This window comes from Buteo buteo, chromosome Z, assembly GCF_964188355.1.
Source record: "Buteo buteo chromosome Z, bButBut1.hap1.1, whole genome shotgun sequence".
NCBI lineage: Eukaryota > Metazoa > Chordata > Aves > Accipitriformes > Accipitridae > Buteo > Buteo buteo.
The window spans coordinates 31,719,169-31,946,742 of record NC_134204.1 but is presented as its reverse complement, the minus strand read 5'-3'; the positions used below and the strand labels follow the sequence as shown (position 1 = coordinate 31,946,742).

Genomic DNA, 227,574 nt, shown 5'->3' with positions numbered 1-227,574 from the left:
TGAACTCAAATACCAGTAAGCCAATTTAGTTTGTGCACATGATCCAGGCTTTTCAGAGCACTTTTGGACATCTAACAATGCTTGGCCATTAGGAAGCAAAATGAAACTTACTGAAGCTGAGTCTGCTCTAGCTTCCTGCTGGATTTCATTTTTCAGCTATCCAAAACCACTGAAGTAGCATGCAAAAATTGTTAACTGAAGGAAAAAAAATCTTATTACAAATATGGTGTTTAACTAAATTTTTTATGTTAGGATAGGAAGGATTTCCTCTTACCTAGTTCTCATGACCTAAATGTGTCACACTTTCAGTTAGGTGCGTATTCTCCCTCTGTCATGAGTAGAAAGTAATTGTGCTGAAACAATTCATGGCATTGGAGGATAAGCATGTGGAACTGTCTCCCTATATTCATAAAAATGAAGCCAAGACACTTAGCTTATCCTAAAAGCCTAATTTGTAAAATTGCTAAAATTAAATCAGACAAGTTCTGGTTTGGATGCAGAGAAATATAAAGTAGAGCTTATTTAGAGAGGACAGGTCTTTTCACATCATCTGTTATCTACCACACATCCTGCTTTTCTAATGAAGTAGCAAAATTTCAAGCTTCCTATCAACCACTCAGGAATTCAAGCACTGACATTTTGGACAGTAGGGTTCAGCTGCAGAATTTAAAAATAGATTTATATCCCCTCATTTCATTACCTTACTCATCTGCTATACAGCACTGTCAACAGTAACTTACCTTTTCTCCGGCTGGGAAAGATAACTGTAACAGTTCCTGCTGTCTGGTGGAGCCTGATAAAGACATCAACTTCGGTTCCATGATACTAAGCATGCACTAATAGCACTGCCTTGCAAAGATTGATAATAACTAAAAGGAGTAGACTTTTCACTTTTACTTTAATATGCAAACAGCTGTTGCAGTCTCAAAGAGGAAGTAGAAAATGAACAGATTGTCTGGAAGGGGAATTATTTATGTAGTGATATGAAAGTAGTAGTGGTATGAAACTAAATTTGTGCGTTGAGAAGAGTCAGTGCTTTTTCTACAAATGGCCCTAATATTTCCAAAGCCATTCTTGCACTGCAGGAATAATTAAAGTTGGCCATCGCCTTCATACCCCTACTAAAAGCATGACTGCTAAAAGCATGTTGGGAAGCAGGAGGGGATGTTCAAGTTCACATAGCATCCTTGAAGAATCAAGCAGCAAGAATCAGTATCAGAATATGCAAGCTCTGCCATGAATTAGGGAAATCACTATGTAGTAACTATTTACTTAACTGAGGTCTACCAACTCCATTATGGTTTTGGGATGTATTTCTCTATCCTACTATATAGGGCAGCTTGCTGAGATGTATATTAAACACAATTTCACATTAGCTAGATCAAATACTGCCAGCAGTGAAGCCCTGGGCCAAGGGCTGCATTCACATTCTTAGGACTACACAGCAGACTCATTTATTTTAAACTGAAAAATAAAACCAGAGTCCAATGAGATTCCAGCTGTCTCTTCTTTGTGGGAGCCATTAGAGGGATGACATGGGTATAGACACTATTCTACACCCAAATCTTAGATACCTGATTTTCCCAGAAAAAGCACAAGTAGTGCTAACACTACTTATCAACAAGTCAAAGAGAGCAGGAAAAAAAAACACAAGAAAAACACAACATATTTTATTAAAAAAATATAACTGTGAATAGCATTGTAATAAATAATTTTCATCTGTGTATGACAAAAAAAAAAAAAAGCTATTTTGCACCTAGCAAAATGTAACAAAGCAACAGCTTAAGAAATGGGATCCAGGAGCATGTTCCCCCCAGAATTTCTTAAGTAATCACATAAGCATTTATTTCATGTCCTAGAAGTGAGAAGGTTCTCTTTCTTCAGTTCCCAAGATGAACAAAAAGGCAGTCCAAATCAAGAGCCGTTCTTCCAGAATGTCCAAAGCATTGCATTATCCCCAAATGGTAAATCAGAATAGTAATGAGCAGTAACCAAGTAGTGCCAGCTTTATCACAAGGAAATTAAATTCCCAAAACACTTTTCAGAGAAAGAGATCAAGAAGATCAGTATTATCTAATAATTGCCTACCCATAGTTGCCAAGAGGCTTACAGCATCTGTTTCAGGCTTAGCTGTGAGTATCCAGTGTTTTAAGATCTACAGTAAGGACAGAAATTGCCCTGTCTGTATGGCATCTTGTCTTACTGCACCCTTATCTTTTATGAGGATCAAAGTATTGAAAAAACTCTTCAAAAGCTGCAAAAGAAGATCTCTGCAAGGAACTGAGAGCTCAGGTCGGGGGGGGGGGGGTGGAAACCCAGAAGGTGGCCTATTCAAGAACTAGCTATGAAATTCATGATGGTCATAGACCTAAAGTGCTTTACCTTTAAAGATCTTTTTGACGTGTCTTTGACAGTGCATAAACTTGAGAAAGCAGAAACTTGGATATTTAAATAAATACCTCCAAACCTAGTCACATACACAGAAGCCTGAATTCAAGGACTTTTTACACTATAATAATTCTATTAACTTCTCTGCAGTTTTTTCCTGAGTTACAACAATATGGAAGAAGATTGCCATCGCAGAACAGAAATAAAAAAAAGAATATCCCCTTAACAGACAGAACACAGAACATCTGAGCTGTCAAACTTCCATGACAGAGGAAAAAGCTTCCCCTGCTTTCTCTAGGTCTTCTCAATTTGCATATCTGTAAAAAGAAGAATTATATGAATAACTTATCAAATTACAAAATGATGAAGTCACAAAACAGTTAATGGCTTTGGGACTCTTTCCTAGAGTTTGGAGGTAACAAAAAAATTTCCTTCATTGTCAAAATTAAAGATCTAAAATGAAATTACTTAAAAGGTCAAATAGAAAGAGATGATGATCATGGGAGGAAATAAAGTGGTAGTTCAAACACACTGGCGGGAAGCACTCTTCAGCAAATACAGTGAAATTGCTGTGGCTTAGGTCCCCATTCTTTTAAAATCTTCTTTTAAAGTCTTTCAAATACATTCAGTGCTCTATCTGGTGGTACCCCTAGCAGCATATCCCCAGGCCTTAACTCCTTGACTTGGAGATCTATACCTGTGGGACCAGCAGGCTTACCTTTGTTTATGTTTACTACAGTAAAGTGTAGCAGGGAGGGATTTGGGATGTAATTAATATAACTGCTATAGGACTCAGCAAGAACATGAAAGAAAAACTTCAATAACTTCACCCTTCTGTTCCACACCACAGTATGTTTCAGAGATTTCAGAGATTTGGTCATTTATTTTCTTGCTTTGCTGAGACAGAATCTCACGGCTTCAGACTTGCTTGAGTGGCCGTGATGGGTTAAGGTCTCCCTCCCCATTGCCATCACCACTCCTTCAGTTGTGCTGGCACAACTGTTTCTGTAGCAAAAGTGTGAGCTAGAGAAAAGACTAATTTGGGTTGTTACATATCTCCACATCACATTTTCCTTTGCATGGCTTTTCTTTTTCTCTTTTAAACCAGATTAATTATTTGATACAACTCCCAATACACAATGAGCTATGATGGTGACTTTGTAAGACAGAGAATGGGAGGCTGTACTTCTCTTGAAGACTCTGTCTGTTGAAACAAGGGACTAAACAAATCAGCCATGAATGAAGGCTCTGATGACCATGGATGATTTATGCTGTGTGCAGTTTGTTACTATTTTTCCTTTTATCATTTACACTTACATTTCAGCTCTTTGTCTTCAAAAGAAGCATCTCTGCAGTCATAGGTATCCTTATCTTTTGACAGCTCTTTAAACAAACATACATACAGATAACAGTCAGCATAGCTTAAACTTTTCATGTAGCGATAAATCTTTGTTAAAAGCTGCTAATCTCAGGCTGTCCAGGAACTATGTGACTTAAACACAGATCAGGAGAAGAGATTAATACCAAATAATGTCCATTTTGGGCAAGTATTCTCAGGAGAGATTTTCTCAGGAAAACCCCAACTGCCAGTATGAACTGACTTTCGCACAGCAGCTTAATTTGAATTGGTCTCCAAATAAAACCATACAATAAATTAAAAAAACAACAACCTTGAGCCATCATGAGAGGGGGCTAAAGGATTTTAATCTCTTATTTCCCACTGTAAATATTAACTCTCTCCACTCTTTCCTCCATTTCTCACTGTCATGGTTGTACTGGCCATTCATTGAGCTTTACTCATAGCAAGTAGCACCAGTATCCCAACAGGAGGAAAAAGAAACTGCAAGGGAAGCTAAAGCTTCTTCCTGTGTTTCTCTCAACAGGGCCAAACCCTCTGTCCTTAATGTTGTGACAAAGACCCTCAAATGCGCACTGTAATACTGGAGGAAAAACAGGATGATGCCAACACGGCTCAAATTGCAGCATAGGATCTGCACACCAGGATGTGCTGCCATCCTGAGGTATATGTTCCAGGGATCATGTCCCATCCTATCACAGACTTTCCAAAACACAGCACACCATTCTGTCTTTTTCTTGTGCATATCAGGACTGCATCTGCTCCTGGAACACGTATGCTTTTCTTTCACGTTTTCGTTTCAAGAAGTTGACATAGTAATGAAAAGTCACTGTTCAATTGTAATTTACAGTTATTACATAAATGAAAAGTAGAAAGTAAAATGAAAATTGAATGTAAATCTGCATTTGGTTGCCACCATTACAGAGTAAATTCTCAAGCAATTATTTCTAAAAAAATCACACTGAGCTAGATTTATGCTGTATGTACATACTTGCTGTTGATGAAATAGCCACAGGTGTTCTGTTGTCCTTATTTGCTCTAGCTGAAAGAAAATAAGAGAGAAAAATCAAAAAGAAAACAAAATACCTACTTCAGATCTAATGGGGGCTTAAGCACACTGGTGGAAAGGGCTCACTTAGCATAGCATGATGATCGGTTCTCAAAACACTCAATTTCTTCAAAGAATTTAAAATATATTCTTCAGTGCCCCCAGTCTGTCAGTTTCCTTTCCAATTCCCTTTCCTTGTTCCTAAGCCAGAACTCCATTGATGTTATACACTAACATCACTGGAAAATACTTGTTCAAATGGTTTTCCATTGTATATTTTCACCCAGAATTTGAACTTATTGGGCAACAGGGAACAAGAAGGGGATCACCTTCTTAGTGCTTTTTGAGGGGACAAAAAGCCCATAATCCAGGAAGGTTCCTTTCTGAAAGAATCATTTGTCCAGTCATCTAGGACAGCTTGGGTTTTAAAAGAACAACCTGTTGCTACTACTTTAGCTTATGAAACAACTTGCAGTTTATAATACACACACACACATATGTATTATATATAACATAATCATGATAATCACATACATCATGACATGTATATACATTATCATGTATACACACAAACAAGAAATATTACACAAACAACCTAGGAAACTTCTGACCTTCACTGAAATCCCCAGATGGGAACCTTCTGAGAAGTCAAGGATTTTGCTGTCCCTTCTTCCAGTTTCATATTCTGTTCCTATTCCTATCACGTTCTTAGGACAAGTATATTCTTACATGTTATCTACAGGCCCTCTACAGCCTGTTAGCATCACCTGCAAGCCTGTTAAGCTTACGAACACTTCTCCCAGGACATGTTTCCATAGCATGGATGCAGGAGATGAGTTTGTGATGAAAACACTGAATATCCACATTTAGTTCTTCTATCTTGTATTTATTTTATGGAACTTCAACATGAACGTTCAGTGTAGAGTTTGCTTATAGATCTTTTTGTTCATTTGCAGACAGAAATTAGGGCTGTTTCTGGTTTTCACTGTGGAAAAGAGAGCTGGCAGACAAGAAAGCCAACAGTTCTGCTATACCACCTCAGAATGTACACCTCTCGTAGTGTGGAAGCTTTTGAGATACCACTTGAAAAGACAGTACAACTAGCCTTTGCATTAATTCCAGCTGAGTTTCATGCTAGCTACAGGCATTTACATCTACAAAACTCAAGAATTTCGAGGGAGCATTTAGTCAACTATCTTGTTCAGGTTTTTGGAGCATTTCTGGTAATAATTTACAGAGTCATGCCAGTATGATATTACAATGCTAAGAGTACTGTATCAGCTTCAATGCCTCTTGTATTTTTTCTCTGCAGACAACTTGACCAAAAAAAATATTCAAAAAGTGATTTGGAAAAAAAGAAGTAGCTACGCAACAGCTAAAAAAATCCACAAATGTACTATACAGAGGAAGAGTTCTGGCCAAAACCATAATGTTCAGTAAAACCACTCTCCTTTCAACATTTTCAAATGAGTCCTATGGATGTTCTGAAATCTGCATGACATTACTCTGCATGAAGAGTAAAAAAATATCCCTGAATATAAAATCCTCAAACACACCTACCTTCCCTCCAAGGAAAAAAAAAACAGAAACAACCAAAGACAAAAAAATGTAACAGTACTTTTTTCAGGTTAAGCAACATATTTCAAACATTTTTTCTTTAATTTGGGGGCAAACCGTATTCTTTTCATGCTCAGATACCCTAAAAATTATTTCTCCAAGTTTTTTCTTTTGTTAGCTAGCAAGCAAAAACAACTTACCACCAATGCTTTAACTCTTCAGCATGCTGTGATGCTGAAAATGTCCAGTTCAAGTCAGTGAAGTGAACTGAAAAAGCTCAAAAATTAACAAGGAAATTAATCAAGTGGTATGAAGCCACAGTGGGAATACTCCCTCTTGTGAAAAAAAATCTTTCAGACTCAAAACATTGGACATATAACTTCATATGTAGTTCACCATTTTTGTGGTGTTTTAACCAGAATAGAGATATATGTAGAATTCATAACAATTAGATCACTAAAAAAAAACGCTCTAACAGTTCAGTGAAAATTTTCAGAGAATAAAGGGGAAAAAAAAAAACTAAAAAACCTCCAGTGCCCTATATGTTGCCAGCATTCTGGTTCTCAATCAAAAGGGAGGACACAAGATAGGAAACCTCTGTTTCCAGTAAATGCATGAGCTGTGTTTGGATCCTTGAATAGATTAGACACTAATCTTTCTGCTCTACATCATTACCTATAAGAAAAGTTAATAGAGGTGCATGGCTAAGTGGTTTGTGAGAGGCTGACAACCTGTTCCACTCTGCTAACTTGCTAGTATTTAACTAAGTCAGGTAAAGAAAAAGAAATAAACAATGTGGTAAAAAATCTAGTGATTTCAGGATGAAAGATCTAAGGCAGACTTCTATTATCTCATTCCACCTCTGCGAGGATGAATTAACAGACCATATTGAGAATAAGTCAGATACACTACAATAAATAATTTGAATACCTTTTCTTAGGCAGAGCATAACTAGAAGCACTGATCCCAAGAAAGCAGTCACAATGAGAATTGCTCCAACAAAACGTCTGCTGTCAGTCCACAGAACACCATCAGCTGAATCTTCAAGGAAAACAAGTGGGGGAAAGACATTACACAATTGCATAAGCTTCTCCCTTTTATTTTCATTTTCACCATATTATTTTTGCTATGAGAACTTCAGACGTGATAACAGCATTTTAGGTTGTGTCTGAGTTCAGGTGCTGATGGTGCACTTCACCATATCTCACCCCAATAAAGGAAAAATAGGTAGAAGATATTAATGTTTATCTTCACTTCCTGCATTCCATGTGATAGTGCCTTTGATTCCTATCACAAATCCTGCTTGTCACCACCGTACGAAGTGTTACATCTAGCTTAGTTTCCCATCAGGACTACAGAAAAGAGCTGATTGAGAAAGAGAGTCTCTTTCATCTGGTAAAGCTCTGAATACAAAGGATAAGTGGCCTCCTTGAATCCTAGAGGTGTTTCTTGCTAAAACCAAACTTGGCCACTTACCACTCGTTGAACGGACGACTTGGCTTTCTCACTCTCAGCTGCCTGTTTCCACCCCTTGCCAGTCCCAAAAAGTGTGCCAGCACAGGCATTCACTGCCTGGTGAACAGGACCAGGGAATGAGCTGACCAAGTAACAGTCAGATAAACAGTAATACTATTTTTCAGTTGGATCAGGTCTCCAGTCTGGCTGTGCAAGAAAGCTTGTGCAAACATATCAGGGTACAATGCAGAAATTAAAAGAGTAATCAAAAGCAAAAGCAGTAGGGGTCATGCCCAGTTAAAGGTCTGATGAGAAATTGTATTGGTCTTCTCCATTCATGCATCTTCCTTCAATCCAGACTTTAGGAGAAAAAAAATCTGTGTACAATTCGTTATATTTAAATATGCTCAAAGCAAAGGCTATCATGGCAGGAAAAGACCATATTGTTCAAATTTATTTGACAGTTATCATCGGCAAAACAGAACATTCTTGGAAGGTGTGTTTAATTTATATGGGTGGGTTTTATTTCTAGGCTCCGAGCTATATGCTTTTCAAATTACGGAACTTTTTTTAACACTCAGACTCAATTTTCACATAACTGTAGGTCATGCAAAATTCCTATCCTTGAATTCTGTCCACACATGAATGATGAATATGTTAGTACAGTGGAAGTGTGCACTCATTGCAAAACTTAACAACACAGTAATTTCTTTTTAGCCTTTTCAAAATTAGAAAGAGAAACAAATCATGGCTGATTCAACTGGGACAAAATGACATAGTACCTTGAAGTGTATTACCATAAATGAAATTTAGAAATGTTACCTGCTATGTGTAAAACCGCAGATGTATTTTCTTGCAGCTCTTTGTTCCAGAAGATACAGTAAAAAATCTCATCAGTTCTACTTTTGATTGTAAGGGTACTTGTCACACGATACAGCTGGTCACTTCCAGTTTCATAACTTGTGTTTGCCTTATCAGTCAAATCTTCATACTCTCTGTTTTGCCATATCACTTCAGCTTGTGGATATCCTTCTGACTGACATGTCAACTTCCATTTGTCGCCTCCTGTGCTCACCACTCCTTGGGTTATAGCTCTATAAGGAGCTAAACAAATGGAAGAAAATGATTATTAGTAGGAAGCTAGAAGAACAGCATATATTAGCAAGACACCTTTTTTCTATCCCCAGCCCCTGGGTTGAGTTTCTGTACATCAGCTTGTTTTTTGTAAATAATACTCTTGACAGGAAAAGTAAATATCGCTATTGTGTCTCTCCATAGTAACTGGAGGTACAGGATTTATTACAATTTTGATGCTGTTTAGAAAACTGCATTAGCTTTCTGGTCTTTGTCCCATCTAAATGGTTTTGCAACACAATACCTTATATGTCATTATGGGAAATAAATGACAGAACATGGATTCAACCTAGTCAGAAACACCAAGTTAGACAGCTGCACAAGGGCGATGAGGCAGCTCCTGTCTCTGGAGAGGTTTCTGTAAATGCTAACCCAGACTTATCTTCCTTCAGGGACTCCTCTGAAATCTTGTAACAGTATCAGACAGCGTTGAACCTCCTGCGGTTGCTCACTCACCCTTAACTCTCAGATTAATTGTCTTGTAGTCGGCTCCCCCGTAGCCAATAAGACAGCGGTAAACCCCTGCATCTCTGAGCTTCACATCAGTGATCTGAAGAAGAGACTGTCCCAAGTTCAGATTCTCCTTCAACAATTTTATTCTTCCCCTAAAGTCACTGTGCTGACTTTTGAAGTCTTCCTCTCCTTTAAGAAGTACATAAACCTGCTTCCTTAACTTATCTTTCTTTTCCCAGCTGACACTTAAATCTCCAAACTTTAATTTCCCATTCACTGGAAATGTGCATTCCATGGTCACATTGTTACCATGTTCCACAGTGTAGAGTGACTGGGGAGCTTCAACTGTGAATAAAGCTGAAAAACAAGATTTGGAAGAAAACTTAATTTTCCAATTATAAGCCCAGTCTTCAAAGTCATGTCTTACCATATACATAGGACATTTTGAGGACCAAAAGTATCTGCCCTGTTCAAAAAAGTTAAACATTTTTGCATGCACTTGCCCAAGTTTGGGACAAACTGGCCTATTTATACCTGCAAACACCTGCTTTGTGCACACACAGTGTGGTGCTGTACTAAAAACAGGCAAAAGGGTGTGCACAGCCCCTCTGCTGTTGCTTTTAGAACACTGCCACGGTAGCAGGTGATTGTTAGTGCCTCAGATGGGCATGGTCTTTTTACATAAATGTCAATTGTTTTTATACACAATGTTAAAGAATACATGACAATTCCTTGGTTTGACAGCAAAACTTTCTGTGTAATGCAAATGGTACCTTGTCTGAAACGGTGGCTATGCTGAAACACTGACAGAGATTTCAACCTGGCCCCATATCAAAGAACACATATTAAGCACAGATATCTAGTTTAATGTAAAAGCATGCTAAGACCTTTTTATTTAAAGCATTAACGAAAAAAACCCAAATGCTAGCAACTGAAGGAAAACTGAGGAATTAACATTTCTGTGCTTATACATGGAAAGGAAGCATACTTAAACAGTTCTTCTGCTTCTTACGACTCAGCTTCTTACCATTTAGGAAATGCCAGTAGAGTAAAAATATATATAAAAGCAAAGGCTTTTCCATGACGTAGATAGAACCTAAAATGATAAAATAACAGACAAATATAAATACCTGCTCATTTTCTAACTTGCACTGTAAAATACACTTTATAGTCACTCCACACAAAGACCTGAACAGAAGGCACTGAATTCCACTTAAACTGAAAACATCACAAAATTGCACCTTCAACTAAGTAGACGATCAGGCAGAAAGCTTCCTGCATGGGTCCAAGAAGAACATCTAATTTTATTTGCTTTAAACATTTGTCCTTGGTTATAGCAAAATGTATGCTTTATCACTATCTATCAATTTGTAACTAAATAATCACAGATAACTAACTGTTCCCCAGGGATTGTTGCTCCTGCTAGGAGGAGACTAGAGGAGTTTTCTATACGTGTTCAGTGGAAGAAATAGAACTTAGTTCTTCCCCACCTGTTTGCCTTACTTTAACATACCGTGAACATACCCTGTTTTATAACACCTGGTCTCACAGTACTTATCACTGGACTCGTGAAGTTACCTATACTGTGAACAGAATTCATGTGTTAATCAATCACTTAATGAGTATTTACACAATAGTGCCTTTGTAAAACAGTGCAAAACCTGTCAGCCTACAAACGAAATCTGTCTTTAATTTCTGTTGCTTTACATCTGAACATGTAAATTATTTCAATTTTCTGTCAGTTTTTCCCCTCTTTATTGACATAGCTTTTATACTCCTACACAACACTTCAACGTTATGAAAGACTGACTAACGTCAACTCATACACTTAACCTTCACACACCCACTGCATTTGCCAAGTGTGTATTTTACATCAGAGCAATACTAGTATCAAACACTGCCATCATTTTTCAAATTACTCTCAAGAAAAATTCAAACTCACTGTAATGGAAATCTTTTGTGAGTACAGAGAACTGTAGAATTTTATCTAAATAAAGTCCTCACTTTGGATAACCAAACAGCCACAAAAATAAGGAAAGATTGCTTTCAACTGTTTTCTAGTGGTAGTTCCAGCAGTTGTATAAGAAATTAGGTGACTGTAACATGCCTCACCCTTCCTAAATGATGAATTCTATCTAGACTGCAACTCTTACTATTTTTGGCGAGATGTTTTATTTTTCTTTCTCTGGTTGTCAACTGTAAGATGACAATAAAGTAACAATACTGTCCTGAATCAGAAGACACATATGCCTTTACAGTGTCGTGGCTAAAGGGAATTAGACTCCTCATAAAAATTTGACTCAAGCTACTTTTTTCCTCACATTGGTGCTGCCTGATCCCAATAGCAGGTTTGCAGAAGGCAACATAGATGGAGCCAAGAAAGGGAGTCAATCTAATAAATAGTTACGCAGACATAAGCAATTACAAAAGGATGTTCTGCTACCAGGGAAGGGAAAGAGAACTAAGATCCTCAGGATGAAAGATGTGTTTCATTGATAAATAGATCCCAGGCTTCTTAATGTAGTTAGGTATCCAATTCTTTCCTTAGCCACATGTGATGTTCCTAAAAGCACTAGCAAACTGCTGCCTAATCCCATGGGTACCCAAGAGTTTCTGGTCATGTGCACACATGAGAGTGCCTCCATCATGATGCCACTGCCTGAGTAACAAGCAGTCCAGGGCACCAACTAAGGTCCAGAGTAAAGCTTCTTAAAGAAGACAGAGGCATACCGATCTCACAAGTGTGCTGTGATCACACTTACTCTAGAGGCAAGCCTGCAGAAGAGCAAGCCATTGAGACTGATATGTATAGGTGTGCACCTCTCTGTGCTCCCCATGCCAGAATGACCAAAGCTGTAGCACACTCAGCCCCAAAACACTTTCTGCTTTTTTTGAAGTAGAGGCTGTAGCTGAGAGACTTCTCAGAACAAATAGGATGTGCACTACAGTCAGAGAAAGAAACCTATACCAATGCATGCAACCCATACCCACTTTCTTGTCAGGAAATCTGAATGCCAGTATGAACTCCAGGAGAGGTGTTCTGATTGACTGCTGGAAAATGGGTGACAACAAGTAAGCTTTTACGGTTCTAAGACCCACGCTTTTATCCTGCAATTGCTGAACCTTAATTTGCATGCTTTTTCCCACTGTAGAGAAAAACAAGCCTTACTACACAGAAAAGAAGTATGACTATTACTTACAAAATTCCTCAAGACTGACAGACTCTGCTGCTGTACTCAATTTTTCACTTTCAGAGAGAAAAAAAGTAAGTCCAGGTTAAATCCAGATGCGCATGAAAAAAACCGCTCCAATAACCATTACAGACCCTTCTCCTGTTTCACCCTGAGCAGAAGGATCCCCTGACTGGCTTGGTTGAAGCAGCTCAAGACCTAGATGCCAGTCAAAGATCTTTACCAAAGCTGCAATCTTCTCTCTATTTTTCTTACAGAACCTACCACAATGCTTCTTCTTGCCTCCTGCCAGCTTCTGACATCTATGGCAAACACATTTTTATAAAAGCAAAAAGATATTCACTGTGCAAAATGCTCTTCCGTACTGCTGCTGTATGTTTTCCTCACAATCAAATGAAGAAGACAGGAAAAACAGAACTATTTGCCCCAAGAATTCTTGTGACAGAACTTAAATGTTGATGTAACTCCACCTACTTCTTTAGGAAACTTCCCCATTATCGGAAAATTCCCCACTAGGGAAAATTCTCTATTGCTAACAGTGGTTCACTGTAACCAGAGAGAGAAACACTGGGAAAATTAGTACATAAAATGCCACAGGCATTTTAAGAAACATGTCTTCTTATCAAAGCTGTATGTGAGCAACAGCTCTTGAACTACCGGTAGAAAGAAGTCATCCATCTACACAAACTCAGGGTCCCTACAGTATTAATCTCAAGCTGTGCCAAACAGCTGCTAACAATGACTGGACATTTCTACACAGCTTACTCTTGTTTGCTAAGGTCATAATTAGGAATAATGGGAAGGGCATTACCTACCCTTCTCTGGTAAGAACAGATATTCTCTCCCCAAGATTTGAGCACAATGAAGGCCCCTTGCTACTGTATAGTGCAAGAAGAGTTGTTAAGCCTATACATTACCTTAGCAAAAAATAAAGAGCACTGTCTTTTTTCTTTTTCTTGATTCTAGAAGTCATTTAAGAATACAGAAAAAAACCACAAGTATTGGAAGCCAAAGGATGTACTCACATTAACTTGCAGATCGTAGTGGGATAACCTGGTGAACAGCACAAAACAGAACTTTAAACCTATGTTTCAGTGTAAGTTCACCCAGTTATGTCGTCTTCGCATATCTCAGAAAAGGGTTGAGATTCTCGGAAGAGTTAAAATACTGTAAAACGACCACTTAAAAGTTTTCAGAAAGTATTTTCTTCTTTCCACTTGACAGCCCACTCACAGTATCTGTCATGGAAGCAAAAACACACAATACACAAAACTGGTTAGGAGTTAACCTTTTTACTTGATGTGTGGGAGCAACATGGAGACAGTGGTATATGAAATAGCTGAATGTACACATTTAGGGTCTAATAACCTGAAACCACCTTAGGAGGCTGAGGGGGTGGATTTCCACAATAGGTGAGACGGATGAAGGTTAGTTTCCACTGATATCTTCTGTACTTAAAAACAGGTTTAATGACATTTTCTCAGAAAAAAAAAGATGTAACAAAAAGAAACTGAAACAAATTTGTAAAATCCTGACTGTGAGACCACAGAAGCTGTTGATGTAGCTAGCTTTCAATGTCATGAATTTAGTTTCCTCTTCCTCAACGCTTGCCTTGAGGTCACAAGAGTTGCTTTTTCCATATAAGCATTTAGTAGCAAATAAAAGGCCAGGACAGTTTGGGGTTGTTTTTTTTCTTTAATTTTTGGCAGTTGTTTGTTTGTTTTATATTTATATATGTCTCTCTCTGTGTATACACATACGCATATCTGTATGGACACACACACACGTTTCACCGCACAGTTACATACTGCAGTTGGTCGGGTTTTGCCTGTTCTACCTCTGTTCTGCCACGGATTTTCCAGACAAATACCTCAGCCTTGCCCGTCTCTGGGTAGTCCTTAGCAAACCCCACTACCGGAGCAGCCTTCATTCAGGGAGGGAGCGCCCGGGAAGGCGCCGGCAGCCGCCGGCCTGTGCCGCGGACGCCCCACGGCAGGACGCGGTTCGTGCCGCCCCAGGCCGGGGCACCCGCTGCCGCCAGCCCCTCGCCCCTCGCCGGGCTGAGCTCCGGGACCGGCCGCCTGCCCCGTCCCCGGGCGCAGGAGGGGCCGGCGGGGCGCAGAAACACCCGCTCCCGCCCTCGCCGACAGCGGACCCGCGGGCGGGGGGCCGCAGAGACCCTCCCGGCCCGCCCCCGGCCCGGCTCCCCCCGTACCTGGCGGACCCTCGGGGCGCTGCGGGCTGCTGCGGGCCGCCTCCCCCGGCGGCTGCTCCCGGCGGCGGCCGCTGCGGCTCTGCGGGGCGGCGGCGGCCGCCCCGCCTCGACTCGCCTCAGCCCGACCCGGCCCTCCGCGGTCGCCAGCGCTGCGTAAGACCCCGGCCCCGGCCTTCCCCGCCCGCCCCCACTGCGGGGTCATCGGCGGGGACCGCGCCGGGAAATCCTGCCGGCTGCGGCCCTTCGCGGAAAGCCCCGGCGCCGGGCTCCCGGCCCCGCGTTTCCCAGCGCTCAGCCGGAGCGGCCGGGGAGCCCTCCCGGGCCACCTTCCCGTTCCCGAAAGCCAGCGGCTGTCAGGAAACAAAACCGAAAGCGGGCACCAGCGCCGCTCCCCGTTGCTTTCCTTCTCCCGAAAAGGTATACCCGGCGGGAGCGGCACGGCGCATGGCTCAGGCAGCTCGCCCCCTTTTTTTTTTTCGACAGGAAACACTTTCGTGGTGAAATCCTGTCCTTCACTCCCCGAACAGATGGCTTGCAGGGTGAAACCTACTTAGGTGGAGGAAGACTGGCGTCAAAGCACTGGCCATCTGTCTGACTACACAGCATCCGGGATGGCCATAAAGTCCAGGAGCTGCCTGCTGCTTCTCCAGAGACAGAGAAGCAGTCCAACTTTATTTAAACAGCTCTGTTCCCTGCCACTTAAAGATCCTGCGGGGGGATAAAACTCCCACTCAATAACCTGATAGTACAATCTGATAATACAGTGTGATATACAGCTTCTTTGCTGTGATAATGTTTCTTATGAAACGTAACCTGAGCAAGATCTCTGCCACAACTTTCCCAAAAGAAAGCAACCCCAAAATAAGACTATTACTCAGGACATTAATCTACCAAAGAACCAAGGAGCCATTGCAAGAACAGTTTACTAATGAGTACATTTACAGGGTGGAATATAAAGTAAATTCAAAACTGTAAGCCATGGCAGCATGCAGGCGGCAGAGACGCGCACCGAAGGAGGGGAAGGACACCCAACCCCCCCGCCTCTCTGTGCTGTAAGTATCAGGTACTGCCACCTGCAATACGAAGTTAATGTTTTCATGGGCCATAAGCCAGCAGCTGCTTGAGAAGCCAGCAGCGTCCCTACCTCAAAGACATCGGGTTTTCTGTTGATACAGCACATTGCTGTGGAGATGCTTGACAAAGATCCGTTCCATTCACTGACTTGGGTCCAAATCTTCCAAAATCAGGTAACATGAGTCCCTCAGAAAGGAGGATGTGGAATGTTAAGTTGTATGATAAAAGCTCCTTGGCACCCCCCAGAGGGGCAATGGCAGGTGGGGGACCCCAAATAACACCCTGTTCCTGCTGCTCCCAGGCCCATCACAGGAGATACCAGCCCATCAGAGACCCATCTCCACAAGCACAGAGGAGCATAGAGGCCCCAAGACAGGTGGGAACGCAAATAAAAGGCTCAGAGGAAGGGACACCCTGCCTAGAGCACTCCCAGGAGAGCCTCAGCCCCAGGTCTGATGGCCACCAGACTGAGCCAACACCACAGCACCTTTCAGCCTGAGGGAGCCACTGCCTGGTGGTGTGCTGTTGGACACATAATGGGATGCAGGGGAAAAGCATTTCGGCATTGCACAGGGCTTGTTATGAGATGCTTAGGGAAGGAACCAAAGGTTCCAAAGGGATAGGTCTAGGAGATTTTGGGAGGAACAAGTGCGAGACAACAGAGGGATAAGTGGTTAAAAAGGACCAGTTGCACAGAAATAGTTGCTGGATGATGCACTTGTCTGGCCATGCCTTCTTGCTGGCAGCACATGAGAAGCTGGAAAATCCTTAAGTTAGTATAAACACCACTTAGCAGCAACTGAAAACATCAGCATGTTATCAACATTATTCTCCTATTAAATTCAAAACCAAAACACTATACCAGCTACTAGAAAGAAAATTAACTCTCTCCCAGCCAAAACCAAATGAGGCAAGTGACCAAAGGCCCATATTCCCTGGGTGCAACACCCGGAGCAGGAGGGTGTGTGAGTGTGTGCACCCAAGCAAAGATTCAGCTGGATGAGCCGGCAAGTACGTGTGGTGCGTGGGAGGCAGGGGGTGGGATTCTCTGAAAGCAAGACCACAGGAGGAGCTGGGACCCTACTGAATTGTTCAAGGGAGTCCCAGACACCTGCTGGAGAGACCATGGGTCTGGGGACTCTCTAGGGAGAGACCCTGTGGGGATGTGGGGATGTCTCTAAGGGAGAGACCATGGGTGGTTGGTACTGGGGGAGCAGGGGAGTTCTGGCCAGCTCTAGGTGGAGGTGTGTGCAGGGTGAGTGGGGTTTATGCATGTAAGGGAGGTGTCAGTACCAGCAACTGGAGAGTGGCTGCAGACCTCGTGGGCTCATGTGTCTAGATGCTAGACTAGGAGACTGGGATCCAGGGGCAGCTACTGGACAGACTGAATGTCTGAGCACAGCTGCGGGAGGAATCCACCTTGTACGTATGTATATACATTCCCACCAGCAGACCTCTGTCCTGCTCAGCCAGAGAGAGTAACACAATGAAGCTGCTGATGCTGTTTGTGCAAGTGCTCTGCATGTCTGTCTGTGTCATCTGTATGGCTGGCTGTGTGTACGTATATAATGTGGCGTATACGTGAGCTCTATGTGCATGTGCCTACTGGGAACACATGCTCAGCTCATACTGGTTGGACCTGTTGGCATGGGGCTGCAGCAGCCTCACCTCTCTTGGGCTGTCAGATCTGCCTGAATCTCCTGACATGCAGAACTGCTCCTTTCAGCCAGAATCACAGCATCAACAACTGTTACTCCCATTCTTTGTGTGCTGGATACCTTTCAAAATAAAACACACAGAGCTACATTTGGAATGCAATAGCTGGAATGTTTTACTGTATTCTGTCATAAACTCTGAACAACATTTATGGACTTAACCTGCAAATTTACTACTGAACTTATACCTGCAAAACTACTGGTTGTAGTTGAAAATAATGTGTTGTTTTCTGTAGAGAAATCAATTTTTCTACCTTTGTTCCTCTTATTGGCCTGCTGACTTAATGAATGATGTCTATCCCAACATAAATACATGCCCTGGTCTGTTATTGGTGTATAGTTTTAGTTGCACTTTATTGCCAAATCTGACATTAGAGACAAGACTGAACTTCTATAATGCACGTGTTAGTGAAACTAATTCCTTTTTCCATATGGAAGTGGAATATGGAAACATTTTCCAATTGGGAACTGAAAGTAGCTTATGCACAGTACAACCGCATCCTTCCTGAGGCTTCTGGAGCACAGGAAAGCAGCTTTGGATAGCCACGTTTGGTTTTGCTGCACATCTCCCCTGTTTTCAAACAAGTACCTCAATGGAACTGTATAAAAATGTGCATTTGCCCTCAGTATGCTGAAGAAAGAATACAGATTAGACTAAGCTTAATGACAGGTACACTTAAAGTATTATTTACGGCCAAAGGGGAAACAGAGCTTCTGTATAAAACTAAGACTTTTCTGCTATCACACCAAGCCTGCATTTGTCTACACCACATAACTATGTTAGTCATAAAATCATGGTGGTACCATGCAAAGATAATGAAAAATAAAACAAATTAGCCACAGAAAATGGATCACTTAGTGAAACTGCTGCCAGAGACAAGCCAAATAACACCAAGCTGCAGGCAGGTCAAGAAAAGTTTAGATAGAGCAGGCCTGAAAAACCTCAGCCTGAGGCCTTGCAAACTCAGTACAAAGTTTATGGCCTACTAGGACTGGAGATACAGTATCACAAGGCTACATGGTAACAAGAGTTCCCTGGGACTACAGGGATTAGTTGTAGTAGTTACAGTGTATTGTAGCATACCTAGCATATGTAGGTTGTGTATTGGTCACATTTGGTTTTTAATATGCCGTGTTACATATGTAAAATCCTTCTGTGGATCTAAAGACTGCAGGTCAAACAGAAGATCAGTGACTAAAGTTAATACCTGGCTTTACAAAGCTGTCTTCATCACCAGGAGGGCTAAAAGGTGTAGCCAACCGATACCTACTAGACCATGCCTCAGAACACATCTGGTTCTCTGGAAATCCTTCTCACATCCACAGGGACTGCTGCAGAGGGTAACTAGAGCCCACTGTGATAACAGCAACAGCATCCATGACCTCTGCATACACCACAGAGAAGAGGACAGAAAGCTGTACAAACTCCATAATGATAATCCAGAAGTGTTAGGGAACTTCTCTAATGGTATCAATTATGATCAAGTACTGGAGGGCTCTGTTAGACTAACAAAATGTGACAATATGAGAAGGACAGTAGAAACAAAAAATGAAATGTTAAAAGCTTCTCTATTCTTCAGTTTCTTACAGTGAAGAAAACGCTTTGTAGTAAACACTAAATTAAATCCCACTAGAAAGGAAGAAGATAATCAGATCATGGGAGTGGGTATCACCTGGTTAGCACTTGTGATGCAAGAATCCTTTTCCAAATGAAAAACCGAATAAGCAAATACGAGCTGAGCAATCATTATCCCTGGGAATTACTAAACAGCAGCATATCTCTTTACTAACTTCTTCACTTTGAAGTCACAGGTGAAACAAATCTATTCCACATGTTGTTATCCAGTGGGTTCCTCTCCAGCTGCAGATTTCACCACCTAAATTAGCAACAGAATTTGGATTTTGCTTTTAAAATATCAGGAATTTGATGAGCAGGAATTGAATTTACCCATCCAGTTTTGTCCATGCAGTTCAGAAAAGAGGCACACTGGTCATGGGAACTGGTGCCAGACATGAAGGTAACCATTACAACTAATTCAGCTCATATTTTAATAAGCTTTACATTGTTTAGTAATAAACATGACATTTGTAAATGGCAAATTTACCTATACAGCTAGGTAGTGTACATAAAAATAAAGCTACAAAACAGTCACAAAACCAGACAATACAGTCACTAACCAGTCTGAGAAGTCTTTTTCCAATAAGAACAACAAACAACTACAAAAGCATTCCCAGAATGAAGAGGAAGCTTCTAGTTTAAGACCAAGTTTACTGAGCTGATAAATGCTTTAGTTAACTAAGAGGATTAGATAACATTGGGATTTCCCTTACTGCAAACAAAAAAATGCTGTGTCAAAGCTAAAGGTTTACATTCACTCTGTGTACGTTCTCCATTTTTCAAAGTTCACATATCTATATATATTCTTGCACTTCCTTTTTTTCAAAAGTTGAATACTACGGGAAAACAAAACCCCCAAATCTTCAAGGATGTAATAATTTTTTGTCATTAACAGAAGATAGCAGAAATCTGGATTTTTTTGCTGAACACTCATACCCAAAATAGAAATAAGCAATTGTCACAAGTTAAAGAACTAATTATCATGGGGTTAAAAAAGTCTTACAGTCATCCATGTTTAGTCAGTACACTTCTAGTGTACTCATATAAATACGTTGTGGTAAAACAGGGAAATTGGTTTGCTAAAGACTATGAACTTAGGGCATTGATTTTTATCTCTTTCAAACTGTTTAACTATTTTGATCCAGCAACTTTAAAGTTGTAAGGTATTAAAAAAGAATTTGCTGTCCCATTTTGAAAAACGTTGACAGATTTTGGAATTTAATTTTGTAGATAATCCTTCCAGTTCTATGGAATCAATCAGGCAGACTGATACAGATGTAACCTCCTTTCCAAATATTAATTCTACAGGCTACCTCTAGCATGATTTGCTTCCTTATTGATTTGGATTATGAAACTGAAGCAGATAATGAATTGTTTTATGCCCAAACCATTATAGTAAAATTCAAACTGATTCATCCAAGTGCACTACATATAAAGATAAGAGAAACAGTGCTTGCTTTCTTTTAAACATTTCTTCTGGTTGTTCTTCTATGTTCCTTTTTCTTTCTTGTCATGTAAAAATCACATTTAACTTATCCAATAAACATCTGCATTGGCACAAGTTATACTTATTTCCATTTTTTGGTTACTTAATTTTTTTGGTTAAGTACCACAACCAAAATTTCTAAGATTTAATTATTTTTGGACCAACTATTTGTGGAGAAAATACATCTTATAATTTAAATCTTTAGAAAAAGATGACAAGAACAAAGGAGATATGACTGCCTGGCTAATGGCTGCCAGTTTTGCATTTCTACAAAATGTCTTTATGGCTGTGCGTGGGTCTTCTGCAACAGCAGCAATCCTTATAGCTTTCTGGTCTAATGGAACACTGCCTGTCCCCAGAAATGCCGATGATCCAACAGCACCATGCAATATATGATGCTGCCTGATTTTTTTCTCCATATCATGACCTGACAGATTGGTGGCAACAGGCCATAGCCTGGAGTACTGGGACAAGAGCCTGTGCCTACATGTAGGTTTTATACTGCTGTACTCCACAGGACAATGGTTCCTAGCTGATGATGTGCCAGCACATCACGAATAAGGCACTGTACTGAAGCAGACTTGGCGGCATGACTTAACCCAGCTCTTGTTCTTCATTATGCATTTGAAACACAGTGGTAGCAAGACGCTGATGGAGGCGTAAAACAGGTATCAATCAGCTAAGCAGGACAGAGATTCTGGATTTGACTGTGGCTCATCAGAGGTGTTTCTGATTGCCTGTAACAGCCACTCAGATTAAGACCAGCAATGTGGCTGGGGCGTGGGAACTGGAACAGGACAGGCAATGTTCCCCAGTGCGGTGCCATAAATATTCACAATGTCAGTGAAGTCATACTATTCAGCTCGTGTCTACAGCAGCAAGCAGGTATCAGCAAGGATAGGCAAGTGCTGCAGCCCCTGTTGCAGATGGGCTCCTCCCCAGTGTCTGCAGGCTGGTGTAGCTCAAACCTGCCTCTCCACCGCATGCATAGACCATAGTGCCTCTTCATGCCCTGTGCAAAACTAGCCTCCATTCTCTCTGCTACTTCTGAAGTCCTTAATCCTTTCTTCAGAAACTAGCCCCATTTCCCTAGCAATCAGCCACAGTTTCCCCCCTTGTTCTCTATTCTTATATTATTGAAATCTGCTGCCCCATCATGTTAACCCCTCTGCAGAAACCAGACCTCTATAACAGAGGTCTACCAGAGCTGCAATACAGAGTTCTACTGCACTCTGAAACATCTTTCTGCTCAAGCAAAGAAGAAATTTGGGCAGACCGAAATGGTTTGCTTGGCTGCAAGGGGCTCGGCGGGTAGGGGTGGATGATATCTTTGGTAACCTGCTTTGAAGAAGAATTACATTCTCTCAAATTTACCAGTGAGAGACCCATCAATCACCGTTTTCTCCTATGAAGCCTAAGTAAAGGAATGCTTGTCAGTGGCTGCCAGTGCAGTATTGCCATCTTGTGTGGAGCTGGAGTATAGCAGGAAATTTCTGCCCTGGATCTCTACTGCACCAGGAGCAGGCAACACCTCAGGGAGTTGCGTGCCACCTTCGTGTTCATCACAAAAGCCACTGCTCCAGCCCACTTGGAGGATGGATTCTTCTACTCAAGGATGGACAGGTCTGTTACCAGCAGTGCGTAATTTCATCTATTAGTTATAATTTTTTCTGTCCTCCTCTGCCTTCTCACTCTCTGACCCTTTCTTACAGCGTTGCTCTCTCCCTCCCTCTCAGTATGCCCCTCTTTATTAATTTTTTCAGTTCCTTCCCATTATTATGCTAATCTCCATTTTTCATAAGATTTTACACAACCACCCATCACTCATGTATCTAACAGACTTCCATGTAGCCTTCCACAAAACCTTACTACCTTCTTGGATCGCAAGCAATTAGAATTAAGTACACATAGTCCAATGCATCCTCCAGTTCTTTGCACAGGATTGTCATTTTGTGAGTCAGCTTCCCTGTTTCCGCCTCCCTTGGTTGTTGCTGTCATTGACAGAGAATGTTTTGATTCTAGATACAACCTTACGAACGTATTAAAGCCCGGAGAAGTTTGCCAGAACAGAGCTTTTCAATGTTCCTTTCCTATGACTCACAGCTAGTTTAGATAAACCAAGACTTATGCGAGGATTTTTATTCAATTGAGCAATATAATACCTTCAGTAAAACTATTAACTGTGGGCAAAGCCCTCCCTTTCAAAGGGGTATGCAGAATCTTGGGCCAGAGGCCTTCATCCTTGCAAATGCTTACAGCTATAAGCAGTTAAATCAATACTTTATACTGTAAATTGACAGCAGAAGTTTGACATGGACCAGTCTCTAAAACCTCTGGAGCTGAGAATACATCCTACTGTCATGTTTTTAAAGTTTGTAACTCCTTAGACACCAAAACTATGTGTGATCAAGCGATTAAATACTTTTAAAAGTCACAGGCATTTCCAAAACATCACCAAAAAAAATCAAGTTCTTGGAAAGACTTGAAGTAAAAATGTTAAGCAATTTTCCACAACAGAAAAAGAATTGGGTTTTTTTCCTTACTTTTCTTCTATTTTTGCTGTGCCATTAAAAAAAGGTGAGAGAGAAAAAATGGGAAGAGAGCTGCCTTCTCAGACATTTTTTTCAAAACCACAACCTTTGCAAAAACATATGCATTTAGAAAATGAATTAATACTAACAACAAGCATCACTTGCAGGTCAAGACTTTAGCAGATACAAGTATGTGAAAGTGACACTGACTACAACTGAATCTTGAACTAGAAGACTCCTTCTGGAAAAAGATGATTAATTCTTGTTGTAAGGCGAGATGGCAAATTCCACTATGAGATGGTGTTTGAAATGCCATATATTCTCATGGACTGGTGTTGGAAAAATTAATGAGGTACTCCTTAGCGCCAAAAGAATCCCGGGAATCCTATCCAATATTTGTATCACTCTAAAAAAACAGCTGGCAGAGCATAATTTTTGTCTCAACACTTTTTTAATTACAAAAATTTCATTTCTTTGGATTTCAAAGTCAGCCTTTAATTATGATGGCATGAAAACATTCTGACCCATGATGAAAGGCAGAGTAAGACAAGAAGCCTAAGTGTCAAAAGCATTGAATTCCTTACTCTGCTAACTTACACTTAGTACCTGATTGCATCATGCCCGACTTGTGAACCTGCCAGGGCCCATGTATGCATTTCACGTGGAGAAGAGACGTTGGAAGTTTCTCGGGACAGTTTCTATAGACCAAAAAAAAAAAAAAAAAGAAAATGACAGGCAGCCCGCTGCGGGACTGGCAGTTCCCATCCAGCGCATTTTCAATACCCACCCAAGCTGCAAGAACAGGACGAAACCCATCGCTTCTTCACGCGTGTACGTTCTGGAGTTGCCTGAAACCTGCAACGTCATTCCAGTGCCACGATACTCCTCGGTTAAAAACGCACGTGGTACCAGTCCCACTCGAACGGGACCGCATTTTTTTCAGGCCGCTGGAGGATTTAGCTCAGAAAGAAAACAAAAAAAGGCGAGGCGAAGCGTTAACCTGGTTACAGAAACCAAGGGCCCAGCCACATACAAGCGGTGCCGTTACCCCACAGGGACCTTTCAAATGGCGGCGGCCGCTGCCCTCCCTCAGGGAGCACCCGCCGGCCGCGCGCGCCCTGCCCCGTTCTTCCGCTCTCACGAGGCCGCGGAGCGCTGGGGCGGCGCGCGGGGCGGGCGGCAGCCCCGGCGGGGCGGGGCGGGGCGGGGCGGGGCGGGGCGGGGCCAGGCGAAGGGCGGCAGGGGCGGCAGGGGCGGCCGGGCAGCCCGGCGCCGGCCCTTTAAACTCCGCCCGCCTCTGCCGGCGCCAGCCAATCGTCGGCCGCAGACAGCGCGAGCGGGGAGGCCGGTGACCTGCCGCGGAGCCGGCCGCAGCCGTAGCCCCCTGCCCGTGGCCGATCGCCGCCTTTCCCGGAGGTGAGGTGCGGCGCGGCCCGGCCCGGCCCGGCCCGGCCCGGCGGGCGCCGAGGGGTGGCCCGCCCCGCCGAGGCGGGCGCCGAGGGCCCGCGGGACCGGTCGGTCCCCCGCCGGCGGCCCGCCCCGGGGCAGGCTCCTCCCGGGGGCGGGCGAAGAGGGCGAGGGTGAGGCTGAGGAGAGCCGCCCGCGTTTCTCGCCGCGCTTGCCGCCTCAACCTGCTTCGTCTCTTCTGCGCTACAGGGCACGATGGGGTTCGTTTTCTCGAAGTCCGTGAATGACAGCCTGAAAGCTCAGCAGGAGTTTATGGTCATGAACTCACGGCTTCAGGTAACGCGTACGCCGGCGGCCGTGTGGAGGAAGGTCACCCGCGGCCCGCTGTCTGCAGGGAGCTGGGCTTGCGGCTTCGCCGCTGAGGTTTGCTCCCCTCCCAGGGTTAAAGGTGCTCCGCTGGCACGCTCCGGCACGCCCGGTGTGGTCATCGAACGCAGCGGGTTCAGATGTGTAAAGCACGTATTCTCTGGATCTAACCACTTCCTCGGATGTCTGTGTTAACAAGTTGTAGAGGTGCAGACCATCCTTATGGCAGCCAGACCCTAAAATTGCAGGTTTGGTAACTTACCTTGAACAGTCCCCTGAAGCACAGCTGGGCTACTCCAGTCTTAAGCAACATGTACATGGAAGCATGGATACCATTCTCCTAAAATATATGAGTTAAAAATGTTTCGACGCTTCTGCTATACACAGAATACACCGTTGTCTGCTTTCAAACAACTCTTTCTTTAGGTTCAGTTAGGTAACTGCAGTTACTCCACATGACTAGGAAGGTGTGACACAGCTGTTAGTTGTTCTAGAAACCTCAAACTAAATAGGGTGTAGGGGAATTTTTTTATTCCCTCTCATAATAAAGTAGCAGCAGAGAAAGAGAAGGAAAACTGGTTGGACTAAGGTTCAGAAAGTTGTGCTGAACAGAACTTACAGGTGTAGCACTAGTTACAGCTTTCTGATTTGTTATTAGGTATCTTGTGATCTGTAACATGTTTATGTACTAAATGCTAGAGTGCAATCTGAAGGACGTGGCTGGAGTTTGTGCCTTTAGTTTTGCGTTTAGATTGAATACGGGTGAGTTTAGAATGTTTAGTGACGGATGAACTTCCAAATTTATTAAGTTGCCAGTAGGTGGCGTATTCTAGTTTTCAAAGCAGCGTGCAGCTAGATTTTGTAGGATCACATGTAAACTGAACTCTGAAGGTGACCCTGGAAACGTGGCTATGAAAGAGAAAGATAGCATAAGGAAGGATGGTATAATAAAATACTGGCTATCTCTTAACTGTTTAAAGAAAATCAACTTTTTTCAATGTTTGTAAACATAATTTTCTGTCTGTGCTGGGTTATATGTTTCTCAGATGCAATCATGTCTTGTGTACGAACAATTTATATTTATTTTTTTCCCTATACAGAGGGGCTCTTCTCTCCCCACAAGTTTTTGGAAATCCAAATGACGGGAAGGTTTTCAGTTTGAGAGAATGATGATGCAATTAGAGTGGAGGCTTGCTTCATGATCTGCTTCTCTGCTGTGTAGAATGAAAGACAGAGTGGAGGAAACAGCGTGAATTCAGGCTAGTATTTGTAGGGTGCTGTGGGCTTTGAGAGGCAAACAGTCTTTGGCCTCCTGACCCCAGATGCCTAACAACTCTAGTTCTAGCCCAAATGCTCAGGCTAACATAAAAAACGAACTTCTTTGAGGACAGTTACAAAAAAGCCCTTTCAAGATTGCATACAAAATTTTTGTAAGTTGCTTTTTAGGAAATCTCCCTGTATTATATTTCTTTGTTATGACAATAGTAATAGTCAACATGGTAGATTTCTTTCTAACACTACAAATGCCTGATCATATCTGATTTGTACTACATTTGCAGACATACCAGCTATGTTAGAAAACCTGCATCTTTTAAAAATGCATGAAGTGGGCAGTTATGTTGTGTGCAAAAGATGCAGTGGGGGCAAGGGAAGGACTAAATTTTGTGTCATAAGGGGGTGGAACAAAATAGGTCTACTCCAAGCTTAGGAACTGTGTAGGGAAGGGGGAAACACTGCCAGTTTTCTTTTCCATATGTGAGTAAAACCTGTGATGTGTCTGGAGTCTAGTGTTAGACAAACTACTTTCAGGCAATTTGTGGAAAATAGTATAGCCCGATTTATTTGCTTTTAGACAGAAATTGTAACTAGAAATACCTGGAGAAGTTAGCTCATGCTAGGACTGGAATGAAATAGCTTAACTTAAAGCATTAGATATTCATTTACCGTGAAATACTGGGATTTGGATGCTATGAGTTTTCCCATCTTCCTCTGAAAACCGTCATATTTATTGATAAGATAGATGTTTCCACTTCAAGCAATATGATGTATTTGCTATGAGAGATTAAAAAATACTGATTTGCTTTAAATGTAAATCTATCCCAAAACAACATGTGATTGAAACCTCTTGGAGCTTTTCCTAGCTTCTGAATGTACTTTGGAGTGCCCCATGGTTACAATGTTGAGGGAATAGGGTACTATTGTTACTCCAAGCCAATTGGTGTGGATCAAGAAGTCATCAAAATTGTTTCTCCTAGAATGCCCTCCCTAACTAGCACTGATGGTGTGACACTGCTCAGAAATGAAGTCTTTGGGTTGACCTGGAACAAAACACCGCAGGTGTTGGTGACACAGTCAGAATCTGTGAAGGCTTCTCCTGTTCCTTGGAGATGAGGAGGAGTCATAAAGTTACTGTAAATTGTTTGGAAGAGGATTATTGTGCTACCAGTTTCCACGACAGAACACTTTCTTTTTGCCTTTTTTTTTTTTTTTTTTTTTTTTTAAGCCAAAAACATAGGTATATGCTCTCCTCTGAATGGAGAGAAGATACAAAGCTGTTCAGTCATTGACTTATTCTCTGTGGAGGATTATAGGTTGGAAGGAGACCGTTCCAAAAATAGAAAGGTGAGCAACATAACAGAAGTTGCTAAGGTCCCCTCCAAATCCCAAGCCTTGGTGCATGCTAAAGCTCAGTCAGTTTTATAGGTGCTCTGATGTGTGCTGGACACCTAGACCAGCTCAACTACTTCAGAACAAGAGAATGTTAAAAGGCATTGTAAAGTTGTGTGCATATTTTTTTCTTTATACCCTTCTTGGGATAACTCTGAAAAGAAGGGGTTGTGGCCTTTTGTATCTTAATGTTTTTTTGGAAGACTAATAAAAGCCTAACTGTCAGTTTGCCTTGTTGTTGAAGGACTTGCCAGTTGTTTGTATTGTCTTGGTATGGCTCCAGAATGAAATACCAGACTGTACCAAATGGAAACTGTTTATGGTAGAGTTTGTTGAGGCTTCATTTTTATCATGAGCCGGCTCCTTGAAGTGTAACTTGCAAAATTCTTTCCAAACAGTATATCAGATCTACAGCTCAAGCCCAGCATATGGCCTTGCTAAGAGCTTTTAGTGTGGCTGAATGGGTAAGAGAAAGTTGCAGGTCTCGGAGCATTTATAGCAGATTATTTATTTATCATGAGCTATGTGGGTGCTCTTAACACAATTAAAAGCAGGAATTTAATGTATTTCTTTTGTTGAAGTGCTATGGTCTGTACCTACTGTTGTGGTTAGGCTTTTATTCCTTGCTGTTTTTTTCAACAACCCAAATGTTCACCTTGAAAAAGCTATTACAATAACTATTTACTAAGAAAGACATTTTAAGATGTACAAGGCAATCTGGAAGAAAATACACATTTTGAAACTGGCAACTAAGAATGCAGCAATATTTGTGGCTGATCGTTCATTCCTCAGTATGGATTAGAACACTTGAAATGTAACTTATTCTGTTTGATATTTCTAGGCAGTGACATTCCTTGACCAACAGGTGGGTCTTTTTGTAGGAAAACTTTATTGTGATGAGACAGGCTTAAGTATGATAATGTAAGTACATTGTCTTCAAATCATTTAAAAAAATATTAAAACAACCTTGTATACTCTCTATATAGTGTTATTTAGAGTGATAAGCAAAATCATGGTAGAGGATCATGGCACAGTACAAATTCAAATTTTAGATTTAATTAAATTTAATTTCTTACTGTTAATGAATTTGATTCTAGGACTACATAGAGCAAAACTTGCTAAATTAACCTTGTGCTACAGAAGAATATTTCTGTGCTGATGTGTAAAAGGCATTCTAAGTGCAACTTACAAGACTTTTACTTTAGGGTATAGACATAAAAATGCCTAAGCTCTCAATGAAATTTTTGCCAAGCTTTCTCATGCAGTAGAGGAACCAAAAATGCTTTATTTTGTCTTTCTTTCATTTTTCTTTTGTTTTGAATGGAACCCCACCAAGTCAGTACTATGCCACTCCCTCCCCGCCACCCCCATCCCCCTACACCCAGTTAGATTTTACTTTATGCCCTGCTGTTATTTTTATAGAGGTGATACTGCTTTTGGCTCTAAAAAGCTGCTTTTCCTTGCTTTGCTTCGGAAACCCTACACAAGGGAAACCAAGTACTCAGTGAACTACACAAAAGGTAACCCTTCAGAGGAGGAGGCTGAGATTTTGTTTTATAAGGGGTGTTTAGGGCTATTTTTCCAGTGGTATTATGAGTTGAATGACATGAAGATGTCTTGATGTGTGTGGGACTCATACTGCATAATAAACAGTGTTTTCTAGTCTATGAAAAAAAAAATATTAAAGTCCTTGTTGCATTTGAAATCCTCGGTAGCTGTTTTCAATTATATCTCAATGTATAAGCTGTTTTCTTACTTAATGGGAAGAAATTTTTCATTGGAACTCCACAAATAATTTGTGGTACGCTAGTCCTTTAATGACTAGCCCTTTTACTCTTTCACCTATTAGCTTGCAACATCATTAATAATGACATCTGAATTAATGACTAGTTTATAGTTTTGTAATATCACTCTTTTTTTAACATGAGATGGCCACAATGGGGAGACAGTATCTGACTGATTTGTTTGTGATATCTTTATGTATAACAATCATACCTAAGGCATTAAGCACTCTCTCGATGTTGTCTAGCTCTTGAAGTTTTCATCTAGATACTGTTGTTGGCAAACTGTACCAAAAAGCAATAAGGAGAAAGAGGAACACTGCTTTTGGTCAGAGAATGGAAGAGAAAAATCTGTTGTATAAGCGACTGCCTAGTAAAGTGAATGAGGGCAGGTGAGCTCAAAAAGCAAGAATTATGTAGCTGGAGTTTAAGCCATGTGGAAAAAATTAATTTCTAGCTTTGTTGAATTGCTAAATGTGATACTGATCAGGTTCTAAACAATGAATTTCTTTCTCCAATAATTCAGAGCACAAGGAATTCTATAAACTATCACAAAGCATTTTTACTCCATTAACAAAAAAGAAAACCCAAACCAAAACCCCAACAAACCAGAAAATGAAAAAACTCTGTTTTCTCTAAACAAAACAATAAATTACATTTCCCCCACCCTAAAAATTGTTCCTAGTATAGCAGCAAAATAGAAGCATTTTGCTGTCGTGGCAGATGTTAAGTAAACAAGTCTAGAACGTATCTGGTCCTTGCAGAAGCTTTTATGAGTGGCAATGTTCTGGAGTTTCTCCAAAGTTGATGGTTGTGGAGAAAGGAGACCTGTACATGCACAAGTACACACGTGCACAGCCTGAGGAAAAAGCAGGAAGAACAAGAGATGTTTCTGGTCATAAAACTGCAAAATCATGGGAATAACTGAGATGTAGTAGGGTAGCAGGGCAGCTCATGCAGCTGGAAATCTGTAATGGACAGATACAAGCTCTTCAGGAAAGATAGGTAGGGAAGACAAGGAGAAGGGCTGCCTATGATGTGATGGAGTAGCTTGTGGGTTAAGGTCAGAGGAGAGGCCACCACAGTGGGAGTGTGCTGCAGACCACTGATCAGGGTGACAAAGTACATGAAGCCTTTAAACAACTGAAGAAAGCCTCTGGATTACTGACTCCGGTTCTCATGCGACTTCAGCCTCCCTAACATCTGCTGGAAGGGCCATAAAGCAGGACATAAGCAATTGAGTACATTTCTGGAAAATGTGAAGGATAACTGTTTGATAACAGGTAGGTACCGGATGGGCCATCCAGGGCTCATGTGCAGCTGGATTTGTTACTCACAAATAGGGAAGAACTGATCTAGGGATGTAATATCAAAGGCAGTCCTGGTTGTGGTGGAGAGATCGGGGTCCTGAGGGGGCTGAGGAAGGCGGGTAGCACAATGCAGACCCTGGACACTGGGAGAGCAGGTTTTGTCTTACTCAGGAAGCTAGTAGGTGAGATGCTATAGGAGGCAGCTCTGGAGGATAAAGGAGTTCAGGAAAGCTGACATGTTCAAGGACAACCTCTTCCTAGTGGCCCTGGCAAGACAGAGCTCCTGACGACAATACAGGTTGGGGGCTGACAACTAGGGAGCCACTCTGTAGAGATGGAGGGGACACTGAAGACAGCAACCAGAGCATAAGTCAGCAGTGTGCCCTGGCAGCAAAGAGAGTCAAAAGGATCAGCAAGGAGAGCCTTATAAACAGTAGTGCAGCCAGTAGTTTGGGGAAAATGACTGTTGCCTTCTGTTCAGTGCTTTTGTTAAATGCATTTAAATACTGCATCCAGTTTTTAGTTTTTCCCCACCCCTCACCCCCCCCTTCTCTTCCCTCAATACAAGAAAAATGTAGGTGAAAAGGAGCAAGTTTAGCAGCTGACCATCAAGGTGGTCAAGGGCTGGAGCACTTCTTGAGAGGAGGCCAAGTGAGCTAGACTTACTCAGCCTGGAGATGGATGCCTTCTGGAGTGCAGGATCCAACAGCAGCCCCCGAGCAACTGGGAGGAGGTTATCAAGAAAGCAGAGCCAGGGTGTTCCCAGTGGTGGATTGCAGAAGGGTGAGAGATAGTGAGCATACATTGAAACAGGATCTAGGGAGCAGTTCAGACTGAATATGAGGAGAAACCTTTTCCCCCATAAGGACAACCCAGCAATGGAACAGAGGTCCAGTGAAGCTGTGCAACCTCCATCCTTGAGGGGTTTCAAGGCCTGACTAGATAAAGCCCTCAGCAACCTTGTCCAATCACATAGTTGACCTTGTTCTGAGCAGGACTTGCTGAGGTCCTGTCCAACCTGAGCTATTCTATGATGTGCTGACCACCATGGAAGCAGGCACAGACTGTGGCACACTGTATTTTGTGGATCCTGTGAGGCAGGATCTCCTCACATCTGCTTCTTCCCAGACTGAGAATGATGACAAGTTACTGCTTGATGTCTGCATTCCTGTTGAGCACCACATGCACAGCAGCACTATGTAGAAACAAGATGTGACTTGGTCTAACTTCTAACTGACAGTTTTCAGTCACATACTTTAGGTATGTGTAAGCGATACTGATACAGAAGTAACATCACAAGGAAGGGAATTCAGAACTAAAGCCTCAGTGTGCCCTGCAAGTCACATTGCAAAAATTAAGCAAAAATCTGGTTAAACAAAAATCACAAAAAGGTAAGTTTCCCAAGCACTGCTTAATATTACGTATCTAGCAGTAGCACATACATAAATCAGTCAAAATCAGCGATTCCAGTAAAAAGCTATATCCATTATTTAAGCAAAACTTGTTATAAAAGTCTTGCTTTAAGACTACAGCACGTTGGCTCTGCCAGACTTTTGGGGCAGATTGGACTGGTAAGAGTGGGAGACTGGAGGACTGGAATTCTTGAAAAACACAGGTTTTAGGAGAAAGTAATACAGCAGGAGCCAAAAATCACTGAAAGTGCTGGAAAGGAGACTAGTTAGTGCTTAAGGCATATCATAATTTCTGTGGCTAACAGATTTTTGTTGTTGTTGTTTTGGGATAGGAGTTCAGAGTAATTTGGAGTTTTGTTTGGTTGAGTTTTGGGGTTTTGTTTGTTTGGTGTTTTTTTTCCCAGCAAGAGAATTCCGTATCAGACAACAGGATAATCTTCTCTGTGGGAAAGCATAATTGCATTCAGGAGTCAGAGATATTCCTCCAAATTAATCTTTGATGGAAGCCACATAACATTTGAGAAAATAAACAGGCTAGGAAAATAATATACTTCTGACAAATCTTGTATTTACCCATAATAAAAATGTTTGATTATAACCTCCTGTCTGCAATATGAGTCTCTGGATAGTCTCACTCCCCTTCTCCTGCCATCACTGCTCTCTCCCTATTTTATTATGTCAGGCTGTAAAGTGCATTCTTCTCCCCAGGTAATATTGGATAGCCAGGAAACAGCCATAGATCTGCTTTCATAGCAGTTATATAGACTTGCTCCCTGTATGCTCCCTGTGTGGGCATGGGAGAGGTTCCATACTCCTTGGTGAAAAAAATGCCAATATCAAGAAAAGCTGGAAAAGTAAGGGGTTGATTTTCCTGTTTTGACAATTTATTGCAATAACATCTTTTCTGAAAATCCATGCTATCCTCTCCTTTTTCAAATCTTTTCCCTTTTTTGGGGTCCCCAGTGTCATATAGGCTCATTTTGAGCCATGGGAAGACTACATTAGCCTATTCTAATGAGGGCCAGCCAATGGTATTGAAGCTCCTCTGCAGTTCTGTACCTAATTGGATACGTTTATGCTCCTTTTTTTTTTTTCCCCTTCTCCTTTGGTGGTGTTTTGGTTTTTTTCCTGCTTTGTTGTAACAGCTCCTTTTGAAGCTTTGGCAGTGATGCAAAATAATAAGGGAAATAAAAACTAGCGGCATTTTTTTCCCAGTTAGCAAAAATTGTTAAGTTGAATAGTTGGGCAGATAGTATAAAACATTGCTAGGGTAACTCATCCTCCAGTGCAATAATGAATACTCTGACTTTTTAAAGATGAAAAAGAATATAGCAGTTTCTTCTGTAAGTAAAATGTTCTTTTGGACACAGCATAGAAATGCCAAAAACATATTTGACTCCTGCAGATTCTGTACCTGTAGAAATAACGTTATTAATCCAAATTATAAATCACAGGATTTCTACTTCTGAACATGACTCTTAAGTGTTCTGTGCTTTCATCTGTTCTTCAGCTGTTGCCTATGGAGAAAGATGTATGAATTTTGCACTGTATGTATGAGCTATGGAACATGCATTCATGGTTCAGCTTGTAGTGAAACTGCCGTTTCCATGTCTGCAAACAGCTTGAACGCTCTCAATCTCATAAGAATATGCTTTGGAACATTATTTCTTCATAACATTAATGTGTAAACATTAATTTCATTAGACCGTAATTTGATGTTATAAAAGACGTGTGACAAAAGTATTTTTATTTTGAAAAACTATCAAAAACTCAGTGAAAGCATAAATAAATACAACTTAATATAATATTTTTTTCTTTCCTCTAAACTATCAGCACTTGGTTAGAAGCAAAACATAGCATGATTGCACTACTTTTCTGCCAGGGTTGTATTGCCTTAAGAGGTTTGCATTGAATGGCAATAAATGCAAGGAATGAGGCAGTTTTCTCTTCATGTTCAACAATTTATTCTTAAATCTGAAATGAAAGTATAGAAGTACCCCATAGCAAGCTTCTTGATAGACCATGTCTTATGATCAAATTATAGCAGATTTTCTTCTGAATTAAAGTAGTAGTAAAAAAATAAAGTCAGACCTATTGTAAGTGATGGAAAAAAACCAGAACATTTCAATTTATATCCAGACACTCAGCAGTTTCTCAAAATAAAATCTGGCCATAATTCTATGAAATGTTGTTTGTGTAAAATTTTAGATTGGAGGATTGCTTTAGTATTCTGATTGTCCTGATGAATTGGAAAATGCCTGAAATAATAGGCTTTGGCATAATAGATAACAGAATAAATACCAGTCCAGAGCATTATATCCAAGTAGCAAAAGTTAAATAGATTAACTGAGTATCAGTCATTTGACTTCAGAAGCTTAAAAAAGACCTAGGTTGTATATATTTGTGCATAAATATCAGTGTATTTGAAATATATTTATATTTATATACTGATATATAAGCTGAGTCAACAGCACAGATTCTTGTAAAAAGCAAATGTAATTGTGGATTTATTAACCAGGGGATAAAATTACTCAATTTGCACTGCTGGTGACTTTGCTAGGAAAAAGATTTTGATACTTCTTTTAATGAGCAGACAAGCTGTCAAAAGTTCAGAGGATGGTAGTAAGAATAATAAAAGCATTAGAACCTACAATGAAAGGATGAAAAAATTCTTTATCTGATGCTATAAACACATCTGTTATGAATTTTAAGTTTGTGTGTGTTGGTGGTGTTTTTTTAATCCACTCTATTTTCTTATATGTCCTTCTAGAGATATTGAGTCTTTTCCATTGCAAAAGCAAGCAAGCAAGAATTGGAATAAGTATTAGAGACTTTGAGTGCTTAACTGTCATTACATGGGTTACTAAGAAAGGCAGTGAAATCTGTCATTGGGGGTCTTGATTAGTTAAACAAACATCTATTTCAGCTCCCTGCTTCTGGGCTAACTTTAAAGGACCTCTGAATATGCTTTCTAGCCTTATCCTCATGACTATGCACACACAGAAGCTGAAGTACCTGAACGGAATGTAGGTCCATTTAACTGAAGGCTGGCTAATGTGTAACGACTCTTTCTTTCAGATTTATTTTGCATTTGATGCTGTTTCTTCCTTAGCAACATCTCTTTCCAACCTTACCATTTCTAACCAGCTCAAACACATAAGTAAATGTGATAAATTTTTTTTTAAATACAGAAAATACCTGTTTTTCAGAGTTAACACTGATTTCTGTGTGAATGCTATTATATTATATTGTGTTATGAGTGAGATTTTTATCTAGATAAGATTGCAAAATGTTGTAACTTCAATTATACAGCTGTTTGTTATTGGTGTTTGGTTTTCATTCAGTGTCTTTTTGAAAATGTACACAACAATCTTAAAGTTTATATATGCCCAGTAAGAAATAAGTTTAAACCTTTCAACAGGAGTTTTAAGTTTGTTTCTTATTGGGAAGTATTTGATAATCTAGTTATCCTCCCAGTGGTTTTTGAAGTTCTTACTTCTTAAGAAACAGAAATTTCTGCGGTAACCTGTGTGACAGGATATAGTGAAAGAGACAGCTGAAGCATTTTGAACACTTGTTCGAGTGAAAACCAAAATTATCCATTTGGCATAGAAAAAGTACAAGCAGTATTTGTACCTGCATAGTTAAGAAGATAAATGTTTTCTATGCAAATATATACACCTTCCTTAAGTTATTGGTTTTGTGAGATTTGAATTGAATAATGGATTCTACTGTCCTTAGAACATATTAATACATAACAGTTTGCTGAACTTCCTTTACTATTGCAGATACTGAGAATTTTGTGAGGGAGAGTTGAGGAAAACCTGACTTACTCATTAGGCAGCTCAATGATCTCCTCTGCCCTCCTCTCCCCAGCTAGTTTTAAACTGGGAAAGAATTTGTATTTGAGTTTTTCATCATTTTTAAAATGAGACTTTATATGCATAATTTTTATTTCAGTTAAATTAAAAATGTATTAAGAATGTAAAGATGCTATTACAGGATAGGTGAGTAGGAGTTTCATGAGAAACTAGACAGTGAGCCACATTTTGTTTTAGTAATTCAACTTAAAGACAAATGCAAAATGTTAATGAAGACCAGAGGGGAAGAAAAAACTTCTGAAAAAGGAAAATATTAATGTCTGTTCCATGTGTAGTAGACTAAGAGTACTCCATCTTAGACAGGTAAGACAAATTGACCTAACAAGCCTATCATTTTTTTTCTTGATAGGGACCTGTATCTTTTACAAGTTCCTGTCCTTATCCTAGGATGCTTTTTGAGTAATGAGCTAGAAGTAGGAATGGAAAAGACAGTATAACATAGTATAAGTAAGGGCAGGGGGAGATGCTCTGTTTTATTTGAAGATGAAGTATATTTGCAAATAGTGTTGTGGGATTCTGTTGGGGTTTTTCTTACTAAATTCAACTAGCCCGTTACTCAGTCAACATACTATTGATGATTTATCGGTTGATCATAAGAAAAGCTTTGAAAGGCATAAGAGTACTATGTTTTGACTCTTGGCAGGAAAAAGAATGGCTAATGTTAAAATGTCAATGAGTTTCTGAACAATAAAACATCTTTTCATGCCTTATCACTTTCATTGATCAAAAAAGGAGAACTGACACATGCTTCTGCAGAGGCTGCTTTCTATAGAGTCCTTCCTGTCCCTAATAAACCTTTATGTGATGACATTCTTTTCATCGACAGATTTGCCAACTTATCTTTGTTAGTAAAAGATCAGCCACCTCTAGCATGATACCTGAAAAGTTTAATTTTTGCTAACATCTTAGACACTGAGTAATTTTCTGCAGGGTTTTGTAAGTCCCTAACCTTTTCCTCTCTAAAGTTTTCACTGAGAATTAGTCAAAAGGATTTTTTTTTAAGTTCTATTACAATGAAAACAACTGTTTCCTATCTTCCATGTGAAGTAAAATGTAAGCAAGCTTTGCCTTTCCTGACTACTACCATCCTTTTCCCTTTGGGATGGGAAATAGCTAGATTTGTTCTCTATTGACAAGATACTAGTAGTGCTTATGGCATCTCTAATGCATTTGTCTTGAAGCATTGGAAAAATTATTTTGCCCCTTAGGTGATCAGGGCTTAATTCAGGAAATAAATGCTCTCTGGTAACAATTCTATATCCTTATTAGTTTGCGTGCATCAAATGGAACGGAACAAGATGAATGATATCTGTACTGAGGAAGATTAGAACAATCTATCTCACAGGAAAAAAACCAGTTTGGCTGGTATTAGCTGAGAGATTGTATACTCTGCCTGATCACTCTAAAGAAATAAATGCAGTGGTTTACAAAGAACAGATTTGAATAGCTATTTCTAAGATGCAAGCACTACCAGCAAAAGATGCAAACCAGACTGATTGCTCCATCAGTAATGAGACAAATATTAATTAAATATGTTCAGTGGAATCAGTTTTACCAGTCTTTTTGCTGGGGAATATCTGTGACTAGTACATACCATTGTGAATGCAGCTTGCTTAGGTAAAACTTTTGTCTTGCTTGGAGGTGCACCTGCAGCTAACCCTTACATGTGTAGGCTTAGTTTGTAGTGGGGATTTAACTAACTTCAAAGAAAAAACGCCTTCTGAAGCTGCCTCCTTTAATGCTATGAATTTTCTGTAGTTCATTCCTTCTTAGTAGAGGAAACCTACCATTTTAGTCTTCTGCTATTAAGTCCACTGAAGTCAAATCTGGCCATTTACTTGTTTTTCTATGAAATATTATTTCTTGAATTTTAAGTTAAAAAAAAAGGGGGGGGGGACGACAGGAGGGGAGCCCTGTATTGAGCAGAACTCGTGAGAGCCCAGGAGGTACAATGGGTAAGTAAAGAGATCTTATACCTATTTTAATTCCATAACAAAATTGATGTAAAGAGAGCCATAGTAATTTTGCAAGCCAGAATCTTAAATGGACAGGAAGAAACATCTGATTTGCAGGTGTTGTTGGTATTATAATACCCTTTCATATTTCAGTATCATTTTACAGCCATTTCTTCTGGTTTTCATTTCTGATTCAATGCTCTGAGTCTTTATTTCTTTTTTTTAAAAAAAGGGTTTATGAGGCACACAAGGAGCATACCTAGAGGCATTACTGAGGGATGGAAATAATAAATCAAATCGTACTTGCTTATTCAGTTATTAGTCAGATTTCAAAATTAATTGATGTTGTGACGTTAAGTCTGTCTTACACTGCTTGAACTATTTTACTATTCCTACAGAATGGGTACCTTTTTTTTTTATATATATATAACTGGCTACCCAATGACTTTGGTTTGTCTTTATAGAGCTTGTATAAAACTCCTGAGACTTCTAAACACTAATAACAGTACCTTAAAACTTTGCTTACTCTGTAGATAAGATTATTAAATGCAGGTGGAGGACAACCTTCTTCACTCTGCTGCATGTTTGTTGCTCAAAGACCACACAGTAGAAGCATGGAAATGCTAGGTTACTGCCAAGAAATCTTACTTTCATACCACAGACCATTGGATTGAGCCTCTCCTTTGCACAGCTTAAAATGTCAATGGATTTAGGTGCTTTTGGTATTATTTTCTTGTTATATGGCATGTGATTCCAGTAACTTATTGACAACAACAGGAATATAAAAGATTATTTTTCAGTGCAGTTTACATTCTAGCTTGTGGCTAATATTGTGAGACCCCTTTCTTTTTATGATAGCTCTTAGCCTGTAAATATTTTGTAATGTGTCTATGCACTTGGAAGCTTTAAAAATTGAGTTTTCTTTTTAGGGAGTGTAGTTTCTTGCAGTGCTAATAATTTTAATTTCTCTGTGTACTTGATGTGAAAAATACTTGCAAACAAGCTTTGAGGAGGCAGGATTAAACATTTAAGTCTGCTTTATTTTAACTGTTTGATCTAGAGGCCCATTTCCTGACACTCCTGTGTGCATGCTGGTCATAGAACCAAGCAGACACTGTGTAATTATTACAAGTTATCATCTCTGTATTGCACTCTGGTGGCTTACAATAGAGGTGTAAACGTAAGTATCACTATTCTATTTTCCATTTAGCTTTGCTAAAGAACATTTGCAGCAGTTTCTGGTTTTGCACTTTGATTAGGAAGGATGACACCTAGGGCGAGTCACATAAGCCTTTAATCTTTTGTCTGCTTATGAAATGCCAGGTGCATTGCTACTGCAAGGGGTTTGTGGAGTTACTTAGCTATACTAACTGCACACCAACTTTTATATGTGTTTTGTAAGCGATTTGCAGATTTTTATATGTGTGACACTCACATTTTTTAAAAAATAAGCCTTATTTTCATTGTGCCTCTGAGTACTCAGAAGTTACTAGCTGTTTAAAGAACATTTTCAGAGTCTCTGATCATTAAAAAACTGTACGTGAAAATAACATTCTATTATATGCACAGTAGCCATGACCTATAACAGATGTGCAAGAGATTAGCCTGTGACAAAACTGGTGGTTCTTTTAACATGAGCGTAAGGATATTCCAACAGTTTCTTCATGTTTCTCTTTTATTAGATTTAGATAGTGTGTTTCAGAACTTAAGCAGAGAGGGTGTATATTAATCTGGCTGATAATTCCCTCAAAGCTAGATTAATTCCTTTTCTGTCTGAATATATGTTTCCCAAGCTGTCAGCATAATTATGTCTTAATGATGTTGACATGACAGTTCCCTGAATAGGTTTACTGCCACAACCACTCTCAAGCTAAGTGTTTGCCCTGCCCACTAGGGGTTGGGGAAGACAGTGTATGTGCCAGGAGAGCCATTAAATATATCAGGTTGCAAACAGAGGCTTTATCCAGGGGTGATTACTATCTCTTCCTCTCTCCAGATACATTTTGACCTACATGAAATACATAGGATCACAGAATGGTTTGTGTTGGAAATGACCTTAAGATCATCTAGTTCCAACCCCCCTGCCGTGGGCAGGGACACCTACCACTAGACCAGGTCGCTCAAAGCCCCATCCAGCCTGGCCTGGAACACTTCCAGGGATGGGGCATCCACAGCTTCTCTGGGCAACCTGTTGCAGTGCTTCACCACCGTCACAGTAAAGAATTTTTTCCTAATGTCTAATCTAAATCTACCATCTTTCAGTTTAAAACTGTTGCCCCTTGTCCTTTCGCTACAGGTCCTGTTAAATAGTCCCTCCTCATCTTTCCTGCAGGCCCCCTTTAAGTGTTGAAAGGCTGCTATAAGGTCTCCCCCCAGAGCCTTCTCTTCTCCAGGCTGAACAACCCCAACTCTCTCAGCCTGTCCTCACAGGAGAGGTGTTCCAGCCCCTAGATCATTTTTGAGGCCCTCCTCTGGACCCACTCAAGGAAGTCCATGTCCTTCTTACATTGGGGGTCCGCACCAAAGCTGGATGCAGTACTCCAGGTGGGGTCTCACGAGAGTGGAGTAAAGGGGGAGAATCACCTCCCTCAACCTGCTGGCCACACTTCTTTTGATGCAGCCCAGAATGCGACTGGCTTTCTGGGCTGCAAGGGCACATCAGAGAAATTGTGTTTAATACACATGGACAATGAGGAGAGAGCATTTTGCACTGGCTCTGCTTTCCATTTCTGTTGAGCCTTTGTATGCCACCTTGAATCCCATTTGTTTTGCTTTGTGCATCAGCTTAATACAAAATGCAAGTAGCATCTGTTTCTTCCTACAGCATATGAACATGAAATGGGAAGGCAGAAAGAGAGAGAAAACAAGCTGAGAGCCTAAAGTATCAGAAATTTCCAGTCTATCTGCCAGTGCTGATGTGGCTTGTAATCCAGAGAGGACTGTTTATTTTTTTGCAAGTTGTCAAAGTTGATTAAATTATTTCAGATGAGAATTTTCTCTCACTGGATTTTAATCAATGAAATGATGGTATAAATGCTCTTTTCTGTGGTTTGACATCATTGTGACAGTCTGAAGAATAATCAATAGAAATGATAAGGGTAGTTACCACTGACTAGTTCATTAGCATTATCAGTTTCACAGTAACTGACCTTTTCCCTCTCTGCCTCACTTCTCTTCATCTGTCATGTTTCATTTTGTCAGATTGATTTCCTTTTACTATAGCAGTTGGTATGTGGCAGACTTCAAATGCTAATCAGCCCTTACAGTTTCTCACACGGTGTTGAGAAACTACTAGCTGTATTTAAAGAAAAATGGGAAAGTTATTTCTAATTGGGTCCTCCTGAGAGTTTTATAAAATAGAAAATGTTACTTGCTACTAGTACCCATTTTATTTTGAAATACTAAACTCAAATTTTAAAATTACACAATCAATATTTATTACCGGTAAAGAAGTTGCTACTGTCATTTGAGGGAATCTGTTCATTATGGAATTAAACTCACAGAAATTTATATAGGTTATTTTTAATGATGATATTAGCTGTACTTGTATATGTGTCTCTAAAACATGCTCTGATTGTTGCAGGATGCGATTTCTTAACAGGAATAGAAAAGCATGCTTTGATGTGTACCCACACATCCACATCACAGCTTCAGTTCTTTTGTGCCATGCACAGCAACTGGCTGGGAAAATTACAGCATCACCCTTCTTCCCTTGGTAAATCTGCACCTGAGACTACCTATTGTTTTTATGCAAGCATAGTCATGTAAATAGTTCCTATTGAAGTTTTTATGGCTATATAGGTTCATAGAATGGTTTGGGTTTGAAGGGACCTTAAAGATCATCTAGTTCCAACCCCCATGCCATGGGCAGGGACATCTTCCACTAGACCACATTGCTCAAAGCCCCATCCAGCCTGGCCTGGAACACTTCCAGGGATGGGGCATCCACAGCTTCTCTGGGCAACCTGTTGCAGTGCCTCACAATCCTCACAGTGAAGAACTTCTTCCTTACATCTAATCTAAATCTACCCTCTTTCAGTTTAAGCTGTTAGCCCTTGTCCTATCACTACATGTCCTTGTAAAAAGTCCCTCCCCATCTTTCCTGTAGGCCCCCTTTAGGTCCTGGAAGGCTGCTGTAAGGTCTCCCCCCAGAGCCTTCTCTTCTCCGGGCTATAAAATCCCAACTCTCTCAGCCTGTCTTCATAGGAGAGGTGTTCTGACCCTCTGATCATTTTCATGGCCCTTCTCTGGACTCGCTCGAGCAGGTCCCTGTCTTTATGTTGGGGGCCCCAGAGCTGAATGCAGTACTCCAGGTGGGGTCTCACCAGAGCTGAGTAGAGGGGGAAGATACAGATGGGAGGATTATGTATTTAAAATGAAATAGAATTTATTCCATAAGACATGGCACTTGGATTGTGAACTGTTGTTCACCTGATGTGTATGATGTACACCTGTGGCTTGGTTCCTGAATAACCAATTTTTCCCATCAGTGAGATTATTCTAAGTAAACTACAGCATACCCGTGCTAAGTTTGAATGATACACTTTTTTTTAATCTTATCACCTATAAAGTTCTACATATGAAGTTATGGTTTTCAGTAAAATTAATACCTACTGTTCTTCAGTTGTGCTTCTGATCTGCCATAATGGGAGTAGAAGTAATCTGAAACATCGTAGCAAAGTAAGGCCCAAGGGAGTAGGCCTTGGCCTGGCCTTTGTCATAAAATCTGCAGGTTAATAGGTCAAAAGCCTTCTCCACCCTTTCACTACCCCAGTGTGGCTGGCATTTTCAATAGAACACATGTGGAGGAAGATAAGACACAATTACTAAGAAATTAACAGCTCAAAATGGGATATTGATTTGAACTGCAGTCAAACATGATTTGGTTTTCTATCTTTCATCTAATTTGGAGTCATCTTTTGTGGTGGACTCCTAAGTCTTTCCCTACATAGATCTGCTTTCAAATCCTGACTTGCTTAAGGTTAATGTAATCTGAATGCAATAGTTTCGCCTTATGATCTACCAGTAGTTGTTTGCCAGTGTAAAGTCAATGTACCTGGGTATACTGGTCATTCAAAACTGTTGGAACTCAAGATGCTCAGTTCAGATTGGCATGTTAAATGGGTTAGCACAAGGATATTGCCCCTGAATTTTTTGAAATTTTGAAAGAAGGTGCATAGGAGTTGCTTGAGTGCCCATGTAGGTGCTTAATTTTGCAACTTAGAGCATCCAAAGTTCATTTAAATGCATATACTCTTATTGTCAAACATTGCTTATAAACCTATTTAGCTGATCAGGTGTTGGGTCCGGACATATTAAAGTAGTCTTTGTTGACACAGGGTAGGTAGGTGCCCTGCCTTATGTCTGCTCTGTCAGAGTCTGCCAGATGGGTGTTCCCTGTCATACTGAACACGTGTTGTTGGAGCCCACACGTGGAATGTGACAGCAGCATTGCCCCATGTCATTCAGCAGCGCAGTGGCTATAAGTTTAAGTTGTGTGATGAAACAGTATATTCTGGGTCAATTTTGTCCTTAATTGTTGCCCAGTTTTCCCTTTCCTTAAGGAAAGCTTGAAATTTAGCGAAGTCACTGTGGAATTGCCCTGGAACACTGACTAAATCTCTTCATTATGCAGATTCCCATTGCAGTCCTACGGCTACAGCACTATAGTCTTTTGTTCTGGCAAGATGAAACTATGCCAAGTGACAAAACTGATCTTGGAAATGGAAGGCAAGAATGAAGATTTTTTCAGAATAAAGAATGACAGAGCAAAGGGCATGTCTGGCATTTGGGAGAGGTATTCCTGGGTTTGGCATAAAATAGCATAGGTTCAGAGAGATTTTGGAGCACATTTAGTGATGTTTGTGTGTTAGTATTAGATTTTCCCCATATAACTAATGACTAAATAAAAATATATTTAAAATGAAACTTCTTCAGCAGTAATGTAGATTACTTAGCATCCCTGTAAATATCTCAGTGCTTTCTTGGTGCTACCTTGTAAGTTTATGGACAAAATAGATCTTGTACAGTAAACTGTTCATTGTAACATCATGCAACTTCAGTAATAGCAAGAATTAAATAATTAATTTAGCTAAATGTCACTAGATCTACTTTTTACTGCCTTCTGTGCATCAAGATTCCTCTGAAACCCTTTTTTTGGCTGGCTATGCCACATTTCCCCATGCACACATAAAGTGCTCATCTCTAAGATTCATCAGTCTAAAGCTTCCCTCCAACACATCTTTTTTTAAAAAAGTAATTTAAATACATTATTCTGTTTCATCTAGGTAAGATTTTATATCCACATTGAAGAAGTTTGCTCAAAGGAAAGGAATTATGAGCATTTTTCTGTCTGTTTTTTCCCCTCACCTTATTTTGGATGGTGTACCATGTAGAAAGTTGAGGGTTGTTTCTTTTAAGTGGAAAAAAAATCCTTCTGGTTAGAAAAGAATATGAAATATTGTTTGATTATGTTATCTAGCTGCTGTTTATAATATACAGAACAAGTTGTTTTGATTTATATTAAGTTATTTATATAAATTACTTGTAGATACACATGAAAGTATCCTTGGGCTTCTGAAATTTGATATAACAGGCTCCTACAGAAAGATGTTTGTTTGACCTTAGTGTCTGTGACTTTAGTATCTTTTTCTTTCAGTACTTGGGTTTTAAAGAGCTATCAAAAAGCTATCAACTTGTGTGAGGGGTTTTTTGTTTTGCTTTTAAAGAAATCATGTTAGGACGCTTTAGTTTATGTTTGTGGATTTAAACTTACAGCTTTCTTTTTATTCCGTGCTTACTTCTTTCTACACTCTGCATATTGAACTGTCTGTTTTTCTTCTCTGTTAAGTTTTTTTTTAGCAAGACCTGTATTTCATGAGCATATCCCTGTCCCACTTCCTCCCTGTGTACTTTTTCAAATTGAAGCTCATTTAGGGTAATACTCTGCATCTTAGAAGCACAGGCTCCTTATCTGTGCTGACAAGTGAACAAAGGATCCCTTAATAATTTTCACATGTGTGCAAACTACTCACATAAGCAAATTGAAGGGGAAAATAGAGGTCATTAAATTGATATTACGTGTCATTATTTTATCTTGTCACCTTAACCCTCAGCAATTTACCAGGCTTAGGATACTGGGGACCACAATGGAGCTAATTAAGGGCCAGTGTGCTTGTTTACTTTAGAATTTCCAAGTGTCTCATAGGTGACAAAATCTAATTATTTTGATATTTTATTAAGTGGTTTGTCAGCCATTATATAATTACTTCTTCTGAAAAAAGCAATCTGAAAATTATGGATATCAGGAAGGTAGAGCCTGTTGATATTTTTTGTGAGAACAACGATTGCAATATAAGTCTTGAGGAAAGAGAAACAGATGAAACAGTATTGTGAGACTACCGTGAATGTTGTTTTTCCTACTGTGTACAATTATATGTAATTAGATCTGTCCTTTTTTTATTATGCTGTCTAAAAAATTAATTCTACCTATCTAGGTGCTGAATGAGATGGTAAATAAGATAGCAAGATCAACATAGTCTGACGAAATAATTAGTAACAATTTAACAGAAACTGTTCTGTTCAGGCTAAATCAATAGTAATGGAGATGAATAAATGGGTAGAAACCTTAAGTAATTACAAATCCTTTAAATTATTCTTGAATTAGAAAGCAGGAGAAAAGAACAGATTTAATTACTTTTATAGGTGCATGAGAAGAGAACTTTCTGAATTCGCTCTTTGTTCTTTCTTTCCTACAATATGCTTTTTTAGCCAGCTGGTATTCTGTTTCCTGTATCTTGTTGGACTTCCTATGCAACTCGGTTAGCTAGGCTAGACATACCAACTCAGGTATTCTGTTTTTTCCCTCAAAATGAGTTACAATCAGTAATGGGAAGAAGCAGACTTCTTATTTTGTTAACTAATTTCTGTACTCTGATTTCAGTCTGCTTATTTTTGGCACAATTCTTATTTTTTGCATCACTCTAAGGAGGAAAGACCATTGTTCTTTTTGGTGTTCTGTACACTAGAGAAGAACTTTTAAGAAATACTAAATTTACCTTTATTTAATGGAAATATGCCAGTATGTTTAGATGAGGCATGTAATTTAAAAAAAATAATCTAATAGTCTGATTTTTTATTCTTACGGACAATAGAATGTTCTACTTTGATGACTGCATATACTGTCTAGATTGTACTTTTTGCACTGTTGTTTTTAATTTTAGTTATACAAGTATTTTCTCATGGACTTTTGATATGTATTCCAGTAGCTTTAAAAGATCTGATATCTTCCCTGTGTTTTTTCTATATTTGCAAACTATGGTGTTTCAGAAGAGTTACTGGCTTTATGATGCATCACAAAGAAGAGAAATCCTCAAAGGGCAAAGAGGTGTCAACATTGACTGTAAAGATACTATCGGCTAAATTAAAATCAAGCAGAATAAGTTGGAAAGCAACTAGACAGTACCCTTTGAATCACCATGGAAATTCAAAGGTCAGAGAACCTTAACCTAGGGAGTGCTGCTGAGACTTGGGGAGCTCTCAAAACCTAACACTGGTATTTTGGTTTTCTTGACCTTGAGAAGCATCATGAGAAAGATTCTGCATTAAAGCATTTGCTAATTGACCTAAATGATTTCTTGGTATAAACTATTCTGAGTTATTACTGAAGACAACCATTCTGAATCAAAAGCTATGAATAACTGAAATAAAAGAACAAAAAAGAAACCTTCTTGCTTAGTGTTTTGGATTTATAGACTAATGAGAGATTGACTCAGTCTTTAAAATAAAAAATGGATGACTTAATTTTGTTTAACCTCTGTCCCTTCTTTAGCTGGAAAGGCAACTACTGATGCAGAACCAGATGAGAGAGAGACAAACAGCCATGCAGATTGCTTGGACACGGGAATTTCTCAAATATTTTGGGACATTTTTTGGACTTGCTGCTGTAGGTTTAACAGCTGGGTATGAAGTTTATTTCCTAATAGAAAATATAAATATATTACATTTATATTTCTGTATTGCTGGATCTTCCTTTTGCATTATAAGAGGTAGTTATTTTTATCCAGTAACTGCTCAGAGGTTAATCAAATGACAGAGTGACTCTGATTTCTGTCTGCTTCCAGTTGTGTTTTGGTTATGTCTGTACTGCAGACTTACATAAAAGCAGAGACATGTGAGCTGACAGTAAAGTGATACAGCTGAGTATCATTGTACCAAAAGTTCAATGTAAAATAAAAGTTGTGTGTGGAACAGGAGGAATTGTTTAAAAGCCATGCTATTTTCCTGTCTGTATTGTGATTTAATAAACTATTAATGAGCAAATCCCCCATCATCTGTGTTTTTTAATATGTCAGTGAACAAGTGGACATATTCTGAAATCTGTTCACTTAAAATTTGAATCAAGAAACTCACCCAAGGGCAAAAAAACGTGGATAATAAAGCTGTGTTATATGGGGAAGAACTTGCCTTATAGGTTTTTTGTTTGGTAACATGTTTTTCTTGTGCTATAAAATGATTAGAGGAAATGTAGGAAATATTTGTGGGTTTATGTACATAGGACAGATTAAATGCATGTTATGCATTATGCATTCTCTGTGGACTCAGATGCATTTGGAACTGAACATAGTATCTTGATTGCTACATGTTGCATGTGGCTGGATGGATATATGCACGTGCATGCTACACAAGTTAGATAATCCTGGTTTTGTTAGATATATTAAAATATTTTTTTTAATAACCTTGGGTTGATAGTTGAGCAAGAAGGCAAGCAGAACACGAATGCTTCTGATGAAATTAAGACTTCGACTTGTTCTTCTTTGATTAGAGATTGTAGAAGGATACACAAGTCCTAGACAGTCAAGGTCAACCTAAACTAACACTGCTGATGTGCTGAATGTCCTAAATAATCTTATTTTTCCTTCTTTTTTTCTTTTCTTTTTTTTTTTTTTAACAGAGCAATAAAAAAGAAGAACCCAGGAGTTTTACTGCCAATAGTTCCCCTGAGCTTTATATTTGCCTATCAATATGATATGGGCTATGGAACGCTGTTGCAAAGGATAAAAGGTGTGTGTATATAAGTCTGTCTGCTTCACACATAGAACCAAGCATAGTATTTCACATAACCTCTCATCTTTTTAGAAAGGCTGGGAGAAAACTTGGAATAGATTTTCTCTGATTGTTTTTTTTTTTTGACAAAAATCTTACTCTTTCATTTCCTTTCTTCTCTGTTACAATCAGGTATTTTCCCAGTCAAGAGTACTCACTCTACTTTTACAGCCTTTCCTTCCATTTAAGAGTGTTTGTTAATTTTTCCTCTCTTGTTTCAAAAAATGTGAATTCTAAGGCTATAAATACAGCTGAAGTAATCATTGTGTATTTGGGAGAAATGACAGATCTAGTGATTTCCTTCCATATTCCCCTCTGATGCTGCTGTTTTGGCAAGGGATAGGGATGATAAAAGCAGATAAAGGGATACAGACAGGAATCATGCCCTTACACCTACATGACCAAACACAATACATCAGCTGATCATCTTGCCATGGTGCCCTGCTAAGATGGAAAGAAGAAAGGTGAGTCCCAGAAAGTGGGATCTTGGCTCATAGTTGCCAGTGGCAGATCTGATTAAGTGATGGGTGTTGAGAATTACGGAGGTGCATTTATGTTAGCTCAGATTCCTAGTGAAGGAGGCATGCTAAGAGAGTGTTCACAGTAAGTGAAGACAGCATTGGGCCATGGCCTGTCACCTTCACAAATCATCTTAGGTAACTATCTTGATTTTCCCATCTGCTACTGACACAAACATACTGAAACAAAATAAAAATTTGTTTCAGTGCTTAGTCTTAGCCTCCAGATCTAAGAGCTAGGTTTCCTAACTCTGTGTACTTCATTGAAAATAATAATATATTAATTAGACAAACTCTGAGATATTTTCTGCTGCATACAGGTGCAAATATATTTTGGTGATGCAGCAATGTATATCTGCAAACACTTCCTAAACCGTGCTAAATACATTTCTTGGGATTTTAATAGGAAGAGGCAGTTAAGCACAGGGAGAAAAACTGGGTGGCTCTTGGACATCATAGTTTTGAAAAGGACAATGCAGAAGGAACGCTTGGAATTTAGGATTTGTTAATAACTTTTTTTTAAGAAATGAGGTCTTCTCATTCCAGAATTTTGAAAGAGTGGGCATATTATAATGCAAACCACATGGCAAGAGTATGTAATGTGTTTACTGACGCCCCTGTGGTCCTGTATAGGTTGAAGAGGGGCAATGTGGTATCCTATTGCTTTCCAAACAGGAAAAGTCGTCATAACTTCAGATCCACTAGGGCAACTTCAGCAGCATGCAAGGCTTGTGAAAAGGTTTTGGAGAAAAGAAGCTATGGAGCCAAATGGACAATAAGATAAAATGAAATATGCCAAACTAACTCTGTATTTTCCAGGAAAATAATTTCTCTTTTCCAAAAGAAATGTGGTAGATCTACTATAAACTCATGAAAGCATTTAGTGTGGTATCACATGAAGATTAAGTTAGCATGAAGGACATGGAAATTAGTAGACAAGTAAGCATAGGAGTAAAGAGAAGACGTCGAAGGTTTGTGCTTAAAGAGGAAAGCTAGGCTTTAGCAGCATTGTTAGCAATATTCCTCAAGCTTTGGTCTGGACTGGCTTTTGGTTTGTATTTGAAATTACGAGTAGGTTATACTAATCAAATCTATGACAAACTTGATTGGTGTCATCAACAGAGAAGAAATAAACTGTAGTACAAGAACTGATGACCTGAAGAACTGAGATAATAAAATAGGATTCAATTTGATAAGGAGTTCAGTGAGAAGCTAGATGCTAATAGGGATTTCTACCATCAGAACTCCCCAGCTGGAAATGATAGAAAAAGGGAAAAACCTGAATGTATTAGGTGGTCACAGAATGAGTATGGTCCAGTAGTGTGATGAAATTATGAGAGTCAAGTGATATCTGGAAACTTCAGTTGAGGTTTCCTAGTATCACAGCATGGTGGAGGTTGGAAGGGACCTCTAGAGGTTTTCTGGTCCACCCCCGCTGCTCAAGCAGGATCGCCTAGAGCCAATTACCCAGAAAAATGTCAAGATGGCTTTTGAGTGTCTCCAAGGATGGATATTTGACAACCTTAGTACAGATAGGAAGTTACTGATGCAGGAAAACAGTAATACCTTCCTTGGAAATTTATACGTAATCTGGATCACTTCTGTATAAGGAATCTAGAGTTACTTAAGAGTTAAAATTATTAGGGAATGCCAAGCTGCCTTGCGAGAGAAAACAAAGTGATTAGTTTGTTTAGCCTTGTAAAAAGACATGAGAGATTTGGGTCTACAGATCCTACTTACAGGATAGGATAAAGGAAAGTAAGAGAAGGAAATTAAACTAATTATTAATTATCAGCACTAGAATAAAAGGAAGTGGACTAGCCTGAATGAATCTGGGCTGGAAATCAGAAGAAGTTTTGTAATTATGTGGAAATCAGGTTCAGGAGTTAATTTTTATTTTCGGTTAAAATTAGTTAGTTGAAGAGAGTGTTTTATGACACAGTTGACCTGCAGCCACAATGCTTGTTCTTATTACTCAGCTGATCTGTGTGTCCACTCCCATACTACTTTCTCAACCACTTCTCTGCTTGCCCATGTATTCTGTTGGTGCATGCCATGCTTCATCTCTGTGGTGTAATGATGAATGTATATACCACTCTCTTTATTGTTCCCTCCTTAACTGGTCTCTTTCCTCCAAGGTATGCCTGTCTTCAGCCTAACAGCCAATTCCCTCTCCAACACTAATCTGCAGTTATTTCCGTGCTGCACAATCATCTTTGTATCTGAACCACCTTGATCAAACAGCCCTGCATTTGCTGTCCCTCATTCTTTGGAATCAGTTTTTATCCCTGGAAAGTTTCTTTATTCCTCTTTCACCAGGCATTTTGTCTCTGATCTTGCTTACAGTTAATTTTTTCTTCTATCTCTAGCCTGCTTGTCCAAACATTTTCTCATTACTTGCTTACTCTCCCACATTGAAATCGGAGATTTTTTTCCCCTGCTTTATAGGTTGGGCTAATTAAAGCAAAAACTGAGGACATAGTGGTAAATAGCTGGTTTGAGTTCTGCTTGTGCTGTTGAAAAGCCATAAGTGTGCCAGGGCCATGTATCAGAACTGAATCTTGTGGGCATGGCAGGGTTACAGAACAGCCCTCAGGTGCACTATCTTTCCTGAATGGCTGAGGACACTTAGAATCAGTCATGGATCTGCTGTCTAAGTTTTTGGCCTTGCTGTTCTGCTTTTCCTCCCAGTTCAGATACATATTGCTGGTGTTTTTCAGACAAATGATGAGAGGAGGGGAGGGATTATATAGCCAGCCTCCAACTGCACAGAACTTCTCCACTAAGCGATGAAACTCCAGCTACCTTTTCCAAAATTTAGATAGCTCACTCCTTGTATCCTGAGCCATGAGAGAAGGATGGTGACTGAGCAATCTGCTCTAGTGCATGTGAGTCACAGGCAAAGAGACTTGAATATCTATAACATCTGTCACCTAAGATCTGTTGCTATTCCATAATCAGATGCTATATGCAACTGACTGACATTGTGTTATTACCAGTTACTGGAAGTGGTAACCAGTGTCATCCTGTTGGATATTACTGATGTGTGTTGATCCCAAGCACCGTAATACTACCAAAACTGCAGTGGAGATTTCAGCCATTCAGACCTGTTTTAAAGAATGACCATAATCTCAACTGCATTACAATATTCATTCAGGTTTATTGCACGTAAATGCAGCTTCATATTACTGCCCTAATGATCATCAAGTTAGGAGCTAAGGCATAGGTAAACAAGATTGTTGGTATTGTACCCAATGGCATCAGCCAAAACAAACACATTCTTTGCCTAATCTTCATCCTTTCTTATATCATAATCAGACCACCACAACTTACGTATGATGTTCGATCTGTATCTTTGTTTTTTTGATTCCCTGCCCTAGATGTTTTCATTCCAGCGTTACCCAAAGCATTCTGCACCCTACAGCTTCTCCCTGCTATGTGGTTAAGACTGCATGTTTAGGTAACTGTCTTAGTAAATCTTTTTGTGAGCAGTATGCTTTGACCAATCCTTCTTCAGGTCCTGTGCTACCCGCTTTCTGCCTGTAGCCTGACATCTTTTAGCCTTGGCCTGAGACAAGAAGAAAAATTGTGCCCAAATATGACACATCTAGGATACTGTGTACAGGGGATTTACTTGTTAAAGCTTATGTATGCTTTTATGTGTATGCCTGATCTACCCTCTTCTCAGACTCCTAATTGGCAAAATACAGTATGGGGTTGGTACAAAGTATGTGATGATGCTGAGTCCTAGCTGTATCTCATGCCTCCATTCCAAAGCACATGTATAATAAATCTCTAAATGAAACATTACTGTAACTCAGTGTAGTTTTTAGAGAAAGGGGCTAACAGAAATGGCAACAACAATAGCACAGTTGATTATTTTGGGGGAAGTTCCTTCAAACAAATGCAGCCTGAGGCAGATATTCAGTTCAGACCAAACACTTCTGTATGCAGTTATCCCACCAGTCCAAAATTCGTTAAAGACAACTTTAATGCTACATTGGCATCAGCTCCTTTGTGAAATACATAGCTGTGACCTGGTATTTTGTTGTTCTGGCCCAAACAAGAATAGTGAAATCAGTTTCAGGGGTTTGGGGGTTGTTGTTTAGTTTTGGGGTTTTTTTACTTCCTTTCCTTTCTCACAGTAAAGGTAAGGAAATTTATTTAATTTCTTTATTTTTTTTAAGATGAAGCAGAGAACATATTGGACACACAGAGCACTTTGCTACAATTGCCGAAAGGACCGCTCACTTATGAAGACCTGGAGAAGATCAGAAGATCACAGAGCAAATTCTTCATAGAAAAATAGGAAGACTGTATTAAAGCTTAATATCCGAAATGTGATTCTAATACTGGGTTTGGACATAAATTAACCATTAAATTTTGAGAAAATTATGAGCTTTTATAAAATCAAAATAGAATTCATTTTCTTAAATCAGTACTTTCTAAAGCAATAATTTTCGTATTGTATGTGTCTCTTGAAAATATCCATTGTTGCTATAGTATATTTTTCTTGTTTAGAACGAAATACTGAATTTCCACTGTCTATTTAGAGTCTGAAAATAACTTTCACCTGTAATAAAAATGTCTGGTACTGACCAAACTCACTATAACAAAAAAAAAAGTTAACTGGTAGTTACAAATTTGTATAAATATGGTCATAATTTTCAAATATATTTTAGGATGCACAGCTGAATCTGAAGTCAGGAATAGACAGTCAACTTCTCTGAAGAATATAACACTTTTTATTTGCTGTTCTTTAGGCAGTAAATTCACCATCTCTGCTTCAAATTCTGGAATAAACAGCTTTCATCAGAAGTAGGTTCAGAAGCAAACACGTCACTTGCTAACTGTGTGTTTTACTCTTAGGAAAAACTGCATTAAAGTATGAGCAGAGATAATTTCTCAAAAAGAGAAGACAAATTATGTAGCTATTTCCTGAACCTTTTTCATGCTTGTTTAACATTCTGAAACTCAGGATAATTTGTTTACATAAAACCAGAGTTTCACTACTAAGATGAATATTAACTTTGGCTAACAGCAAGCAAAATTATTAATGTATGTTTTTGTAGTGGGTAGATCCAAGGGGCCTTACAAGTACTGAAAAACTGAGGGATTTTTTGCATGCCTTTACTCTAGCATGGTCTATACTGAGGATATAATTTTAGTATATTTTAGTGTTCTGATGTTACACTTGGCAAAAAAAAAAAAGCATCTTTCTGTATTGGAAATTTTGTTTAAAAACAGATTATTTTGTGTTTTGGATGGAAACTCTTCTAACATTAGTCTAATTGTGGAATGAAAACCAAATGCTCAAAAAGCATCCAATACTGAATTAAGCCTAAGTCTGTATTTACAATTTGTTGAGTTAAAAATTAAATTCCAGCTGGAGATAATGCCTCAAATCTGGTTTTGAAGATTACTTGACTAAAATTAGAATATTGTTACACAAAGAAAGGTGAATATATAATAAAACAAAAGCTCCTCAACATAGAAGACATTAATAGCACAGTTTCCATAGCTGTGTAAGATTGATTTCTGAAAGTGCATTCACTTCTGCATTCAATCACTTCTGTAATTGGTTCTGTCACCTGCATGTTAACAACACATACAATCTGTAACAGATTTCAAATGTGATACATTTTAATGTGCAGACTGATAAAATGGGTTATAATAGCATGTTTGGTTATAATAGTTTGGTCTACACTTTGGCTGTTTAGGATTTACAGCAGTGATTTTAATTGTCTTGGAAGGTGTGCCTCAACTCAGCCTATGGTGCTACCCATGTCCTCTGAGCTCACAAAATGCAGCCCAAGACCACCTCACTTTTTCTGCCTGTCCTATTAGATAATCCGTCACCACTTGCTGCTACATTATGTACTACTCTTAGGATGTATGCATCCCTGTTTATTTGTTTTGCTTTGAATAACAGATCATCTACTACCTTTCCTCCAAGTTCTGAAGTCCACCTTGCTTTAATTTTGAAGAAGTTGTAACAGCCTTTTGTGTTTTGATCTGTCATCTAATGATACTCTTTGTTCCAAGAAAGAAAAACAATCCAGCTTGTTTTGGTATTTGTATGTCTCCACTTGTGCCTTTTAAGCTACCTTTTAATCCTATGAAAGACATTTTTACAAGAGAGCAGTTTTAGTAGTCCATACAGCAGTTTTACTTAGAAATCCTAGAAAATTAGGAAATACCCTAATCCTTTCCACTGTGAATTAGGAATTAATATCTGTGTGTTTGGAATAGATTGCTGGCTGTAGTGTTGGCTTAAAAGGTGGTGTTAAACGAAGCAAGCAGGCTAAGCAAAATAACAACCCAGATGATAGCAGTTTTAGGAGATAACAGGATAGCTATTTATTACTCCATCCTAGCTAAATTTGATTTTTTTTTCTCCCCAAAGTTAAACTTAGATCAATAGTGTTAATCCATTGAAAGACTCCACACTAAAAAGTGATGGAAATGGAGCAAGTTTAATTCAGTGTTACACAGTGAGTATCAATCAGTGAAAGTTATCAAATCTATAAGGGAAAAGCAACAGGCTGTAAGCAGGACAGTCTAATGCCAAACCCAGAAATTGATTTAAACAGGCTGCATAGAATGTGCCAATGACTTGAAGAACTTAAGGGTTAGTCACCTTTACTGCCTTTATTTTTTACTGTTAGCTTTGCTTTTTTCTTGATAAATAGAGACTTTTGTTTTGAAGATGCTCATTCTTCGTTACGGAGTATTAATCAAAATGCTTGCATGTGTCAAGCCCAGTCATATCTGTCACATAGATATCCAGCTACAGAGTGGTTGAATTGTGTGATTTCCTTTAGAGAACAATGAAAGAAAGCAGGAAAACTTACCTTTGACGGGTTCTACTTCAGGCAATAGGTGTTCACAGCACAAGTTGCCCATAAGCATCATACCAGTTGTACTCATAGAAATAAATAAATAAAACACATAAAACCTCCTGCTCCCTTCTGTCATTGGTGCTCAACTGGCTTCAGCTGTAAAACTTACTTTAATATGTCACAGAAACTGTCTGTGTTTTCATGAATCACTGGGGAGGAGAAGGAGAATAACTGCAGGGGGAGCTTGTTCTGACCTGAGGGCACTACTCTTACTACCTTAATCCTGTTGGTTTTTCTGGTCATAATGTCTGACAGCCATGTCTCCTGAATCAGTGTCACTTGGAGCAGGATTCTTCCAGGAAAGTGAGAAGTCAGTCATGATTAGGATGTCAAAATTAAACTCTCTGTGTTCTCATTATGGGTATGTCTCATTTAGTATCCAACAAAGTGCACGCTATTTCTGAGCCACAACTGCCTGCCTGACGCTTACCTTGTTAATCTGGTTTTGATAGGATACATGAGTATTGTTGAGAAACAAGCAAAGTCACTTATGGGGAGTCCAGTTTGGGCCCCTTCCTCCATTCCTTGGATGAATGATTTAACTTTCCTTAACCCTTCCTTACGATAGGGAAAGTTGACTCTTGCAGCCCCTTCCTAAATGTTTTGAAGTTATTTTATGACTATGACTGCATATCACTGCTTTTAAAAGTAGAAGGAGAAAGCACTTATGTGGACATATGCAAATGAGATCAGTTCTGCATTATTATTTAATTGGTTAATCGGTATTGGAATTCATTATATAAAAATGTTTGGATTTCTTCATTTTTTTAACTATTAGCTTTCTTAAAGGTGAACTGCATTCTAAAACCCACAATCATCTGATGAAGATAGCTGGATAACACTGATACTTGTTCACCAATCACATGCATGCAGTGGTATTTCACATTTCCTGCACAATCCTGTCTGGTACTGAGCAAACTTAAGAAATATTTTAAATTCATGTTTGGGCAGCTTTCAAAAACTAAGTAGTTCTTGCAGCACTGAATTGCATGAATTTGAAGTGAAGTCTCTGAAAAAAAGACTAATGAAGTCTGCATTTCTTTCCTACCTCTGAACTTCTGTGTAGATTGTCTGACACTTAACATGTGAATAAGCCTTTCATTCAAGGTATTCAAGGTTATCAAGGTATTGTTAAAAGGCATCTTCTTTATTTAGCCACCTGTTTTCATGAAACATCCTCTACCTTCTATACACTTTGATTGCTGTTGGCCAACAGATTCAAAATTTAGTGCAAGGGAGAGAAGTGGTACAATCATCTTTACCTTATTTTAGGAAACTAAAAAATACAAAATACTTGCATTGAGACAGTACGCTGCGTGTACCTATCTTGATCCTACAGATCACAAATGGAATTTCATTTCTTTGCTCTGCTATTTTCTGTTCTTTGTAATACAAACAGTAAGAAGGTGGATAGTTACTTCAGAATTGTTGTATTTAAATTATTAATTTTCTTCTGCATGTATTGTTTTGAATAGAAGTAGTTGTTCTAGCTATGATGAACAGATAAACAAACCTAGCCTCTGACTTGATTTAAATTGATGGCAAATTACTGAGAGATTGCCAGTTAGGCTTTTCTGTATAAAATCCTGTATGGTTTAAAGTTACATGACTAACATAGTAAGTTTCTTTACAACCTGCTACTCAAATCACAGTATAGTTGAAAGCCCTAGATGCAAAGGCAATGTTACTAAAATATGGCTGGAGGAAAAATACTGAGCAATACACCCTACTAGTGAAACTGCATTAAGCATAGTAGCATAATGTAGCCATGTCAAAATACCGCCAGCTCATTCAGATACGATCCTTAATAAAACTCATTAAGTCGCTGCCTGTTGTTGCAGTCTTTAATCCTGGCAAGAGAACGTTCGTAGCCAATGCTTTTCAACAAGAAGAGTGATGAAGAGGGCTGCAGTGTGGGCTCCCCTGAGGAATTATGAATGTCTTGAAAAGACATTTCCTCCAAGGCCTCTGACAATTTGTGCTCTATCACCCACCAACAAGCACAACGGAAAGCACAGAAAGTATTGTCTTTCACATTTAGTAGCCCTTATGAAGAAGCAGGTGAGGTCAGAAAAACTGTTTTGAACTATTTGTTTTCTGGTCTCTTGAGCGCTTGCATTTAGCAGCTGTAGTCAGAGGTTACGTGCTTCAGACAGTTGCAAAAATGAGGTTCTTCTTACAAAAAAACCCTAAAGGTGGCCATCATAATGCCTGCCTTTGCTTAGGGAAGTGTTAGATGTGGTGCCACAATAAGTGATGGTCCAGTTAAATGTGAAACTAAAGCATGTGGAGAGTCAGGAGTTTTCCAGCTAGACTGACAAATCAGCCTGCTATTGGGGGACATCTCTCAAAATTCCCTGGTAAAAACTCTGAGAAAAATGTATCTGACATTTTGCTGCTTCCAAAATTTTGGATCTATCTTGCTGGATCCAAGACTGGATCCAATACTGGGCATCAAAGAAGGGTTTAAAATATATTATATTAGTTTACAAGCTAAGTCAGTCAGTCACCAGGTCAGTCACTGCCTGACTCAGGAGGCACCTTCCTTATTGCCCTGAAAGTCCTGGTTGTGCTCTTGCACATGACTACAGCTCTCCAGTCACTGAAAACAATTCCCTTGTCTAGAAGACTACTTACAGTCCATGAGTAAGTTCACCTGATGTGACGGGTATTTGCAGACATGTTGTCCACGTCACCAACAAGACCAAGCTGGTGCTCTCTTTAAAAATGCAAGTTTTGATTACCCCTGCACAGCTTGTCTGTAACAGAATAGCAGTTAAGACTTTGAGGGAGAAACAGATTGAGGTTTTATTCTTCAGGAATTTCGGATTGGCAGCCTCCACTTCTGCGGACTGCATCCTAGTAACAGCCTGGATGGTAGTTAGGTGTCTACTGTTGAAGCGGTACCACTGTCTAAAACATTTAAGACTGGACCAAAAAGAAAGTCCAAGTATAGACAACTTTGCAGCTTGCTCACTATTCCAGCACTCCACAGCATCTTTCTAGATCCAGCTCAGCATAAAACACCCAAGTCCTCCCTGACAAGGTGATTGGAGTCTCTGTCAGCACAGGTGAATTGTTCACCTTTGTACACTAAGCTGTGGATGCCTGTCTTCAGGCGCTCTCCTTCTAGATTGAGTTTTGAGGGTTTTTCTCTATATACTAGCAGTACTCAAGGGATAGGAAGGATAACCCTCAAGCAAAAGGATCTACAGACAAGAGCTTCATTGTATTTTTAGAGAGATGAACTTTTCTGGCTTTCCACAGCATGACTGTTTAAAAAAAAGGGACAGCAGCCACTTCTTGTCCTATTGTGCGGGAAAAAAACCCCCAAAGCAAAGTTTACTTTCACAGGGCGCATAGTTCTGCCTGGTGAATCCCAAGAACACTACCCTTGTCACCGAGAGCCTGCTGGGGGAACACACGGGTGCGGAGCTCCACGTCTGCAGGATGCGCATGTCAGAGTCGAGGCGTCTCTGACGCTTGGGTACCTATGGCTGCCACTGGACGTGGGTCTCGAGAATGACAAACTTGAGGAGAAATTCAGGCTTTTAAATCCCGCATCAAGCATCCACGGCTTAAGTAGTTCTGTGGAAGCGTGTTTATTCTACTTTACTTGCTTCTGCCTTTCTGCTTCAGCCAGCATTTTTAGGATGTAGGAGTAGTTACGCAGATTCTAGACCTGCAAGGGAAAAAACAGGGGAGCAGAAGTTTTTCAGACTTTTAAGAGTCATTTGAGAGGGCATCGGCAACCGGTGCTTGACCACACACAGGAAAAGCTGGGACGAGACGGAGCGCCCGGCGCGGGGGGATGGAGCCTGTCTCCGGGTCGCTGGGGTGCCGGGAGCCCGAGGAGGGAGGCCGAAGGCGGGGTGCATCTTCACCGAGGCGTGAGGAGCGGCGGCAGCAAGCAAGGGGCAGAAAGAGGAGGGAGTCCTCCCCGAGGGCGCCTCGACGCCTCTAGCAGGCAGAGGGACCGCCCGCCGAGGGAGCTGCCGGCGGCACCGGGGCGGGGAGCCGCGGGGGTGGCGGGGGTGGGGGGGCTGTGGCGGGGCGCCCTCGCTGGGGCCGGGGCCGGGGCCGGGGCCGGGGCCGGGGGCGGTGACTCAGCGCCGCCCTCAGCGCATAAAAGGCGGGAGGCGGGCGAGCGGCGGCGGCAGCGCGTGCGGGGCGGCGGTAGCGCTGGGGACCGCGAGTCGCGGTCGGCGGGGCGGCCGGTCGGCGGGTCCGCCTGCGAGCGGGTCCGCGGGAGCGGGACGGTGCGGACGGGGACGGGGACGGGGCCGGGGCGGGCGGGCGGCGCCATGGGGCCCAAGCTGCCGCTCCTCTGCGCCGCGGCTGCGCTGCTCTGCGCGGCGCCGCCGGGGCAGCCCGGAGCCCGGGGCGCGGCGGCGGGCGCCGTGCTCCCCAAGGGCGAGGAGGACGGGTACGGAGTGAAGCTGTGCGGCCGGGAGTTCATCCGCGCCGTCATCTTCACCTGCGGCGGGTCCCGCTGGAAGCGGCTCTCCCTGCTGGCGATGGAGCCGGCGCCCGCGGCCGGTGAGTGTCCGCGGAGCGGGCGGGGGTGGACGGGGCGGGGCGAGGCCGGCGGCCGCGCCGGACGGGGCAGCCCTGTCAGGCGGCCGCGCCGGACGGGGCAGCCCTGTCAGGCGGCCGCGCCGGACGGGGCAGCCCTGTCAGGCGGCCGCGCCGGACGGGGCAGCCCTGTCAGGCGGCCGCGCCGGACGGGGCAGCCCTGTCAGGCGGCCCCGGGGCGGCGGCGCTGGCTGCCCGGTCCCGCGGGAGGAGGTGGCTCTCGGGGTGCCTCTCTTCGCCTCGCCTCGCCTCGGCTCGCCGTGGGGAGAGGTGCTGTGAGGAGAAATGGCGGGGTGGGGGGCAGCGGGGAAGGGCCAGCGCCCCGCGGCGCTCCTCGCGCCTCCCGCCTCCCGCCCGGAGGCGCGGAGGGAGCGACCCCGTCCTTCTCGCTGTCGGTGCCGGTCGGCGCCGGTCGGCGTTTCCCGTGGCTTCTGAGAGGAAACCCGCAAATTTAGAGGAAAAGGCAGCGGGCAGTCGCTGGGGCGGTAGTAGCCGGGATGACCTGCGAAGTTTTTGGTCTGTTCAGAGACATTGGTCTGCACAGGGCCGAGCAGCCCTGCGGGCGCCCGAGGCTCACTGAACTCTCTGCATTTAAAAAAAACACAATAAATCACACTTTTTTCTTCTTGGCCACGCAGGGAGGTGTGATGCACCCTTGGAGGCGGTAGGACGTGCCTCTGGCTATGGCTTTGCTCCCTTCCCAAAGCTGGGTAACTCTTCAGGCTGGGGAGGCCTGGCTCGATTTTCCCTCTCTGCCCGGAGCTTCTAAGCTGCGCCCCTCGTCTTCCTGGGCTGTGCTCGGGGCGTTGCTGGGCGTGGAATCGTTTGGGGTTTTTATCACTCACGTGTGCTGCTCTGTACAAAAGAGTTGGCCCGCTGGAGGGTGGATGGGACTCTGGTGCTTCAGGTTACCATTTGAACAGCAAGAACTGCTTTAGGAATCTTTGGTGAAACAATTAATGGGTAAAATACTCCTCAGAGAATTTTACTGTCGGGTGTGCATTAAGAAAGTGTACGCAGATGTTCCTGGGGCTGTGTTCTCAAACTACGGTAATGTAACAGAGTAATTTTAAGTGATGACTCTCATTTATGTTGATATTTTGAATATTGCAAATAGCATTTTTAACGAGCAAAAGTTGGAATTGCGGCTAAAATGTGCAATGGAAGAGCTTTTTTCTTGCTTAGACATGCTGTTAATGAAATAACATTGAACCTCGGGCAGTTAATGAAGCCAGTTTTTTGGGTTTCTTGGGAGGTTTTTGCTTGTTTCCGACAGGTTGAGTAGAAGATAAGTTACCTCTGTGATTATAACAAATTACCTACATACAGCCTCTGCTGGGATTGTGTTCTCTCCCAGCAAACTTTTCTTTCCATTTTATTAACAGTAGTTTCTGAGAGCATCAGTCACTAAGGAGCCCCCACTATGCTGCATGCTGACTAAAAGTCTTCCCTGCCCCAGAAGACACTAAATACCAGTTACTGTCTAACTAGTAAAGTAACTACAACCACTTTTATTTTTGTACATACTCAGGCAGCTGTTCCATCTGAACGTTAGCGTCTATATGTTAATTAGCCATATTAAAGTAAATACAACATTCACTAGATGTTCTCACGTTCTTTCAGCTTTCTGAAACAAAAACCATATTAACAGCATTAAGACCACATGACAAACACTTATTTTGGATTTTTTGACTTAAGAATTGAAGGAGTTGCTTTTTTTCACATTAGCTGAAGTAAGCAATGCCACTTGCTTTGCAGAAGCCAAGAGAAACAGTATGAGGTGAAAGGAAGTAGAACTGGATTTTTGAGAACACTTCAGTCAGTGAGACAAAGTGTGTTTCTAAGTAAATTCTGCAAGCCTCTGCTATGTCTTGAGACATGAAAAGAGTGGAACGCATCAGCTGAAAATAGCTATCGAAAAATACAATCTATAAGAAGCAGTTTACATACAATATTTGCTTATTTAGTTCTCCCTACATTTGTTCTTCATATGACGCTAGTTTGTGTGATTGTGCATGGGAAAGGAGTGATCTAATCTAATTCATGAGCCACATGATATAGCTTTCTGTGGTTTCTGGGTACGTGTCTTTACAACAGAAATTTATTTCTATAGAAATATTGAGATTTCTATATCAGTAACACTGCAGTTGTGATGGGATGTCTATACCTCAGTCACAGTTGTAGCTGGGTACTCTCCATGTCTAACAGGCAGCATAGCCTTTAAAACATAAGGATTCACCTATAAGTAAGCTATAAGTAAATCATGGAGTAGAGACTGCAGCAGTGACAGTTCTCCTAGATAGCCGTGCTTTGCTTATTACTAACCAAATGGGTTTTACTGCTATTTCATAGAGCTACATGTTCCTTTTGATGCTCCTACAATCTGAACTTAGAGTCTGTCTTCTCTTTCAACAGATTCTGCACAAACAGCAAGTAACAAACTACTGGGAAACTTGAAGCTGCAATCAATTTTAGGTCCTGAAGGGGAGCAACTGCAGAGAACCAGCCCGTTTCTTGGATGGGAGATGTTTAAGGACTTGGATAGTTCAAATGACTATAATGAATATGTACCTGTGGCAGATGACTTCAAAGAACTTGTTCGCCGGGTAGAGGAAGCTGTTCAGAAGGACAGGGGAGGAACAGGAATTCCAAACCCCATGGGATCAAACAGTTATCTTTGGGCCAGGTATTCCAGAAGAAAACGGGAATCTCTGGGTTTGGCAGGAATGTGTTGCAAATGGGGCTGTACAAAAGCTGAAATTAGTACTATATGCAGAGTTTAAAATCCTCTCTGCACTTTATGCATGAAATCAATGTTTGTTGCAGTGCTACTTGATTGAATACTGTATGGAGGAAGAAAACTCTCACTGTATTTTATTTTGTCTGTATGTGCCAGTCAATACTGCTGGTTTTCTTAAAAAAAAAAAAAAAAAAATCCACAAGTGTAATTGTAATGACTGTTTTGCTGCAGTAACTTTTAATCTATATTTTTTACTAAGTCTTCATTTTAATGTCAAGCCTTTACACTTGCATTACAAATGTATTATATCTTTGTAACACTTTAGTAAGAACTTCAGTGTTTCATTAAAGTATAATTATACCAAGTGTTACCGAATTGTTCTTTCTCTGTCCACAGAAAGAACATCCAGCTATGTTCTTGAGATGTTCTTGAAATGAAATTCATGGTACAAAGCTGTACAGAAAGGATATTTTGCCACTTGAAACTCCACTCAACACTGACTCAGCTTTATGATTATTTTGAACACACTTTTTCCATTTTCTTGTAGTTGCAGAATTGTTTTATGCAATAGACTCTTGTCTTTCTAGAAACTTTACCACAATACAACACTTGCAGCCTAAATATTTCTTCATATTCATGGATGGGCTTAAATAGTTAGTAGATGAAGTATCAACACTTTAATTATTCCTTGGTTACCTGGTTACCTTACTTCCCTATTTTTTACTACTACTGCCAAGTGAGAGTGTTGGACATGTTTTAAGTGACTTATTCTACAGACACTCCGACATCTTCCTGTCTGTTCTTACGGTATGCTGGTCTACAATTCTTCAAATGTATTTCTACATTGCTAAGTGCTACTGTATTTATAAATAGCTAATTTAATCTTTGTAGTTTCTAAGCTTTTTGCCTTCCTAGCTGTTTTTCTCAGCTGTAACAAGTTGCATTTCCAGAGATGTTGTTGATGACTTGAGGTTTTTGTTTTTTCTGACCTTTATGATGTTCATGGTAACCTAGCCTTGTAGCAGTAGTTCACTCACAGTATACTTCATTGCTTAGACTGCACAGTTGTTACCTTTGGCATCGTTCTTCAAATTGTCTTTTGAAAAGTGTTCTTTGACTGAACTACTGCTTAGTGAAATTATTATATCACTTTTTTATCCCTTTTCCTAAAATGATATTGTTATTCCAGCAATTGGGCATCAATTAATCCTTTTTATGTTTTTTAAACCATGTCAAGTTTATTCAGTAGAGACTGGGCAGAATGGACATTCACTGTGAATGCTGTTATCTTCCAGCTGAAAAGCACTATGTCTTCTGTCATTGTAACAATAATGTTTAGCAAGAAATTAGTTACCTTCTTCCACACCATTGTTGTTGTGACTGTAAGATGCTTTTTGTCACTCTGAGTGGAGAAGGTAACGGTAAACTTTTGCTATAGTTTTCTTTGCAACAGGCTAGCTAAACTTCTATAGCTTAGCTTCCAGCAACGTCACCTCACAAATAGTTTTGGGTTTGGAGACTCCTAGTTTAGATCAGGACTTCCTAGAAGAATACAGGAGGAGTTTGAGGGGAAGTATTCCTTATTTTGAGGTAGGAGACAGGGCTTTGGGAGTTAAGATTCCTTAGTAAGATGAAGAATAAATGGTACACAGAATCCGTAAGAAAAGGGGAAAATGTGAAAATGCCATGCTTGATGAAACTGAAAATTAGCCTGTATGCATTGTTCATTTTGCTAGAAAACTTTCTGCCAAGCTTTTAAAAAGGAATATTGGGAAAGGCGAATATGGTGTTTATTCTGCTTGCTTGCCCCAGTAGCACTGGTCTGGCCGGGTACACAGCTTGCATGTGTTGTGAGCAGGCTTTCTTATATCCTGAGTGAAACAAAGATATAGTTAAAACCTTAAATTTGTCAGCTTCAGTTCTGAACAGAACAAGCTGGTGTTTAACTTGCCAGCTTAGATGTAACCTGTTGGTAAAACTATAAATAGTTTAAGTGGAAATTAGTTAAATCTCAATTATTTTGAGATTAACTGTTTCATGCCGAGACAAAATTATAAGCTGAAAAATCAGTCTTTATCTGACAAAACCAGGCATTTTTCAGAGGTATGAGTCAAGATAGGTCTATATGCATAACCCAGAGAAATGGTGAAATGGGTGTTTTCATCTGGTTTCTTAACAGGCCTCATCATAGTCTGTAACGGCTTTAGGAGGTCAGCCATGACACAGATACATGGCTCAGACTGAAAGTCAGTCTGTATTTTAGAGTAAGGAAGTGTTTGCCTCTGTGTACACACTAGAGTGTGCAAAGGTTTTCTTTATTTAAAGCAAACTGAGTTTTCAAAGACCTCTAAGGTTTTCTGTGTGGGTAGGCCATATTTTATAATGGTTTCTTTGCAATGTAGCCAAAGGTGACAATTATGTGTCATTTGATTGCAACTGGTCTAGAGGATGCCATCTGCTCCTGCTCACGTGACTCAGTGTGCAAAACCCATTTTTTTAAGACTAAAAGGAAACCTTTTACATAAAATGAGGTGTTACATGGGGGAAGCAAACACATTTTGGAGCAGACAGCTCAAAATGTAAAATAATTATATTGATCCAAATAGCAAACCAAAAGGACATTGTCTCTGCTGAAACCTCCTCTGGGAGTTCTGCCATATGTATATAGAGGCATAAACATGAGCAGAGCAGTTCAAAGCAGCACTCTGTGCTTTCGATCACAACTGTTCAGAAATGTACATTTTTTCACAAGGAATAAGCTGCTTTTTTCACCCATTTCATTCACAGAGCAATGAGCTATTCAGAAAAGCATTGTTTTAGCAACTTGCTACTTACAGAAATCACAGTCCCATTGATGTAGTCTTAACCCACAGGAAGTGTCCGATTTCTGGGTAATCTGTTAAGATGTGTGAGCCATCTTCTGCACAGTTATTCTGAGTGAGTTCGTGAGTAGAAAATGATCCATCAGCACATTCCCATATTAGCATGGCTATTTGTGTCTGCAAGAGTTTTTATTATTCTGGATGGTTTGGGGATTTTTTTCACTGTGGGTGTAGTCCAGTTCAGGTCTGACTATGAGCTAACTCCTTGAACAATGCCCAGAGACATGGGAACAATCCACAGCAGTATATACAGCAGGTTTTCCAGCTCTATTCCCTGCTGTTGCCCTGTTTAAAACCTGACAGAACTCTTCATGTAAAGCATTCAGCATTGTGAAGATCGTGATATAGCTAAAGCCAAGTACCTCAAATGATGATAAGGTGTAAGTTTGACCATACACAGACGCTAAACGTGCTACAGAGGGATATCTAACAAATCCCCAGAGACCTAGAGGACACAGCTCCCTTCTATATTTAGTCCTCTTTGGTCAGTTGCTTACTTTGCCAGCTGTTTAAACCATACAGAAAAAAAAAATCTAGATTTCTGAGTTATTGAAGTAGATGTGCTGTCCTCTTTTTTTTTTTTACATCTGCTGATAGGCAGGAAAAAAGTTAACCTTTATTTCTACATTCTGGCAAAGCCAGAGACAAACTTAGAGTTAGCACTCTGAGTTTTTGGAAGACTTTCTGAGACGACCGTCCTTCCTCTTCAGCAGGCCTCAGAGACTCAACAGAAAATGCAAGCTCCTTTCCTACTCAGCAGAACAGAACCTGGATAGATTTGTATCCCATCTGCTGCTCTGCAGTCACTTACCAGTATTAGCAAGTAGATGAAAGAGGGTCCTTTCCTCATTTGTGCCATGTTGCCATCATGTGTAGAATGATTTTTTTCATTGCACAGCTTTTCTGTATCTTGGGAACAAACAGCTGAGCTGTTGGCTCCTTTCCCTGGATTTTAGCTCCAACAGTTACTTGAGTGTTACTCTGACTGCTTTGTGGTCAGGTCTTGCTATCAAATACTGCACCACCACAGTGTGCTTGTCCAGTACTATTTTCTGACCTATTCGCTCTAGAGAGACAGCACTAATAGGAAGGAAAGTAAATTCGCCAGTCTGTGCATCAGCCTCTTTTCCTCCACCTAACCTCCCCACTATCTACATTTTTTCCTGGAAGTGTCCTATACTTGATTTGCAATGCTAGAAGTTCCTCAAACTGCAGCCTACTCACTGTTTTAACCTTAAAGTGTGTAAAGCCAGATGTGTAGCTATGACTCTTCAAGAGCACATCATCAACACAGCAGAGTGAGTTAGTGTATCTCTTGTGTACAGAAACTCAGGTGAGAACCAAAACCAGGCTTCCGGCCTTTGTGCCTTGAAAACTTCTGGGTACTGCCCTTCCAAGTAGGCCAGCCAAACAGGCCCCAGCAAGATGTTCTTCTTCACCTCGTCTGGATTGCCTTCTTTGGACCGTACTGTCTGACCTGAGACTCTCCAGGTCCTTGCAGTTTCTGTGACATCTCAGCCAGCAAATGCCTTCTGGCACGGAGGAGTGCCTCTTTCAGGAACTGTTATGTCCAGACAAGCTGAAAGTGCAGTGCAGTGCAGTGAGATCACACTTTCTGCCTCTGCTCCAGAACTGGATCACCATGGTTTCAGCTCTCCTGGTATCTTTCTTCAGTGGCTTATTCAAATGCTAGCACAAAGTTGTTCCCTGTGTCAGCGAACTGGTGTAAAGAGTTTGCCCATCACTATATGCTTCTAGCACTGCAGAAGTTATTGAGCTGAGCAGCAACTAGGCTTGGCACCAAGCGCCACTGTTGAAGACCTTCTTTGTCTCTCTAGTTTTCCCTCTTTTTGTCCCTGTGCCAAGAGATGGAATCTCCTGAGGCGCTTCCTATGCAGCAACACAGTGAGACGATACGCTTATTCCTCCTGCTCGTTTTTTGTTTCAGCTCACAACACGGGGCTGAGGGCTCCAGTGCAGTGCCACATTGACCCCAGCAGTCTTGTGCCCTCTGTGCAGAGCTCCTGAGAGGCAGAGACTTTAGTAGGCAGGTCAACTTTAATGCCCTGCTGAGATATGATAGCTGTCGGTCTTGGCGTCTTCCAATAACATTAGGGGTTGGTGTGTTCTACAATGGGCTGATGACAGCTAGGACACCTTGCTGGTTTGAGGGGCAGGAAGATTTATCCTGCAGATCCTTCAAGCCCTGATACAAGGAACGATGTCGGCCAGGTTACCTGAACAACTAGGCACCTTTTCAGAACCTCAAAAGGTTTGTAGCAGTATTGCTGCACTTCCACTTCAGAGGAAAGTCTGGTACTTTTCACACCTTTTCAGACTTCCTACGTTACCAACATTCATCTTACGTCTCTCAGCACTAGGTCTCTAGGGTCTCTTCCACCCTCACTGAGTGCTGCATGAGAGACAGAACCACGTGTGTGTATCATCTAAATGAGAAGGCTCAGAAACTGAATAGGTCATGGAGGAATGCATAGTCTTCTGCATTGTTCCAGTTGTCCAGCAACCAGTCAGACCTTGTTTGTCTAATTTTGTTTAACCTTCAACTTTGGTTTAGCTTTTGCAGGCTCATCCATCTGATATGAGAGAAGCATTCTCAGCTTTGCTTTTGGAAACTTAGAGGACTTCCAGCCTGGCACTGAAGACTGTGTAGATATACCTTCCTGTCTATCCCCTCAGCTGTTTGTTTGCATTGCCTCTTAGAGGTGCAGAGTGCAGATACCTTCAAAGAGATAGACTCATCTTGGAGAGGACCTTTTATTCATTGGAACCTCACCCTTTATGGTCCACATGTCCTCTTTTCAAGGATTTTTAGACTACCCTACAATTCCTGGGAATCCTTCCAAAATTTATATGAGGAGCACATCTTACAATTTCTTTCTATCCCCCTCAGACTCTACTTGTGGCAGACCCTCAGTAATTACAGCTTTGTCAATCCACCTTCAAGCACTCACAAGCTTTTTCTCTTGTGGTTCCAAGCTTGCCCAAAACTTTACTCAGTCAACAAGTCCATCTCAAAGTTTGTCAGTGAGCTGGGTTTGAGCTTGCACAGGGTCCCAGGCCACACAGAAAGGCCATACTGGAAGCTAAAGATCATTATCAATGAGGAGAGAGTCTGTTAAAAAATAGACTCCAGCGATGATCAGAGCTGTGTACCTATTCTAAATTCAAACCTCGTTAGATCACAGTGGCTTGGGCTTCAAAAAAGCACCTGTCCTGCTCATAGTATAATCCTTTTGCATGGAAATGTAAGTAAGTGAAATTTCAGTGGTGTTTCTAGCTTGGCTTAGCTATTCTCTCTTTCAGACTTGCAGCATCTGATAATCTCTTAAATTTTTCCTTTGAGTCTAAATTTAACCATAAGCTTAGATTACAGCTAAACTAAATTAGTTGACCTGAACAGGTAATTAAAGGATCCAAAAAAACCCCCATGACAGAGTCCCCTCCTATCTATGAAGAGGTCATCAAGGAGCCAAGCTTTTCACAGCAGTACATGGTGAGAGGATGAGAGACGATGGTGATAAAGTGAAACACCAGAGGCTCAGGCAGGAGATAAGAAGGAGCCTTTTGCCCATCAGCACAGCCTGGCAGCGGGGCCAGGATGCAAGGAAGTTGTGCTGTCTCCAGCCTTAGGGAGTTTTCAAGCCCCAGGTGGGTAATGTCTTGAGGAACCTTGTCTCATCCCACAGCTGAGCCTGCTGTGGGCAGGGTGTGGGACAGGAGCCCGGCCAAGGTCCTCTGGGACTTCCCCTGCAGGAGTGCAGCTGGGACTGGCTGCAGAAAGGATATGAACCAAGGAGTCACATACAAGACAGCAATTGGTATAAAGACTTAGATGTGGAAGGAAGTATTTTCCTGATGTGGTATTGATGGAGGTAAGCAAAAACATCTTAGTTTCTTATATACAAATACATATTCATTATATACTAATAGATAACTAGCATATATATACACACGCTAATTAGTTTATAACAGTAATGCAAGAGGATAGGAAACAGGAATGGCTAGATGTCTTAAATCATACTCAAAATTGTCTCTTTATTGGCACAATAGAGATTTGGTTGGACAGTTCCCACAGACAAGTATGGTCTGTTCAGGAAAGATAGCTAAAACTAAAAGGCTGTTTCAAGGAGGTGTGTGCTTATTCTTTAGTCCAGAAGGGCTATCAGAGGCTAGAGTGACTAGACATTTCTCAGTAAAAGCAATATTGCTGTCATGTAAGGGACTACAGTAGGCTGTAAATAAAGAAGATAATGGAGATGAGTCTTTCTCCTAGTGACCAAAGGACTTATCAAAAGCATAAAAACTTCATACTAATGGGAAATGTCAATTACCATTTTGTTAAAAAAGGACACAGACTACCCAGAAAATTCTGGAAACTGTTGAAGCACTCTGCAGAAGATAGAGAAAACAGGTGGCAGGGGGGGTGGGGGGTGGGAAATGTGCTGTTTAATTACAACCACTACAAAAGACCTGGCTGAGAATGTGGACATGGCAGGCATCATAAGAAAGAATGACCATAGTATAGTCATCATTTTTAGAAAAGAAAGGAGCATTAAAACAAATCATGACATAGAGAAGGAAAAAAAAAAAAGTATCTAATGGCTCCCCCTATGCTCCATTTTTTACTGAAATCACCAAGTGCAATTGACTAGCACCACTGCACCAGTGATCCAGGGCTGAGACTTGAGACTAGGCTAATGTCGCAGATGAGTGGAATGCACCTCACTCCAAAGACAGAAGCAGCAGTATGTTTTATTGAGGTAAAGTAATAATTTGACAGAGTTCAATAAATCCGATGGAATTTAAGAAATTTTAACAGTGGTTTGACAAGGTTCACCTTATTAATTACTGCATGGAAGAAACATCCAAAAGAAAATTGAGTTAGAAATGAGTTAGAACAGAGAGACAGGAGATGCAAAGAGTAGGGAAGACTCTCCCATTGAGTTACGAGGTTCAGAATGGACCCTCTTGCTTTCTAAACTCCTTATGGAGCCTAGGTGAAGCTAGGTCCAATCTTAGTCTCAGACTTGGTCAACAATTTATGTCTAATGGAAGAGATACAAAGAGTATCAATGGACAGAGAAATTGAACCAGGATATGATGATCAAGTCCTTTTATCATACCACATACCACTTACTAAGTACCCCAAGTTGATAGTTTTCTGCTATTTATAAAGAAATCATAATTATGAGATCCTGTAAAATGTACTAGGGTTTTTTTATATCTCTGCAGATCTACCTCTTCTGCCATACTGAAGTTATTCTTGATAGATATTTATCCAATATGCAGTGAGGATCTCATAACCTCTATGGGAAGTCTATTCCAGTGATTACTTTTTCCTTGCTCTTAAAAAGTCTTTTTGGATTCTCAAATACTTTTCTGTAATCTAAACACATTGCTCTTCGTCCTACACTGGTTGTGTAAAATTTCTTTCTCTCATCTCTACTGCTGCTTTTAGAATAGCTGAAGACTTCTGCAAGTTCTTGCCTCAGTCATCTTTGCTCTGTATAAAACAACTGCCATTTCTACATTCTTTCTTTATAAGCCACATTTTCTGTATCTTTGATAATTCTTGTTACTGTTTTACAGACTTTCTCCTTCCTTAACTGTGGTGTCCAAAACTGGACATGGTAATGCGGGCCTTATTTGTTCCCAGCAGAATAAATATTTTGCATATCTTCCAGTTAAAATTCTCATTTATATATCCCTGTATGATGTTTGCCTGTTTTTACAATATGATATTGTTATCTCACTCTGTGAGCATCTACAACACCAGATTCTTCTGTACAGCCAGACATCCCTTGTATTTATGCTTTTGATTATTCCTAAATGCAGTAAATAATTTCCCTAATTTTTGAAGATCAGTCTGAACTCTTCCAACATAATTCCGGTCCCTTTGTGCTTAGTGCCATCTGCAAATACCTCTGCACCTTTTCTCTCTTGTTCTTTCTGCATCTGCATTGTCTCTCTTCCTTCATGCAAGTAAGTAATGAAAATATCAAATACTACTAGACCAAAGAGAGGATCGTCTGAACTCAGTTTGTTCCGTCTCTCCTCCTTGACAGCACACCTTTGATAAATGGCTAGAACACCATACTAAGAGGGTCTGACAGTACTCCTCTTACAAATAGTTTTGTTCAGTTTATGCTACTCTAGATTAGTTGCAAAGATTGTCAATAGCTGGAATTGAGCTTCCCTACTTTTTTGCATGCATACTCTTGACTAATATTCTTTTCTTAGCAGAAGAAACAAATGATAAATGGAAAGCAGAATGGCATACATTTATACTGAAAAGTCAGTTCCTTTAAATCCACTAGACAGTCCTCACATCTAAGGAATTTAGTATTCTCTCACCTTGGGAACTCTCCTGTGATTTCTGAAAGATTTGCCAAACATTTCTCTCCTCTCCCCCATTTAGAAATTCAGTTTGCAGTGGAATTCCAACCTGTTCAGTCCTTAATAGAGAAGTCCTTTTAGCCTTTGGAAATTTTTTTTTTTCATTTGCTATTAAAATATTCTTTTAAATAGCAGTATCTTTGGCTAAGTGAATAGAGGGATTCATGTCTTTATGTCAGATGCTCTTCTGCTGAAGGCTGAAGCCAAGCTTAGGTTTAACCTTAAATTTTATTCAAGGTCTTTTTAGAGGTCCGTTCAGAGGTAGGAGTAAGAACCTGCATGTTCTTATTTTTAAGCTCCACACTTCCCATACAGAAGTTGCTGTACATGGACTAGATGTTAAGTCTGATTTACCTTTTCAATCGATAGGTCAGTATTGCTGAGGAGAAGCCACTTCCAATAGCAACCTGAGAGTTTTTAACGACATAGTTAGAAAAGCCCATTGATCTGAATAGAGCTCAATCAGCTCTAGCTCAGGCAACACATCTAGCACCCACATTTAATAGTTGTTCTTTTCAACTCCTTGTGATGTAATTGTTTAGCTTTTGTAGTTTTATCATTCGAGTTAGATGTACTCAATAATACACTATATGATTGCTAACTGGAGTTCTTGTTGGGGGGGAATTACTGCAATTTTAAATGCATTTCAATATACTTGAGCTATATAATCAGTTATATTTAACTATCTGTTACTATTGTAACTATTTCTTACAATTGATTGTTGTCTGTTGACTTTGTTCTATTGTTACTATTTGATTTCTTAATAAAGTTTTACAAAAGCTCTGTAAAAAATGTTTTTTATATATATAAAGACTAAAGTTAAAATGAGTGGTCTACATTCAGTAAAACAGTAGACAATATTATAGTGGCAAAGTGAAATCACTAATAGCTATTACATTTGTAGGATTTTTTTTCTTTTTAAGAAATCAGTAATACGATGGCAGCTGTATTGCAGAGGGAATGAAATACACTGTTAATTTTCTCCCACCATGCAGCATTCAATCACACACCACACAGTTAAAATTGATTGTATATACCTAAAATATATACTGACCACACACTTTGAACTCAAACAGGTTTTTTTGCTATCCTTGCTTAGGTAGTCTGACTTGCAGCAATTCTGATACAACTCTGCAATAATATAATTTTTTATTCTGGCATACTTAATCCAACTTTTGGTTCTCCTCACATTTCCAGTTCTTCTGAGGGCCTTTTATAAGGTGGCAGGTGTATTTATTAAAGTCATCTGACATAATGACATTCTTATTATTGCTCATTATTACAAAGAAACAAATTCATTGAGATCTCGTCTGTATAATCAGATTTATCTCCACAGATGCACTAGTTCAAGACGCAAGACTGACTGAAAATTTTGTTTCCATTCAATCATTTGTGATGCAAGCAGAGTATGTTTGACATCTTCCTCTCTGTTCAACCTTGCATTTTGAATATCTGAAAATACAGACAAAAGAAAGCAATGTAAGGATGATAATTTGAATAAAAAAGTGTTTTGGAGAAATGCAAAAGTTTTGCCAGGGTGCCTAAGGGAAAGGTACTTACAAAAGATGGCTGAGAGCTTTCATTCTAAACTTAAAATCCTTAAAAATGATTCTTCATTGAATCTTAATTTTAAAGCCATCTCAGTTTCACAGACGTTCACAGACATGTTTCTTAAGTGCCTATGCACTCCTGTGGCTTTTGTCCATGCCCCGAAGCCTTTTATTAATGAGTGGCTTGGTGGGTGTTTCAGGTGGCAAAGCCAAAATTCAGTGCCAGGAAAGCATTTGTCTTCCTACATGAGATCTGATGGGTCTGCCTTAGCAGGCCCTCAGACTGGTGGATGAGACTGGTAATAGAAAACACACTCTGAAATAACTGTACACTTCTGTTCAGGTGAGGGTGGGTAACATCAAACCATCTGACATTACTAAGCTTGACATGTTAAGCAGACCAGGCATGGGACAGGCTTCTCACTCACTCATCTCACACACCCGTACACAATCGCCTGACACCAGCCCCAGTTATCACCCCCGTGTGCCAGCAGGATGAAGCCCAGGGGACCACCTCACCCCTTCCTACCCACCCCACGGTAGGGCTCTGCAGTGGCAGCTCAGCTCCGATGCAGAGCAGCTCCACCTCAGGCACATCTTGCCTCTGCGCGGTGCTGGACTTGCCACATTCCCTTCCATACGCCTGTGTGCTGGACTGCTGCACAGCATGCTCACGCGCTGCTCCCCTCCCGTCCTAAAGCAAGGCTTCACCTTTGCCAGCACAGTCACAATCCCGGCTGGCCTCTCCAAATCCCCATACACTTCACCAGCTGAGCACACTAGTGGGAGCTGAACGACCAGCGACGGAGCCACCTGTTCCCAAGGGCCCAACAGCCCCAGTACAGGAGACTAAAGCTCCCCTAGGGCAGCCTTTTTCTTCCCTATCATACTGTTCCTGTAACAGCATGGTTGCCCAGACACTTGCAACGTGGCATGTCCCAAAAGCCTTCGTAAAGAGGCTGTGATATCCCCGTATCAACCTCCTTGTAGCCTTTGAGTTACACACCTTACAGCAAGGTAATAAAATCTTGTTTAGTCCTGAGAAATGAAGGGCGTATCCAGCACCGTGCTGATGTGCAAGTGTTCTTTAGTTCTTCTCCACAAATTTGAAGTTTAAGTTGCATCTTGTAAAGACCTGTCAATATTGGATACCATTCTACTTTCCATTTATCAGTAATTTCTTCTGCTAAGAAAAGAACATTAGTCAAGAGTATGGATGCAAAATATAGGGAAGCCCAATTCCAGCCATCCATTCATCAAACTGTGTGTTCATGTTCTAAATACAACCTCACACTCCTGAACTCTGGTCCGTGCTCCAGTAATCTGCAGTTTTGGGTTAGAAGCTCATATGTGCTTTCTATAGCTTTTGCTGTTGTTCCCTAGCAATAGCAATTTAGCTCTATTAGTTCATCTTTTTTTAATGACAGCATTACAGAAAACGACTTATCTATGCCACCTGCCACAATCTGCACCACAGCCATGGTGCAAAAGGATGCAATCCAGCAGGACGAGCCCCAGGGCTTGCAAAGGCCTCACGGAAAGGTCCCCTCCACAACACCCTTGCAAATGCTTGGTTGTCGCACAGCTGCTTAGAGACTCGGGGATCCTCCTCCCCACTTGTGCCCAACAGCAAGCAAGCCTTGCACCCAGAGCTCCACATCATACGTGCCTTGGGACCTGCGCCTGCATTGACCCGACGGCAACAACAGTGCACCAGAATTACCAGGTAAGCAGCTCTCAGTTTCGCCCGCTGTGACAACTAGCCATCACGGGGACTCCCCACGCAGAGCATCCTGCCAGCTCTTGTGGGCGCCCGCTGCACAGCGGCACAGGGTACCGAGGCAGACCCCTGCCATGCTGGGCGCCAGCCTCCCAGCTGCACCAGCAACTCGGGCACGATATGGCAGCGCCAGCAAGTACCCAACTGCCCAGACCTCCTTTTGTTCAACTTCATGCTTCTTAAGCACAGCAAATCTTCAGAGTTAGCATTACTTCAGATGTAGCTCAAACACTTTTTGGAAGGCATTTAAGTAGCACTATGGTTTTACAGATACTCTAGGAAGGAGGAGTTGAAAAAATGACCTGGTTTATTGCAACATTTTTCAGATTTCATTCTTCCAGTCCTGCTTCTTTTGGCCTGTTCACATCAGCAGTATCTGTCTCTGTGAATTGCATGCATGGGGTTATTTACACACTTGGATTTCCCCAAGTCTTACCTTTCAGTCCAATTTTGTGGCTTTAATATGAGAACTTTTGCTTTCTAGATTACTGGTCGCCTTCAAACTCTTATTTTCTAGAGTCAGTACTGTGTAGCGCATCACATGCTTCACATGAGTGCAAGTCAGATGTGCAGTACAGTCACAAACAGGTTGTACAGATGAGAGTGGCTACCTCCTGTACAGACACAGGAACGAACACAAACAGAAATCATGCTTGCTCCTCTAGCACCAAGCTTGTTACTCTCATGCTACACAGCCCCTTTATACATTTCAGATGAGAAACTCTGGAAAATATATGGCAACCCAATGTGTGCACGCACTTACCTTCTCAAACCAAAACTTTAATCTGGTTTAACTCCAGAATAGGACATACTACCACACACAGTTTCAAACCTGTCAGGGTGCTCAGCTTTTTTATCATCAAGTCTCAGAATACAGTTGACAAATGGAATGAACTTGAAGAATTCCACAGAGTTAAATCCTCCTCTACAGAAATAGTGTAATTCAGAGGAGAGGTAGGTTGCTTAATCAAAAAAAAACCCCAAAACCTCAGAACAACTGAACAAAAAAGCCACAACCATGTCTCAGGTGAGACGTGAGCGGAATTCAAATGTCAAAATTGAATCCTAAAATAACAGCTCTGTTACCACCCATACTTTCAGTAGTGATCTTACCTTGTTGCAGAGACCACTATTTCACTTTTTTTAAGTAAGCTTACATGGATGTGAGCTTTTTTGTTTTTTTTTAATATAAGTTCACTAAAAGTTTCACATCTTTATAACATGAAAGGGAAAATTACTTAGAGGAAACATGAGTGATGCACAGTTGTTTTTATACAGGAGTTGCTCTGGTTTTTTTGACTGATATTCTTCAATGAGCTGAAGTTTCATGGCACACCTCCATATGGAAAATGCAACTGAACACACAGAAAAACAGATGCACTGCAGATTAGCTGTTGCAGTCTTGCAGAAGTGTAAGGTAGTAACTCAGTTTAGTATGTTATTCAATCTTTCTCATTCCCTGAAAAAAAAAAAACCAAACCCAACACAATACAGTTCATCAGAATTCAATACTTGCTGTGCTGCAGTATTAATTTAGCTAAAAGCTCTTGAATCCTTTCTACTCCTCGATGTTTCTGCATTGCTCAAAATAATTAGTCACATAAAACTTGAAGCATTTTAAGCTTTACCTTGTTGTTCTGCTTTTATTAGTATTACTTCACTATAATCTTAATATTTAAAGTGTCTGCACTTGGTCCTAGAAATTGGCATTTTATCTATTCATTTGTCTTGCATTTCTAGGGCAGACTTAGCTGTGTTAGTACTCTATAGAATACAAATATCTGAACTAGTATCTGCTGCCTTGGTTGCTTTATACAATTAACATAATGAGTTTGTTGTTTTGTTTTTTTTTTCTTTTAAATGCCTTCCTGAATCCTTCCTGAAATTATGACAGTATTTTTGGGTAGTCTTTGCAAATACTGGACATTCTTATTTCTTTCCTTATTACTATCCACAAATAATGTTTCACTTAGTCTGACTGCAGTTTGACAGGTTTCTAAACCTAAATTTCAGAATTCACTAAAACCACTATGAATATTTATCACAAAGAAGAAGCAGAACATCACAGTACCGCATAACACGAAAATGAATTGAAGGCTATATTGTTCCACACTTTATGACATGGGGACAACATGCTTCATGACATTATTACACTTACTACAGTATTTTCTTCTTCAAACTTTTTCATTTTCCCAGGAATTTGTTCTCTAGAACAATTAAAGATCCCCAATTATGTCAGTAGGTGTGGGGAGGAACAGCAGGAACACTACCTATAATAACCTTTAAAGTTCATTGGGATGGTATTTTGTCACATAAAAGAAAATAAAATCTTCAGGCAATCTGCTCTGAGAATAAAATGCCTTTTATGTGTGGGAAGGGGTAACTGAACTAGCTTAATTTTTACTTCCACCACAGTCGAGTAGCTTAAGTATATATTTGCACACTTGTATTTATATGCATATTTTCCATTTTACCATTGTACTTCTCAAAATTTGACAGCAGCAGCATTCAACTCTGTTTAAGTAATTTTCATGTAAAGTTATAGGAAAGTCATATGAAAAGACAACAAAGTAATGCAAATCAATAAGTGGTTTCATAAGAGTTTGTGTTAGAAATTCTAAAGAACTATAGTCTGATAACGGCCAATCTGTTAGCAGTCCCTGTCTTACAGACTTGCTTCTCTCTAAATATTGAGAGTAAAAGGAGTGCTTCTTCATCCTAAAATAATTAGCTTAATGAAAACTTAAAAAAACAAATTACCCCCCTTCCCCCCAGTCTTATTGTTAGGGAGCACCCAATATATGACCTTTACTTTGGTAGATGCAAGTCCCTTCCAAAAGATAAACACTACAAATGGCTATTCTGGGAAGGTCACAAAGTTTTATGTGCTGTATTCTACCCCTTTAAACAGACCAGCTCTCTTCAGTAGTGACTTTAACACCAGTAACTAATTTTAGGTATCATATAAAAGAAAATCTTGGCAGGCATGTGCCATTCAATGTATTTAGTTATTTTATTTTCACTATCCAAACTCAAAAGAAATGCACAGTGAAGTTTCATGTATTGATACAGTTTTCTAAAAAAATATCCCTTTCATGTTCTCTTCAATAAACCATGCATTCAAACGTTTGCAGTCCAACCACAAGGAGGAGGTGTCTTTTTTTTCCCCTCCTCTCTAAAGGGACTTTTTCTACTTTAATATAAAGTATTGTAAACCTTTTACTCAAAAAGCAAAATTCAGAAAAAGCTTCTTAACCAAACATCTTTTCAAAATTGCTCTCTGGCATGGTACAACCTTAAGCAGTTGCTTTTGGTGTAATAATTCTTGTATTTTTCAGTCAGGTTAGGCCTCAGGGAATATTTTATATTTAAGGCAGACAATACACAGTTTAGAAATATATTAGCACATATTTGTCTTGGTGTGGTATTTTCAGTAGACATCAGTTTTTCATAAATCATTATGTATTTCACATTTCAGAAAGCTTCTTCAGTATTGAACATGAGCCTTCTTCCATCAGTCTGGTGGTTGTTCTATGCTTCTATTTTTGCTCTCAGAACTCTATCCTCCAGGTGTTTGTGATCATACATTCCTGGAAAGCTTGCTTTCTTTACACAAGAGTTACATTTCTTCTTACTTTATACAATAACATCTTTTCCCATACATTTCAAGGCAGTTGGTCAACATCTCAACTAAATGCAACAATTAAAAACTTACTTTCTGGAAACAAATTAAAATAATTTTTACATATCTTTTTACAGTTATATTCATCTGTACATTTAGTAACAATTATCTCAACTATGGAAGCTTTTATTAAATACTAGGACTTGACAAGAATATGGGTTTCTTTTCCTGAAAACTCATTCCTCCTCTGGCTTATTGCATGACTGTTGCAAGGCTGTGGAATCTATTTAAAAACTGATTTTGAAACTTAACATATTTATACTGATACACAACAAACCAATATCATACTAGACAATACTTGTTTGCAGAGTTCTACAAGATAATTGTGCACTTAGAGAAAAATTCTTTCACTTCAAATACAACTGCAAAGCAGTAGTTAATATTTTAGTTCTACATCACAGCAGCAGTCATGTATGCATAAACCAGCACTTCTAGGAAAAAAAAATCACAGCATTTTGGGTAGCATAATGATTACACTAAAGTATGACAAATGCAATGCCAGCTGAACAAAGCTTCTAAAACAGAGAACTGAGTCTGTAAATACAAAGGCTATATAAAAATACAGCATTATACAATGCTACTGTAGATCTGAATGCTTTTGAAATGCAGTGTTTCTTGTTTTTGAAAAAGGTTACTACAATTGGCAGTAGAAAATTCAGCAAAATCACTGCATTTACATGCTCAACAGCTTTTTGAGAAAACCATTGGGTCTGCTCCAGGACCTAAATGTTGGTGCTGCAGATGATCACACATCCCCCGAGAGTCCTAAGCACTACTTGGTCCTATTCACCCAGCTAAGAATACTCATCCCAAATGATCAAGCCCTTTGCACAGATAGACTTGTTACAAAAGACTATATGTTCCTGACCAACAGCACAAAATTATACTGCAGTGTAAAGATATGGCTTTCTCTAAAAATTATAAAGTATTAAAGAAAACAATTCCATAAGACACTTAAAAATTATCCTTGAGTTCAACACTGTATTTATGCAATCAAATAGACTATGTAATCAGTCATAGTGTAGTAGAACAAGAAAGACTTTTTATTCACTTGAAAAAATAGCAGACTGGAAGAGTTCTTCATTGCATTACACAAACTTCCCTGAGATTTTTACATAAATTATGTTTAGTCTACTGTATATTGGAAACCAGTTAGCTACTGAGTGTCATACACTGCGACTTTTACATAATTCCTGCATATGTTATTCAGCTAAAATGCTATTTCAATGCTTTAAAGCTTTATTTTCTTTTGTTACAAAAAACACGTACACGCAACCAAAACTACAAATGCAAAGACATTTTTTGCACAAAATTTTAAATCTTCAAAGCAATGTATAGAAATGAAGAAAACATGTTAAGTTGAACAAAGCACTTTAAAGTTCTTTGCAGCTTAAAAACTGATTGTGAAATTAGTTTTAAAAATTATCTATGCACGTGTTTGGTGACAAGAAAACCAGCAGAAATATTATTAAATGCAATGGGCAGAAAGAGGGCTGATGCTGCCCTCCCTATTTAGCAATCTCCCATATTATAAAATAATAATTTTGTATGAGCAATTATGGGAGAGAAACATCACAGTGGTACAAAACATTGCTATACTGGCACTATGTTACACTAAGTAAGGATTTTTCTATTTTTTAAAGTTGAGGTACTAAACTTCTGATAAGATGGATGTAGTTAACCACAAATCTTAAGGAGGCCCCATAGTGAAAGTAACTCCTCTGTTTCACTGACACTCTGCCACAAATTTTAAAAACTAACACTTCATTTTAAATACAAATCTGGATGTCAGGTCAGTTTGCCAAGTTGTATATCCCCTTAATTGAACTTCTCTCAGCAAAAGTCCAAGAAGAACAAGCATTGTACTTCACAAACAATAATGCTTAAGACAAAACAAACAAACAAAAAGATTATTTGAACTAAAAATAAACAAAACCTGCAACTTTACTGCTTTGAGATATGAGATTATCCCCAAGTTTTATGCCTGGAGGCAAAACCAAAGAGTTGTCTTGTCCATATTTCAAAAGCTGAATTTTACATCATAAGTAATCTGTTCAGGTAGTTCTGATCTCCTTCCAGTTCTCAGTAACTGGGATCATGTCCTTGCCCCCCACTGAGTGTGGAGCAGTTGCACTTGTAATTCCTCCTTCCAAATAGTCTTATGTTGGGTATTACCACAGAAAGAAAGAGGAGGTAACTTGGGCCACTTCATTACACAATAGACTCGATATGGTTGTGACTGGCCATATCACATACTGGGCCATAAGCACTCTTTTTGTGTATTGGAAGGAAGGTATAAGGTGACCCTCTTAACAGGAAAGTGAGGAACTGTGAAATGGAGGGCATTTTCTAGATTCTTAATTCTGCTTTAAAAAGTTCCCAATTTACAGATGCACTTATGACTGCATGAAAATCACAAAGATGGAAAGAGCAGCATTTAAAATCAGTATGTTTAGCTTTTTCATATTCAGAAACAAACTGAAGACACTGCCTTGTGTAAAATGGCTTCATTTCTACTTGTTATCACTGTACCTTCAATTATATAAAGGAAATCTAATACTTACTCAGAGTAAGAAAAACTTGATAACATGTTTGCTTTTAACTTTAAATTAAAATTTCCACATGGATGAGTAGGTTTTCTGGCTCTCCAAATTAAGAACAATTTGCTCCCTTTCCCTCAAAATACTTAAAGAACATCACAGCCTATTATATCTCTTTGCATATATTGCTGGCTGATAACTGATTCAGGCACATGAAAAGTTTCTGGGTTACATAACCACTTCTATTTTGTTATACAGAGAAGCCATTTCTGCATCAACAATGAAAAATTACAAAACTGTATTAACAAACACAAGCCCTTGCGCAACACACAAAACAGGGTGCCAAGTCATTATATACTCAGTGTGAAAAGACTTCTAGAAGTCTTTTCTGTGCATCCCCATTTCAACAAGGAAATACACTGTCTTTCCATCTCTTAATCTCACCACATTTTAAGTCACCTCTTTTTTGTATTGCCAAGTAAGGCAAATAATGGTGTTGTAGACTGACCATATATTAGACTATTTTATTTAGAAAAATAATTTCTCTCCCTATTGAGAATTGCAACACATTCTTATAATAACAAATATATCCTGATAAAGAAAACCAGCAGGATTCCTCAGTATGCAGATTGAGATAGCATATTTGCCACACAGATTTTACTTCCAGCAAAGGTAAGATGCACATGTGTACATACGTCAATTATACACAGCAGACCAAGTACATTTTGTTCTGCATTCCAACACATCCTCTGAAGGAGGGATAGTTTTCTCATCCACCCATGTTGTCCCTTATATGATCCACTCGCTGAGCAAGATCCCTAAAGGTGGGGCGCTGGGTAACATTATTGTTCCAGCATTCTTTCATGATAGCATAAATCTGGAGAAGAAACAAAGAAAGTCAGTAGTAGGTAAACAGATGTTACAAATAGTTAATAGTTACTCTGATCTGGTCCAAAGAACATTCAACTTAACTTTATGCTTCTAAGCAACAGTGGCACAAGAGTGTGCCTAAAATCTTCCTATACCAATCAGTTTATCTGCTTGATCCCAATGACAGCAAGAAGTGAGGATAGCTAACTCTGCAAAAGCCCTTATAAAAGAAGGGGAGTTTTTTTAGAGTTAGTCTAGAAATTCACTTAGCTAGTTTTTGAAACTTTTAAGAGACACATGTTATTTTGCTAAGTTTTTATCTTCTTGCTTGCTCTTATTTTTTGGTATGCTAAAAAAACGTTTAAAATGACAAATGTTTTACAAGTCTGACCAAAAATCAGATTTACAAAGACAGCAATTCTAAAATTATGCCTCCCCTGCAATGTTAACATACACTTCTCCACATCCGTATATTAAATTCTTAATTATTCTTCATATATAATCAGAAATAAGCCAGAAAAGTTACTGTGCAAACTGAACCCACTTCTAGTAGAAGTAGATTTAAATTATTTATGGAGAAGATTTCCATTACAATAGGCATTTAACAACAGCTTTCTCTTTTCCCAAACATGTACCTGATACCTGGTCACAAAACAACTTGCCAAGCTCTTCACCTGTACTCCTCTCACCAATTTAACCCAGACTACTATTACCAACTTCTCATACTTCTTCCAATGATTTTTTACATGTTGCCCAAGAACAATCTGCAGAGCTCCCAGAAATAAAAAAAAAGTAGTGTCAGTTCCTTATTTTTCAGCAAATGTGAAACTCCTGCATTGACCAAGCTGCTTTAGACCCAAGTCTCAAGCAGCTTGTAAGCTACAGACATCTGGAAAATTTAGTATCTGTGATGACTGGCCTTTCAGAATCAAAACAGGAGAAGCACAGTTTCTGACAAAAAAGAGCCATTTTCATCTTGCTTTGATATCTGAAGAAATGTCAGACATTGAAACCTTTGCATTAGTCTGGATACAATTTCAGTAAAACAGATTATGTATTATCTCATACGTATGACATTCAGGTTATCTACAAGAAGCCAAACCTTTGCAATTCAACAATGGCTGTACTCATACATCTAATGCAAGAAACGTTACTTCAGAGACTTCTTTGATTCTCTATAGACTATTTCTTCCCCCGTGGCTTCCCTGCCCCACCTGTACCATTCTTTCTCTTCTTTGCTAGACCACTTGACCCTGATCTCTCCTCTGTCTCCAGCTTTGAATGGATTATTTCTCAACTTATTGCCAAGTGTGCTTGATTTTAAAGGGATGCAGCAGTTGATCTGAGCTGGAAGTTACACATGTTAAAAAGCGTAACTATTTTACTTACCTTCTTTCCCTACTGATTCACCTACTCAGCCCTACCAGTTTGACTCAAGCTGAAGTGCACCCTGCTCTGAAGAACAGAGAACTACAAGACTTAGAAGTACCATGAAAGGATTTTTTAAAACATCTAGAGTATTAGCGAAAACAAAAGGACACTGAATTAATCTGTGTGCCTTGAGGATGGCTTTACATACATATACACTTCAGTATCTACGAAGAACATGAATACAAACCTGAAGACCCTGAACATCTAAAATCTGATTCATATACTTAACTGGGCCTACAGTCTGCAGGTAGCTCTTGGCTGAGAATGTTTGACAGTGAATAATACACATGATAAACATTGGTATTTCTATGCTTGGGGAGGGAAGAGCAAGTGAAAGAAAATAATCAACATAAGGAGTTCTTTAAATCTTGGAATCAAATGCGAAAAACCTTATGTAGATATTAAGGTACTTCTGCTAAATGTTACAGACTTCAAGAGAATTCACAGTTCACAGCTTTGAACAAGAATCTCTATATGGGCACCCATGGAACAAGTTCTATATACTAATCTCATTGCCTTAATAAATTCATATTTTTGAAATAGAAGCCCGAGTGCCCCAGTACAGCAGTCAGTCATAATAGTCCTACTTCATATATTTAGAAAGACTACATTCTAGGCTCCTGAGGGAATGCAATCTAAACAATCAGAAATGTGATTGTACTCATCAGGCAACTGAAATAACAGCGCAGCCATTCCGCTCGTATAAATACTTGAATAACACATGCAGAACAAAACACAAGGTTTGCATCTACCACCTACTCACTCTGACTGAGCACTTTTCAGACTATAGTAACATATTAATACAATACTTCACCTCATCAGGGCATCCATCTGGTCTCGGTAGTCGTCCATTATTCTTCAAAAGCTCTATCAAATGAAATACAATCATCTGCCCTTGTTTATCGTTGCCGATCATGCGCATGAATTCCTGAAACAGAAGGCTAACTGTCATAAATAATTTTCAAAGAAAAATTATGCTGCAATGTTCTTGCCAGGGAAAATCTGCTGTAATACTACTACTAAAGAACAGTATGTAACAATGATAAAATTATAAATTACAAGTCCAGAGAATGTAACAATAATTACAGATTTTTTTTGTGTGTAGATAAAAATAGGAAGATACACACACAATTTAAAGCAGTAAGTAAAAAATCTTAAAATAACATTGATTAGCATCTGACGATTAACTAGTTTTAAAAGGATAAACCTCACAGCTAATTCCAAAGAGCTCTCTGAAACATTAAAACAAGATCTTGATGCTTTGAAAAATACCAGTCAAACAGAAAACAGGCAATATCATACTGATGTATGAAAAAAAAGATTAACAGGATTAATCAGTAACTACAGGCCAGAAAGAGTAGCATAATTAAAGCCAGCAAAAATGGCTTAGATAAATCTTGCCATCCAAATCCCAACATAACTCAAAAAGTAGATTAAAATCTCACTCAGGTTGCCAGAGATCAAAAGTAAATGAGGGAGTCCTATTAACTGAAAATAATTTTAAACACAACAAGAAGGAATTATTTTCCTTCCAATGCTACATACATTTCTTTAATAATCTTTAACATGAAAATGGGAAACAACTGTTGGTAGAATCTGCAAATGGCCAAAGTTGAGGAAACAATGTACAAATATGAAGACCATGACTGTTAAAAAGACTGCTTTGGCTAATTGATGAAATTAATTTTTCTTGATACATATCCAGTAGGATAACCAACCTGATGAAGTGGTGAATGCACATGTAGAGTTGATTTATTCAAAGTATATTCTACCTGAGCCCATGACTTACTCTACCACTTTTCATTTCATAATCCTTCTGAAGAACTCCAGGTGTCTGCAGTGTTCGTGTTATTATGCAAGAAGAGCTGCCCCTGCCTTGAGAGTTCTTCTTTGATAGCTTAGTCATTGTATAGAATTACTAAGAGGTCCACTGAGGTCAATGCAGAGATCTCCCAAATGCATTTTTGCCTATCATCATTGTTCAGCTCTCAAAACTACATTTGCCAGGACTGAGACTCCAGCCAAGGGTATGAACAGCTGCAGTAAATATATAAGGCTCAACTCTCCTCTGTTATGCCTGCAAAGGACTGTAGGTATAAGTAAGATCGTGAATCTCATTTCCAATTGGAGAACCATTATTCAGTGTACAAGTAGTACTTTTCTCCGTCCACTGTAAATTTGTCTTAAAAGGTGCCTGTCAACAGTCTGCAAAAAGCCACTCCCTTTCCTTCTTGAACTTCAATGCTAACTTGGGTTCTGGTAACATAACAAAATAACTTTTAAGTTACCTTATTTAACTCAACTTAATGTTTACGTATTTGTTTGGCTCAGCCTTAGATTTGGAATAGCATTAAAAATACATGTCATGTTGCAATGGAACAGTTGCATCTGGGATCACTCTCCACAAAGGATGAGAAAGAACAATCTGTAATGAGATATTTTAAAATCTTTTTCAAACGGTTAGGAGTTACAGGATGGGTAAGATCTGCACAGACTATCAGGTAATTTTCAGATCTCCTTTCCTTCTTATGGCTTGATATGAATACTTCTTAGCATGTTGCTGCTCTTGATTGGATGCTGCCTCATAAACCCTAAGGTATTTCCAGAAAAGCATCAGTAAATATCAACCTACTTAGGTATAGGAACAATCTATATCTTTTAAAAAATTTAGATAAAGAAACAAAAAATCTCTGACAACCATTAACTATGTACTTACAGCTGGTGGGCTTTTGCTCTTGTCAATATACGTGAAGAGTTCGTACAAGACCACACCAAAACTCCACACATCTGAGGCCACAGAAAATTTGCTTTCTGTCAGAGATTCTGGAGCATACCTGCAACACATGGTAAAAGAAATATTATTCTGTCTAACGTGTCTTTTTTATTTTGAAGATATTTCTTGTAATAAGACTGATTTTTTTCATAAGTGTTCTTTGTACACAGGCATTAGCACGTTCCTTCCACTACCTTCACTAGTAACTATTCTTTTAATAATAGTTAATTGGTATTGAAAACACAAACCCCCTTAAGCAAACACATTTAGTGATAACTATATCCAAGTTTTTGTTTTTCCAACAAAGCTGTAGATATTTTTCTTATCTGTAGTGTGAGTAAACAAGATTTTGATGTGATAAGGAAGGCCTCGAAAGACAATTATAGCCAGCAAGAATCCTTCCACCACTTTCAGTGAGTCTTGAACTGTCTCCCAGCTACTTCTGGACTTAAATTTTACAACTCGCAATAACACAATCTACTAAGATGCCATTTTGTACTATTTATACTTTATTTATGACATTTTTACAGTGCCTGAAGCAGACTAAAATATAGACTAAAATCACATGTACAAAATGGCATTTTCTTTTGCTATCAGGACATAAAACGGTTTTTATCAGTTATCTGCCAGCGTCTTTTCTAAGGTATGTCTAGGTCTGTAGAACGGAACAGAAGTATATATTTTGCATTCTGAATACAGTCTACCAATTTCCATTTCATAATCCTTCAGTCTCCCACAGACTACACAGAGTGTTCTTCTCTTTTCCAAGCTAAGTACAGCTCCTTGGAGCATTACTGCATTTTGGAGTAACTTAGGCCTTTTCTGGAAGCTCAATGCCCAAATGCAGACATCTACCTGAATACTCAACTCAGCATTTTATCCTTGCTAATTGCAGTCTGTGGGATTTAACTCTACTCAGTCAACAGGGGGGTCTCTCCAACAGATCTCAGCTACAAGATATGAATGACCAGTGTTCAGGGAACCAAAAGGTCCAAAACTTTGAAAGCATCCTGGGGAATGAGTCCTTTTAGATTTCTTTTATCTTTGAATATCTTCCCTGTTGCATACTATTTCTTTCAAGTATTCTGGTAATTTTTAGTTTCGTGGGTTTTTTTGTTTGTTTTTAAATATGTTGAAAAAACCTACATGCTGTTCTGTAAAGTCAAACATCATGCATGTGACTTTCACAATGCTGGGCAACTGACTTGGAGTTTGCACTTAAAAATCCCACAATATGCAAAACAATCGGCTGGAACTACAAAAACTGCAAACATGCCATGATTTCACATACCAAAAGAAGACTTACCAAAATATAGGGCTTTCACCAGGTTCTTTTACTTTGTAGTATTCTTTGTCTTGTGGCAAGACTTTTGTCAATCCAAAATCTCCAATTTTAACTCTGTTCTCATTCTCCACTAAGATATTTCTTGTTGCTAAATCCCGGTGAACATATCTTTTTGTACCCAGATACTCCATGCCCTAGGTGTAAAGTTCACAAACCAGAGGAAAAGAGTTACTTTCACCATTAAGTAGCTGCACTTTCCCTAAAGGGATGCATTAACCTCAAAGTTAAAGCCAAACACAGATTGTTACCAAAACTGGTGTGCTTGAACATTCGTATTCTCTGAGGAATTACTTCTTCTAAGACCAGGGACTTCCCTTAACTGAAGGGAGATAGACTGAGCACCTGTCAGAGCCGAGTGTTTGTTGATTATGTAGCTGGATATCTGTTACAGCTACTTTCTGTGGCCAAATGCAGTTTGCCGGTGACAGACAGAAGAAAAACAAAATTTAGGCTAAGCTAGACAGTCCAGGGCAGATGAGAAGGCTGCCCTATTTACCCATTTAATTTAATTATTTTTCTTCACTTCATACATCTGCTTTCCTGATTGCTTTATGAAACTGTATGATTCCCTGAATTTGACAACTATCCTCCGACTGTATTCCCACCTGTGTGTCCTGTTTCTCTTCCGTATGGACCATTACTCACCAACACAGTTCTGCTTATTGTTATATTCCCATGGGTTGCTGCAACAAAACATGGGTCCAAAGCCATGTTGTCTTTTGCTGCTGCTGATCCCTTCTTACCAACGCATGTAATTCTTTTTGCTAACGATGAAATGTGGAAGAAGCCAGCGTGTGTTGTGGTATTACTAAAAAAAGGAAGGTCTTGCTTACACAGCAATAATAAATGGTGGACAGAAGTTGACACTGCAGAACGTCGAGAGATACCCGACTTGTACGTGAAAGGAAACACAAAGCAAGCTGCCAGTTTCGGAGTTTCGTAAGAAAGCGTCTCGCTCCTTCAACACAACCGAAAAGCGACAAGTTACGCTACGAGCACCGTTGAACTCAGGAGCTTCGGACTCGAACGCTGAGACGCCTCCCTCCCTCCCTCTCCTCCCTCCCTCCCTCTCCTCCTCCTGCGGAAGCAGCGTGGCGCCGCAGCCCAACCAACCCTCCCCTCAGGCGCCTGTTGCCTCCTCGCGCCGCTAGGGGGCGCCGCCGTGCGGCCCCCAGCCCCCTTCCCGAGGCGCCGGCCGCCGGCGCCGGCCCGCCCCGAACAACCACCGCCCCCCGCCCGGCTTCTCCCGGGAAGGCGTCTGCGTGCCCGGTGCGACCCGTCCGCGTAAAGGCTGTAGCTTTTTGTTACTGCTACACAGCGCACTGAGCGCCGTCCTGAAGCTTCTCTGAGGACAGCGAATTCTCTGTTAGCCTGGAAAACACTCGTTCTAAGAGAGAGACTTAATTGAAGTCGTGCCAATTCTAAGTGGACATCATAGCCCTGTGGCACTACTCTAACAATGGAGTTGAGTTTCACTATGTGATTCCCAACGTTTCTCTCATTAAAACCGTGCTATCCGGCAAGGACACCTGAAGCGCTTTAAGCACTAAGAGATGGAAAAATAAATTTATTCTTGGCCTCTTCTCCTATCCAGCCTTAACAAAATGCAGGTCCATAAGAGCAAAAAAGAACATCCCCAAAATCAGATGCACTGAGAAGTTAACTTCCTTATTTGCCATTCTGTTGTCAGGATTCTTTAAAGCTGAATATAAAGTCCTACTTCTTACCACCAGACGAGCTATACAAATGGCACAAGCTGCACCCGATGACAGCTGCACTAATTTGCATCTACAGACACATCACCACTAGCAAATGCCATCTCTGAAAATGCTGCTTTGCACAGTATGAGATATGCACAAAAAAAAAAAATCACCTATAAGCCAGTAACCCTTTACCAGTACAGTGGCAAGGAACCAAAACACAGCAAGCAAGCAAAACCACTCATCTAAACCCTCAGGTGTGGGCATGCCTTTGTTTCTCTCATACATTTGACAGAAAAGCAGCAAGGCAGAGGGAGAAAGACTTTTGATTTAAAAAAACCCCAAATAACAGAGTGACAGAAATGCACAGCAGGAAGAAGAGATATGAGATGTCGAAAGAGCAAACATTGCAAGAGAAGCAAAAATGGCTAAAGGAAAGGGGGAAATGTGATCAGCTAAAAGAAGAAAAAAAACCATTCAGATTCCATTTTCCTAATACTAGGTATTATGTTTTTAATTAAGTTGTTTTGAAGTAACAGAATGCCGCAGATTAGAGTGAAATCTTAAATGATCAATATAACCTCTGCTTTGCAGGTCATACAGCATCAACAGTGCAAAGCAAGACACATACACTGTAATTATTAGACTTTGATCCCCTTGGAAGTAAAGGAAAGATACCTCTTTAAAAGAAAGCCCTATATGCAGACTTCCCCCATTCTCATACTGTGTGTACCTACACTTCGCCACATGAAAGCAGGATGTTTTCCCATGTAAGTATCTGCAGAAGGCATATTCTAGCTCCCTTCATCTTGGTTTGTGCTTGGTACTTAGGAAGCAGTCATTTCATCTGCTATTTGGATTTTTCACATCATCATTCTGCAGACATGTAATATTTCGATGCTTCTTTTATATATGTGTATGTATACACATTAAGAATCATCTTCTTTGTACCTTCTGAATACAGTTCCTTTCCCACAGTTTCCTGCCATATTTGCACTGCCTGCAAAGGCCAAAATCCACCTTCCGGTCCTCCTATCAGATACCTCTGTCTCAGAGAGCAGGGTCCTGAGATATGTTGCCACTGTTGTTCCTTCCGGCTTTGAATAAAACTTTGGATAAGGGCTGAAGACTTAGATATGCAAGCTTCACAGCTTCTTATGAGAGTAAGGCTCCTTATGACCCCTCAGGTCATAGGCTGAGATAGCCACAGAATAAAACAGGTAAGTGGCTGCAGCCTTTGCATGTTCAAAAATCCCTGCTGCATCTTTATTCTATGAAAGATTCATTGTCACCATTGTTCTAGGTGGTGCTGAGTGTTAGACACTTCCAGCTCTTTGCTTTGAAGGAAGATTGTTTTCAGTGACTTACCAGCACTGAAAATAACAGTTATTTTGTTGCAGAAATAATACTGAGAGAATTTCTTACACCTGTTACTGGAGAATTGACTTCTTGGTTTTGAGACACAAATCAGAGGGCTTTTAACTCTCTTTGAGTGGGTGGTCCTATGTTCAATCCTTCCTCTCTGTGAACAAGATTGACACTTGCCAAACATTTTCTGTTTTCCAACCTCATTGTACATTGCTTGCCCATCAAGGAGTTTTTGCTGGAGACTACCCACCCAGCCTTGCTTCAGTGAAGCACATGAATAGGTGAGCTCAGCTGCTAAAAACTGCATGCGGCATTCTTCTGTACATGCCCCAGGTTCAGTAGCTAAAAGGTTTACCAAGTCAGCCCAGGTTCAAGCAGGGAACACGATCAAGCTCTGCTCACCCGGTGAAAGTCTGAATGCCTGGAGAAGACCTCAGCTCTGGCAGAGACTCTCCTGCCTGACTTGTCACGCCTTTTCTGTGGATATTGCAGAAAGAAAGTCTTCTGCTCTGAATGTGGCAGGGCAAAATTACCGGACCTAAGAATACCTGTGGCCTATGTACCCTGAAGAACACTCATTAATGTTAAGTAACCTACTGTTTCCACATCTTTGATGTGGGTATTGGGGAAAGAAATTTAAAAATATTTCTGGTACGTGCCTTGAGGTGCCATGTCTCCCCCCCCCCCCGCCTTCTCTCTCTTCCCTCTGACCCCCCCCTCCTTTTTTCTTCCTTTACTCAAACTACCAAACATGCAACTAAGTCTAAAGTGTCTGTAGTTTCTTGTATCTAAAGCATAACAACAGAAGAAAATGGCATAAGCCCTCTTTCTAAGGAAATGAGATATTACAATAAAGATCAGATGTTTGCCCCCCTTTTCAGAATTTTATGAAGGATGTTCAGTACCAACCATTGAGACTAGCAAATAATTTATTACAGTGTCATGGTTCCAGCTGGGATAGAGTTAATTTTCTTCTTAGTAGCTGGTACAGTGTTTTGGATTTAGTGTGAGGATAGTATTGATAATGCACCGATGTTTTAGGATAAGCACTGCTTAGCAACAGCTAAGTTAAGGATTTTCCAGTTTCCCACGCTCTGCCAGCAAACAGGTGTACAAGAAGCAGGAGGGAGCACAGCCAGGACAGCTGACCTGAACTAGCCAAAGGGATGTTCCATATCACAGAATGTCATGCTCAGTATAGAAACTGGGGGGAGTTGGCTGGGAGGGGTGGATCACTGCTCTGGCATCGGTCAGCAAGTGGTGAGCAATTGCATTGTGTATCACTTGTCTTTTTCTTGGTTTGTTTTTTTTGTGTGGTGTTTTTTTTTATTTTATTTTTAAAAATTTTATTATATTCATTTTCATTACAATTATTTTTAATTATTATTGGTAGTATTAAATTTTATTTTAGTTATTATATCGTTCTTATCTCAACCCTAAGTTTTACTTTTTTTCCCCACGATTCTCCTCCCCATCCCACTGGGGATAGGGGGGAAGTAAGCAAGTGGCTGCATGGTGCCGAGATGCCAGTTGGGCTTAAACCACAACATACAGCTTTGGGCACTTCTATGGCCTCTAGTTCTTCATACAGAAATCATATACCTTGCTCTTTCTGCTAAACAAGCTAATATTATTTACAGTTTAAAGTAAATTTCTTAAACACATACATGCTATTATTAGTGGTTTTACAGCTGAATGTCTAAGTTCTGAAAAATAAGTTATAGTATGTCATGAACAGTTTGCCTGGGTGAGTACATTAACTCCTGCAAAATTTTATTTCAGCTCTCATTAGGGAGAAAAGAGGTTTTGATTCTTCTGAATGAAATATAAGCTAAGCAAACTATAAAATAAGCAAAAATAAATGGAGTATGTTCTGCCTCAGTCAGCAGATAGGCCAGTCTCAGCATCCTGTATTAAGATACTCAGAAGTTGTCATGTTTAGTGCATGAGTATGTATCACTACTTTTTTTAGGGTTATAGGGTGCTACCAGCCCAACAGTATTATAAAAGATACAACAAAACAACCAATGATGGTTGTTTTGAGGCAAATGAGAAGAGACCAAAGAGACAAAAATTTGTTGAAAAATGTCAATAATCTGGAATTTCCTACCTTGCATATCTGAGATGCATACAGCAAAAGCTTCTTGTGGTCAAGCCTTTCCTTGTGTTTCTGCAGATAATCTCGTAAACTTCCATACGGTAAGTATTCCATAATTAACCTTAGATTCCTACGACCTTTTACAACAAAAATAAAAAACACACTTAAGTTTTCTGTCATTTTCCAATGACAATTTTTGAAATACAAATATTTACAAATGTCTATGAATAAAAGTAATAGAAAATAGTCTTCATATCAAAAAGCTAATTTATCATATGTACATCACTATGCAATTTTTCATATATTAAACTGCATTTATTCAGGAAATGCCATTTATTTAAACACAACAATAATGTGGATGTGCTTGATATACAGAGCATCACTAATCAAGATCACCTCATCAGTACTGTAGCTACTATTCCTAAAGCAAAGCAAAAGTGCCACGTGTATATTTGTGTTTACGTAATTACTTCTCACTGCTGAGATTAAACTCATAATGGCAACTGACATCAACTGGTCAGCAATTTTACCATCTTTCAAAACTTAGTCTGATTTTGAACCAAGGTTCTTCTTTTTACAGAACCCATGCTTTCATTCATCAGCTTCAACAGCATCAGCAATTCAGTCAAACACATCCATTTCTGAAACTTTTTCCTGTCTGGTCTTTTATTTTATAGGCTGTACAAGAACCAGTAATATCCACTCTGGGATATGACATTGAGCAAAAAACAATAACAGTTACAAAATGGTTGCATTTTCCCACTTAATCCTAAATTCTTTTCTAGGAAGGCTTTTATGCTTTAAGATAAAGAAACTGGGTAACCAGTCAAAATGGTACTTTCTCTAAATCAATCAAATTATGCAATGAGCTGACTAAATAAAATGTCCACCTTGTACTGAGAAGTAGTATATGACAGACACTACTATCTTTGATTTGTACTCTCCAAGTCCTAGTAAAGTTAGGACAAGTCAGTGATTTTCACAAGCACTTACCTCTCTGAATTTCTCAGTATGCACACTTAGATGTACACCTGAAGGTGTATTCAGTATAGCACATACCTGCGCTGTAGCATACTCCTTTGTATTTAACAATGTTATCATGCTGCAGAGATTTAAGTATTTCGATTTCTCTTTCAAAGTCCCTAAGGTGCTCTTCTGTGCTATGTTGCAGCTTTTTCACAGCCACCACCTCCCCAGTATTATCCTGAAGTGGGTCATACCGGCACATCTCAACACTGCCAAAGTTTCCCTAGATCACAAATGGAAATACTTGAATTAAAAACAAGACCACATCATTGTTTCTTTCTCAGTGCTTGTTCATACTGCCTCAGTGCTCACTGTATAAGTGTTAAGGTGACCACAGTTAATTATTTAAGTGAAATGTCACAAAAACTCCCTGAGAAAAGACGACTGCAGGAGGGGGGAAGGGGGGGGAAAGGGGGTGGAAAGGGCAGGGGGAGAACATTATGTCAGATGCAGCTCTGCATTACTGAAAAAGATTTTAGCCTTTCAGTGTGACTGGATTTTTTGTAGAGGTCAGCTGTCTTTCTTCTAGCTAATGATACTGTGAAACTGAAAAAAGATCTAGAAGGAACTGCATGTTGTGGTCAGATAAGTCTGAAATTATTCATTTCTGTAACAGAAGTCTCAATGTAAATAATGTATATGGGATCATCAGAAGATAACTGAAAAAGATAGTTCTTTCCTAGGCAATTAGAGAATTTCAAAACATCCTACCTTGCCAAGTTGCTGTAAAAACTTAAGATGTCTTTCTTCAAATTGTGTTGGGTCACGATCTTCAAAAGCGCCAGAAAATCCAAGTGCTCCAATTCTCATATTTGGCAACATATCACTTTCTGTCAGTAGCTCGTAATCTGAGGGGTAGGAGGAAGAAGGGAAGAGAAAAAGGGAACAGGAGGCACAGAGAAGCAAATAGGAGAATGAAGAAATTTATTACAGTCATGGCATGTACTACCTTTGCTTGGCATACTCCAAGCTCAGTAGAATATTAACAACCACCCTAATTTCTGTATAGTAACTTGCAGTCAAAGACAAAGATGTATTAAAAAAAAGCCAAATGACTTGTCTTGAGTCATAGCAAGTCTTGCTTTGATTTCCAATTTTCTTTTTTGCAGGTCTACGGTACTTCAAATTTAGTGACTATTGTGCAACAACTCCATTACTGCAGAGGGGAGAAATGTAAACTTCACAAGGGCTTGTGACAACACATATCTTCCACTTGGAAAAAAGAAAGATACCTATTTATTTTATTGAGAGAAAAAAGAAAGACAGTCACAAACATAACATACTTGATTAAGAGACTAGAATGTTTGGGATAGACATAATCAAACCACAAAACTTTTTTGAATGATAATGCTAACTTCTAATGTGTTCTCTTTTAGAACAAACTAAAAAGCAGTAACATAGAGTCCTTACGAACTTAGATTTCTGAGGCTGCTTTGGAGAGTGGTTGTGGGTCAACATACCAAAAAGGAAATGAACCAACAAGAATGAGGGTTCTTTTTGTCTAGTGTGTTCTTGTTGCATCACAGACTCACCTGGAGTGAACAAACTATTCAAGTCGCGTATAATTGCTCTAAATGAAGGCCTGAAATCTGGCTCATAATCCATACAGTTGTTTATAAGGTTTGCTAGTTCTGTCCAGTTGGGGGCAGGAAGCTGGTGCCTATCTTCATAAAACTGTAGTTTCTGGAATTAAATAGATAAAAGCCATTTTAATATACAACCATGAAGAGTTGCAGAAGCCTTAACATTCTTACCAGAGCAGCCAAAAGATACAACTCTCAGCCTAGACTTGTTATCTCACCAAATGCACATCTGACCAATTTACATCAAAAGCAAAGGCTGACAATGTAGCAAGACTGGCCTAATTTAGAGTAATCTGTTCAGAAATTCCCAGTCAGTTACTGGTGGAAGATGATAAAATAGCAAAAGATAATGAGAAAGGTTGTGTCTCCTTTATTGGCAATTTCGTAAAACCTCAACTGGATGGGTCCAGCAGAAAATTCTATCCACTTGTGAGCTGGCTGACCTCCTCCAGTTGTGAAAAGCTTCATGAGCGTTATGAAAGAATGTACATTAGTACAGGAGAGGAGGGCAACTTCTGAAATACCTAGATATGTATAAGCTAGGCCCAGGTAGACCTTAGAGCTTATTGTAAGAGCTGATCAGACCACCTCAGAAATCAGATCAGGCTTTGTGAGAAGGTAACAGTCCATTTATAAAAATAATAATACAAATCTTTTTGTAGAGTAGAAAAGGAAATAATCTTTTTGCTTCCAACTAAGGAAGCAAATACATAAAAAACAGTATTTCTATGGAATGTTTCCCCTCCATCTCCTGCCCCTAATTGAGATGTTGACATTTCTGGTTTAGCTAAAATAGAATTGTCTGCAACACACAAAGTCTGACAGTATTTAAGATGGTCAATTACTAGAATAAAGCCAATTAAAATCCATGTACATTGCTCAGAATACTTTTTGTTTAAAGTGATATACTGTTGCAACAATGCAACAGAAATATGAACAAGATAATACTGGCAGCTGTACTTAAAAAATAAAAATCAAAACTGACAACATAAGACCAAACCTGAAATCATCACTTCTGATCATTATCTACCAGTGAAAGTGTCTTTTTACTACAGTAGTCATGGGCTACACCACTTCACATGCTGATATAGTTACAACAGCAGATGTTTTAAATTAGAAGTGTCCAAAGAACTGTTATGATTGCAGACCCAGTAATACTTACTCTTGAAGAATCCAATGCACTCAGAGGTTTGTCTCCTCCACTGCAGATTTCCCACAAAGTAGTACCAAAACTCCATTTGTCTGTGGCCAGACTTAATTGTTTGGGATTCTCAATACATTCAGGTGGAACCCATGGTATTCTCTCAAGAAGAACTGTGCAATCACACAAAGGAAACATCATGTCAAGATTAATAAGAAAACCCCAGAAAATTCTATAACCTATTTGATTTAGTAAAAATTACTTTAGTATGCATAGGTATTTCATTCTGTAATGTGCTTTTAATACTGTCCTGGTTTCACCTGGGATAGAGTTAATTTTCTTCTTAGTAGCTGGTACAGTGTATTTTGAATTTAGTGTGAGAATAATGTTGGTAACACACTGATGTTTTAGTTGTTGCTAAGTAGCGCTTAGGATCTAAGTTAAGGATTTTTCTCTTTCCCATGATCTCCCAGCAAGCAGGTGTACAAGAAGCTGGGAGGGAGCATGGCCAGGACAGCTGACCCTAACTAGCCAAAGGGATATTCCATACCATAGAACATCATACTCAGTATATAAACCAGGGGGAGTTGGCTGGGTGGGGTGGATTGCTGCTCTGGCATCGGTCAGTGGGTGGTAAGCAATTGCACTGTGCATCACTTTTTTTTTTTTTTAAATTATTTTAGTATATTCCTTTTCATTACTATCACTATTATTATTATTATTATATTTTATTGTTATTATTGTTAGTGTTACACCTTATTTTACTTTAGTTATTAAATCGTTCTTATCTCAACCCATGAGTTTTACTTTTTTTTATGATTTGCCTCACCATCCCACTGGGGGTGTGGGGGGGAAGTGAGCAAGCGGCTGCATGGTGCCATGTTGCTGGCTGGGCTTAAACCACAACAAATACCTTTCCAAAGTTTTGTTCCTGCTAAAGACAAAGCTACAGAATATGTACAAAGATAATACTTATGAATCAGAGTGGAGGACCATTATTTTTATTGTAAAAGAAGCCTGAAGTTATACAACTGCCTTAACATCATTTCCACATTAAATTTTTGCTCCAACTGCTCTATTTCCCACAATGTTATCAAGATTTAGTAGCTACCACAAAGGAACTAGATGGCAAAGAGTAAAAAGTACTTTGCTAGTGTTTGGCACATTATGGCACAGCAAAAGGCACTATAACAAGGAATTTAATCTTACTTGATTTTTAAACTTTTGATACTGATTGTAGTAACAAGGTAAAATATGGTACTGATGCAGATTTAGAGCTCCTTAAAATGAAACCTTGTAAGATTAACATAGGCTTCTCATTTAAAAAGGGAATTTAAATTTCTTTGAAAATTATGATACTGCATTGCTTATAGCCTCTTAGATGTGTTACTATTTTTGTCATGTATAAAATTACCAAATATAAAGTGAGTTCATTTTTCCAAAATTATTAAAAAGACTAGATAAAGAATAGCCAGGTTACTTCAGTTTCATTAGCATAACAATCTTGCACACACTTTTTATTTCTTTTCACTTAATTTTGCTGTTTATAAAGTTTAGAATAGCCTCAAAGGCAGATGATAATCCGGTATTTTTAGCATCATCATGGTTTCAGGTATTCACCAAGAAATGCACTGAAGGTGATTTTCCACTGCCAGGTAGCATTTTCAAAAGTGCATTTACTTTCAGCTCTGAAAGCTTCTCCAAGCTATAAAAAACAACAATTTAATCTTGATCTGTAACAGGATACTAAGTCCAGCAGCTACCTGCAGATGCAAGAGACTTACTCATGGTACATTATAGCATACTAATAGTATTACCAGGTAAAAACAAAAGTGGAAAATGAGAACAGCAGGGAAAAAACCCTCACACAATGGAGAACTGTGTTTTATTTCCTGCAGCTGTTTGTTGATAAAGAAGATACACTCAAAACTGCTGACTAGGAATCCAGAGATTATTTTAAAGTGACAGATGGATGAAGGAACTTTGTAACAGAAGTACTTTAGATGGTGGTCAAAAAAAAAAAAAAAAATCAAAACCCACCCAAACTTATTTTTCAAGTCAGAAGCATTAAACAAGAAAGCTGTCACAAAGACTTACTATCTCTTGGCAAAACTGTAATACTGATGCCAGGATCACTTAGTTTTATAAACGGAAGGTTTCCAGACTTCCTGTCTTCCTCTCTGATAAGCAAGATGTTTTTTGCACAGACATTCCCATGAACAAGGCCTTTATCCTCCTATGAACAGAAATGAACATTTTACATACTGACAAAAAAAATCTTAAAGAGATATTTAAAAACCAATACTTTACAGCATGAGGGAAACATCAAAGAAAATAATGATCATAGATTAAGTTGATCAAATCTCAGACATTTCAGCTGTTCCTCTCAGTCTTATAGTTTATAGCCAATTTTCATTCATTTTCATTAGCTACCTGATGTTTTAAGTTTAAAATTACTTAATGTATGTTAACTCAAAAGAATACTGATCCATCAGTATGATCCATTTAAAATGAACATAAGAACATTTAAACTCTGTTAAACGGAAGACTTATCTAATCACATATCTTGTCTCGAATAACAGCCTTTATGTTGAATTAAACAGACTCTAAGGTTGGGACCTAATGCACAAAAAGAACGTACTCGCAGTCTGAACAGTACAATGTTTTCCCCTCCCAGTGATTAACTACCAACACTACCAGGAAATAGTTTATGTTCAGCATCATGAGCTGAAGTGGTAAAACCAGGAAGATCTGATTCCTGGGGGGGGTGGGGGGGATGGAGAAAGAAGAATTTTTACTGGAAATGTGTTTTTATTTCATACTAAGCCATAAAGCATTAAAAAAGAATGGGAAATTCAATTACACTTTGTGCAAGATACAAAGGTCTGTCCTTGGCTATCGACTAACTATGTGGTATATGCCATGCCTATTTTCAAATACCCTCGAGTTTCAAGAAGTAGGGTAATAGCTCAGCCATTCTACATTTATTAGCCTGCAACATTTGAATTTAGCCATAACAAAACTGAGGAATAAACAACTTACCAGAAAATGCATGGCTAATGCCAACTGTTTGGCTACTTCCAGCTTCCACAAGATATTGATAACATTTTTGTTCTTTTTCAAATACGTGTCCAAGGATCCAAATTTTACATATTCTTGTACAAGGATGTCTGATTTAAAATAGTAAGAAGAGTAGCAATTAAAACCAACAACAAATAATGGAATTTCAGGACAGATTCATTACTCTAGTACTACCCATCTCTTTCTTTGATACCTCTTTGGTGAGCTAACTATAAATTGGAAGCTATATGACATCTGAGTATTGCCACAAATACTCCATGTTCTTTTTACCTCTTCAAGGTGTGGAAGTTTGCCTAGTTTCTTCTCAAATGCAAAATTACTAGATTTAATAGCTTTTTACAGAATAGGTTTCCACCTTAACAAATCCACTGAGCATCCTTCCACCCTCACTTGAAAGGCACAATAATGTAAATTCTGATAAAACATAGTAGTCCACAGCAATATCGATGTAGTGAGTCAAATAACATTCAAGTCATTCATTCTATTCTTATTGAAAAATACGATGCTTTGCTAACAAAAGATGCTCTTCTTGAAAACAGATTAATATTTGCACTAAAAAAAAAGTGTGTATATATATATGACATATGCCTCCATGCAGTCATCCAGTGAATAAACCAAGAAACAAGATCCATTTCTTAGCACTGCACAGTCTTCATCAGTTTCAATACAACAATTTCAAACTGCATGATTGAACTCTTGCCTTCAGCTGCAAGATGCTGACATTGCAGTGCTTCTCATTTAGACTCTAAAGACATTGGAAACTACTGGTATTATATTTGGTTGTAACAAACTGATTTTTATAACAAATTCATTTTATAGACAGCAAACTTTTTTTTTACAATTATGTGAAGCAATTTTCATCAAATCTGTACATCAAGTATGTAACCCACAGAAAAAATAACAACCTCTCTTCCCATTTCTTAGTAACTGCCTCTTACTAAACTGTAATAAGTGTCTTCAGAAATAGAACCCTCTATAGAGGGCAACTGTGATCTCAAGGAAAAATAAGTAACCGTATACATCTTTGGATAATTCTTCTTTTTTTTTAATTATACACTTGATCTACCTGGAATTTTATATATAGTCCCTGTGCACAGTACAATGAATAAACTAGAACAAACACTCATAGGCATTTTTGCGAAGAAACTGACATAACAAGGTCTTGGCCAAACATAACGCTGCGCCTTTTCCAGCCCCCTAAGACAAACAACTCCTGATACAGAATCCACCCTCACTTTTGCAAATTCCTTCTCTCTTAATGCAGGCAAGTGTTTACATAATATGCTTATACAGTTATTATAAAATGCTTCCTTTTGTTACAAATTTCTAATCACAGAAAAAAAAATGGTTTTAGGGCAAACCAACATTTCTGCCTAAAGACTGAATAAAGAAGAAAAACTGCCGAAGTGAGACCCAGCAGCACATATTCAAAAGTAGCACACACAAGCATATGACAACCATCCAAAATAAAGATTTATTTACAAGCCGTTATAAATGTATTTCAGGTGTTCTAAAAAAACCAAACAACCTTATTAATACATAGTCACAATGCAGTAAGCTAACCTGAAACCACATTCTACATCTGTTGACAATACAAAGATTTTATCTTTGTTAACATTTTTTAGTGTTTTTGTTAAAATAATGGGACCTCATGTTTTCAGAATGGGATCTCTAAACCAAACTTCCCAAAGCTGTATTTGTGCTCACAAAGTCAGCACATGGGTGGGAAAGAGTGGCAGTTTAAATTTCTGACCCCAGTAAACTAAGATTTTCTTGGGTAGCCAAGCACTTCCCTTCCTAGCTAACCACAGTTGATACAATGTAGGGGTGCAATTTTTCTGGTATTTCAAAAGCTTGTTTCAGAAGTTCAGCAAAACTTTTCAAAAGTGAGATTTTCAGAACAGACATGACTGAGTCATTTACAGAGGTTACTATTCACACTGACTGTATTCACACAATTTTTTCATTTTCTTTGTTTTCACCAATTAATTAGTTTTCATAGACCAAGACTAATACTACTGCAATGTGAACATGTATTGGGTGTCTAGCTGGTGTGACAGGTTGTTTTTGTTTTTTCCCCTGCCTTTACCTAGAGCCAATGGCAACCTCTAAATAGACAGCTGTATAAAATTAGTACAAAAAGATCATCTATTTCTACTTACTTTCCTCTCCACATACGCAGACTCCATAATTTAACACCAAATGTTTGTAAGAAAGCTGGCTCATCATACTTGCTGCCTCAAAGAAGGACTTTGAGGAAGGAGAGAGATTGAGAGAATAAATATCAGTGAAAAGAAAACCCCAAAACATTACATGATTTCTAATAAATTTATTAAAACCATGTGCATTTTTAAAAACATTTCAACTTCCACGTTATTGCAAAGACCCTGTGTAACATTTTATATTGTTTATGGTTAGTTTAGGTTTGGTTTTTTCCTTTTTTAAATAACTGATAATCCACATTCCAGAGAGGTTAGCAATCTCTTTTTCTGCAGGCAGGGGTATCTGAACATTTTAAAATGAATCTTCTCTTCCATGTCAATTAGCTAAGTAAAGCAAACCACAGACAAATTCATGATGCACTGTTGAGTTTCCAATAATACACTGATTCCAATAACACACTATTGTACACTAATTCCAGTAATATACTAATAATACACTATTGAGATTCCAATAATGCACTAATTCAGAACAGTCTGAATAATACACTATTCAGTTTCCAATTTATTTCTTCCTCGCACATTATTAACTTAAAAGACAAGTATTATATCACTCACCCACTACTGTGAGACCTTACCTAACCTTGTCAGGAAGGTTTCAGATGCTTTTATTTCTTTAGTGATTTTTTAATTCTCTTTAGTGGCATCTCCAGCTACACTTGCTTGTATACTGATTATTCACCCAACAAAACAAGGTAAAAATTAGCGTTTTTTCCTTCAGGTGAATATATAAGTATTTCTGCACTCTTAGTTCTTTTAGCAAGTGATTTTCACTTAACTTTAGAATGTAAGTATGTTACCCAACTTAAAACTAAAATAAGGGTTATAGTTTCTTTACTGTTTTCAATTGTCCAAAGTGTATGCCTATGTTGCTTATGAATATTAGTTTTCTGAAATGTCTTTTCCTTTTTTGCTTATATTTTCTTACAGATTTGTCTAAAGTAATTGACAAGTTCAGTACACAACGGACTGGTTCTCTTGGCTGCAAATACAGCTAGATTAATTAGGAATTTGATTCAATTGCATCATCAAAATAAACAATAAACAGCCATATAAGGTTACATTAATACATTAAAGACTTTAGCAAGATGTGGTAGTGTTTAAAATGAAATTCTCACATATACAGTCTTGGGCTCAACTACATTACCAGTGCATTAGTTTTTGCACAAAGGCATTTCAGGTTTGCTCACAGCTTCCCTCAAACAGTGAAAAGCCTAAGTGAATACGGATGATTCTACATATGGCAAGTGTTTCTCATACATAAATACTTCTGATTTTTTATGACTTGATGTGAAATGTTGATTTTACTGGAGAATCAGTGCAACTCCAAAACATTGAACATAGCCTACCAAAAGAAAGTAGTTTTCCATAAATGTTGGTCCCTCATCTGTACATAATGAATTTACTGGTAAAGGCAATTCTGTGGCCATGCCACTGTTCTCTGGCCCTCATTGGGAAGCTCTGAATTCTCTGATGGATGGTGGGGAGAGGGGAAATGAAGTACATAGGTGTACTTCCCAAAGCCAATCTCAAATCCATTCTCCCAGTGACACAAGGCCAACAATGAGCCTGGTTCAAAACACAGCCCTCCACCAGTGTAACAAATAGTCTTTTATTTTAAGAAAAGTAATGCTCAACATAACAAGGACAAATGTTATATAGAAGTTGACAATCACACCAACCTCAGAATAGTTTCTATGCACTTTATCCAGCACCTTTAAAAGAACTTCAGTTTGATGGAGCTGGCCATAGTCTCCCACTTCTTTCCTTACACCTTTGAAAATCTTAGTAAATGTGCCCTGTCCAAGACTCTCCTCCTAAAAGACAGGAAGGATACAGATAGGAAAAAAAAAAATCAGTAATCTCCGCCTGTTTTGAAAAGATCTCTTAAACAACTACCTTAAGTAATGCATATGCAAATCTTTACAGCTCATACACCTCTAGAGTCAGACTGAGGGGACAAGGAAGCAACTATAATCAGAAACAGCTTAAATCTTTGCTTATTTTTTTATTGACTCCTCAAGGATCTCAGAAAATAACTTGCTGCAAGAACCAGAGAGGAAGAAATTGCTGTTAAAGATATATTTAGATATCCCTACAATAAAGAAAACAAGTGTCAAAAGGACACATAATTAAAAACACTCACTTGTATTAATGGAGAAATTTTAAAAAAATATTCTTTTCTCTCACAACTCTAAGGAAAGATTAGAGCAAAATCTCCTAGCTAAGATAAGGCTCTTTTACACATATACTGAGTTTTTTAAAACTTAGTGTGTATTAAACCAACCATCTGCAGTGGAAGAAGCAACTAATGGACTTACAAATATTAAATCCTCATTCCGGATTTTGTGAAAGACCATCTGGTTGACATTATTGTGTCTCTGTAGCGTAGGTGATGAAGGTACATCAGAAACACTATTGCTTCTGAAGACTAGGAGATTTGATTTATCTGGGAAAAGAAGGGGGGAAGGGGGAGAAAAACAAAGTAAATTTGTAAAATATGAAACTAAAACAGTACTATTTCACAAGGATTATTAATGAGAAGCTGTTAATCCAACAAAAAGAAGGTATCACATTGAGATCAGTTTATTCAAAAAACCACACAGTATTTCATTAAACAAATTCAAAGTCCAATTTTTTTCTCATCAGCAAAACACTTAGGTTCACTCAGCTATTTCAAGTTTAAGTGCTCCTACATTCTGAAAATATTCCTGCCTCTTTTCACATTTGAACTTCTGTATTTTTGGTAACAATCAGGGATGGGTAAAGGGGATGTAAGGTACCTTCTTCTTTTATATTACAAAGTCATTCCGTTAAACATGTGCGTATCTTTGATGCCTCTTCAAAGCTTTTACATATTTTTACCCTGGCAGCACCTTAGTGATCCTCATTGCCTTACGTTTACTAGAGTAATTATTCTTCAAGTGATTTTGAAAAAAGGGTCTCCATAAAGCAGACCAGGTCTGTTAGTAAAACATATTTGTGGCTATATGCGTGCATGTGTGTGTGACTATATTTAATCAATAATTTATAATTCTGATGCATATACATTTTTGGTTTCAATAGAAATAAGGTTAGAAAATTATTCTCTGTAGTGTGCATATGTATTTACTTATCAAATCTTTTCTAAGCTTTTTGAATTAATTGGCTAATTTCAGTCAAATTTGAAAGAGGTGAAAGTGATAACAAGTAGTCTGTTCTCTCGAGTTTTTGTTTAAGTAGGCACTTGGACAGAGACAAAGACTTACTAATATTAACTGTAAATAGTACTACTTAGAATAAGCAAAAAGGGCAGGTGTTATCAGAATTCATAAAGGAGAAAGATACTAGGAATATCAAAGTTAGGTAAAAACCTTTATTGTAAATTCAAGAAAAAGCCACTCAGGCAGAAGCTCTATTCCATGTGTATTTTCAGTGTTAAAAAGAATTTGAGATCACACTGCAGCCTTGGCATAATTCAGCTGTCAACAAACAATGAAAGAAATTAACTGGCATTGTTTGTTCCATTAATTATGGAACTATCCTCAGTGAGAAATGATACATGTAGTAGCTCTTTCCTTCTTAAGACAGGAAAACACTTGACTGAAGAAATGCTGCTGCATACAATCCACTGCAATTAAGAAACCAGTTTTGCTTCTAACCATGGAAGTGGCTACCATGATTCCTTCTGGAATACCTTCTTATAACAAAGTAAAATTTGGCAGACACTAGGACTGAAAACTATGCCTAAGAAGATGCACAAATAAGTCAGTGAAATTTAAAAAAAAAAAAACCACAAACATATATATCTATATATATATATGTCGTGGTTTAACTCCAGCCAGCAACTAAGCACCACACAGCTGCTCACTCACTCCGCCCCCACCCAGTGGGATGGGGGAGAAAATTGGGAAAAGAAGTAAAACTCGTGGGTTGAGATAAGAACGGTTTAACAGAACAGAAAAGAAGAAACTAATAATGATAATGATAACACTAATAAAATGACAACAGCAATAATGAAAGGATAGGAATGTACAAATGATGTGCAGTGCAATTGCTCACCACCTGCCGATCAATGCCCAGTTAGTCCCCAAGCAGTGATTCCCCACCCCCCCTTCCCAGTTCCTAAACTAGATGGGACGTCCCATGGTATAGAATACACTGTTGGCCACTTTGGGTCAGCTGGCTGGCTATGTCCTGTGCCAACTTCTTGTGCCCCTCCAGCTTTCTCACTGGCTGGGCATGAGAAGCTGAAAAATCCTCGACTATAGTCTAAACACTACTGAGCAACAACTGAAAACATCAGTGTTATCAACATTCTTCACATACTGAACTCAAAACATAGCACTGTACCAGCTACTAGGAAGACAGTTAACTCTATCCCAGCTGAAACCAGGACAACCTACCAGCAAGTCATTTAATGTTAACTTATTTTTAAATCTTTAATTTAAAAGATGGAAACTCTTCTGCTTAGAAATAATTTCTCTCTTACCTTTTGGTTTTGGAGGACAGCACTTGATGAACTGGAAAATTATGCTGTCTGAACGGACGGTTTCTGTCTGGTAACAGGTCAGCAGATCCTTAAGATTACCAAAACTTCTCTTGGTTCCACTAAGGTTGTATTCTCCATTCTCATTCTTTGTAATTAAGCAGTGTTTATAATCAGTGGTATTCTCACGCTGCAGAGTTTTTTTTCCATTAAAAATAAAATTGATCAATATTTAGTATTTGAAAGCTTATTTAAATGTATAGCACTCTACTAATTAAAGAAAGAATGCTTCAGCAAAATACTACCATAATTTGTTATTTTGTTCTCACTACGTAAAAGTGATTCTGAGAAAACATGATTCCACTCCCATCACTGGAATTAGCTCAGTGATGCTAAGAAAAACAAATGTTACGAAATCTGCAAAGATGGACCTGAGAAAATAGATAACAGATCCTAGGAAAGATCCTTCAGAGCTAGTAATGAAAGCTTCTTCACCCTTACATTCCAACAAAATTTTTAGAAGCAATAGCCCAAATGCTCACAACTCCATGTTCTTCTGGCAAGCATTTGGAGATGTCAGCTGTATTTCTATTTTTCTGTCATCTACAGTACAGTTCTAAGCAATTAGTTCCTAGCACAGATTTTCAATATGCACTGAATTATTTTTACATTGAGTCTTGAAATGATCCCATTGAACATTTTTAAACTAGAGGAGCTTTTAATAGTGTTTTCATGGTCCTTCACATCAACACTGTGGAAAATGTTCCAACAAAATCTGAATCTCAAAAGCCTTCTAACAGCTTACCCAGAAAGACTAAGAACGAGGGGAAAAAAAAATGTAGCTAGGTCACTTGATGGCAGACTTAACTCAGAAACTTAACTCTCAGGCTTTGACCCTCTCAGCTTGCTCAGGGATGGATGTCTTAGTCTAAAAATCTCCCTATCAAACACACTTCACTGACTGGACATAAAATTTTTGTGAGCCTGATCTTAAAATGGCTGTTTCCTTCTCCATCCAAACATCAACATTATTTTGTCATTTTCAGAGATATGTACATATCTCTGACAGTATTTAGCGAACTTGCTAGCTTGCTGCACACCAGCAGGAAAACCCATATATTACCTTCATTAGTTAAAAACCCAATGGTAGCTCTGTTGATTTAATTAAAGAGAAGCCCATCCTTGGAACAAGATCATGCAATTATGTAACAGCAATATTAAAGTACTGTATTATCACTAACTGCAATCTCACAGAGCAGAGGTACATCTGGTTCTTTAGCCACATGAGAATTGCAGGCTTTTCAAGGGTGACTCCCACACTAGCTAACACCAGATATGCAGCAGATCTGTGTTGATGTAACAGCTGCAAATAATCCGTCTGGCCCCACCGTGGGGATGAGGAAAGGACCCAAACCCAGAAGAACCTGTTAAGGAGAGACACTCTCAGATCACCAAGGGCTGTATACTCAGTCTAAGCAAGCCCTATTTGGAAGAGGGGAGGAAGGTGGGTAGGCAGAAATGCCAGGAAAAAATCCAACTAAAAAAAAAAAAAACCCCAAACAAACCTTAAGAAAAAAAACCCCAAACATTTACTACATGTCCCAAAAGCCATGTCACCATCCCCACAACTCTCAAGCTCTCTTCCCTCCACCTGTCTGGTTCTCCTAGGCATATGGTATGTGTCATAGCGATTCTTTACCATACAAGTATTTTGATGTTTCTCACAAGACCCTGAAAGTTGGACAATCTGACAGAAGTAGCTGTAGAATATACACATCAGACAAACATTCTGGAGAGAAAATTCAGAATAATTTACTGAACATCCCGGGCTCCTTACTACAATGCAACAAAGATTACACAGGTACCATCTAAGGCAGAATACAAACCTCAATAGCAAAGGTGAGGAAGTATTTTTTAAAATCTTTAGGACTGCAACGAAGAACGTAGAAACCAGTCTGATTACCTGCTTTCTTCAGTTTACTGATAGCAAAGTCCATGCTATAATAAAAAAGAAAAAGTTTAATATTGCATAATTTCAAAATCCAGGAACATCAGAGATTGGCCAATGAGCACTATTACCAGATACCTAATACAACAACAATTCAAACTCAGTTTTTTACAGCTTCCTTTAAGTTAACCTTTTTGTCCCTTTATTTTCCAGTATTCAGGGTGGCTGCTTACGTAGAGAAAAGTATATTAAAAATTCTTAATACTGAAAACACCACAATTATTTGTTCAATGAGAAATCTTACAGCCTAAAAAAGTATATTCCCCTAAGCTTATGATACGACTTTTAACTTCCATTATGGAAAAAATTGTAATAAAAGTGCCTAATGAATAAGCTAAAATTAACAAAATATTTGTGTGGATGAAAAAATGGGTTTAACTTGGGAAAGGGCTAACAAGAAAGAGGAGTTGAAATAAATCACTTGTTACTACAAGAACCAATTTCCCTTTAAACAAGCCTTGCTCACTGACTATTTCTGTCCTCAGGGAATGAAAAACAGAATGGCTTGGAAAGGCCTAGGCTCATTACACATCCTTCTAAACAGCCCTAAATAAAAGTCAATATACAGCATTAGTCATTACTGCAAGAAATGTGGTTAGAACTCTATACGTCTCCATCCCTCTCCTCCTTCATCTCTTCTGAATGTTATAGCACCTATCCTGTTTCTGTCATTGCTACAGAACTATTCTATATTAGCTGAGTAGACAGTGCTAGTTTCAGGCAACATATCTTGCACATATCCACTTTCAAGCTTTCTGTAGCTAAAGCAAATAGTTATTTTATTCTGCCTAACAAAACATTTCTAGGTCCCTGTGTGTGCTTTTGCAAACAAGAAACAATACTATACGAACTATTAAAAAAGTTAAAAAAACTCAATTAAGGTACAAAATTCCTCCTCTAAAAAACAAAGAAAGCAAACAAAGAGACAACATTGCTTAAAAACAAACAAACCCTCCAATTTATATGGCTAGCAGTTCACTGCAATCCTTGCTCGAATATTGAAGAGAGTGTTATCTGAATTTGCTTTCTTCTCCTTGGCAACTCAGATAATACAACTGCTAGAGGCTGCAGTGAAAACATGATCTCATGCTGTCTATAACACAGTATGTCGCTGCCATGGTAGTAATTATAATTCTGTAAAATTGGCATCATGACTTTCCTACCTGCCTCACTTGAAGAAAAAAAGAATTCTAAGAGAACAAAATTAAAGCCAGAGTCTTTCAATTCATTTTTTAGAGTATGTCAAGAAGGCATGGTATTTTGCAAAGCAAAAAATAAGAGGAAAAATTTAAAGCATTTTATGTTATATAAATGTAACAAATACACATTTCAAGATGTCCATCATGGTTCACAGTCAACTAAAGTTCATCTTTCAAAAATAGTATCACCATGTTACATTGCTAAAAAATTGCTTACAAAATAGGTCCATGGCAGTTGCTTTGGATATTTTCAAGGACTGATGGTGGTGCTACTTCTTTACAGAGATAATGGTGGGCATCCGCAGTTAATCTGTAATATCCATCGATTAATGATACAAAGGAGAGAGCTTCTCTTAATGACTGAAATTCAGCCTCCTGTTAAATTGCCAGGGGATAAGGGGGGGGAAGGGGGGAGGAGAGAAAGAGTTTCAATTTTTAATAGGCAACACAAAATTCCTGGATATGGTAATGGTATAAAAGATAGAAATATATGCATATATTAAAGCTATCACGATTGTTTTTAACTACTATTCGTACAGTTCTCCTTCCTGGTGCCACCCAAAACTTGTCAGCAATCTTCAATGTTCAAAATTAAACCCAAACCAAACAAATCTGCCATAAAAAACCCCTTTAAATATATGAAACAGCAGAGGAATGCTGACAAGAGGGCAAAAGGGAACATTTGAAAGGGAAAAACTTTGTAGATACAACTCAGCATGGCAGGCACATACTGCACTGCCAACAGAGTGATAACTTTTTTCCTAAAGGAAAGTCTTTGCTTATCAAAGATTTATGGGGCTGCCTTCAAGTAGCAAAGAAAAATCTCTAGAAAAGCACTTGCCTGAAAATTTAACTAGTAGTCAGCAAAAACTGGCATCCTGACTGGGTCAGAGATGGAAGCTGACCTTTAACTACTATGAAGAGAGGTGCAATGGTTGGAAGCAGGGAAGAAAATGTCATCAAAGGAAAATGGGGTGTGGAAGATGTCTATGCAGAATAGATTGAACAGGTAACAGCAGGGTAAAATTAAATCCATTTTTAACAACATATTTATTACTGCCAATAAGGGTAAATATAGTCTATTTTTATGTAATTATCTGTATTTTCTTAATATTTTATCAGTTGTATCAGCGCATTAAAGAGAGTCTTTACTTCAACAGAGAAATTACTCTACCATCTACAGAGTCACACTAGATTTCATTCAATAGCATAGGCCAACAGAACAGGCTTTTGTATGTGCTGCACAAGTTTGCCCATGACACTAGGGACGCACTTAGTGGCTGAACACAATTCCTTGGCAAGTTCTTTGCTAGACAGCAAGAAAAGAGCTGGTGCTTTTGATCACATGCCAAGAATTTGTTTGGAGCCTTCAAACTCTTTATTAAAAGGGGACCTAGAAACAACTATCCTTCCAGTTGTTTCAACATGATAGGAAAACACCCCACAAACAACAGACCTAGAAATCCAGCCATTTTAATCAAGCCATGTATCCTAAAACTGTGTAAAGTACATTTCTAAATGAATTCTACTAAATGTGTAACAGGTTAAACTAAATCACAAATTCTAATTTACATATCAGCTAATTCTGCTCTGTAAAGTGTCCACACACAAATCATAAACAAAACAGCAACTACTGCACTTTTTCCTACTCTGCTCTTCAGTAACTTTTTTAGACAAGCTCTTAGAAAGTCACTTTTACCCTCAGAAGCATATGCAGTCAAGTACCTAACTACTGCTATTGAGAATTTTTAAAGAGAATTTTAATGGCTCAAGAATAAGGAAGCCTCCATGAACCTGAAATATTATTATGCTCTCAGCATCATAGATGGACATCACAGATATTCCAGCTACTCTTATGTCTCAATAAAAAGCCTTGAAAAAATTTCAAATTCTTAACAGGTCATTAATTCTGTGCCATTAATGCAGGAAATGAATGAAAATCACAATTCTATTATAAATGAAACTAAACCATATGCCTTTTTTAAGAAAAGCACCATTAGAGAGACGATAAAACTAGTTAATGCTTATTGAAATATTTTTGGAATTTTTAAAAGTTATTTTTACAGAAAACAAGTACATGAACTGTACACAGCTCTTACACACACACACAGAAGAAAGCTCTCCAGTCGCACAAATGGCTGAGATGAGGAGCCCTGAAAGTCCACAGATCAGTCATGGAGATAAAGGAAGAAACAACTTGCATTGGCTTTGTATGGCAAGGGGGCTACAGGGGTGGCTTCTGCAAGAAGCTGCTAGAAGCTTCCCCCATGTCTGACAGAGCCAATGCCAGCCGGCTCCAAGACAGATCTGCCACTGGCCAAGGCTGAACCCATCAGCAATGGTAGTAGTGCCTCTGGGAGAACATATGTAAGAAAGGGGAAAATAAAACCCTCGAGAGCAGCAACAGCTGCCAGAGAGAGGAGTGAGAATATGTGAGAGAAACAACCCTGCAGACACCCAGGTCAGTGCAGAAGGAGGGGGAGGAGATGCTCCAGGTGCCAGAGCAGAGATTCCCCTGCAGGCCGTGGGGAAGACCATGGTGAGGCAGGCTGTCCCCCTGCAGTCCATGGAGGTCCACGGTGGAGCAGATATCCACCTGCAGCCCATGGAGGACCCCACGCTGGAGCAGGTGGATGCCCAAAGGAGGTTGTGACCCTGTGGGAAGCCCATGCTGGAGCAGGCTCCTGGCAGGACCTGTGGACCCATGGAGAGAGGAGCCCACGCTGGAGCAGGTTTTCCGGCAGGACTTGTGACCCCGCAGGGGACCCACGCTGGAGCAGTCTGTGCCTGAAGGACTGCAGCCCATGGAAGGGACCCATGCTAGAGCAGTTCGTGAAGAACTGCAGCCCGCAGGAAGGGCCCACATTACAACAGTTCATGGAGAACTGTCTTCCATGGGAGGGACCCCACGCTGGAGCAGGGGAAGAGTGAGGAGTTCTCCCTGTGAGGAGGAAGGAGCAGCAGAGGTGATGAACTGACCACAATCCCCACTCCCTGTTCCCCTGTGCTGCTGGGCAGGAGGAGGTAGAGAAAATCAGGAGTAGAGTGGAGCCCAGGAAGGAGGGAGGGGTGGGGGCAAGGTGTTTTTAAGATTTGTTTTTATTTCTCATTACCCTACTCTGGTTTGATTGGCAATAAATTCAGTTAATTTCCCCAAGTCGAGTCTGTTTTGCCCACGACGGTAATTGGTGAATGATCTCTCCCTGTGCTTATCTCAGCCCACAAGTCTTTTGTCATATTTTTCGCTCCCTGTCCAGCTGAGGAGGGGGACTGATAGAGCAGCTTTGCTAGGCACGTGGATCCAGCCAGGGTCAACCCACCACACAACTATGTGACAGTTATACCTGCTGGAAAGCCTGACTCAAGTGCAATGCTGGCATTCAAACTAAAACAACTTAACTTTTTACATTCATGTATAAAATAAAGATCTTCTTTCAAGAATTTTAAATAGTAAAAGCAATGACATTAATTTTATTGCAATACTCATTTTCTGTGTATTGTCATTCCTTCAGAGCATTTTGAAGTCTTTTTCAATGTATTGGTCACTGGCAGACAGCTTACCATGACAGCTTGAAAACAGTATGCTTGATAACCAAAAACACAGTCTCAGGTTTAAGACTCCAATAAGGAAAAGAACTAATCTGTGTATCAGAAATTACCCTCAGCTATAAACACCTATTTCTGTTTCAGTCCATGCACAGACCTTTGAATGCAAAAGACCTCTGGTGTTCGGATACACTGCTTATACTGCTGAAATGCATTTAGTTTTACCTCATGCTTAATTAACATGGTGATTAATTATACAATACTATAAATACCACAGCAAATCACACAGTCTGCTCAAAGCAACATCTATTTGAAAAAACAGCAAGTAAACAGACCAGATTCTTGCTGTCTTGTTTGTGAATGGTGACAATTCTTCTCTCACTCGAGCCTTCTTGGCTTGCTTGCTTAATGCTGACATCAATTATATCAGGAAAATCACAGTATGTTTGTAAATCCTGAAATAAATATTGGTTATATAATGTCAGTAATAATATAAATAGCAGCTAAAAATCCCCACCAATTTGCAGCATTAGAATTCCAACAACTCTGAACTTGTAAGCTAGCAACAAAGAGGACCATAAAACCTTAAATATGCCATTACAAATAAAGAAAGGAGTTGTGTGTTTACAGGACCATCACTAGGAGCATCAATTAAAAAATGCAAAAAGATCCAGGAACCATGAATGGAAATATCCATATATGGGTTGGGTTTTTTTTTACTGCAGATACTTCTTTGCTCTGTAGTATTTTGTAAGGATTAACAATGGAACATTTTAATTAGTCTCTTGGGGGAGCTTTTTCTTGGGGGGGGAACTTATTATTAGCATCCTGATTGCAGAGGTTTAGAAAGCCTGTTAACAATCCCAAATGTCATGGCTTCATTCAGAGTGATACAAGCTGCAAAATCTGCTGCCAAAAAGATGAAAGTAGTATGAATGAAGAACGGGTCTAAGAGAAGGTTCTCCTATCAGCCCCCCATGGTCATCACTGACTAGGTAACGTGAAGCACTGATCCTAATTACATGGGAAATCCAAGACACATTTTCCTTTGATAGCAAGTTCAGGTAGTTTTTGATACTATGATATTCTGTACCACTTCCTTCAGTCTTTCACAAGTCAAATTACAATGTTACATAAATCATACTTTGTTTTGTTTTCAGTACAACTTCAGATGCTAAGTAACATCCTTAAATAAAGGTAGATTTATCTAAGATTATTCTTCCAAAGCAAGTAGATTTTATTCAAGTCAGAATACGCCATTTATATGGCTGCAAGCATATCCTAATACATAAACAGGTTAATAATCAAGGCTGTAAGACTCAGTGGGTATCAGCTAGACTTAATCAGCTCAAATGCACTGAAGTCCCTGAAGCTTTATTTGTTCATCTGGTTGTTGGAAATGTGAACCAGCAAAACAAACTTCTTCATGATCTACCTCACGTATCATTCCTGCCTTTAAAAAAATAAAAATTTTGTTTCGATTCAGTATCTTAATAAAGATTCATTGGTACAGTTTGCTGAAACAAGAGTTATGATCACATTTACAAGCAGCCTTATTCATTTACTAAGTTTTCATAACCAATTTTATCAACAGTTTCTGTACCGGTGAAAATATATTCAGCCTACAGCATGTCTCTGTCAATAAGTGGGATGATATTAATTATGAAAAATAATTTGGTGGTCTCTATAGGAAATACAACCAGTTTAAACACCACTCTTACTAAAGTCTTGGTTGCCAGGCCCAAACAGCATAGTATGCATAAGTTTCGTACATCTGAAACTAGAAATTACAAAACCTGACATTTATGTTAGCTGCTGCCAGAGCAACTGGCACTTACAGGCAATTTAGGAAAGGGCTATGTATCAGAGGGCTGATACATAACAACTATGAATGAGGTAACTGGACTTAACATCAATCTACAAATATTCTAAGAGCACACTTAAAAAATTTGGGTATGTAATCAGATTATTTATTTTTTTAAAATATTACCAAATAATTAGCGTTTTTATAAGTTATTATAGCACACTGTAAAAATGCAACCTTTTGTAGTTTGGTCTTGACTGCTATATGTAATGCATCAAAACTGCCAGACTAACAGATTCAATTATTTTGGAAAACTGACAGGTGCTCCACTTTGCCTTCAATTTTACCTTGGAAAGTGCCCACAGTCTCAATGTATACTGCCATAAGTTTGTATCAGATTCTGGTAAATTTGACAAAATGAACAGTCATGCTGGGAAGTCATGCACAGAAGAAATAATAATAATGATAAATGAAAATGCAACAGCACACGATTACTAGCACTCACTGGAACCATTTAGCATCCAATTCCAAAACAAACCGTCTATGGACTTCGCAGTCACAAAAATGTCACTTTAAATTTGCTAGCTCAGACACTGGTAGGAGTCTAACTGCAGCAGGAAAGAGGTACAGGGAAATTTACCTGGTTTTTGAGTCCTTAAAACCCTTCTTTCAAAGAGAATTTGAGGAATTTGTGCATTTTACCTACACCTGGGGGCAGGGTCATTACTTTTCCACACTGATTTTTTTTTTTTTTTTACAGTAACAAGGGTCCAACACTGAATTTTTCATTTGTCAAGCACAGAAGTATGACATGTTCAAGTATTGACTTTCTTCTAATACTTCAATAAAAAACTAATTTTAAATCCTGTACTGTTTAAGTCAATACATTTCTGTGAGCCTCAGCTGTACGGAAATTGTATCATCACCGTGAAGTAAAATTAACCTACCAAATTTACATGGGGTAAATCAGAACTTCTAACATAAGCCAATCACTCTGCTACATTATAAACTGCACAACTATTTAAATAATAAAAAAAATTACCTGCTCTGCCAGTGTCTCACAGTCTTTAAGTTTTCCTCTTGAGCACTGAATTCCACCATTTCCAGTTATTACAATGGTTGCAAAACTTCCCTCTCCAGAAGGATCTCCACCAGGTTCTTTTACTTCAAAAACCTCTGAATAGAAGGCAGACTGAAGGGTTTCCAGATTTATAAGATACTTAAGTTTCAAGTTTCTGGCAGTAGCTTTGCATTGGCCAAACTGTTGTATAAATTTGCGGAACCTGTACCTTATTCTTTTTCTCGTCAAAATGTGGTAGTCTTGGATCTTTGCTCGCACACACTTAGGCAAAAACATTTTGTAGCTGTGAATACATAACCAGCAAAAAACCTACTAATTTTATCCATTAAATCCAGCAAAGATAACTAGTTCTGTGCTAAACAAGTCAACATGAAAGTACCTTTTCCTCTAAAAGTAACCTTATTCTTTAAACTGTAGGATAACAAGGATCCTTTCCTCAATCTGTGCCATGTTCTTTCAAATACAGCCCTGTCTCTTCTATCTTCCATTTTTTGTCCTCACTCAGTTTCAACATATATTACATAATGCATTTTCCATAAATCCAGACATGTCTGTTCTAGTCATTACTGAAGTTTTGAGGTAAGGCAGCAGAAGTTACATAGTTGCTTTGTTTGGTATAGAAGTTGGAAAGAAGATACTGCACAGATGGAGGCAAATACATGGCTAGAGGACAGACTTCCTGGCTGAAAATATAGGTGGTAGAACTTAACACTGTGGTTGCTTCTCACTGACGTTCCTATATCACAGTCCATATTCTATATCAAGGGCCAAAAGAGTTGCAACAAGCTGGCCAACTCATTGCCTCATTCTGTTTTTTACTCCTCCTGCTAGATTTCATTAAAAGATGAACATCAAGCATTAAGTACCAAGCAGGGACAGAATTAATTCAGCTAGAGTGGAAACTGATTAGGTTAATAAACCAAAGTGAATTGATAAACTCAAGCAAGTTTAGCAGCAATCTGCCCAAGATGGTTAAGAGCCTGGAGCACATGACATGACAGAAGAGGCATAAGGGAGCTTGATTTGTTCAGCCTGGAGAAAAGAAGGCTCAGGTAAAGTGTTCTACTAATTGTCTTCAACAGATGGTTACAGAGAAGACTGAATTAGACTCTCCTCAGACATGGACAGTGAAAGGACAAGAGGCAACAGAGGATAATCAGTATCACAGAGGAGACTGACTATATAAAGAGAAAATCCTCCTCAATGATCATACATAGGACAAAGCTGCCCAGAGATACAATGGAATCTCCATCCCTGGACATTTTCAAAACCTGACTGGACAAGGCCCTGAGTAACTTCATCTAACTTTGAAGTTGGCCCTGATCTGAACAGGGGGTTGGATCTGATGACTTCCAGAGCTCTCTCCCAACTCAAATTATTGCTTACATCCTTTCCCACCTGGGTAGCTGCTGCCTTACCTCTCATTAAGAGCCAAATCCATGTACTCCAACATGATTGGCCATCATGGTATAAGCCTTCTGTTAATTTCTAGTTTATATGATAGGTAGCTTTATGAAATCACCATGCTAGAATAAATCAATTGCCACCAGATGAACATCTCATCCCAGATGCTAACGTGCAAAAATACTGGGTTTAGGTATCAAATAGGTGTGATACAGTTATGAAGTATGGAGTCACCTGACTGAATTGTAAACAGCCAGTGGGGTTTGGTCCTTTTCTTTGGCCACCCTCATCATATCCAGAACAGCCATTCCAAGGCATTCTTCTTGTGTTTCATGAGTAACAGGCATCTGTATCCATCCATCCAAAAAATCATCTCGCCACTGACAAAGAAGAATTCAAGAAAGCAAATTATAACTGTAGCACTGCTGCTCATCAATGAAAGATTTTTGGGGTGTGGGGTTTTTTTGTTTGTTTTGTTTTGGGGGGGGTTTGTTTGGTTGGTTTTTGCTTGTTTGGGTTTTTTTGTGGGTTTTTTTTTTTGAAGACTCCATTCTTCTGAGTGAACCCCTTTGTCTACAAAAAGCTGCACGTGTTCATAATGGATACCAGCTACCATCATGCTTAGAAACACTGTTTTCAAAATATTTTCATTTCAAATCTCAAAAAGGTCCATATGGGGAGGATATTGCTGTACATTGTATCAGTCCAAAATGCAAGTCACAGTGAAGGACTTCCACATGCTAGTGGCACAGGAAAGGAGCTACACTCTCTCACTGCTCTCCCCACAACTGCCATTTGAGCTTCAGCTCTCCAAATACACAATACGACATGGAATTCAATTTTCATCTTCAGTGGGCTTCAAGCTGTCAAAAGTGCCTACAGTTACTATCAGAAGACGTGAAAGTGAATAAACACAAACAACCTTTACCAATCTGCATTAAAAAATAATCAAGTAAATCATACCTGTGCAAATAGGTAAGACATGACAAGATCATCAAGAACAGGGCTTTCTGCACCTCGAAGAATGCCATACCGATATGCTCTGTTGGTACCATTGCAATACCAGTGGGGAAAATAAAACCTGTTAGGAAATATTTAAGCAAACATCAATAAACAGATACCTTCGCTTACCAACACCAGATATTATCACTTTTCATAGACATGTAATTAGTGCTGGCTGGTTTGGAGGACCAATATGAAGCCCCAGTTAGTCAATGGAAGGCTTTGGATCCAGTTCTTGGTGTCTTAAGAGTAACACAACATTTAAGCAGGGTGATAAACTCTACTGGTAGGAACAAGGAGCCCTGCAAAGTTATCCTCACTAATCAGAATATAGAGCATTTTGTGTTACTGTCTTCCAGTTTACTTTCAGACAGTTCCAAAAAAAAGAAAAAAAACACTCAGGCCACTTTTATGCAACGTAAATAAACAAAATCTTCTACATAAGGAAAACTGTGACTGTAGCTTTAGACGTCCACATTGAAAAATCAGGTTAGAGAAAAAGGGTTCTATTGCAGACATCTGCCTGACTACACACAATAATTACTTTGCATTGCAGAAATCAGAATTTCAAACAGGCAAGCACAGAGAAGATAAGATGTACCATTACCAAGAAATATTATTTTTACTTCTGCTGTATTTTTTATTGTTTCTTCAATCTGACATGGCAAGCATATGGTATATAGCCAATCGATAAAGTATGTTATTCAAACTCACTCCAATAATTTTCATTCTTGTATCTATCTCTTATCCAGATACCACCAACAATCTGTCCATAACTTCTTAGAGAAACTATGGTTCAACTAAATATCTTATTGATTCTGTTTTCTCATATAGTTTTGTTTTACTATGGAAAGTGCATAAAATATGATTTAGATTACCTTATTCGGTAAAGCAGGATGAGTCTGGAAGCTTCATCTACATGAAAGATGTGATTTGGGGGATACCACATTCTGTCTGTTTCACTCATGAGTGCAAACATGTTATGATACACTGGCATGATACCTAAACAAAAAACAGAGAAATAAACATTTGTAGGAAATTGTTTTCACAAAGAATCAACCTTACTAAAAAAAAAATAAAAATTGTGGGTTAAAAGTAGCAGATTGGCACGTATTCTCCAACTATTCATTGCACTGCTCTATCACTGTCAACAGCATTGCAATCATCACCTCATAACGTGCAGACTGTTTTTGCTTGTTTATTTTCTCATTCTTCCTTTATGTTCTCTGACTACAGACTGTGTTCACCTGTTATCCTATACTTCACTGTTAGATTACAAGATTTTCTCTGTGTGGCATTTAATAAAATGGCTTCTTAGCCTCTCTGTTTAGTAACAGCTAAGAACAGTACATTACCTTTTTCCTTACCTTTTCCAAAAATAGATGTCAGCATTGAGATTTTAGACCGATGAAAAATTAGAAGCAATACAAAGAAATTCATTATGACAAGGACAACCACTTGCCATTTACATTTTAGTAGCTCAGTTAAGAACAAAATCAAACATATACTGTTAATTAAGCAAAATTGGAAACTATTTTTTTTCCCTCAGCAATTCAGGATTGTTTTAATGAGAATTGACAAGCAATCCTACCTAATCACAAACTATGTAAACCAGTTGAGCATCAACTCTTCAGCAGCACCAGAATTTTACTTTGGCTCCCAGCTGAAAGTAGACCCTAACATAAGACAGATACCACAGCATTGTACTATGCTGCCATGTTATGCATCCATGCAATGCCAGTGCTACAATCCAGAAAACAGGTTAAATGCCTGAGAACTGACAGCACAAAGAGATGAACTTCAACCACTGACAAAGATATTTGGAAGACAGAAAGAGATACAGGTCTAGAGGTCAGAAAGTAGGATGAAAATTACAGTGTGAAGGTCACAGTAGGTCATAACAAAAGAAAACTATGTCTACATCAAAGCAAAATACTTTGGAGGACGAAGGCAAAACAAACTGAAAAAAATAAACAAGATAAAGACAACAAAAGTAACTTAAAATGACGTTAGAGATGAAAGAATTCTAGGAAAAGGTGAAGTACCCACAACCGTGCTCAAAGACTTAGAATGACATCACAAGAAACCAGGAGAAAAAAACCCCAACACCCTTATTTCTTTCTTTCTGTTCTAAACATCATCTAGGTAACTACTGAAGAGGCCAGACCCAAATTTCTTTCGTCACATCTAAAGTGCATGTAAGACAATCCATTAGAAACAAATAATCAACTCCACACACAAACTGCATAAGCTTGTGGAACAAAAAGTAATTCAGTCCTAAAGAACAACTAACTTAAATTTGTTACAAAATGGGGTTTGTCTCTGTAAGGAGCCAGTAAGAGGGCTAAGAACAAGAGGTCTGTTGTGCAGATTTCAGATTAAACTGCTGAAATCTACAGACTAATCAGCTGACACTTGTTTAAACTAAAGCTCACCCAAATATACCAGAACTACACGTCCTAACACATGATCTTCTATGAAAGGGAGTCACAGACTTACAGTAAACTACAGAAATGGAAAGCATTATGTAAAGTAACCAAAGAGAAACCAAAACTAAACACCCCCCCCCCCCAAAGGAATAACCCTGAAGGGATTAGTAACTGAAGGATTGGCTGTAAATCTAGATGTTGCAAATTTATGGTGCAGTAAGACATATTTGATCCATCAGAGTTTTGAGAAATATCAAGTTAACTCTATTTTATGGAGTTAAAAAGAAATCTATCCCATGCAACCAAACATGGTTCTCATTTGATGTGTGAAATGGGATCAACTAGATTACATTACAGATCAGTTGTCTATAAAGCAGTAACAACTGACTTAGCAGTTTTAAGGCTGTGTGGTGTCTGTATCCCAAATAATTTCAGATCAATTACAATGTAATGCCTGTGAACCACCAGCCTATTTCAGGATTTAAGCCAGATGCTAAACACCGTTCAAGGCAATGTTGAGCATTTACCTAGTCTCACTAATACATTTCCCCTATTATCAATCCCACGTAAGCACAGCAAACTTGAAAAAATTTCCAAGTCACATTCTTAAATTCAAATGTTATGCTGCTGTATTTCCCCAAATACACTACAGACACTACCACCACCACCCCACCTTTCAAAAAAACCAAACCAAACCAAAAAAACCCACAGATATTTCAATCCAGATGATATCATTGCCATTCTGAAACTTTAACTATGCAAGGAACATGACTTTGGAATTCCCTCTACAAATCAGAATGTTGGCATTAAAAAAAAATTTGAAAAAATCCTCCTTGCTGTCTTCCTGTGTATGAAAAGTAATCTATGCACTCACTCATCCCTCATACTTTTGCATTTTTAATTCTGAGTGGTAACTTGTACCTTTCACTGCCAGTGCTCAAAGACATACAGATCATATGTGTTTTTCAAGAAAAGGAGTTACACTTTTTTCTCCCCCCCCCCCCCCCTTAAGAATTACACATTTGCGTCAGAATATTGCTACAATTGAAAAAGTTCAGTGATTATACAAATAAAGCAAATCCCCTTATTAGTGTCTTGAAAATTGGCCACAAAAGTCTGGTGAAAGCAGAGGCCAGAAATGTCTCTTTTCATGTAATTCTTACCAGCACTTTTAATTACAGGGACTTTTCAAGCAAATGATAACCGCAGTATTTAAGTGCTTTCTCCAGAAACAAAAACCAAAAGACTGGGGCTGGGGGTGGAGGTGTGTTGGGGGTGGGGAATCAAAGTCTTCTGATGAAGCCTAGACATGTCAACAATAATGAAAACTTCTGAGAAATGTATTTTCAACACAAGTAAAATAAGAAAAGCTGTTCACAAGGTACTAAAAAATCTCCCCTGGATTTCTGCACTACACTAACCATGCTATCAAATCAATCAATGAATAATTAGGAGAGGAGACAGTGACTCAGAGTTAATAAAGCAGTATTGTTCTCCACTTTGCTTCTCCAGCAAGACCTATTAAATAAATTTTCTGGACTACTGCAAAGACAAAACCCTATCTCTTGGCAAGTATTTTATTCGGTATATAAATAATCCTAAATAAAGGAGCCTCATCATGCTATACAGACTGTCAAGTAACATCACGAAAGGTTATTCCTCAAACTTCTACCTGAAGCCTAAAATAAGAATGATATGCATAGTAGTTTCTTCCTTTCCTCATTATGATGTGAGAGCTCCACACCCAGACAAGTCACACTACTTCTTTTACCCTGAAGCAGCTAAGGAAGTAAAATTTTTCTGTATTTCCTCCGTTGGCATTAGGTACCCTTCCACCCATATAGTATATTTTCATTAGGTAATGTCCCTCTGTAAAGAAAAAATAAAAACCCAGAAACTGTACATCATAAAAAGCCAGACACCACTATGAAATGTGGAAGCAATGTGTAGCCTACAGGAGAAATAGTGTCTTACAAAACTGTCTATTCAGGAATATAAGTAAGTCAGCAGACATATACAGATGAAAGCAATTAGTTGCATGGAGTTAATTATTCAAAACAATTTTAAAATCTCCAATTTTCAAAGTCCAATACAAACATTAGTCAGTTCTCACATACAACTGTCAAGTAAACTATCTAAAACTTATGAAATCTTGTACATACCAGATGAAAAATCACTTGGCTTCTCTTACATAAAAATATCTTACCCTCATCTTTCATACAAACTGGAGTCTTACTGAACTCTGGCATCACATTCAGTGTCACTATCCTGTCAACAAAATGTTTTCTGAATAGTTAATCAGAGCACAGGTTTCCTTTCTTGGCAAAACAGAACTGCCCAGAGCTCTGACTAATTTATTCCTTGGGGGTGTGTGTTTGTGTGTGGATTTTCAGGAAAGGCTACCACTTAAGAAAAACACAAAACAAAGCAAAACGCCACAAACCCCCAAAACCGCTCCCTCCCCCCCGCCCAACCCACAATGGGCAGTTACAATCAATGATCACTCTGAGCCATGTGAATTCTGGAAATTCAGTATGTTAAGGATAAATCTGCTTAAAATTCTCTAGCTACTAACAAGGAACCTCCTCTGAACCATACAAGCAAAGAGGTACTACAGATCATCCCAATTATCACATTATGCAACACAGCCACTCCCTTGAAAATGTTTAATTGACTGCAGACACTGTCAGTGCTTAGTCACATTAAATGTTTTGAAACAGTGTTTTCACTTTGGTATAATTAAAAATTCTCTGTTATCTTATGGCTTTCCGGGAGGCACCAGCAGTTTTCAGGGAAAGTACCATGGAATTTCCAATCTATTTTCAAATCAGATGGATAAGAATTAAGAGGTTTCTAGGTGGATTTTCAGGATATCAACATTAAAACAAACACACACACACACAGAAGCCAACAAATTGAAGGTCTTTTGTTAACTGCTAGCTGCCTGTAACACAGCGATCCAGTCAGGATTATCAAACTGGTTCCCTCTTGGGATTCTAGTTCCATTAAAAAGTTAAGATTTCAGGATTTAAGAAGGGAAGGGGGAAAATCAGAACAGAAGCCTGTCAGAAAGCAGATAAATTAAGTCAGATAGATACATCCTACAGAAGTGTAGGGTTCATATACACTAGGGGGACAAGCCATGGCAGAAATGCAAGATGCTAAACAGAACTATGCTCCTTGGTTGACTTTGCCACAACATTTTTCAGTGTGCTATTTAAAAGTTAAAGTCAATAGCTCTGCATACTTTGCTAATAATTTAAGATTTTCAAGAATTGCTAATAATTTAAGATTTTCAAGAACATGGCACAAATTTAGTTGGCTAACACCAAAGCAATGCTTTCCTTATAATTGGGCTTTTTTTAAACTGTGATTTACTAAATCACTTACCTAGAGTAATATAAAAATACCTTCACTTCATTAACTTTAATTCAGTAACTATTTGGATTATACATACAAGTGATGCATATATTTTTTGCTCATATTTTTCAGCCAATTGAATAAATCAACAAATTGTTAGTTTGAAAATTAAATTATTTTTCTATGTAATACTGGTCTTGTGTATAATGTATTATTGTGGTAAGTTACACTGTACAGTTCACAGTTGGTGGTTTGGTGTTTTGGTTTGGTTTTTTTTTTAATTACTTTATCTGATGATAAAAACCCTTAAATCCACTTACAAGAGACTGAGCAGTATCTTATTGCAAAAATTATTGGTATAGATAAGTTACACTAATATAGTATAAAAACCATCCTTCTTATTTGTATACAAATAAGTACATCCAAGTTTCAAATTCAAAGGCCTCAGATGTTCCCAATAGTCTGTATCTGATTTACCTACACCACAACAAAATTCAGTTCACGCTATTTTCAGTTACACTTTCTAATATTTAAACACATATTTCTAGATTTTTTCATAATTTACACTTTGAGTAAAACAAAAATTATAAACAAAATTTATAGTTATTCTGTAAACAATCACATTTATTATTTATTTATTCTGTAAAATATCACATCAAGCTTGCATTATCACTCACTCTTGCATCAACTCTGATGGCTTTCCTGAACTATTACTACTATTTGTGTTCGAATGGCCTTGACTGCTTGAGAGTTCTATAAACTGGTTGTAAACACATTAAAAACAGCTTAAAAAAGAAATTCATTTAAGATTATTTGAGAGAGCGGAGAAAGTGAAAGGGTTGAAGATCATGATTTGGGAAAACAAGTCTCTGCTACTGTATTTAGAGGACACATCTAACAATTATTCTGTAACCTCTAGAAGAATTTATCCATCATATTTCATTTCCACCATCAGCTAGTTCCTTTAATACCACCTTCTCTCTTAGGCTGAGAGCAAAGACTTCCCTTGTTTTTGGTGTGACATTTATAATTTTTTACATGGCAATCAACATACTAGTTAACATAAAAGAGCTGAACCACGACATTGACTAGTCAATTTAAACTTAATTTCAAGACACTTCATTTATTCTTGCATTTCTGGTTAGAAAATGTGATACTCAGTTTCATGTTCAGACAGTTTTCCATATAAAACTATGAACCTACAAGAAGTTTCCTATTTATTATATTTTTCCAGAAATGGAAAGTTTTTTTAAAATAAAATAAGAAAAGGCTTAGCTTCTGTATGCATGCCTCAAATTGGCATGCAACTACAGAATAATATTTAGACAAAGTAATATTTATATAGCCCATACATGCCACATACAACAGATCTAAAGTCAAGTCGGCACAGACTGGAAAACCTTCAATTGTTTGAACTGTGTGAAAGGTACATAACAAGACTGTCTCTGTGACTGCTGATGTTTGCCTATATCCAGTCCTGCTTGCCACCAATAACAAACAGTCATACTTTGATGTAACCAGCTCTGCTATCAACAGATCTAACAAATGCTCAGATCACAGAGAAAGTTAATTAACAATTACCAAGTTTGTTATATTTTGAACATGGCTACTACCTGAACCACTCTCTTCTTTATGAAGTATTCTGATTCAGAGCTAACCTCAGAAAAGACAAGTCTTGCCAACATAAATGTTATTTGATTGTATAGGCTTTGCAGACCTCCATGTTCTGCAATGCAACCACAAAACCTCCTAGAAAAAAACAGAAAATGATAGTAAGTGCTACCTCATGATTTAAGCACTAATAACTGTTATGAAAGAGAACAAAAACCTGCAGCCATTTCAGCCTTTTCCACCAATTTAGAAAGCAATGAATTTACAAATTCTTTCGAGAAAAACGTTGTATAATACTGCCATAGTAGCTGCCAGGCAGAAACCACTCTTCAGGGGACTTTGTCTACCTCAGCTCTACAAGGATAAAGGCTCAACATGATAAAAAATTTTATTTATACAAGTGAGTATAAATCACTACTGATACACTTTAGAAACTCTGGTGAAGAATGCTGAAACAGTAGAAAAATATAAAAACAACTTGATAAATAGTACTATTCATACAAAATAATTTTTAAAACAGTAAAGTATAAAAGGATACATCTAGATGCTAGTTACTAGCCATACCAGCAAAACAGAAACTGGTATCCCAGAAAGCTAGAAGCCTTGAAAAGGACTGGTGAGGTCTGACAAAACAAGCAATAGAGTATGAAGTCTTCAGATGATGTCACAGGAAACAAGACTAATTAGATTTGTGGATTAACAGGAATTGGATTCTGTATGTTTGTGATGTGGGTGAGAAGAATATCATACATGGCCTGTGCTGCACATTTTCCTGGGAAACTGGAGATAGTGCAGAAGACAGGCAAGAAATTAGAACAGTTACAACATTCCAGCTAAAGATATCAATTGGTTTAAGTTTTATAAAAAATAAGACCTAAAGATAAATTGATTATGGCACATAAATATCTCCCTAGGGCTGGTCATTGGGAAAGGCAAAGAAAAACATAGGCTGAATAAACATCTGAAAACTGAAGCAAGAAAAACTCAAACCAGAGAAAAAGGAAGAAAAAGTGGATAATCCAGCAATAACAGTAGAAACAGCTAATCAAACTAACAACGTAGTTACTATTCCAGTGAATTCAGACTAGCATCGGAGATCTTCTGGAAGGTGAGCTGATTCATTAAAAGAGTAACTGATTCATTAGAAGAGTAACTGAAAAAATTGTGTTCAGATGACTTGTTATTCCCCTATCACAAAAACAATCTAGTCAGATAGGAAGCAAAGCACCTGATGTCATGGTTGATGACACAGTATATTCTTTCAAAGACTATGTTATTTTGAACATACTGAATTTGATGGATACAAACTCTCTTCAGTTTAATATTCTGGCAAGTTGGTACATGAATATTTAAGTTAAACAAAGAAGCATTTTTTCCCACCACTATCTAGTAAAACTGTTCTCTATTTCACTCCCTCAGCAACACCCACAGTGACTACAATGGTATTTATTTCCATTTAACAAATATTTAACTATCACCTAATGTAAACATTCAATACCACTTTAACAGTCAGAAAATTAAGAACCCCCTGCCCTCCCCCAGCCTTACACACAGTTGCTGTACCTGAGGGTCTGAACTAAGCTGACAAACCTAATAGAGGCAAAACTGAAGCTCAAAAAACATGGGCACCAGTGCTAAGAAATCTCTCCTTATTACAGAAATGAGTATGGGCATATTTTCTAAAGTGAGGAGACAATACTTTTTTTTTTTTCCTTCAACTGGAGGAAAAAGACTATAGAATCTTGGGGACACAGTGGAAGGTATCTGGAAGATCTTGATTTGAGTCACCATCAAAAAGATACCGCAACTTCGAGAACACTCCCAGGTCCATCTGTCAAACTCAGACCTACAAGGTCATTAAAGCAGCATAATCTCACACAGCTGAAACTTTGCAAACCTCTGAATACTGTACTGCTTCTTCATGGTCTCCCAGAGTGAATCCCAGGCAGTGCTTGTGCTGAACTCATCTGTGCTTATCTGCCTAAAGCTCTCACATTACATGAAGAGCAACTTTACAAACTCGCATCTTAGACTCTGCCACATCTAAAGAACTCCAAGGAATAACAGGGCTTAAACCCAGAAGAATCTTTGTGAAACTAGCATATACAAGCAAATTACCAACTCACAGCATGCTACTCAGGCAGTACAGAACATTCAACAGCACAGAAAAAACTGACAGATGCCTCCCAAAAGTAGTCATCAAAACCATATTTAAAAACAGTATAGCAAAAGACAAATATCACAAAGGTGTAAGATGTTTCGTATTTGTGACCCACTGGAAAAGAAAGATTTGGAATTACAAGCCTTTTAAATTCATTTGCACCTGAAAGCTAAAAGACAAATCCAGCCTTGTACCACTGAGAGCTCAAAAAGATATGGAGATACTCTGTGTCCGTGTGTGTGCGTGCGCACGTGTGCATGAGGAACAAAAAGACAGTCACTTTAATATCCAAAGTTTATTGGAATTAATCTTTTTTACTCACAAATTCAACATTTGCAATGAAAGACGCACACACAAAATGCATGCTTGAATTATTTTACTATGGGTCTCAGCACCTGTTCATGTTAAGCTCTGGGTAAATGTAACAATTCAAAGACTTTCAGATATAAACATGTTTTGTTTATTTATTTATTTCAAATACACTACCCTGTCATATACTCACTTTATTTCCTAAACGATTACGAAAAGCATTAATGACACACATACACAACCAGTCATGTTATATCTAACAGAACCATTTCCATCTGCAAAGTGATTAAGCATGTATAATATACAATATACACATAACTTCCAGGACCAATCTGTTTTGCAGGATTGCAGAAAGTAATTCAAGCTATTTCCAGCTGCTGCTGTGATTTAACTATCCAAACTATATCTCAGCTCAACAAAAGAAGAATTCCAGGTAAAGGATAGTATACCCTCAAATTATTTGCAAAAAGATGGCAGTCACCCAATGATAATATCAGTTTCACAACCATTCTGACAGGAAAAGTTTTGCAGCCTGGTGCTAATTACTTCTGATACTGATTACTTTCAAAAGAACAGAGAGATTAGCATTTCCGTTAAAATGCCACCATTTTTATGAGCTCTGGATTATTAAAAACTTTCTGAAAGAACAAAGAGATTAGCATTTCTGTTAAAACACCACCATCTTGATGCACTCTGGATTATTAAAAGCTTTCTTGCATTAAGTTGAATTTTACCCCTTCATTATGAAAACCATTATGTATATACTTACCACAGGCTTTACAGGCAACAGTACAAATCTCCTCTGCAACATATTCTCCAGCTGGTAATTGAAGGTAATCTCCTCCTGTCTTCCCAGGAGAATGATAAAGGTACACTTGAAGCAATGGTTCTGTATGCTTGGGTGCACTGCTATTCCCATGGATGTCACCATTCTGGTGGACAGTAGAAGTTCCTGTACCTTCCGTATTTGTCATTGTAAGACAGGCCATTGTTTGTTTTGGTTCTGTTCAGAGCATTTGCCTAAAAGAAATGTAAGCAGTACTTCTTGACTAAGTGTATTTGATTTTGCTTGTAATACTCCTATTTAATGATAGTACTGTTCTGACACCAGAAAAACACTAACAGCAGAGGACAAGAGAATGGCTGATAATGTTTACTAAAAGTTGAGTTTCTCTTTGATTTACTACATAGCCCTACTCTGAAAAATAACAGACACTATGACAGGAAAAACAAAGATATTAATTGGGAGTCCAACTAGAGGATTTATTACTTCTCGCTGGATTTTAGACAGCGTGTGCTTGCCTGTCCAACTAAAACATGCTAGTTAAACCTGAAAGCCAAAATAATCCCTTTAATGACATCTGTGCAACTTATTATATTCCCAGTTTAAATGCAAAGATTGCACTGAGAACATACAAGACAAAACAACTAGCTAGGTCACAAACTGGCACTGATGAAGAGAAGGGTAGGAATAGCACCTTTCAGCTGAGTTTTAGTCTTAAGCAGACACTTAAAAGAAAACAGGCTGAGGTGAGACTCTTAAGTAAGCATACTTGTTCTACATCTATGAATGGAAGGACTTCCAAGACCTCCTCCTTTCAGACTAATCATTTAAGTCAATTCATAATGAACTCAAGCTAAAAATCCTCTCTGATAAATGTAATTAAAGAAGAGACTAATAACTCAGTATAAAACCACAGGTATATTGGATAATGAAAAAAACCCCCAAATTAAAAAAAAAGTGAGATTGACAGCATATTCCAAAAGCCAGTTGAAGAATGTCTTTGCTCTTCTGCAACTCTATCGTAATTTTTAATCTGTATAATCCATGCTTATGATAAAAGCTTTGATCACAGTCTATAAGGCTTGCTATTATTAAAATTGATTCCAGGTAACTACCACCTGGAATCCAGAATCTCATATTTTGAAAATGCAGAACAGGGCTAAACAAGACATCAGTTATAAAGATTTAATTTTTTTAGAATCATAGAATGGTTTGGGCCACAATGAGGTCTCCCTGGGGCCTTCTTTTCTCGAGGCTGAACAACCTCAACTCTCTCAGCCTTTTTTCATAGGAGAGGTGTTCCAGCCATCTGATCATTTTTGGGGCCCTCCTCTGGACTTGCTCTAACTGGTCCATGTCCTCCTTGTGCTGGGGATCCAGAGCTGGGTGCAGGACTCCCCAGTGGGGTCTCACAAGAGCAGCGCACAGGAGGAGAATCACATCCCTTGACCTGCTGGTCACACTTTTTATATGATAGAATTGGCCTTCTGGGTTGCAAGCGCACATTGCCAGTTCATGTCTCATTTTTGATCTACCAGTATCTCCAAGTCCTTCTCTGCAGGGCTGCTCTCAATCCATTCACCTGCCAGTCTGATACTGAGGATTGCTCCAACCCAGGTGCAGGTCCTTGCACCTAGCCTTGCTGAATTTCATGAGGTTCATACAGGCCCACTTCTCAACCCAGTCAAGGTCCCTCTGGATGGCATTCCTTCCCTGAAGCCCATCAGCTCCACTATTCATAGAACAGAATCATAGAATCATTTAGGTTGGAAAAGACCTTTAAGATCATTGAGTCCAACCATTAACCTAGCACTGCCAAGTCCTCCACTAAACCAGGTCCCTAAGTGCCACATCTACACATCTTGTAAATAGCTCCAGGGACAGTGATTCAACCACTTCCCTGGGCAGCCTGTTCCAATGCTTGACAACCCTTTCAGTGAAGAAATTTTCCCTAACATCCAATGTAAACCTCCCCTCGTGCAACTTGAGGCTGTTTCCTCTTAGCAGACAAGTGTCCAATTGGACATACTTAAGTTTTCCCTTCTTTGCTCCATCCAAAGACCATTGCATCAGCACAACAGAAACATTAAACATGGCAAAAAAATTTAATTGCTCTTCATCCAGAATTAAAAGTTGAGCACTTCGAGACTAAACATATTGGGAGATGTTAATCTACCTGTTTGCAGAACATATTTCAGTATCATTTTCTGGGGTATACAGAACAGATTTGTTATCATATTGTAATTCAAGAGAATTTCTGTGTTTGTGTAAAGAATGTAAATGTTCATGTAAAGAATTCCCATAGCTGTATAAACAGATTTAATATACCCAGAATGGGACTTTTGTAGGTAAGTTACTTAGTACCACAGAAATAAGTATTTGTTTGTCAAAAAGGAGCTATGTACCAGGTCTACACACATCTGAAAGTGGTCGTCTGACATGATCAAGACTCAGTGAAAATGAGAAATGGCCTGTCCATTTATCCACGTAACAAGAACGTGTAACAAAATCTGGATGGAATATAAACATCTTGATTCGGAGATCAAAGCTACCAACTATAAAAATCTGATTCTGGTACTGATGAACAGAGGATTTGATCCAATAAGATTATTTTAATGTTCCTAATCTGGATAATATTTCAAGTCACAGCTTCTAAAGGGTGAGATTAATCAGCCCCCCATATTGCTCTAACCACACTCACCAGCATCTACAATGCAACATGTTTACATGCAATTCTCTGCTGCTGTCTGTACCTCCAATGCACCTAACTGAGGGTTAATTTTACCAACCATGCTGAGCTGCACTAATTCATATGGTTCTTTTTAAGTTAACCAGGAAGAAATTAATTAATGAGATTGAAAACCACCACTTATGCAAGAAATTTCAGTAAAATGTGGAGGATATACAAAATCCTCATGATTTAATAATATGCAGCATTCACAGCCCCATTCAGAACAACATTTTTTATTTCTTATGGGCAATGGGCTCTACCAGTTTTGCAAAATCTAAACTCTCTTCTTCCAAATAATCCTCCCCCACCTTCAGTTTGTCTCCATCCCCCCACCCCTCACCCCCCCAGGAGGGCAGCAGCATTTCTAAGGAAACTTCCAAGGCTAGGACCTTAAGACATACCACTTCAAACATACAACTTTGGAAGTTCAACAATCAGAGCATTCTCTCACTACAGATAAATCCCTGACTGTTAATTACCTTTTATCACTTGAGAAATCTCTGTATGAAACATGAGAGTGATGAAGCCCTTTAAAAAAGCACGTCAGAAGCCACCCACTTGCTGCTGGTATCCACAGGTGGTCAGACAAAGCAGGCACACAAGCAGTGGTGGAACATCATGTATCTGCAATAAAAACACATTTAATATTAAAAGAACCTTAATGGCTGTGAATCATACATAATGCATCATTATTTAAGAATTCAAATCTGTGTGTAGGTACAGACAGAATGATCCACTCCTATCTCATTTGCCCAAATTCCTGTCATCCTTGCCAAGAACTTTTTAAATTTAGGTTTTTTTAAAAACAAAGTTAATTTTTTTTTTTTAAAAACACATTTTCGGTACTGACACTGCTCCTCAGTTCTAGCAAGAAACTGGTGTATGAAACAGACACCTGACTTGAAATGTAATTACCAATATTTTTTTTTTGCACTCACCATGTTTTTCTTTTCTGTGAATACAGCATCAGTTTAAAAAAACTGTTGATGGCATTACAGGAAGAGAAATGAAAAAGTAATTACAAAAAGAGACATGGTATATTCACTTCATGTAGTAACACTCCCTTCAGCCAGAACAATTAATTCTATTTGAAAACTGACAACAGCTACTCATTTTAGTTCATGTGGAAGTTAACACCAAGTGTCTCGTAGCAGGAAGGACAAAGGCACACCCACCCTTGCTCTCTTTGCACAACATTTCTGTGGTTGCAAGAAACACCATTTGAAAGCACTTAAGCACAACAGCAGCTTCCTGCAACGGTGAAAAAAATGATAAATTCCCTGTTTTGACCCTCCCAACATAGGAAAGGGCCTGACAGAGAAGCAAAAATGATTTTAAAAACTGAATAGATGGGGAAAAAAATTACAATGGAAGTTCAAAGGGGGCAGAATTCAGAATGGAAGAACTCAGCGAGTTTTATATTTGATGACTCTTCAGACAGAAATCTCCCTGGACAGGAGAGAATGAAATCAACACAATTTCCTCAGCACGATGTGCTGTGTCTACTGAGTCTATCACCAATATCCCAAGAAAAAGGAACCCATCTCAGTGAGCAGTAGATTCAGCTTCTCTCCCCACAGAAGTCAGACTGTTACGGCAATGATTAGCATTTCTCCCCTTGCAATACTGGCTTTAGACATTAGCAGTTTTGCCTTGTTTGGACAGCTGTGTATTTTGTATGTACCTCCAGGGATTCTCCTTCAAATGCTGTCTAGCCAGCCAATTAAGATCTGATCCAAAGTCCAGTACAGTCAATGCAAGTTTTCCAGACCTGTATTAAAGTGCTGGAGGGGGAGAGCAGGGGTTGTTTGGGGCAAAGCAGTCTATCACTGACCTACTGAGCACACATTCCATGCACACTGATCTGAGAGCACTGACTTCAAAGCACAGAACACCACCTGCTCATGCAGATTTCAGATTGAAGGGCATTGCTGGGTATTCTAAATTATTTTCTATTTTAAAAGTACTGTTCCATGCTCAGAACTGCCTTGCATTCATCATTCCCAGTCAGGCTCTTGACTTTGAGCAAAACTACATGAAGATTTATGTGACTGTAGTTAATTATGTAGTTTTTCCATAAATTCCAGATCAATTGCATAACTTCATTAGCTATATGAGACAGCTGCTAATGAACTGAGGGAACAAACCAGGTTAAGCTAAGAACTCAAGCCACTTCTACTCTCTTCTAGCAGACCCCAGTGGAATAAGGGTTGCAACATTTTGAATAAGCTCAGTGACATTGCAGCTTGCATTTCAAATGCAAAAATTGGATAAAGCAGCCTAATATCAAGTCTATCCTTCTTCACATGACAAACAAAAATGATCGCTTGCTTATGAAAGAGCAGCTCACAGCTCTAGACAAAAAGCAAGGAACCTCGGAGACGAAGAACTCCAAGCTGAACAGGCTCATGGTGGTTATAGTAACATATTTCTCCCTCCCTCTCTCTCTCTTTTCCTTTTTTTTTTTTTGGTAAGAGAGTCAACCACTTCTTCTGCACACATTTACAGGCATACCTATTTACAGGATCTGCATCAAGACCTTGTAAAGCTATTCAGTTTACATACTTTCAGGCTGAGTAAGTCTCATCGGACACAACTTGTCCTTTTAGCAGCAGAATTGCAAAGAATGTTACCTACATTCCTGGCTGTACCAATATGACAGTGCACAATTTTGCCAATGACCTAGCTCCTCCATTTCCCCTTTCCCTCCGATTTGTTCAAGTCTACACCAGCTTAAATTTCTGGCAGCTGCAAGGATTTAAATGCCCAATTCCAAAACAAACTTGGAGTCTAATGAAACTCAGTCAAAATAAATCAGGCCATCATCTCCAAGTTGCCATTATCTGCAAACAGCACAATACGGAATTTGTTATGCAGAGGAGATTCTACAACCTCTAACAGTCACTTCTCAGCAAGCCTTCAGAATTCCTAGAAATACAGTCAGTGTTCATTGCACCTGTGTCACTGAGTACCTTGAATACTCAATTTACTACCAAGAGAGGAGAAAGATCAAAATAGCATTTTCTTTTGACAAGTAAGGCCTTGAAGATGTAGGTTGTCTCCCAACAACTCGTTTATTGCCAGTAGACTAGGTCATCTTGTGTAAACTGAAGATGACAAAAATGCACAAACTTTCCATCTGCTTATACACATGCATCCTTCTTTCAAGAAATTTGAATGAACATTGTAAACATCAATCACAAAAGCCTTCCCAAGTAATGGTAGGTAGGTGGTTAAGATTGCAGGTAAGAGACTAGAAAAGTCTCACAAAAAGTGCTAACAGGTCTTACATTAGTCAGTAGTAATGGGAGAACATCATTAAGTTCTGAAGAGTGTTATGTATCTTGTTACAGAAACACCAAAATAAATTTTTTACCTCTAACACCAAGATTAGACTAAGAAGAAAAGTCAGACAGTTTCCCACTTGTAATTGTTTTGGTTAGCTTGTTTGTAGTGTTGACAGTTCAGTTTGAATACACAGACAAATGGAACATAACTAAACTTTCCCATAACATGCACCCAGCATGGCCTGTTATGCTATGAAAACTTGAAAATCTTAAAAGATAACAATAGTATTCATATTCTGCATACAACATGTAGTATTCCTTGCATATCTGGTCTGATTTGCTTTGCGTATGCAGGTTTGTTTTGGTGGGATTTTTTTAAACACAAGAGTATAATAAATTCAAGGAACCAAATGCATATGCTACTTTGACAGGCAATAAAGTATTGTATTTTTAAAACATCAGCATGTGCAGAAATGCCACTGCTCCTTAATGGACAAACAAGAGATTCTGAAGTCTTTGTTCACTCAGAACATACTACATCAGCTAGTATTTCACAAAAAATTCACAGCAACAGATTCACATCTTTCCACCACATATTCACAGGAAAACATTCTTCTGACTAACTTTATCGAAGTACTCAACAACACCTTTAAAAATACTAAGCAATCTGGAAAATCTCAGAACTTTTTCCATTGCTTAGACAACAAATGCCAAGTTTAAACATAAAGTTAATCTGTGCTTTAAATGCATCATCTTCTGCATTAAGAAAACTATGTTGTCTTTTCCCAGGTAACATTTGTTCTGACTTTAAAAATAGCTTTCACAACAACATAAACTACTGTCTTAAAACATATTTAAAGATGTTTAGCAGAGAAAGAGCATGCCTTCAGTTTTCATGGTCTTTTTCTAACATGCTCTGCCTATTGGGAGATCTAGACGTTGCTCTGCCACGAGGTAAAGCCACTGACACACAAAAACAACTGCTCATACAAGAAACAACTGGAAAAATTAAGTGATTCCAAAGGAATTTTCCTGTTATCAGCTGTACATTAGCATCACACAAGGATTTTTAATACAGCAAAATTTGAAGGCACATGGTAGCAAGCAGATACAGAAGGAAGATGGCAGACTAACTATCAATGACAAAACATACGCTAAAAAAAAGTGGAGAAGATAACATTTGCTTACAGTTTTCACTTGGCAAACCACTGCCTGTATCAGCAATTCAGCAAGATTCCACGAACTTTTGCACAAGGGAAGAGTAATGATCCTGGCCTGATCCACTCGCATGACACACAGGGACTAAGTGGATAGAAGCTGTTAGTTCGAGGATTTTAATCTTTTCATTCTGATTAGGAATAAAAAAAATAATAATTGTGATTTCTAAGTTCTTCACAACAGAATGAAGCCCTTGCTCTAGCTTATCCCAGGAAGAAAGCTACCTAGGGGTGCTGTCAGAAGAGCAGAATGAATAAGACATCCAAGAAGCCTCAGCATTACAGTAACCTGTGAAGTAGGTGAGTTACCAAAAAAGCAATTAAATCAAAGACCTGCCCACAAGCAACAGCTTTGCTTAGGTTCCATCAGAACTTTGGCAAAAGTCAGTCCATATCTGCAAAACATTTCAATTTCACCATGCTGATAAATTTCAGCAAAAGACTATTTCATCAGAAAATTTCGAAGCAATTCAAAGGGTTGCCCAATTGTTTTGGCAAAGACTACCTCCAGAGACAGTGGCATCTGAGGATCCTTAGTCCATTCAGAGCCACCATTATCTGCACAGAGGACATAGGAAAAGTAACCACAATAGGTCAGAAAGGCCTTTTGCATGAAATATGTGAAAAATGTCGCCAATTTCCCATTATTCCCTTACACATCTCTTAAATTCTTCTAAAGTGATGCAATAAAAGATGACAACAGCAAAATTAGGACTAAGTGATATTTTCGCAAGTCTGTCACATCATACTAGACTTTGTTTTGTGAACTGTACTAAAAACTGAATTCAGTTTAATAGCTCAGACCATGAACTAAGGGTTAATTAGTAGAGCATAGGCCTTCCTTAATTGATTCTTTGACTTCTTTCAAGACATAAAAAAGGAATTGCCAATGCTCCTGTTGGGATGGCGCAAATTAACTCAAAAGTAAAAAGTCGTTCTGAGGATTGCTTGTTACTAGTCTCATTCCGATGGGTGACTTTTGGTTACAAAAAATGGAGAACTACTGTCCTACATTGAACAATCAAAGCACTGGCTTTTATGTAAAAACAACTATCAGTGAATTACCAAGAAATTAGGAGACAATAAGAATAGGTTAAAAATAAACAAAACACATTTCAAAGTGAAAAAAATATTCCGACTCACCACTAAAAGAGAATTTTTTTTTCTATTAAAAGGCATTTTTGTTGAAAACACTATCTAAGGGAAAAACTCTTTAATGACCTCTAGAGAACTAATATGACAGTTATAGGTACACTCACAAGTTAAAATAAATATTGAAAGTGCAAACAAAAGCAAAAAGTACAACAGCAGCTAAGTAGCCTGTCAAATTGCTTGGCTTTCTTAAACACTGCAAGATTGAGATTGTGGGCAGGTGATGCTGGAAAACACTTTTGAAGAAAGCAAGCTATCCTTTTCCAAATGCAATTCCCAGTGTCATAATTGAAGAGGGATTTGTCAAAACACGAACCAACAGTTGTTGCTACAGTACTGTGTGGAGAAAGAACAGCATCAACAGTTGCATAACAGATGCCAGTTTAGCAGCAGATGCTGTCAAGAACAAAGCAGGCTACACTAAGCTATCAGAAGTCATACACATTTCATGTTGCAGCCTGAGAGTGCTGAACAGTGGCACAGCAGACACCAGCCCTATTGCAATGGAAAAGGCTTTAGAACCGTTACACTGCTCTCAGCCTCCAAAGACCTGTCCTTTCTCCTGTAGCAGGCAGGGATTGCTCAGGTAAAGGTCTGCTCTCAACAGCTTAACTGTGGAAGAAAGAACAGCCAAGACCCCACCACTTGTCGCACTTTGGCACTTCTGAAGGGCGTGAGACCTTCCACAAAGTTCTTTATCCTCTCCAACTATGGGAGTGCTCTGGAGCTCCAAATCTATAAAAAAATGTATCTTCTAGGCAAATAACAATGCAACAGTTTCATCAAGCAGAGTTATATCCTGGTAGAAAATACAAGGTTCTCCTCCTTCACAGAAGATAAAGGGTTTCACACAGCAAACATTTCTGTGAGGAAAACCAGCCATAACTCTTTCCAGTTGCCATTAGCTGTCAGGATAAATTGCCCAGCTTGCGGTTGTTCAGGAAGCTCTTCCCAAGACCTGGATTTTAAAAAGTTAAACTCTTTTGGACTTTCCCTCTGAATTCTGTCATCTCCCTTTTCTTGCCCTCTTATCTCACTTCCCCAGTCTGGCAACTTCCCTCCTTAGAGGTTAGTAAAACTACTGCCTCTACAGTAACTGTCATGTGTGTTTACACTGTGCGCAGTAACTCAAGAGGGCTGAAGAGCTAGAATTTTCTCCCTGTGAACCAGAAGCAGAAGATTTGTAGTGTGGGGGAGAGGGCAGTAACAGTGCCAGCCTCCTGTAGGCAAATAGGAGGTACACAAAAGAAGGAAGAGACAAAGTAAAGACAAAAGTGTGAAAACAACTTTTAAAAACCTTTCTCCTCCACCAGTTAAGCCACTTTTATTTTGTGGCTTACTTTCTTCCAACACAGCTTGAATTTAGTAGCATCAAAAAAATGGGGAACAAAATGAAGTATAGAAAGACCCTGATTAGTGGCCAAGTATCAGAATAGCTTAAGAAGAAACTGTTACTCAAAGGCAGATCAAGGAAATTTGCAGTCACCTTATGTATACTGAGAAATAATTACACAGAACAGTATTGCTATGCCTCTTTGCTGTATTGTTTAGATGAAAATGCATTTCCAGTTTCAACAACCAGAATATCATGACCAAGAGACTACTCTTCTCTGTCAAAATTCTTAATCTCTACCTTTAGAGATTAAAATTACACTTCTATGCTTTACTACACAGGGTAAAGTACCATGGAGAGTATGATCACAATCCCAGCCACCTTTTCTGCCTATAAAAAAAAGACAAAACAAGAAGAGATCCACTACGTTCTTCACAATATTATATTCATAAGATGTCCCCCTGCTGCTTCACTGTTGTGGGTTCTTTCTCTCCCCGTTTTTACCACCTGAAAAAAGCAAAGGGTAAAGTGGTTTTGGACAAGAACATTGGATAAGTTGCATGACAAAACATGCATGACCTTATCTCCTGTAACATTTTTCAGTAAAAAATGTGGGGGATGGAGAGACTAGTAAATCTGAGACAGTCATCAAAAACGTGAAAACATTTCCATGAATGAAGTTATCCCCTTACTTCTATCCCAGAAGTAAGGGTGGGATAACTTGTGCTTCAGCAAATTAGCCCTTTGCAGAAGTTAACTGTCAGCATGTAAACAGGATAACATTTAAGTCAGAGTGAATCAGCAATCTCTACTGAACAGCCAAGAGCAACAGATGCCAGTGGCTCCTTTGGACTCTCCAGAAAGACTCTCTTCATCTTCAGCCTACCCTCCTTTTTCAGCTTCGGTTTAGAAATTGTATATCATAGGCCAGACCTGATGCAAATTTCATGTACGAATTCCCTCAAGGTGCAGGGGTTTCTAGGGGATTTTGGTGTTGTTTCCAGCTCCTCCACAGCTTTGGAAAAGTGCTTAAAGTTTTATGGAGGAAACAAAGCTAGCTCTTTACAATGACACATCAGTTACAGAAACCTGGAACACTAATATTATTTAGAAGTGCTTAACTTGGAATTACATTTGTTTGTAGAACATGTAATTCCATATAATGCAAACTACAGAAGTTGTCTTACATTTTTATTTAATTTTTCTTTGGTATTGCAGGAGCAGCTAAAAACCTAGGCAAGATTAGTACTTGAAGATCTAAATCAGCTAATAAAAAACCTGCCTTAAAAACAAAACAAACAACCCCCCCCCAAAACAAATAAAAAACCTACCCCAAAACCACAACACTTCCCTCCTTGCCCCCCAACTTAGATCCTATACAGATTCAACAAAGCTACAAATGGGCATCACGCATGAACTAAATCACATCTATAAATCCTTACAGAAGCAGGGCCTGGTCACATAATGCAATACAACAAAACACAAAAAAGACCCTCCAAGACATCCAGACAACAATCCTGTGAGACAGTGCCACAGAAATATTTAAAATCAAGTGATTTCTGTAAATGAAAGTTTAATTAAATACAAATACTCCAAAAACCAGAACTATATAAATGCATTCACAAGCCTATCAAATAATGATTTAGAGTTCAATTACCATATACATAAACATCGCAATTTCTGTTATTCTTTGATAGAAGGGCTGAAGTATTTTTAAAAAAGTAATACATTCTTTTTTTTAAACCCTATTTTAATGCTTCATATTGTTGAATAATTACGATAGCAATGTTGACATTTTATCTTTATAATTCAGGAAAATGTACTTGCTTGATAGTTTACTTAATGCTTCCTTAATCATCTATGGCCTGAGAGCTCTCCACTTGTTCCCTATCTGAAACACCAGCCAGCTTTTGCAAAGATACAGCACTATATGCTTTGCCAAGATCACGTTATCTCTGTAAACACAGACTGTCAGAAAAAAATGGAAGCCAAAAAACCCAGGGCTCTGAAAGTAAACAAAGGTTCATCATAAAATGTACCATTAGTGGAGATTCTGCAAAACTCTAATGAAAATGACAGGGAAAAAGAAAAGTTTAGTTAAGACAACCGTATCTTCACAATGTAACATTTCAAATATTCTGTGTTCTCTTGTACATTTAAAAAAAAAAAAAGAAAAAAAGAAAAAGGGAGAGACAGACTCATCCTTCCCCACTACCACTGGAGAAGAGTCAAATTATCATCCTATATGTCCAGTACTTACAGAACTGTTTTGAGTATGATTATGCAATTCAATTGTATGCTTTACTTTTCAGAGAAAGAAAATATTCCCAATTAAGATGCACTCAACAAGGAGCTCCCTATATTCATATTGCCTGTTTCCCCAAGTTCTGAAATAAGAATGACACACAACTTTTTTTATGATTCTTCATATTACATCCTGAAAAAGCATAAGGAAATTGCAGAAAGCAAGAGTGTGAGAATTGTGCCCTAATAGATCAAAAAGCTCTGGCAGACTACTTGACATGGATTCAAGAAAAACAACATAATGGAAAAATAAATAATGATTTAAGTAGGGGGTACAACAGCTGTAGAATAACTACCTATTTCAAATACAACATTTTTTCTCTCTCTCAGAAACTAGAGTATCAAACTACTGGAACAAACAGTCAAGAAGGCAGTAGATTCTGTATTTCTTGATTTAAAAAATCAAGAGTAGATGCACTGTTGCAAAACAGGCTTTAGATAAACCCGTGTTACTGAACTTGGTGGTGAAGGAAAGCCAAAATGTAACTGGTTTATAATATATAGAAGATGAGGTAAGATACAGTGTTCTTTTCTGGATTTCAAAATGTGCTGCTATAGATTGTGCTATTATCAGTTCCTTTATGAGAAGGCATTATAAAATAAAGATGCAACACTTAGAGCATGACAGCATTTTTAAACTGATAAGTTTTTTATAAAAAAGTTATGTTACAAAATTCCCCACTGAACAATTATTCAACTATTCTTAAAAGTCTACCTGATGACAAAAAACTAGAAAAAATTTTAAACACTCAAGTGTCTCAGTACATAAGTCAAATTCCAACACAAGCTTTGCCTCTGAGCCCTTAAGTCTAGGGCTTTCATCTACATTTCAATCTTGGGTGAGTTCCCACTACTCTAAAGAAAGTTCTGCAGATGTACCCACTCAATAATGCGAACCAAGACACATTGGTTCTTCCTGCTAGACCCCACTCCAAGACAGAAATCATACAGGTTTAATCTTGCCTAAAGGTGGTATTTTCCCACCCACCCACTTTTGGATGGAAACCTCAAATCTACCTAAGGTGATCCGTTCAAAATTTAGGATACTCTAGTCTCTAAATAACAGAACAAGATGGGCTTTTTCCTAGATCAGTCTCAAACTTGCAAACCACTTCAGTTTTCTACAGAACTTTTCAGCATATTATACATACTTATTTGCAGCTTCACCTCAGCTTTGCCAGACTAAGAATTTCAGACCTCTCTGCCAGGGTTTGGAACAAGCTACTGCAAAGGAGTAGACTTTTGTGGACCTGAAGAACTACTTCCCAAGGCAAAACAGGAAAAGGTTCAGTATTCCACACTACTTAACATGTAGCCTATGAAGAGATGACAAAAACAAGCTATGTGATACAAATGAAAAACCCAGCTAGCCCCTCCCCCCAAAAGACCTGTTAAAGATACTGCAGTCTTTTTGACACTTTTTATGTCATTGAATACAATTATGTCTAATTAGATAAGCTGAAGCTAAGTCTAGAATACAAGTGAAATACAGTGTATTGCAGCCAAGTTTTTTTGGAACTTGTGAACTACACTGAGTAAGACATGTCTCCATCTGAACTAGTCACTCTAAGAGGTTTTTGCACATGTATTTTCAAGAATAAGATTGCTGAGACCCACTGAAATCAACAAGAAGTTTAAAACTGACCATGGTCTCTCCTCTCTTCATGCATTCTTTGAGCTCCTGAAGATATACCCTAACAAGCTACAAATTACTATTAATACTGTTAGTTACTGGATTTGTTAAATATAGTTTGCTAATTGCAATATACATCTAATTAAAAATCCTAAGCAGGAATTAAAAATGTCTGAATGGACCACTTCTGACCAGGCATTTATAGATACTGGTACCTATAAATGGATATCCCTCTAGTCCCTCCTGCCCATAAGGGTTTGCCACACCTGCTCACCTACCAGGAAACCATCTTGTAAATAGATTTTTTTTTTTTTCTTAACTGATACATAGTAACTTTGACCACTAGTACATGCAAGAAATAATCCACCCACACATAGATCCAAACTAAACACCATTGTATTTGTCTGCCAATTCATCAAATAATGACTGAGTTGAGTTTCATTTTGTTAAAGCAAATAAGCTCACAGTGCAACTACATCCCTCTGGCTGGCACAGAGACAAAAAGAAATGTAAAAAACCCCACCCAAATAACAGGACAAGCCAGACCATGGCCTTAATTTTTTAGATCTCTGATGGCATTCTTTGGTATCAAATTTATTTAAAAACAAAACCCCACAATGCAGCTTTGCTATAGAAGACAGAGCATGCTTCTGTCAGCAATAAACTCAGCCTCAGTGCCATCAGGTTACTTCTACTATTCTAGGCAATCTTTACCTATTTGCACAACCCCATAACTATACATAGCAATCTTCGTATTTTCAGTTTGCATTGCACTTCAGTACTAGGGTGCTTTACATAAAACAATGTCACCTTTCTTATTTTCCAGATGTAACACAAGTACAAGGGTCTAAGCTATCTGCATTTAAGTTCATGATGTAAGCCACTAGTAGATCAGATACAAACACAATTCTTTGTTTCACAAAATAACTAATAGAACAAATTTCATTGTAAAGAAAGCACTACCTCATAATTCCTTTCAAGGAAGGTAAATAGCCGAAAAATTAAGTAATGCCATAAAGGAAGTACTGTTGAAATCTCCAAACTGCTTAAACACTGCAAAAGGAAATCCATTTTAAAATTCAACCCTTACCACAACTCTTACCATACACAGTGTCTCAGTTTCATTTTTCAGTTTTAGTACATAGGGCAAACCTCAGGCAGGGGAAAGAAAAAAGAAACTCTCCTGAACACACAGAGTTCAATACAAAGAGCATGTGTAAGAAAAAAACAAACCCCACCAAAGGGGAAAAAAAAAGGCATTAAAAGGAAAAAACATAGGTGCAATATATTTAACATGTTTCAAAGTAACACAATGATTCTGCAAACTGGTCAAGATTTCCACTCTCAATTACTCTTCAGAGTTCAGTAAAAACAGAATTAGGTAACAACTGTGACACTACTATGAACATACCTATCAAAGCCTGTGGCTGTATTGTTCAGTACCTCATAGGTGACCAAGATATCCCTCATGCCTTCAACAGAAACAGGATTCTTAGTGGCTCTGTGGTACTGATCCAGTCTAAATGCCATTACTCTGTAGACTTAATGCCTCTGCATTATTCCCAGCAGTAAATAAAATAAGTTCACAGAAATGGGCTCTTGTTATTCTTCCATCCCCATTCAGGATTCATGGGTTCTAAAATAAGGGAAGCCTATCTCATTTAGCAGATGCTTCCCCTCCCACTCCCCTGAAAACTGTTCATAGACAGTATCACCATTTAACACTTGACCTCATCAACCTACTGGCATAAGCAGCATACGTCACCGTGACCACATGTAGAGATAGTATAAGCTGGGACAGATCTTGCCAGTCACTTCAGACAGACACAGTCAGAATTGCAAGACGTGGTATAGCAGTTTCTTTTTGAGAAAAGAAGCTAAGGTAGTTTGATGACTCATAATCAATAAAGGATGTTAGAGACCCCCTAAAACCAAAATAATCTAAGAAGTGGTAGAGCATAACTGAGTCTTCCCTTGTGCTTCCTTTTACCAGCCACATGCTTCTGTTGACAGCGAGACTGTAATGGAAGGGTTCATCCTCTGGTGAAGGATTCCACCTCATCTAATGCAGAAACTTCCAAAAGCCAAATTATCCCTCTCAGACTATGTCCTTCTAAACAATGTATGCACAGCATCTGAGTCACACCTGAAGACTTCAGCTCATTTTAGGTGTTGTACACAGTCTCTGCCAGAAAGAAGAAAAAGTGGGAAACAGGAAAAACAAGCAAATCCTTGGGCAGAAAAAAGAGAGAATCAAGAGAGAAAAGAGGACAGAATGACAGTTATCACAAACTGACCATTACAGCAGAATGTGAGATCTTCTACAAAGATTTAAGAATCCCTTACTCTAAAACACAGATGTTGCTTTAATAGTCCTCAAGTTTGGAATGTGTTATTAGGTCAAAAGCACAGATGAGTATGCCAACTCTGACCCCAAAGGTCTCAAAAGACAGCTGCTTCTCCTCTTTCCCCATCCCTATCCCCCCCCCCCCCCCCATCAAGCTTCTCTAACAGAGAGAAATTCTCCTCTCACCTTCCACCCACAACTGGTACAGAACGAGGTTCAAATTTTAACTGAAATAATCTCAGTCACTTAGCATCTACTCTACCTTGTTTAAAACTAATTATAATTGTTTTAAACTAATTAAAAGTTAGTGGATTGCTAGGAAGGCATAACCGTAATACACACAAGGTGAAACAGATGATTATGCACAGGCAAATGAAAAAAACCTAGCAGGTTGGAACCTGCTTGATCTCAGTAAGTACAGGAAAATACATAGTTAAGTACTGAACAAGACCAAAAGCCTGGACTTCATTTGATCCTAGAAAAATCCAAAAAGAGGAAGGAAATTAAGGCAACCTGCCACACTCAACTTCTGCCAAAGCATTCTGGTTTTTTTAGCCTTTGGAAATGTAATTGCGTACAAATGAAAACTTGGGAAGAAGCTTAAACTACTCCTGGGAAGAAAATACCTTCTCACAGCGATTATTTGCTGAAGGGCAATGACAGACACCAGAGCAGTGAAAGGAGTGAAGTAAAAACAGGAGCCTCAGTTCAAGTGGAAGGTGGAGACAGCACACTGAGTCATACAGGGGACAGAAATCAAGAAAACTAGGAAAAGGGTAGATGTTTGTCCTTACTTTATCTCCTGCACCTCTACATTCTTATCTTGTAAGAAATGAGTATATAGGACTCTCTCATTCCCCTCCCATCTCTGGCAGATATGGTGTCTCCTAATCAGCTCCCAGACTCACCCCAGTAAACCAAGTCTATGTGACTCCCCACCAAGGACTGTCCTTTCCCAGTTCCTTTAGGTTCTGTGAGTCTGCCCAGCACCCCATGCTACCAAATCAGATACTGGAGAACATACGGCAAGGATCACATCCCATACCACAGGGTAACAAATTCATTAATTTTCCATTCCCGTAGTGTCCAAATCATAGCTACATGTAAGCAGAAATAAGAAGCAGGAATAGCTGCTGTCAAAAATATACCACAGGTGGTTGGGTGGGTTTTTTTCCCCCCTCTCTCCTTTTTGGAGGGAAGAGAAAGTATTACTTTAATCCTTATCAAATATTTCTTTTGTTCTTCCATTGCTCTCCAAGCAACATTTAGTTATTCCCTTAGACTGCTGGAAAAAGTTGATGGAAGAGGATTTGATCCCATTGCCGAGTGTCCTGGTTTAGGCTGGAATAAAGTTAATTTTCTTCCTAGTAGCTGGTATAGTGCTGTGTTTTGGGTTTAGCATAAGAATAATGTTGATAACACACTGATGTTTTAGTTGTTGCTAAGCAGTTTTTATATTAAGTCAAGGACTTTCCAGCTTTTCATACTTCCCTGCCAGCGGAGGCTGGGAGTGCACAAGAAACTGGGAGGGGACACAGCCAGGACAGCTGACCCAAATGAGCCAAAGGGCTATTCCATACCGTATTACATCATGCCCAGTATATAAAGTGGGGGGAGTCGGGAGGGGCACCGCGGCTCAAGGACTGACTGGGTGTCAGTCAGCGGGTGGTGAACAATTGTATTTTGCCTCACTTGTTTTGAATATTCTAGTAGTAGTAGTAGTAGTATTTTCCCTGCCTTTTCTGTCCTATTAAACTGTCATTATCTCAACCCACGAGTTTCACTCCCCCCCCCCCCCCCTTCTCTCCCCCATCCCACTGCGGGGGTGGGAAGTGAGCGAGTGACTGCATCATGCTTAGTTGCTGGCTGGGGTTAAACCATGATATGGAGCCTCAGGGGGTGGTCATTAGGATCTTTAAGCCAAGGATTTCAGTCATTTCTTCCTCTTTAAACACGGGGAGTAAATGGGAGACACCTCAAAGGCAGCTAATGCCTTTGAGCATCAGAAGTGCAGCTAATGCCTTTGAGCATCAGAAGTGCAGCTAATGCCTTTGAGCATCAGAAGTGCAGCTAATGCCTTTGAGCATCAGAAGTGCAGCTAATGCCTTTGAGCATCAGAAGTGCAGCTAATGCCTTTGAGCATCAGAAGTGCAGCTAATGCCTTTGAGCATCAGAAGTGCAGCTAATGCCTTTGAGCATCAGAAGTGCAGCTAATGCCTTTGAGCATTAAAATTACAACAAGTGCCACCCTCCCGTTGCTGACATTTCCAGACCTTTTTGCTTAAGAAGGCAGAATAAATGAAACCTATAAAAACATATTTTAAACAGACAGAAAATGAGAGGTGGGAGAAAAGATCTTTGGCGGGGGGGGGGAAATCCATCAGGGGTGATTCGTGGGAGGAAAAAAAAGAAGGCTTAAGTAGAGCACTTTAGCAAGACCATGTTAACACAGATGTCCAAATCATCTTTTGAAACTTCTCATCGTTTGAGCAGTATGTAAAAATACCAGTAAAAGTGACTGTTATTCCTCAATAAACTTGAACCAGCATGACACAAGAGGACATGCTACACATATTCCTAATGAGAGAATAAAAAATGTTTAGAGTCTCAAACTATTGACAAACATTACCTGTTGCAGACCCAGCTAGTCTTAAAGAAACCAGAACAGTTAATACTTGCAGCAACACGCTCCTCCTGAAGAACAAAGCTGCTCTAACCCCTGTGGTTCCAGCCAGGTACTCTGTGATCTGCCACTTTCAAGCAGAACAGGGAAGTAGCTGTGTTATTTTCTTATCACCTGGAACATACAATAAGCCAAACTACAAATGATTATAAGCATCTGGCTGTCTCCCAAGTGCATTCAGAACAGAACTGAAGAAATGGTTCTCCACAATCCACCAGCTCACATGCGTGGATTTCACAGCTCTTCAAATTTTTCTTGGGCAGTCTATGCAAATGTCTGCTCCGATACATTGGTTTTGCCTCTTCCTGAACACAAGAAATTACCTAGTTTTCCACAGAGCTTTTAAAATACCCAGCCTAAATACGAACAGGCTTCAGCAAGGTGTGCCAACTATTCCAGTGATTCTACATAAATTTTTGTAAAGGTATATAAAATACATCAACATCAGCCAATTTCTTCGCTAGCCAAACAGACATGCAATCAGTACAACGCATTTCAGTGCTCTACTTCACTGGTGGTCTTGATGGACAATCAGCTCCCAGACAGCTTTTGAAGCAGCTTGTCATTTCCTGGTTACTTGCCACAGGGCATCCCCCTGCAACACACCTTGTTTTTGTAATATGAGTCTGAAGGCTTTGCAACCATACAGAAGCTGAAGAGGTCCAAGTACAGATTAAGGAGTGAGAAACCTCGATGTTCAGAAGCACTAAAAGCAAGGGCAACACAATTAGCTGATCCTCACCTGTCAATGCTAAGTTAACATTGGTCTTTCTACTGCCTGATTCCTCAGCCACCCTGTCCATTTAGGTTTGAGAGAGGTTGTACAATATACAACACACAGCAACCCTCCCACAGTGGATGGTGTATGTTTTATCTATTCACTGAACCAGCTGTCAAAGTTAATTAAATGCACTTGCGGTACAACTGTTTCCCTCAGCTGCTTTACATACTATTATCATAATATATATGATGGATTTATGGAAAATTAGAGACAGGTACCCGCCTTTCAAGTAGTTCTTTTGTTCAGCCTTTGGAAAGAATTCAAATTAAAGATAACTGCTTTTTTACTTCAAGCATTTGCCTAAATTGCAAGACTAGTGTGGGTTTTTTTTAATTCATAGTACGTAGGTTTTATGATCAGTAAAGTATCAGTTTTACAATCAGTAGGTATCACAGCAGGATACAGTTCATCACAAATGATTTTGTGATTATTAGTTTCCCTAGACTACCAATGTGATAAGCTTGAAAAATTTCATTTCCCTTCTACCACCAGTACATGATGTGAATTTCTTACTGATTACTGCCCAGATTCAACTGTCTACTGTACAGGAGAAGAAATGGGCAGAGTGATGCCCAGTAAATTCCTAATTATTACTATTTAATACTTTGGATGTTGCTCACAGCAGCTGCTTGAAGCCCGGTGGCCACTGCAGACATACCAGACAATACAACAGCTTTCAATAAAACCTCTTATATACTGATACTTTATACTAGCATAGACAGTCTGAAAGAAATTAATTAGTGCTTATGGCCATGTAATTTTCAAGTATGTGAACTTAGCAACAAAGATAACAAACAAAGGCCATAATTTTTGGACAGACACATCATCACAAAGCTATCACGTTGCATGCATTTTCCACTACAGCCATTGCCTAATTACATTCCTTCCTTTTTTCATTGAAGACTCAGAACAGGTATCTTTCTTGATTCAAAAGCTCAACTCCTAAATAGTTGCCTACTTCCAAAACAAGCCCCATTCTTTTGTCCTTAAAGTCTCTTGATCCTCATAGTCCAAGGTGCTACTTTGACTCCTCCAGTGAAGGAGGAACACCTACACTCCATGATAACTGATGAACAATGAAAGAAAGGCTCAATTCTTCACACTCACTAGTTATAAACAGTTCTTCATTAGCCTATCACTTCCACTTCCTTCAACTATATGAAGCATTCATTCCTCCTGTTCCTCAAACTGCTATACAACCATTCTGACACCAGTAAATCCAACCCCTGTTTTGAAGAATCTCTAGAGAAATTAGTTACAGCAACTAAGGTTCTTTTATTTCTTTATAGCAGTTTTGGAGTGGTTTTAACTTAATGCATCTAAAGCTTACTCCATATACTTAGTCACCTTTTGCTTTCCTGAGCATTCTGCTCTAAATGCACTTTTTGCTTACTGGCAGAGATTCAGTGAGCATGTTTCAGTCACCCATAAGACCAAAAGCTAGAGGTCTTTCCTCAGCCAGCCTCAGTGTTCAGCACATTGTATGATTTCAAACTAATTTTGCTTTTTAACTGCCCACAGAACAATTCTGTTACAAGTATTTATTCTGCACCTAAACTACAACAGAAGAACATGATTTTGAGAGTTAATTCTCTCCCTGTATGTTTTTTTCAAGACATTTGCTTGTTTGCTTGCTTCAGAACAGGCATACAGGATCAATCCAAAGGTACATCTAGCTCTTCTAACAGGGGCCAAGAATGAAGGCCCAGGAAAGAGCTCAGGAATAGGACAAGCTTACAACAATACTTTCCCAGTGATTTGAGATTTACAAACATCTTAAGCCAGGATGAACACAAAATCATCTTTGTGTTCTTTACAAACAACACCTGAAAAGAGGTAGAACAAGTGCTTGTTTGTTGATCAGGCTCTTTACAGTACAACTACTGTAGTCCTTGTTAATATCACATTCAAGACTTCTTGTATTTGTCTATCTTCAGAAAGTCTCTTACCTGTGATTAAGACAGAATGGTATTAAATCATCTGCAGGGATTGCCTTCACACATTATACTCCTTTCCTTCTTTCCCAATTTTAGAACAGTCAGACTTCCTACGTCAAAGGTGTTTTATTTGAGAGTTTCACTCATTATTCTTTCCCCATACATTTTACTCTAACACATTACCTTGTATCTTTAATCCTTTTCCCAGCAGTGTCATTCCCATGTCACTGCCAAAAGCCTACAGCAGCGTTTCAGGCACTGATCAAGACCAGCAACGTGTAACAAGGAAAGAGCTTTAACTGCTTGGCAGAAGAAAGATACTGGCAGTTGGTAAGTAAAAAAAAAACAACAACAAAACAACCCACCCCCCCAGAAAAAAAAAACCAGTTGACGTAGTGCACAAGGGGAAGAAAGCAACCACTGCATTTCATTTTCTTAAGTCAGTTCTGAGTGAAAAAGTGACTGATCAGTACTATTATACATCATCTCATACCATACAAAATCTTTTAAAAGAAGAAAAAAACCTTCAGTGTATTTTTGAAACAAATTCAAGTAAGTTAATGCATTTTCACATTGCCAGATGATGGATTAAATTAATTTGTACTGCCTAATCACACCATGACTACAGTGAATATCTAAATATTCCCAATTACTCAAGAGTTACCATTTTCTCCCAGGTAAGTATATTTGTTAAGTCTTAGGTTTGAGTGTCACAACAGATTGGTAGATGAATCACATATAAATCAATCTATTCTCTTACCTGACTTTACAAAGATGTTTTCCTGCTAAGTGAAAAATGCTAACACCAAGATGAACTGGACATTTTTATGTCAACATTTAAGATGACTAGCACTTATTTTTGTTCCAAACACATATGAATTGCTACGTGTCATTTACTTCTACAGCACCTTGACAATATTTCAGTTCCTACCAACCATGCTTTTTTTTCTTTGCAAAATTGTTAATAAAATCATTTCTAACTGTTAATACAAACAAACTGAATTAACATTCTGTTGGGCTCATCACTGTAGGGAGAAGAGATTTTTATGCTTCTGTACAATGCCCTATGCCCTACTCTTAGCACCTATTGTAATGCACATCCTTCCTCCTCCTCAGCTTCCACTCATTTCAATTCCTTGTTGATGCACCCTCAACCCTAAACAAACACGTCTCTCTAGCACTCCTAACAACTCAGAAAACCTCAACTTCTCACTCTTGGTTAGCTTTTGCTGCGTTCCTGTCTTTGCCTGATCTCCTACTGAGCCAAAGCAGGTATTAATTCTCACAGTTAGCCAAAGGACCACCATTAAACAATACGCTGCTCTCTGATAATGCATCTTTTGTCTACAATGTTCAGCCCCACAATTCCACCTTCCACCCATTCTGCAACTTCTCTCCATCAGCACTGGTCACTTCTCATTTGATTTACTTTCTGTTCTTTTCTCAGTCTACTCACATGATTACTAACTCTCTCCACTTACCCCTTTATTTCTCCCCCCTCCATTCTGCCCATTCTCCCAGCTGCTCTCACTCTTTCTCTTACCTTACTTCAGCATCATCATGAGCTTCTTTTTCCACTCAAGCTGAGGACTACCTTGCAACTCATCAGCCTGAGCTTCCAGAACATATGATTCTTCTCTAGCATTGTGATTTTACTAGGAAAATGACATTCTCCCCAGCATAACTGAAACCCATGCTGCTTAACTTGCATTTCAGACTCCATTCTTCTGCCTCTGCTCCTTCCTGTCCCGATTTCTTCCCAGGGCGAACAAACTACTAAATGGCCTCACCTCTGTGCCCTTCTCACCAATTTTTTTCCTTCTACTACTTTTCCTCTACTTGATGATGTCACAAATTGACATGTCTGTCTGATCCCGTCCTTTGATTTCCGTATTTCCACTAATTCCATTCCATTTTCTGACCTTGCCCATTCTTTCCTCTTGTTCTACTCTTTCATCTTCACAGGCAGTTTGTTTCCTATTCATTCCCCACCAGACCAATGCAAAAACCCAGTCTCCCTGTCCCAATTATTGTTTGAAACAAAAATCTTGCATACTGCTTCTCTTGCCAAGAGGCACTCTCCATAAAACATTGTATTGGGTTTACCTAATAAACCCAATACAAACATTCATCATACCAGTGATGCATTTGCATTCAGTTTCCATCTTAAGATTCTGACACCTACCCCCCCAAAAAAGTAAGAGAAAAAAACCTAAAAAGATGTTGAAGTGCTGCCTGCCAACTTGACCATTATTGGCTCCTTGCCCTTCCTCCTCATCTGGCTGTATTTGCTGTATACCATCTTGCGTGTAGAGTCTAGGCCAATTTTTCTGTTCAGCATTTGTGTATCGCCTATGCAGCAGAGTCCCCAGCCAAGTTTAGAGTTTTTGAGAAGTTGGACAAACATTGACTATACCTAGAAAAATACATTATAAGGAAAATACTGCACAATTAAGACTACTTAATAGGCTCAGGGAAGTCCTGTAGGACAGATACAACTGCTTCAGAGCAGTAACTTGAGAGTTACTGTTTTCTCCCAGGTAAGTATATTTGTTAAGTCTTAGGTTTGAGTGTCACAACAGATCGGTGGATGAATCACATATAAATCAATCTATTCTCCTACTTGACTTTACAAAGATGTTTTCCTGCTAAGTGAAAAATGCTAACACCAAGATGAACTGGACATTTTTATGTCAACATTTAAGATGACTAGCACTTATTTTTGTTCCAAACACATATGAACGGCTATGTGTCATTTACTTCTACAGCACCTTGACAATATTTCAGTTCCTACCAACCATGCCTTTTTTTTTTTTTTCTTTCATGCAGTTGAAACAAGAAAGTTTCAACTCCATGAAACATTCAGTTCTAATTTCTAGGGCAGATGATGATTACTGGTCTTTTGAGACCAGTAACACAAATCTGAGCACTACTAAGTTTCCAAAATGTATCTGTTTTCCTGCTTACAAAGAATGAAGACAGGGAAAAGTAAGGGCTGATGCACTCCTATTGGGATACTTCTAATTTGCAAAGTAGATTGAACTTTTTCGTCTTGAACAGAAGTATTACAGCATTAGGCAAACTAAGCTTACAATTCAAATTAAAGTAGCCTAAAATATACAAAAACGCACAGTGAAGCATATGGAATGGGACTGAACTGATTTTCATCATCTGCCTTTATAATAATGATGACATAGAAAAGGGAGCAGATTCATATAAATCATACGTGGTATTATCCTAAAAGAGAAAAACATAGCGAGTATTATATTTTTTTTGTATACCCACAAGACTCCAGGCCTCTGTCACCACTATCAGATTAATTCAGTGTTCACTTCTCACCCAAAAATAGTATTAGACTCAGGATAAAGATGGCTTTGTATTGAAACCATCACTGGGGTAGGTTGGTGGGAAGATAAAAAAAATCTTAGGAACATCTTTTGTAGGAATATACAGACAGGTGACAGTTATCTGCTAGATTCATATTCCAGATGGATATTCATCTATCTTGTCAATTGTACGGCACAGATTTGGACAGCTTAATGTTCTGGCCAACTTCTGCCATGTTTTCAGAGGTTTACAAGGATGCACTTAGCTGAATTAAAATATAAAAATCACTCAAAAGAGTAATTGATTTTGATGGGCATTAGGCATGTCTGAATTCTGAAAATCACTCTGGACTTCAAACATGAAAATCATCAAACCAGAAGATATTTGAGTTCTAGCATTAAGTTGGAGATAATCCTTTGAGGAAAAAAAAAGTAAGATCCCACATAATTCCCGATTTCCATGTAATTTCCTCTTTCTCTTCTAATGTCTCCTCTCTCCATCTTTTCTTGCCACTTTCTACAGTTGTTTTCTGCCATCCTACTGACTAGGCAATCTGCTTTTTCTGTGACCCAAAAGGGAAAGAGAATCACATTAACTTAGCTAACTTACAAGACACAGAAACATTATCATCCACTCAACAATTCAACTTCCAAGTAATGAAATCAAACTCAAAGCAGCACATCTGACAGATCTGTTTGGACATGAAGAAAATACCTACCATGAGCACTCCTTGCATCACATAAGACAAGCCATTATAAAATAACAACTCGATACTAAAGTAACTGGGTAAACAGGAGAAGAAAGGAAAAGAAAGCAGGCCATTTCCCTCTCAAGGGAAGACACAGAACATGGCAGCAAGATTAGGCAGGACTTCAAATCCATTTGGCAAGGACAATGACTCACACTGGAATACAACATGGGGTGAGGTAGAATTATACAACTTAAGTATTCAGAGATCTTGAAAGGACCTGAAGACGGAGGCAGCTGATTTTCTCCAGCGATGCCTCCTAAACCCTTAAGTAGGAAAAGACAAGCATATACTAAAGGAAAAACCCTGGTTGTGTTTTTATTAAGGCATAGCTGATTATACATGTTGACCAGCAGAGAGAGCCGCATGAACTGGAAAGCCTGCCTCTCAAATAGGGCACTAGACAACACAGACTGACTGCAACAGCAGTAGGGGAAGCATTCAATTAATAATGTAAGGTAAGGATATTAGGTACACCTATGTGATACACACAAAAATTGACAGACCACAAGAAAATTGAATCCACAAACCCACATTCATTCAATTCTCATCCAAATGCTAGGCATCTTGTTAACGTATGGGAAGAATGCAGACAGTTCTGAAGAGCTGGAGTTCTGAAAAAGTTCTTATATAAAAGTGGCGTTCTTGAAAACATCAACACAATTTACAGTACTTATTTAAGTGAGCTGTTGGCAAAGCCATGGAAGCTGGGGGGGAGAGGGGGAGGGCGAGCGTTATCATTATTGCAACTTCAAACAAAATCTTCTGAACGCATGGGGGATCAACGTGTAATTTATGAAGTCCAAAGGACCTTTACCTTATATTGTCTATCTTTCAGGATGTGTTCCTGATTAATAATTCTACATGCTAGCTTTTCAGTACATAAACAGATCCATTTAACCATTTAAACCCCATGAAAAAGCAGAGAAATTTTGAAATAGAAGAAAGTATACTTAAATATAAAGTATTTCATCACTAAAAGAATTAGGTATGTTGGCTTTGGATATCCATTATTTCCAACTCAAATTACAGAACTATCTAGAACAGCAGCAGCCAAGAGCTGACATTAATCACAGACCAACACAAACAAAATTAACAATGGCAGCAAGATCCATACTAGACTGCTTTTTCTCCTAGTTTAAAGGGTTTAATAAAGCTACACATTTCTTTGAGAGATACCTACTGTATAAACATGTCACAGAAATAAAAATCCAGGGAACCAAGTGCATTTACTTGCAAATTTACCTGCAAAACACAGTTACGTTTTGAGTTGAACAAGCAGCTCAACTGATTTTGAATGCCTACAAAACCAGCCACACTCCTATTTTATCATTACAAAAACATAATATTACTCTAATTATTTAACTATTAAGTAACTCTAGTACCAAATTTACTACTAATAAAAAAGAGTCTCAAATATGAAGGTTAATGAATCCTAATTTCTTCTTGGAGGAGAGTGGTTTCACACTAGCTTAAACCTGTGAAGATCTGCAACACTAAAGTCCTACTCTCACTTTCATCTCGTACTCCTACTTGCTCCCTTATGTCAGCACTTCTATTTGTACTGACAACAGTCAGTAAACCAATTCCAGTTAGAACTACTTTGAAGTTTTCAGCAGGATCAGTTCTCTGCATTTTTTCACTCCACAGACCCAGGACTGCTAGCACAGGTGCAGAGAAATGTAAGGGAACATGCCCCAGTCTAATACTGACATACACTGACATGGAGCTGTATCCTCAGTGAATGCACCACTGAAAATCGAAGTTTCTCTAAAACTACAGGAAAACCAGCAGAGTTAAGAAAAAGCTGGTTCTTGACCGGAAACTTACATTCGCTTAGAAAGAAACTCAAGGAAAATCTGAAAATAAAAGATTTCATATAGGAAAAAGGCCATGAGCATACTTCTTTCATAGTAAGACACTTAACCAAAAATATCTGTACAGGTTCAGCAACCTTTTGCAAGTATTTCAACTTAGCACCCCATTATGTTCCACTTCAAGAAACAAGTGAAAAACATACGTTAGAGAGGTTGCTATACATACTAATTAGAGTCTCCAAGTAATTATCAACAGGGAATCAAAACCAAGCAGGGCTGTTTACCCTGGGGTTATGATTATTTACACACAGGTGCAATTCAAACATTTTGTTTGTTATGAAACAATACACTGTTTTCATATAGCAACAAAACCAAAAGTCACAACTATTACAGGTGAAAGTGACAACACTGATATAAATTATAATTAATAATAAGAAATCATAGCCTAATGTAGTCGGAAGGGACCTATGGTGGTCATTTGGTCCAATACCCCTGCTCAAAGCAGGGTCAAATTATGACAGGCTCAAAGCCTGTCTAGTGAAGTTTTTACCATCTTCAAAGATGGATATTTCACAACCCCTCTGAACAGCTGGTTCCAGTGTTTGACCCCCCCCCCCCGCTGAAAAAAAACTTTCCTTAACACCTAACAAAAATTTCCCATGTTTTCATATGTGTCTGTTGTCTCTCATCCAAACACCATGTACCTTCAAAAAAAAATCCAGTTCCATATTCTTTACAAACTCCCATCAGGTAGCTGGAGACAACAAACAGATGTCTCCTCAGACTTCTCCAAATGGAAACACACAGTTCTTTTAGGCCCTCATACATCATGTACTCCAGCCCTACTCATCTTTGGCGGTCCTTCACTGGACTTATTCCAGCATGCCAATGTTAATCTAGTACTAAGAAGCTCTGAACCGGAATAGCACAATCAGACAAAATGACTGCCCTTTCAAATAAAACCTTCTTTCAAAAGAAATATATTTTAATGATACAAATGCAAAGTTAGATACCCAAGAAAACTGCAGGCTACACCTAGAAAACAACTAAGTGTGCCCTGAAAAGTAGTAGTTATAATAACTACTGGCATAGTGAGAATGAATTCAGTACAAATTTTCAATATAATTCAGCAATAAAAATATCTTATAAGCACGACCCATATATATATAGAACAGGTTATGTCTTCTTTATATATATACACATACAACATTATGCACTTTCCATTTTACTTATATATTTTATATATAAAAATGTATATATATATATATTTTTATATATATATAAGGGACCTAGTCATTAAGGGTGGAGACAGTTTTACCTTTACATATCACCTGGCTGAAATCCCAAACAGGAATACAGTTCTGTAGTCCCTGCAGGAGTGACATTTATTTAATATCATTCTAGTTTGAAGACTAGATAGATAATAAATTACAAATATTAAAATTCTTAACAATTGCAAAAATTCAAGACTATATCGAAGAATAAAACTGTCATTTATAAACATTTGTTGTCACTGTTGAAGTTGTACATATTTGACACAATCACTGAAATTGCTGGAGCAGCTTCTGACTCACAAAAGTCTGTGAAACAATTGCAAGACCTGCATAAGAAGGAACAGTAACCCAAAATTCTACTCTTATGTAGGAACATTGCTATGCAACAAAACCAAACACAAAGTGGCTGGTTCAGTTTTAAACTTTCTTTGGGCTAACAAGATTTAATTTTTTTTTTTCCAGCAGTGCAGACCAAACTTTTCAATGAGACAAGCCTTTTCCTCAAACCTGAAGGATGTTTCATAGTACTCTACAATACACTTTGCTAGACTATATGATGGAAACTTGTATTTTAGTCCACTAACTTCAGTGACCAGCAAATTCAATCTGTATATAATAAAAAAAAAGTTAATGTAGAGACACAGACCAATTCCTGAAAATGCACAGTACCTTTCTGGATTCTAGATAAAGGTAGAACAGAATTCAAAAACACCCTTTGCAACAGGACAGGCCATGGGATGGTTACATCAGCCAGCAAATAAGTACTCTCAATTTGACAACAAAATGAAATAATTTCAGAGGAGAACCATTTTAGTGAGGAAAAGATGTTCCTAATTGTAAAATATTTGGAGATTGAATAATTTCTTCCCTTTGCAACTACAATGAAATATTTGTCTCTCTCTGCAATCTGATCTGCCAATAAATACAAGCAAGGACTATAACCTGCTTTGTGCTGTCCTCTCTCTGCCCTCCTGCCCCTAACCCTCTGTTATATTTAAAAGGTTCAAGTGAAGTGGAAATTGGTATGGGAGTTTTCCCATATGTCTTCTCAACACTTAATTTACATTGCAAGAAAGATATGGGACATGGAAGCTTGTTAAACTTACACCAAGAACATCAAGGATTTAATAATAAACAACAGGACCTGCTACACAGAAACGTTCTCAAAGTAGCAAGTCCAGTGGGTGCTAAATGTACTACTTGGTGGTTGCTTCCAAAATGCTGTATCCTCTCTTCTCTCTAGAACAATCACTTTTTAATTACCTCAGCAGTAACTTAGAAATCAACCTTAATTAAAAAGTAAATTTGTTACATAAAACCTGCTTAGATTTATTCAGCTACTAGCTGAGTCACATATTACTCAAATATTTTTGTTTATCACATTCACATAGCTCAAAATGAAAATGGAGAAGCATTCAAATTAATTTTGTGGATTTCATAAGGCTTTGGCTGAAAGCCAAAGCAGTGAAACAGTATTTGAATCCTGACAGCAAAAAAAATAGAAATCAAATTAAACAAGCTGCAGCTCAGTCACATTAAGGAGTCTAACATGTTTACTTGTTGGTTTTGTATATTAATATAATGCATTTTTCAATCTGAGTCCTGAAAGAGCTGGGTACTTTAAACTAGGCAAATATCAGAAGCTAGGTTTCTAATGATAATACTGAACCTTTTGAATAGTGGTGTTGGTTATTTTTAAATGTACAGGAACAAAAAAATATGAACTGGCTGCAGATCCTCTTTAAAGACACATAAAATCTGTCTGCTTCAAGGGCTGTAATCATATATGCAGTTATGATTGTTCTTTCATTCTTCAACATTTTATGGACCTTATTTTATACTGAATACAATCAACAAATCAAATTTTATACTGAATAGAATCAGTGTCTTGATGAAAGCCACCTGTATGTATCCCTAAAACAGTATTTCTTTGAATTCCTTCAACTACTATAACAATACTGTTATAGGCACAAGGATTTTGCCAGCTTAATGCCCACCCCTTATCACCGCAGCAGCAGCACTACATACAAATAAAACAATGATGAATACAAACCTTCTAGCCTTCTCCATCTATGTTACTCCACTCCAGTTAATTCTGTTGTCCTTTGACTCAACCAACAGGCTCCCGGCAGCATGGAAACCCCATCTTATGGAGCCAGCCCTTCAGGAACAGCTGCAGTAGCATGGCCTTACCTGCCTGCTAGGCCCTGGACATCGAGAACATGTCAGTACTCCAAACTTAACCCTTTCTCTTTTTTCATCCCTCTTAGTGCTTTCTGCTCAAGAGCCTCATTCCTCTTGTTTATCAGACTTGTTTGTAGGAAGTGCTGGCAACAGTGACACTAAGCTTCCACACACCTTCTCATCCCAGCCTTCCCAAACCTCCTCCCCTTAATGCTGTCTACCCCACCTCACTAGCAATTCTACTCTATAAGCAAGCAAAACCAGTAAACACTTGTGCTGTTGTTCTCCTTTATACTCTGCTTTTATGTGTTTGTGAGTAACTGGTTGGGAAACTTCTATCGTATCACTAATATGGGAGGTACAGCTAGACAGAGGCTTCACATGCCAGTGCCCAGATCCTGGTGAATGGACAATGTGCTCATTGAAACAAGTGTATTTTCCACTACGGCCAAAACAGCTGAAACGTCATTACATCTTTTTCCTTCTACAAATCCAAAGCTGTCCCATACGTAGTTCAATTGTCTTCCTAGAGCTGCAGTTCCTCTCCAATCAGTCCTTTCTGTATTGCCTTTGCTCAGCTGCTGAAAAGGCCCTTTAATAGCCCTTCATTTCAGGAGCTTTTCCAATGTGGTAGCACGACTCAGTCAAGTGACTAAGTATTTCTCCCTTTACCACACAAATGTAAATATATTGCCTATACTGGGCCTGCAAAGCCTCAAAATACTTCTCAGGCCAAGTCTCCAGTCTAGCAGTACTATAATCATGTTGGCAGCTAAATCCCTTTCAACTTTTTTCCTCTGGTTTTATGTTCTTCCCTTCTCTTTTATACATCATAATCCTCTCCCTACCCTCAAAGATAGAAGAAAAAAAAAAAGGAGGGAAAAAAGAGGGGGGAAAAAAGAAACCCCACACCCTCTTCTGTTCTTTCCTATTTAATCTATAGCCCTACTCTATTCTGTATTTTGTAAAAGTTCTCCACTTGAAATTCCTTTTCCTTTGTTTATTTTGGGCATTCTCCATTTCCCATTTCCTCCTTCCTTTCCTACCAGCAGGATTCCTCAAAGGAACTCATTCTGCCTTGTTGAGAGGTTTGGGTTTGGTTTTTTTTCCCTTTCTGTAGAAGACAAAAAAGCCAGCTCTCCCTAGTATTTCGTTTCGTTATCACTCAAGAGCATACAAGTTGCTTTTAGAGTTGATAATCTGCAATGTCTTCTTGTGTAACGGCTGTCAAATTAGAAATAATCCATTAAAGTATAAATTATTGATCAGGCTACTTATGTGACCACTGAACTTTACAAGATGGGATTACCTGCAAACAGGCTGCACTCAGAGACTGACTTCTAATGGGGGGGAAACGAGTTAACTTAGAAATTTATATAAACCCTAGAAATATATATGGAAAATGTATCTAGAAAAAGGTTCTAGAAAACACATTTGTATGCTATCGGTAAGGGTAGTGTTGCCAAATTTTTCTTGCTCCTGTGCTGCAAATTACTTCATTTCTAACAAACCATGATCAAGTTTAAATTACAGTGTTACTTTCATTCATTCCAGAACTATTAGTGAGCTAAAAATCAGAGGTGTTTTTCATCTTCTACTTTTTGTGTGAAAGAAACAATTGCATATGTCTAATGATGTGTTACTGTTATTGAGCCTAGATGTCACACATTTGTTCCAAATAAATAGTTTAATTATCCTAGTAGTCTTGATAGTAAACATGATATTCTTTACTCAACCAGGATTTCTAGGTTACAAGGGCAAAAACGAAAAGAAAGACAAATTAACAGACACTCCCACAAACAGTCTGTAATCCACGGCTGACCTGCCATTTCTTTCATTACTTGTACACACCATTTAACACTTTAAGTATGGCTGTAATCATATAATGAGATTTGCTAAAGCCAGACTGTATGAACTAGTCCAACAGTAGCATTTTGATGATCTACTTGCTAAACAAGAATACTGTTCAAATGTTTTGAAACTAGCAGAAACAGTAGCATTAGTAATACATTTGCAGTGCTCTAACTGAATTTTGAAAGCATGTGAAATTTTCTAATCATGACCTATATTAACCCCCATGTTCCATAAGACAGTTGAATGTTATAATTTTATCTACAGAGTTATAAATGCATATTTATGCATGCAATGATACTCTACTAAAGACTCCCTCTCATAAAAAATGTCAGAATTGTATAACATTTTATGGTAAACATTGCATGTACAATTATGTATTTATGAGTTTGAAATTGTTTGAGTAACTTAAACAATTCTAGTCTTATGTAGCAATTCACTAACCATCATTAGTACTGTGATCTGATATTTTAATTATGCCTTCAAAAGGACCGCACCCATTACACAGATAAAAGAGAAGGAAATACAAGTATGTAGGAACAAACAGTAAAGGAGAGATCACAAATTACGATTGCAAAACTAATCCTGTACACCATCTGTGACAGTAAGAGATGTGATAAAACAAAAAGGTTAAACTGCTACTTTATTCCACCACACAGTCTAAATGAGGAAAGGACCACAATCCGAAATACGTATTTCTGCTCAAGAAATGTGTGCATGCACGCATGGTAGATACGGCATTTGCTGGGGAAATAAACCCTCATTTATTTTAGAGATAATTTTAGTTCAAATTATGAATTCTTTAACACTCACATATATAGCCCTTATGGTAAATAAAAAGTGAGCAAGACACCTGAGCACAGCATAAACAGCAGCCCTAAAAGCCTGCCAGCATCAATCTTTTTCTAGATCAATTGTCTATACAGAGGTTACAAAAGAAAATTTCCAAAGTCTTGTCACAAGAAAGGACTTCTCCATTCTCAACACATCAGCTTCACTGAAATCTGAAAACACAGTACTTTCCAACAGCTGTAACTGCTGGAATAATTAAACATGTACATTAACAATTAAGGTTAAAAAGACACATCCAAGGACTTGCACTGATTGAATTTCCAGTACAGAACCACTCATCTACCCACACTTTCTTGCACCTTTTTACCCATCTGTCATCTGGGTGGTTTTTTTCCCCTCATTCATAATACATTTTGACTTCCTCTCATTATCCCTGTATTTCAGACTAAACATCAGTTCTTGCACAGTCTACAGCCAAGACACCTGCCAGTCTCTCTTCCTTACAGACAAATATTGATTCTTCTTATTCCCCACACTTCAAAATAAATTCTAATCACAATACCACACCCTTGCCCACTGAGGCTAACAGAACTGTCTTCTCACAATCTGTTTTTCACAAGCAATTTGTTTCTTCCACTAACAAATCAAAACTAATTTCCTCTTCAAAACCAGCAACAGTTCTCCACTTGAAAATCAATTTTCCAGCCTCCCAGACAATTTTGATACAGTTTAGCCCAGCTTGCAAATATAGCTATATGTGGCATACAGTTTCTGATCTTAGTATTTCTTTTATGTAATGTGCTTTTTGGTTATTTTATTCTCATTTTCCCATCCAGAGGCACTCAAAACTTGACTGGGGAGTTTGCTCTAGCAAATCTGAGAACGACAATGGATCCAGAAAGACAAAAGGTTGTTTCACCAATGTAAACTTAAAGATGAAATACTTGGCTGGATCTGGGCCCTGAAGTCTCGTTCCAAGTAGGTCAGACCTTGACTACTGTCAAGATCAGGCATCAATCTTAAAACCTTGACTTAAAAACTTGACTCTGAGAACAACAGCACAGCTAATGGCTCTTTTATTAATGGGACTGGAGAAAGCAATGTAAGAAAGCAACACAGCCACAACAGGAGAGATGTGACTGTTTACATGACAGTAAAGTTCTGAAAAAGAAGAGTAAAGAGATGGTAAGAAGGTAAAGAACAGAGAGGGATCTGGAGGAATGAAGAGACAAAGCTGTTTACATACTTGCTCCCTCCTTACTTTAAGCCATTTTATTTCCAGAATCCTATTGAGCTCCTGCTTCTGCCTGCAAACTCACCTCCTGCTTCACTATGGGGAGGAAGGAAAGCAACAATGTTTTTCCTGTTGTGGGAAAAGAAGAAAATTCCTTTTCTTACAGCACAGGAAACATAACCATTCAGAAGAGTAAGGATATATTATGCTCTCCCCACAGTGTCTTTGACAGAGACTGTATTTTTTTATTCATAGGTTTCAAACAGTTATCTTCTGTGCGGTGCAGCACCATTCATATTAGAAAGTCCATGTTTACAATTTAAAAAAACTTTTATTTTTTCTCCCATCTGCTGTGTAAGCTTACCAAACCAGTCTACAAGTCCATTTAAGTCTGTTGCTGCATCAGGTATGTTTTAGCCAGGGATGCTTTTATACTGTTCTTGTTCCCTTAGCCTCTCTTCCTTCTCCTTAGTGTGCTATCAGGGAGGATGATTTCCCGTCTTATTTTCCTGACAGCACAAGTTTGTCCATCATTTTTGTTTGCCTTGTTTCTTTGTCTAAAGGATCAGTAAGTAACAGGAAATTATGTCAAGATGAGAAAGATACTGCACCAAACAATAGATAAGCATTTAAATTCATTATAAGAGATTATAACAAATTAAGTATTGGATGAGAATTTATATTGGCTTTTGAACCAATGAGATGAGCAAAGATAGTTTCAACTAACAACACCATAGAGGTAATACATGCACACTTACTGCTTCTGAACAGATATATTACTCAGAGGAAAACAATTAAGACACAGATATTTTGCTTAACAATTTGAGATTTCTTAAAAATTCTTCTAAATAATCAAGAAAACAGCCTAATATTTTAGCTCATCGTAATTTGGTAATAGAGGCATCAACATGGAATTTAAAAAGCAATATAAAACAAAAAGAAACAGAAACAGAAGGCAAGTGTTCTAACATTACATACATAATTAGCTTCTCAAGTACAAGAGTAAATCTCAGTAAGAAAAGAATTTTAGGAATAAATAATATCAATAGTACAAGCTCTTATTAAAAATATAGATGTTAAATGTTGCAAAAAATGGCAAACCGATTCATCACACATCTATGTTCCTCAAGGGAAGAAACTTACATTCCACAGTTAACTTTATTAGTAAGCAAAGAGGTTACAGAGCAACTGTTAATAAAGGCAAATATTAAAACCAACTTGACTTGTGAACTCATACTCAGGAATCTGCTTGATAAAAGAACCAAATCCCACTGGCATACCCTTGTAACCAGCTCTAGAAGACATTCCAGCAAAACAGTATGCAATGGTCTCAGCTGGCTGAAGTTTAATGACTTGATAAAAACAAAAGGCTGTAATACTCCAAAAGCTCCAGTTGGTTTAACAGTCCATGAATCTTACAGAACTAAAGGGAATTAAAAAACCAAACAAAACCACCAAATAAAAATGCGTATTACATGCATATAAACCATGTATCATTAAGTACTCAGCAATCTGAGGGCAAGACAGATTGATTTATTCAAGTTAATTTAAAATAGCTTCTTTAAGTTACGATTGAAATTGAAGAGAACATTTACTATAAATCACTCATTTTGCACATTTATTTTTTAAGCTGTTGTTCCTCACATTTAATCACTGAAGCAGTCAAACAGTTCTTTGTACTAATTGTTTTTTAATTAAACAAGACACATTATGTTGCATTTTTATGTAAGAACTGATAGAACTTAACGTGTTCTATCTAGACTTTGAGTTTTAATTAATTACGTTATGCTAACAAGCACATTTGCTATGGTTTTCAAGACAGTAATTTTTAACTTATTTCTGGCATGCTGCATTTAGAAAATTGAAATGTAACAAAAACATATACAAAACTAAAGAAAAATCTACAGCTGACATTATTAAATACAACACTCTAAGAAATGTTATATAACCAAATAAATTTAGCAAAACACATTTTACATTTCAAGCTGAGCAGTTCATTCAAGAAGGGAAGCGCTACAATTATATAAACTGAACAGACTGTTTCTGGTCAAAATGTCCTTCAAGGGTTTAAAACGTATGTATCTCATCATCTTATGGTTATTTTCATACATAAACTGGGAGAGGAAAACGTTCCCAGTTTGGTTGTTGGAAAGCCTCTGACCACCTACTGTCCTGGCTTTTCTTTAGAACTTTACCAATATTCAGATCATACACAAATTTAAAATTATGTGTCCAGGCCCTATCCCATCCCCCCAGTACAGAAAAAACACTGACAAACAGGAACAAGTTCACAGCAGAGGCCACTAACATAGTCAGGGACTGTAGCACAGACCCTGTGAGGATAGACTGGGGAGCGGGGCATGTTCCACCTGAAGAAGAAAAGACTTTGGGGGAACCCAAGAGTAGCCCCCAGTACCAACAAGGAGGTTATTCAGAAGACAGAGCCAGGCTCTTTACAGGACAAGAGACAACTGGCATAAGTTGAAACAGAAGAGGTTCCGAGAGGATATATGGAGAAAGCTTGTCATCCTGAGGGCAGCCCAGCAGTGGATGTGTTGTCTCCATCCTTGGAGGTTTTTATGACCTGACTGGATACAGCTTCGATACCCATTCTGACCTCATTACTGACCCTGCTTTTGGCAGGAGTTTGGAGCAGAAACCTACTGAGGTTCCCTCCACACTAAATTATTGTGTGATTCCATGAATGCAGTATCTCTATAAAAGTCACATTATTTGACTAAATTTAGGCCTTAGCAGCATCAGAATAATAACCTTCAAATGGTCTTCTTTAAAACAAACAGTAATTTAAAGAAATCTTTTTCATCTATATCAACTGCCTGTCCACCCAAGGTCAGGGATGATATGCTCTTCTTTTCCTCCTGCGTGTCCCCTTAGTGTGAAAAGAGACCACCACTCCTCCAGGCTCCACACATATTTAACCTATTGTCTTAACAGTATGATAAAGGGCACTTGAGGTCACTTCCCCCTAGGCATTCTTAGGCAGAAATACTTAGAGCTACATTGCAGCAAGTCAAAACAATACTGCTTTTCTTAGCCAAGATAGACTTCAGATGTGGGAGAAGGAGAAAAGTAGTTTGACACATTAACACAAAGCGCCAAGTACCCTACATGCTGTTTAAAAGTAAAGCTTTTCCATATTTCTAGAAATGGTTTGAAGTAATTTGAAGCCGCTCAAAGAGATTTCACAGAAGTTGGTAGAGGAGTCCACAAGGCTACTGCAGGAATAAGAAACTAGGCAGACAATGCCTTCTAGCGTATTGTGGCATGTGGTTAACTTGCTGTAGTATCAGGTAATTAAAAACTTCAAATTTCCTTCCAAAAAGTCTGACTGTAAGAAATGTTATTTCTCCACCATGCAGAGTCTTCTAATCACAGCACAATATCTTAAACGATAATATGAGACATCATGTATTATCAACTTACCAGCAAATTTTTACCTCAGGCTCAAGAGTTCTAAAAAAATGATGTGTCAAAACTCACAGAGAACCACCATAAAATTGACAAATATGACAATCTTTTTTACAAAACAAAGTAAAAACATTTTAACATTCTAAAGTTAGTTTAAAACTCAGTTTTGTGAGTTCACAGGCAAAAACATTGATAAGCTATCAGTCTGAGCAAGCGGCACAGCTCCTAGAAAACAGCTTGGAAAAGTACCAAAGCCCAAGAAAATTATGGTATAGCTTAAGTCTGCTGCAGTCTAAAGATATCATTCTAAAACTGTTAATATACTTGAACCAGCTTGGGTAGGAAAAGCAACATCAAATTTTCAGTGCCCTCTGCAATTTACACTGCTGTGTTTTCCAGCTGCTGAAACATGAGCTAGTTCAGGTACATCCATGTGCGTTACAAACACACATGCAACTGTATTGCAGACATAGCTTCAAATTGCTTTGGTTCTGACTTACACTGCTGTAATCTCATTAACCTCAACCAAATAAACCTCCTGGCTTATTTATTGCCCACTTTGACCTGAGTCTATTTCATAAGACTGCTTTTAGGTCTGCCAATGCATTAACAATGAAAAGTGAAGATTCCAGCTCATTTTTTACACCCACCTTGCACAGGGCCTGTAAGTCCTACTAACAGTTTTGCATTCTCTTTATTACAAACTTAAGTCTAACATGCTTCTCCCCAACGTCTGCAACCATGCTTCCAAATACTCATTGGAATTCAGTGCAACTCCATCACCCTTTCAATGCCCAAAACACCATTTCAGTGTGCTAGGGTCCAGTTTTAGGGATCAAAAGACTCATAGGAATACAATGTCCTAATGCTAGCCAGCCACCTTGAAATCACCTTTAACTGAAGCCAAGTTAAGACATAAGTAACCACAAGTATTTATTCACAAAACCCCTGATAGACAGCACAGTTACAAAGGTTTCTGAAGACCCAGGTATAGGGCAATCAAAAGATAACCATGCACTTATTTACACAGTTGTTAGAACAGTTCCAAAGTCTCAACCTTTTGGGAGCCAGCTGTTGGACTGACACATGCTTTATTGCCCACAGCTGAGGATATGGGTCTTGTGCAATCCCATGTCCTCAGATTCCACTGGGAACCCAAAATTTCTTTTGTAGCTCAGTCCATCTTTGGGGTTATCCAGGATGTGGTTACACAACATTTTCTCTGGCACTGCAAGCCAGCTTAAGAAGTTATCCTGTCGATTCCCCTTCCCTTGTGCCACTTGTTCCAAAAGAGAAAAAAAAAAATTTATTTTTTACTTAGGTCACAGTTGTGATACAGTTTACAGCACAGCCCTACAAAGAGCTGTTGTGTTTACAAAACTGAGGGAGCAGCAAATTCCAGTGTTTCTGAGAGGCTGAGGAAAGAAACATCTTGTGTGCCAGAAACAGCTGAAGAGGACACGTAACACCCATCATGAAACTACCACCTCCATCTTACTCTGAGGTCTCTGGGACTTCATGGTTTATAATTCCTGACAGAAAGGCCAAAACTCTTTTTCTGCTTGGATTCCCACTTATTTTCCCTAGCATTAGGAATTCTCCTGTCCCTTGGCCATCAGTTGCTAAGTAGGTAGAGCGTGCTTTCTACTGCTGCAAAGAGTATCAAGGTATCAAAATAGAAAAAACCCAAAAGAGTGTCACTGTTTTATTCAGTGTAGAACTCAGAAAACTATGCATAGCAGACAATTTGTCAATATAATACAAATAAATCTGTTGCTTAAAACCTGCATATTAACACTGATCTTAATACACAGAAGTGGGCGTTCAAATCTCTCAACTAATCTGAGACTTTCTAAAAAGTACAATCTTGTAGAACGGGCTTAAATCTGATTTTACAAGACAATAAAAACTGAAGACATTTCTATGTACATATTATTATACAACTATAAGATATTCCATATTAAAATAAAACTTCTGGTGGTTCAAAAAAGAATCCAAAGAGAGAACCCTATAGTGCCAGTGCTGCAAAGTATGGCAAAATACTGTCAGGAATAAGCTTAGAAATGCCAGTTATGATTTCCAAAATCAGTTTGCACAAGAAGCAGCTCTTTCCATGCGAGGTACATTTCATAGTGAGAGGAAGTGTCTTTAGTAGTTTGATGATAAAGCTGAAAAACATGTAAGCTTTCAGGTTCACCAACCCTCTTGGCAGTCTTCGCGCAACCTATAAAATGGAAATAGTTTGGCTTTGTGTCCGATTTTGATTCCTTCAACTATAATGAAAGGGTTTTAAAGGTTTCACTTAATTGGACTCTTTTTACTCCCTCCATTTTCTGAGGATAACATTTTTGCCTTCTTTATCTTTGTAGACTGTAGGCCTGGAATAAGAATGTTTTTGATTCTGCTTGTCCCTGAGGGGATGCCCCCTTATACAGACCAGTTGCTATTTGGCCCCAACTCCTGATTTCTGGGCGCGCAAGAGTACTCCTTCATATAGGCGGGATGCAGCAAACATGTAAGAGGCTTTATTTCCCCTGTGCATTTGGCCAACCTTTTGCTTCTTTGTTTCAGAGAGAAGCATAGAGAGCTGGGGATTGCTGTCGGTGGCAAATGTGTTATAGTTAACTTATGAACAAACATAATACAGTATTGCTCATCTTGCAGAACCAGCATCAAACATTAAAGAATGTCAGAATTCCCCACGTGTGGGAAATGCTGCAAAAGAGAAGATTTTTGCTGGTTTATACTGCTTACTTTAGCATGCAGTGCACCAACTATACCACACATAACAGACTTCTTTGCTTCTCAATATCATCCTCCAACATGAACCCTCACTTGAGAGTTGTATTTTGAAGAGGCTTTTGTCTTTATAACCTCAGAGCATCCTATGTTATTTGACTATCTTAATAGATTTCCAAAGCACCTTTTTAACTCACAAAAGCTCCTCTTTTATTAGGAATTAATAGCTGTTTTCCAATAGCCTTTGTCCCCAAATGCTCCTGCATTAGTCTCCCACTCAAGTTTTACCTAGTATATTCAGTAAAACTCAGACAACACCTGTGGCCGTACCTCTATAACTGAATCCATGCAAGCAATCCCATAATTTCACATTGAGGTTAAGAGGACTCCTGAGGTCTCTAAAAATTGTTCAAGAAACACAGGTACCAAATTTACTGTATATTTATATGTATCAAGATTAGACATTTAAAAGTCAAAGTTTTTCATACTTTAAAAATATCTCACAGTGCTGGAAACCCAGGCTGTAGCACAACAGATTGAAGAATGATTAACATTTTGCTCATAACTACGAAATCCTAGTAGTCAACCATGACCAATGGAGAACAAAGATGGAAAACATTTATTTAAAACATACTAGACATGTTCTTAAAGATCCATTTTATATATATATATATATATATGTGTCAATGCTAGACTAAGATATTTTAAGACTATTCCTCTAAAATATATATTAAAAAAATCTCAGGGTTCTCGTCCCCATAGTCTGTTTTTGGGAAACAGGATGAATTAGTTTGTGTAAAAAAAGTCTCACAAACTGATTTTAACTGATTTGATAATTATTCTTCTTAAAGGCTACAAAAAAGAAATCCTTAAGACGAATAAAGTCACATAAAGAAACATTATTTAATTCTTAATTATACATGCAGATAACTTTAATCACATAACTTTGAACATATGTAATATATTCATTTATTTAAAACACTTGTAAAAGACTTCCTTAAACCCTGAAATCTACTGCAACTGCTTGAGCACACAAGCAAAATGGTAAAAGGAATACCAGCTAAGACAGCTCCACCAGACTGTCAATAAAAATTTTTAAATCACAAATACATAGTTCAATAACTGCGATAAATATCAGAGAATTTTCTACATTAGGATGCACACAGAGCAAGAAATACCACACTATACATATTTACGCAAGCATATAAGCACTTTCAAAGTCCCAGCCTAAGTAATCAATCTTCAGTTTAGTAAGTCTGTAAAATGCTCCAGTTCTATTTCCTAGGCCTGGCATTGAAAACATTTTTCAGCTTTCTAGTAAGTATTGAACAGCAACAGCAACCTAAAACCAGCTTCAATGATAACCAGTTAACATGAGACTTGAGCAGGATCAAAATTGAGAGCTAGCAAAGCAAAATAACAGAAGACAGGTAACATCTGATGTCAACAAATACAAAATAATAAACTCCTGAAAAAAATAACTTGCAGCTATTCCCACATGGCATTGAATTTTAAGGCAAATGTAAGCAGATAAACAAAGTAACCATGCACAGGATGTGCAGCTCAATAGAATCTCTGCTTAATACAGGCACACAAGACAAGAAACAAAGTGTTCCAATGAACAAAGAATGGGATAGAAAACAGTCTCACTTTATCTGGAATATTGTCGTTGGTAACATCACAGAAAACACAGAAAAACAGAATCAATTCATAGATTTATCTGAGCTATGGACAAATACTAGAGATACTAGGAAAAAAAACCAAAAACCCAAAACCAACCAAAACACCCCAAACAGAAGAAAGCCCAAAGAAGGGACAGAGGTACAGAAAACCAAAACATCAAGAGCTAATGCCTTTCTTCCTAAAGATGTTCAACCATGACTGAAAAGCAATCTACTAACAACAAAAGGAACTGTGTAATACTACTGTGGAAGTCACTGTCGAAGACATAGATGCAGAAACACATCATAAAAGGTCAGTGCTTGTATTGATTTTAAATCAATAGTTGGCTGCACCACATTGGAATTTTTTTTCTGCAAGTCAGATTTAAGTATTTATGTTTGACTGTATGATACAGTGACTGCATAACCAAAATGAGATGGACAATTACCTTCCCCGCAAGTCATTCTACCTGTCTACTCAAGAAGTACTTAGATTTTCCTCTACAGAAAACTGCTTTCCTGTACAGGTCAACGGGACAGAAAGCAAGCTAGGAATTACTTTTAAAGATCAAATCAGCTGTACCTCAATACCCACAATAACACAAGGGGATTGTATCATTGTCCAGGTGAATCGGATCGCTCTACATTCAGTACTGCATAACCCAGAGAGCTTAACACTGGAGTGAGGCATCACCTTTTTTCTTCCAGCATCTCACAGGCTGCACCTGAGGGCAACAAGATACCTTACAGTTGTACTGTGTAGCTCTCACTGTATCACACGGCGTATAACCCATTGAAGGGAGAGATATAACGTACTCTCTGGATCAACACAGCATGCAGCAAAAGCACCTACTTGTATGTGGCAAATAAAGCTGCGTACAGTTCTTCCAGCAGAACTACTATAAAGAAGCTTCATTGTACATACACATTTTTATTTTGTTTTTCAAGTCTCCATAAAGACAGATCCACATTATAGAAAAATCTGCAAAATCACATATCCAGAAATTCAAGAAAGTTCCTCATTTACCTTCTGATAAAGAAATCACATCTGGAACAAGTTAGAGAAATACAAATGCAAGCATGAGCTCAAATATTGACTCAGATCTTGCTAGTCCTACTCATATTAATCATCTTACCGGGCTCACGCCGAGAACCCTGTGGGTGGACATATGAATTCATATGGAACCCACCAAAACCAGCACACAGCCAGGATGAGAGGCTTTGAAACAGCAGCTCTATTAAATTAAATGGAAAAAATATAACTGTATTACCTAATAACTGTGTTAATATTTGCATACAAGCCTAGGTAAAAAAAAAGGGGTGGGGAAGGGGCAGTTATAATACAAATCTAACCTATAACAGCACAGTAGCACTAGGATATGGTAATTCAGGTTGAACAGCACCTCAGGAGGTTATCTAGTTCAACCTACTACTCAAAGCTCCCATAATTTTTAGAAAAAAGCCACAAGGCTTAGGTTGCCTTCTTCCACACCTGTTATTTTTTCAAAACACCATTAAAACAAGGGATTTTTTTAAATTATTGCATGTTTAATTATGTTAATCTGCTTTCTAATTTAAGTTTTGTAACTTCTGATAATAGTTCCCTTTTATCCATAACTAACACTGTTTAATTCATGTTATCTGTTTAATATTACTGTATTTCCAAAACTTGTTTACTTCCCTCTTAAGGGTCTTTCAGCCAAGATGCTAGATTATTTCCCGTAACTGCAAACGTCACCACTTAGCTTTTAGTTTATATAAGGTCATACTGTAAAAATGCCCCAGAGCTGAGATAAAGAGACCGATGGCAAAAATGACAACCCTGTTCCGTAACTGCTTTTCTTACAACTTCAGCAAGAAGATGCCATTGCTATTACAAGATGACATTGACTTTAGTAGTATTCTGTGGTCATGCATTATGTTAACTCCACGTAATCTGGAAATTGTTATTCTACAGAGATTTCAACTTTGTTCTTTCTTTGCCCAATCACCACCCTTAACAGTTACACGTGAGAAGCAGCAGCAGTCTCCTTTCATTTTCCATTCTGCAGTTCCAGTCAATCTGATTTCATCAACAAGAACGTCGAACCATTTTCTGCATTCTGTGAACTTCGTGCTCATTAAAACTTCCTCTCCCAGCAGCAAATACTACTTCCCTATGTTGCTGTCATTTGCGCTTTACGGAAATGAGAAACTCTGTAAACAGCTCACATTGAAGGCTTCTCTGGAAAATGCACCACTGCTTAAAATCCCTATCATTTCACACTGTAATACTGAAGTTGTTTACTACAAAATTCTCCATTTACACCACTGAAGTCACTTGGGACTCATTCTCATCAAGCAGAAGACAGTGATGGCTCCTGTGTTGCTACTGAATCCTCAAATTACTGTCGCCGACCCTTAGAAGGGAAGATAAACGGGCATGCCCAAGGAACATTACTACAATGTTACTCCCATATCAATTACTAGGAAAAGCTGTGCAGAGGGGAAGAAAAGAAGTTAATCCATATAACTGATCCAAACTACCCTTTTGAACAGTGCGCACAATTTCTCTACAATCTCCTGTCAATATCAATTTTCCATGAAATACAAACTTTAGAAAAATTTCTCTCTCACTTAAACTACATATATATTAGATTTGACTAACAATAGAACCAATGGAGAAGCAGATGATAAATGCAAAAGCTGTACAGGGCTAAGATGTCAGAAACACTGACCATTAAGCAAATAACCTCAAGCACAAAATCACATCTGAAACTAAAGGTAGCCATCACAATCTTCCTCCCAATTACGTTTCCCTCTGCCCAACGACCAAAAAGAATATAGCCTATGTCTCTCCGGCAACAAATAATTTACGAATAACCAAAGCAAGGTGTTACTTTCTCACCTGTCACAGACTGCAGAAGTGAGAAAGGGAAATTTGAAGACTGAGCCCATCAGGCTCTAATTAGCCTTCAGCTGCATCACCCCCTCCCCCCAAACACCCACCCCAAAAAACCCTGAATAAGTTTTACCTGCAATTCTTTTCCAAAAACAAGAAAAAAAATTCTCTTGTGAAAGTAAATTAAATTCATTAATTCATAACCCACATCTAAAGGAACACTTCCCCATGGAGAAGCAAATTCAATACAGAGAGAGGAAAAACCACAGATGCTTCTGTGACTGCAGTGAGAGGTTTGGAGCTGGTTGTTTTGGTTGGTTGGGTTTTTGTTGTTTTTTTTTTTTTTCCTTTTCCTTAACGGCACAAGTAAGCATTCTCGAGGAAGTTCTCCAGCAAAACACACCACCTTGGCCGACGGACGGCGGACTTCCAGGTCCTCTACCGGCCAGGTCAGACCCGACCCGGCCCGGCCGGCCCGTTTGCGCGGGGGGGGGGGGGGGGGGACACGGGCGGGACGGGACGGGACGGCGACGGGACACACACACACGCACGCGACGGTGACCTGTACACACACCGCCAGACAAGAACGGCCTTCCGTGCCGGCCGAGAGCCCTTCTGCCCCTCTTTCCCCCGCCGCCCCCCCCCAGGTACGGCCTGCAGAGGGGCGCCTGCGTCCCGTGTCCCTCGCCCCGTGCCCCCCGCCGGGCCCCCCGGCACTCGCACGCCGCGGGGTACCGGGTAGGGGCGGCCGCCGCACGCCGCTCCCGGGCCGGCCGGGCGGCCGGCGGGGGCTGCCCGTCAGCGGGACGGGGCGCGGGATCCGCCGAGGTGTAACCGCCACCCCGGCCACCCGCCTCCCCTCTCTCACACTCACGCGCACCCCCCACACCCTCCCGCCCCGGCCGCTGCGGGCAGCGGGCGACGGCCGCCGGGCGGCGCTGGCCCCACTCACCCCGGCGGCGGCGGCGGCGGCTGGGCAGACCGGCGCGCGCAGGCAGCTTCCCCCTGGGCGCCCGCTCCCTCTCCATGCACGACGCCGGGGCGGGCGGGAGGGCAGGCGGCGGCGGCGGCGGCAGCAGCAGCGCCGTGCCGAGCCGCGCTCTGCCCCCTGCCTCCGCGCGGCCGCGCCGCCCCGCCCCGCCCCGCCCTGCCCTGCCGCGCGGGGGAGCGGAGCGGAGGGGCGGGGCAGCCGCCCTCCCGCTGGGCGGGGCGCGAGGCGCCGGGCTCCCGCCGCCTGCGTCATCACGCAGCTGCTAGGCGACGCGCGGGGCACGGCTGGGGCCGGCCCTCGGCTCCGGCGGGGCCGTCCGCCCGCGCGGGGCCGGGCCGTCCGCCGGCCGGGACGGCGCCGCGGGTCTCCTCCCCGCCCCCAGCCGCCGAGCCCCGCGCACGGGCGCCCCCTCGGGCGGCCTCCGCGGCGGCGAGGGCGAGCTGTCGCTGGCCTCGGGGAATCCCTGCTGGGGGCCGGTTGCCGGCGGCGCAGCGTCCGCAGGGCGAGCGCGGAGCGGCCGGCCCACGGAGAGGGCAGCCTCCCCCGTGGGCACCAGAGCGGGCGGCGGGGGTGCGTAAAGGCGGGAAGGGCAGCCTCCCGTCTGCGGGCGGCTGCCGCTCTCCGACCCCCCGGCCCCCGGTGCCGGTGGGTAGAGGGGCTTCGTGTCTGACGAGTTTCCGTCTGCCCGCGCCAGCGGGAGCCGCTGTGCGGCGAGAACAACGGCAGCGAGGCAGAAGGCCTCGGACCGGCAAGCGCAGGTTTCAGGGACAGACCTTGCCTTGTTCGGCCGCGGTAGACAAAAGCAGCGCATCTCTGCGCTGTGGTCTCGCTTCGCGGTAGGGCGGGTGTTAGCTGGGCCGAAGGAAAAGCGCACGGGTTGGGCGGTTTGGGTTTTTTTCGGCAGTGCACGCGTGTGCTAGTTCTGTCCGAGCGCCCAGGATTTATTGCTCGGTTCTAACCTTGCAGACGTACGCTTTTCCGTAACTTACATGGTGAGCCTGTTCCTTACTTTCTTGTCTGTCCCAAGTAAACGAGGTTCATCTGAAAGCTCTGGAGCTAGGTTGGCTCTTGCAGACGAGCAAAAAGAGAAGGAGCGTGCCTGCCCACCCGAAGACGTGGCGAGTTACAGAAAGAACACCAGAGTGGGGGGCTTGATCTACAGATAGGTACTGTGAAGTCTGCATCCAGGAGACAAAGGAAGAACAGAAGTTGGGACAAGGGAAAGCTGAAAAGCCCTGTAAAAGTTCGTTAGATGAGGAGTCTCAAAACTACCAACAGGCTCATGCTCGGAACTTTCAGTGATTTCAAAGCAAGCTGTTAACTGTCAGCTGACGATTTGGTACTGTCAAATGAAACACGATTATTTAAGGACAAGCTTATCACTGCCATTTCTACGGTGTTATATGTGGTTTTTTACTCCTCATGCAGAAGAAAAGAGCATGCCCATGTCATACAACATTGTTACAGAAAACAAAATGTAGCCCAGTTCAGAACTGGAATTTAACATGTGTACATTGCTTTGCATATTTGGTTTCCTTGAGCATGCAGTTTAAAGGATACCTGGTGGTTTTGAAATAACGTCAATTACAGCATGTTTTCTTCTAGTAAATCTACTCCTTGATCTCACTGAAAGTTTCTGTGGTATTACATCCTCCAATAATTTGCTTTTCATTTTTAATGTTTTCCAGGCTGCAGCGTGGAAAACTCACACAAGCATCTACTGCAGTGACACTGAAAACTTCCTGCAAACAGGGAAAGGAAACAAACTGTGAAATGAAAATGTTCTGATGCCTCCCAGATATAATCACTTAATATACTACCAGTATCCACACCACTTAAAAGACCAGGAGTGCAGTGTCCCACATTGGTTGTGATCACTGCATATCTTAAGACTCTGCTCATCAAGATCTCTGTGGACAGAACACTGCAAATGCAAAGAGTCCTACTGAAATAGATGGGAAATCCTTATATTGTTAGGTTTCAACATTTTGTCAGGGTCAGGTTTATTTGGACCTGCAAAACTTGCCAGACTCTTGTCTGATAAAGCACACCATCAGTTGACAAGATTGTGAAAGTCCAATCTATGTTAGGACTCCAAACATTACAGCTTATCTAATGATACCAGGCGTTTTTACTTTTGTTTGTCTTCTATTATATTTAGTTTAAACATATTTTAGCATAGTATAGCAAGAAATGTTGTCCTATGAAATACCATTTTTCAGTAGTCTCTTCAGGGTTCTTCATTGCCTTCAACAGTGTTCCTGCTATTCTGCTATATTTTAACAAGTCCTTTCAAAGGCATCTGCACCCAAAAACTGTCAGCATCTCAGATTTGCATCTCATTACCATTTAAGCATCCCCCTTTTTCTTTGGTAGATGACCATACACAGTCTCCATACATTTGCATGTTAATACGCTTGGGTACAAGTGTCAGCCTGTGACACACAAGAACCTAAGAGGACTGAAGTATCATTTATCTATGTCCTGTTTACACATTTTGTTTCACATATTCACACAATGTCAAACACAAATATGCGTAGGGTGTAGTAACACAGGCATAACTACAGAATCCTAAATTAAACAGGGCTGTAAAGCACTAAACTTACTAAACATACCCCCAAATAATGGACAAAAATACCACTAATTATACATGAAATGTGATTTTTACAACTGTTGTAACAACTTGCCTTTAGGGTTTGCATTTCAAAGCAAGTTACAAAACTTGCCGTCCATGCAAAACTCTTAGTTTTACTTTCTTCATTACTTCTGTGTTCCAAATTCTGAGATTAGCCTACAGACCAGGAAATAGATTTTGTTTCATTTTCGTATTCAAACAGCTAAAATCGACAGAAGCAGTTTTGTTGTAGTTACTTCAAAAATTCTCATAGTTGGATTTAGATTTATCATTTTCAGCTGAAATTCAAGCACATTCTGTATTCGGGGGGGGGGGGGGGGGCATTATTTGCAAAACCACGAATTAGAACAAGGCTAAGGAAGTTACTCATTTAAGTCAAATCTTTGAAGTCAGACTGTCTGCACGTATGTCACTTTTCCTTCTACTTTTGTTGTAGGGTGTTCTTAGTATTTATAGATAAGTACCTATGTTGTAATGGTTTTTCTCCTTCTCTTTGTGTAGGCCCAGCCTTAAGAGAAAAACGTATTTCGGTTAAAGAAAATGTGTTTTTTCTTTAAATATATGGCACAAAGAGCACTCTTGAAGGAAACTTTTTCATTATTTACAGTCATTCTCAGAAACCTATTTCCTTGAGTGATATTAGTGAATACCTCCTTCCTGGAGGAGAAGAGAGGGACAAGAACCTGTAAATACAGGTTTGCATATGATTCTGCTCCTGAAACGACACACTTCTAATTCATATGCTTTAGAAGAAAAAAACTAGGAAAAAAAGCCATCTTTTGGCTTTGAAGGTCCCAATGGTAAGCAGAAGTTTCTCCCCTTCTAGACATTCAGTTGGTAACTGTTCCTCTGAGAGACAATTGAGAGCACCTAAAAAACCCACCCTAGTGCATTTCTGCAAAGACTGCCTTTGGAGCATATACCTAAGAATGCAAAATGTACTTCCCAGGCACTAAATTCTACCCTGAACATTGCTCCTGGTGGAAGATGCAATTCTTTGGCACTACCTTCTTTAACAGCCAGCCCCCTGTGTTCTTGATCAGGTACAAAATGCTGCATCATGCAACGATGCCACAGGAAAGATTACAAAACCAAAAACAAACAAACAAAAACCCAAAACAACCAAAAAAACCACAGGAAAAAATCCCTATACGGACAGGCATCAGTTCAGTTGCTGAACAACTGAAAAGCACTCAGACACTACAGTGACTAACGCAGTACGAGGGCTTCTATAAAACGGAGAGGAATAAAATCAGATAATGCTCCCCTCTCCTCTGTATCCATCACTGCCCTGTTGCCCTTCTGTAGCATTCTCCGGGGGCTAGGTAAGCTGCCGCTTTCCAACAGCTCCCTGGGATTCCCTCCAAGTGCTACAAGAAGACAGTGAAGAAGTCTGCTTTATAGCCTACAGTGGTCGGGAACAGCACTCTACCTGACAGATTCTTGGTTTGTTAGATGGGCGTGGGGTGTCCCAGATGTGCAATGGCAATAAAACTTGGATTTGAAAAAAAGATGACATAGTGGTATTGCTGTGTTTCTTACCTATATTGTTAGCATACACACAGATCAACCACGTATAGTGCATAACATTTTCATCTGTATCTTTCGAACTGAGTTATTCTGGTTTTGTTGGTTTCGATAGTTTCTGATAGGTTTTCTGCAAATAGAGGAAGATTAAGTAATTTTTTAATTTACTCTTTAATGAAGCTGGTTGCCTCATGGGAACAGCATTGCCTGCACTGGTCTCTGCACTGCCCATGGCTCTATTAAACGTTCCAAGCCTTTGAACCCTCCCATCTATGTGGTTCAGCACAGGTTGGTGTGGATCTGATCTGGAGATGGAGTAAATTCATTTCTGCCAAGTTAGTTGAGTCACAACTGAGCAGCAGCATAGGATTTCCTTTTAAGGAACATGCGCCTTTCTCCTATTATAGGATAAAACCTAGCGTGCAGCCAACAGTTATGTAGCTGGAAAAAGCAGGCAGGCAAGTAAGTGCAAGCAATTGTCTTAACTGTAGAACTTCTTGAAAATAAATTTTGAAATACAGTCCACTGATGGGAAATGGCTTGGTATAAATGCATTACAGGGAACCACAAATCTACTGTCACTCTGTGACTTCCAAAGCTTTTTGCTTAGTGTTGGGGTAAACAGATACATATGCTAGCACCATCCAGTGAGGAAAAGACTCCATAAGAAAAGTCTGAGGTTCTCCTTCCTTAACAAAATCTGCTAACAGAATGAAACAAAACAACCTGAGTTGAAGGAGAACCTTGAAGTGTAGACACTGCAAACCTCAGCTTGCAGTGTCTGCCAGTGGTTCTGCAGTCAAAACTCCCAGTGATTGCAATACAGATGCTTCTGGAATCCTATACCAATCAGCATAGGTCTCCATTGAGTTACACTTTATTTCTTAATCAAATTTTGCTTGCATATGTTTTGTTTTGTTGTTTTCCCCCAGGACTATTTCATCTTTAGAGCAGGATATCCTCTGTGTTTAACTGATGCCTAAACACAATGATACGGGATTTCATACTGGTTTTGGTTATACTGCTACACAAATTGAATGTATTTATATTCATAATAAAGAAGAGCTAAAGTTGTGCCTTCCCAGGTCTACCTACCACCAGGAAAATATAACTCCCCCCAAAATGTATTTGAAAATCCCTTGGGAGTAGGGAAGTCTACTAGCTTGAAAACCTTTTCTAACAGGTTTTGGAGGGATTGGGGTTTCTTTTTTTTCTTTCGAAAGATCTAAGCAAAATCACCTCAGCCTTTCTTACAATAGTCAAACATGGGAAACAGCCCACTTCCCTCACATACACAAACCAGTATTTCTGCTTTCAGCCTTGGAGTTTCCAAACATTTAGAGGGACTCAAAAATTGACCAGAAGTACTCTAATGGAAGATTAAAAGTTCCCAGCCCAGGTTCATGTAAATACCTTCTCCAGGACTTCATCCTCTGCAGTGTTCAAGACTGCATAATGACCTGGCATCAGTTTGTGGAAAGTAAGTTTGTTTTTGAAATACATATTTTCACGAGTGTACATATATTAGAATTATTTAGTATATTTCAAGGTATCTATGGACATTTATACAGCAACCTCTGTTAAGGATTTTTCAAATTAAGGTTTCTAAAAATTAAATATGTACTGATTAATGATATCTGATTTTAAATGCAATGAACTGCAGGTCTGGCAATGTGCTTTTGCTTTGCATTATTATGGAAAGTTAACCTTCCTGGGCTTGTTTGGCAACACTTACCTATCTGTGAAAGTCAGGAAGCTTCAAAAGTTAATGTTTATATAAATTAATTTAAGTCAGTAATTTCTTATCCTGTTGGGGCTTTTAATTATTATTTAATCTGTTCGTGTAATTTAATCTGCCTTAGCCAGTGTGACAGGATGTGTGATACAGCTAGAAACTAAAAGGACAAAAGACAACAGGACAGGATAACTACACCCCTTTAAGGTCAACTGTTGAAATTTTGGAATTTCCTCACTGGAGAGCTCAACCTTAATGATATTTTTTATTTTTTTTTTTATTTTTTTTTTTAATGTATGCTTAAGATACAATTACTAGGCTACTTGAACGCAATATGGAAGTTAATGTAATAAAACTGAACCAAGTTTATCTTGTACATTTTCCAAACCACCTACTGTGTTCACATCAATCACCAGAGACCTTGAAAAGCAGGAACCTTTAATACACACACAAATATATGAACAAGAACCTTTCATGAACTGTTTCTAAAACTCTTTAAATTGCTTACAGTAAATTCAAAGTGAAACATTTCATTTGTTTGTAGCTAATTTTTCCACTTGGTATTCTCATCTTAGACAGTGAAGCAAAGACACTGAGTTTCACTTTTGTTTCTACTCAGTACAAATTGTACTATCATACAATTGCAAGTTGTGCTTTGATTCACAGTCCTGGAAAAGGATGAGCGGAGTTTAATTTAAAATCAGAAACATATTTCAGTTTGAAATAAATTCTAAAAATATGCACTGTGCTGATTTTTCAAAAGTGCTAAGTAATTTTAGCTCAAATTAGAGTCAGTACAAGATGCTTTGCTTTATCACTATTTCTGAAAAAGTAAGTTACTTCAGGAAGCATCTAGATACCAATGTTGGTATCAAATATGCACACTGGCAAAACTGTAACATCAAAACATTTTAGGTTAAAAATAATTAAGTATCTTTAGCTTAGCTGTTTCGCTCTTGAATCTTTTGGCCAATTTCAGTTAAAAGTAGCAGAAGCACAGAGGTTTCACAAAGCAGTAGATTTCCCTGTCTGGATTCAGAAAGGTACCCTGCTAGGTACTTGTGCAAACCAGCTAAAAAGCACTTCCTATAAAGAGAGAACTCTGTCCCACAGGCCACCACTTCGGTAACACTGCTTTAATTAATTGTCAGGTCAGACTCTACATAATTTTCATTACCTAGAAACTTCTACTGTTGCTCTAGAATTACATTGGTACAAACAACATCAAACCTGTGTCAGTCACTCTTCTTTTTCTCCTCCTTTATTTTTGGACTCCAGTCAGATCAGTTAGGTCTTTTCTTTGTAACTAAAACAATAAATCAAATTCAGCTGTTTTCATTTCCTATTTCCAAAAAAAAAAAAAATGGCACCCAGCAACGGTTATGTTGAAAAACATTGGTTCCTCATTCCACTTTTTGTAGCGTAATGGAAATAAACCACATACTGGAGCTCTCGGGGAGAGGATTTCAGGATCTAGAAATAGCTTCCAAAACCTCTTTTTTCTTGGAGGAGGAAGATTTTTAGATAAGCAGTTCCAGCAAGTGTTCCCTCACACCGAGGCAAACATGCAAAATAAAGCATGAAAGTTCTCCCTTAGGCAAAGGCATATGTATCACTAGCTATTGAGCTCCCTAACCTGCCTTCTGTGGGATTATAACAGATATCACTGAGCTAGTTGCACATGAGGCAGAAACAGCAGTTAACTCAGTTTGATCCTTGCAGGGAGTAGCTTCAAAGTACGTCATTCCGAAGGTACATTTCACTTGAAGGACCAAACCAATTAGAAGTGTTTAACTAATTGCTTGAAAGAGTACAACTAGTTCTTATCCACAGAGACGAAGGAAAGCTATTTTTCATTGTTTTTGCTAAATACCCTATCCAGTGCTGAGCACTGTTGAATCTGGCATTCCCGGGGCCAAAGAAGGCACCAGAATGCCCCGCCGCCCTGGTGCTGCCTTTGACACAGCTAGACCCGGGGGGTAGACCCGGTCCTCCGAGATGAGCCACGTGAGTCCATCCCTCCCGGTTTTGAATGACTTCTCTTCTGGTTCCTCTGCTGCTACACAATTGAGTCAGCCATAGGTGGAAAGCCTAGAGCTACCAGCAAACCCAGCTGGAGCTATTTTTGATCAGCAAAAATTGTGAAAACAGGAACCGGTTTGTGTAGAAGAGATGCTGCAGCAGGCAACAGAAATTATTCTACTGATCTACAGATGGGCTACCATTCAGTGAATGGCAGAGGAAGCAAGGGACAAAGATTGTAAAGGAAGCTGCTTTTACTTGGAACCGCCACTTTTCTGCTTCCCCCCAAAAGTGAAACTAACTTATTACGCCACACACACAGCTTGCCGAGTTTAGTATTTGGCTAGCAGCTGCAGTAACACCAGCAGGAATGGATTGTCATGAGAACAGTGGGTGAGATACAGCTACTGAAATCCTTAGCACCTGCATTTCTTGGTCTGTTATATGAGCTAGTGCTGCAAAAATATTCTGGCAAGGGTTGTGATTTTTTTTTATTCCCTATAAAATGTGTGATAAAGAACAATATTTTAAAATAGTTTAAAACATTTTAAATATAAGGAGATAACTGAAACATTAGCACAGTTACATTCGTTTCTTCCATTGCCTGCTTTTGTTTCTCTGTGACATTTTTTCCCACTTTTTTTTTCTAATTTGTATTTCCCGCCTTGCTGCTTTGAAAAGCAAGGAACTAAAAAGTAGTATCCAGTCCCCAGAACTCCTACTCTTAAGACAACACTGTCTTTGTGTTGGAAATAGTCTTTGTAGTAGCAGCGGTAGACACCCTATTTAATGAAACACAGGGCTTTGGCCACTGGAGGTATTGTTAAGTAAACACAACACTAGGTCTGCTTCCTTAACAGAGGGTCCTAAAAGAATGCAGTCTTTCAGCCTCCTAGGAGTGGAGCTGTGTGTCAAGATTTTCTCTTGTGCAACCCATAGCCCCAGGACTTGATAAGAACGTGCCCACTGGCCCTTTAGTAGTATGATGTGCCATCAGTTTTAAAGCAGCCCGTACATTTTAATGCCAATCAGCAAGAAACTTTGAGTGTCAGTAAATAGTTTGCTTTCTTGCTCCACTTTAGAACTCAGAGGATTCAGCTAGAAGACCATTACTTTTCCTCTGTGTGTCAGATAAGGCTTTCTGACCCCAAAGCAGAAATTTTTTTCCTTTGAGTTTCTTATGCATTACTCATGGGGTAGAAACATACTGGATCCCACAGGGATCTCTAGCACTCTTAAGAACCATGAGCTGAAAGCTGACCAAGTAGAATAATTACTTGTTTTTAAACAGCAAGTGATTAAATGCTAGAACAAATTCACAAAACTGTGTAATAGAAATACCTTGTCTCAGTTTTCCTGGTGAAGACTGGAGGCCCTTCTGAAAATTGTCATTTCCCTTGAAGGAGGAAGAACGTACCAATATACAGGAGGTCAGACTCTGTGTAATTAGCAACCTTCTTGGTCCTAAACTCTCTGATTTCAAGTTGGCAAGGATTCAAAGAGACCTCTGAGATGGAAGAGATGAGGACAATGCTTTGTTTCCACAGCAGGGGCTACTAGGGCACATTTAGTTAGAAGAACTCCAATAGATCTATTCGCTTTTCCATTTCATAAACCCTGGAGGAAAGTCTGTCCCTGCAGTGAGGCAGATCAGTGACTGCCAGACAAAAGAGAGGGAAGTTGTCTGGGTGAGTGGCCAGGGAGACAGCCTGCAGAGAAACCTGTCTACCTGCCAGGGAATGGAGAAGGGAAACGATCCCACAACTCGGAACCCCACAGCAGCATGGTGCGGACTGTTCTTCCAGCTTGTACTGTTCTTCCAGCTTATACAATGGAGGAAAGGCCACGGAGCTAACAGGAGGAGGGAGAACAGATCAGCAGAGAAAGGGATGCACCACAAAGGAAATCTCTCCCAAGTAAAAAGGGCAGGGTTTAATCTTTACAAGAATCTAATGTAGACAAAATAATCCAAGCAAATCCTATGAACGAAACAAACAAACAAAACAAAGAGCAGAAATAAGCCAGGGAGATTTGGGCTTGTAGAGCCGCAACATGCTTATAGCCCTTATAAGGTGAGAGAAGTGTTTGCACAGACCTGAGAGTCTGTGGATCTTGATATTTTCTAGTCCATCTCCCTGTGGGACACAAATGAAACACTTCATTCTGCTGTACCACAGGCACAAAGGCAGTTCTCCAAAACACAGACTTTGGAACAGATGATAAAAATCCACAAAGCCAGGAATTTCATTACATGAATGCAAACAATGAACCTTTTTATATTTATATGCCTATGACTTGGCAAAAACAATTCAAATAGTTCATTAGTTAATAGCATTGTTCTTGCCCGGGTAAGATATAAGGCATCGAAAATCAATGAGAGATTTTACTGAAATCTGAAAAGGATGAAAACAGAAGTTTCAGTCAAGTTCTCTCACAGCAGCTTTCTTCGAAAGCTGGGTCAGTGAAGAAAATGCCACGAACATAAGCATGGTTTTTACTCCGTGTTTCAGTCAGGCAAGTGACAATTTTGATAATTTCCTGTATTTTCCTTACAATATCTCAACAGCTATTCAGCAATTTCTCACCAAATTGCTCCTTTCTTTGTAAACCTGTGGGGCTGGGGAGGGAAAAGAAGGCTAAAAGGATTCTGTAATATCCATCTCCTTGGCTATTAGTTACACCCTCTTCTCATTAACACTTCTTACCGTAAATTTCAAGTCTTAAAATACCATCTGCTTACAATGCTTATTTAACTCTGCAAGCTGAAACAGATGTTCATTCTTTATTTGTACTTTGAAACTGAAAATTAAGAAGAAAAACTATTTATGCAGCTGCCACATTCTTCCTGTTACAAGGCCAGCCACAGATGGTGTAGCTTTAGTTTAGCCCCCCTAACCCCCCATCATGCTCTTATTGAGAGTAAGAAGCTGTTAAGGAGCCTGTGCATTGTGTAATAGCTTGTTCTTCTAAGATGCTCTACATACCGTGGAAAAAGCCAGATCTTTTCAAACCAGCTCTTCTTCACTTTGAATCCATACATCATTACTTAGAAAAGACTAGAACAAGATCTTGGCACTGTTTTGAGGGAAAACTCGCTACTGACATTAATAGTGAAGGATGAGGAAACAGTATTTTTATTAACAACCTGACAAACACATTTCCAAAAGAAATGGGTATAACATTTTCTAGGCTGTCTTATTTAGCCCTGATTTATTGTGGATCTTTTCTTCAAAAGCACATTACATACGTTATTTAAGTCACAAAGAACAAGGTAAAAATAGTGGCTAATACACTTGTGGTGTGAACTATGAAGTAGATTTTTACATTCAGTGCTCAGAAACATTATGCAGTACAAACCCTCTTTTGCAGACACATTCTGAATCTGTAGATGTGTTTCTATATACACATACTTAAACAAATCTCTTAGGAAGCCTTACTGAACTGGGCACCTTCTGAATGCTGACACACAATCTGTAAGGGTCACCACCCCCTCCCCCCCTTTTTTTTTCACTTTGGTGATGTTAAAAAAAAAAAGAGAATAAATAATCAAAACTTATGCATATTTTGATCTAGATCCAGCTTGCAGATGTGTAGTAGTTTATAACTCATCAAAACTACATTTCCAGACACATGGAAGAGAATTGTCTTCCCTGATGGTGCTCAGGAATGCTCATTCAGAACCACAGTGCCGCCTTACAGATTGTATCTGCATTCACCACTGGCTAAAGCAACTTTTTTCCTTATCCGTGGAGACAGGTGAGAATTGGAAAAGGTGTAACTTTCAGGGAGCAGAGTGGTTGCTGGTTAGAGGCAAGGTAAGAAGGAGTAAGACATTCATTCTCAAATAGTGTGACTTTCATTGCAGCCTGCAAACAAGGGTGCCCTACTGAGCCCGTGACATTTTTTATAATGGGATGTGTCACAGACATGTAGTGATCATCACTGGAATCAAACCCTTAATCCTTCTAGCTCATCCATCATTAAGCACCAGGTACCTCACATGAATCAGTCTCCACAAGGACCCTACAGATTTTCACCATAGGCTCACTGGTAAAGGAGTACTGATGTTTGTTGTGTGAACAGTACAGGGGATGCTGCCAGGGAAGTGTGGCCAAACCGATACAGAGAAGAATGGGGTGAGCATGGACCATCTGGCAGACATACAGCATGAAGGCAAATGTACAAAGACACCTGTCTACCCCTGGTGTGCACAAAGGGCCCCCCCCTCAACATCTGCACAGGTGTGCAGAGGTGTTCCGAGCAGTGGCAGGCTCCTGGCCACTTCACTTCTGTGGGCTCCTGGCCACCGTTCATCCTGATGTAAAGAGTTGCTTTTGGACATTGTTTTCTTGTGGTTATATCCTTAACTGATACCAGTCTATAATAAAACATTTTCTCTGTGGGTCTCCTTATTGCTACCTCCACAAGCACCATTGTTTCTATACCCTGTAGTACACAGGGAATGTAAGTCTGGGCACTATTCTTGGTGTGTATGTATAATAATCTTACTGTTCCAGGAGACAGATTAGCACTCACCCCTAACATCTACTGCTACAGGTATACTACAAATCATCCTAACAAATCTGCCTTACAACAATGCCACAACTTTATCTAGCACAAGTGCTATTTGGATACAGTGATGCTCTCATGCAGTGCATGACTTACGGTCATTACACAAACAATGCTGTCACCACAGTTCAACCCCCCCACTCTCTTCCCTGCAGGACTCCCACTGACAACAGGTAGTAAGTGTTCTTCAGAGCTTGTCAGTGCTGCTCCTGTATCAGACACAAGGAAAACTGTCCATATCCCACCAAGAATGATCTTTAAAGACAGAGCTTACCAAGACCTAAGCAGTAACTATAGAAGATGCCCCTTTCACTTTTTTTTTTTATTTAGAGTTGCCCTGACACAGTTGCATGTCTCACTTGGTATCCCCTAGGATCTAGACTAAATAAAAATACTTTCATCAGACATACACAATAGAAGTGTGGAAATGACCATACAATATCAGAAAATGAGAAAGAAACTCATTGGCAAAATTATGCCCCCTGAAAGCTGGTACTTTTCTTCTTTGTCTTTTTTCCTCCTGTTGGTGTCTCAAGACCATGACTGAAAAACGGGGAAGTGAATGTTGGAGCTTGCAAGCAGCAGAGTTATGCCTCAGCGGCTTGAAACAAAATCCATTTGACTCATAATGTCGCCTGTGGGGAAGGAGAAGAGAGACAGTACCTACACTCTGGCACTAACATAATCACCATTTTGAAAACATTACCCGAGACAGCCATGTACTTACTGTTTTGGCCTAGCTAACTTACCTACTGTGTGCTTCCCCAGGCAGTTATTGCACTGGCTTCTAGTCATATGCTTTCAGTAAAGTGCATTGGCTTGGACTGAAGCAATTTCACCTTCAGCATAATCTCTACTGCTCCAGAACCTGTCCTACAGCAAGTTAACATGAATTTTCCGTAACCACAGAAGGCGCAGTGAAGTTACCATCATAACTTAGAAATGGAAGAGAGTTTGACAATAGATACTACAAAAGTGAAAGTGGGTGCAAGGTAAAGGCAAGTTTTGCAAATACTTTCCACATCACCACTGTAGCAGCCTTTCCTGTAAGGCAAGTTTAAAGAAGAGATTCTTCATTTAATGAGGTGTTCTAATTAGTTCTTCCCCAAACTTTTTCTGTGCATTCTTCACCCTCTCCCCCTATATGTTAAAATTATTGCAATTAAAAGGCACATTACAAAATGCTTCTGTTAATTAGTCCCCTCCCACAACTGTACCTCTTTATGGTCCAGCCTTAAAGATTTCTGTAAGCAGAAAAGTTTCCAATCACAGCAGAAGGGTATTATCAGAGTCGTTCCCCCAAAGGGATTACCTAAATTGCTGATGGATAGCTCAAAGAGTACAGGATTATTCTCATACAGCTAATCAGTGCACATTCAAGTCATGTGAGTATTAAATCTGCCATGATGGACTGAGAGGAAAGATGCATCTCCCAGTAACTAGCATCCTTACCATAAAGTCTGTGGCTATAAAGAGTATGAATTGTCTTTATCAAAAATTAATTTCCTCTGTCCAGCTCAAAAACTGATCTTACTGCTTGTGGGATCAGTTCACCAAAACAGGTTTTAATAGCTGTTCTGCCAATACAGAAACAGCTTCCATCTGCAGCATTTCCTCCCAGCAATTACTTTTCACAGAATGTGAAGATCAAAGAATTTGAAGAAAGGTCTTACCTAAAACCTCCTCTGGAATTCTTCCTGTTTCTCCATAGACTGGCTGTTCTGGAAAAACATAGTCCTTTCATACACATATCTTTTTCTCTGTAAAGCGATAAGCAATTCTGAGTCATAGCAAGCATTGTGCTGTAGAGCTATGCGATTTGCAGCAGGGCTAAGGGTTAGCAGTCTAACTTTAACACTGAGCTTTACTTAAGCATGGGTAATTTTACAACATAATTACTCTATTGCTAAAGAATCTGCTACCTGGGCAACACGTTGCTCTTTCTATGTTTGGTGAAACTGGAACACTTGGAAAAGCTGTGACAGCTTCAAAGTTAAGAGCTTTGAAAGTTTAAAAATAAAGCTTTTGATTTTTGAAGCTGTAACAATACTTCCAAATTTCTACTTAGGCCAATTTTAGAAATCGGAGCTGTACTACAAACTTGTATCTTTAATTAGTGTAAGCTTTATATTTTAATTCTAGTGGCTATTAATCTCAGCTTGTACATTTCACTTTTTGGATCAGTGGCTCCCTGTATTTAGGGCAATTTTCATTTGGAGAGTTTCTAGCTTTTTCATTGCTTAGATGACAGCGGGGAGCAAGGTAAATTCTTCCTTGTCCACATACTTTTTTCCTAATGTAACTTTAAATTCAAAAAAAAAAGTAAAATAATTTTATTTCACAATCTACTGTTTTATTTAGGGTTTCCTTAGCTGCAAATCAAATTTTGGAAAGCCATTAAATTGTAAGAGCCTCCTTGCCCTCTCCCTTTCTCCCACCTTTCGTTCTGGCAACGCCCACAGCTGTTCTTTTGATGTATCAGTTCAAAATAGCCATTTATCTTTTGAAATACCAACTTAGAGGACTAGGGAAAAGGTTTCTGGAGGGTTTTTTTTTGGTTGCTGTTTGTTTTGTTTTAAAGGGAAATAAAACCTTATTTAGGAAAAAATACTTTATTTTTCCAAAACATGTTTAGACAGATTGCAACAAGAACAAAGTACAGTACAAAAATGACTCACACAGCCTGCAATAGTTAATAAAACACTAATCAAATACCTAACTTTTTGTCAAAGTCCTTTTGGGTACAAAATACATTTTTCATATTACAGAGGTAATGCCCACTTTACAGTGGCATCAGATAAAGTTTGTAAGACCATTATAACACAGTCACTAGTATTTGCTCTCTCTATATACCAGCTTTTGACATGTTTTTTTTTTTACTCCAGATGCACTGAGTGTAGTCTGAAGTCAAGTATAGAGTTCTTTCCTTGTGTCAGCAGTTCAGCATTAACTTCAGCAGGTTTGCCTGGAATCTACCAAAAGCCTTTCTTGGGTAAATATTTATATCCTAGTAGAAGCTTTTTGCACCTGTCAATCCAAGCAGTGCCCATACATCATTATCCCTTCTTTCAAAATGGAGCAGCTGCACAAAATGCGATGGCATAACTGAATAAATTTTTCTCCCTCAAAGCCTACAGCTTTTTTTGCTACCTTTCACAACTAATTGTGAACTGCAGTGTGTGGCATACCAAACAAACCTAAAAAGAATATATGTGATAAGTCAAAAACTGTCAAGGAGTTTTCTCCTCCCATGCCCATCTTTGCAGAGGAGGCTAAAACAAGTCAGTATAGGTTGTGATCTCTTCTGTATTCTAACATTAAGGAAGATTAAAAGATGGGTATTTTTTTTCCTCCTATGAAACTGTAATTTAGTCAACATAAGCAGGAGTGAAGCATTTGACAAATACTATTCACATGCAATGTATGAACAAAAAATTATCGTCACACCTTTACTTTTATTTCCATGCCAATATTGTCTCTGCAATTACGTTAAGAATCTAATATATCTGTTGTGATCATTTGTTTTGCACTGCAAAGCTTGTTTTGATCAATCTTGTTTTCCCTCTCTATCTAAACCTTTCAGAAAAAGCTAAGAGGAGTGAAGTCTATAGATACACAAAACTAGAGCATCCACTGCATTAAAGCTTGAGAGCACAGGGACATAAGATGCACTTGTGTCCCATGCAGTGGAATACAGTGCAAAGAGTCCCAAGCCAGCTGAGACTCCAGCCAGCCATTCCATGCAGCACAGAATACTGGCATTGCATTTATAAACAGCACAGGTCTAAATAGCCTAAAGTCAGCTTTATTGTTTACATGCAGCAAGCTTGGGTTCCTCTGCACTGGAATCATCACTGGCTTCCCTGTGCCAAAATAAGCACAGGGAAAGGCAGGTTTTATCGGATCTTTGCAGCGGTTTCTGTCACCCCATTTCACGAAGTCTGCAGATGTTTCTTATCTTATAGTTTTGCTAAGGTTGGAAAATCCAATGCCAACACACGTCATTAAGACTTTCTCCCCACCCATGTGCTCCTCCTCAGGGGTCTTTGTTTCAATTTTAAACATGGTCTGGAAGAAGCTTCTCAAGTGTCGCAGAAACTCAATTCTGAGGGAGAGAAAACAAGTGTTTAAGAAACAAAACAGAAAGCCCATTAGCAGTATGTACTAACGCGGATTCCAGCAAGAGCACAGTGAACAGAACATGAATATATTGCTTAGTACAGAGCAAGTACAGGCTTAGTACAGGCTCCAAACATTGTTCTCACTTCTGTTGTAGAGGTGGCTAGTGACCCCTACTGAAACCACTGCACTCTCTGTATAAGCAGAGAGAAAGAATGCCTGCTAACATGGCAAGACAAAATGTTGAGGGAAGAAGAAAGAAAGGAGAAAGAAGAGATGTAGCCAGGCAAGGTCACTTCCTTATGACGCTGATTCTCCATTAGGGCCATAGGAGACCCATTGCAACCTGTGGTACTCTCCCTGCCCCAATGTTTAAAGCAGAAATAAAAGATAAACAGGGATAGCCAAAGGGTTTGGCCTTGGGTGCATACTTTAAGAAGAGAGACATCAGATCCTAAAGCATGTGTTTGATTTTTATTACTAACTTGTCCACTTCTTAGTGAAATGTTTCATTAAAATCACATTCAGACTCAGAATTCTTCCTGTTTTCTCTCATTTTCAGAAAAAAGAAAAAAAAAGTAATTTTCCTTTCATCATTTTAGAATGAGAGGCACAAAAAGACTAAACAGACACAATGCTCCTAAACGCACACTGACTGGAGAGCAAGTGACAGGAAAAATTACTGAAAAGTATATAAAAAAAAAAAAAAAAAGAACAAAACCAGCCAAGAAAACATTCCTACCGGCTTACCCAAAACAGGGAACAAGCAATTACACCAAAAGGCTACAAATACAAAATTGGCAATAGCTCCTGACGGAAGTCTGGTCTCTTCCAGTCATGGCCACAAGCAAGTCTGCAGTCTTGAGCTAAGGTTTAATCTCCTGCAGCAATTGGTATGTGCTCTTCTTAGGTTAAGTTTAACCTTTAAAGAAAGGGAATGTGCACATCGAGTCCACATATTTGTTTGGCTGGCAATCTGGAAAAAGTCTCTGCTCTGCATGCTGAGAGCATAATAGCAAGCTAATCACACTTACATCATTACACCAAATCAAGAGAAAGTACCCAGAAAATGGGAACCAGGAGACCAAGAGGGTAGGACTGTCCCCACTGCAACACCATGAGGCCTCTGAAAACCTCCTGGCAGCTCCTATTCACAGAAATTGTAAATATGCACAACAGAAGTTGCAGGAGCAAGAATTGCCTTATCCACTTCAGCAGGGCAAGCTGCTGCTCCTGGGCTCAGGTACGTGCATGGGAAGAGGAGGGAAACAGTAGGAGCCAGACAAAGAGAGGCTGCTGTTACCTATACAGTTCTGTGCTTGCCAAGATCTGAGAGTTATCCCTGGGGCAGTGAGCTGAACATCTCTGCAGGGTGAATGTGGGCATATGGCTCCCCATGTATACCTTTCTACCCTACCTTCCTGGGCTGGTAACTGGCCTTAGCATGGATACCAGCTCTCTCATCTCTCAAATGGATTAACAGTGAAAAGCACCTTTTCTTCCATGTCTCCCCAACTGCAAAGTTTCTGGTTGCTGCTATAATAGGCAAATAGGCATATGCTGGCACAAATGCTTCAGTAAAGATGACAGGCAGCAAGCTCTGTACCAGCCTTCTCCTTAGCTGGGTCCTTTCCCAGAGCTCTGGCACTCTGACAGGAAAGCAGCCGAGCCCAAAACAGCAGGAGCGGCATGCTGAACTGCAAGGAGGGCACAGAATAAACTGTACAAATGCCAGAGGCAGCGTGCGAGCCAAACGCTCAGGGAAAAATCCTTAAAACTGATCAGCAAACTCTGCAACATGTTGGTGGGATCAGTTCATCCTGTACCTCTCTTTGCACATATGTAGACTACCACGCTTCTCTAATTCTCCCTTTTGAATAAAGGCAGAGTGAGAAAAAGCAAGAGAGCTTTGCCACAGCACGAGCAGGAGTGCAGGGGGGGCTGCCTGGGGATGTTGGGGGAGAATTTTGGAGCAGAGAGAGTCCAGCTCTGACTTGCAGCAGTAGAAGCACAAGTGGTAAGAGCCCTGGAAACAGGCAAACAAGATGGGGGGAGGTCAGGGGTATGTGACAGAAGTGCAGCAGAAAGCAGGTTTGTATTAGCTTGAGGCTGATATGGGTCGCGTGTGGGAAGGTTTGCACCTCAAATTAATAGTGGAGGCTGCACCAAACAAACACGTACAGAGAAGTTTTATTTTGCAGGAAGTTTAGACTGTGTGTTCAGGCAAGAACAAGGCAGAGCTGAACACTTTTCCTTAGGCCCAGGGACAGCTACATGAGCCACACTGGAGGGTTCCTCAGAGCCAGTGGCTTTCAAATAAAGAACAATCGTACTACCAAAAAAAAAAAAAGTCTGTTTATCTAAGTGCTATCTTTTCCCAGAAGAAACACCAAAAGGTACACAACCACTTCACACGTCTTAGCTCGCTGTCAGGGCAAAGTGACCAACTCGCGGATCAGTGCAAGAACAGACCTGCGTGCCAGCAACACCTTCTTGGTTCGACTACCCCGAGACAAGCGCAGGACACAGTCTGGCAGCGCCGGCGGCCCCGGTATTGCTGCTCAGCGTCCCGCCGGGGACGTTCCCGGGCCGCTGCCCGGGAGGAGCCAGGCCTGACCGGCAGCTGCTGGCCGCGGCCTGCGGCCAGTGCCCGGACGCGCGGGCCGCCAGGGGGCGCCGCGCTGCCTGCGGCCCCCGGCCCCCGCGGGCGGGGAGGAGGGAGACGACCGGTCGAGGGTCTGGGTGCGGGCGGGGACGGTCACCCCCGACCCCGAGCAGGGCTCGGGCAACAATCGAAAGCGGCAGCCCGGCCGGGCAGAGGCGCCCTGCCCGAGGCAGGCCCGCCTCGGCGGCTGCACCTGGCCTCGTCCCCTCCCCTCGAAGCCCCTAAACCTCTGCGCAACCAAGCAAGGGCCGGGGCACTCAGTCTTTCCCTTTGTTCTCCTTCACGTACCCCGGGCTCACAGCAGTTCGCCTGCACGCACCTGTCCTGCAAGACCCATCTCTGCCAGGTGGCAACACAGCCAGCACCCAATTCGATTTTAAGCTCAGCTTGACAGAGAGGCACTTAACTTCCAGGAGATCTGGAGCACCAGATGAGAGGAAGTAATCCAGATGGCCGCAGGCCAAGTGGTGTTTTTGGGACTGGTGTCCGCAGTGCCTCCCAGGACAGCCATGCTCATGGTGTTGCCTGCCTGCCCACCCCTCACCCCCCTGTCCCGTGCCATTTGTGGGGGCAAAGGATGCCTCCTGTGGAAGTACTTGGGAGACGGTTCCTCCTCCTGATGGATGTATTCCAAAGCACCATGTCCCCCACACAGTGCTCTCATCCGCCAGCTAAACTGTCACATTCATGCTACATTGTGCTAGACAGGGAAGCCACTCTAGCATAACATGGCTTATAAATAGCTTCGGCTTCTGCAGGGTGAAAATGTTAAATGCAGAGATGTCAGAGCCCCAAGAGAGAAAAGAAGGGACAATGAAGCGGAACATGACAGTACTGCAATTTACTTCCAAAGCCTGGGCATCTAATGAGTTGCTCAGGAGCCAAATTTCCCAGCCCTTTATGAGCTGCCTTAGTGAGTCCACGGGGGTGCTGCAGACAGAGCTGCGCGATCTCTGAATAGATCCTCACAGGACTGATGAGTCACAGATTCTCACAGAATCACAAATTTTAGGATCTCACGTGACACATGCTGCTTCAGGATGTCTGCTCCTGACCTTCATTCTTGCCGCACACTCCTAGCTTGGAAGAAGGGACAACCCACCCATTTGAAATCAGCCTGCTTACAAAATAAAAGTGCGCTTGCGTGATTTTCATAACATAATATTAAAAAAAAAGACAAAAAAAAAAGACTGCACAATGACAAGTGATTGGTTGTTTCACATGCTTGAACTGTGCACTTCAAACACCAGTATCTACTCTCTGTAAGCCTTTCACGTGGATACTTACCTTAACCCTGTGCAATGGGAGGCTTCCCTGTCTTCCCCTCAAAATCTTATGAATGTTGTTTCCAAGATAACAGGGTTTGAGAATAGCAGTTAAGCAATTTCTAGCTCTCAATGTGATGGCACCACCATTCTTCAGTTATCACAGTACTGTACCTTTCATGTATACAGCACCGGTACCATGATAACTGAAAAAGGACAGTTCATAGTCTTATTATCTGATGCCTTTATCAGATAAACAACCCTCCCTCCATTTGATTAAAGGAAAACTGCTCAGTCTCTAGGTATAACTGTGATCTAGTCAATCACTTGTCAGTCTGATAGAGTAAATGAAATTTTTGATACTTGATGCCCTCTCCCTAACCTGTCTTGTTGCAACTGCCAATGTAAGAAACTTAGTTTCTTCCTATCCTCTGAACAACTGCCAGCTGCAAAGCTTTAATAAAAATTGAGACTGAAGGATTAGATAGAGATCCGCTGCCCAATAGGGCTAAAGGTCTGGGGCTGCACATAGCTCCATGAATTGAACTCTTAAGCTGATTCCTATGGACAATCACGGCTTTAGCATTTGGCTAGCCATTTGAAACATGCCATTTAATGCCACAGCTAGAGAGAGATCACTAGGAAAACACAGCAGTGTATGCTAGGCAACAAAAAGCAAACTGATGTACGCATACAATCCAAGACCAAGAATGAATAATAAACCCCATCTCTGCAATTCTCAGAATCAGGAATGATATAGAACAGTAAGGGAATCATCTTCTAACATGTAGAAATAAACACCAGGTAACTTACACCACCTGTCTCATTTGAGGATGGGTACAAGTTGTTCTATTCATAGCCACAAGCAAAGTCTTCCATATACATAAAATAGCTGTGCAATAAAACTAGTGAATTAAACAAGACTAGGTAATTGAACTGAACAAAACAACTTACGTGTATGGAGACAGAGGTCCTAACAGGACTTTGGAAACATCCCGTTGTCCAAGGGTCATGAGGAGCAGAGCAAGGCTCTGATTTGTTGAATCTACACAGCCTCCCTGCAAACCAAAATGTTTTAATAATTAATCTCTGTACAAACCAGAAATTGGGATGGGAGGAGAGTAATGAGGGAGAAAGATACACTTAAAAGGCTGAATTACTGCTCCCAATTTTCAAAAGCCAAAAAGATAAAAATCTAGATTTTGCAACAATGACATTAATTTCACATGTCAGGTGGGAAAGGAACAGAACTAAAACAAACCCCACTAACAAGGTCACATTAAAGATCCCTCCCATCTCTCCCAACCTATTCTCTTCTAACATCACAGAATGTAAGCACTGCAGAATTTCTTTGCAGTAAAGTGAAAACAGGCATGAATTATAGTTCATGTGCTTTTGAAGATGCAGCACTTTATGGTAACTATAAAGTTATATTTGGACAAATAGTTCAGTGTTAGCAGACACGAAACAGCAAGTTAAAAGTTGTTTCACACAAATCCACCTAAGACCTTCTGCTAACTTTTGTGGTTTAACATTTTTTCCCCCATATTTAAAATGGGACGATTTTTTTTTTTTTTTGCTATGTGAAAAAGCCATGCATAAAGTTACATAGAACTACATATACTCTTGTACATATTTGACTGTAGTAAGTCATACATGCATGGTAAACTGTTTTTTATGCAGAAGGTGTTAACTATGATGCTTATGTAAATTAGAATTGGAAGGCTTGCTTTGTTTACCAAGCTTGAACATAAATTAAAAGGGATACTTCCAGTCAAGACTGTTGTAGAGAGAATTTACCAAAACTATTACTATGCAAACACATTGAAAATAGAAAAATTATCTGTCATAACATTATTTCGGACTGTCCTCATATCAACCCTGATCCACAGCCACATGAAACCTCTGAACAGTTTCCTGCTGGATCAGGCCTAATGCTATGCCTTCTGAATATGTTCTCTGGAGAGAGCAAAACTAAAAATTCATCCTTTTAAAACCAAATTCTCTAATGAGGTAAACTGACAGTTTTGTGGGCAAGGAGTAATCTGTCATCATTTTAAGAGATAACACCATCCAAAAAGGCAAGAGGGTGCAAAATAAATTTTGGACTACATAGATTAAGAAAACACAATGACGTGACAACCTCAGCACGTTTACTAAGTGAGAGGCCAGAAAGGAGGACCTTTCCCAGGAGAGTTACTGAAGGTTTAATTTTCAAGATAGCCTAGCTTCAGTGTGACAAGTCTCAGCTCTGTTCTTCTGAAAAAGCCTCTGCACTTCATGCAACAAATGATACACCACAACAAAGGAAACGGCTTCATTACGTTCACTACCATGACTTAACTCCTAGCAACATGCTCTTACAGCAGCCCTCACCCTTTTAACTGCGTGAACCTGCCATACCAAAGTGAAATTCATGCACTCAACCTAATGCTCTCTGTGGGACTAATAAAAATTGTATTGTATCTTGAGTGAACATGGTACCTGCAGAATTTGCTGGTGTGATCTAGGGCCACAGCTCTCACCCGCTATATTTGCCAATCTGAAACATGTACAAGAATCAGATGAGAGTTTGGTAAGGAGTATTCCTGACACAGAACCTCTGTATTTGTAGTTCGGTTAATAATTCAAAATGCTCTTTATCACTTGGATGAAAACTTCACCTTTTCTGAGCTTGTTTTTGTTTTTTCTAAAGCTGAAAACATTATAAAAAAAAGTATTTTTATGACCAAATTTATACAAAAGCTTCAATCAGCATAGAGACAACCACATCCTAAACAACATAGAAAAACATGATGCATCTATCACATCCTAGCTGCTTACATAAGCTCTCTTGCTGCAGTAAGTCAGTTGTCCCTACTATTGTTGTGCACTAGCAATGCGCTGTTACACCCATTCCCACGTAGTCAGTTGCCAGACAGGGAAATTAAGTGATCTGCTTGTAATCTAATGATGACAGAACAGTAACTTGTGTCAAGTGAGGGACATGCCACTCCGAAGGAGGCCAATTTTTTTCTCTCAATCCACCTGCCACTTACTCAAGAATTCAAAATCAAAAACAACCCTCCCAAGAGAAATGGGATGGGCAAAGTCAGAGCCAAAGTACTGAGATGTGTTCCAAAATAGCTGGTGCTTGTTACCAACCTAGGATGCAGCTTCTAGTTCATATTAACTCAGTTTATGGCAGTTTCTCCATTATTGTTTCCATTGAAAACAGAGCCAAATCCAGCTGGATGTGACAATTAGAGACACATACCACTTAAAATCCTGTCCATTTTGAAATACTGTTATACAAATAGAGTGTAGATTTAGAGTAGATGTGTAAGGAAGAAATCCTTCACTGTGAAGGTGGTGGGGCACTGGAACAGGCTGGCCAGAGAAGGTGTGAATGCCCCATCCCTGGAAGTGTTCCAGGCCAGGCTGGATGGGGCTTTGAGCAACCCGGTCTAGTGGAAGATGTCCCTGCCCATGGCAGGGGGGTTGGAACTAAATGATCTTTAAGGTCCCTTCAAACCCAAACCATTCTGTGATTCTAAGACGAAATACCACAGTTGGCATGCACATACTAATATCACAACTCTGGGTACTGGACAACAGTGTTTCAAAGAGGATTATTCTCTGAGCTTGACTGCAGCTTTGATTTAGTCTTGGTTATATTTTGGCATACACACAATTTCCTCCCTTACCTGTGTACACACTTGGATGCCTCAATAATGTGTTATGTGAAGTGCAGACATTGGTTCATTTCCCCCTGTCCCCCCCAGAAGAATACAGCACAGACTTGTCATACTGATGTAAGGCCATCTTGGAAATTAAGCTTTCAGTGAAATGCCTCACTCATTTTAGCTCTAGCTAAATAAAAAAGCCTTACTCCTCCTGACCCCCCAAGCCCGCCTAACAACTCAATCTTTCTTCATTAAAGAACTCAGCCTTAAATAAGTATTGCATCCTCGCCTATTTTTCATGATCACAAGGAATATAAACATTCAATCCTTTTCCAGTTCTTCAGGCCTTTCCATTCTGCCAATCACCTGCTATATAAAGCTCCCATAACCAATGCCTTTCAAAGATGAGAGGAAAATCCTTATTGGCCTTCTACAATTAAGCTTAGGTAAGAACTGTGTGCGGATTTGTAAAGACAATGCTAGCCAGTCACTCCACGCCTTCTCTTTCAGTGCCACTGCCATTAGCACTGTGCCACTTATTATTAGTCAATTAGCTCTGACATCTTTCCATCAACAAATATACATAAAAAAAGCTCCACTGATTCCAAGAATTGTACAGCCTCTTTCATTTCTTTTTGAAGGCTGAGTAAAAGGGACCATTTAGCACTTAGCAAGACTCAAATCCTTAGATTTCCTAGGTGGTAAAGTTCACATAATAGCAAGGATTAAGCAAGCACTTTAAGAGATGTCCCTGGGGCCCTTTAAACAGTAATGAACTCCAGCAGATTTGTGGGTGACCCCGACAGCTAAAACCCTTCTACAGAGAATTATGTCCAATGTTCCCAGGATGCCTTTTGTGGTCAACCCTCCCTGGCGCCTGCAGCACAGTACCTACAGGCAAGGACACAGATGGAGAAACAAATCTCATCAAGAGAGGTTCTAAACACAGGGAGAGAAATTCTCCTTTGAGCCCTGTAAAGAGAGTGGGACTTAAAGAGTGCCTGTTCAGAGCAACCTATTCTTGCTCAATGCACAGCTTTCCCAAATTTTCACTCTTTCACTAGTCATCTTATCTAGACAAAGAAACTTAAAAAAAAAAAAAAGTATCTTCAAACTAAACAAACACTGCATGCTTTACAACATGTTTTTACATCCTCTCTGGGGTCAATGCAAGATCAAACTGACGTAAGCTAAAAAAAAAAAATAAAATCAAAATCAATCAATCAGGAACCCAATTCCTGGCTAGAGCTGTGCGGGCATGTGTGTCATACATAAATTCAAGTGTGCACTCTGAAAACTACAGAACAAACCCCATCATATTGCCTATGACAGAGGGAGTGGGGAATTAATGAACAGTGAATAAGGACTGAGCACTCCAGTGGATAAGCAGCACAATAGCCAAAAATGCTAACAAACAAGAACTTTTCCACCGTGAGCTGCTGCAGGGGAGGACTGCAAGCAGTCTGTACTCTGCTCAGCAATTGTCAGTCACTCTTGCACTGAAATGGCCCACACATAATATAGCCTTCCAGGAGTGCCACCGGTACCACAGCAGACCACAGCTAACAACCTCACTCAGAATCTGGTCTTCAAAGACACCAAAACCTCATGGCCTATCACTTTATCATTCAAAGACTTGCCTGACCCTGCTTCCTCCTCAAAATGTTGGGGTTTTTTTCTGTTGTCCCGAGATCCTCACTATCCTGGTGCTTTGCAGAATTTGATTCATCACATTCAAATGGCTGCAGTACACTAAAGCAGAAAATTACCTGGTTCAGACCTCTCCAGCCCTCTTCATTTCAGAAGTTCTCTGACACCTGACTCTGAAGAAAGTATAATATCTGGATGAATTCCCTCACTAGTTTCAATCTGTCAAGTGCTGAATGGTTTTCAAAGGAAAAAAAAATATCTATTGCTGCTGATAAAAGTATGTGGAAATTGGATTTTTCATGCCTCCAATCATCTGACTGCCTGAAGACATTTTGCAAGAGGTTTACACAAAGCAACAAATGTACCAATTTCTTTTTTTTTTTTTTTTTTGGAGGGTTGGGAGGAGGAAGCTGAAAGATTTTACAATTCACCTTTCAAATAAAAACAGCTACTTGTCACTACATAACTGTAGAAACAGACAGATCTTTCAGTCACTGGTTGTGACTGCATTTTCCATGTATGCTGGACTTTTCAAATGCAAGGGGTCTGGACTGTACCCAGGAAGAATATTTGTTTGTGGCGTTTCTATGAGATAAGAACCCTGAGCTAGAATGGGAAAGTCCTCTAGCAACATGGTGCATACACTGAATAAACAAAGACAAAACGTTAATGGAAGACTGGAACAAGTGAGCAAGTTGGTAATTCAGACAGATGAAGGGTTTTTGCAGCAGGGAACGGAAAATGAGCACAGATGAACAATCTATTACAGGCATGGATGTGATTTATGAGGTTAAGGGGTATTTTTATAATTGACTACATCACCTAACACAGAATCTCATTAATGCCATTTTTAATACTTTGCAAAATCCTATCAGGTTATTCCAGTTCAGAGCAATTCTCTTAAAACAGCAAGTACGATTTGTAGATGACTGCCTCCTAAAGGCCAAATGTGTTTTGACAACACTCACAGCTACTTAGTCTAACGTTTGTGGAGCAGGTATTAAATCAGAAACCACTCTGATGTTAACTGCCTTTCCTGGTTTCAGCTGGGATAGAGTTAATTGTCTTCCTAGTAGCTGGTATAGTGCTATGTTTTGGGTTCAGTATGAGAATAATGTTGATAACACACTGATGTTTTCAGTTGTTGCCAAGTAGTCCTTAACCAAATTCAAGGATTTTTCAGCTTCTCATACCCAGCCAGCAAGAAGGCTGAAGGGGCATAAGAAGTTGGGAGGAGACACAGCCAGGGCACCTGACCCAAACTGGCCAAAGGGGTATTCCATACCATGTGACATCATGCCTAGTATATAAACTGGGGGGAGTGGGGGAATCGCTGCTCGGGAACTAACTAGGCATTGCTTGGTGGGTGGTGAGCAATTGCATTGTGCATCACTTGTATATTCCAATCCTTTCATTATTACTATTGTAATTTTATTAGTGTTATAATTATCAGTATTAGGTTCTTCTTTTCTGTTCTATTAAACCATTCTTATCTCAACCCATGAGTTTTACCTCTTTTCCCAATTCTCTCCCCCATCCCAATGGGTGGGGGGAAGTGAGTGAGCAGCTGCGTGGTGCTTAGTTGCCACTGGGGTTAAACCACAACACTTGTATTTCCAATCGCTTCTTTTCACTTTGAGTTCAATACCATCAGATCTCAGCACATTTGACTTTGTGATGATCACCATAAAGTGGCCAGCACTGAGGCTAGCTGCTTTTCTTTTCCTCCTCCTTCTTCCTCATGTGTTTTCCCACTCATAATGCCCCATTCCAACCACTAGTTTAAGAGCATTGACTCTATTACCCCTTCATTATTAAAAGACCTAACAGCCAATGTGAGGCCAACTGAATTCTGTTATAGACAGAAAGCAACAAACGAAAAAATTTGCCACTATTATGATTCACAGTAACATCTCCTGGACATGGGAAATAACATGGCCCAGTAAGTCACTACACTGTTAATGGAACCACCCAAAACCACTCCTTACCTGGATGAAGACGACACTGGCAGCATCAGATCATTTCTCTGTTTGGATCTGAGCCTGTCTGAGGGTGCCCCAAACCCCTTCTTCCTTTACCAATATGTCATCACCTTCTTCCCTTACAGTTATACACACAAAACGTATTGACCACTTACCCTGTAGACCTCCTCAAGCAACAGCTTAGCACAATTCTGGCCAAGTTCCTCGGGAAGCACAGCTGGTCCCTGCCCCTGAGGGTTTGAGGCTAGCTCAGCACTGAGAATAGTGCCATTGATTGTTTCTGCAGTAAGGCACATGCCGAAACCTGGTGATCTGAAAGGAAGGGAAAGAGTGCATTTGCTTTAAGGACAAAAATCAAGTAGTGAGCCAAGAACTACTCCCAGCCAACCTCCTCCTCAAGTCATGAACAGCTCCTCACCCAGAACAATACTGGGATCTGGACTTGCTGACAAATGTCCTGTTCTACACATTTGATTCATGCTGGAAAAAACATTAACAACAGTATTTAAAAGTTAACCCCCAAACCCCACTTGCCCCAAATCCACTATGCTGGCTATTCCAGGCACAAACTCTTCAAAAAGCAAAAAAGGAAAGAAAAAGAAATAATAAAACACCCAAGCCTCAGACATACCCTCCTCTACTAAAAAAAGAGTATCTTTCACATTTATTTAATTGATGTTTGATGAATATTTCAAAGGTATTTGGAGTTTCTTCCCTGCAACATTCAAAACCAAAACTAACTTTCTTGAGGGATTGAGCTCTTTCCCTGGAAGCTTCAATATTTAGCAAGATTAGATCATAGCCACGGCATCAAACAGAATAATAAAAAAAAAAGTTGATCCACATCACTTGTTGTCCTGGTTTTGGCTGGGATTGAGTTAATTTTTCTTCTAGTAGCTGGTAAAGTGTTAGGGTTTGAGTTCAGTATGAGAAGAGTGTTTATAACCCACTGATGTTTTCAGTTGTTGCAAAGCAGTGTTTAGTCTAAGGTCAAGGGTTTTTCAGTTTCTCATGCCCAGCCAGCAAGAAGGCTGGAGGGGCACAAGAAGTTGGGAGGGGACACAGCCAGGGCAGCTGACCCAAACTGGCCAAAGGGGTATTCCATACCATGTGAAGTCATGCCTAGTATAAAAACCGGGAGAAGTGGGCTGGGTGGGTCGCCGCCTGGGAACTAACTGGGCATCGGTTGGCAGGTGGTGAGCAATTGCATTGTGCATCACTTGCTCTGTATATTCCAATTCTTTTATTATTATTATTATTATCATTATTATTGTTGTCATTTTATTATTGTTATTCTTATCATTATCAGTTTCTTCCTTTCTGTCCTATAAACTGTTCTTATTTCAAACAACAAGTTTTACTTGTTTTTCCCTGATTCTGTCCCCCATCCCACTTAGTAGGGAGAAGTGAGTGAGCAGCTGCGTGGTGCTTTGTTGCTGGCTGGGGTTAAACCATGACACTTGTATTTCCAACTGCTTCTTTTCACTTTGAGTTCAATACCATCTAAATCATTACAACTGTGTAAGAATTCTGAACATATGATTTGAAGAAAGAAACCAAAACACCCTATTTTCCTTTGAGTTTAGGATCCTACAAAATGGTATTGTGAGAGTTAAGAAACACTTTTGCTACAACAAAGTCACCGATGGCCGAGTACAGCTTTCTGAGAAATCAGAAAGTTGTAAGTAAAGAAAAAAAATAGTCATAAGATCCTCTTATTTATAGGCTCTGGAAAAGCACCAATAACTAGCCATTCAAATAAGGTTAACTTAACTTTACTCCACATAGAGGGTTTCCCATAGTTCTGGGCTCCTGCTGCCTCCACCACCCAGCTTCTTAATTAAAATAGTCCCACTGACTCAAAACTGTAAGGAATGTCACCAACATCAACAACCCACAAAAACAAACCCCCAACACCATACACAGAAACTCTCCCAGTGCCAGAAAAACAACAGTTCCTCCAGAGGCTTTTCAGTTGGGCAGGAACAAAAAGATATCAGTGGTTCCCTCTCACATTTAACTGCCTGCACTTGCTGAACAACACAGAAGGTATGTTAAAGATGCTTCTCTTCTCCTCTCCTTCCTCTGAAAGAGAGAGATCTACACAGCAAGAAAAGAACAGTGTCAAAGATGTTATTTTTTGGACAAGTATCCTTTAATAAATATAACCCCTGGCAGATTTTGTTAGCGTTCAGTAGCGTGTGTCAATTTGCCTAAATAAAAAATAAAATCATCCACTGCCTCATGTATGTGCAGACAGTATTAGGAAGCATCTGCACAGGCAAACTTTTTTGCTGCAAATGCTCAAAACAGAACCGGGAAGTTTTTGTTTAGAGACACATTATGGGTGGCAGAAGATATAATGTATTTCCTGAAGGTTTTGGCACTGTGGAAGGGATACAGTCTGCGGTCCAACGCCTTATATTCTGACATCAGGGCTTGGTTGGGGCTGGGCACGGATGGGCTGAACTAGTCCTCGCTGGTCCTACTCATCACCAGAGGCATCACTGCCAACAACGAGGCATACTGCTTTCCTTCCCTGTCCTGCTAAGACACACACACACAAGCACTGGGAACCAAATAATAAAAAAAGCTTTGCCAAAGTGGCACAATGTTAGTATCAGGTATACTGCAATTGTATTGGCACCATACTTACACTGAATGTGACAGCACAGCAACATCAGAAAGCCACATCCACCAGCAAGGTGGAGGGGGATTCAGTTCCTCTTCCCATGCTGTTATTTATCCCTCTGGACAGGCTAGCCAAGCAAGTAGTAAATGTAATGCTGCTGCCCCAATTAATTTGACTTTTTCACTTTATAGACAGATAAATTAAAAAACAAAACAAAACAAAACTGCAAAACCACAGAGCTCCCAAAAGTTTTTGCAATTTTGATCACTGTTAACAGTCTGGAGCCACAAGACTGACTTACCTGGGATATTAAATATGATGAAGGATTGGAAAAGAGGAAAAATACTTAAAAGTGAGTCAACAATTTTTAGATTTGTAAACCTAACAAATTTTCTTTAAGGTAGTATTTCAAAAAGCAGAAACAGTGAAAAAAAATGTGCATGCTTGGATTGAGCATTGTCATGGTTTAACCCCAGCCAGCAACTAAGTACCACGCAGCCACTCACTCACTTCCCGCACAGTGGGATAGGAAGACAGAATCAAAAGGGTAAAAGTGAGAAAATTCCTATTAAAATGCCTTTATCTCAGCCCAGGTAAAGCAAAAGCCACTCATGCAAGTAAAGCAAACCAAGGAATTCACTCAGCCCTTCACATTGGCAGGCAAGTGTTCAGCTATCTCCAGGAAAGCAGGGTTCTATCACACATAACGGTTACTTGGGAAGACAAATGCCATCACTCCTGAATGTCCCCTACTTCCTTCTTCCCCCAGCAGTATACGCTACATGAAAGGACATTCCTTCAGCTATTTATGTAATGGTAAAGCAGAAGACAACCCATACAGCTCAAACACTTTCTAAAACAGTTTGGTCCCATCCTTAATACTACCATTTCCATCAGAAGGTGTACAGTCAAGTTTGAATGTTGGTTTTCACACTATAGCATGGCACCTCTGATCTTAATCTCACTTCAAAGCAACAGGTTTAAAACTGTTGCTGTTAGTGGCAGTAACGATGTATTACATTCCTTGTTTAAGAAAACACACAACTTATATGCCTGTACCACCAGTAACACAAGTGTATCTAATTGAATCATTCAATTTTTTCCCCAGGAGGAATATTTATTTCAAGTCAGCAAAATAGAAGATCACTGTCTAAAACTCAATAAAATTACAAATCAGAAAACCCTAACAGATGAACAAATGCAGAATTACATTTCTGTTCCCTGTGAATACTGGATACTCACTTTCCAGAGCTGACCCCCTTCATATGATCCGTGTAGATATAAATGTCTGGGAGGAATTTATTCAGGATGCTCCTTGCAGATTCCACCATTCTGTTTGCCATCTGTGGTGACACTCTGACAGAGTATCTACATTTCCAAGCTAAGAAATTAATTGTGGTCACAAAAGAAAATTAAACCAGAGACTGACAAAAGTGGCCAAGAGGTCCTAATGCATTATTTCAGCAATGTGGTTTTGTCCTATACATCCATTCACGAGCACTGGTCCATTTTCCTGAGTGCTTCCTACAGTCTTTTCACTGATATATGTTGAAGTGAAGTACACAGAACATGTGCAGAACAGCTTATTGTGACTAGGCAAACATCTATCTTAAAAATGCCATTCAGTAATTTTAAACTGCTTTTCTGTCAACCTGTGCTTTCTTATAAGGGAGGAAGTTCTGCATGCTCTGCTCTTCATATACTACTAAAAGATGGTGATGAGTGAAGTTTCTCTAAATTAGCAGCAAGAAATCCTGTATTTCTATTTCTATCAGGGAGAAATTGGGTAGATCAAATTAAAGACAAATGTTTTAACAAAAGAAAAAATTAGTTTCAAAAGGCTAAAAAAAAAAAAAAAAAAAGAAAATCTTTGCTCTCTCCAACTATTTTGCAGTGCTGTGAGGCTATCATGTTCACTGGTTCTCTAGTCACTCAGCATGTGAAGGTTAACAGTTCCAGGGAAGAAGAAGAAATTACCACCTTCCTGCTCACCCCACCCACCTCCTCACAGTACACAAGGGATGAACTGCCTTTATGCCCTTTTACTCAGGTGCTGCTTCAGTGATATTCCCAGCAGATCTTCAAATGTACAAAGCACAGAGTGCTCCAAATTCCATCCCAACTATAATGCAGACTCATGCTCTGCACGTTTAACCACCCATCTGCGCCCACATGCACACAGCAATGCAGGGAAATACAGTCTCAAACCTCCCAGCTGGCAGAAGGGAATTTCCTTTTCTACAAATTCCTCTTGCATTTTCTTGTGGAGTAGGTAAACCAAAAGCTTTAATATCTTAATGGCAAAACCAGTCAATAATAATCAAAAAACTGATCGCTCCGCACAGCTGGCGTACTCAGTATTTTGGATGACTATAAAAGGTTGCTGGCCACTTAAAGGCTAAACTAAAATTACACTGCCTCTCACTGGGCTTACTAAAGACAAACCTTCATCCCTGAGAAAAAGCCCAGGAAAACCTAAAGGAAAGTGGAAGTTCAAAAACCTGTAGCTCACATACATCGACCAAATCCAGTCAAAGTGGCCCAGAATGGTGCTGTGTATTAACATCAATTTAGAAAGATGGCACTAAAGCCATGATCATCGCTTCCTCCTTCACACAGAAACAGAGAATAGAACTACTTGCTACAGAGGTGGATGGGGGCACAAGGGAATTACTTTCTTCATGGAAAGACGATGACAAACACCACTAAAAGTACAATGACCTGCCTCCTTTTTATTCAACAGCATATGCACCCAGTAAAATTGCTCTCACTTGGCAAAGCTGCACTCATCCAAATGCTGCAGTTTGGGAACAGAGGTCACAGTGTCCTGTTCTCACACACAATTATGTTGGTACGCCACAAAGTAAAAAAAGGAACAGGCTGCAAGTCTGCCCCTGTGGCAGGAAACCTGCCCCCATTCCTGCATTCCTTTTGAGTAATCAAAGCCAGATCATTTTTGGGACTCTCATAATCACAAATTAAACTACAAGTTGACCAATGCTCAACAGAGAGCAGGAGCTCATGAAATACAACCTCTAGTATACCTTACCTCAAGGTATTTCTGCCTTCTTCCTACAGTGACAGCAGATTCATGACAGTTACCATATAAGAACCAGAAGAGAAAAATAAAGAAAAAAAAAACCCAAACCCAAAACATTAACTAGATGTGCAGTTCTGTTTGCAAAAGTGAGTACTCCACAACATTTTGTGCCCTTATCTTTGTGCAGCAGTAATACCTCCTCCAGTTCACCTTCAGTAGTACCATTGCAGATGGAAGAACTAACAAACTGTTTTTCATAACACAACAAAAAGCTCAGTTCACATGTGTGCTGTGAGGTGTAAACTGAACTAAGACTTAAGCTCCCATCTAACATTCTGCTAGACTCATTAACAGCCAAGATGCCACCTATTCAATACTTAACAAAACTACATTTGTTACTACTGGTTTTACACACAAGGCAAGATTGCTTTTAGTGCTGCTACATTATGTGATGGAAGGTATTTTAACTTTTTCTTGCCATTGAAAAGATTTTAAATGGTGCTGTTCAGTTTTAAATTCATTTAATTGCCTACTAACACTTTTTGAACAGGAGTGTTCTGAACACAGCAGTTTTGAGACATGGTCTTGAAATCTATTTGTGTGATGCCTCTGTGTAACGTCACCCTGTGTTATCTGGACACTTGCTCAGCCACATGGGTGCACTTCTGCAACTTCAAGTTCGGAGACTTATTTTTTTTAAGGCAAACTCGTTTAAAAGAAGAAAAACAAACAAACAAGGATACGCAGTTCCTCTGATGCGCTTGATTTTGCCAGGGTCTGTGAACTGAATAGGCTGCAAGACCTTTCTCACTGGGCAAGCAAACAGTATCTCTCCACCCCCTTTGGGAGGCATTCCTCTACGGTTGATCTAGAAACAGTAGTGGAGGGAAAAAGCAAGTTAGTAAAGAGCACAAGGAATGTACTTACGCACTCAAAAATGATAGCTTTTATTTCACATATAATAAAATGTTCTCAGTAGGGGTATTATGTGAACATAGGTGAGAAAAAGACATCCTAAAGGCAGAACTGGATTTTGCACTGAACCTATATGCAAAAATTCATTTCTTTTTTCCTCGTCTCTCTAAAGTACAGTAGTGCATGGCTTCTCAATGGAAAACAAAACAAAACTAACCAACCAAAAACCCAACAACTTTACCAGGAAGGCAACCTTAGCTTAAGATTGGTCTCTTAACGCCAAATTTGTATCTCACTGCTGAAGAAAGTCTAGAAGTGTTCTATGCTTAGTATGTATATGGGGGACCAGAATGAACACATTCCCACAAACAGGCCTGCCCAGCCCAAACCTGTCCCACCACTCCAGCCAACAACCATAAGGATGGGGATGGAACATGGGCTCATGGGTGGGTCTGGCTCAGGGGGCCCATGGCCAGGCAGGACCTTCACACATTTTAAATGAGCACTGAAAGGCTACAGTTTCTTTCTCCAGCCTAAAAAAGTCTATTCTACATCCAGATCTATTGGGCCTGTGAAGAGTGTAGTCTTTAAAGAAAAGTTTCCTTCCTGTATTTTCCAAACTGGAAGCAAACCCCAATCACCCAAACACAGATTCAGCTCCTCTACTGGTGAAGGAGGCAAAAGATTCTACTATTATTCCCTAGCCCTAAGCACAGGGCAGGAAGAGCAAGTGGAAGGAAAAAAGAAATTAAATGAACTGAAGAGGAACAATAAAGTAAAAAAGTTTCTTAACTTGCATAGATCTTGCAGACTAAGAAAAGTCACTACTTTCTCCCTACCCTCCCCACCTATAGCCTTTGCATCTCTCTTCCACCACATCTTCAATCACTGTGTGGCTGGTATGCCATTTAAAACATGCCAAGAACAAGAGGCAATTTTAGAAGTTGTGTGCAGCTACAACTAGACATCTGCTAGATACAGATACTGGCAGCAAGCACATGGCCCTGTGAAGCAGTGCAAAAGTACCATTTCAACATGTGCCAGGAAAGAGGAACAAATCGTCTTACCTTGATTTCCAGACTTTCACCATCAATTCCAAACTTCTTCAGTAGGGGTAGAGCTGTTGCCTTAAGAACATCAACCTATAGAACACAGAATTAAAAAAGCAGACTCTTTATTGGAAGTTACATAAGTCAGTAATTTAAAAATCATTGCATTACGAGGTGCCTAAAAAAGGCAAGGCTTCCCCATACTATGTATTCTATGGAAAGACATGCAAATGCAGCACAGAGAGCTTTGGCTACTCTTAGACTACCACAGTATCTCATTACTCAAAAAATTTGCTAGAACATATTGCTGGGAGGTGCAATTTCCCACTCTGGATTTCTTCCTCAGCCTGATTTTTATTTCTATTATCATTCAGCTAAACCAGCTCATTTGTTTCTCTGAAAACAGCTATTGAAAAAATTATATTCTTCTGTCATTGCTAAAAAATTCCTACAGCTCAATAAATTATGTTTGCAAGAACCTTTGCATTTTGGAGCAGGCCCTTCATTTGGCAGGAAGAACCTCATCCTTCTGTGAAGAACTTCTTCTCATCTGTTTCTGAGAAACAGAAGCTTCTAGGTAACTTCTGTTGAAATACTCAGAAGAATCTGAAGTGGGTGACACATCATCCATGCACTCCCTTTGAGCCAGATGCTCACCAGATCCAGGTCTGAGCAGGATTTTACTTGCCATTGCTCTTCCTAATTGCTGACATAAGACAACAGTGACTGCCATCTTCTTCCCTCTGCTGAAACTTCAGTAGCATTGCTGAAGGTGACAAAAACGATTTAGCAGTGCAACAGCACAGGTAGTTACCCAAGACAAGCAGCTTGGGACAGACAGGACCAGGACAGCATGACCAAAGAAGAACTAAATTCAGATGAAGGAAATGAGCATGCGGTAGACACCAGTTGAAGAGGCAGGAAAAAAGCACCCTCCTTGCCACACCTTCAGCCAGAATCCACAATTATTAAGTTTCATTCTCTCTGTTTTGCAGAGAGTGCAAGCCACTGACGAAGTAGTAGCACGTACCTCACCTACAAAGCTGTGAACAACCTGTTAGAGCTACCTGAGTAGCTACAGTTCTCATTCTTCAAACTCTGCTGGCCAACATACTTCCTTTCTTAGAGAGGCATTTGATAATGGTAATATCAATATTTGAATGTCTTCATTAAAAAACCCTGTAAGTCAATGATTATTTTTTATATTTATATATTTTTTACAGACAGGCTACCTTAATTCAGCCCCTCAGTAGTATTCCTTAATCTCACAAATTTGACTTTTAGAGCAAAAACCTTTACTAACACGCATGTGCACACACATAGATGCACATGAATACCACTGGCAGAAGTTCCAACAAGCTGATCTGGTTCACATTAAAGTTACACAATATTTCTCCCTCTTTCTTATGAAACAAAATACACCAGTAAAAAAAAGTAAAGCTTCACTGTGTAGGTTAGGAACTCCCTTTCCCTCCTCCATTTCCACTTTTGCAATTCTTTGGACTGAAGTCTGTATCTCTGGAGAAAGCACGTTATGCCAGCATTGGGAAGCTAGATCAATTCTGAGTCTGGTTTGTCTGTTTCCAAAAATGTCAAGACTTGTCACAGTTTTTAGTCCTCAGACAAATTCCAGGCATTATACTTATCAGGTACCAGACAGACACATAATAAGAGACTGTCTCTGTTCCAATTTGCAGACTAAATAAAGAAGGTAATCAGCAGTATCTGAAGAAGTGGAAAAGGCTGTTCTGCTTAGCAGACGAGTGGGAGTTCAGGCAGGAGAGGTTAAGTACGTCACTGGAAATCACAAGACGGTATCAGAACTGAGACCTAAAACTGTATTTTCTAGTCTCTTGCGTATACTCAGCCATAAAACCATCCTTCAGCTTCATCACACAACCAAGGACATACCTCACCACAAATGCCAACAACTTGCTAAGTCCCATAAACATCGCTTGTTCACAAACCAGTGTGAATACAACCCTTTTGCCTTTAAAGAAATCTACAGTGATTAAAAAAAAAAAAAAGAAAAGTAACTTTACTAACTTCTAGTGGTTTGCAGAATCCCTTAGTTAGTGCAAAGCTGCAAAACAGCCAGACACAGACCCTACAACACACGGCTACCTAGGAAAGGGGCAAGCATTAGCACCGCACCGAAGAGCATTTATCCCTGCCATACATACAGCATTATGTTTTGGGGACAAGGACCTAGACTTCGGGGAAGGGTGGGGAAGAGTGAAACCAGAGTTAAGGAGAAAAAAAAAAAAAAAGACAGAAAAGTCAGTAGGAAAAACTTGTTTTCCTGGGATTACAGACAACTGCTGAATTTTGATTAACATTGAAGATTATTGCTCCCAAGCCAAAACTTCATATGCTAGTCTCCTGCCAGCATGAAAGTCATTTCAGTTGAAAGTCCCACTGCATAGCTGTAAAAAAAACTTAAACAGTTGCAAACCTAAACATTAAGAATGATTATTCTAAAACCATGTTATTGCAGCCCTATGTATCTGTCAGATAACAACATGTAGAGAAGGAAAGGAAAAGAAGAGCTACCATTTGTGTGCCACCTCCCTTCCCTTCAAAAAGGGCAGTTTACACCCCCACCCCCCCCCCGCCAAAACATGCTCTCTATAGAGAGAAACTTGAAACTACCTCAACTCTATACGCCAGTCCCACATGGCTGGTCCCACAAGCTATCCCCAGTCATGTCTCATCAGTGGCCATGCAGAAAAACATAATGCAAATGTAGGCTGCCAGTGAACAGTTCAGGCTGGTATTCCAAAGTCACGCTTCTTCCCGACAAGTGTGAGCAAAGTAGTATCCCTCTCACTCATTTAGGATGTGTATCACTCACACACAATTATCATCATGGTCCAACTTGAAACAAGTGCACATTACCCTGTATCTCAGTGGCCACAGTACTCTTTTGGAGATGGAGAGTTTCTTGGATGAAGAGCAGCAGGGAAAACTCCTTGCCCATTTTAAACTACCCACAATATATTTACACTGGTTTGCCTTTCCCCTTTCTCCTTGGAAAGCCAGAAAGTGTACAGACAGATAGACAAATTTAAGCATCCCTTTTTGGGCAAGCAATAAATGTTCACCTAGTTTCTAAATACCTTCTGCCTACTGAAAAATAAAAGCCCAAATCAATTTAAAACCAAGTTTCCATTTACTTAAGCACATAAATCACTTAGGGTAGCACTTAAACTTGTGCTTTTAATCTCAGCAACCTGCAGAGCCATATGCTATATAGGACAGCTTGTAAAACTCCTTTAAGTAGTTTATTGGTGTGCACCAGGTTTAATGTTTACTCAGGCAAGTTAAATGGACATAAACCAGGTTTAAACCAGTTTTAGGAATTGGTATTCAGTTATCTCCACTTAAAAAGTTCCTACACATCAGCTGACTCACAGTAACTACAGTTGTGCTTCTACAGCACAATTAACTTACAATATAACTCCTTAGCATGTACACCTGAATTTTATTCACACTTAGTGTCAGGTACTGTGATCCAGCTGATGTATGTCAACACCTGCCTGTGTCTGAGCTTTGGCCAGTCCAAGCCCCCTTCAAGCACAAACTAACTGGCTCAAATTCTCACACCCATTTCAACTAAAATTGTTTAACCTCTACTGGTCCATGTGACTGATGCCTGAAAACTGATAATTTCCAGACTCAAGACTCGGTTGCTTAGGTGAGTGTCCAAACTTACTTGAAAGCAACATTAAGATTGGACAGCTCTTCGTCTCCAAATTCTTAAGAAAATTCTCCATTGTGATTAAAAAGATGCAGTCAACCAAAAGAGACTTCTTTGATTCCCACTACTTACCATTTCTATTAAGTACTTTTAATCATGGTGACTGAAACGTTAGCAAAACATGCTTCCCATTTTACTTTTTTCTTTTTTTTGACAGTGCTGTGTATCACCCACTTCAATCATCCGACTCATACAGGTGTCTCCCAGAGCCACAGGTGAGAGAACAAGTTTTTTAAATGACAAGAGAAGCACAATTGAAAAGCCATAAATACCAGCAGGACTCAGACACTCATCTAGTATCTGCAATTATACTTCACAGTATTTGTATTCATTGGAACTGGTTAAATTTTCACATAACAATGTTTCCTTGATCTACTCAGAGGAAAACAGGCAGTCTCCAATCGCTATTCAAAAGGTAAACACAGCAGTGCTGTCCTCCAAAACCCATTATGTTTGGGTTTTCTCGGGGTGCGGGTGGGGTAGAAGGAACACTACTTCAGTGTTTTAATCCCACAATATCCATAGCTCTTTTTTGTAAGAAAATTGCTAAAACAACGGACTGTAAATCAGCAGTAACAGAAATCAAGGCAAGCATTTCATAGTCATTTGATCTAATGCACCTTCTAGCACCTTTCTGAACAATCAGACTTACTACGTATTTTTGCTACTGTAATTTCATAATTGTCACGACTTCTGTTTCTAATAGAAAGAAGGCTTCATGGCAGCACTGGTATAACTCTGCCCAGCCTCCAACAGAAGAGAAAGAGTCCTTCCTTGTCACACTCAAATTTTAAAGACAATTTCCTCTTTTTACAGTAAATACATGCATGGGGTAGGATAAACAACCCATCTAATTTCTAAGAGAACAGTAGAAGCAAACCAGTGGCAGGGCCCCACATCACATTTAAAGGGAGTTTCCAGGAGAGAAGACAGATGCAGTACAGAACTGAAAGTCGAAAGGTGGATTACAAACTACAGTTTGGAGTGTGATGCAGAAAAGGAGCAACAGCTTAGCAGATGCTTGTTTGATTCAGAGAGTTTGCTGGCAGATGCAGTAACACTGGGTACTCCTGGATGTGAGGGATGACAGAAGTGCAACATGTTTTATACACTTCTTCCTAATATTTTGGGGGGGGGGGGGGGAAATAATCCTCCTCTGGTACTTAAATTTTATTACTTACCGAAGGATCTACTTGATCGTTTGTTACTCCCCTCAGGACAATCTTCAATGGATGTTTCATGAAAGGTGCCAAGCAGAGCAGACTTTCCAAATAGTAGCCAATACTACGACTGGGGCTGCAGTCATGTTCCAACGAGCCTCCATGCAGAAGTCCAGGCTGATAATACAAGGTAGTACCTGGGGAGATGCCAGGGGAGCAAACCAAATGAGAGCGCTGCCAGCACACTGGCTGTTACTACAGCATAAAGACAGTTTGCAATGACGTATACAGGCAAATTGGAGACAGAAGAATTTATGAAAGATGGTAGCACTTCCAGCACGCTATTTCTACGTCTGCAGTTAATAAATGGACTAACACATATGTCTGTCTTGCATATAATTTCTCCTCCTTTCCTCTTCTTCCCCAAAATAAAGGATCTCTTAGCAATTGCCAAAATGCTGATACAAGCAATTATTATCCCTCACAGCAACTAAATCTTCACCAGACCAACAGGTCATTGCTGTCTTGGCATACCTGGTTGTAATTCATCTGCTTTACTGACAAACCATAATCCTCAAAAAAACCAACAAAAGAGGACAAGAACAAGATAAGATTTTTATGTGGGATGCTTGTTGCTCAAACCAATCCCTTTTCTGAGCATGACTAAGCAAGCAGCCTTGCTCAGAAGTTTGCCTTTGTGGAAGGCAAACTTTCCCTCTACAAAAATCTCTTCTAGTTCAGAGGGACCTTCTCCCACTACGAAATCTTGAATACCAAACAAAATACTATTTTTAATTCTTGAGCAATACAGTTTCCTTAACTCTCTGCACTACGGTGGAGAGCTGATCATCTTGCATGCGATCAATTACTACAACACTTCTCATCTTGCTTACTTCTTATCTTCTCAGTCAATGATACCTGAACACCTACCTCTGTCAAGACAAAACCTTGATTTCACTGCAGCAACTGGTAGGGCCCAGAAGACCAGGACAGAGGAAGAAGGGAAAACAGGTCTCACCTGTTTGGTTTATTTCAATCCGAGAGCCATTGGTCACTTTGTCAATCAGGCGAATAAAACTTGCTTCAAAATCTAAGGATTAGAACAAAGACAAAGTTTTAAAGTTCCTTAAATTTATTCCTGGAAAAAAATAAGAAACTTCAACACCACATTTGTACATTTTTCCCTTTCCTGCCTTTCATGACAGTAAGTCCACCCTCACTCTTCAATTTGTGGTATAATTCTACCACATGAGAAAAGGCAATTCACTATAAAACCGAGAGATGTTAATTTGAGCCTCCATGCTTATAGGCATCTCAAATCAATTCAGATGCCCCCAGATGTGACAGCTGGACTAGCCACACTCCTCTCCCTGGCACACAGCAAGGGATAGAAGTTGACACTTCTGACCACAGTAGCCTAAGAGATCACTCAAACCCAGGATAAGACCTTTGACAGTTACAGTTTGCTCAGTACAAAGCAATACAAAGCCTAGCAAACAGGACCCCACATATTTAAGCACAACAAGCTCATAACAGCTTCCCATTATTCTCTGTAAAAGTCTTAGTTTAAAAGAAGGGGACATTCAGACGTAAGGTGCTGCTGCTGCATAGCTGTTCTACAAACACAATTAGCTATCTGCAGACTTTCAAATTTTCCATTTCCAAAACTGTCATTGACATAATAAAGGCTAGAGAAACCACAAGTCTCCCCATCGCCTCTCTTCTTGCTTACTGTGTACACTGTAACAGTTCATGTGGAACTAATTCCTCAGTTTCTCCGGTTTGTGTGGACTCCCACTCAGAGATACAGGAAAGAACAAGCATGTTTAACGAAAAAAAAAAAAGAAAAAAGAAAAAAGAAGAGGAGGAATATGCTAGTGTTCTAGTATTTAGGTATCCCAAGCTGGTACAGACTCAGTATCAAGGAAAATATGTGAACATACGCATGCAGAGTTCGATACCCAGGTTAAGTTTTAAGGACCAATTGCACCTGCATAACAGTTGGCAGTCTGCAGAACTTCCTCAGCAATAAGCCTGTGTTACTTCTTAAACAGTAATCAGATTTTTCTATCTATATAAGCTTTTAGGATGCAATAAACATTTAAACCAAAGAGCTCCCTGCAGAAATTACAGTTTGTTAATATTTGCATAATATGGTTGATGCCCCAGTCACACAATGCTGGTTCTGATCTCTGTCACAGTAACTTCTAAATTTAAAGTTTGTATGACTGGACTGGTACCTCTTCCAGTACAAGAGTGCATCCCTGTGAATGCACATTTTGCCTCTTGAAGAACAAACCTGTAGAAGAGTCTTCACTGCAAATGTTCCAGTCATGAAAAGCAGAGAGAACTGCATGTTGAATCACCAACACAAATCGGGGTTTGTTGCTCTTATTTTTCTGTTACAATCACAGTTTACATTTTAACCCACACTTGAAAAATGCGATTCAAAAACCTTTAAAAAAACATGGCAAAACCAACAAACTTTACCATCACCACCAAACATCCTGTGGTAATAATAAGTACTTTGAGTCACGGTAACTGTTAAGTCAATTACACAAGAGTGTTTTGACAGTTTTGGAGGAGAACTTCCAGTTATAAACGGAAGCCTCCTCAGGAGGCAGAGCAGCACCTTCACCGGTCCTAGCCCTGTTCTGAACTTGCACACCTCGCCCAAAAAATAAGTGAACACCACAATTATGCTTCTTCCCCAACGTCCACCCGACTGCCTTCTTACTTCGGCTCAATCAGGAAAGTTGCCCCGGGGTGCCAAAGGTCCCACACAGGAATGAAGAGGGTACTCCCTAAGCCGGGTTGCCCTCAGAGGTGTCTGCAGTGTCGGAAGCTTTCAGAAATGAGAAGTAAGCAGACCTCACGTCTTTTGCCTTTACTACCGTGCGGGGAAAACCCCGGCAAAAATCGCAGCACAAAGCCTGACCCGTTAGGTCTGTGGGAAACCGGGCTCCCGCAAGGAGAGGGAGGACACGACGCTGGGCAGGCGGCGGGCAGAGACCCAGCAAATTCTGCGGCTTTCGCCCGCAGAGCCCGCTCTTACCGAGACGCCAACCTGCTCCGAGGCTACCAGCGAAGCGCACGCACAGCCTGGCCGGCGCCTCGGACCCACGCTCGGCACCTCCTCCCGCTCCCCGCCGCCCGCAACGCCTCACATCGGGACCTGAGCGAAATCGGCTGCCCTGTGGGGCGGGAGGGGGGGGGCGGCCGGGCCCGCCCCATCCCGCCGGGGCGGCTCGGGCAGGGCAGCACCGGTGCCCGGTCGCCCCGTCCGCGACCGGCGGGAGGAGCGAGCGCGACCTCCCGGGAAGGCAGAGCTGCAGCGGCAAGCCGCACCGCCGCCAGCGCCCGGTCCCCCCACGGGCACGCCAGCTTCCACCGGACCCCGGGCGGGCCGGTGCCGGGGCCGCCCTCCCCGCTCCGGCCTTCTCCAGCCAGCGCCTCGCGTCGCGCCCACGCCTCCCTCTCCCACAGACCCGCCGCTGCCAGCTCCGCCCGAGGCGGCGCCGGCGACTCGCCGGGCGTGCGCGGGGCGGCCCAGGGGGAGACCCCGTCCACGGGGAGACAGCGGCACGCAGCCGGGACCCCCTGCCCCGCCGCCCCCCGCCGGGAAGGGGACGGGGCTGCCGCGGCCCCCGGCGCGGGGCTGCCCCTGCCCGGCAGCAAGCCCCCGGCACGGCCGGCGCCGGGGCTCCCCCCGCCCGCCCCCTCCCTCCTCCCCCGGCGGCCGCCGGTGCCGCCGCTCACCGCGGAGGCCGGGGTCCTCCTCCTTGGCGCGGATCTTGCGGATCTTCAGCGGCCGCCCGCTGAGCGTGGACAGCACCAGCCGCTGCCGCAGGAAGTTGCACCCCGCGTAGCTGAGGCACTGCGCCTCGCCCGCCGCCGCGCCGCCCGCCATGCCGCCGCCGCTGCCCCGCCGTGCCCGCCGCGCCCACGTGGTTGGGAACAGGAAGCGCTGGGACAGCGGCGGGGTCAAAGGGCGCGGGGCGGGGCGGCGGCGGCCGGCAGGGGGCGGGGGCTGCGGAGCCGCGGGGAGCGGGCGGTGCGCCGTGCCGCGCCGGTGGCGGGCAGGGCCGGGCTGTGCCAGCAGGTCGAGTCTGTCGCGACAGCGAGCCCTGCCCCGAGGCAGCTCGGCCGGGTGACAGCTGAGCCCTCGTGACGGCCGCTGGCGCTGCCAGCCGTCCCGCTCCGCCGGCAGGTGCGAGTCCTGCCTGCGCCGGCCGTCCCCTCCCGGGGCGAAGCGTGGTGCCTGCACCCGGGCGCTGTCCCCACATCGCAGTGCCTTCCTTCGGGGGGCACGTTCCCCCTGGCAGTCCTTTTCAGTGACGCATCCCTGGCTGTCTTAAGGAAAGCTAAGCAGAGCAATGAGTGGGATTTCCCGTCTCCAGGCCAGCCCGTTTACCTACCGACAGTGGCAGAGCATGGCTGTGCTTACAGAAGAGAACGAGTGAAGCTTTCAGTCCATATTTTACAAGAAACGTGCATGACAGTAGAGCGTGACAGTGTCAACTGCTAGGTTACATTCATGCGTGCGGGGAAAGAAGTTTCTTAGAATAGAATAGAATAGACTATTTCAGTTGGAAGGGACCCAAAACAATCATCTAGTCCAGCTGCCTGACCAATTCCAGGCTGACATACGTGTTGCTAAGGGCGTTGCCCAAATGCCTCTTAAAACACCGACAGGCTTGGGGCATCGACCACCTCTCCAGGAAGCCTGTTCCAGCGTTCGACCTCCTTCTTGATAAAGAAATGCTTCCTAATGTCCAGTCTGAACCTCCCCTCGTGCAGCTTTGAACCATTCCCATGCGTCTTATCATGGGATCCCAGGGAGAAGAGGTCAGCACCCGCCTCTCCCATTCCCCTCCTCAGGAAGCTGTAGAGAGCAATGAGGCTGCCCCTCAGCCTCCTTTTCTCCAAACTAGACAAACCCAGAGTCCTTAGCTGCTCCTCACAGGACATCCCTTCCAGCCTTTCACCAACTTTGTTGCCCTCCTCCGGACACCTTCAAGGACCTTCATGTGCCTCTTAAATTGTGGGGCCCAGAACTGCGCACAGTACTCAAGGTGAGGCGGCAACAACACTGAATGGAGCAGGGCAATTGCCTCTTTTGACCGGCTGGTCATGCCGTGATGGATGCACCCCAGGATGGGGTTTCCCCTCTTGGCTGCCAGGGCACACTGCTGACTCATGTTGAGCCTGTTGCCAACCAGCACTCCCAGATCCTTTCTGCAGGGCTTCTCTCCCGCCACTCCACTCCCAGTTTATACTTGTGCCTGGCATTGCCCTGTCCCAGGTGCAGAATCCAGCATTTGGTCTTGTTAAATTTGATGCCACTGATGATTGTCCAATGCTCCAATCTATCAGATCCCTCTGCAAGGCCTCTTGTCCCTCAAGACAGTCAACAGCACCTCCCAGTTTGGTACCATCAGCCATGAACAGAAAAGATCGGATCATTTTCCTTACAAATAACACCACTTTTTTTTTTTTTTTGGTAAGTTGTTTTCCAGAGACTAAAACATTTTTTTTTTTTAATAACCATGATAGAGATGCTTTACAAGAACTATGCAGGAATTAGACCTCCTTTTGTTAGCTGCTTGCTGACTCAGCTTTTCTGATCAGTGTGCAGAAGGATCATTTGTTGTTTTGATAAACCAGTCTGCAAGCTATGTATCATAGAATCATAGAATGGTTTGCTTGGAAGGGACCTTTAAAGATCATCTAGTCTGACCCCCCTGCCATGGGCAGGGCCATCTTCCACTAGATCAGGTTGCTGACAACCCCATCCAACCTGACTTTGAATGATTCCAGGGATGGGGCATCCACAACTTCGCTGGGCAACCTGTTCCAGTGTCTCATCACCCTCATCATAACAAAGTTCTTCCTTATGTCCAGTCTAAACCTACACTCTTTCAGTTTAAAACTGTTGTCCCTGGCAAAAAGTCTCTCTCCATTGTTCTTATAAGCCCCCCTTATATATTGAAAGGTATATACAATAAGGTATATTCAATAAGGTCTCCTTGCAGCCTTCTCTTCTCCAGGCTGAACAACGCCAGCTCAGGCTTTATTCACAGGAGGGGTGTTCCAGCCCTCTGACCATTTTTGTGGCCCTCCTCTGTACCGGCTCTATCAGGTCCTTGTCGTTCTTCAGCTGGAGACCGCTGAGCTGGATGCAGTACTCCAGGTGGAGTCTCAGAAGAGCGGAGTAAAGGGGGACAATCCCCTCCCTCGACCTGCTGGCCACGCTGATTTTGTGCAGCCCAGGATATGGTTGGCTTTCTGGGCTGTGAGCGCACATTGCCAATTCATGTCCAGTTTTTCAACCACCAGTATCCCCAAGTCATCCTCTGCAGGGCTGCTCTCAATTCCTTCATCCCTCAGTCTGTACTGATCTTGGGGGTTGCCCTGACCCAAGTGCAGGACTTTGCACTTGGCCTTGTTGAACCTCATGGGGTACACATGAGCCCACTTCTTGAGCTTGTGCAGGTCCCTCTGGATGGAGAGTGGCTTGGCAGCTACATCAGCCAATTCCTTCAGGACCCTGGGATGCATCTCACTGAGTCCCATGGACATGTGTATGTTCAGGTTCCTTTGGTGGTCTTGAACCTGATCTTCTCCTACAGTGGAAGGGACTTCATTCCACCAGTCACTGCCCGGAATTTCAGGGGCTTGAGAGCTGTGGGAAGAGAGATTACCATTGAAAATTGAGGCAATAAAATTGCCAAGTACCTCAGCCTGCTCCATGTCTGTTATTACCAGCTCTTCTGTCTTATTTACCACAGGGGGTGCATTTTCTTTAATCTTCCTTTTCTGGCCAATGTGCCTGTAAAAGCCATTCTTATTTTTCTTTGCATCCCTTGCTAGATTCAGTATAGTGATATCTGTCAAAATTCAACTAGTATGGTCCTCAAGAGAGAAACTTTGTCTTTACCAGTAGCTATGGAAATTGGATGACAGTTACCTTCCTGCAGAGTTCCATGTTGTGAAATGAGCAATTTCATACAGTTAGACTTGAATTATTACTGAATCTTGCATAAGCTTGTATCCCAAATCATGGACTTGTCTCTGAGTGAACATGCTGTGATAATTTTAAAGGGATAGCTTCTGGATTTTAACATTCAGCTATATGCCTTATTCTACTTTTAAACCTACAAATATTTTTCATACATCTGCATTTATTTTTTTGTGCTTTGTTCTGGATTGCAGGTAACTTATGCCTTTGAATCACATCTGACCCATAACAAGCCAGTTTTACCTTTCTGTAAGCTGCTACAGTAGATGAAAGCACAGAAGTTTGAAATTAGATTTCTGTTATATTAATGTTTCCTTCTGTCCTTTACGTTGGCTGCAGCCTAAATCACATTTCACCTGCCTAGTTACACATTTATTATTGTAGTAAGGAGCATTTCAAGGCTATAGTCAACAGGACATCATAGTAGTCACTCAGAGAGAACTTTTGGCTGTTTCACAAAGGTGTTTTTTGAAATAAGGTCAATACTGTGTTTGTGCAGGCTTTTTAGCAGTGAGAGACCACATCAGCTAACTGGTGCTAACCCATGAGGAGCTCACAAGCTATTCATATCCTCAGTGATACACTAATTTCCACAAGAACTGTGAAAAAAGTAGCCGCCTTTTGTTTGTTTGTTTGTTTTAAATAAACTGGAGTGCTGTCCCACACTAGCCTGCTCCATTTCTTCCTTAGCTAGCTGAGGCAAGGAGGCAGCAAACTGAAATTCCTTGGCTAAGCAAGGGTAGTAATACAATACTACAGAAGTGTTGAGTCTTCCTGTCTTCTGCTATTATTTCTATCACTGGCACTTTTAAGGTCTCAAACAAGATCTAATCTTGATCTGTGCTCTATGCACCTAGTGAGACACTAGGTGTTCTCGCCTGAATTCCAGCAGAGAGACATGATGGAAGAAATTTAAGAAAAGACTTAGCCAACATCAGTGGCTGAGCTGCTACAGGTCAAATCTTTCAACTGTCAGGCCTTCTGGTAAAACAATGGACAATCAAGGTGAGGTCCTGGATTCTCCAGCTGGATCTATTTAGAAGAGGGTGGGGTGTGTGGCATGGGGATAAATTAAGAAATAGGCAGCAGAGGAAAGGATAGGTGGATCTTCCCTGGAATTAGTTGGAGGAGCAGTTTTGGAAGAGTATGATGTGTTTCTAGAGTAGGATGAGGCAGGCTGAAGACTGGGGAGAGCAGTAGAGGAGTCATGCGTTCATTTTCCCTTAACCGAACTGGTGGCCTGGCTTTTTGAAGTTCCTAAAAGGTCCCTGGCTATCTATTTCAGGGCAGAGTTTAAGCAATGTACAGAAAGACTCTCCATTTTCTTCAGGAAAGAGTAACTACCTATCTGGGAGCAAGGAAGGGAGAACAGGAAGTTCCTATAGAAAATAAAGGCCAGCTGGGCAAAAAGCAAGAGACAAAAAGTGCAAGTGTCAGAGAGTATGTTGTCCCAGTTCACTGTCCATAAGGTTGTGAAAAGCAAACTGTGCTGTTGGAGGGATAAATGCTAGGAAGCAAGGGAATGACTGCACCTATGCTTTGAGGAGCTGGTAAAGGGCTTTTCATTTCCTTCCAGGTCCCAGATCTGTGAGAGCGAGAGTAGACCTGAAGTGACATGACTGATTTGGCAGTTGGTCAAATCATCAGAAAACCTCCTTCTTGATGTGCCTTTAACCTAGAGGAAACCTCTGTTGCTTGTCAGCGCAGACACAGGATGATGCTATGGATACATAACCAGTGAGCCATTTGCGGACATTTGGATTTACTGATGTAAGTGTGCTCTACTGCAGAACCAGTGTAATAACCCCAGGCATAGTTGGACAGGGAACTTCTTGTCTACAGTGTTAACAGGCAATATGGTATTTACAAGCTCATAGTCTTCTGTGTATTATAGCAGTTACTTGTTTGAGACAAAAAATATGATGGATTTGGAATAGGAACACTTAGAGGGAGGCAAATCTAGCCTTGAAGCAATGTTAATCCTCAAATGTACCACGTAAAACTGCCTATTCTTGACAGAGACTGTCTTGCCAATTTAACTTCTTAATGGGAACACAGTGACTTCATTTAAAAATGGGGATGTTCCAGCTGGTAAGTTCAAGACGCTTCAAGAGTCTTTATACATGAGACTTCTCAGTGACAACACCCTCTCTACACCACCTACTTCCTCTGCCATGCAGTTCGTCCCTGATAAGTTCCTGTTTAAAACAACTGAAACACCTCTCTCCATGCTGATTAGTTTCATTAGCTGCTGCATTGACCCCCAAGGTAAACGTTTTGCAAACTACCAGCATAATAAATGCCAAATTGACCAAAGACCTGTCCCAGGTTTTATATGTAGTGTGTCCACAGTCACAAAGTTCCTTTGCCAAGGCTGCTTGTTCTAATATCGCTAAGGGGAAGAAATGAAACCACCTTCTGATTGCGTTACAAATTATATGGGGATGGGGATGCAAAGTATATGGCAGCAACTGACAGGAAGGAAGAAGTATTCTTACAGCTCAAATGTTAGTCTAGTTTTGCATTGCATGCTTACCCCAATGAATTATGTCTTTTCAGGCTGGAGATATGAAGTGATACACTTCCTTTTGGTAAGCTTAAAAGGCAACCTAGACTGTCTAGGCAGGTGTGATCTTTTGGACCAGCTGAGAACAGACAGGGCAACATTTGGAAGACTGCCATTTGAGTTTTTTTAAATGCTTGGAACCATGCTATAAAACAAACTGTCGTAAAATACCTCATTCTTTAAGCATGCTGCTGTCACAGGTCTGCATTCTGGTTGCTTGCTAGACAATGTATGATATAAACATGGAGGTTAGTTAGCGTGATATCACTATATTATTCAGGAGTAAATACTGCTTTTTTTCCCATGGAAGAAGGAGAATTAATCAAATTTAGTGATTGGAATTACTTTGCTGCACTGTTCTTTTTATCCTGTTCCTTTTTTTTTCTTCTTTTTTATTCTTTTTGTTCCCATTCTCTCTGTATATCAGAGAGTCACAGAATGGCTGAGGTTGGCAGGGACGTCTGGAGGTCATCTGGTCCAACCCCCCCCATCTCAAGCAGGGCCACCCAGAGCTGGTTGCCCAGGTCCATGTTGCGGTGACTGAATTAAGCGCTCAAGCTATCTGTACAAGATTCTGTTTATTTCACAAGAGGATCAAATTTATATATGTTTCAACAAAGATCTAGAAAGAACTAACAGCATACAGCCAATACTACTAACATAGGAGAGCATATCTGGCTCAGCTGGGGTGTTTGCCAGTCCTCAGAACAGTTAAAAATAAAAACATTCCATACACATACGCATGACTGTCTACAGCTGCATCTTCCCAGGCATACACAAGGCCATCCTCCAACCTGGCCTTGTAAAACTAGTTCTTTAAAGGCTTGACAAACATGCAGCACAACAAATTCTAACGGTTCACTCTTGAAAACAAATGCCAGGTGTTCCAAGCTGCTCCCACACATGTCCATACAGTTTTTGAATATCTCCAAGAAGGGAGACTTCACAAACTTGCTGGGCAACTGGTGCCTGGGCTTGGTCACCCTCACAGTAAAAAAGTGTCTCCTGACATTCAGGGGGAACCTCCTGTGTTTCAGTCTGTGCCCATTGTGTGACTGTTCACTCAACTCCCACTCAGGTGTTGGCTAACACACAGCTTATGCTAAAACCTGATGCATGCTGGGACCAGTGCCATTTGGTCAAAGTGAGAGCAACCTGTAGGCACGACACAGTGACCAGAAAGGGCTGAAGGTCATTATGCAGCCACTGTCACCTGCAGCTTGCTGTCTCCTGCAGCCATGATGCTTTCATGTTGGTTGTCTGGCAGTTTCTTCAGGGTCTGCTAACTCATGGAAATGTTACAGACCAAACTTCCAAGCTGGAAGGTATAAACACATCAGCTTACCCAAAAACTTTTTGAAGCAGATCCAACAGCAGCTGGACTGCTGAGGTTTTTGTAGTTCCCACTGTAATACAGGGCATCCCCACACCATGACAGAGGAGGAAGGATGAGCACTCTCATTGTAGGCTAGGTAACTATTTTGGTCCTGGGAGCACGAATCACAACTTATGAGTAGTGAGTTATGAATTAGAGAACTCATGAGAAAGAAATCTCATGACTTAAATGATGAGTTGGGGAATTCATATGCTAGACTAGTCTGTACAAAGGGGATAGAACTCCTGTTGTCATGTTTGTTTTCTGTCCTAATGAACTCACCAGGTTTAATTTACAAAGTACATTCTCTTGCAAATTTGAGAGATCTGAATGGACCATGACACCACTGCCTCTTGCCTCGGGTAGGCAGGGGCAGGGAGGATGCCCAGCACCTTGC

General features: G+C 39.8%; 5 protein-coding genes across 23 annotated transcripts; 2 read left to right on the top strand and 3 right to left on the bottom strand.

Moving 5' to 3' along the window:
* Positions 1-1,648: 1,648 nt before the first annotated feature.
* On the bottom strand, positions 1,649-24,349 carry CD274 (CD274 molecule). Of its 5 annotated transcripts, XR_012648810.1 has the most exons (11): positions 24,010-24,349; positions 23,829-23,920; positions 13,609-13,821; positions 10,420-10,488; positions 9,396-9,749; positions 8,628-8,909; positions 7,281-7,391; positions 6,551-6,626; positions 4,737-4,787; positions 3,706-3,771; positions 1,649-2,705 (listed from the first exon to the last, which is right to left on the bottom strand). XR_012648810.1 is itself a non-coding variant. In XM_075019427.1 (10 exons), the coding sequence occupies exons 4-10, from the start codon at positions 10,472-10,474 to the stop codon at positions 2,683-2,685; spliced, it is 942 nt and encodes a 313-aa protein (XP_074875528.1). In that variant the 5' UTR covers positions 10,475-10,488; positions 13,609-13,821; positions 23,820-23,920; positions 24,010-24,349; the 3' UTR covers positions 1,649-2,682. The 5 variants fall into 5 exon arrangements, 4 of the variants coding, with proteins under 4 accessions (XP_074875528.1, XP_074875526.1, XP_074875530.1 ...); XM_075019427.1 differs by lacking the exon at positions 6,551-6,626 and having other exon boundaries at positions 23,820-23,920; XM_075019425.1 differs by lacking the exon at positions 6,551-6,626.
* Positions 24,350-24,472: 123 nt separating this feature from the next.
* PLGRKT (plasminogen receptor with a C-terminal lysine) lies at positions 24,473-57,346 on the top strand. Of its 3 annotated transcripts, XM_075019432.1 has the most exons (5): positions 24,473-24,638; positions 24,879-24,965; positions 46,832-46,962; positions 47,954-48,063; positions 52,811-57,346. In XM_075019432.1, the coding sequence occupies exons 2-5, from the start codon at positions 24,885-24,887 to the stop codon at positions 52,930-52,932; spliced, it is 444 nt and encodes a 147-aa protein (XP_074875533.1). In that variant the 5' UTR covers positions 24,473-24,638; positions 24,879-24,884; the 3' UTR covers positions 52,933-57,346. The 3 variants fall into 3 exon arrangements, with proteins under 3 accessions (XP_074875533.1, XP_074875532.1, XP_074875531.1); XM_075019431.1 differs by lacking the exon at positions 24,473-24,638 and having other exon boundaries at positions 24,675-24,965; XM_075019430.1 differs by lacking the exons at positions 24,473-24,638; positions 24,879-24,965 and adding an exon at positions 46,330-46,492.
* Positions 57,347-59,793: 2,447 nt separating this feature from the next.
* Positions 59,794-62,883, top strand: LOC142026986 (relaxin-3-like). The gene is made up of 2 exons (XM_075020529.1): positions 59,794-60,064; positions 62,516-62,883. Exons 1-2 carry the CDS (start codon positions 59,830-59,832, stop codon positions 62,881-62,883), a joined length of 603 nt encoding a protein of 200 aa, XP_074876630.1. The 5' UTR covers positions 59,794-59,829.
* A 16,827-nt stretch (positions 62,884-79,710) lies between these two features.
* On the bottom strand, positions 79,711-175,934 carry JAK2 (Janus kinase 2). Of its 10 annotated transcripts, none has more exons than XM_075020736.1 (26): positions 175,787-175,934; positions 132,703-132,847; positions 129,478-129,728; positions 119,717-119,840; positions 118,800-118,917; positions 118,071-118,216; positions 116,394-116,715; positions 113,883-114,002; positions 110,219-110,376; positions 108,681-108,792; positions 106,798-106,984; positions 104,648-104,775; positions 104,009-104,143; positions 102,270-102,357; positions 100,069-100,196; positions 99,124-99,262; positions 97,048-97,199; positions 95,835-95,985; positions 95,014-95,150; positions 94,336-94,525; positions 93,289-93,413; positions 88,072-88,244; positions 86,709-86,826; positions 84,807-84,920; positions 83,197-83,325; positions 79,711-82,568 (listed from the first exon to the last, which is right to left on the bottom strand). In XM_075020736.1, the coding sequence occupies exons 3-26, from the start codon at positions 129,695-129,697 to the stop codon at positions 82,461-82,463; spliced, it is 3,522 nt and encodes a 1,173-aa protein (XP_074876837.1). In that variant the 5' UTR covers positions 129,698-129,728; positions 132,703-132,847; positions 175,787-175,934; the 3' UTR covers positions 79,711-82,460. The 10 variants fall into 10 exon arrangements, with proteins under 10 accessions (XP_074876837.1, XP_074876836.1, XP_074876839.1 ...); XM_075020735.1 differs by lacking the exon at positions 175,787-175,934 and adding an exon at positions 144,561-144,850; XM_075020738.1 differs by lacking the exon at positions 175,787-175,934 and adding an exon at positions 142,668-142,820.
* A 10,926-nt stretch (positions 175,935-186,860) lies between these two features.
* Positions 186,861-220,163, bottom strand: RCL1 (RNA terminal phosphate cyclase like 1). 4 transcript variants are annotated; one of them, XR_012649006.1, is made up of 10 exons: positions 219,975-220,163; positions 217,234-217,305; positions 216,237-216,412; positions 211,314-211,388; positions 210,075-210,199; positions 207,534-207,659; positions 203,815-203,971; positions 197,317-197,420; positions 189,063-190,034; positions 186,861-188,948 (listed from the first exon to the last, which is right to left on the bottom strand). XR_012649006.1 is itself a non-coding variant. In XM_075020747.1 (9 exons), the coding sequence occupies exons 1-9, from the start codon at positions 220,123-220,125 to the stop codon at positions 189,983-189,985; spliced, it is 1,038 nt and encodes a 345-aa protein (XP_074876848.1). In that variant the 5' UTR covers positions 220,126-220,163; the 3' UTR covers positions 186,861-189,982. The 4 variants fall into 4 exon arrangements, 3 of the variants coding, with proteins under 3 accessions (XP_074876848.1, XP_074876849.1, XP_074876847.1); XM_075020747.1 differs by having other exon boundaries at positions 186,861-190,034; XM_075020748.1 differs by lacking the exons at positions 186,861-188,948; positions 189,063-190,034 and adding an exon at positions 190,099-196,173.
* Between the last annotated feature and the right edge of the window lie 7,411 nt (positions 220,164-227,574).

Excerpts from the sequence above, each read along its gene's own strand:
- CD274 (XM_075019427.1), bottom strand. The coding sequence starts at position 10,474 with ATGGAAAAGCCTTTGCTTTTATATATATTTTTACTCTACTGGCATTTC. Across the intron at positions 7,392-8,627 it reads TGCGGTTTTACACATAGCAG|ATTCAGCTGATGGTGTTCTG; the intron begins GTAACATTTCTA and ends TTTTCCTTGAAG. Across the intron at positions 2,706-3,705 it reads TGAAGACAAAGAGCTGAAAT|ATATGCAAATTGAGAAGACC; the intron begins GTAAGTGTAAAT and ends TTCTTTTTACAG.
- PLGRKT (XM_075019430.1), top strand. The coding sequence starts at position 46,346 with ATGATGCATCACAAAGAAGAGAAATCCTCAAAGGGCAAAGAGGTGTCA. Across the intron at positions 46,493-46,831 it reads ATCACCATGGAAATTCAAAG|CTGGAAAGGCAACTACTGAT; the intron begins GTCAGAGAACCT and ends TCCCTTCTTTAG. Across the intron at positions 46,963-47,953 it reads GCTGTAGGTTTAACAGCTGG|AGCAATAAAAAAGAAGAACC; the intron begins GTATGAAGTTTA and ends TTTTTTTAACAG.
- LOC142026986 (XM_075020529.1), top strand. The coding sequence starts at position 59,830 with ATGGGGCCCAAGCTGCCGCTCCTCTGCGCCGCGGCTGCGCTGCTCTGC. Across the intron at positions 60,065-62,515 it reads GGAGCCGGCGCCCGCGGCCG|ATTCTGCACAAACAGCAAGT; the intron begins GTGAGTGTCCGC and ends CTCTTTCAACAG.
- JAK2 (XM_075020736.1), bottom strand. The coding sequence starts at position 129,697 with ATGGCCTGTCTTACAATGACAAATACGGAAGGTACAGGAACTTCTACT. Across the intron at positions 104,144-104,647 it reads GGAATGAGGATTTAATATTT|GAGGAGAGTCTTGGACAGGG; the intron begins GTAAGTCCATTA and ends CCTGTCTTTTAG. Across the intron at positions 95,986-97,047 it reads GTGCATTGGATTCTTCAAGA|AAACTACAGTTTTATGAAGA; the intron begins GTAAGTATTACT and ends ATTTAATTCCAG.
- RCL1 (XM_075020746.1), bottom strand. The coding sequence starts at position 220,125 with ATGGCGGGCGGCGCGGCGGCGGGCGAGGCGCAGTGCCTCAGCTACGCG. Across the intron at positions 216,413-217,233 it reads GATTGAAATAAACCAAACAG|GTACTACCTTGTATTATCAG; the intron begins GTGAGACCTGTT and ends GCATCTCCCCAG. Across the intron at positions 192,419-197,316 it reads GGACCTCTGTCTCCATACAC|AATTGAGTTTCTGCGACACT; the intron begins GTAAGTTGTTTT and ends TCTCTCCCTCAG.